At 41.8% G+C, this 288,358-nt stretch overlaps 2 protein-coding genes and 1 long non-coding RNA gene across 4 annotated transcripts in view; 2 read left to right on the top strand and 1 right to left on the bottom strand.

The window, feature by feature from the left end:
- Positions 1-51,765, bottom strand: part of PRKCE (protein kinase C epsilon) — a 308,568-nt gene extending 256,803 nt beyond the window's left edge. For both annotated transcript variants that reach the window (XM_064158377.1, XM_064158379.1), the window contains exon 1: positions 50,702-51,765. In XM_064158377.1, the coding sequence (XP_064014447.1) occupies positions 50,702-51,049 (348 nt within the window). In that variant the 5' untranslated portion in view covers positions 51,050-51,765. The remainder of the gene's footprint in view (positions 1-50,701) is intronic.
- Positions 51,766-51,836: 71 nt separating this feature from the next.
- LOC135183291 (uncharacterized) lies at positions 51,837-54,700 on the top strand. The gene is made up of 2 exons (XR_010305488.1): positions 51,837-52,161; positions 52,361-54,700. It is a non-coding gene; the product is annotated as an uncharacterized LOC135183291 (long non-coding RNA).
- Positions 54,701-74,778: 20,078 nt separating this feature from the next.
- On the top strand, positions 74,779-217,112 carry SRBD1 (S1 RNA binding domain 1). The gene is made up of 22 exons (XM_064158381.1): positions 74,779-74,844; positions 76,105-76,214; positions 83,721-83,800; positions 84,912-85,077; positions 85,961-86,314; positions 87,728-87,894; positions 89,839-89,956; positions 90,077-90,215; positions 93,706-93,802; positions 97,966-98,101; positions 105,800-105,903; positions 108,871-108,978; positions 115,792-115,949; positions 117,111-117,201; positions 118,247-118,354; positions 151,435-151,526; positions 164,657-164,739; positions 190,726-190,832; positions 193,235-193,411; positions 197,023-197,175; positions 213,358-213,542; positions 216,127-217,112. Exons 3-22 carry the CDS (start codon positions 83,721-83,723, stop codon positions 216,414-216,416), a joined length of 2,913 nt encoding a protein of 970 aa, XP_064014451.1. The 5' UTR covers positions 74,779-74,844; positions 76,105-76,214; the 3' UTR covers positions 216,417-217,112.
- Positions 217,113-288,358: the final 71,246 nt, after the last annotated feature.

Raw genomic sequence — 288,358 nt, forward strand, 5'->3', positions numbered from 1 at the left:
AATATACCCAGCTTGCTTCTTTTCAGCTTGCAAAAGTACCAAGATATCATAGTGATGGGAAAACCAGAAAACATGCATACAGACAAGATTCTGGTCTCTTTAACTGAAATGCAAATTCCTTGTTTCACACAGGAAGTTTTAGTCAGAATGAATGCATAGATGCAAATCTTCCCAAAGGTGAGTTTTGTGAATGAACAGTTGATGTAAAGTAAAACCAAGCTTTGTCCTCACAAATGTAAAGTGGAAACAAAGAAACTACAGGAAACCAAGTTCTATGTAAAAATAAAATAAACTGGGGTCAAGTTATAATAATCTGTATAAATTAATATTGAAACACACAGAAGTGTTGCAGAATACAGACTGTACTCAGTGACACATGTCTTCCTCCAAAACTGCTGGAGGTCAATCCCATTTGTAACTTTCATAGAATCAACCAGGTTGGAAGAGACCTCCAAGATCATCCAGTCCAACCTAGCACCCAGCCCTGTCCAATCAACCAGACCATGGCACTAAGTGCCTCATCCAGGCTTTTCTTGAACACCTCCAGTGACGGTGACTCCACCACCTCCCTGGGCAGCCTGTTCCAATGGCAAATCAAACGTTATGAGACCTGCAGAGCAATCATCACACAAATCCTCAAATACCTGCCTTTAAAGTGACACAGTTACAATGTAAGCAGAAACAGCACCTGGCAGACAAATCAAGTGTAGTTACTTTGGAGAAGGTTCAAAGATCAATTCAGCATTGCTTCATTTGTAGGATTTTTTTTAAAGCTTGGGTTCCAGACAGTTATGTGGAAATTTCAACTTTCAGTTGCCTATTCTTTTTTTTTTTCCCTTTTTTAGGTTTCCACCCTTCAAACCCCTGCCAGAAAGATCAAAGTTTAAAAGTACAAACAAAAAAAAAAGTCTTGAAAATATGAAGACAGGTAAAAACTCTCATCATTAATTAAAACATACAATCTTTAAGGCTCCTCTTGTGTGTTTTTGCAGTCCTGACCTCAAATTTGAGAGCAGAGACTACAAGTAATTACTAACACTACTAGTAATATTAGCAGTAATTACAACAACTTAAAACAGCCCAAGCAAAACTGAGGGCCTTCATAACACAACATTCTACCAACAATCATATGGCCTTCAATAGGTTCAAAAGCCAAACATCACTCTTTATATATATCACAAACAGGCAGCCAGATTAAGCAAACTTAAGTGAACAGGCCACAAAGTTTAAGAACTGGCACTGTAAATTAGTGAAAGATCAGAGCTGCAGGAGCTTCTGGTACTGTTACCATTCAAACCCATTGTCACTGCCACCCTCTGACAAAAAGTCTCTCCCGTGATGTTTTTTGCATACTAGCTCAGGATCTCTGTAAAGAGTCTCATCACAAAATATGCAAGCCACCTCAAGTTTTGTAGGTAGCAAATGATTAGGAACTTAAATATACAGCAAGCCAGGTCCCAAGTTAGCAACACAGCTGTCAGCACATAAGCCACTAAGTTTTTATCTCTGTTCCTGGGTCAAGAAGCGTCTGCTAACAAGTCTAGTCCCTTTAAGAAGGATTTAAAATGTTTTATCACATGAATTGAACATTTTTTCCTGTGGATTTCAGAGCAATAGCCCTTTTGATTCATACACATCTTGAAAACATGTCAGACATTTCTTTGAAAATCTCTTGCCAAAAAGCTGAGAAATGGATTCATTTCAGGCATTCTGGGTTGTTATTGACAACAGAAGGTTTTTTCAGCCTGCTATAAGAGTTTTCAGGATCTCAGCTTTATCTCTCCAGCTCCACACTTCTTGTTCCCTAGCAGCTTGTGTAACTTACCAGAGATACATCCCTCAGCATAGGCTGTCAGTTCTGCACCCTTCTGCAATGATGTTTGTAAGTCACCAACAAGATGACCTAATCAGCATCTGTTCTTGCTATGCCCATGTGCTGCCATGACAGTTATTCTGTTTTGTTATGATTTTTTTTCACAGGCAAACTAATGTTAAGAAGTTCTAATATAACATGCAAAAATGTAGGTGATTTTTTTTCAGAAGCAACATCCTAACACTGTTTCTGATCCTTTCTTTTTATCTATTTTTTTGTTAGGAGAAGCTCTGCTGTACATACAGCATGCTACTACATGTGGTTATGCATCCTGTTACAGACACACTCACATTTCTAGCTCAGCTCTATACGGGGTCAAAACTAATGGTGTAGCAAAATTTACTTGGAAATGTGATTGAACTTCATGGGATTTATTCTAATTTCCATAAAGCTTAAGATATTCCTTAACTTTATTTCCAGGATGAACTGTGCATACTGAAGATAGAAAGCAAAAAACAATGTTTCCAAGAAGCCTTGAAGATGCTGACATGCAAAAAGTAGGAGGAACAAACACAGAAAAACGCTCTTAGAAAACATGAGATGATAGCATGTCAAGAGATCCATGAAAGACAAAAGTTACACAGTAACTACAAGGATTCATTGGAGGCAAGTATACTGCAAATGTATAGAGTGTACATCAAGGAATGGGCAGGGAAAGGCACTGCATTGCACATCATTACAGGCACAGCGAACCTTTCAAAAGTACAGCATGATCTCCCCTGCATCACCGTGGCCCACGAGCTGGTATTGAAGAGGAGAGAGAGGAAGATAACAACCCACCAACCACCTGTCCCCTGTGAAGCATGTAGTGCCAATATTTGTAAGGGAGAGCCTTCATCTTATTTTTTTTTCCACTGTGAGTGTGAACAGGCTGCCCAGGGAGGTTGTGGAGTCTCCCTCTCTGGAGATATTCAAGAATCATCTGGATGCATTCCAGTGTGATCTGCTCTAGGTGATCCTGCTCTGGCAGGGGGGCTGGACCAGATGATCTTTCGAGGTCCCTTCCAGCCCCTGACATTCTGTGATTCAATGATTCTAATTTAAAACCCCCAAACATACAGACATATTGTATCCTTACAGTCATCCAACCTTTCAAAGACTACTTCTGTCTTTGCTCAGATCTTACTTAGGACCTTTTCAGGTCTGGTAGCAGGGACTCTGGTAAGTCAGAAACATATTTTTCCCTTTACCCCAGAGGAGGTACATCCAACATTACATCATTAGAACACATACCCAAATTTTCTCTTTTGATTGTACCCTGCAAACAAAGTCCCTCTTTGCCTACTCCTACAATTGTTAAGCATGCTCATGAGACAGAAGAACAGAAAAAATACAGTTGAGTATACAGAACATCTTTATCTCATTAAGCATTGACTGCAAGAGCATACCCCATAACCTCAACACTGTAATCATACATTCCTGTAACCAGCACAGTACAGCGATCAGCTCAAATCCTTGCAAGGCAATTGTATTTTGATATACTTGCATTGAATGTCATGTTCCAAATTGAAACTGGCAAGCATCTTAGCCTCACACAACAATGCCATATGGAGTTACATCTGATGCTGCTTGAGCAGAACTCCCTTTCTATCCAGAATACATCAAATGGTGCTGCGGATATGCTGTGGTATTTAAATAGTAATAACATGGATCTGGGAGCTAAGCTAAAAATTTGTGCACTAAGGGAAAAAAAAAGATTTTGCTGGCATTTGGCAGCAGAATCTACAGATACATAAAAAATACATTTTACTTGATTACTTACATGTAAACTTTCTTAGTGGAATGATTATAGGACTAACAGCACATCAAAAATACTCACACTGAGAGAAAAACTCAGCTAGCAACAAAGATCTTGTTGCCACCAGATAAAGAAGGAGCTGTGCATCCAGCTAGAACAGGGTGCAAGGCTGGGCTGGCTGTTGGAAATGGCAACTCCACTTCAGCTGATGCTTTAAAACTCTGCAGATCTGAGTTTTGTAATTCTGTGAATGGAAAACATGAACCTGATTCACACGAAGTACAGCTGAGATGCCTGTGTTCCCTCACTGATACATCACTGCTCTGCCAACCAGTGTCGCGCACAGGGAAGGAAGAGTAGTTCAAATCTCCACTTTTACTGCTCTTGCAGAACCTGTAGTTTATACAGTTGCATTGTGCTGTCACTCTCAGCACAATTCAACCACTTGCTGTGAAGAAAATTAAAGGATCACCAGTTACAACCTGTTGAAAGATTTTTTCTCTTTCAAACATCAGACATGTCCAGTTCATGCCTAGACCAAACAGAAGCACTCACTACAGCCTAGATCATGATTTGAGAGGTATCAGGCCACTGGAGTGCTTCCTGTCACCAACTGACCAAGCTGCTCACCATCTCTTTGAAAGTCTGCTGTCTGGTGGAGCTTACTGTTCAAGGCTCCAGTGTTGGACAACAGAACAAAAAAGCACATACTCCCTTAATAACAGTATCATTACTTTTATGAAGGTGCAGAACTCTCCAGAAAGCCAGACAACAAAGGTTTTGTCCCAGGATCATTTAAACAACATCTTGGATTGTTCCACAGCAGTCATGTGGCATAATAAATACTTAAAAACCACTACAATGACTAAGTATTTGATCGGTCAACTCCCAGAGGTTTTTCTTAGTTTGGATCCACTAATGACTCCACTGGGAATACACACTGAGTGAAGACAACGGAATTCCTTCAGTAGTTTTCATTTCCTGGAGCACATTGCTAACTAGTATTTGCAATTTGTTTTCCAAAGGTTCTCAAAGGTCAGAATACTTCTAAAATGTCCTCTTCTACCAATATAGAAACAGGCCTTCCTCAGCCTCTGAACGAGGTGACCCACTTGCCTCATCCACTACCTCCTCTGCAGTAACACTGGCCTTCCAGAAAAGCACAACCAAACTAATTCTGCCACAAATATTCAGAGAGCCCAAATTCTGGCATTTACAAGACAACTGTGTTATGCTTTCCAAAGCAAAAAAAAAAACCCAAAGCAAACCAAAACAAAAAACAACCAACTTCCTCAAGTTACTTCATAATTGCTATTAATGCTACAGCTTCACATAGTAGAACCATTCAGAGTATCCAGAAAACACAAATACTTTATTTGGCATAGCACAGCTTGTCCATGCCTGCGTTGTTCCAGATTCACTCAATGAAGCACAGAAACTGGATGCTCTGAGGCACACTCCCAGGGATGAACCAATCAAACTCACTACAGCCTAGAAGGCAGCAAAGTTACTAGCAAACTACACTAACCTACTACATTTCATTAACTCCATCCATGCCATCAAAGCCACTGAGTACCTGGGTAGCTTCTGAGCAGCAACTCAGCAACATTAGTTGACCTAGTAGAGACGTGCCTTAGCCATGCTGATCCCTAGTGCAGGGATCAATGAAGAGATGCCTCAAGACAAGTCCACGAGAAGATGTTCTCTCACAGGCCCTTTGCCACATACTCCTGTCACAACAGTTGGTTTCTCACAGAAACACCCTGCTGACTGTCATCAGGCTTATGTTTTTCAGGGCAGTTAAGTCCTTCCACTGTGCCTGGTGAGTACCTGCAGTGGAGGCAACCTCAGCCCAGAGGCTACTGTTTCATGCTGGTCAGCACACCACTGATGGTGTGAAATTTCGATCCTTAAACTTTACTTGGTGAATAAAAAACTGTAGGAGACTGCAGTTCTCTGGATTTGTGCTGTTTGGTGACAACTTCTCATTTTTAAGCAGCTTTTATCACACTCATCCAGACAACAAAAAACAGTGCAACATTAAAATACATCCTTCCAAGGCTATGGTCATTTTTCTGACTTTGACTTTCTGTATATGAGGATGGTTCATTATGAACTACAGGTATTTTCAAGGTTTAAAAAGACCATAACTTCTGTGAGAACGTTCAGCAAGAAAGGATTCCAGGAGTTTTCAACTTCCCATGAAGCACAATAGTGGAATAAAGAAACCCTAATTTCCATTGGAACACGAGCCAGGTTTTAAAACAAAAACATGCCTAGTACAAGAAGATGTCAGCGTATAAAGTTGGTCAGGTGATCATTTTCACATACTTAGGAACTAATTGCACCATAAAATACATATTAAATATAACTTGTCTATGTATGAAGTCCTTTTGACATCTGAGTGGTTACCACTGAACCACACCTCCTACAAATTTTAACCTAAATTCACATATGTGTCATAATCCTATGAAAGTTAAAGAAACTCATCAGTCTCACAGAAGTTCTGCCTTAATTTATCAAGCCTCTGCTGCTGAACTGCTTTAGATTAGACTTGACATCTCCAATTTTGCTGATGCAAAGATCAGGTAGATAAAATCAAACCCAACAAAATTACATTAAAGTGTTTGCGTGCAGCTACTGTTACAGGAAAAGACAGGATTTGTGCTTACCAGTTATAAATAAACAGACATTTCCTAACCTTCAACTTGAGCTAGGTCAATATTGCTCTAGTACAAACTGAAAAAAAAAAAAAAAAAAAAAGAATAAAAGACCTAATGGTAAAATTCTAAGTTATAATTTAGCATATTAGAAGCAATTAATGGCAAGTCTTGACCTTTGTGTGCCACGTCAAACCCAGCAAGCAGAGAAAGCTTTTCAAAAGCATCTAATGGTTTTGGATGGCTCATATATTTGGAGTCTAAAAGAAGGAACTGAAATAGGTTTCACTTTCAGAAAATGAATCTCCTGAAAGATGTCACAGTTAGCCAGTCAAAATTTGGTTCTACCAGTCAAAAATTCCTGCAGCTCAGCAATGGAGCCACTCTCAACCTCATAAAGTATGTGTCTTAGGTAGAAATGTCCAGAAAACTGTTCAAATCCAGATAAGATGTTTTTCTTCTTTTTCTCCTCATCATTGTCTTTGAGGACTCAAAAGTGCCTAGTAAGATTCCTATGAGAGTTTTTTCAAGGCAGATGAACTAACTTTATCTGCATTGGGAATCACAGCCTAGAACAAACACCAATAACTGTTACTTTTCAGTGCAGCTCTTGTTTATCTCTCAAATTAAACTATAAACATTCTTAAATCCAGAATTTAAGTCACACAGATTTCAGATTGGGTTGGAGGGCAGAAGGGCTCTGCAGTGGGACCCTGACCACCTGGACAGATGGGCAGAGTCCAAGGGGATGGTATCCAATAGCTCCAAGTGCCAGGTGCTGCACTTTGGCCACAACAACCCCATGCAGAGATACAGGCTGGGGTTGGAGTGGCTGAGAGCAGCCAGAGAGGGATCTGGGGGTGCTGATTGATACCCGCCTGAACATGAGCCAGCAGTGTGCCCAGGTGGCCAAGACAGCCAGTGGCATCCTGGCCTGCATCAAGAATGGTGTGGCCAGAAGGAGCAGGGAGGTCATTCTGCCCCTGTACTCTGTACTGGTTAGACCACACCTTGAGTATTGTGTTCAGTTCTGGGCCCCCCAGTTTAGGAGGGACATTGAGATGCTTGAGCATGTCCAGAGAAGGGCGACGAGGCTGGGGAGAGGCCTTGAGCACAGCCCTACGAGGAGAGGCTGAGGGAGCTGGGATTGGTTAGCCTGGAGAAGAGGAGGCTCAGGGGTGACCTTATTGCTGTCTACAACTACCTGAGGGGTGGTTGCAGCCAGGAGGAGGTTGCTCTCTTTTCTCAAGTGGCCAGCACCAGAACAAGAGGACACAGCCTCAAGCTACGCCAGGGGAGATTTAGGCTGGAGGTGAGGAGAAAGTTCTTCCCTGAGAGAGTCATTGGACACTGGAATGGGCTGCCTGGGGAGGTGGTGGAGTCACTCTCCCTGGAGCTGTTCAAGGCAAGGTTGGATGTGGCACTTGGTGCCATGGTCTAGCCTTGAGCTCTGTGGTAAAAGGTTGGACTTGATGATCTGTGAGGTCTCTTCCAACCTTGATGATACTGTGATACTGTGTGATACAGATATCACACTTTTCATCCATTGGTCATCTTCATTTTTCTTACAAGCAATATACTATTGACAGCAAAATGTATAAACAAGGGGGAAGTGTTAAATTATAGTTTATCAAGAACCAGTTCTAGTTTTGCAGATACCATTTATAAACATACAAAGGTTTTAGTTCTAGATATATCATTAGTAAAAAACTTTTCTTGGAATTTAGAAGTGCTGATTTAATTTCCTCCCTCATATTTCTTAACTGCAGCTGCTATACTACCAGCAGATCTATCCAGATTGATAAACCAATTAAAATTTCAAGAATGCTTAAGTGACTTAAGTATTTGAGTCCTATTAAAAAAAGAACACAACAAAAGAACAAAGATGACTACAATGAAGGAGACATATGCATCCCTAGATGATGAACTCCTCTTGCAGATCTTAATCATAACCATTCTAGTAAGTTTTTGCTGTCCTCTCAGCTTCTTGCTGTTTCCATAAATGCAATGTAATTCCACGATCTTCATTTAATTTCCTTTCATTAGCAGGCTGCCTGTACTACTGCTTGACAGAGAGGCTCAAACCAAGCTGAAGGGTGTTATTAGGGTGTGTTTATGTTTATACAGAGCTCGGAAAGAGACAAAGGAAGCCATATCCTCTCTGTGTTAAACACTGAGGCACACAGAAACAAGGACCAAAAAAAACATAAAATCAAATAAGTAAGGTGCATTTGAGAGTATGGACTTCAGTTACTTCCTAAAACTATAAAAGCTATCTCTGGAAGTTGCAGAAATAAAACTCGGGTTTCTGGTTTCCCAACCCACTGCCATAAATATTTTTGATTGTGATTTTCAGGTACTATTTTCACTTCAGTTTGTGTAAATATCTTTTGTCTTGGCAAAAGCCCTGAGCATTATAATGCTGCCTCTGAAGAGCAGAGAGGTATAGGTGAAAGGATGTCTGCCAGGAAGAGAAACTCTCTGCATCTGCATATCCTCAAAGAGAGAAGACACTTTAACCCTTACTGAATATACTTGCCTAAGGAAAAACAGAAGAGAAACTTTATAATAGTTTGTTGGCTTTTTTAAAATCACAGCATCAGACATACTTCATTTATGCCTCTCCTATCAAGCTGCATCTGAGTTTACATAAACTAAAAGAGAAACACCAAAATTGCATCTAATTAGGATTGTTTTAGTATCAGTGCACATATCCACAACTAAAGAAGATGGCCAAAACCAGGGTCTTGTTCCCCAATGAAAAATAAAACCCTTCGAATAAAAGATTCTCCACAAACAAGAGGTAGATGCCAGTTTCTTATTAAGAAGATAACTACTAACAAGCAGGTAAGATTAAGCTATGCAGAATCTGTTCTACTTTTAGAGTCTGCAGCCCTAGGCTGAGGTACTGTGAATTATGCTAACATGCCTAACAGTTGCTTACTAGGCATGCCTCCTATCATCTAGACAGGCTAAGAGTCTAAAGAACATCTGTACAGAACAAATGAGAGTCAAGACCTCAGTGGATGATCCTGCTAACATCAACTTGTTGTTGAAATTATCTGGACTAGACATGCTGTAAGAAAAATAACAATTTGGGAGATGTTTCTTCCCAAAAGAAATAATTTCAAAAGTCAGCTTAGAAATGCTAAATAAACAAACAAATGGCATTCTGTTCACTTTTGGCAGGATGTAAAAGATAAATAATCTGATCATGTGGAAAAAAAGCTGACTTCCAGTATAAATATATATTCTAACTTCTTTTGTCTTATAAAAAGAGAAAACGAATAGGATTTAGGTCATATCCTTCACACTGCAGAAAACATGAGGAGACAGGCCTCACATCTGACTTCCAGGACAGCCTCCCTTCACATGATTGTGATTGGGCCACAGTTACTTCAGCATCTCCATGCTTTTCCCTGTGCCACAGTTTAAGACTGATGATGCCACCGTTTGCTCTTCTACAGAGACTTTTTAATTTCACAACTCAGATCAGTGCTAATCACTGGGTAACTAATCAGATTTCTCAGGGCACCTCCTTCACACCTTATGTTAGGATACAGAGAGGAATACAGCTCCTGAAAAAAAAAACTTCAGAAAACACTGAGGCTTATAAGAACTCTGTTATGAGAGAGGGAACTCATTATAGGACTGAGAAGAAACCTTGGAAGAATCAAGAGACTGCCTTAGAACTTGACAAGCAAAAACCCCACCTTGTTGTCTGTACCTGTCATTGCTAGCATAAAGGAATACAAGAAAAACACAGGACAAAAAGGACAAGCAGAGAAAAGAACCTTTCACCTTAACCATCACATTACCCAAGAGAACAGAATTCTAGTGAGTTGAATGAAGTTCATTAGATTCCATGTGAATTACCATCTGTACTTGAGGGAGAAAAACATTTAAAAAGTAAAATTGTTCCTTTCTTCCACAGTGACTGCAAAATGTAATTTATTCACTTGAAAGAGTAAACACCACAGATGCTTTTATTCATCTGTTGCTCTGGGGAACTCCTCCAAAAATGCAAGCGAGTTCCTCTGAGCAACTTCATACCCTTATCCAACGTTGCAAATGTCACAGCAGATCTAAGACTTAGATTTCCAATAGTGTAAAGCTGATTCTTCACTTAGATGCATTTACAACAAATCCTTTACCCTCAGAAGTCCAGGACAGACAACATTTTTCAACATTTGGAACTGGGAATCACATCCACGACATCTATATTGAATGCTTACAATAATATCCAACTGTTCAGATAGCATGGTGCCTACTTTGAAGTCAGCTGAATCTGGTCTCCAGGGCAGAGATGCCAAGAAATTAAACATAATTTTCATGGCAACGCTGTGGGGATCATGCACAGAGCAGAAAGGCTCATTCTCCTCATTTACATGGAGGCACTGCCATTAAAGAAGTTCAACTGTGCTTCTTTGGAAGACAGAAAAAAAATCAAAAATGAGTGAAAGGTGACAGAGATTAACCTCATGCAGTTTCTGGTTGCCAATTAGACTTGGCTGCTGCAGCTATAATGAAAAGACTATACAGTACAGAATATCAGTCACTATTCCCTTCACTCTGCAAGTGGGCATAAGGGAGAAGCAAGATATAAAGGCAGAGAGGCAAGGCTCACTAGCTCTTGCAGAAAATGATAAGCTGGCAGAGCTCTGAACTTAGAGCAAAGCACTGAACCCCAAGGAATGGGCATTCAAGAGAAGTGCATTTCATAGGAGCTCTGCCACCTGGTATTGCATGCTGTAACCTGTGAACAATCACGGTACATGGGAGAAACACAATTCCTTTCCAGGACCCATTTTCTACTTAAGAACATGGGAAATTCTCAGCACAGTGAAACAGAAAAAAGACCACAGCCTCCACATTATGTTATCCAAACCAAGTTAAAGGTAGCAGCAACCTGGAATCCCAGACACAAGGAATACTAAATGTAAATGCATGTGGTGGTTCACAGTACAGACTGGGTAAAAGGAAGTTCTGATTGGAAATAATGACCATGGCATAGCAAGGTCTGAATTCTGTAACACACTGTGGGGGGAGGGGGAAATAAAATCTGTTAAATACTAAGGACATGCTTCCTGAAGGAAGTTTAACAGTGAGCATAAGTGAACATGAGCCAGCAGTGTGCCCAGGTGGCCAAGAGAGCCAGTGGCATCTTGGCCTGCATCAAGAATGGTGTGGCCAGAAGGAGCAGGGAGGTCATTCTGCCCCCGTACTCTGTACTGGTTAGACCACACCTTGAGTACTGTGTTCAGTTCTGGGCCCCCCAGTTTAGGAGGGACATTGAGATGCTTGAGCGTGTCCAGAGAAGGGCGACGAGGCTGGGGAGAGGCCTTGAGCACAGCCCTACGAGGAGAGGCTGAGGGAGCTGGGATTGGTTAGCCTGGAGAAGAGGAGGCTCAGGGGTGACCTTATTGCTGTCTACAACTACCTGAGGGGTGGTTGCAGCCAGGAGGAGGTTGCTCTCTTCTCTCAGGTGGCCAGCACCAGAACGAGAGGACACAGCCTCAGGCTGCGCCAGGGGAAATTTAGGCTGGAGGTGAGGAGAAAGTTCTTCACTGAGAGAGTCATTGGACACTGGAATGGGCTGCCCGGGGAGGTGGTGGAGTCGCCGTCCCTGGGGCTGTTCAAGGCAGGATTGGACGTGGCACTTGGTGCCATGGTCTGGCCTTGAGCTCTGTGGTGAAGGGTTGGACTTGATGATCTGTGAGGTCTCTTCCAACCCTGATGATACTGTGATACTGTGAAATGTGTCTGTTCTGCATGGAATTCATAGCTCTAGCTAGAAACACACAACAACAGCATCTGTGTGGCATACCATGAAACCACTCCTTTTAAATGGCACTCTGCAGAAGAAACACTTTTTTGGCTACAATCTCATGCAGTTTTGAGCCAAACTTCATACCCAGTCATACCTACATGCACACAAAAGACTGACTAAACCACCAACTGAATTTCATGCCGTGTGTGTCACATTAAAAGAAAACAAAAGCAAACCAATAAAAACCCCAAAAACAAACTACAAACTCACTTGTGAATAAATGTTCAAGACAAAGTAGATATATTTTTCATTTTTCAATGGAGGCCATGAGAGTATCTGTGAATCCATACCTCAAAATAACACCTATCATCAACTATTACACCAATTAATTATTTGAGCATTTAAATTACTGTTAGTGCTAATGATGCACCGTAGTTCTGTCATGTTTGGATGACCACATACTTTTATGTGTTGAAGATCACCACTAGAAGGTCTGGCAGAAGAGTCCTTCTCTTCACCAATGCAAGTCTGGTGCCCCCTCTCCATGGTCTCCAGGCTCTTGGCCTAGAGACACAGTGGTAAGAAGACAACAGTTTTCTTCCTATTGCACACCACATTCCTACTATACCAAACTACGCCTCACCATTCTCTCCATCACCAGAACTTACACCTGCATGTCTCATTTCAGCACTGCCTACTCAAGCGTGCCCTCAAGAGTTACCCTGACAGACACCACCACATCTGGGACCATCATCTCAGAAGACAGGTTGCTGTCTGGCTAGTTAATTATTCCTGGGAGAAGTAGTGAGTCATTCTGTTAATTGTCTACACCACAATACACTAACTTGACTAACACTCATCTGTGGGAGCTGCAGGTGTGGGGCAACTTGGAAAACCATGTCAGTTTTCCAAAAACTACATGAAAATGGAAAAGAAAGGACTTTGGGCTACCTTCTAGTGAAGGGCACAATTTCAGCAGTTCACTCTGTATTTGAGGGGAATTCAAGTTCTGCACAACATTTGTCAGGACTTTGCTGGTAAATTTGCCATTTAACTAGGACTTGTGTACTCCCATGTTTATCCAAGTGATATCAATTTGCCTCTCCTATAAAACATTTCAGATTACAATGATGAAGATCTAAAATTAGCAAATATTTTCATGTTAGTCCCAGCATTGCTTGAGAGGAAGTTCTGTTCAGTGTCTTTAATATCTTCCATGATGTTTAATATAACTTTATATGATTAATTATAGACAAAGAACTTCTTACTATATTCTAATACTTAAAGCTATTTCATCTAATTAATGAAGACTTGAAGAAGAAATTCATTTTACAGATGCTTGACATTCAAAAGCTACACTTCAGGACAGTCATTTACCTTACTTAATTTGCAAATGCTTTAAGAAGTAGAAGTCAAAGGCAACTCCTTCAGGACCCTTAAGCTTTCCAATAGAAGAATTCTGTACAAAGTTTCAGGCAGCTTAATCTTCAAAGTTACAGATTCATAGCACCAGAATCTATCTATTAAAACAAATTGCATTCATATTGGTTTGAGTGAAGAAGTATTTTCCAAAAATGTCTAATACTGTAAGTTTTATTTTGTATTTAAATAACTTGTGCTAAACTAATGCTTTGTTCTAAATATAAGAATGTTGATATTTATTTTTTTTCCCAAGTTATGTGTCTGCAAAGAGATACATATACAATAAAAGTTTGGGTGTTGTGTTCTGAGAGTCACTGGATACTGGAATGAGCTGCCCGGGGAGGTGGTGGAGTCGCCATCCCTGGAGCTGTTCAAGGCAGGATTGGACGTGGCACTTGGTGCCATTGTCTAGCCTTGAGCTCTGTGGTAAAGGGTTGGACTTGATGATCTATGAGGTCTCTTTCAACCTTGGTGATACTGTGATAAATACTCTATCTTGAAGTTGTCTTTAATCTGTGCTTTCTTTAACTAGCAAAGCCCTTGCGCTTTTCAGCCCAACAGCCTTGAATATTTTCCCTCCAGATAGTGGAGTTCTACACAGAGAGAGATGTGTGAGATGAGAAATATCTAGGAAAAGAGCCCATTGTCTAGCTAAATGGTATCAGATATGCCAAGAAGCTGAAACCCTTTTTTCAATGTGTTAAGATATACAGCACCCATCTCAAATTCTTTAAAGCATGCAGAAACACTATTCTAGAAGGAGATGCCTATCATCAAATTGTTTAAAAAACATGCTATTCAGCTTGGCTTCTGATATTGAAGTGCTCTCAGAAATACGATTTTTGAGTAGTATGGTAGTCTCAGAATTCTCATGAAAACCCTTTGAAGGATGGCATGTGTAATAATCACTCATCTGTCACTGAAAACATTGTAAGCTGCAACAGCAACTACTTCTATATGGCAAATAAGCATCCTACAAATATAATCTTAGAAAAGCCATCTTCTTTTAATGTCTTATATTAAAATCTAAGCTGTTAGTGAAATAATCTCCATTAGCAAGATTTGCCATGGAAGAGTTATTGTATTACCATTAATTCCATAACATTACCTTTCTTACATTCCAGACTATGTTAGCTTTTGAATTTTGCCAACAGGTGTTGATCTGTTGAAGGGTAGGGGAGCCCTGCAGAGGGACCTAGACAGGCTGGATGGGAGGGCAGAGGCCAAAGGGATGAGACTGAACAACACCAAGTGCAGGGTTCTGCACTCTGGCCACAACAACCCCAAGCAGCACTACAGGCTAGGGACAGAGTGGCTGAGAGAAGCCAGGAAAAAAGGGACCTGGGGGTACTGGTAGATAGTAGCCTGAAGATGAGCCAGCAGTGTGCCCAGGTGCCCAAGAGAGCCAATGGCATCCTGGCCGGCATCAGGAACAGTGTGGCCTGTAGGACAAGGGAGGTTATTCTGCCCCTGTACTCAACACTGGTCAGGCCACACCTTGAGTGCTGTGTCCAGTTCTGGGCCTCTCAATTCAAGAGAGATGTTGAGGTGCTGGAAGGTGTCCAGAGAAGGGCGACAAAGCTGGTGAGAGCTTAGCTACACTTAGACAAACTGGTATGTGAAATTACAGTGAGAGCGCTAAGGCAGCCCAGACAAATCTGAACTTGGACACAGAGTAGAAAAGTTGACAGAATCATCCCTAAAAGAGCAATACAAAGGGCTCCTATACTAACAGCTTTCATCTGCTGCATAGCTGCTGTGTTTGCTTCCCAAAGACCCCAGTTCAGACTGATAACAGGAAACCAGGGACACCTCATCGACTGCATAACCTTCCAAATCTTTTTGTTTCTGTTCTGCATAGTAAAAGCACATAGACAGCAGAAACAACTTCTAATAGTGCACACAGCATTTTCATTTCCAGCTTCAGGGTTAGGATTGTTTCATGATTATACTTCATGTAGGTTCTTCTACGAAATCCTGCAATTCCTAACGACTCAGTGGAAATCACTGAATTCACTGCCTACTGCAGATGTTATTTTTCAGAAGACTAAGAAGTCTGATATTCATCATAACTAAAGTTCTCATTTGTTTGTCTTGGCAGGACTCAGATGATGTTCTTTGACATAAATGGGAAATAGCTGAAGAATTCTGCTTAAAGAACCTCACGTAAGTTTCAAGGCAGGAAATTAAGAGTATTTTTCAAATTATTTTACATACTGATGTGAGATATTAGGTTTTACCTTCCAGCACATAAAAACCCCAACAACAAACAAACAAACCCCCCCTGTATCTCACCAATAACTCAGCATGTCTAGTAACAACACATCATTGTGCAATCCTGCAATATGAAAAGCAGTAAAAATGAAGGGTGAAATTCTGTCTCCACTAATCAAAACAGCTCCTTGAAACTTTGCCACTCATCTCATTGAAAACAGAATTCCACTTAAAGTTGTTCTTTAAAGGAAAGTAAAATTCAAATCAGTGGGATGTGTCAAAGATGTTTATAAGAAGTTTCTGCCAAAACAGCTTGGGACACAACAAGTGTATTTTTCAATTCCTACCTCACCAGGAATTTAAACTTTTGGTTACAGCTTTGCCATCCTAACATTTTAACATAATTCTGCCTCACATGTTCTACAGACTACCTCTTGCAGCGTACACACTTTCACAAGCTGTTCCTCACAGACTAGCTTTACAAAAGAACTTGAAGAAAATATTTTAGGGTAGTTTGTGAACATAGATTTGGCTAAACAGGCAGGAAGAGGTGAATACAAACCAAAAGAAACAGAAACAGCTAACAAGTCGTACATTTGGTCTAAGCATGGAATCAACCAGGGCAGGAGACAAGCATGAACAGTAGACCAGAAACACATGAAGTAACACATGACTTATGCAGTGTCCATAACAAATAAGTAACTTCCCTTTAAAGGAATACAATGACATCTGGTTGCTGTGTTCTTACCAGTTGCCTTCCATGGACAATATTATCAAATGACTCAGTTGAATTCACAATCTGTGAGGAAGTTTAAGCATATTACTCATTAATATCAGTAAAATTATTGCATCGATTATCTTCTGAGTATTACGATCCCGCATTAATGCTTGTCACTGTCATTACTCATTGCTGCTTAATGACAAAACCCATAGCATCTGTGGACACAAGAGCTACCACTCAGAATTTCATATGAAACCAGCCAGGCATTTTGCAACAGAATTCAGGTTCTCAAGGTAAACAGGCAGTGTTTCCCTATCCTGTCAGCAAGAGCATTAGAGATTCTCTTAATAACTAAAAGATTAAAAGTGAAGAAGAAATTAACCCAAGGTCCAGTGCAAACATCACTATCTTAAAAGATGGCAACTGGCTTTCATAAAAGAAAAAAGAAGTGTACCAAGAAAGTGATTCACAATTATAAAAGGTACTACACTGACAATCTCAAAACTATTCAAAATTTCTTTATGCATTCAACACACTACTAAAGAGGTCACTGTCTTCTAAAAGTATCTACTCTTAACATGCAAGTATAGGACTTCAACAATATGAAAGACTCTTCAATGTAGAAATAGTTACTTCTATGTTATATTCAAAGCTAGGTAAAGAGTTGCATTCAGAAGCTTAAATCAAAAGACAACACAACCCCATGCAGAGATACAGGCTGGGGTCGGAGTGGCTGGAGAGCAGCTAGACAGAGAGGGATCTGGGGGTGCTGACTGATACCCACCTGAACATGAGCCAACAGTGTGCCCAGGTGGCCAAGAGAGCCAGTGGCATCCTGGCCTGTATCAGCAATGGTGTGGTCAGCAGGAGCAGGGAGGTCATTCTGCCCCTGTACTCTGTACTGGTTAGACCACACCTTGAGTCCTGTGTTCAGTTCTGGGCCCCCCAGTTTAGGAGGGACATTGAGATGCTTGAGCATGTCCAGAGAAGGGTGACGAGGCTGGTGAGAGGCCTTGAGCACAGCCCTACGAGGAGAGGCTGAGGGAGCTGGGATTGGTTAGCCTGGAGAAGAGGAGGCTCAGGGGTGACCTTATTGCTGTCTACAACTACCTGAGGGGTGGATGTGGCCAGGAGGAGGTTGCTCTCTTCTCTCAGGTGGCCAGCACCAGAATGAGAGGACACAGCCTCAAGCGACGCCAGGGGAAATTTAGGCTGGAGGTGAGGAGAAAGTTCTTCCCTGAGAGAGTCATTGGACACTGGAATGGGCTGCCCGGGGAGGTGGTGGAGTCGCCGTCCCTGGAGCTGTTCAAGGCAGGATTGGACGTGGCACTTGGTGCCATGGTCTGGCCTTGAGCTCTGTGGTAAAGGGTTGGACTTGATGATCTGTGAGGTCTCTTCCAACCCTGATGATACTGTGATACTGTGCTGTTGGTAATTCCTTATGAGTTTCCCCAGTTTGGTTGTACTGTATCTAACCACTAAAGCATTGAACAGCCATACATATGCACTAAAGAAGTGAATCCTCTTTCTTGTACGTTTTACAACCAATCAGTAAACACTGTGTGTGACTTAGAAATGAATCCTTCCAAAAGCATGCCTAGAGTTTCCATCAAAGACTAGACAGGAGATAATATGTAAGATTATGCTCGGTCATTGTGACCATGTATTTGCAATGACTACATTCAAATACAACTAAAGAATCTGTAAAAACATTAATCCAAAGTTGCATTGTGTGAGATTCTAAGTTTTGAAGACTTACGGGCCACAAAATATCATCAATGGTCTTTCTACCATCTTATTAGGTACAGTAACAAACAGGCAGCATGCAACAGCACAAATGCTTGTAACAGATTTGCCTTCAGCGCCTCACAAGAAATTTGCCAATGAAAGTAATAACTGGGTGCTGTGTGGCTCTGACCTCTACCTCTTATGTAGAAAACTGACTTTGGTGCAAAAAACTACATCTGTCTCAAAACTCCTCTGAGCCTGCTGTCCTAGTCATGTGCTATCCATCACAGCACAGTCATTTAGACAAGAAATGGGATTTGTAACTGTTTGTATTTCATAAAGACAACGGATCTTTGGTCCCCAGAGAGTAACATGACATAAACAAATCACAGTAAAAATTGCAATACTAGACAACTTGGAATTCATGTAGTGCCTCCTCGCCTTAAGGCTCTAGGGACAGGTAAACCACAAATAGGAGGCACCTAGATATTACAGTTTATAAGGCTAAAACTACTACATCAGTGACTTCCACAACCTGAACAGCATCTTTGATACTTTGATGGCACTTTGTTCTGAAGAGAAACAATGCATCTTCCTTTTTCTTTATAGTTACTCCACACCCCTTCATGGTGTCATTTTCCATCTCATCTCCATACGCCAGTGTCACAGAAGATGACACCTTGAGTATTGTGTCCAGTTCTGGGCCCCTCAATTCAAGAAGGATGTTGAGGTGCTGGAACATGTCCAGAGAAGGGCAACAAAGCTGGTGAGGGGCCTGGAGCACAAATCCTATGAGGAGAGGTTGAGGGAGCTGGGCCTGTTTAGCCTGGAGAAGAGGAGGCTCAGGGGTGATCTTATTACTGTCTACAACTACCTGAAGGGACATTGTAGCCAGGTGGGGGGTGGCCTCTTCTCCCAGGTAACCAGCAATAGAACAAGGGGACACAGTCTCAAGTTGTGCCAGGGTAGGTATAGGCTGGATGTTAGGAAGAAGTTCTTCACAGAGAGAGTGATTTCCCATTGGAATGGGCTGCCCAGGGAGGTGGTGGAGGCACCGTCCCTGGGGGTCTTCAAGAAAAGGCTGGATGAGGCACTTAGTGCCATGGTCTGGTTGACTGGATAGGGCTGGGTGATAGGTTGGACTGGATGATCTTGGAGGTCTCTTCCAACCTGGTTGATTCTATGATTCTATGATTCTATGAACTATCTTACATCACAGAGAAAGCTGAGAATGTCTGAACATCATCTGATGTGATGCAATAGCTCAGGTGCTTTTCTTTGCTAATATATACTCAGAACAGGTAAGGGTGACGAAGGACATGAGAGATCTAGGCACTACTCAACTATTACAATTTCACTTAACAGGGAGTAGAGAGACAGATTCAATTGTCTAACAGGAAAAAAAGTAGATAACACATCACTCACTATTCAAGGTAGCAATTTTCTTCCCCCTCCCCCTTACAGTCTATCCAAAATTAGAGCCTCAGGAACTACATTAGAAAATAGAAATAATAGGAGATTTACATCTCTACTTAGAACAATGCTATCGCCTCAAAAAGCTCTTGCAGAGCTGCGTGACTAATGCTAACTAAACTAACTAGTAACAATGTAACTCATGTAATTAGCATTCTGAAATGTGATTTGTGAAATCAAAAGCTGCTGAGAAAAAGTGTATCAAATCAGGTATAGCACTCCTTATTAAGAATGCTAGCATTAACAATGAAATAATATCAAACATATTAAAGATCAGAGTGCAAAGGAGAAGGGAGGCTTAGCTTCTGTCAGTGTGCAGGTGATACTGTCACTTGTTTAGAAAACACCCTACAGTTTACCATGAATAAACAAAAGCAATCCAGCCTCCCTTTACAAATTTATGTAGCCATGTGGTCTTATATATATTTTTTCCTTTGCCTTCAAGCTTTGTTTAACAAATTAAGTACTTTTTTGAACACATTTTTCCAAGCACTTGAAAACTAGTCTTGATGAATCCCAATACTGCAAATCAGCCTGGCTGCTTTCTAACTGTTTAGATCCTGTGGCCAGCAGGAGTAGAGAGGTGACTATCCCCTTGTACTTGGCTTTGGTGAGGCCACACCTCGAGTATTGTGTTCAGTTTTGGGTACCACCATACAAGAGAGATGTGGAGGTGCTTGAGCCAGTCCAGAGGAGGTTAACAAAGCTGGGGAAGGGCCTGGAGAATAAATCTTATGCAGAGCAACTGAGGGAGCTGGGGATGGTTAGTTTGAGGAAGAGGAGGCTGAGGGGAGACTTCATTGCTGTCTACAACTACCTGAAGGGACATTGTGGAGAGGCTGCTGCTGGTCTCTTCTCACAGGTAACTGGAGACAGAACAAGGGGGAACGGCCTCAAGCTGAGACTGAGTAGGCTTAGATTAGACATTAGGAAAACGTTTTTCACAGAGACAGTGGTTAGACAGTGGAACGAGCTGCTTGGGGAAGTGGTGGAGTCACCCACCCTGGATGTTTAATGGTCATTTTGAGGTGATGCTTATGGTTTAGAGATGGATCTTATAGAGCAGGGTTGTAGGTTGGACTTGGTGATCCTGAGGGTCTTTTCCAACCTGGATGTTTCTGTGATTCTGTGATTACCTTTTTAACCATCCACTCAGCACTCTCCAGAATCTATAGAGGGGTCAAGGTTGCAATTGATATAGCTTCCTGGTCATATAAAGAGGTTTAGTCCTTACTACCATCATAACTAATGGGAGACTGCACCCTTAGTTTTACAGCAAGTGCTAAAATAAAAATCACAATATAAGGGAAGGAAGCAGTGAATGAACATTGGCTGACAATATGCCACAGCACAAGACTTCCTCTGTGTCTAGTTCAAGTTTTCAAGGACACCACAGACCAGGGAATTTCTAATTCTTACACTTTCCTGGTGAAAAATCCATCATTGGCAAAGTACTAGGACATGCCAAGGACATGACACCAAGATGCGTGGCAATTGGCTTGCTAGAGGGCAGGGATGTCATCCAGAGGGACCTGGACAGGCTGGAGAGGTGTGCCCAGGCCAACCTCATGACATTCAACAAGGCCAAGTGCAAAGCACTGCACCTGGGTTGGCACAATCCCAAGCACAAATACAGGCTGGGTAGTGAATGGCTGGAAAGCAACACTAAGGGAAAGGACTTGGGGGTCTGGAGGTCAGCATGAGCCTGCAGTGTGAGTGCAGCCCAGACAGCAACTGTGTGCTGGGCTGCAGCAAGAGAAGTGTTACCAGCAGGGCAAGAGAGGGGATTCTGCCCCTTTACTCTGCTCTCCTGAGGCCTCACCTGGAGTCCTGTGTGCAGTTCTGGAGCTTCCAACACAAGAAGGACATGGAACTGTTAGAGCTAGTCCAGAGGAGGCCACGAAGATGCTCAGAGGGTGCAGCAGCTCTGTAAGAGGACAGGCTACGAGAGTTGGGGCTCTTCAGCCTGGAGAAGAGAAGGCTTTGAGGAGACCTTGGAGTGGCCTTCCAATATCAGAAGGGGGCCTACAAGAGGGCTGGGGAGGGACTATTTACAAGGTCTTGTAATGACAGGACTAGAGGTAATGGGTTTAAACTGGCAGAGGGGAGATTTAAACTAGATGTTAGGAAGAAATTCTTTACGGTGAGGGTAGTGAAACACTGGCACAGGTTGCCCAGGGGAGTTGTGGATTCTCCCTCCTTGGAGGTGTTCATGGCCAGGTTGGATGAGGCCTTGAGCAACCTGTTCTAGTGGGAGTTGTCCCTGCCTATGGTGGGGAGTTGGAACTAGATGATCTTCGAGGTCCATTCCAACCTATACCATTCTATGATTCTGTGATACTAACTACTGAAGCCAGAAAATGGCTTCCCTCTTCCATTCTGTGTATTAAAATCAAGGCAAATAACTTTAGAGGTCTGAAATGGAATGCAGGCAAAAGAAACAATTGCATAGTTAGGCTACTCAAATGCGACCTAGAAATCCACAGTCAGCAAAGAAGCATGGCCTTGAAAGTGTTCTTCTGCATGCCACTGAACCACTCCCATCTCAAGCTGCTGGCTAGGAGTGGTAATTCCACCCAGGACCCTACAAACACTTCTCCTGTGTAAATTACATGAAAACAGCTACATTCTACTGAAAACCAAACAAATGAACAAACAAAACCCAAGCAAACAACCAAACAAAACAAAAACAAAAAAAACCCACAAACAACCAAACCACAAACCCACACCAAACAACAACAAAGAAGCCAACTTCAACAGATCAATATTTCCAAAATAAAAATGTGATTAACAAAAGAATCCTGGCCAGCTGGAATAAACAGGATAGGCTACAGGTCTTCAGTTGCTCAGCTAGCTTGCTCCTGAGCTTGGAAATTCAGACCTGAGTTGGGGTGTTTTTCTGGCACACTCACACATCTGAAATAACAGATCAAGCTACCTTGATACTTGCAATCTTTACATGAGTCTCCAGGTAACCCTGACTGCCAAGGAATTTATAGTTTCATTCCAAGGACAATGGAAACTACACTAATGATTTATCAAGCTATCATGAAGACAAAATTCACCTTTGGCACATACACCCCAACATCCACAAGCATTTGACCAGCTATACATGATGAGGATGTATGACATTTCATGTGATTCAAAGTGTGTTGGTAAAAACTGGGAAGAATTTCTGCATCTTTCCAGACTACTGACAACAGAACTATTCCATGTGCTAGTGTCAAACCACAACCACTGAAGCACCTAAGCCAGAAAAGCTTTGTGTGTCTAGTCTCCTTTAAAAGAAATGTAACAGAATTATAGAACCATATGAGTAAATATTCAACTGGGTTAGATAATTTCTGTATACTTTAATTAAACTATCACACAGTGTACATAATTTCATAATTTATAGCCAACTGGACCCACACAGAATAGAGATTAAGTAGGTATCTTGATAGGTTGGACTGGATGATCTTTAAGGTCTCTTCCAACCTGGTTGATTCTGTGATTCTATGATATCACATTGCTCAGGCTCACTGAACAGTAGTTACATTGATAATACCATGCAGCAAAGTGGTGGAAGGGTTTCTAGGCATAATTTTAAGATGGCTACATTAAAAAGGCACAAAGCCAGGGAAGAACTAGAATGGTTATCATTCCGGAACAGTGTTAGTGCTATCCTACTAATATTTCTCAGCACAAAGAAGCATGAATAAATATATACACACATGTATTAAGACAAGGAAAAAATGCATCAATCAATTTCTATTTGGGTCTTGCAAATCAAAGACTCTCCTCCTTCCAGCTTTGAAATGCTAAAACAGTTCTCGGCAGAAAGCAAGCGGTGGAAAGAAGCAGAGAATTAGCTTTCATATGAATCAAGTCAAAGCCCCACGATGCCTACATTTCTACAGAGTGTGCTATTGGGCTTTGAAATCTGCCACACAGACAACAGCTAATTTAACACATTTACAGATAAAACATTTTAACTTTTAGAAAGTGTGATGTTCAGTACCATTCTCTTAGGTGCCTAAGAATTTTTGACAATCTGAAGCTAATCTTTATAAGCTATACCTGCTAATGTGTTGCTCAGATTTGATTTGTAGTTTCTAATGAAAACTATGTTCTTATTTGTCAGAGAACCAGCAGATAAAACTTTGTGTTTTGTTTTTCAAATGTCTCAGCTGTTTCAAAAAGTGAGATTTAAAATAATCCAAGTGCTCATTGTGAAGAGTTGCTGTAGGAGTGCAATGAACAAAAGTGATAATGACACTTAAAACTCATGCGTCTTCACCAAAAGCAAATGTGATAAGATAAATGGCAAGAGGTTAATCACAAGTAGGTGATCTCAAATGGACTATCAGTCAAGGAGAAAGGAGGATAGGCTGCATAGGACACATTCTACAACCAGTATGAAGTTTGAGTATAATGCTAAAACATTCATTACCATAAAAAGTTCCAGGCAACTCTGCAGCCTGTATGTCCAAAACAGGCCTTCTTTCCTATCTTCTCCCATCACTCTGTGCCCCACAAGTCATGAAGGGCTCAAGGCTTTTCATGATTCAGGTTCACTATCATGCCCCACTGATGGAAAATTTCACTGCATCTTCCTAGTGACCATTACAGATGCCGGCTGCTTCCTTTCTGCATTTGTGAGGGCAGAGAGTGTATTCCTGGCTGCAGCCACCCCTGTGTTTCCTCTCACTGGTTTCCTATGGGACAGACTCAGCAGCCACAGTAAGACTTACCACAGTAAGGTTTCCACTCAGAGTTCCTGTAAACCCTTATAAAGGCAGAAATCCTGATGCAGTCAGAGGAAGAGTCTGGCAGCACTCTGGTTGCACCTTCAAAACCTAAGCTTTGTTTTGAGTTACTGTAACTACTAACCCCATTTTCATACAGGATTAATATGAGTTCTTATTTTCCACTGAGTGATAACTAATTTCTATATAAAGACATTAAACATAAGATAAATGGTCACCTGTCTTTATGTAATACATAACGTCACAGCACAGCTGATGGTTTAGTAAGAAATCTATGCGTTTTTATGCCATGATAGAGTATCAGCTGGTGAATTCACCATGACACAAAAACAACACAAGCAGCACTCAGCTTATTTGTTTTGCATCTGCATTCAGGCTTTCCATGCTAAAAGATCAAAGATGAAAGCTAAAGGGCACAACTAACTCAGCTGTGCTTTATTCCTTCTAAACCTCTGGCTATGGATAAGCAACACTGAGAAGCGTTTTAGATTCCCCTGCTACCTCTGCATACTCAATTTGCTAACCTAGAGGCATGAAATTGGCATAGGTTTTAGGGGATTTGTTATTACAGTTATCCCACAATAAAATTATTTAAATTAGAGAAAAAAAGGAGATAGTATGGGGAAAGATATGTGTAAACAAGTCTCACTGCAGTAAAGAGTAAATACTATTTGGCTGGCATGTTATGCTTGAAGAAAATCCTCAGTATATCTCTGAAACCTCTAACAGGTTGAAAGCCCACCAGCCTTTCCCACACCACTTTCCTTTCCTTCTCACACACACAAAAAGACCAAAAAAGCCCATAGGAAAAACATCATCCTCATGAAGGGATAAAAAGAAAACAAATTACTTAACTGAATATCCAAAAAAGCAAATGAAACACAGAAGTAATTCACTACTTGTAGCTCAGGTATCTATCAATCACCACAGATCTCCTATACATAAAAAAAACTGAAGGATCACATATGCCTGCTCTGAGTAAAACTCTAGCTGCCAGAGCAGTACCACCTGCTTCTGCCTTCCAGACAACTCCCCCAAGCCCCTGGAAAAGGCCAGAAGGTAGTCCTCTTTCTGAGAAAAGAAGCAGCTTTCCCCTGTTCACATTTCCCTAGAAGCTCCTCCTTTCTTCCAATAGCTCCATTCTGGTGATAAAGTGACAGTTAATCTTCCCAATAGCCAAACTCAGCATGCCTGTCCACGTCTGCCTGCAACAGCCACATTTCAACTGTCATGGAACCCTAAACTGACAGTTTACACAGATTCACAGATTGCACTGGGTTGGAAGTGACCCTCAAAGGCCATCTTGTCCAAACTCCCTGCAATTAGCAGGAACACCTTCAATTAGATCAATCTTCTGATACTGAGTGCTTCCAGTTGGACATCCCTGGCCCATTTCAGTATTTTACCACTTTCACTGTAAAGAACTTCTTGATGATGTCCAACTCAAACCTACCCTGCTCCAGTCTAAACCCATTGCCCTTTGTCCTATTGCTACAAGCCCCTCTAAACAGTCCTTCCTCAGCCTTCCTGTAGATCCCCTTCAGATATTCAAATGTAGCTTATGGTGTCCCTGAAACCTTCACTTCTCCAGGCTGAACAGCCTCCATTCCTTCAATCTGTCTGAAGTGGCAGTCCTTCAACCTGAGCAGAGTGGCAGAATCACCTCTCTTGACCTGCTGGCCACAGAGACCTATGCCAGATAATGATTCTGGTTTCAAAGTTTCAACTTTAGAGTAGTTTAAGGAGGTCTTATGGGAGACATGTAAAAACAATCTCTGAGCTAGGGGGAATCAACAGCAGTCAGCATCTCAGAGAGCCAAGCCCGTGTTCTTAATATGGTACTTTGTACTTTGCTACTAGAGACACATAAATATTTTATTTTTGGATTACAAGAGTTGCAAACAAGGTATGCCAACTAATGTCAAACAGAATAGCTTTACAGATTCCAGGAAAGTTATGTGCAATGCTTAGACAACACATACCCAACAACAGGCTTATTTGTAGTTACAGTAATAAGAGAGGAGACATATACTCAAAATAAATGACCCTACTGGAAAATTCGAGGCACATTACTATAATTAAGCTAGAACATTTTCTGCAAAGTCATATTATGTGGACTTTTTAAAGTGGAGCTTATATATGTTCATAGATTTTGGTATTGAGACATTACAATCTTGATTTTCCCAGTATTTTAAAGTACTATTCAGCTCTGTTCCTCAGCTGATTAATTTTTTAATTACTTTTAAAACCAGTTTTGGTAAAACCAGCTGTCAGAAGTTCATTAACTATAATGACATAATATTTAACCCAAATATGAGCAACTCCTTTTAGCAACTGACTACTGATGCAATGCTTACATCTGTGTCACAGAGGACATAGTATTGTCTCTCCAGATACATGACTGTAAAAGCCCTCTGACTTCTACTTCATCCCCAGTCTGTGAATTAATGCAAAAACTGGCCTATGATCAAAGATCTTTATTGACTGATCTGCACATGTACCACATGGAAGTGCCAGCATCTACAATGATGCCTGTGCCATGCTTTCTTCTCTTAATGTATCTGGATGTTCCACAAGATCTTTAGTTTAATTTCTTCACTTCATCAGGGCTTATCACTTAGATTCACTTGGATCCACTGTATTTACTTGTTTAAAGAATTCCTTTTCCTTAAGGAAAAAAACTACATAAACAGCAGCTGCAATATTTTTATAGGGAATTTGAGTTACAAAAACATTATTTATTCATTTTCGTGCTCAAACAATGGAATATCACCCAGTGACTGCTCTGTCACTGGCAAGCTTTTAAAACTAAATGATGGAAATAAACTGCCTCAGGTTGAATAAAATAACCCAGCAAACAAAACAAAAGCAAAAGCAAAAGCAGAGCAATCTCAGCAATGTATCCTCTCTTCAGTATTATCAAGCTCTAGCCAACACCCACTTCCACACAGAACCAGAAGGAAAAAGGAGGCCTTGCCGTATGTCTCGGATGTCTGGGCTGTTAAACAGCAGGAATTGGCAAATTCTAGAAGCGCAGACTCATAAAAAAGATGCTTGCCAGATACTTCTCTCTCCCACTCCAAAGAGACTTCAATTCAATGCCTTCCAGAGCCTATATTTCTGGCGAAAAAAAAAACCACTGTATTTTTTCTGGCATTTAACTGCAGTCGTACTCAGTATCTGCAGAAAATTATTAGTGCTAATTCACTCCACCACAGACAGCATTGGATGTTACCTGCTACGGTCATAAGAACATTTCTGCCTGGTTTTCAGACCTGCCAGTTACTAGGTGTTGTTTCACTGAAGACGCAGAGAGAGAGAGAGCAAAACTAAACACAGAAGAAAAAAAAATTAAAATTAAAGCAAACACATATAACAAGATGGACTCAGAGCCAGTTTTTTTTCAGCATAGAACTTCAAATACTTGCCCCTCAAAACTCAAACCGAATTGAACAAAAACACCCGAAACCACAGCAGTTTCTATTGTGATGCTTAGGATTACACAGTTAAGCAGAATTTAACAACATGGTCAGCTAACAGCTAACAAACGCTACCTACAAAACCCCTTGTAACTTAAAATTACATTTATTTACACACAAAACATCTCAGCAAAAATTCATGGTCTGTATTTTGCAAGCCCTTGATATTTCTGTAAGACAATGTTATTAAAATCTCTAAAAATTGTCTTTTGAGTGTTGAGTATTTTTCACAGTCTCTCATTTTTCACACAGCTGTGTGAGGATGAATTGTGGCAGTGAAGTTCAAGCTAAGGATGAGATCTGAAGTAGAGGAATTCCTGTTCACTGAAGGTCATGCGTCAGAAATACCCTTTTCTGTATATCGAGCTTTAAAAGGACAACACCTCACTTCCTGGCCTGAGCTGAATCTGCTGTGAGCTTTCAAAATAACACTGATGTGTTTTCAGTGGTTCAAATCTAATGGCTAAATCTGCAGTTTAAAACCCAACAACAATAAAAACAAGGCTATCATCCTGTAACTGGCTGCACTCAGCCTGTCTACCTGTGGTTTACTTAGAGAAAATTTCAATAACAGAGGGATTGCTTTATTCACAGGAGAAAAAGAGTATTTTCCAATATGATCTGTTCCCAATTATCTTCACATAAGCTCTCTAGTGAGGGAACATAAAGCACTTTATATTTTTAATACTTAGTTTATTTGCAATCCATTCAGCAATGGCAAAATGAGCAGAAAATAGAACAAACTGAGAGAGAAAAGGGAGCAATGAGTGAATCTTCTCCACCCCTTGCCAAAAACACTGCAATACATGGAAAAAACAATGTCTCACTTTTAATCCAAGAAGTGGTTAATCAAAGTAGTCAGTATTCAAACACATCAGCTAGGACAGTCTTCTATCAGTACTGTACTTATAGCCACTACCTCTGTACCCTCAGAAAGCAGGAACTGCCATGCTTCTGCAGAGTGAAGAAATCTTCTGGTAACCCCCCCAAAACACACTGAGTAAAGGTGCAAGAAACCTCCTAGTGGGCAATTACTGAATAACCAGATCAGAAAGGACACATCAGTTGCCTCAGTCCCCCTCAGTCTACATTTGGTTCATACTCAGATATATGATCAGGTAAGGATGAGGTATCAATTGGGATTGTAGGTATCAGAAGAGCAATTTAGTTACTGTGTTAACTACACAATTTTGTAGTTAACATACTAAAGCCTTGCTGTCAAAGATACATAGAAGCAGAGAGTTCCACGTGTGAAAGCATGAAATAACACATTTCCCTCTAGTAATAGCAAGTTATTTCAGACACTACTTCTTTTTTTAAATGTTGCAATTATGATCCTAATTTCTCTTCTCACTTCTCCCATCTCACAAAATATTAGCTTGCAGGACACTACCAACTTTGAGTCACACTCTCCAGTAGAAAACAAGGTGGTGAGATAAGAGGGAGAAGGGAGTTTTATCCTCTTCACTTAAAAGAAGTACTCAGTTCCCAGTCAGATCTTCAGGCAAGCACACAGATTTCAAAACTCCCCCAAACAGCAGTTCACTTTCTCTTCTATGATACCCTCCAGGAGATTTTCTTCCATGGAAGACCTTCCCACAAGGCCTCTGACTGTCCTGTCTCACAGGCCAGAGTGACCCAATCTAAACTAACCAAGGTATCACTATTGTCCAGTCATCCTCATAAGCTAAAAAAGGAGTAAGAGTTGCAGTGTGTACCTCTTTACCCATTCCTTATTCCACAGATGATACAGAAAGGAGGGGATAAATAGAGCTCTCTTTGTTCCTTGATGCTCAGGGAAACAACAGGAACATTTAGCCCTAACATTCAAATACAGCACAAGGCATTTTTAGAGCTCTATAGGTTTCTGGACACACTTTCTGTAACTGACAATCTGCAAGCCAGAAATATCAAACAGTTACTTATTGACAGTATTAGTAAACAAACTGGGAACAATTCTTCCCCAACTCTTGAGCGCTGCAGGCCTGGCTGCAGGAAAAGTAGTCTCACACCTTCTGCTTCAAAACTAAGCACTATTGTTGAATATTAATTCAACTACTTTTGACCTTGTCTGTACAGCGAAGAGTAAGATTTTGGTCTGTTTTTTCCCAAAGTAGGCACTGATTCAAAGGACAGTCTGGGAACATCTCAGAAGCTGTTCCGCTTATCGGCATTTCTCAGGGAAGTCCTGCACGCTAAATTCTTCAGATGAAGACGGCATAATGTGAAGTCAATACCCCAAGAGAGGTTAGAAATTAAACTACCAGCATAGCTTCTCTTTCTACCTCCTTGCTTTTCACTGTTAAGGTTGTCCTTTAGAATCATAAAATCATTTCACTTGGAAGACCTTTAAAATCACTGAGTTCAACCATTATCTAACTCTATAAAGTCTGATGGTAAGCCACGTCCCCTAGCGCCACATCAATGCATTGTTTCAACATCTGCAGGGACAGCAATTCAGTCACCTCCCTGCAGAGCCTGTTTCAGTGTCCTATTCCACCCTTCAAGTGAGGATTGTCTTCTAATACTCAATCTAAACCTCCCCTGGTGCAACCGGAGTTCATTTACTCTCATTCTATTACTTGTTACTGGGGAGACTGACACCCACCTCACTACAGGCTCCTTTCAGAAGCACTGATTTCAAAATGATGACTTACAACAAATGCTGATAGCAAGGCATATGCCATATTTCTCAGGCTTGCTTGCTCTATTTTTTGTGTGATTTCCATCACTGCATGATGGGAAACTTCCCAAGCTTGACAGGAGTAACTTAATTTCTTGCTCGCCAAATTTGGTTTAGCTTCCCTGTGGTCTCCCAGAAGGTGTCACCATGCACCAAGAGGAAAATAGCTGCCCTAGAAAACAATACTCTGCCTCAAATGATTATAGCTCATGGTCTGTACTTGAGATATTCCATGGGTGTCGCTAGTCCATAGGCATGGAGGCACTCCTCTCTTGCTATGGAGCACAAGGAAGGCTCTGAAGCTTTGTGATTAATTGAGCACGGTCAGCTTGCCTCTCCTCAGGAGGAATGAGGAAACAGAGGTAGAAGAACCTGTTTGATGAAACTCTGAGCACCGAAGCCTGAAGCAGGAGCTTTGGTAGCATTAAGCACTGTTTCTTTTAAAATTCTGTCTAATTTTTCCTCCTCTTTGTATCCAATTTGTTTATAATCCATATATTGGAAAGGTCAGTGAACACATAAATTCCATTTAAGCCACAGAAGACAGCCCATGGGAAAGGTATAATTTATTCAAAACTCCAAGCCTTCTATACAATATCAGAACAGATTTAACACCAGGGAAAAAAAAAAGGTAAAAAATCATGCCTCACTTCTGTCATGCCATTAAAATCTACAGTATCATATCAGAGTTCTAGTTCTACACACAATAACCAGATCCAAAATTTTAGCCACCTGCTCATTCCAACAGCAGTTAATTACAAGAGGACTGAATCAGTTTGTCTGTTGTATGTACATTTCTCAGATCATATTTAGAGCATACAGATTTGCTTGTGTAACTTCTAGAAACTACTGTAAAGAAACAGGTAAGTTTGCCCTTCAGCATGACTAGCAGTGAAGCTTCATTATAGCCACCTTCAGTTCAAATAATGTCAAGAATTATTGAAGTTAGAATGTCATTAGCAATTTTACATCATAGTGACAGTATTTATTTGTGAAAGAGACTACACTTTAACTTGACTGTCCTTTGCAAGCTATAAACCTCCATGCAGACCATGGTGTATTGAGATGCCTATAGACTGAACGCAGCTGCTGAAATCAAAGCTAGGTGTCAAAGATTCATTTATAAATGAAGCACTACACCAAAACATCCTTCTCTACTCCAAGCTCTTGATTGTATATTCAATACATTCATCAAAGCAATATCCACTTAAGAATCTCCTCATGAAAACTACTAAACAAATTTGGCATTATTTAACTCTACCATGTACAAATGCTCCTAAACATCATGGCAAACCAAAGGTTTTTTCCTTTTGCCAGAAAGCATTTGCTATTTTGCTTTAACCCCTTCATGTCTCAGTTTCATATCACAGTTCTTACAAGAGACAAATGATGAAAATGGGAAAGTGATACAGTTCCTGCAGATCAGTTTCTCCTTTTGCTGAAGTGCTGTGCGTGGCTGTGTAGGTTCAGAGCACTGATGATCATAGAATCAACCAGGTTGGAAGAGACCTCCAAGATCATCCAGTCCAACCTATCACCCAGCCCTAGCCAGTCAACTAGACCATGTCACTGAGTGCCTCATCCAGTCTTTTCTTGAAGACCCCCAGGGATGGTGCCTCCACCACCTCCCTGGGCAGCCCATTCCAATGGGAAATCACTCTCTCTGTGAAAAACTTCTTCCTAACATCCAGCCTATACCTACCCTGGCACAACTTGAGACCATGTCCCCTTGTTCTATTGCTGGTTACCTGGGAGAAGAGGCCAACTCCCACCTGGCTACAATGTCCCTTCAGGTAGTTGTAGACAGTAATAAGATCACCCCTGAGCCTCCTCTTCTCCAGGCTAAACAGGCCCAGTTCCCTCAACCTCTCCTCATAGGATTTGTGTTCCAGGCCCCTCACCAGCTTTGTTGCCCTTCTCTGGACATGTTCCAGTACCTCAACATCTTTCTTGAATTGAGGGGCCCAGAACTGGACACAGTACTCAAGGTGTGGCCTGACCAGTGCTGAGTACAGGGGAAGAATAACCTCCCTTGTCCTACTGGCCACACTGTTCCTGATGCAGGCCAGGATGCCATTGGCTCTCTTGGCCACCTGGGCACACTGCTGCCTCATCTTCAGCTTACTATCTATCAGTACCCCCAGGTCCCTTTCCTCCTGGCTGCTCTCCAGCCACTCAGTCCCCAGCCTATAGCGCTGCTTGGGGTTATTGTGGCTGAAGTGCAGAACCCTGCACTTGGCCTTGTTAAATCTCATCCCATTGGCCTCTGCCCACCCATCCAGCCTGTCCAGGTCCCTCTGCAGGGCTCTCCTACCTTCCAACAGATCAACACCTGCTCCTAGCTTGGTGTCATCTGCAAACTTACTGATGCTGGACTCAATGCCCTCGTCCAGATCATCAATAAAGATATTGAACAGGACTGGGCCCAGCACTGATCCTTGGGGAACACCACTTGTGACTGGCTGCCAACTGGATGTGGCACCATTCACCACCACTCTCTGAGCTCTGCCATCCAGCCAGTTCTTGATCCAGCACAGAGTGAATCTGTCCAAACCATGAGCTGCCAGCTTGGCTAGGAGCTTCTTGTGGCAGACAGTGTCAAAGGCTTTGCTGAAGTCCAAGTAGACTACATCCACAGCCTTCCCCACATTCACCAGGCGGGTAACCTGATCATAAAAGGAGATCAGGTTGGTGAGGCAGGACCTGCATGATGTATGCACTGGAAGCAATAGCGGCAGTTCAAAAAAGCTGACAGCGGTAACCTGGTTTTATTTCAGAGAGCAGATCTAATCTTAGGGCTTGATCCTGTCAGGAACTGAGAACCACAAACTTACTGGAAATCAAGCAAGCTCAGCGTTTCACTGGAGACACTCAGCACCTCACAGGTTCAAATTCATGCTTTTGAAAAGTCACTTCCTATTTGTCCTTTGTTTACCCCGGCTTATCCTGAACAGGGAGGCTTTCCGACAGAGAGATAACTTTGGAAATGATTAGCCTTAAGTTCTTTGATGATTTCAAAAGGCAGGAAAGAATCTCTCCCTTTTCTGAGGGCCACCCAGCTGAGCAAAGAGCATTACTTTTTTCAGCCATGCTAGTAAGAGACAGTAATAGCTGACTTGAGTTGCACTGGCCTTAAAATACCTGACTGAACTTGCTTTTGTTCTCTCTCAGTAACATACTTTACTTCTGCATCTCCATTCACACAGCTATCATTCAGGCAACTCTAAAAGGGAGGCTGATTGACATCTTCCCTTCCAGTCAACATAAATCTTTCTTATGAAACATATTCACAGCTTTAAGGCATTTTATCCATTAGGTCACCTATCTCACATTTGGATAGAGCCACTGGGAAACAGTGTAAGAAAGTAGGTCTTCAAATTATACTTTCTAATGATTAAATATGTTAACTGTAACTAAAGCTGCTATCAGTCCCTCTTCAGGGAAAAGAGACTACAGGAGGTGGAAAGTTGCATCTTCTTTCCCAGATTCTTAACATGAAAGAAAATCCAGAATTAATTGGACATACATGCCCAAATAAATGAAGACAAAGTATTTCAAACATTCTCACCCTCATGTAATCTAGTTGTTCTAAGTGAAAACATTTTTGTTTTTACTTAGGCTAGCACATGCATGCTCTTCTGGGGCTATACACTGTTTCCGAATCAAAACCCTTCACACAAGTCTTGACAAATGCAGCTTGTCACCACGATTTTAAAACTTTGCCAGGAACAGAAGTGAGGTACTTCTCAGATGAGGAGATGCAAACTACAACAAATGAAACAGTACTACTGAGAGAGCAGGTGCAAGAGAGAAGTGGTACTGGAAAATTAGTATGCCTATTAGCCTATTAGTATAGCAGGGTTGCAGGAAAGTAGCACTAAGTCTATGACTCTGAAGGTGTAAGCCCTGGGATTTGGGAGCTGAGCTTCATGGCAGACAGCATTTCCAGGCACAAAAGAGTTACTCATCCAGGGGCTTCTATTACAGCTCTTACTGGGACCTGAGTTGTGAGCAGAGGTACTTTCAGAACTGCTGGGTATCCCTCCCATGCACTCTTTTTCATGGTTGAAATATGTCAGCCTTGAGATTAACATCTAGCATTCATATTTTAAGAAGTGAGGACACAAATGTTAACACTGAAGCAATGATGACTGATACGGTCTCACATTGTACAGTGGACCTGCCAAAAACATTAATAAACAAATCTGTATTCACCTAGTATTCATTCAATTCCAGTATTCATTCAAAACACTCTGTCTTAATAATGCTCGTACTTTACCAGTGTCGCTGTTTCAGGAAAGTAAACTTGTGACACCAGGAGAATTTGAAGAGAATTGCTTGTATATAGGCACCAGGTCTTCTCCTATTTGCCTAATGCAAAAGTATCATAGCTACTCTGCAATCAAAGGTGTCACACAGTTATAAACCTACAGTAGGAAATCAACCTGATAACATACTCTCTTTAAGCTACTATTCTAACTGAATTTCCATGAGCTGCATACCCTTGAAATCAAGCAAATCCATAAAACTGTAGTCTGCTTCTCTCTTGCTGTAGATCAATGACCAATGTATTGCAAGTCAACATTAAATTTTATATGGCCATAAAGAAATACCTAAGTTGTGTTTTTGAAGTAAATTCTTTCATGAACAGATGAAACTCTAAGTAACTGAAGCCATAAGTTCATTACCTTTGCACCCAATGCCTTCCACTTCATGTAATACCACAAAACTCACATTCTTGTCACTGCTTTTAGTATGATAAACCTTAACAATCCACATTTAATTTTGTATGTAGTGTCTGCACAATGCCTTTCAGCTGAAAGAACTTTAGGTAAAAAGCTCTACTACACTTACAAATACATCTGTTAAATTCATGCTGATCAGGAAGCTCAAGAATACACACAAGATCAAAACAGAACTCCACTTCCTCACTGTGAAAGGACAGCAATGGGCATGTTGTGTCCTTTTCCCACATTATTTGAGCTCTAAATACAATAAATAATCACTTTGCAAAGCAACTCTGAGTAGCTAAAATGACACCTGTTTTAAACTTCCCCAGAATCTCTCTTCATTAAATTCACAAAGCTTCAGTTGTTATAATCTGCATCAAACCTATCCCACCCAGTATCAATCCAGAAGTGTGATGTGCTAACCCCAAGCCACGTTAGCATATCCTGTGTAGTGACTGTGGCTTTTTCAAAACCAGGGACAGCCTTGTGTAAACCACAGGCTAGTAGTCTGCCAGGCAGGCAACACCAATATAATCTTACTGTATCTGTTCTATAAACATGCTCAGGTGTTGAGCTATCAGGCTTTGCTGCACTCCACAGCTGTTCCACAGCACACACCAGCTGCACTTACTCCCTCTTCACAAAATTCCAGCTGTAGAATTCTAAGCCCCTCTACTGCTAGTAACAAAGGCGAGGCCCTACAACTGGAAACCTAAATGTTCTGATTCTTCAAGTGAATGATCCAAATGGAAATTCCCTTTCCTCTGAATTTAGTGCACGAATGATCAAGCAAGAAACATTTCAACTTTACATTTTGTCTGCTGTTGTCTTCTGGCATATTAACTACAGTTACGGCATTACAGACAATGTACAAAATTATGAGCTAGGATGACAGCTTTCAAAAGTGCTCAACACAGTTTGTTTTACCTTTCAAAGTGATTTGTACGTCCAACTCTTCAGCACCTTTGGCTGCCTATGTACATCCATACACAGGTAGACACAGTGCTGAGGCACTCCCAAGTACATGCACACAGGACACGTCTAAATGCTAATTTTTTCACTGTTTTCTGGTTTAGGGCCAGTTTAGGGAGTAGGATTAATGGTTGGACTTTATGATCTCTGTCTTAGTTTAGGGCCAGGAGCTGCCCAAGAGCAGAGGACAGAAATTATATTTATTGCTTCTGGGGAGTAAAAGCAGAAATGCTGCACACTGACTGGGAGCTTAAAGGCAGATTCTACTTACACGTACATAGGTACAGAAGGCATTCAGGTAGAATGAATACATTCACATTCACAAACTAGGCCAAGCTTGGCAGATCTAAACCAAACCACACACTGTAACCAGAAAGCTGATGCTGCCCCCGACCAGTCACCCAGGGGTGCAGCCCAACTTCAAACTACTGAGTCTACTTTTGAAGCTCCAGGTCCGTAACCTTCATAACCCTGTAGTGAAAGATGCAGCATCAAAAACGCAGGAAGATGGAGGCTGTTGACTACAGTCATTCAGTTGACTACAACTGAATGAAAACTTCCCCACAATAAAGTGGTTGCAGAATTGAAACAGAGAAAAAAAAAAAGATAAATCTGACCAAATTATAAAGCAAACAGCCTGAAAAAGCTATATTCCAAGAAGGAAGCAGACATACCTCCTTCTTTTAGAAAAAGGAGAGTAAAAAGAGTGAATGACAGACGAGGAAGAAGCAGCAAGACAAAAAGAAAGATAACTAAATGTGATGGTTTGGGTGTTCACCGCCCCCCCACACTTTATAAATTACCCAGACGAGTCTCAGCCAGCTCTGGGAATATAAATGAAGCTATTTATTTACAGCAGCACAATATACAAGCAGATAATTACAGTATATACAGTTATAGACAGAAATAGACAAGGGAAAAGGGAATACAGAAAACACAACAGCTCCCCTCCCAGAAACCTGAGTCCCCAGAAGGGGCTCTCAACCACCCTTGCAGCTTCCCCCTGCCCCTCTCAACCTTACCCCAGTCCTAAAGAAGAATAGAGGTTCAGCCAAGAGGTTAAGAAGCAAAGGTGAGTGGAAGGTGAGGTTAGGGAGATGCAGTTCAGTCAGAAGCCCAAGGCAGAGTAAGTGAAAACTGCGAGAGTGTTATCTAATGTTTTCGTTTCTTCTTCAGCAAGACTCTGAGGGAAGTGGACATGACCATTGTTTTCCTTTCACAGCCTGTGATCTAGTTCTTCTCACCAAAACATGCTAGCTAGCTTCAAACTAGCATACTAAAAGTACCAGGCAGAATGCTTGCTTCCTCCCCTCTGTGAAAACCTCCACTGAAAAAACTCTTGATTACAACCATAGTGTTGTGCCATACTTCTGGGTGACATGGAGGAATAGTTTCTCTATCCATTACACTTCCTCTCAGGAATGCTGTGGCGATGACTATGCTCAAGATTCTCCCTACTCAGGTATTTTGCTAATGGATTTCATTACCATCAGAAAGATAAAAATCTGCATATCACTATGTGTAAATCTAAAGCAGACAAAGGTCTCTTATAGATATTGATATAAAAGGTCAGATTATTCATTTTATAACACTTCATACCTGAATTGTAACTCATTGCCCACCCCATCACTCTCATTACTGACATACTCATCTATTTGAAGGAATAATGTGAATAGATATAAAGGCAAAAATTACAGAGGTTGAGAGGAGATAATCACAAGCAGATGCAGGACAACTACGTAGAAACTTGTCTGACCAGTTTACAACATGCAAGACTATGATGAAGTTATTACACGCTATCTCATGGCTCAGTAAAACTTCAGACCATAAAGTAGCCAGGATCAAGAGCACTTTCTGAGCTATGAAAATTAACTCACACTTCACCTGCTAACACAAACACCAAGCAACACCAGTGACAACCATTTGTACGTTATGGCCAGTTCTGACATTTTGAAGCTTTTATTTAAGTAAAGCCTGCTGTAAAGATGATCTTCCTTATTTGTGTAATGTGGTCTGTTACAAAGGGCCTTCACTTTGTTGACTGTCTTATTTAGGTGTTCCTTGGTCTGGCAAGCAACTTAAGCTTCAGCCTCTTTCTCTGCTGACTCACATGAATAAAAACACTCTCCCTTAACTACTGCCTCCCCAGGGGTCATCAAAAGCATTTTTAGAAGTTGCACTAACACACCATTTAGTTCTTTTGCATAGTTCTGAAAAGTATAGACCTGTATTTTGTTACACATATTCTATGGCTTTTGTATGTAACTTCTGTCTTGATATACAGGTCCAAAAACCCTAAAGATCTTACGTTGTAGTTTATGACCTTACTATCCAATGAAAGAAAATAATTTCTCATTTTACAGCATAAGCTCCTACAGGAAGAAACTATCAATTTTCTGTTTCTGCACAATCTATCACATTGTGAATGTGATCAAAGAGAAGGTATTAATTCCTACATTCAAAACCATCACTCTGCCAGAATATATGCATCCACACTCTCGAGGTTTTGGTTTCAGCACTTCACCCCTGTCTTGCTGGGGATATCACTGGCATCAAGTACATTTCCATAGGCACATAAAATGTCTCTGAGACTTCATGTTATTTGCATTGTAAAGCTGCTTAGCCATGCATACAGCTTATATACAGGGGTTTTGCAGTCTGTCACACTGCTGTGGCAAAGCAGACTTTACTTGCTATTCTGCAAGTAGGGTGCAGGGCTGATTCACAGTTGCTGGAAAAGCTGCAAACTTTCTGACAGTTCTACAAAACATTTGGCCTGTAATTTGGCTTACTGATCACTGGCACAATTACACTCATGTCCCAAAGAGAAGAAGCCCTTATAGTTTGGTGGGAGATTGCTGCAGGGAGAAAAGACTTCACCAGAGCTGCCCCCACTTCTCATTCTGTCTACCATCCATTTCAGTCAGATGCTTTTGTTTTACCTCAGTCTTCCAGGAACATCTTAAACACAAAATCACTTCATGACTGATTTAAGGAAATGTAAACTTTAGATTACACAAAAGATTCTGAAAACACAAAAGATTCTGAAAGCATTATGGTATTAATAACACTGATACAACAGAACAGTGTCTGGCTGGAGACTGCACACATTTTTTACCCAAATATAAGAGTTGGAACTTATTAGAGCCTGTTAGTTTGATGTCCAAAGCATATTTAAACAAGGCTTAAAATCAGTTCCATTTTATTTGTTCGAACAGCCAATGACTTCCTATGATTAATGAAGTATCAATTAAAAAAAAAAAGTCAAGATTTTGTGTTTGGGGTTTTTTGTTTGTTTTCATTTGGTTGTTTTGTTTTGTTTTTTTACTTTAAGAATGCTCTGAACAATGCCACTTGCAAGAAATCATGCACGTACCAAAGAAGAGAGAATACTTGTTGGTTAGAACAGTCAGTTCAGAGCAATGTGTTCACAAGCAGCTCACAATGCACTCACAAACTCATTCATAAACAGTTTAGGAGCTGAGCTTACTACAGATACAACACTGAAATAATCACTGATAAAGCACAGCTGGGAAGCACTTCCAAAAGATTGCTGATTCAGGAGCCTACATTCTTCATGTTTCTTCCACATATCTGAAAAACTTACAATTGGCCTCAATTCTAAGAAATACATGAAGTGCAACATTAAACATCCCAGGAATTCAGCTGATGGCAGTGTAACTGCCCATCTCCCTGACTCACCGAGCAGCACAGAGAAATCACTACGTATGCAACTAAATGACACACATACTTTCAACAGTTTCAGTAATAGGGAACACCACTCAAAGAAATTCCCATTCAAATCAATAAAGGAACACTAGCTTTGAACAACTTATGCCCTGACTGCCCTTCAGTCACTAGTGTCCGGCACTCACTGCAGAGCTAAACTTTTGGGTTTGATTAAGGTGTATTGTCTTTTGCTTACTCACACATCTACTTACCAAAAAAGAAACAACACAGAAGAGTTTCTGCTTTTTGTACTGCACTAGGCTTTGAGAGGTCAGCTCTACCTGATCTGTTTTTCACACTATACTACAATTATACAGTGAACACCTTTTAAAAAAAGGTCAGGACTCCAAGGTCTTACTAAACTATATTAGTCCCACTCATACAATATCCCCCACTCAAGATATCTTGCAACCAACAGGCAAAGTGAGCACTAAGAATGAGCAAGGACAGAGGACCTAAAGAGATGATGGAAACTTGTCTAGGTCATGGTGCTTGAGCTGTTAGTACACCATGGAACTGTTAAAAATCAGTTCAGCTGAACTGGTACTTTAAAACTTTTTATATGGTCTTATAAATAAAATGCATTTGCAAGGCTATCTCCTAAATATGACTGCTAAATTGGTATTCCTTCTTAAGTAATGGACTTTACTACATACATATATAAGGAAAGAATTACACAAAGGTCATCAGAAAGGGCAATGAGGTTTTGCTCTTCAAGTGTCACTGTCACTTGCTTCCAATACAATGGGTAATACATCTACAAAACCACTAAGAGTAATAAAACTCTTCTTTCATCTTTCCTCTTGTCAGACCTGAGAACTTGACAGCACAAAGAGTATAGGTGTGGACTAAAACTTAGCGAAGCTTATCACATCTCAGTGACATTAGTACATAAAATTAACTCTATGTATCATATCTGTATTTGACTATTGTAGTGGTAGTGCTCTAACCTAGAGACTGATAAAGAAAAAAGCTCAAATGTAGTACCACAGCTAATATCAGCTTTCACAGACTTATACAGAAAAATCCTGTAGTTCCATAAAATCAGGTGATCCCAAACATTCTTAAAGCTATGTGGGATAACCTAGACATTTGGGAATCATTAACTAGATCATAAGAGCTGACCCTCTAAACCTGTCAGCTCCTTGAAGACAAACACCAGATCATGCAAAGCATCAGGATCTCTAAATATCTCCAGCAAAATTTCCACTATTGCCTCTCCCCTTGAGACTTTGATTTAGGGACACAAAGCAAAGCTGAATCAATAGGTTTCTGCTAAGCTGCACATCTACCAGCCTGTACTGCTAAGCAGTTGTCTTCCTTTTGGTTTTCCCCATGTGCCTTTTATGCCTTGTGCTTGAACCGTATTTTTTTGACAGAAACCACAATTTCACTTCATCCAACATAAAAATATCAAGCCTTTTCTGTGATTAGGAGTCCCTGAAAATCCCAACAGCCAGTACCCTCTAAAATTGTAGAGCAGTGTTTCTAGATTCTCCCAAGCAACAGTTTTCAGGGACAGATTGTGTTCCTTCAATAACCCACTGACTGAAAACCAGAGCATTTTGCTGAAGTTCAAAGCTCCTTCCTCCAACCACTTCTGTAGTGTTAACTGGTAACTCAGTACATTATTTCTGATTGAAGACAATTGCTCCAACAGCTACCAGTCTGACAAATTAGTTCCCTGTTGACCAGGTGGGAACATGCTCTGGATGAGAGTAGCTGAGCTTTCAAAGATCTTCAAATACTGAAGACGCTTCTGAGTCTTACTGACATTAGGAGCTCTCTGGTCCACCAGAGTGAGAAGAAAAGAGGAGCTGGGGTGGTGGGAATAACAGCAATATGCATATATGGAAAGTAATTAAGAAAGAAGAGGGAAAAAATAGTTAAAACAGACAGCCAAGACATGAGGACAAAGTGACAGCTGTGAATTAAAGAGAAAAGATGCAGGCCATGAAGTTAAATGTTCAAGAGGTGCCACAGCACTACAGGCTTACAAGAAAGGAAAAGGCCAGGAAATCCAGAGGATATGAGAACGGAAGACCCAACCAGAACCACATAACAAAGAGAACAAAGTGGACACAGCATGAGTGACCTCTAGGCATTCCTTTTCCAACACATCCTCAGTTATCATTTTCAAATGGATCAATCTCACCTTGAAATAAAGGGAAACTGATAGATGCCACAAAGACCTATGCCACGAGTAAACATGGTCAGAGCGAGAAAACTACTTGCAGTAATTCTCTGTTGAGGACATTTCATTCATGTAGCCTGCTAACATTGCAGACATCAAAATCTAATGCAATTCTGTAAAGGTCACTTTATCATTTCTGGACCATCTTGAAGCCCAAACAGATAAAGAAAGATGGAGAACTGGTAGCATGAAGACAAAACATATGATACAGAGTGATTTGAAAGAAAACAAGAATGAGAAAACACTACTGCCTTGCTGGCTTTTTACGTGTGGAAGAAAGCAAAGCAAATCCAACCATTTCCTCGTCACCTAGGCAGAGTATGCATCAGTCTTCTCCACCACCATCACATCTACTTCATTACTACCACATCACTAAAGATATTTATTAATGCTGACAAAGCCATACATTTTTAATAACACTAAAAAGGCCAGTGTGCTGAAGAATTAAGAGTTCTAAAAGGCGAAGAAACTCTTATCCCTCATGATAAGAGACTTAGTATTTGTACTGTGAAGTACTGAAAGTTGGAAATACTAAGTATTGTTTGCCTACTTTTCATTTAAGATACATAGTTACAGTGGGGGCTCTCTGTTCAAACAACGCAGACACAGTAACATCTAGTCATTATTCACACTTTTTTCTTTCCCACATGTGATGAAATTGCCCAGCAGGACACCAGAAACAACCAAAATGATTCTATTGTCTGGAACAATTAAATCAGCTCAAGTCAGAAGATAAAAGGAAGAAATGGCTGCCTGCAAACCTCTGATGGAATCAAACTCTTCCTTCTTTAATTCTAAAAGAAACAGTCTTTCTTTACTTCTATTCTTCAACAACTCAGGCCCTACAGAGAGTTCAGTGGAGGAAAGCCAGAACTGCATAGCATTTCCTAACATTGCTCCCAATAAAATGAATGTTAAAGCTCCTGTTATACTTAATGGTAATGTGCCAATATTTAGCTGCAGCATTCAGAAATGTGAAATCTTGGCTTCTGTAACTTCTGTTAAATCACAGCAACAATAACTTAAGATTTTTTAACCCTTAGAGGAATGTAAGAGGACACTCAAGTTTACTAGCAATTCAAGTGACTAACTGTAAACAAATATCAGAGCAGACAATAATTCTGCAGATATCCTTACATTGTGTTCATCTGCATTTTGAGTTACTAAAATATAGTGCAAAGTACACAACTGCCATGGAAGTTACCCAATCTCTAGAATTGCTCCTTAGCTTTACGGCTCCAGTTTCATGTTAATATTGCTGAATATGCTTTATAAATCTTCTAGTGACTGTCTGCCAAACAGGAAAGCAACTGTTTACAAATGCAAAGTTAAAACTTTTTGTCAGCGTTCTGTATGTGATGACTGCTTTGCCCCCAAACACCAAAAGCCCCTTTAACTGCTACAATTTGCATGACTCAAAACAGCATGTAAAATAGCCCCGTTCTTCAGACCTTTCTCTGCCTAGCTTGACAAAAGGGTTTGCTTGATGGTATCTCCTCCCAGATCAACAGTTTCCCAAGTTGTCTTTGGACTCTTGATCATATTCCATAACTGGATACTTCCAGCTCTACCATTCCATGTGGTTGGAGGGAAAGTCCCTCTCAGTCTTCTCTGACTATGGATTTCCCATTACTTGCATACCCTATTGTTTCCAAAACCTCTCTTACCATGAGCTGTAGCTGTCCTCCTCTTATAGTCTAGTAACTGGGGTAAGGGAAAGGAGATTAAGACAGTACCAGGTAAAGCAAAACTGAATTCAGCCAGCCAATTCCAAGCAGAAAAAGTCTTGCCTCTAACTTTTCACAAATTGCATTGGCAGCCTCCACTCAAATTCAAAACCAAAATAAAATTTCATTTAAATGAAAGTTCAGGTAAGGAGTGAAAAATAATCACACTTAGATGTCAAGTCTTACAATTACATCTTAAATTTAATCCTCATTTCAGCAGTATTTTTAAAAAATCTAGAGAGGGAGGGCAGAGCTTTAGTTTTGAGGGACAAGGAACACAGAAATCACGTTTCCAAGTGTGAGATCTGCAGAAGAATAACAAATCAGTAAAATAAAGGTAAAGGATGTTGCTACATGTTCTTTATTTTTAGTTTCCCCTTGGAACACAGGCCCCAGTTGAGGAAAGAATTTAAAACACATGCCTGCATGAAACTCATGAACCCAGCAAACCCACTGAGTCATTTACTCACAACAATAAAGTTCTGCAGTGCCCATGGAAGCACCTGAGCTGGAATAAGGATACGCACTGTCTAAAACCTGGCACAATGACACACAGGAATTGTTTTCACTTGGATGTTTCTTAAAGTCCAGCTTTAGATTAATACCTATGAATTGGAATATGTTAATGGCAACTTTGTTCTAACAAATGCTATCTACCTCCCTTGCCCTGCTGGCCACACTTCTCCTGATGCAGCCCAGGCTCTGGTTGGCTTTCTGGGCTGCAAGTGTACACTGCTGGCTCATGTTGAGCTTCTTGCCCACCAGCACCCGCAGGTCCCCTCTCCTCAGGACTGCTCTCCAGCCAGTCACTTTTACTATGTGGAACTTTGCATCACTGTCAGTATTGGTGTTAGCAACAACAGGATGGAATTCTGATCAGTCATTGGATCATATCCTGATCTACAGGTACAATAATTCAATGCTAAGTGAAACGTATGCTCTACTACACATTTTTAATGACTTGAGCAGTATTTTTCATGTCTGAAGTGAGACTTCAAAAGCTACACACTGAGCAAAAACAGGTAAAAAAAAAAAAAACTCAATCAAAACAAACCAACCAAGCAAACAAAAAAAAAAAAAAAACAGGTCAGTGAGCAACATATGGCCTTCAACTAGTCAATTTGCCTATGCCAGCTCATCCCTATCTCCTACATGCATAGCCTTCTGCTGCTGCCAAAAGGGCAGCTGGAGTACGTGGGGCACCAGCAACTATTTGTTACCCTCCTTCAGGTTTCTCTCCGTGCCTCATCTTTTCTGCACTTTTCCCTTTCTCTCTCCTTGCAGCAGCAACTGCAGAGGCAGCTTTTTCCCCCTCTTTTGTATCTCAGGAGGCTGGGAAGCACTGCAGGTAAGCATGAGCTGCTAGGAGAGAACATTTCTAACAGGGAGTAGGAGTGGATTTATGCAGCTGTAGAAAGAGATTGATATAAGATAGTGGGTGAGCTGCGTGGTGACTGTACCACATACCCAGCAGAGAGGGAAGAGAAGACAGAGGGGGGTGACAGGCTGGGGGAGAAGGCAAGGAAGACCCCTACTTGTATAAACTGCACTCCAAAATCTTCCATCTCCTCTTGACAACCACCCACCCTCACAATTACACTGAGTCTCTATGAAATCCTGCTGATCCCCTACAGCTCTCTCACTCTCACCCCCTAAGCTTTGCAGAACTTGCTCAGTGACAAGCCTTGTCATGCAGAAAGCTATCAAACAGGACAGCACTTTGCTTCTCATTTCAACAAATACTCTTCTGATATCAATACTTTTCAGCAGTCCACAAAAACAGCTTAAGCAAGATGTAAAGCTTTCACAAGCAAAATCCTAGGCCTTTCAACACCATTAGCAAAGGTAAGTTCAGCCAATAGATGAAAATAAAACTGAAAATAGGCTACAGTCACACTCTGTTAGCTCAATGCCAACCTTCAGCAGTGTGTGGCAGAGTTTAACACATAGGATGACCTGTCCTACAAGGATGACAACTCTACTCTCTCTATGTCAGCTACAATACCTTGCTGATTGAAAGAATTTCAGCAACAGAATTGGAATTAAAACAACACAAACCAACAAAAATCAAAATACAACCTAAAAACTAACCAACCACAACAAAACCCAGAAAAACTCTAATAAGCACCTAAATTACTTTAGCTAATTCAGATTAAAGGCACTGGAAGAACACAGTTCTACTTCTCATATTCATGGACAGGAATAAGGACTCAGAAAAGTTTAAATCCCTCCCCTGCTATTGCCTCTTGGGTGACATTCAGGGTTCTGTTAATCCGGCTGCCTACCTACACGGACTGCAACTTAAAGATCTAGACCTTCACCAGGAAAATTCTTCAATAGTACACCATAAGCATGACACAAAAATACATAATAATGGTTCAAGAAGTATGTAAAAGAGTGCATTTCCTCCTCATGCTGTTTTCCATAGCTCATCATCAACTTTCTATAGAGATACTCTATTAATTCATAATAAATTTCCTTTATGCAATCACAGCACAGTTGCATGACTAACTTTGCATTGAAAAAATGAAAACACAAAAGGATGCTTTTCAAAAAGTATAATGTTTTTAATTTAGATCTTAAGAAGGAGCACTGACGAGGAAAATAAAAGAGAATGGAAGGTATTTGTGACTAGCAAAGAAAAGCTCACTAAAATCTATGCAGTGAGGTTTTTCCTGATAGTGTTAGGGATATTTTTGAAGATAGCAGAAAACTAAACTTGCTTCATTAACCTCAATACATCTGTAAACACTTTTAGTGGAGATAGAGATGTTTCTTGCTAAAGATTGTGATGTCCTGAGTTACTTAGCAAGTGCTGCTACTCAGCCTGCCACAGGATTTCCTGGGACGACTCAGTAGGTTTTCTCATTTACAGCCAAGCTAACAGCTAAGACCCTTAGATGGAGTCTTTGGCATAGGTCCAATCACACTGACTTCATCTATTGTCAGCTCTGGAAAGTGGATGTGAACTCAGAACCATACTACCAATCATTCAAACACACAAATATTGATCATGCCGATTCACGCAAGTGCCAAATATGAATGGAATTTTCCTTCTTGAGTAGCTGCATTACCAACTCCAGTGCAACATCCACATATGTCACACATCACAAAGCTAGGTAGGGCATAATTTATTATTATCTGAACGACATAACTCAAAGAAAAAGATATGCCCACAGCTTTCATGTTACTAGTTTGTTTTTCAGTCAGAACTTTCAGGTTATTTACTGTTCTCTGTTTTTTATTTTTCAAAGCATAAATTCACCAACATCCTCTGGGATGCTCTGTGCCATTTTGTGTAGCACGTTACACACTTACAGGAAAGCCCAAAATGTTATAAAACCAAAGCTCTTTATAACTGTGGTGTAGTCACAACTGAAAAAAAAAAATGAACAATTGACCCTCTCACTGTCCTATGTCTGTATTGATGCACCACTGGAACACCAACCATTTTTTAACTGACACTGCAGAAAGCCAAATAAGTATTTCATATTGATCTTAAAAAAAATAACAATAGAAGAAAGTATATATTCTGCTTAAAAGCTCTCATCTGGTAAAACCTGAACCACTTTTCTGGGCCACAACTTTGATTTTTGTTGGGTTTTTTTTTTAGATATATATTCAGGGAGTATACACATCATAAGTTTAATCTGTAGACAAAAGGAACCAGCATTTTACATATTTATCTGACTTGTCCTAATACAATAGATGCTATCATTATTTCAAGCTTTGCACTTGTTTATCATCAGTGTTTCCACTGTAACCATGGCATCAGTATATTGCACAGGCTTAACAGTGAGAAAAATATGCAGCATTTTCCTAAAAAAACCATCTCTTACTAAAATGAAAGGATTAGTACAATGGCAAAAAGCAATCAAAGTAAGAGAGCTGGTTAAAGGGGGAAACAATTTCTTTTCAGGGGAAAAACCCATAACATTGTTTGCAAGTCTTTTGCATTTTGGACTTCTGACAAGAACCTAGAAATACTTGACAGGGAGGTAACATAATCTTGAGCCTAGCGCAGACATTGTAAAATAAATACTGAAATTTCCTTTAAAAAATACATGTAGTATTACATGGGATCAAAAGCAGTAAAGCTGTTAATATATTGACAAGAGCTGTTCTCAACACATGAGCATTTTTTTAAACCTATTCAAATAGTGACAGTTCAGTCCTGCAAGAGCTGTTAAATCGTTCTGAAGGTAAAGAAGGGCAGCACTGCAATTACACCAAACACATGCAACATGTATGTGGCACCCAGTTCACACTTTCAGGACTGTTTACATGGAATGGCATAAAAAAGACTTTATGGTTTCTAAGAGTGTTTCTTCGTTTGCATTTATTTGGTATTTCAGGCAGTAAGGATGAATGGGTTCCTGTGATTGCTGCTTTTAATTTGCTTGTTTGAAAGCTGGGGGGAAATGGTAGGAAAATATCTGCCTTAAATGTCAAGAGTGAAATGAAAGAATTTGTCCTCTTAATAAAAAGAAGAAACTGACTATATCCTACTAGCAGATCTCAGTCTTGGTTTAGGCCACGTGCATTCTCCTTGTACTGTGAAATCCATTCACTTCATAGATGACGTCTCTTTTTCAGGTTTTTATAGAGACCCCAGACACTGGTGAAGATATCAATATTTACTTTTTTGCCATGGATTTCATAGAGATGTCATAGCCACAGGCCTTCTAACTCTGTGAAATAAGACTAAAAACCAGCGTGATTTTCTAAGGGCCAGTTCTCTGAAGGTCCCTATTTACTAACAATCTAATAAACACACTCTGTATTGCAATTACAGTGACACTAGAAGATGATGGAAAAGGTAAAGCACAGTCCTATAAATACCTGCCTTCCCACCAATTCCAACTGTCAGAGCAAGGGTGGTATACACTGTGTACCGTATACACTGTGTATCATACACACTGCACAAACACAACCCAAACTATGCAAATTTACAGCACAAAACAGGTAAGGGATGTTTCAGAAGATGCACTGTATTGAGGTCATCAGTTATGACCCACTACCATGTCTTCAATTCGCTCACATAACAGACAAGAAGTATAGTCATCTCCCACCCAGCAGATGCTGGACAGCAGTGAATCCCGGTGCAATAAACCACAGCATTTATCTAATTCAACTGTGTAGTTCCTTCCAGACCATGTTTAAAATGGGCCTCAGTCTGCTAAATCCCACTATTTATCAAAGGAACAAACTCAGGCATTTAAGTGCACCTTTAAAATCAGAGCTAGGATGTACCTCAGCGCACCAGCCCCACCAAAAGTCAAACTTGGCACTGGCAACATGCAAAGTCCTTCCAGATTTGGCAACAAATTCACAGCAGGTAGCATACACAAAAAGAACCTGGGAAATTACTATTCTTCCACTAAAATCTGTGATGACATCCTCACCCAAACAGTCTCAAAGATTAAATCCCTCTTCATGTCAAGACAGCCACAACTTGATTATCATTCAGTCCAGGTAAAAGACATCTGCAGTACTGCTGCATTTGTCTTTTTCTGATTTGGCTATTTTTCCTCTGCCTATCATCCAGTTTTACTACCCAAGCTCACGAATGTGTAGCTTTTATAGAGCATCAGAATAATTTAGATCCTAGTTATCATGATGTAACATATAAGGCAGAAGTGAAAAACATTTTCAAGTTGTAAACATAAAAGTTTTAACAGTAAAGTTACTCAGCAACTGATCAGCATAGATTTGGTCTAATTCTTTCGTATCTTTCCATCATTCTGACATCTCTTTATACCACTGCATCAAGTAATGAAATCTCAAAGAATACGTGAAACTCACAGCTATTAACTCTCACTATCTTTATTTTGGTCCTGGGTTCTCTGTCTGTTTCCCAAGGAAATATTGCTCTGACTAGTATCCTTGACCATAGTAAATACACCAAAAAAGATAAGCATACACATTTCAGATGGCTGGCCATGCAAGGCATATTTAAAAGGAGAAATCAGCTACTATGGTTTCATTATCGATCTTTTTAAAAGATATACCATTTAACTATTCAACTGCAGAAATGTGGAATGTGCATATTGACATTTCCTGCATTTCTATTATTTTTGTTTGATTTTTCCATGTTAAATCACAGTACCTGAGGATGCTGGGTTAAGGATTATCCTTCTTTTTTTTGTACTCCCATTGAGGATTGTTAGTACCTGGGTCTTCAAGATGCTGTAGGAGCTGTTGGACACATTGTGCACACAGACAACAGAATTTGCATCATTTGGGCCAAAATCTACCAGTCTGTCCCCAGTTTCAGACATTTCAGAAAGCACTGTATCAAGTCTATATATAAAGGTGTAAATCATCTGAGGGAAGGAAGGAGGAGCATCAGCACTGATGCAGTGAGCTTTCAAGTGACACGAAGATCCTGAAATGTCTTTTATCAGAGGTCAGGCCTGGATGTTTAAGGTTCATCATTGCAAGGCTAACCAAGCGCATTCACACTGAAATGATGAACTTGGTCTAAATGCTGGAGCTTGGTTTTGTGGTAATGTTCTCTACCAATGCATTTGGTTGAGGGTTTGCAGACACAGTATGATAACTAGACTTATATTTACATAATGCAATTTCAGAAACTGAAGTGGCAATTATATCTCTTCGATTCAGCCTATTTTTCTTTCCTCCCTTGCCTGTAGACCACATGCATTAGATATACAGTAACCATGACTATCTCGGTGTAAGAAAGCATAGAAATAACAAAAAGGCTTCTGAGCCATTACATGCCCTTCACAAGCTAGCTCTGCAAGACAGATGTTGCACGCAGAGCCATGCCACCAAAAATTATACATATTAGTATGCACCTACAGCATAAACACTTACCCAGTCCTCAAAGTGGCGGCTCCCGTTCTGCAGCAAGTCCTCAAACTGTATAGTGCAGTTAGCCACAAAATCGTCGTACCCGATGGGGGCATCATGGAAAACAGCCATCTCTATCTTCCTGCCATTACAAACGTCAGTGACAAATTCATCATTCCAAGCAGGACTATTGGTCTTTTGCTTGGTTGAGGTCTGCCCGATCCTGGAGTCGTCCACATTGAGGGCTATGTAAGGGTCCAGCAAAAATGTCTGTGGCCTGGGACCCACTGCATGCCTCAAAGACCACGCTGTGGGTTTCAGATTAACCGCCTCGCAGATCTTGATTTTCAGCAAGCCATTGAAAACCACCATGGCTGGATGGCTGCACTTTTCCCGGGATCAAACACTCGCACAACACACTCGCACCGAAAGGGAGGGAGAGCTCGCCAATAAATAGGAAGGCAGGTCTGAGAGTGGGGGAGCAAGATACAGTGCGGGTCTCTTCGCCTTGCGGCTGTTACCTTTGATTATTTAGCCTTTGCTCTTGCGACACCCAGTGAATACATTTATTTTCTTGCCCGTGTTTCTAACGGAAAACAAGCGAGGGGGGCTGCCGGGTAGAGGGTGGTGTCTGCGGCCGCAGAACCCCCCGAATGCAATCAAAACCCGAGCATAACCAATCCGTGGGGTAAGCACGAGCCTCCTCTCTTCCCCTAGACCATAATCCCGGATCAATCTTTGCAGAGCAGGCAGAGCCGCGAACCCAGGCACCCGCACACGCCAGATCTGCCCGTGCGCCGCACAACAATACACACACACACACAAATCAGAAACACCGGCCGACACACCGGCCCTGCCTACTGCACAGCCTCCGCTCAGCAAACATCCACCCGGGAACCTTCCATCCGCGCTGGAGCCCGGAGCCGCCCGTCCAGCGCCGCCTCCTTTTCCTCCGCCACCGCCAAGGCCAAGGACCCAGCGGAGCGACCCCCGCGCATGGGGGGGGACGGCAGCGGAGCGGGCCGCGCGGGTCTCGGCGGGCTCCGGCTGGGCGGCCGCCGCCCTGGCGATGGGCAGAGCCGCCGCCGCCTCCCGCCTCCCGCCGGCCGCCCCCCGCCCGCCTCCCTCTCCGCCGAGTGCTGCCCCAGCCCGCCTGCCGGTGCCGCTCCGCCGCTCGCTCCAGCGCAGGAAATGCGCAAAAGACGTCAGTGTGTGTGTGTGCGTGCGTGTGCGAGTGTGTGCGCTGCGAGGGTGCGGAGGCAGCCCCTTCTGTGCGTGCGTGTGTGAGTGTGAGTCTGTGAGTAGAAAGTTTTGCCTGTTGGGGGAGCAGTGCGGCCGCAGCCAGCCGGGAAACCGCGTCTCGGGTCGCGACTCCCGCGGGCCGCTCTCACCACTCCTACACACCCGCCGCCGGGCGGCTTTCCGCGGGAGCCTCTGCCTTCCCCCTCCTCGACCTCCTCCTGCCTCTTCCTCACAGGATAGTGGTGAGCCAATCGTGGAAAAACACCCCCGGCCTCTTTCCTACTCCTCCGTAAACAGCCCACCCGGTTTTATTAACGTGCTTGATCACGGAGGTCCTGTCTCCAGCCGCCGCGCGGTGCTGCCATGACCGACCGGCACGGCTACTTCCACCATGCCAGGCGATGCTGGCGCTGCGGGGCTGGCGGAGACTGTTTCCCACAGGGTTTCCTGTCCCTTACTCTCTGTGACGGCACGGACCCCAGGATCTTTCTGCGCACCCCGGTCCGCACTGGCAAGCAACGAGTCCGCAGCTGTCCCCGCCGTCTCGGGACCACTGCCTGACGGCGCCGCCGTCCGCCACCCATCCACCACCCCCCCTAGCTGCCCCCGCCCTGCCGCCGCCGCGGCTGCAGAGACAACGCTACGTCAGCTGGGGCCGGGTCGGAGGAAGAGTTTCCCCGCTGTGTGCGAGCCCCGGGAAGTGCAGTCCGCCGACACGGGAAGCGGCCTCCCGGGGCCCGCCCCGCCCGTGTCTGCCCTATCCCCGGCCGGCGGACGCTGCCCAGGGTGACAGTCCGGCCGGGCCCGATGGTGCCGGGGCAAAAAATGGCTCTTGAACGCCAATCTCTCCGTGGCGGTGTGTCTCTGCCAGTCCCTTTGTTTGCGGGGTGTCATCTGGCCCTGCACAGCCGGCCTGTGTGTGCCCCACTGCAGCCCCTCGCAGCTCAGTATCGCTTCACTGTCTCTGGCTTTGAGCTGGCATCGACTGGGAGACACCATGGGGAGTCGGCACAGCCCTATGTGGGTACTGAAATGGGGGGAAAAAATCTGCTGAAAGGCTGAAAGAGTGTACTGACTATGTTAGTGAACATTATTGACACGTCAAGTAATAGTTGAATTTCACCACCGTGGTACCAAATACTGTACTGAATAACTGGGGAAGTATGTGCAGCCCGGATTCTCCACAGAACGAATGTACTCAAGATCTAAATGGTTTCCTTTGGTGAAAATTATTGCTGCCTTATTTATTTTTAGCTACTGTTTTTGCCAATCTTTTGTGAGAAAGACCCTAGAAAAGGGATGGAATTTGCCCTTTAGTGGGATCGGAACTCACTGTGATTTCACTAGAGAAACCAAGAGGCAGCACTGGCACCCAGGAGGGTGGCTGAGGTGCTTCAAAAACACAGTCAGCATAAAAGGAAGAAACTCAATTGCTTGGGCCCATTGAGTAGGACATAAAAGATCACATCCAGTCTTTAATCTGGACCTGATACTCCTGACTGGAAAGCAAAGAACAGATAATTATGGGTTTCTACATGTAATGGCTCGGGAGGCAGGTGTTATATTTGAAGATGATGAAATAGCTCCAGTATCTTTGCTTCCAGATAGAAGATACAGTACTAATGAAGCCTAAGTCTGATGAGAGCATTCACATTAACGAAAGAAAGATTTTTTGGCATCTGTTGCCACTTAATCTACTAGTCAAAGTAGAAGTACGGTAAAATCTCCATGTTCTTCGTCATCTTGACAATCTCCATGCAGAATTGGTTGATACAAAGCTGTGGTATATAGCAAATTATAAGAAATGTCTTCCTTTGCAATTGTGGGTTGGGAACTTCCTCTCCGCCAATTAAAATTCACCAGAGCAGCTCAGATGGCTTGGAAGTAAGATAAAGCTATATTTACAGCAAAGCTAAATTTGCAAGCATATACACAAAACATGTTTGCATGTATTTACAATTATGTACAATTTAGAAATAATACAGAAATCCAAACTTCCCCTTCCCCAGGACAAAGAAAAAGTCCAGAAGGGGCCAACACCTCTCTCTCTCTTCCAGATAGAAACCAACCAGCAAAGCTCATGTGTTATCTGGTCAGTCAAGGTTAGTGGAAGAGATTAGAGTGGAGCAAAGTGAACAGATCCAGTACCCCAAAGCAAAGAAGAAAGAATTGTTTATAATTTGGCTTTCTATACCCTTTAGCAAACCAATGAGTGATATAGACTTTGTCACTATTATTCTTGCACAACCAATGATCTAATTTCTCTTATTAGAATATTCCAATAAGCCTTAAACCACTACAGCAATTCAGCATTTCCTGGGCTCACAGCAGCTGTGACACATCTTTTGCCGTATTTCTCTGAAGAACCCTACTCAAAGGCTCCACCATGAATTGATGAACCACCTTTTCCTTTCCTCCCACCCCCATTCACAACCTACCATCTGTAGTATTATACGTTAAGCTACAAGGTCTTACATTTACTGTGTCAGAAATAACACTGTAATTAAATCTTTCCTCTGGATGTTTGCTGTTTCTCAGTAAAGGCAACATAAATAGTATGCTACATTTCCTTAGCTATAGGGAAACATAAAAGGCAATCTGATAAACACTGTTTAATTTTTCTGTTTAAGAGACCTGCAACTATGTGTGTTTCAAATGCTCAAGGTAAGATTTAAGTAAACAGTCTCCATGGTGAGTTTGATGACCTAGCATCTCTGTGAGATCACACATGCATATTACAGAATTCTGAATAAATACAATAGTAACACAACATACAAAAAAGTATAAATAAACCTTGTATTTGACTGATTACCTATTTAATTACAGTATGCACAGCTAGGCCTTGATATCGCCAGACAACCAGCAACAGAACAAGGGGACAGTCTCAAGTTGTGCCGAGGGAAGTCTAGGCTGGATGTTAGGAGGAAGTTCTTCCCAGAGAGGGTGATCTGACATTGGAATGGGCTGCCCAGGGAGGTGGTGGAGTCACCATCCCTGGGGGTGTTCAAGAAAAGACTGGATGAGGCACTTAGTGCCATGGTCCAGCTGACTGGATAGGGCTGGGTGATAGGTTGGACTGGATGATCTAGGAGGTCTCTTCCAACCTGGTTGATTTTATGATTCTATGATCTTATGATCTTACTTAAGACACCTGTACTTTTCAATGCAGTGAAGCAAGCTAAGGCTTGGTTTCACAAATCATTTTCTTCTAGGAAGACTACCTGCACAAAAAAGGATTTACAAGCTTACTTAGTATAACATGGCTCCAGCCTGACACATACCTTGAACTGTTTTAATTCAATTCTATATTTCTTTTTTTAATTATACTTTTGGAAAGCATGTTTACATCAAGCATGGACTTCTAATACTTAGTAGTTATTAACTGACTAAAAGACAATATTACTAAAAGACAATACTCTTTAAAGTCCAGTAATTCAGGTACTTTGAGCAACATTACAATGCTTCCTGCAAATTTCTTCTGAAAAATTGGCTCAGTGTCCTCATAAACTCTTAAGTCATGGACAGCAAAGAACATTCCGACTGTTTTCCACTTGAAAGGTTTTTTAATAGCTGTTTGCTTGTTGTTTTTTTTTTTTTTCTATCCTCTTTTTGTGCATTCAGAAGAGTTCATTTCTTTAAGAGTTGAAGAGCAAATGCCATTACTTCTGTTTTTCACGTGAGGGTCAGGAGAGGAAGATACTGTACATGCAATATTTCTCCTGCAGAAAAAGCACTCTACTGTGCTCTGTTACAAAGACTACGACAGAGTAGCAAACCATGCCCTGTTTTTTATAATCTTCCCAGCTGTGCGGGGTTTTTCAGAAGGACACAAAGGGCCTGCTTCTGCTCCCCAGAAGTAACTTTTGCTGGTGGAAGTCTATCTGCTCAGCGCTGTGAAACCAAACCACACATAATTTTGTATTGGGACTGCTCCCAGCCCATGCTACTCACTCGAAGGCGTGCCTGGAAGTTACTGTTTCAGTTTCTTATTAGCATTGCCTCAGTCCAAACAATTGACAAACCACTGTGCGGTTAGGGTGTTCTGTAAAGCCGTCAATAAAAGACCCCCAGGAGATGATAAAAGCGCAGCCTATTTGCATCAGATTCAGTTTGCAGTTTTACTTTAGGAAAAAGACTACATCAGAGCGGGAAGAACACCAACACGCGGGCAGCTGCAGCAAACCACCCCACAAAACAAGGGTTTGCTCCCGCTAATTCAACGCGGGCTGCGCTTCCCGTTTCACACGAAGTGACAGTGGCAGGGAGGGACTAGCGAGCTGAAAGCAGCCTGGTACCCCGAGCCAGCGGCTGACCTTTCCCTGGCCTGTGAATTCTCAATACCTCTGTGGAGAAACAGCACTCTCTGGTGGAGGGAGCGTGTAAAGTCCTTTCGGAACCCGCCATGCACTTTATTCGACTACTGCAGCCACAATTGCAGCTGCTTTTGAGGTCTTCTTCCCCAGGGAAGTTTAGTGGATTTTCAAGAGGCTTGGTTTGGTTTGGTGTGGGTTTGGGTTTTGTTTTGGTTTTGGTTTGTTTGTTAGGTTTTTTAAGAGTTCCAATGTCAGGGGAAGTATCTGGCTGAGTCTTTGGAAAACTAATGCTAAAGTAATTTTCTTGTGTTTTTCCTGAAGAACTGCTTAAACCTTGGAGAAATGTCAGCAGATTTCCAAGATTTTGCAACTCCAGCAATATGAAGGAACGAGAGGAGATTTTGCATTGTTTTGCTTTTAAAAGGAACATCTCAAACTAAACAGATGCATGCAGGAAACACTTTTATGTCAAAAATCAAATAACAGCTAGAATCCAAATTATAAATATTGTGACATTTGAGGAACTGTGGTTCTGAATGCACATGGAGAATGGACATATTTCAAGCATCACATATGTGAAGATGTTCACTAGTCTAAGTACACTGAATTCCTTTGAACTTCATGGCTATGCTTATAAAAGTGCAGTAGCTGAGTGTTAGCAAGATCAGCTCTTTTCTGGCAAGAAATGAAAGAGTGCTGACAAATGCTGGCTATCTTTGAAAGTCAAATTACTATTTCTCTAATTTTGGATACATGGTTATGAAAAAAAAGTCCTCAAGAGCATGTACCTGAGGAAGTTACTTAAGGCACTCATAATATTCTCTGTGAAATTAAGGGGGGCTCTCCTCCCCCTCTACACTGCCCTGGTGAGACCTCATCTTGAGGACTGTGTTCAGTTTTGGCCTTCCCAGTTTAAGAGGGACAGGGATCTGCTGGAGAGGGTCCAGTGGAGGGCTAAAAGGATGATGAGGGGACTGGAGCACTGCCTGATGAGGAGAGGTTGAGGGACCTGGGGCTTTTTATTCTGGAGAAGAGAGGACTGAGAGGGGATTTAATAAATGTTTATAAATATCTGAGGGATGGGGGGGCAGGCTCTGCTCACTTGCTCCCTGGGATAGGACAAGGAGCAATGGATATAACTTGCAGCACAGGAGGTTCCACCTCAACACAAGGGGGAACTTCTTTACTGTAAGGGTCACAGAGCACTGGCACAGGTTGCCCAGGGAGGTTGTAGAGTCTCCTTCTCTGGAGCCTTTCAAGGCCTGTCTGGATGTGTTCCTCTGGCCTGAGGTAGATTGTATGGTCTTGGTGTGGCAGGGGAGTTGGACTTGATGATCTCTTTGGGTCCCTTCCACCCCCTGACATCCTGTGAGCCTGTGAAATGTCTCAGCAAAAGAGATCTTGTCAGTGTGTGATTAATTAGCTCGCTCTCTAGTTTAATTATACTTTTTTTGGTACTCTTTCCAACCTCTTTAAAAAGAACATACTAAATGCTACCTCCACTTATTAGCTTTCATTAGGAATAAATGTCTCAGAGTACATTTGCATTGCAACTCATGTGGGGTTGCAGGACTTGCATCTTTAAGGTACTTGATCCTGGCAGACATAATGACACTATGACTACCAGGCAGCCTGATTTCAGATATGCACCAGGTTTGCTAGCCAAGACTGAATCATAGAATCAACCAGGTTGGAAAAGACCTCCAAGATCATCCAGTCCAACCTATCACCCAGCCCTAGCCAGTCAACTAGACCATGGCACTAAGTGCCTCATCCAGTCTGAAACCCATGTTATCATACCTTCCTAACAGTTCTTGTCTTAGCTAGGTAAATTTCAGACAGCTGAAGTGCATCTGCATGTCCTACAAAAGCACATCACCAGTTGCAGAATATATGCTTACTCACATCTAGGCTAGAAAATTCTGCTTCAGTTAGGCAGGGCTGTAGGCCAGTATGATCCCAAACAGCTGGGCCAGGGACTGATGCCATTGTGGGTTTAAAAAAAAATATTTTCCTGCTTGAAGATGGTGATTTTATTATATGTCAGCACTATGGGTGTCCCTGGCAAAAATATTGGGAATGTACCCCAAATATAGAAATGGGCTTCCACTTAGTCTACTGTATGTATCCTCTTAGCCTTCGCATATGAAGCCTTCTTTGCTGGCAGGATTTATTGTGGGTTTGCCATTTGCAGGATTGGTGCTATTCTAGATGTGGAATTGCTGGGAAAAAATTGTGAAGGGTAAAATCCAGAACTGTTCTCTTCTTGGTTTATCAGCCTTCATCCTCAGAATTCAAAACAGGTTTCTCTGGCAATGAAACTTAGATATTACTGGCATTGTTCAGAACTATAACAGGAGTTGATATTCAGACTCAATTATTAGGTAGTCCTTGCTGGCAATAATTTTGGGATAGAGTGACAAGGAGAGAATTCTGGAAGGTATTAGGCTGCAAGAGAGAATGCTCTATGCTAGACCAGCCTCTCCATGCACATGGGGTGAACCTTGAAAGAAGTGTTTCTCTAAAGGTATGTCTTACTTTCTGTATCAGGACAAGAAGACAGGAACAATTTCAGTCTTGTCTTTCAAGCTATTGCCTTCTTGAGCAACATACAGAAAGAAAAATAACCAGTATATATGCTGCTCAGATTAATGATTTTGTATCATATCAGGAAAAACAACAAACCCAAAGCCCAATAACCAAACCCAAACTAACCATGCAGAGTAAACAGGGCGGGGAGGAGGGGGGAAAGGCTCTTTTCATTCTTTTCTTCTGTACCAGCTATGCAATTTCAGTGAAGGAGCAAATACAGTTTAGTGCTGAATGAAATTCCTTTCTTCATAGGAAGGCTGGTCCACAGGTTTTCAAAGCCCCCTGAGGCTGGACAATCAATGCATTTTAGGATCAGTTACCTTTCATCTGTAATCCCATTGCTTTTTGCTCTTTATTTCTCACCATAGAATATCACAATACTGTTGCTACTGGAAACTGTTCCACATTTGGAGTGGACTTTCCCATATGAAACTCTCTGGGTGGATCTCAATGTGTTTGCCTCCCTGAAGGGAACTGGCTTTCTGCTTCCTCATGCACTACTGGAGTGCAAGCCATACAACATATGGCAGGATGTTGCATATTCTCCTCAGAAGAGCAGCATAGAAAGACTCCTACTCTGCTGAACTGCTTAGTGTGAGTACACCAGAAGAAATTTTGAAAATAAGAGAAGCTCTGAGTCAGAGCAACTCAACTCAATATTTGTATGCAGGGTAGCAGGGTATAAGCATTTTACTGAAGGATTCATTCTACTGTCTTACCCAGAACCCTATATAGGGTTTGGAGCATCTGTCACTATTATGTGTGACACTCTAAAGCAAGCTCATTTCCCAGCTGATAAGTTGCAATGGAGTAGTAAGTGTGCCCAAGGTGTAAATTTTCAGATGATTTTACATTATGCATTGGTTCAGTGGTATCAATTACATGTAAAAACTACAAGTATTATCACCACTTTTACAGAGCAAACAAGTGAGAAAGAGAATGATTAAAGGGCTGCATTTTAGAAGTGTCTCTGAATTTTGAGTGCTGTAATTGTAAAATAGCTAACTAGAGGTATTATAGGTATCTCAAGTGGACAAGTTTGAGAATTTCATCCTAATCACCTGCTTAAAATCACATATGAAGTCATTAACGGATTCATTAGTAAAACCTGTATCTCATTATTCCCACAGCCTCCTCCAGCCTTTTTACACTCTAGTACTCAAGAACTAAACTTTTTTAAACTGAGAAACTAAGACAGAATAAAGAAGTGATGTAATGATGTACAGTGTTTGCAGTACTGACACTCAAGATACGTAGGACATGCTGAGCTGGGTTTTCTACCTCAGCTTCATCAACCAGTGACAATGACAGACCAAGCCTAAGAAGGCCTATATACATGCATGAAGCAATCTGAAATGTCAGGATTTAGAACACTTTGTAGACATTTCTGCACATGTCTTTGGAGAACTGAAATGTAGTATCATGCTACACAAGTATATAGTATTTAGTATACTATACTATAGTATATAGTCTTTAAAGCTTGCTTTGAAGCTTACTAAAGCCAAGCTTCATTTCCTAGTATAGGGGACAGTTTCAGCTTTTTTAAGATACAGAATGACATAATCAGAGTTGGAAGGGACCACAAGGATCATCTAGTTCCAACCCCCTGCCATGGGCAGGGACACCTCACACTACATCAGGCTGTCTAGAATCTCACCCAGCCTGGCCTTAAACACCTCCAGGGATGGAGCCTCGACCACCTCCCCGGGCAACCTGTTCCAGAGTCTCACCACCCTCATGGTGAAGAACTTCTTCCTAACGTCCAGTCTGAATCTACCCATTCCTAGCTTTATTCCATTCCCCCTAGTCCTATAACTACCTCACATCCTAAAATGTCCTTCCCCATCTTTCTTGGAGGCCCCCTGTAGATACTGAAAGGCCACAATAAGGTCACCTCGGAGCCTTCTCCTCTCCAGACTGAACAGCCCCAACTCTCTCAGTCTCTGCTCATAGCAGAACAGCTCCATCCCTCTGATCATCCTTGTGGCCCTTCTCTGGACACCTTTCAGCACATCCATATCCCTCTTGTAATAGTGGCTCCAGAACTGGACACAGTACTCCAGGTGGATTCTCACCAGTGTGGAGTAGAGGGGGAGGATCACTTCCCTCACCCTGCTGGCCATGCTTCTCGTGATGCAGCCCAGGCTCTGGTTGGCTCTCTGGGCTGCAAGAGCACACTGCTGGCTCATGTTGAGCTTCTCATCCACCAGCACCCCCAAGTCCCTCTCCTCAGGGCTGCGCTCAAGCCAGTCACACTGCCCAGCCTATACTGTTGCTTGGGATTGCTCGACCCAGATGCAGACAATTCAGCCATGATTTTTGTTATAGCATACTTGTCATAAGAAAAGGAAGACAATGCTGAAAGCTGTGACATGTGGGTTGACAGAGATGTCTTTTTCCATGTGCTGATGCCTAGTGGGCTTCTGCTTGCAAATATATGATAGAAAACAGTTGACCACTAAACTACCATGAATCAGGACTTTAGAGTTCACAAAAAGCTTTATGTTTTTCTCTTGTCTTTTCTGTACTTGGTTGTAGAAACTCTAAATAATGAAAATTATTTCTTCCTGCAGTGTAATCCCAGTTTCTTCTAACACAGCACATTAGAGGCAGAAAGCAAAAGATGTGATCATTTAAAGCCAAACATTTGCAGCAAGACAGGGCATGATCCACTCCCACTGCATACAGATGGCAGCAAACTTCTGAGCCTGATCAAAACACTAGGCTTCTGAGTTAGTGCTACTTCATTGATAATAATACCTCTATAACTTCATAGCTATCTACACATCCATCCTCAGAGCACCTTCTTGACTTCCATGCTTTCATTTTAGGATATGATGGCTTTCTACAAAGGAAAAGGAAAAACTATTTGATTTAACTAGAAAGCAGGTTTTTTTTCCTATGAAAACCAAAGAAAACAGTAACATTGCTTATTATGTTTTAGTATCATCTAAATACATTCAAAGATAAGTCTAACTTGTTTTAGTGGGTAACTACTAAAAGACATACTTTTGCTCTCTACCATTATTTTTTCTACGTGTGGAATTAGTTTAGACTTGCTCCAAAATACAGAAAACTGTGATCTAGACTAAGGAGTCATAAGGTAGAGAGGAAGGAAAGGAGGGATAGCAATCAGGTTAAACACTGTAATATGGTTTTGTAATTAGCAATTTATTACGACCAAAACAGTGATTTTGAAGTAAAATCAAAGTAGAATTTAATCTACCTTTCTAATATATTTTTCCAAGTCTCTGCTGATAATATTAATAACTTTACAAAACACTTATTTTGGGCTGAAACTGAATAATTTTTTTTAAAATAAAATTTGAGTAATATCATTCCAAAAATTTCTAATGTACGTCTGGATTAATAACCTTTTTCAGATGTTTCAGTAGTAGCATATTTTATGTTTGAACATTTCAATAGTGTCAGAGGGCAGAAACATCACACCTGGCTTTCTTGTGGTTGCCTTTTTTAATTTTGCTATGATCTAAGAAATAACCAAACCTGGAAAACTTTGTGTAATTGTTTCAAAGTCATGAGTTTTAAACGAGGCATTTTCCTAGGAAAAAACACCCATATTTTGTCTAGGTTTCTTTTTCTTCTCATTCTAAAAGGACAGAAACAAACTATTTCAAATGCACTGAGATATCTAAATCTTCAAGTTCTGGTGTCCAGGAATGTTAACAAGATCATGAGGCAAAGCTCCCACTGTATTTAGCACCTTTTAAAGCTACATCACTGTATCTTTAACAGGTATGATGGATCCATACCTAATTTTAATGACCTCTATTTTGTAATTTTGGAAAGAGTTCATGTGTCTTCTGATTCAGAAATGTATCTGACAATTAGATCCATATGAATATTTGTTAGGAAAACAGACAAGAAGAAATGAGAAGCAGTTGAAGTACATCAAATCTGGTATTGTTTGAATAAAACCCCACCATGTCCTACTTCATCCGTTGGGTCATTAATGTAGCAGTTTGAGTCTTTCACTGAAACTTATTACCCCTTTGGGAATACAAATCTGCTGGTGAGAGCATTCAGAGAGGTATTTGAAATTGTCAAGCTGTGACATGTTACCACTCACCTTTCTCCATAGGGACAGTGCATCAATATGTGGAACATAAAATGTGGATAACTTTCTTCTTTGTCTTGATTTTTAGTGTATTGCATGAAACGAACAATAATGTATTTATTGCAAGCTGTCTGAAATAGCCTTTGCAAGAGGTTTTTTTTTTGGTTGGTTGGGTTTTGGTTTTCTTTTTTTCCCCTAGCTTAGCATGTGAGTGCTCATTCACCTCAGAAGACAATCTGTAGTTTTATCATAGCTGTTCTGAAGCCATGAAGCTATGTACTGAAGCATATGTTCAGGTTAAAAAGGCATCTATAATTCAGGAAAGTGCTGCTGAGTTAAAAAAGGACATGTGTATATGGTTTTCTGAACTGGTTCTTCACTTGGCAGAAGTGAGTTCAGAGTGCTTCAGCCTAAAGTAGAGACTAAGCAGCAGTGACTTTAGTGCACTGGAAGGGGGCACTTACTGCAATGAAAAGGCACAAATGCTCCATCCTCAAGAGGACTGATAAAGGATTGATATACACTGCATGATTAAAGTTAAACACCCTCCTGGCAGTTGCCCTGGAGTGTTTTCTAGACTTGTCCTTCAAACAGCTGTTCAAGAGACCTGCCCATATCCTTCTGATTTACAGGACAGCTTCCCAAAGCTCTCTTAGGAGGACAAAACAAAATGCATTTAATTCTATGGAAGGCCCTATCAGATTCCACAGGAAATTTACTCAGTACCTCCTTCAATGTGACCTGCATCTCTGCGTTTCTCTTCTGACCTCTCAGTTCATCGGGGTAGTTTTGTTTGGTTTTCTGCTTCTGTTGGTTTGGGCTTTTTTGCCTTTGTTTTTCCTACAAAGACTCTGTATGAAGAAATGCTTCTCTGACTGGACAGAAGAGATCTATCGAGGTACACAAATGGAGAGTCATGAGAATACTCTGGTATCATGTGTTTATGCTATACTACTGTGACACTAAATTACTGCCCATCAACAGTATTTATTATTGCAGTTACAGAAGCAACACTACTGAAGTATTGGTTGTTGCTTAATGTAATTTTATCTGACAAGTTGAGAACATGAATATCTGCATTTTTGTGGGTGAAGATGTTGAACTGCTGCAAATGTATTCAAACACAAAGAGACAAAACAAACAAATTAATGTGATTTTGTTTCCCACTGTGAATCTTTCTTCTTCTCTGCTTTCTTGTCACACTACTGTCAGGTCTAATAACATAGGTGTATCATCTTCTACTGTGAATTATCTTCAGAGTTTGTCTTGCTGTTTTTTTGGCAGCAAAAACTTCAGTCACAGCCTGTCCAAGATACAATAGAGCATCATCCTTCTTTTTGAGTTTTGACAGATGTATTCCTGCACTTGTCCTGTTCATTCAGAAAGTTGTAAGGACTTGTTTTTGCCTAAAACAACATGCTGCTTGCTCTCACTTATTCCTGTTTTCATAAACTCATGTTGTTGATTTTCACTTTTGAGTTCCTATGCTGCCCATCCCCATTCTGTCAATGATGTCTCTTTCCTAATGGGATGTAAAGACCTTGCTCTGATCACTGACTCTTTGAAGCAAAACTAATTTCTTACATTTTAATTCAAGCACCGAAGTGTTTTTCCTATGCAGCCCGTATGCCTAGGAGTTCCCTGGAGACATCTGTCCACCTACCCTTTGGGCTTCAGACGCAAAACTCTCCTTTACTATAGAAGCTACCAATAAGCACAGTACTGGTCTGCTTTTCTTCTGTCTGCATAGGAGCCTGCTCCATCACAGCAGCTCCCAGACCTTATGACTAAGTTCACAGAAACAACAATACAGTCTGAATCAGCAAAAGGTATTTTGTAGGAAGAGATTTCTATTCCTTCCAAAAGGTCCACATGGAAACCCAGATTTGTCTAAATAATGACAGGTTAGGAAAGAAATAATAGAGGACTATCAAAGCATTATGCAGGTACCTTTAATGCTGCTCACTTGTGAACTTTTCAAATCCCTACAAACAAAACATATAAAGAATCACGGAATTGTAGTGGTTTGAGGGTCCAGGTGCCTTTGAGAAGACTGAAGAGACAAAGTCCTCCAAAAAAAGAGCTAGGGAGTCGCAAGGGACAGACCTGGTCACCTCAGGGTGCTGTAACATTGTTATTCCATTCTGCTTCTGGTATCACAGCTTACAAAGCAGGGTAAGCTGTTACTGCTGCTGCTCTCTTCTCCCTGTTTCTTCTCCCTTCGTTTCCCTCTTCAGAGGAGCTCGTGGCCCTGCTTGTCTCATGGTCTGTGTGTGGGAGACAGCTTCTTGCTGACAGGGAATTCTGAGGTGCATCATGAGGCCTGCTGAGGTCTTGTAGGCCTGAGGTGAGGAGGGCAGTTATGGTCTGGTCTCAGGCCTGCTGAGCTTGGATGGGTAGAGGATTCTAGAAGGTTTAGATCTGCCAAGCTTGGCCTAGTTCGTGAATGTATTCATTCTACCTGAATGCCTTCTGTACCTATGTACTTGTCAGTAGAATCTGCCTTTAAACTCCCAGTCAGTGTGCAGCATTTCTGCTTTTACTCCCCAGAAGCAGTAAATGTAATTTCTGTCCTCTGCTCTTTGGCAGCTCCTGGCCCTAAACTAAGACAGGGATCATAAAGTCCAACCATTAATCCTACTCCAAAGTTCGCTCTTAAACCATATCACCGAGCACCACATCTAAGCAATCTTTAAACACATCCACAGTTGGTGACTCAGTCACCTCCCTGGGCAGCCCATTTCAATGTCTGATCATTCTTCCTGTGAAAACATTTTCCTAATGTCCAGTCTAAACCTACTCTCTTGCAGCTCGAGGCCAGTCCATCTTGTTCTATGGCTAACTACCTGTGAGAAGAGACCATCAGCAGCCTCTCTACAGCGTCTTTTCAGGCAGCCACAGAGAGCAATGAGGTCTCCCCTCAGCCTCCTCTTTTTCAAACTAAACAGTAGCAGCTTCTACAGTCGCTCCTCAAAAGAGTTATCCTCCAGGCCCTTCACCAGCTTCACTGCCCTCCTCTGCACTCACCCCAGCACCTTGACATCTCTCTTGTATTGCGGTAACCAAACCTGGACACAATACTCAAGGTGTGTCCTCACCAGTGCCGAGTGCAAGGGAACAATCACCTCCCTGCTCCTGCTGGACACAATACTTCTAAAACAAGCCAGGATGCCATTGGCCTTCCTGGTCACCTGGGCACACTGCTGGCTCATATTTAGCTGCTTGTCAATTAGAATCCCCAGGTCCCTTCTGCCAGACAGCTTTCCATCTACCCTTCCCCAAGCCTGTAGCATTGCCTGGGGTTGTTGTGACCCAAGTATAGGACCTGTCACTTGGCCTTGTTGAAGTTCATCCCATTAATGTTGGCCCATGGATCCAACCTATCCAAGTCTCTCTGTAGAGCCTCCCTACCCTTGTGCAGATCAACACTGCCACCTAACTTGGTGTCATCTGTGAACTACTGATGATACACTTTAGTAAAGGGTTGGACTTGATGATCTGTGAGGTCTCTTCCAACCCTGATGATACTGTGATACTGTTATATCCTTAAAAGAATAAGCAGGTTTTCTAGCTTCACCAGCAGTAGTAAACAAAAAGCACAGTTTATGGGCACTGAATAGTAGAGATCACTGTAAACCTACTTTCACAGGTACTTAACCAGTAGGTCTTCCTGTAGCAGCACAGCATTCAAACTATTTAATAGCACATTGATCACACATTTAACAGGATACATAATTTCTGATCTGACCTTCCAGCAATTTATCTCACTTTTACTTCCTATAACTGCCATTTTAAAGAGACTTTTTAAAAGAGAGTGTGAGTGTCAAAACAACACTAGCTAAATAATACATCCAAATTCCCAGAGTCACCTAAAGCCTTTATTATGCGTTTATAAATCTTGGTGATAAAATCAAAATAGCAAATAATTGCACTGCAGTATGTTTAGTGAAGTGACTGAAATTTTCTTCACGAGTGAAAGGTGAAGGGCACAGCTAAAATGAGAACTAAGCAGCTAATGGAAGAACACTTCATTTAGGAATGTGAGGAAGTGTAATATGCCACACATACCCTAAATTAAGTCTTGTGGCATTGCAGAGCTACAACTGCAAAATCATCCTGTGTATATGGGTGGGAGTAGAAAAGTAGCTGTGATGGAAGCTCAAAGTTTCTCTTTAATCAGGTAATGGGCTTACTGATATTTTATTTACAGAAGCAATTACTTAGGGCTTTATACAGTTAGTCAATGGAATAGTTTTTACAGAAATAGCAGCCAAGATCTATATGTCAACATTCTCCATTCCCTGGATTTTTGGGAATTTCTTCTCAGAATAACCTGCAATGCTGCAGGATAACCGAGATAAACACAAACAACCACACTGCCATTTTCTACGCCTGTCGCTACTATTAAAGTCAACTTTGCTACATCATCCTTTCTTGAATCTAACAACATTGCTTTCAATTTAGCAGAAATGAGGCATTACCTATGTTTATATTACTCCCCAAATGTTCGTCTGGTTACAAAACAGAATCACAGCATCGTGTTACACCCAAAATATTCACACGGTTACAAAGTACTGTGCACGTTTTGACCCGAACAGATACTGTAACTGAATCTATTAGACTGACAAAAGCAGATTAAAAGAATGAGCTCTGGATTGTGAACAGAGACATTTTCGAAGTACTTTTAACATAATTACGGGCTGCCCTGATTGTAAAAATGCCGACACAGGTTACAACCACAATCTGAAAGTAAGCTCTAACTTCACCTGGGTAAAGCCATCATCTAGCAGGTTCTTCCAGTCTTGCAGGATCTGGAGCATGCTTACTTACAGAAACCAGAACTGACCTCTACAGAAGTAGAATTGTCCTCTAGTAACCCCTAAGCCATTGCTTGCTTCTGATTCTCAAGAGATCTTTTCTTTTGTAACAGATGCAGACCGTAAGCCAGGAACAATAGTCTACCCTTCAATCGAAACCCTGTGGTGTGCCTTACTTTGCTTCCAAGCCTCAGTTCTTTTTCCATTCCCTCATGCATATAAACGGGACATATTAGCACATAATGGAGCTTCAGAAGTAATTCTGCAAAAGAGTTGCTGGATCAGTTGGGAGAAAAGCCACACTATCTTCCCTTCAGCAGCTGTACAGCTAAGAGAGCATGTACAGAATACCAACGGACTTTGAAGACGCAGGACATGGTTCTCTTTGCACAAGGAATGCAATTTGTCTGTGCTTTCATCCTTCCCGACAGGGAAACAACACAAAGCTCTGAGGGTAAATACCAGTGCTTTCTGGAGCAGTTCAGTAGCTCTTCAAACACACTCTGACTGCAGTAAGTATTACATCCCTTATGCATATAGGAACTCTACACCACACGAACCAAGAACCCTGTGTTGTGAACACACAAAGAAGAGCTGCTGGTAAACCTGTACAATTACACAGCAATGGCAAGCAGATTAAATAAGTGGACTAAGAAAGTTGATTACAGTATCTTCTTCAAAGGGGAACTTAGAATTTGAGCACGAAGGACCCTTATTTTGAGAAGACATCACAACAAATACTGTTCAGACTGAGGGACATTCAAAGTCTGCAATGGTGGAGGTTATTTCAGTATGGGCAGATAGGCAGAACAGGCAGAAACTAAAGCTAAGGTCTGTCTGACCAACGTGTTAAGCTTACAGTAGCAGCAAAAGTGACAGTGATACAGAGCTCCCACTTAGAGGTGCTCATTTCCACACAAAATAAAAAATGCTTTGTGCAGCTGCGAAGTGGAAAATATGAATGCAGTGCAAACTAATTCCTGACAGATCTCTGCTTCTGCTGATTGACATCCCAATGACTCCCAAGCCAAAGATCACCTCACCCATATTACTGCGGGGCATGCTACAGTGTTTAGGAGCTAGAAGCATAGATGAAGATGCTGTCACACTGTATTTTTGTATAAACACAGGCAGTGAGATGGTCTCTCTCACAGAACTTTCACTATAAATATAAGGCAGGAAGAAACAGAAGAGAACAAAAATAGATGGGGATTACAAAAGCACTTTGAGATTCTGTTGGCAAGATGGACAGTAAATTCAACACTGGCCACGTTCTTCTAGGCCCTGTAGACAAAGAAACCAAGGAAGTTTTGAAGCAGGAGGAGTTTAGGGTTTTTTCGGGGGGTTGTTTGCATTTTTTGGTGGTTTTGTTTCCTGTTAGGTTTTGTTGTTGTTTTTTTCCAGATGCTCTTATGCCTGCATTGTTTGAAAAAAGACCTTTGCAATTTAATTGGGAAATGACTATTTTTTCTTCTACAAGGCCACACAGACAGGTGCAGACAGATAAATGCAAGCCCTACTTATGCTCTGAGCTGCCCAGACATAAGATAACTTCTCGCTGGAATATGTAGAGTCGTATCAGTGTGGCACCATACCCAATTTAACATACCTCCGCATATCAGCAGTGCTCATCAGCTTAATTTCATGCAGTTATCTCACTTGTGGACTGGAGACTTCTAGTGTCTGACAAATTAAGGGCACTGACAGCATTTTCCAACCTTTCTGGCCTCCTCTATGTACATATACCTTCATGTCACTACATATTATCACCTTCCATTGAGAAATGAATTGTTAAAATCACTGACTCTCTTCTTCCATTTACACATGTAAGAAACTTGCTATCAGACTGCCAACGTGATAGCAAACCACATTAACATCGTGTGGTTCATCTCACACCATCACCCAAGCAATAGTAATGGCTACAGTAGAAGCTATCTCACAAGATACCAAAGCACCGAGGAGTATGGATTACACTCTTTACAAAGCCTGAGTGCACATCATGCAACCCTTAGCACATTCCTGCAGTGCAAGCAAGAACCCAGTTGCACTCTCATACCATAAGTAATCCAGCATCTGCCACCAGCAGCAAATTTTGGGGAACACTGCAAAGAAGTGGATTTCCTCCAATTCTCAAGGAGAGACGAAGGCTCAGCAGATTGCCCTACTGACTCACCTCCTTCATGACATTTCAGGTGGCATCAATTTTCCAGTGTCTGAAGGAAGAGAAAGAATTGAAGCTATGATAACTTTCTTCCCACTGACCACTCTTAAGACATACAAAACATCATTTTACACTAAAATGACAATATTACTCATTAGTTTGTTTGTTTGCCTGTTTGTTTGTATGTCTGGGCTTGTTTTTTTGTTGTTCTTGGTTTGTTTGGGGTTTTGTTTGGTTGGGACTCTGGTTGGTTGGGGTTTTGTTGGTTAGGTTTCAGTTTTGTTTTGGTTTTTGGTTTTGTTTTTTTCCATAAGTACTGTGGAGAGAGGATTCAATCCCTACTGGTCATGTAGGGTATGAGACAACTGCACTCAATAGAGTTTTTACATTCCTATCAGAGTTAGGCCATAGGAGAATGCTGCCAAGAATGCTCATCAGATTTCCGTTCTGCCTCCTTGTGGTTATTTTGCTATGCTAGTCTCACCACTTTTTCTGTGATTCTTCCATTCATAGAATCAACCAGGTGGGAAGAGACCTCCAAGATCATCCAGCCCAACCTAGCACCCAACCCTAGCCAGTCAGCTAGACCATGGCACTAAGTGCCTCATCCAGGCTTTTCTTGAACACCTCCAGGGACATGATGACTCCACCACCTCCCTGGGCAGCCCATTCCAATGCCAATCACTCTCTCTGCCAACAACTTCCTCCTAACATCCAGCCTAGACTTCCCCTGGCACAACTTGAGACTGTGTCCCCTTGTTCTGTTGCTGGTTGCCTGGCAGAAGAGACCAACCCCCACCTGGCTACAACCTCCCTTCAGGTAGTCATAGACAGCAATGAGGTCCCCCCTGAGGGGGGGTTGTTTAGCCCCCTCCAGGCTAAACAACCCCCAGCTCCCTCAGCCTCTCCTCATAGGCTTTGTGTGCCAGGCCCCTCACCAGCTTTCTTACCCTTCTGTGGACACCTTCCAGCATCTCAACATCTCTCTTGTATTGAGGGGCCCAGAACTGGACACAGGACTCAAGGTGTGACCTGACCAGTGCTGAGCACAGGGGCAGAATAACCTCCCTTGTCCTACTGGCCACACTGTTCCTGATCCAGGCCAGGATGCCATTGGCTCTCTTGGCTACCTGGGCACACTGCTGCCTCATCTTCAGCCTACTATCTAGCAGTACCCCCAGGTCCCTTTCTTCCTGGCTGCTCCATTCATCACTGTTTGCACAGAGGCCAGTATAAAGATTACACAAGGAGCTCTAAGGATTTTTTTCCTTGGCTTTGCATCCTAAATAATACTCTTTAAACACAGATTTAGAAAAAAAAAAAAAAATTGGGCATATGCATTTGTATGATAACATTTATACAATATATAGATGAGAGGTTATATTGTAGTTACATCTAAGCATCTTTTGCAAGCAAGTGCATGCTTATTCTGTTCAGCCTGCAGACTGATAGAAAGCTGTAACAGCACAAAGCTGCAGCTCATGCACTGTTCATTAGCAGGGCCCATTATTTCAGGCTACGTGCTGCACAAGTTCTGGCTACGTGGCTTTTGGTCAGAGCAGAGCAGAGGTGGACCTTTTGCTTGCAAAAAGCACATACACACAATTTCTGCTGAAGATTTTTTAAGCCTGATCTTGAGAAAGCATTCTATTCAGGGCAATACTGGAATAGGCTGATACGTAAGTCCTTTGGAAACCGGAAGAGTAATCTGTGTTTAAACTTAGTCCTACGCTTTAATCTGCTTTTTCACTAGTTTGCTATCCTGAATAGAGATAAACATAAGCTTGTACTTTCCTGAGTGGAGCTCTAAGAACATTAGCATGCAGGAGTTCAGACACTGATTTATTCATGTTAGGTCTAGCCTTTATCAAAAAAACAGTAGCACAAAGACCGAGCATTATATGAAGCACTGCATTAGAAATTAAATCCTACAGCATTAGAAATTAAAACCTACATATGTAGGAGAGGAAAGAACCCTTGTACAGTTAGACTAATCTTCCTGAAAATGATCCAATTTAGAGAGTTTTAAATTTGATATTTTTAAATTTGATTTTTACAACTGGTTGGATGTTTTGAACACAGCTTTGAAATAAATGTGTAAATGCCTTTTTAAAGGTTTAGAGACATTTCAGCCTTAATCTTTTGCAGCAGCAGTCACTATAAACAAATGTGAGAAAACCTGCCAGCATAGAATACATATGCCAGAGCAGGCAGCAAAAGTACTGATTATAGATAAGGAACAGTGTCGCTTCAGGCAAGCATGAGAAAAAAAAACCCAAACAACCAAAACAAAACCTATTTTTATCTAGGCAATTTCTTTATAATCTTTTGTACAGGTTTAGCCTATCCTTTTAAGAACAGTGACCTAATTTCAAACTATTAAGACAAATGAAGTTGACTCTATGATATGTACTTTCAATTCAGAGCATCAAAGGAGTCTGGTGACACAGACAATTTTTTTATATTCTGCACAAAGTTTCACTACAAGTATTATGAAATATAACCAGACTATATATTTAAATATAATTTTAAAGCTATTTATAGTCAGAATCTTTTGTCCTTAGCCACATAGTGCACCAAGTTCCTTATTTAAAGATTGTTTTCATGTTACCTTAAAAAAGTGTCTGATCTGAAATATAAAAAAATCAGAATATTACCTATTAAAAATTATGAAGGAAAAACTCCTTAAGGTTGTAACATGACTTAATTTCTATGACATTACCTGGTTAAATTACAGTAACTTGGTCTTAGCAATGGTTATTTCCTTAGTGTTACATTAAACTACCTTTTGCTTAGCTCTTACTAGGACAAAATTGCAAGTGAATCAGCTCTGAGCCTGCACTTACACACTTGATTACCTTTAAATATGTGAACAGTCCTACTGAGGTTTGTGAGTCAGGTCCTCAACTTGTATAAATCGCATGCCCTATTTGAATCAACAGAGCTGTGACAGTTTCTATCAGCTGAAGATTTGGCACCAGAGATACAACCCCATGCACAAAGACAAGTATGTGCATTAATTCTCTTTCTAGGCCCCTGAAAGCTATAGAGGTCAGGTAAACTCCATGGAAAGAGAATCAGCATTGAACATTATTGTGTTTAAAGTCATTCCAGACCATTAAACACACATTTATTATGAAGTCAAGACGAAAAAAATATGAATTATTTATTATACCTTAGTTACATTTAAGATGTTGCTGTTCCAAGGCTAGAGGACAGCTGGCTGGTAGTTATGACCACAAGTTACAAATATTTATGATACAAAGCAGAAGACCTTTTAGGGTAATGGAAGCTCAGAAGGCAGCTTTAATGTAGCAGCCTACTTTCTCTGCTCTTCTTGTGACGGCTCCAAAAACCAGCACCCATTAAACTCTGTGCATGAGTCGGACTTGGGAGAATCCTTGCTTGAACATTAACTTAGATGAAAAAAAAAATCAATAGATGGAGAGATTTCAGGGATGCATCACTCAATATGAAACTTTAAGAGGGAGACTGACATTTGGGCACTTTTTCCAGCACTGGAGTGAAAATGTCTACAAGGAAAAATAATGTAAATTATAGTCTGCATGGGCAAAGGATCATAAACAGCCTATGTATATAAGCATCTACATGCTGCTGTCTACTCAGTGGGCTGGCAGAAAGGGCATGTATTTGTTTCTATGTCTTCTACGGTCACTTTTGCTGCAGTATCTCAGCTTCATACAACAATGATTTCTGATTCCCTATAACCAACCTTGTGAAAAATAACTAACCCGACTTCACAGGCAGATTACTTTGGGTAGCAAAACAGTGGAAATATTTCTGACAGCCTTCAAACTGCCACCAGCCAAGAACTGAACCTAGATATTTTACATCTCCACTCTTTAGCTTAAGTGAAAGGCAGCTGATCTCTTTGCGCTGCGGGAGATTCAGGGACACTTGACCCCATGGCCTTCACACCTTCGCCCAATCTTGACAGGGCCAGGGCTGGTAGCCAACACGAGAGGAAGAGTCGAGTCATAACCACCACCAAACACCATCAGCCCGTTGCACCCGAGGTACCTTGAAGCCATGTTAGGCCCTGGCAGGATGCTGGAAATGGTCCTTCCTGCAACCGACACGCACCTAAGCAGCAGGAGTGCTGAGGCACAGGCAGAGACACACTGCCGCGGGAGGGCCGGTTCCAGGGCTCTGCCATCCTCAGAGGCAAGAATTTTTTCCTTAGGCTCAGGTGGGATCTCCCGTTTTTCAATTTGAGTCCACTGCCCCCTGTCCTATCACTGCACACTACTGAGAAGAACCTGGCTCCATCCTTGTCTTTTCGGTGTTTAGAAACACTAATGAGATCCGCTCCTCTCGCCTATTCTGCAGGCTGAACAAACCCAGCTTTCTAAGCCTGTCCTCAAAAAGCAGATGTTCCAATCCCCTAATCATCTTAGTGGGTCTCCACTGGACTGTTCCCAGTAGTTCCTTGTCCTTCTTGAACTAGGGAGCCCAGACCTGAAGGCAGTATTCCAGATGAGGCCTCACCAGTTTCCACCCTGCCCGCCGCAGGCACCAGCACACGAGCAGGCTTCCCGCCACCAGCCCCGGACCCCTACTCCGCTCCGCTCTCCCGACACAGGGAGGGCAGCGGGCGCGGGGCGGTGCAAGCACCGCAACCGCCACTCCGGCGCCACCTGGCGGAGGTGGCGCGTCCAAGCCGTCTGGTGTCAGCCTTCGGTGCAGCGGTGTAGGGCCGCGGGCATTGCCGCCCCGAGAACTGCCCGACAGCTCCAGCATCAACCGCAAACCCTCCGCGGCTGGCGAGAAATACCGTACGCTGGGGGCGGGGCACTTTCTGACCCCACCCCGCTCTGGTACCCGCTTCCTGCGGCGCAACGTAGCAGCCGCTTCCTCCTCCTCCCTCCTGCGGCGCGTCGGGCGGGCGGCTCTGCTATGGCTGCCCTGGCGGCCCTTTCAAACGCGGCAGCTGGCAGCAGGGGGTAACGTCTGGGGACGCCTCCCGCCAGCCCTAGGCTGAGCGAGCGGGCGAGGCAGGGCGGGCATCGGCTTGCGGGGCTGCGTTGGCCCCGGTGCCCTCCGTGCTAGGCGAGGCCGGCAAGCGAGGGGTTTCCTGTCGTCTCAGTTGTTCGGGTGGAAACCAGCCATTTGCTTCCTGGGTCTCCGTTTGTCCTCCCTTCCTCTCCCCCAGCTCATGGGGAAGGCGTTCCTCGGGGCCCTGTTGGGCGAAAACCGGAGCGGGGGGGGGGGCGCGGCCGAGCGGGACCCTCGATGCGGGCAGCTGGGGCTGCAGCGGGAGGGTGTTTTAGCCCCCGGCCTCGGCTGGGATGTCCCCTGTGCCCCCGCCCTGGCTTGGGGCCCATCTGGCCTTATTCCCATGCTTATTCTCATGATTCCGTCAGGGAATCGATGACCTTCCCAAGTGCGAGGAATGAGATTTAGTTCCATTAGCCCTTCGTCTTGAGTGCTGTTAACAGAGCTGAGGAAGTAGGATGTCGTTTGGAGGACAATGGGTCCTCGAAGTTTGTGAAGTGTATTTTAAGCCTGATCGCGTTCCTGGGCCGCAAAGCAGTGATTTGGATGGTAGTGAGTCACCTAGCAACAGTCTGTTTAATCTTGACTCTCTTTATGGTCTCATGACTCCAAAACGAGTGTTAATGGTGTGATAAAATCTGCTGTGGCTGTCGTGCAGCCTGTCTTCCATATGCTTCAAAAGAGTGAAGACATCCCATCCAGTTAAACTGGATGGGAGTGTTACTGTATGGCTAGTTTGGTGGATTGGAGAAGAGGAGTAGCCACGTGTAATGTAGCAGTCTTTCTGAATCTGAAGCAATATCCTGTTTTCAGATGATGTCTGTTTTCACAGATGATTAAAGCGGTTAAAAAATGATGGAAAGCGTTCATCTTGTTTCTTGTGTGCATCTCTGCTGCTTCATTGACAGGCTGTTGCACAATGCAGGTTGTTCCTTTTCCCTATAAGTGGCACTGCTAGCAAGTTGTAGGATCAGGCTTGGAGGAGAGTGCTTTCTAACGGCACAACCTCGATTTGCCTTTCTGGAGGCATTTCTGTGAGTTGTAGCAGTAGGTTGTACTTCTAGTAGTCTTACATCTTTTCCTTTGTGGTTAGCTTTGGGGACTGTTTTTCTGCATGTGTGTACGCTGTATGGCTCTCTTTCTTTCTGTCTGTAATTTTTCAGTTAGCACTAGAGTCTCCTGATCTATGTCTATGACTTATTTCTTAGGCAGTCCTGACTGGCTTTGTGCACGAAAAGTTCTTGGAAGTCTGCTGCTCCAGCTTCTCTTAGTAAAAGTATCTGGGATTCTGCAAGGTTTTAGCATCAAGAAGATTACAGTAAGTTGGATTTATATTTTGAAGTACAGCTTAGTTGTGACAGGTGATAAAAGCCTTCTGGAGTAATAGAACAATTTCTATACAAATCACTACCACTGTGCCTGCGTAGCATTTTTTCCCTTTGCTGCTGATAGCACACTGTTCACACTTTGATTTCTTCTTAGGATGTTATTCTAACATGAAATGGAGGTGTCTTCAAATGACAAGCAAAATCAAACCATTGAGAGCCTACCTGTAATAATCAAAGTGGACCATTCTGACACTACTAATAGCAGTCTGAACTTCACTTGTCATGGGATTCATAGTGCATTTCATGTCCTGCTCCAGATTCTTGATGTTACAATAAACTGTCATTTGTTTAGTACTATGTAATTTTAGAAGAAGTTAAAATGCAAAATTCTATTATCTCTGCTCTTCTACTCATGCTACTGTGTTCAGTTCTGGGCCCCCCAGTTTAGGAAGGACATTGAGATGCTTGAGCGTGTCCAGAGAAGGGCGATGAGGCTGGTGAGAGGCCTCGAGCACAGCCCTATGAGGAGAGGCTGAGGGAGCTGGGATTGGTTAGCCTGGAGAAGAGGAGGCTCAGGGGTGACCTTATTGCTGTCTACAACTACCTGAGGAGTGGTTGTGGCCAGAAGGAGGTTGCTCTCTTCTCTCAGGTGGCCAGCACCAGAACAAGAGGACACAGCCTCAAGCTGTGCTGGGGGAAATTTAGGCTTGAGATGAGGAGAAAGTTCTTCACTGAGAGAGTCATTGGATACTGGAGGGAGGTGGTGGAGTCGCCGTCCCTGGAGCTGTTCAAGGCAGTATTGGATGTGGCACTTGGTGCCATGGTCTAGCCTTGAGCTCTGTGGTAAAGGGTTGGACTTGATGATCTATGAGGTCTCTTCCAACCTTGGTGATACTGTGATACTGTGAAAAGCAGAGGCTCTAGAGCAAGGATGGAGGAGTTTCCTGTATAGGATTCCTTTCTGGAGAGAACACATTCCTTTAGGTAAACTGTAAGAGAGCTTTAGAAATTTCCATGTGCTTTTCTGCTGGAGAGGCTTTTTCTGTAGTTACTGATAAAAGTCAATTTCAAAATATATGTGTGGTGGTGTTGTGTGTGTGTTGTTTTTTTTTGCTTTTGTATCTCTGCTTGAAGATACAGTGATAACGTGCAGTAGACTTTGTTGATATTCATATCTGTTTTGCTCTACTGATGAGGGATCTATGTGACTTAATGTAGTAATGTCATGAGTTTTAGATTTGCCCAAATGACACTCTGATCATACTGTGAAAGTATAATCTTTTCTATAACTTTTCATCTGTTAAATATAGTTTGTTTTCAAAGTGCCCTGTAGAAGATGTCATGGTCAGTTAGGATTCTTGGAGCAATTTCTGGCTCTGGAAATAGTTGCTCCAATGGTGGAGTTACAAAACAACCTTGTGCTAGGTGTGAGGTTCTTTGTTAGGCTTTTGGGAGAATGGTCAGGGGAAAGGACTGTAAAAGTAATTAAATTTAAATCACTGTAATTAAACTTTTCTTTCTGCAAACAGTCACTTGTGCCTTCTAGATTCACATATTAAAAAAATTACTTTTAATCAGTTATATCTTTCTATGATTAGGAGGGGTGAACAGTGTATGTCTGTAAATGGGACTTGGAATGCTCTTTAACATTATAAGGCCTTTAAAGCCCCTATCTACTTATATTTTGCATGCAGCCTAGAACTCATTTTTGGGGAGAGAGACCAGAGGACTGATTGCTCCCTCGCTGTATGCTTTGTGCATACTGATATTAAGATTCTTTACAGTGAAATATAATAAGAAATACTCTGTCATTCTTGTTTATTCCTGGTGTGGCCCAACATGAAGCTACACTAGCTTTATTTTAGTGAGTAGCTGACAGGCAGGGAGAAGTGTGCTATTCACAGCCATCACGATAGCTCTTACGTGTTGAGCTCTGTGTTAGAAGCAGAGAATAGAAGTGGTGGGAACAACAGATCTGACAACAAAAATGATGCCAAACTATTTGGAGGTATATTTACAACATATATGTAGACCTGGGAGATAAATTTACAGCAGCAGAGACTGAAATAACTTCAGCTCTTCCTCACTGGACAGTATAAGAACTCCACAAAGTCGTCTTTCCTTTTTGTGTCTCTCAGAAGTGCTTCTACTTAAAACATTTTGGGTTTTGTGGAGAAGCAAGGCTTTTGTGATTACAGAGTGTGTGAAGCAAAGAGAATTTGGGTGTTTCCATCAATGACATTTCATCCTACCTGCTGTCATTTGGGAGAGGGATGACCAGGAGAGTTCTGATTGCCTTGAACAAGGGATTAATTGTGGTTGAGTATTATGCATGTTTGAGTGTTAAGCTTTCGGCTTATTGCAAAGAAGCAAAAGATCATATGGGGATAGATCTGAAAGGAAATGGGAGTTGGTCACAGTCAAAGTTTCCTGAGCCTAGATCACATTGCTTGGCCATGGAAGCAAAATGTAGTTAGTAAGATGATTATTAAGATCTGTTGTTCACAGAGAACAACATGTTTAAAAAGTTAAGCGGTTTATGACAACATACATGAAGTAAGAAAAAAAGTGTTAGTAAATGTTAGAACAGAGCTTGTAGGGATTCAGTATGCCAGCTGGCAAACCAGTGAAATCCTGCACAGGATGGCTGGGTAATTTGTGCACTGCTTTGTAATTGACTCTTCTACTGCTATGAGACTTCTCTGGGTTTAGGAAGGGGACACTGATCTAGGGAAGAGATAGGTTCACTCCTCAGGGTAAAAAACAACACTCACTTTCAGTATGACTACCTGAAGGCAACAGAGAAGGAAGAGGTAAAGGCAGTTTTCTACCAAAGCCAGCCTGTCTGGAAAATATTATAGGAGACAAGTGGTCAGCTGCTTGCTGTCTTGATCACAGCATGCTATGGGAAGGTGAAAAGAGCTCTTCCAAGCTCCATCAACGCTTGAGGCAGGAGACATAGAGAGACCATATCCCAGTAGAAGCAGCACACAGAGCAGTCAGTGGCTTGTTTGTTTCCTTGTCATGTAGTCAGTGCAGTCAAACTTGTAGATGCTCCACATGGAGTATAACCATTTGCCTGTTTCTTCAGTTTTCCTACCTCACTTCAGGCACTGTTACTAAACCATTAAAAAACCTGAAACTGCAATAGTTATTCATCATCATCAGTGGCATTTGGACTTGTTGCTTTTTCATCCTCTTCCTTCCTCCCCTTCACTGAATCACTGAAGGACTGTTTTTCTTAGTCATTAACTGTAGGTGTTAGCACACCCTAGCACAGGCAGCTCTGGGGGAAAATTTAGCAGACAGCTGTCTGGCAGTTTGGAGTTAACTCAGGAGTACTTTTGTGGATTTTAATAAAAAAATAATTTCTTAAAAATATGTGTAGCAACCTAAGATTCTTTTTCTGGACTTGATCGTGCAGGTCCTTTTTGGCCTGGATCAGAGGTCTTGATAGTTGAACTCCATGATCTCAGAGGTCTTTTCCAACTCAAACAGTTCTATGATTCGAAGTATGAAGTACAGTTAGTTCACTGTATACATCGTTAGAACAGGAGGTAGTTATAACTTGGCCTGACCTCACAGTGAGATACAACTTCTATTTTTGTAGAATTTTCCTTTCTAATACCCATGTTTGATATTCATCTCAACATGCTTTTTGGTATTAGCCTTTTACTTTGAGCTGTAGAACTATTTTGCTTTCTGACCCAAGGCTTGTCTGTTCATGGAGACTTATTCTGAAGTAGGTTTTGTGCTTTGAATTCAGATCTTACCTTAGTTCAAATTAAGCACAGGTGAAAAAGCTTCAGAAACAAAGTTATCACTCTTTTCAAGAAAATTCATTAGATAGTGATGTAACTAAAGTTAGAGTTTATGTATTTGATACCATCTCCAACGTGCTGTGTGCTTGTAAAAAATGACAAAATATTGATGGGTCAAACAGAAGACAAGTTCCATGCTGCTCTTCTTTGATCTTTTCCATCAAGTGTTTGATACCTCTGCAGCTTTCTGAAGGACAAAAAAACACTTAAAAGATGATCTAATGATTTTTTTGAAGTGGAAAATCCAAGAAATGAAAAGAATAAAAAATTGGAACTGTTCAATAATTTTTAGCCTTATTATGTATAATTTTCTATTCTATATCCTGCTTTGCCATGTCAGTTTTATATTTGCTATCTTGTAATTCTGCTTCATTCATTGCACTGTATGATGACAGGTAGGCTCAGACTAAGGATATAGAAGCAAATACTAATCTGTTTGTTGAGAATATGAAAAATGCCTGGTCTCATAAACCAAGGAGCTCCTCTATTCTTATTGTGATACAAAGACTTGGTGAAGGGCTTAGAGAATAAATCTTACGAGGAGTGGCTGAGGGAGCTGGGGATGGTTAGTGTGAAAAAGAGGAGGTTGAAGGGAGATCTCATTGCTGTCTACAACTACCTGAGGGAACATTGTGGACAGACTGGTGCTAGTCTCTTCTCGCATGTAGTTTGAAACAGAACAAGGGGAATGGCCTCAAGTTGAGATTGGGTGGCTTGAGATTAGATATTACAAATAAGTTTTTCACTGAGAGAGTGGTGAGGGACTGGAATAAGCTGCCCAGGGAGGTGGTTGAGTTCACCCACCCTGGATGTGTGTAAGGATGGTTTGGATGTGGTGCTTGGGGATATGGTTTAAGGAGAGTCTTGTGGAGTAGGGTTCTAGGTTGGACTTGGTGATGCTGAGGGTCTTTTTCCAACCTGCATGTTTGTGTAATTTTGTGACTTAAATCATTCAGCAGTGTTGGATGGAGGAAGTACAATTAGCTTTATAGAGTAAGTTTTACCATAATCTTATGTAATGTAACAATAGAAATGCTGAGATACTTAAGAGACCTTGCTCTTGGCTGCTTGAGGTGAAAGGGAAATATTAGCAGAAGAATGACCTTCCAGAAGTGGCTTTCCCTATACCTGTACGTTTGAGTAAGCCTGCAGACTGTCATGGTGATATGCTGAATGTTCAAAACTGGCAGAGCAGTTTAGGTAGCAGAGCTATGTAGCTCAAGTGAGAGAATATGTATGTCTTTTTTCCTTGCTATGATTCAATGGGTACCTATGAAGAAGCTGGTTAGAGTGATCACTAGCTTCCAGAATTGTTTGAAAACTGAAAGATACCCACCTAGTTGGATTAGCTGAAGAAGCATCACTGACAGTGTTGCAAGACTGAGAGCTCTGGGACTTAGCCAGGTGAAGAATGTCCCAGTGCCTGCAAAAAATGAATCAGAGGTGTTACCTAATTCTGGAAATCATTATAGAATCAGTCAAGGTTGGAAGGGACCACAAGGACCACCTAGTCCCAACCCCCCTCTGCCATGAGAAGCGACACCTCACACTAGATCAGGCTGTCTAGAGCCTCATCCAGCCTGGCCTTAAACACCTCCCTGGGCAACCTGTTCCGGAGTCTCACCACTCTCATGGTGAATAACTTCTTCCTGACATCCAGTTTGAATCTATGCATTTCTAGCTTTGTTTCATTCCCCCCAGTCCTATCACTACCTGACTTCCTAAAAAGTCTTCCCAGCTTTCTTGTAGGCCCCCTTAAGATGCTGAAAGGTCACAGTAAGGTCATCTCGGAGCCTTCTCCTCTCCAAACTGAACAGCCCAAACTCCCTCAGTCTCTCCTTGTAAGAGAGGTGCTCCAGCCAGTTATCCTTGTGGCCCTTCTCTGGACATGTTCCAGCACATCCATATCCCTCTTGTCATAGGGGCTCCAGAACTGGGCGCAGTACTCCTGAAAACATGAAAAATGCTTTTTTAATAATGGAAACATTGTTCTCATGCCTGTGAGGTAATGTGATTAATTAATTGATTAAGCACTATGATAAGGACTATTCAGGTATGAAGAGCAAAGGAAAATGGGGAAGCAAAGTGGCTGGTTGAAGCTGCAGGTGTCTCAGAACTGGCAGTGAAAAATCACCAGGGAAGAAGTAAGATGAGTTGGTTTTTTTGTGTTCTGTTGATTGAGATTTCTGTGTTCCTGTGGTAGATATTTGTTATAACTACTCAAATAATGGGATTTCAGTAAGTGGAGCAGCACGGAAATGCTGTCCTGTTTGTTACTGACCATGATGGTGTCTATGAAAAGGTCTTTTGCAAGCTTTGTGATGCAAGCACATCAGAAGTTAGTGCTGCTTGATGTGGGCCTCAATAGTCCTGCTGTGGTGCTGAAAATCATAGAATCATAGAATGTCAGGGGCTGGAAGGGACCTTGAAAGATCATCTGGTCCAGCCCCCTGCCAGAGCAGGATCACCTAGAGCAGATCACACAGGAACACACCCAGACAGCTCTTGCAATCCAAAAAGCAGCCAACAGGAGATTCTGTGCTGGGTTTCTAAAAGAAGCTGTGTCAAACAAACATCTCACAAAGCCAGACCCTCCCAGCACTGACCTGGAACTGCCAACCACAGAAAAAGCTTCAGTCAGATCTTTAACCTTCAAGAACAGCAGAAAACAGAACCCAGGACTGTGTAAGAAGCCAGGGCTGGGTGCTGATGGCTACACACCAAAGGAGCTTAGACACTGAGATGTTTTGCAGCCTTCTTCTCCACTCTTAGGGGGGGACACACAAACGCTTGTGTCTTGCTGCTTTAAAAGGAAAACATACTGAAAGCCATTTATATCGATGGTTATGCTTCTAATGCTTGAACAGAGCTCAAAATGAAGTTGGATGTAAGAGCATCCTCTGGTTACATGGCAGTCTGCAAAATACTTATGCATTGTTTATTTTAATTTTCTAGCAGGTAAAATTTTGCCTGTGTCTAAAACTCACTAACTAAACCTGTCGGATATGGTTGTTGAAATTCATGGGTCCAACCATTGACAAAATTTCTGTAACTGATTAACTGAAATGCAGCTACTGTAGGTATGAATCTCAGGTTGGGAGAAAGTCTATGCCTTTCCTTTTTACCTTTGGTAATTGTTTTATGCACTTGGTTTGCTAATGAGCAACTCTTTGAAAACTTATTTATTGTACACACAAGTAACAGTCTTTAAACATGAAACTCTAGATCAAAATGGACAACTTTCTTGTAGTCCTATTCACATAAAAACTGTAAGAGAGCTCACTTTGCTAAATCTTTATCTTTCTTTGCTTCTTTGGTTGATGGAGGAAAGATAGCATAGTAGGTGAGTGACACACAATAATATGTCTGAGAATCAGCATTCTCTTTGCTAGGATATCTTTACATGCAAGCCAAATAGTTACCTTTTTTTTTTTTCAAGAGAAAAATAGTTTGAGAGGCTGTAATGCAGCTTTATCTGTTCAGTTGAAAAGATTATTGAACATGCACTGCTGTGGTCTAAGTTCTTGGGTACTAAAAAATGCAAACTTTCTCTAGAGGAAACCTTTGTGATTGGTGAATACATTATGAGGGCATGCTTTGCAGTGACTTTACAGGCTGACCAAGAATACAGCTTCAACCAAATGTCCTATTTCTTTTTCTCACTTCTGTCATCAGATGTCATCTCTACCAAGGAGGGTGAAATCTGAAGCCAAAGCCCTTACATCAGAAGACTATGAACTGTCTTCACTTAATTCGTAAGATTGCTTTTGTTTTTCCTTAGAAACTTTTAAAGTTTGTGCTAAGCATGAGCTTGATTGAAAAATTTAGATGCACAGAACTTCTAATCAATTATAAAATGTGAATTACCACTTTGTGTATATATATAACCTCAGCAGGTTTGCGATGACACCAAGCTGTGTGGCACAGTCGACTTGCTAGAGGGCAGGGATCCATCCAGTGGGACCTGGATAGGCCAACCTTAGGAAATTCAACAAGGCCAAGTGCAAGGTCCTGCACCTGGGTTGGCACAATCCCAAGCACAACTCCAGGCTGGGTGGCAAATGGCTGAGAGCAGCCCTGAGGAAAAGGACCTGGGGGTCTGGGTTGATGAAAAGCTCAACATGAGCCTGCAGTGTGAGTGCAGTCCAGACAGCAGCCCTGTGCTGGGCTGCAGCAAGAGCAGCATGGCCAGCAGGGCAAGGGGGAGATTCTGCCCCTTTGCTTTCATCAGACCTCACCTGGAGCACTGTGTGCAGTTCTGGAACTCCCAATGTAAGAAGGACACGGAACTGTTGGAGCAAGTCCAGAGGAGGCCACGAAGCTGCTCGGAGGGCTGCAGCAACTCTGCTATGAGGACAGGCTACCAGAGCTGGGGCTCTTCAGCCTGGAGAAGAGAGGGTTTCAGGGAGACCTTGTAGTGGCCTTCCACTATCTGAAGGTTGTGGATGCTTCCTCCCTGGAGATGTTCAAGGCCAGGTTAGATGAGGCCTTAAGCAACCTGTTTTAGTGGGAGGTGTCCCTGCCTATGGCGGAGGATTGGAACTAGATGATCGTTGAGGTCCCTTCCATCCTAAACCATTCTATGATCTTCACAGTGAAGATGAGGTAAAACTGAATTGCCAGGTGTCCAAACACAATCAGATGTGTGCACATCCCAGTGACCTGCATCAGGAAAGCTTAATGAATTGTTGCAGTCATTAGTTCTGCAACAGCATGAAAAACCTTCATTTGTTGAATCTGCCTGCCTTTCTGATCATTTTTCTGTTTCCTTGCTTCCATGTCAGAAAACACTCAGACCATCTTGCTTATGTTCATGGTTGTTTTTTTTTTAGGTTCCTCTCATAAACAATATTTTTTGTTTTTCAGGAGCTCTGAATCAGATCAGGAAGAGGAGGAGTGGGAGCCAGAAAGCAAAATGGCCAAGAGACCTCGGTTGCCAAAGAAAAATGAGGCAAAACCTAAAAAAGTTGCTGCTTCACGGTCAGCTGCGGCCAGAAAGAAGGTAAAGAAGGTAGCAGTAAAAGAGGAAATGGTGAGTATCTGTAAGCAGGAGACATTTAAATGCTGTGGTTAGCAAATTCATGAGCAGAAGTTTTCCATCTATGATGTGCTCGGTTGCCCGAGTCTGATCAGCTTGACAGTTCCGCTGTTACTATGAATATTTGGTTTGTTTGATAAATGCTGCTTTCTCAGGTGTTTAAGTGTCACAGATCCAGGGACCCTCCTTTAAAATTTTGGCCTGCAGTAATGGGGTGTGGGTTTCAACAAGGAAGATGAATAAGTATCTCTGTTCTTTCTGTAATGAAAACTAAATACTGTAGTATATCTGGTCTCTGTGTTTCACCTTTATCTCTCACCTTTTCACCAGCTGGTGAACATGGCTGTTCAACCCAGTATTATTATGATGAACATAAGGTGAACTTGTATCAGAAGTTGCTTCACTTCTGTCCAAGATTCAGGTCATGAGAGGAGCCAGTCCTTCTGGCTTCTGAAGATAACCTCTGCAGAAATCCAGGAAAAAAAAGATGTGGCCTGTCCAAGGTTATCTTATCAGACCAAATCTCAGTTCCAGTTGGGGTGCAGCGCCTAACACCTCATTAGAGGAGTGCTTTCCTGCCTTGCTGTTCCTTTCTTGAGTGGAGGCAAGGACTGTGGGTCAGTGTCTTCTGAAGGAGAGCCCAATTTGTGTCTTCAGGATAATTCTATTTGCTCAGTTTTGCTAGATATGCTTGTAACTTTTCTTCCACACAACATGTATTTCAGGTTACTTCATTTCTGGATTGACATTTCCCTGGAGGTAGAGATACAATTTGGGAAAATCATGTCTAGTATCAAATCTTCATAGGTTTTAATTGAAATGTTGAATTGATTTGTAACAGGCAATTCTTAATATGGTTTCAATGTCTTTTTGACAGGATGCATCCTTGCCTGTTGCTCCTGCGAAAGATACTAGAACGCAGCTCCTAAAACCTAAGGAGGAAGATGCAGACACTAAAACAAAAACCTTAAATCAAAAGCTGAAAGTGCCTATAAAAATGGAAGTAAATTCATTCCAAGGGCAGAGTTCAGAGAGGGATGAAAAACCTTCAACAAGTGTTCCTGTGGTGGGAAATCATGTCAAACATGAGAAATCTGAGAAGGATTTTGCATTTGATGAACCACCTTTTAAGAAGGTTAAGTTGACTACATGTCCTGAAGGAAAGCCAGCTAAAAATCTAGGAGGCAGTAAAGTAAAAGAAGAATTTGAAATGAACTGGGATATTGTACAGGTATGAGATCTTTTTCTTTTCTGAGGTATTGATGAAACAATTTCCTATGTAATTAGCACTTAGAACATTAATATACTATTTCATTCTGCTTGATATCAGCTGGAGTGTCAGAGAGTCATTGTGCTGTTAAGAAGTCATTTAACCTCAGTTTAAATTGTCATAATACATGTATAACTGTTGGTTGGTAACTGTTAACACTTCAAACTGACATTATTCTAATACCTGTGACTTTGACAGTCCTTAGTACAGAACTTGTCCCTTTGCACATTTCCTTTGTGTCAGCACGTGGGTTTTTTGTAGGTACAGTCAACTAAATCTCCTGCAGGAAGGGTTGCTGAGAAATTTGGGGTGTCTGTGCAGTGTTTCAGAATTTAAGACATAGCTCATGTGGGTCATGTTGTTGTAGAGACTCACTTGAGACTGTAATCAATATACAGTATTGTCAAGAAGGAGATTGAAGTAACATCAAGGAAGATATCATCGTTGTTTGTGTAGGATGTTACTTTGAAGCTATTTGAGTGAAGACAGTTTTAGGATAGCTCCTGGAGCCTGTATGCTTATGGAAAATTTTACTAGGAACAGAATGGGAATAATTTGGGTACACTCTATTCATCATCTTTAGCACTACCTGCTTAAGAAAGGTGAAAATTTTTATTCCCTAGTCTTCTAAAATATTCCTAGAAATACAGATGCAGAATTTGGTCTTTGTGTATCGCTGCTCTAAAATCAATGAACATGATTGTGTAGGAGTTGATATATTTTTAGGCTTCTGAATAAAGCTTTCAAAATGCTTTTATGTCAGCCTCTATGGTACTTAGGTAGTTTGTCCTTGATTCCATATTGGATACTGTATCTTTAGAAAGCCCAAATGGTACAAACTTGTGTTTAATTTACAAGGCTGGGTTCATCTTGGCACCTTTAATAATATCATGCTAGTATCAAATTATTTCTAAAGTGTTAGTTGCATCAGGTCAGGATTTGTGGTGTTTGTTTCCAGATGTTCAGAGCTGCAATGTGCAGTTTGTTGTCTTGCTGATTATTATTGTTCTTTTGCCTTTTAAAAAATGGTGGGTTTGGGTGATTTTTTTGGATTTGTTGTGGGTTGGTTCATTTGGTTTTGGTTTGGGTTTGGTGGTTGGTTTTTTTTGTTGTTGTTGTTGTTTCAAGGAGGAGTGCCTCTTGGGATTTTTTCTGTTGCTCAGGTTTCTGGAATCATGGGTTGCTGCATGTCTTCTTGAAGTACAGGGGGTGGTGCCTGGATCTATGGGAAGCCTGGCATCCTGATTTAGGAAGGACGGTAGTCCCTGCTGGCAAGCATAATATTCTGGGGTGGTTCTTAACTTTGAGTGAGAGACTGTTTAAAGTTATTGCCTCTCTTACATATTTTTTTGGGTTTGTTTTTTTTTCTGACAGGCCTTGTCAGAAATAACAAATGTTGAGCCATGGGTGTGTGCAAACTTAATTCACCTCTTTCAAGAAGAAAACACAATTCCTTTTATTGTTCGGTATAGAAAAGAGCTCATCAATAATCTGGAGGCTGATGCCTTGAGAGAAGTGCAACAAACGTTAGAAGAGCTACGGTAAGGAAGCTAAATACCAGAAGGTGACTAACAACCAGCTGTTGCTTCTCTGTCCCTTGTCTTGACACTTTTGACCCACTAAAATTGTAAAGGAACTGATCAAAAGCAAAATTGAAAACTGAGGCAATTAATGCTTGATACCTGGCTGGGTTGTTTTGGGCTTTTTTGTACTATAAATAACAAGAAATCTGGCATTATTAATTGCCAAAATTAAGATGTTAATTAATCTGCAGTTTGCTAAAACTACAGAGGAAAGAATTCCTACTAACTCATAGAATCATAGAGTGTCAGGGGCTAGAAGGGAACTCAAAAGCTCATTCAGTCCAACCCCCCTGGCAGAGCAGGTTCACCTAGACCAGATCGCACAGGAACGTGTCCAGGCAGGTTTTGAATATCTCCAGAGAGGGAGACTCCACAACTCCCCTGGGCAGCCTCTTCCAGTGCTCTGTCACCCTCACAAGGAAAAATCCTCCTCCTGTTTAAATGAAACTTCCTATGCCTCTGCTTCCACCCATTGTCCCTTGTCCTGTCATCAGGTATCACCCAGCAGAGCCTGGCTCCAGCCTCCTGGCACTCACCCTGAACATATTTATAACCATTGGTGAGGTCACCTCTCAGTCTCCTCTTCTCCAAGCAGCAGAGCCCCAGCTCCCTCAGGCTCTTCTCTTAAGAGAGATGTTCTGTCATCTTTTATGCTCAAGCAATTCTATGTCCCTCTTGGACTGAGGGGCCCAGAACTGGACACAGTACTTCAGATGTGGCCTCACCAGGGCAGAGTAGAGGGGCAGGAGAACCTCTCTTGACCTACTAACCACAGCCCTTCTATTACACCCCAGAATGGCATTGCCCCTCCTGGCCACAAGAGCACACTGCTGCCTCATGATCAACCTCCCATCAACTAGGACTTCCAAATTTTTTTCCCCTTCACTGCCTTTCAACAGGTCATTCTTCAACCTATACTGATCCCTGGGGTTGTTTTTTCCCAGGTGCAAGACTCTACCCTTGTCCTTGTTGAATTTCATTCAGTTTCTCCCTGCCCAGTGTTCCAGCCTGTCCACATCTGACTGAGTGGCAGCACAGCCTTCTGGTGTGGCAGCTACTCCACCCAGTTTGAGGTCAAAAAGAGTAGTTTGTAGGTTCTGGAGATACACAGCCTGATTAGGTGTAAGCTGCGCCCTCAGTAGGAAATATTAGCTAAGAAACCCTCGGCAGAGAGAAGCAAAGCCTGTAGTGAGGAGCACTACTTGAGGCTGCAGTGTGTCATGAGGGCAGGGTAAACTATCCCAGACCACTGTCACAAAGGAATAATCAACATAGGCTGCTGCAGTGGCATGTGAGACTTCTTTCATTTCTGCTTGCTTTTGGGTGGTAATATGTTCCTGAGATGGCACAGGAACAGATTTGCCAGCTGTTCCATCAACACAATGTGTTCCTCCTTGTATTCTCCACTATCCCCTAGCAAGAGATTGTTTCCAAAGAGGGAAGGTGACCTGAAAGAGTTCTTATCTGAACAAATCATTTAAACCGTAACAAAATACCTTGCTACTTGCGCTTACACACAAGTATTTTACTGGAGGTTTAAGAGTTTCAAGTCTGGTACCTTGTACTTGATGCAGCAGTACTGTCTTGATATGAATTACAGCTATAAGTGCTTGTCACCATGTATTTATTTAGGGGGCTTTTTGTTTGGCTTCCAGGTAGGTAATCTTGCAGAAAAGTGTGTAGCAGTACTGACCAGCAGGACTATGACTTTTCTGAAACAGAAGATATGTTGATACAGTTTTGAACTAGAGTAATACTCAATCTTTTGGATTATTGGAGTTGTTTTGTTGACCATTAATGTAAGATACAACCTTCAGGGGTTTCAGAGAGCTTCAGCAGTGTAATAACCAATAGCATTTTTAATCTGCTGTGAAATGTGCCTGTTAATCTCTTGCATTTTAGTACTGTTGCGAAAAAGGCACATGCAATGATACAGAAGTTGAAGAAGGAAGGGAAATTGTCTGGATGCCTTTCAACAGCATTATTAAATTGCAGAACTTTGGAAGAGTTAGACCATGTGGTGAGTGCACTGGCATTTTTTTCAGCTCATCCTTAGCCTAAGTGTAACCTTGCAAAGTGTACAGCATGACTTGAACTCTTTCCTTGTGTTTTAGTAACTGTATTTTTTATTTGTTTCAAGTCTGCACCTTATAAAACTGGGAGTAAAGGCACCAAAGCCCAGAGGGCCAAGCAGCTGGGATTAGAATCTGCTGCTCTCTCCCTCCTGCACAATCCTATGGAACTCAATCTTTTTTCTTACATTAGACCCAATACCAAAGGTAAGTGCTCTGCTTCTATAAGCCATAATGTCCTAAATGTCTGAAAATACTTTGAAGGGGTAATTACCAAAGTAATTATGGGTCCTATGTTGCTGGAATTTATGCAACTACTTTAAATTCAACAGTTCTCTTAGCAATGTGTAGTAAGAGTTCATAATTAATGCCATGACACTTCACCCTTTCCCCTTTTTTTTGGTCTTGTAAATAGTAATAATTCTGTTACCCCAGAAACAGTGGAGATGTTGTAGTTGATATCATTATTTACTGGGGAGAGAGGAAACTGCACTGCACCCCTGAGACCTCTCCACGGTTCTTTGATTACTGAAGATTCAGTGCTGATTGTACAAGGGGCTTACGCTTGTAGTCTGTACTGAAGTAAATACCACCCATCAAAGCATATCTTAGTAAGAACTGTCCTTGGTAACTGGGAGTGAGTGGGAGTGTTTTCTTTTACTGAAAGCCAGCAGGGATGAAGAAGATGTAATCTCTGAAATTTGAACCGTAGCTATGTGTTTGTCATAGAGAGACTGCAGAAGTGTTTCGTTGTGAGTGCAGTTACAGGTGAATCTGTAGGGGGCAGTCTCTGACAATAAAATACACAGATTGCTGCGACCTTCTGCATGGTGTTAAAAGTGACATACTTTCCTTCTTCCCTGCCCCAGCCCCTACTTTCTGAATTTAACCTAAAGGCACTGATCCTTCTTAGTGAAGCTGATTTACTCTTCCCACTTCAGCTATTCTTTTATTTAAACATTTTTACAAGGTAGCCCTAACTTTGAATTGAAAATCAGTTACCAGATATTCTAATCAACTACAGCATTTTAGCCTGTCATTACTTCTTGCAGCAGTATATTGCAACTCTTCTGGCAGAGTAAAAACAGCCAAAGGAAATATTCACAGTGAAAGTTCACATAAATAATTTAGGGTGCATTCATAAGGAAGTGCAGTCTGTTGCAGGATAAACACTTCACTTTTTGAAAATCAGCACACTTGGTTTCTATTTTCTGCTAAAAATAATGTTGTTTAGGTTTATATAATGGTTTGCATTTGAAAGGTGCATCAGAAATTATATATATATCTATGAACTGGGTCACTTTTATCAAATTGGGAGCCAGCTGGCAACCTATATACAGCTTGAGATCAGAGTGAAGTTTTTTTTTTTAAGCCAAGAGCCATTTATTGTGCAGAAAAGTTTTCATCAAATCTTAATAATCACTTCTCTTTAGTTTGCAGTGTCTTTAAACTTATACTAAAAATAAACTGAAACAAAAACAGCAGTTCATGCTTCAAAGCCTGATACTTGAAAGTTAAGGAAGCAAGTTCATCAGAAAACTTTGTTCTTCCTTCTACTTGTGTGCGTGGTCCAACATTTCTCTAATTACCCAAGCATCTGTTGGTTTTGCAGTGGATGCAATAAAATGCTGGTGTGAGTGCTACTTTTTAAATGGGAGCTTTTTTGTTTCTTTCTTTAGTCCTGGCAGGTTTTGGTCTATTCTATCTCATTCACATTCTCTACTAGGCTTAGAATGATGTCGTGTATGCTTGTGGTGCTTGAGTGTCTCAGTTCATATTCAGTATAATGAATTGACCTGTTCCAGTGGGAAGGTGTCCCTGCCTGTGGCAGAGGGTTGGAACTAGATGATCTTTGAGGTCTCTTCCAACCTAAACCATGCTATGATATTCAACCAACCTGGCTGGTTCTATGATTGTATGTATTATAATTCCCCTTAACTTCATATTCCCCTGTTACATTACTTTTGCCATAAGAAATGCTAATTCATAGATGTAAGGATCCAAATTTCACAACTTCTCATCAGTTCAGGCACTTAACATACTTTCTATTTTCACTTTTTTTTTTTTCTTTCTGGCAGGTAAATTCAGCTTCTCCTTTTAAAAGAAGGCCAATGTTGTGTTGTTTGGGGGTTTTTGTAGTGAGTAACTCTACAGCCAAATCAGAAGCAGAGATCTGAATTCAATAAAAATATTACTTATTAGAGATGTACTTTTTTTTTCACCTGGTGTTATGTACAGGGTTAACCTTCCAGTGGGAGTGACCTTGAACCTGACCCTAGGTGGTCTTGACCCCTCCCCAGGGGTGGGTCTGAACACTGCCAGGTGATGGTTAGCCCACTCCCCCTTCCTGTCTAAAGATCTATAAAAGCAGGGGGGCTTCCTGTTCTCCCTTTCTCTCTGTGCTCCCTGCCTCTCTGCTTACCAGCATCACCATCCTGCTTCTGGTTCTCTTTGTTTTACCACGTGGCCATCACCCACAAGGCAGACAAACCCCTTACCATCAAAATCTGGTTGTATTTACACATTTTGTATTTGTTTTCCCTTCCCTAAACCTTTGTAACTTCCCCACCTCAGATACCTTTTTTATTTATTGTTAAACTTTTCTTCTTTTTAACTTCCAAATCGAGTGAGATCATTTATTTGGGTGTGCTGACCTTTTCCTCTCTATATATCTAATTCCTTTCTTTTGGGAAAGAAGGGGGAAAAGGGAAGGGCACTCTAAAAAAATTGTTATTGGTTCTATCAAATATATTTGAGTCTCTGGGGATTTAAATTAGAACCAAGACATGTTAGTAATGCTCTTTCCAAATAGTGGTGATCCAACAGACAGCACAATGAAGAATAATTTCTATTGAAAGAGAGAGTTGATGCTGCATCTGCTGGCTCTAGGATTCTTGAACTTTTTTGCTGTAAAGCATTTGTTACTTATGTAATGTAACAATACAAATGTTGAGAAACATGTTGAGATATAATGTTGGGCATTGTGTTCTTGAACTTCAGAAAGGCTATCACAGATAATCAGAGATAAGAAAAAGAAAATTAGAGGAAACAGTTGATAGCAGCTCTTGTAACATCAGATTGGACATTGGGAAGGAGTTTTTCACAGAGAAAGTGGTCAGGCACTGTAATGAGCTGCCTAGGGAGGTGGTTGAGTCACCAAGCTTGGATGTGTTCAAGAGTTGTTTGGATGTGGTGTTGAGGGATGTGGTTTAAGTTGAATCTTGTAGAGTGGGGTTGTAGGTTGGACTTGATGATGCTGAGGGTCTTTTCCAGCCTGGATGTTTCTGTGATTCTGTAATTACAACCTCAAAAATTAATTATACTTGAACATCTGATTTTACTGTTATAAATAATACATTTGCATCATAAATGACAAGATCTGATAGCATCAAAGTGAAAAAAAATCCCCAAACTCTGATTTTTAATGTTATTTAGATTTACTGTGCATTGGTTACTTTAAACTCATTAAATCTATGATGGTTTGAGGTGCTTTGAAAGAAAATTTAGTTAATGAAAAAAATGTAATTATTTGGATTCTTCACTAAAATCTCTGCAAATCAGTCAGCTATCTTGAATCAATTTAATTTCAACTTCTATGTTTATCCTTAGTGCTTGTGCAGTTGTGTGAAAGAATTATTAAGAAATGAATATAAAAAATTAAGTGTGGGTTGTTTTGGGTTTTTTTTTGTCTTCAAAGGACTATTAACTATCCAGGAAGTAGAAGCTGGAGTACAGCACATTTTAGCTGACATCTTTGCTAAAGATAAGGATACGCTGGATTTCATCAGGAAATTGTAAGTTTTGACTCTGTCTAAACTTTGCTGGTTACATGGTAGGATTCAGTTTCCCAGCTTGCAGGTACATAAATAACTTTTTTAATGGTGTGAAAATAGTGTTAACTGTGAGATTGATTCCTTCCCTTCCTTCCCTTGTGCTGGAAGCACATTCATTAGCCTTTCCGCCTATCTGTCAGTGGAGGAGAGATCTGTGAGCATACCATGGTCGTGTGGCTCCCAAAGGCTGAAGAGTTCTCCATGGGTCTGCTTCATATTTCTGTATATATTGTAAATATCTGCTTGTATGTTGTGCTAAGCTGTAAATATAAAGCTGCTAAGCTGTAAATATAAAGCTTCATTCAATTTTCCAGAGTTGCTGAGTTTATCTGGGTGATTTCCAAAGTGTATGTGTGTGTGGGGGGGGGGGCAGGTAACACCCAAACCATCACAAAAGGAAAGGTATTTTAAGAGAAGACCAAAGATTTGCACTTCCTCAGCAGAGCACCCTGCAAGTTAGGCATATCTGAAGGGGATTTGTTCAAATACCTAACCCACCCCTTGAAAGGGGTGATTTTTTTTTGAGCAAAATGAGTGCAACTGTTGCATATACTCTATCATTTATAACACAAGAAAAGACTGGATGAGGCACTTAGTGCCATGGTCTAGTTGACTGGCTAGGGCTGGGTGCTAGGTTGGACTGGATGCTCTTGAAGGTCTCTTCCAACCTGGTTGATTCTATGATTCTATATTGTTGCAGAGGGGAAATTAATTGATGCGAGATGATATTCTATAAAAATATGTAATTTATTAATTTTAATATTCTGAACTCTCACCACCCCCAACCACTGAATTTTAATATTAATATTTGTTCATTAACACAGTTATGGAAGACATTCTAGGAATAACACCAAACAGAACTATTATTATCTAGCAGACATTCCAACAATAAACAGAGAGAGAATCCCCACGGTCAATATGCTGCCTGGGGTCAATACACTGCTTGCCCAGTAGCTGGGCCCAAGCTCTTTCTGCTTATGGCAGAAGGCAGTAGAGAATTACAGAGGCATTGAGCATTTACTCACGGATTGTTATTATTACCCTTGTGGGGGCCAGCCACAGTCCTGACAGTGCCCAAATGCTTTCAGGGGACTCTGTCTTGTTGGACACTGCGTTTGAGATCTCATGGCTTCAGGGGGAAATGCAGACAATCTCTGACCTTGTTCTCCAGGCCTCTTCTGGACAATCTGTGTGCATGACCGGGAATTCTAGGCAGGACCTTCAGGTGCAGAAGGCAGATGTAGTGCAGTCTCAGCACCACGTCACACTGGCCACACAGACTGAGCTCCGTAGAGAAAGGCAGGCAATACAGGCAAATAACAGCAAGCAGTGAAGCAAAAGCAGTAAGCAAAAGCAGGTTGTTCACCTGAGTATCTCCTTTCATCAATGTGGGCCAAGGTTAATTGCCCTTTGGACGCAAGAATAGCCAGCCAGGATGGCAGTTAGCCAAAACATACCATATTAGGTGGGGTCCACAGGCCTTCTTCCCCAGATATGGGAAGGGCACAGGCCTTGCACCCGGTGGGCCATAAGCTAGGCGCCTGGGCTTACACAACTGCATTACAAACCTGGGCCCTGGGCAGGCCAGACGTTATGGCGCCAGGTCTGTTGTGCCCCTTTTGTGTTTGTTTGTGTCCGTTTAATGTGTTCACCTCTGGTGTGGGCAGAAACACATGTCCAGGTAAGACAAAGCATGTATAAGCCTATTTGGGCCTATGGACCCTCCACGACACATGTAGATCCAATCTGCCTTGCACTTCCTTCAAGCTAAAACTTTTAGGAGGTGTTGTGGAGGCAGGAATTAATGTGTGGCCGAGTTGGGAATTTATACAAAAATAGTTATTTTATTTTCCCAAAAACCCACCCCCAAAACTATATATACAAAGATTAATTTAGTTTAATTAGCAGATTCAGTCGCGTGAGAATTACCTACAGGGATACCATCAATAATCTGGCTATTTTGGAAGTCAGAAGTTGGAAAAGGCTTTAGCTATTAATTAATAGCAGTTTTCTTACAAATAAAGTTAAGCTGAGCCAAATTAACTCACAGTCAGGCTGACTTGCTCACGGTCTGTCTCTCTTTCTCGCTCCCTTTTCAGCGGCTGTTAAGAATCGTTAAGTTCTTACAAAGGTGTCAGTGGGGAAGCAATCCTTTTGAAGATCTCTCTGCAGCCAAGGCAAGGGGAGAGTGGGGGAGCTCAGGCAGACACTAGTGTCTAAGCAGGGACAAAATCCAAAGCGGGAACCCCCGAAGGCGGGAAGACCCCAATATTTATAACCTTCGCTAGACAAAGGGCAGAGTTAGACACCTTAGGCGCGAAAGCGCACGGCCAATGCCAGCCTGATTCCAGCGCGGGAACTCACGGGGCAGTCCTCGTGTGGGCAGGACCCCTTTGCTCACCCTTCACAGCTGCAGGGCGGGCGAGGGGGGGAGGAAACCAGGCGGCTTTCCCTCTTCCCCCCGAAGTCCGGGCAGGAGAGGAATTTAGCGGTACAGGACTCCAGGACAGGAGGTGCATCTGCTTAACCTGTTTCTCCAATATTTACTGCATGACATGTCAGTATATTTAGCATGCAATGATGTCTGATTTTTGTGTGGCTATTCAATAAGGCAAATATGACTGCTTTTAAAGCAGAACTTACTGATCCTGTGGCTGTGATAGCTACATTTTAAATTTCCTTATGTTGCTTGAGTGCGGAGTTGTCATGTCTGGAAGTTTAGTGTGACAAAGTAGTAGATAGTTGGGTTTTTGGTTTTGTTTTGTTGATGAGGTTTTGTTTGTTTGTTTGTTTTTTCCTGCACTGTGTACCATCTGGTTTAGAAAATGGGGTTATCAAGGAATGGGTGTCACTGTGGAACATGCACTATTGATTTGAATCAGTTCAGTTCTATTTAGTTGACCCTTGTTTGCTATTTGTTGTGAGTAATGGCAAACTTCAGTAAAAGGCTAGAGAACAACAATATGATAACTTCAGTGAAAGGTTTGTTTTGTAATGGATGTGCTGTCCCTACCAGACTATACTTTTGTTCTTTTCACAACTGGAACCTCCTCAGTTGGTGAGATGGTTTGGGTGTTCCCCACCCACCCCTCCCACTTTGGAAATCACCCAGACTAGACTCAGCCCCTCTGGAAATAGAATGAAGCTTATATTTACAGCTAGCACAGTATACAAGCAGATATTTACAGTATATACAGTTATAGACAGAAATAGACAAGGTAGAAGGGAATACAGAAACACAACAGCCCTCCCAGAAACCTGAGTCCCCAGGAGGGGCTCCCAACCACCCCTTTACCTTCCCCCTACCCCTCTCAACCTTACCCCAGTCCCAATGAAGAATGGAAGTTCAGCCAGGGGGTTAGGAAGCAAAGTGGATTAGGAAAGGAAAAAACAGAGGGTGAAGTTAGAGAGAGAGATGCAGCTTGGAGCTCCCCAGCAGTAGGAGTTGTACTTCATGTTTTGATTCTTATACATGTCAGCAAGCCTATGAGTGAGGTAGACATCAGCCTTGTTTTCCTTTCACAGCCTATAATCTAGTTCTTCTCACCAAAACTTTCTAGCTAGACTCAAACTAGCACAGTTGGATATGAAGTCCTCTACAGATGTATCCTGTTGCTCTAAAGTGTGTTGTCTGTATAATAATCATTAGGAGCATACAGGAAACTACCTGTTTGGGTTATCTGTTGCTCCTAAAAATAATGAAGACTTTCATGGCTGTTAAGCACTCAAAGAATTCTGAGGCTGGGTAGGCTCCAGAGAGATGTTGCATTTGTGAAAAATACATGGTAATTACCTGTTTTTAGGAGCTTCCTGAAATTTGTTGTGTGAAGCTGAACCAGTAACTGGCCAGACTGAAGTGCAGGTGATAGCTTTTGAGTATCTATTCCCTTCAGATAGGCTATTTTCAGCGTTTTTTGAGCTCTGCTTAAATTTCTTTTCTTAGTGTATTCCAGTCAGTATATGTTATATCTGTCTCAGCATTAATGTATGTAATACAATTCTACAGGTAATGAGAGTTGACTTGTAATTAGGTAGACTCCAAACTTTGTTTTTAATGCAAGCATTAATGGTTGTTAAACGTTTCATGCTAAAATACTTTATTAACATTTCTTTCTTACATTCAGATGCCAGCAGAGGTACATTTGTATCCAGTCAGCCTTGGCAAAAGTGTCATCCAAAAGTGGAAATGAGAAAGATATTGATAAATTTCAACTGTACCATGAGTTCTCTTGTAATATAAAGAACATACAGCACCATCAGGTACATGTACAAATTTGTTTGTTAGTTTTTTATCTTAGAATTTTAATTATGGCAAATGTGGTTTTGCTTTTGAAGTTTGTTGCTTAAAACTGATTTTAAAGATGCTTGAGTTTGCTTTTCAGTTATCAAAGGGAGTAGAGACTTCAAAATTCTTGAAATGCATGGCTGAGCTATTAACATCTTTTTGAAGAAACTGAACAAAGACCTGCTTATTGAGTATGCCTGTTGTCTGATGCTCCTTAAATATTTACAATGATTTATGTATCAGAGATTCTAATACTGGTGTGATTTATTTTCAGTATGTGTCATACCCTCCTTGCTTTACCTCAGTGACAAGTGCAGAGCAAGTGTTGCGATGAAAGGCAAGCAGTAGTATGTAGGAGTGACACTGGATTGGTAGTGGCAGAGTAGTGGAATCTGCTTGGTTGGAGTGTAAGTATTTGAGGCAAACTTTGATAAACTTATCAATTGGTTATGTTTGCTGCAGCACCAAATCAGAGTGCTCTGAGCTATCTGACACTAAACATGTTAGGTGAAACTGGTGAGAACTATCAGGGAAACATCCAGAAAATTACATTGATATTAATCGATGAAAGTAGCTCATGGGAAACTCCCATGCACTACCCCAAAACCAGATTTGTTTTGGCAGTCATTAATATTCCCTTATGTGAAGGATCTCAGGTTATTCTAAGCCCCAAGGCTAGGTTTAACATGACTAGAAGAAGAAATGAAGTGGGAAGCAAGCTTGCTACCTGATGACAAGCTGAAGACTTGATTGCTAGGCTGCCTCTCCCCTGCTACTGATGGTCAAAGATAGAAGTGTGATGCACTCAATGCAACTGTCAGCACCTTTGTACTGTACTGATTCATGACTAATTACCAAGTGAATTGTCTCTTGTTTTAGTCACAAGTACTTAGCTTTTAAAAAAAAAAAAAAACCTACATAAAATCCCCAACCAACCAAAAAAAAACCCCCAACCACCACCACCACCAAAACATGGAACAACTAACCCTAACAAAATAACCCTCCAAAATCAGAAAAGACCAATCAACTGAAAAAAACCCCAACAAATAACCAACCAAGCAACCCAAAAAAACCCAAGGAACAAACCAAAGCTAAAACAACCAAACCCCAAACCAGAACACAAAACACCCCAAACCCAAACAAATAAACACCCACCAAAACAAACCAACAAACTCAAAAATGACCCTCTTAGTTGCTTCCAGACAAAAATGTCCTTTTTTCTTTATCCTTTTTCTTTTCTTTTTCTTCTACAGCAGAATGCTTTTTCTTTTATGCTTACGATATGGTCTCATTTTCTCTCAGCATTCTATCTTAAAAGAGGGATGGTTTGAAATTAATAAAGGATACTTTTCCATGCCTTGATTGTATTGCAAAAAATATTTCACAATATGCATGGCCTAATTTTAACCCCTCTCCCTCTACCTTCAACATAGGTGGTGTTAATCGAAAGACAAAATAAGTATGAGTGATTATAATAGAGAAACCTTCTCTAGATGATTGAAGTAGTACTTGGAGTTATTGTCTTTGTAATAAATATGGATGTTTACTGTATTTATATCAGTGATTATTTGCTAAAAACTTGCTCCTAGATGGCTGGGAAAAGCCACCAGAGTAGTCAAAGTCTGCTGTCATGGTGTATCATGAAGAGTTGTGAATGGAAGGTGTCCAGAGAAGGGCCACAAGGATTATCAGAGCATTGGAGCACCTCTCCTATGAGGAGAGACTGAGGGAGTTGGGGCTATTCAATTTGGAGAGGAGAAGGCTCTGAAGTGACCTTATTGTGGCCTTTCAGTGTCTACAGGGGGCCTACAAGAAAGCTGGGGAGGGACATTTTAGGCTGTCAGATAGTGATAGGACTGAGGGGAATGGAAGAAAGCTAGGAATGGGTAGATTCAGGCTGGATGTTAGGAAGAAGTTCTTCAGCATGAGGGTGATGAGACCTTTGAACAGGTTGCCCAGGGAGATGGTCGAGGCTCCATCCCTGAAGGTGTTTAAAGCCAGGCTGGATGAGGCTCTAGACAGCTTGATGTAGTGTGAGGTATCCCTGCCCATGGCAGGGTGTTTGGAACTAGATGTCTCTTGTGGTCCCTTCCAACCCTGACCAATTCTATGATTCATCAGGGGATTGTGATGTACTGTATGGGTTTTTTGTTAGGATACTGTTGTCAGACTTTGGTTGCCAGAGACTGTTTAGTTTTTCCTGCACTAAGTATTGAATTTTGAAATATGCTGCATGTATTGGGCATACAGCTGTTTCCTGGGATGATGGTATGATTTACTTGTCTGAGCCATCCTTTTTATGTAAGAAGGAAAAAAAAAACCAAAGAAAACTGTTGCTTTGTTAGAGCCAGGGCTGGGAAGCAGTTTTCACAAACCTGGTGAGCGCTCTGGCTATGTGGCTGCACTGTTTCTTATCCAGGATGTGTTTGTAGGTTGTCTGTTTGAAGTTAAGATTAACTTGATCTGTTTTGATTTATTTCATATTGCGTTTGTCACTAAACTTTGAGTCCCTTTCTTTGCCCATTTTGGCTCTCTGATGAAGTGACAACCCCTGTTCTTACAGCTTCTAGTCCTGTAATCACAGGATGTTTTTGCACTCTTATGTGTCATCTTTCATCTGTATTATACCCCTGTTGATTCTTCTAACATACCAAATATTTCTGTTTAATGAATTCTAAAAGTCTGGGGTTTTGTGCTTCACTTAGGTGTCATGGTCCAAGTTATAGCAGGGCTCTTTTCTATTGGTTGAGGGGAAAAATGCATTTTCTGATAACCTCCAACAGCTGTGGTTTGCAAAAGGTCCCTATTTTGTGAAAATACTGTGATTTCTGTGTTGATTATTTGCTAGTTTTCCATTGCCTTTCATTGTCTCTCTTTTTGTGTTTTGATGATGAAATAAGGAAAGAATAAAGGTTTTATCTGTCACTTCTTCCTTAAATTCTAGTATTATACTTTCAATAGTCTTTCTCATAACCAATTTCTTTTTTACCTGGCCTTACTTGTCCTGCTACTACAAACTACCTCTTTTTAGTTTAAATTATTTTCTTGGGTTACAACCATCTTTTTTTATATCTAAAAGTCTTTAGTTTCTCCTTTACCTAAGTCTTTGAAGACTCCATTTAAAGATGGTTTAAAGATGTGTTCTTGAACATGCTTTGGGAGAGGTGTAGATGTTTTCAGGTGAAGGAATTTTCTGGTTTGATTCAGGATTTTTAGAGGGTACTTTAAAAGGGTACTTTAAAAGGGTACTTTAAAAGGGTACTTTAAAAGGGTACTTTAAAAGGGTACTTTAAAAGGGTACTTTAAAAGGGTACTTAAAAAAATACTTTAAAAAATACTTTAAAGAAAATACTTTAAAGAAAATACTTTAAGAAAACATAGGGAAGCTTGAAACTGGGAGGGATTAAAAAACTCTGCAAATGTCTTAAGACTGCAAATGGAATAGCTCTATTTGCAAAATGCACTATTTGAAAGACCTTCTCTACAAATGTTCTCATCACTTTTAGCTAGAGGCAAAAGCAGTTCCTTTAAATCACCTCTTTGTAGAGTTGCATATAAAAACTTCCATGCAATACTGCATTGAAACTGGTTGTTGCCTGAGTATATAAGTGCTGGTCACCTTAGAACCATGGAATCAATCAGAGTTGGAAGAGACCACAAGGATCATCTAGTTCCAACCCTCCTCCTATGGGCAGGGACACCTCACACTAGATCAGGCTGTCTAGAGCCTCGTCCAGCCTGGCCTTTAAACACCTCCAGTGATGGGTCTTCCACCACCTCCCTGGGCAACCCATTCCAGATTCTCACCACCCTCATGGTGAAGAACTTCTTCCTAATGTCCACTCTGAATCAACCCATTTCTGGCTTGCTTCCATTCCACCAGTCCTATCACTACCTGACATCCTAAAAAGTCCCTCCCCAGCTTTCTTGTGGGTCCCCTTTAAGATACTGGAAGGTCACAATGAGGTCACCTTGGAGCCTTCTCCTCTCCAAGCTGAACAGCCCCAACATCCTCAGCCTCTCCTCATAGGAGAGGTGCTCCAGCCCTCTGATCATCCTTGTGGCCCTTCTCTGGACACCTTCCAGCACATCCATATTCCTCTTGTAACAGTGGCTCCAGAACTGGACACAGTACTCCAGGTGCGGTCTCACCAGTGCGGATTAGAGGGGGAGGATCACTTCCCTCGATCTGCTGGCCACGCTCCTCTTGATCTTACAAACCTGTGTGCTCCTCCAGTTTGCATGCAAGTGAAGGGATTGAGCTGTAGACTAGCATGTTACCTCTAAGAGAACAAGATGTGTCTTTATGACCAAAGCATCTCTACCCATGTGACTGTGCGTGTATTGCAATCATGTAAACCGGCGTGCGGTAAAATGCAGCTGGGTTCTCCGGTGCTGCAGCCGTCATTGCACGTGCTGTAGATCTGGAATAGGTGCTGTGCCATTGCCATTTTGAGCATTAAGATGTGCCACAGAACAATCATGACTGGCATGGAGTCAAATTGTTTGACTGAAAAAGTTAAAATACTGAATCTGAAGTGAGGAGAAAATCTCGGTTGTTTAAAATGCCTGACTTCAGTTTTTGACATGGTTGGATACCTGTGGGTGTTGCCAGCTGGAACATTTTGCTGTCAGGAGGTTCAGCCACAGTTCTTTCATTTGGCAGCAAGGAGAAGCTGACTAAATTATATTAGGGTATCATTGGGTAGCTATATCAACACTAAGGAAAAAAACCTTTCAAGAGTTTATTTGAATTTTTGACTAAACATTTCAGTGTTTGTGTACGCTTTAGGGTTACTTTCCTCTATTTGGAGATGATTGAGTTGGTGGGAGGAAATGAATTCATGAATACAGTGTAATGTTTGTGGCAAGTGCTCTATTTTCAATCCCATACTTAAAAAGGAATTGGAAATTCAAGTCCTTGACAAAATATACAAAACTTATCTGATGAATCATAGAATCAACCAGGTTGGAAGAGACCTCCAAGATCAGCCAGTCCAACCTAGCATCCAGCCCTAGCCAGTGAACTAGACCATGGCACTAAATGCCTCATCCAGTCTTCTCTTGAATGCCTCTAGGGACAGCAACTCCACCACCTCCCTGGGCAGCCCATTCCAATGCCAATCACTCTCTCTGCCAACAACTTCCTCCTAACATCCAGCCTAGACTTCCCCCAGCACAACTTGAGGCTGTGTCCCCTTGTTCTGTTGCTGGTTGCCCAGGAGAAGAGACGAACCCCCACTTGGCTACAGCCTCCCTTCAGGTAGCTGTAGACAGCAATGAGGTCACCCCTGAGCCTCCTCTTCTCCAGGCTAAACAACCCCAGCTCCCTCAGCCTCTCCTCATAGGGTTTGTTTTCCAGGCCCCTCACCAGCTTTGTCACCCTTCTCTGGACACCTTCCAGCACCTCAACATCTCTCTTGAATTGAGGAGCCAGAACTGGACACAGCACTCAAGGTGTGGCCTGACCAGTGCTGAGTACAGAGGCAGAATAACCTCCCTTGTCCTGCTGGCCACACTGTTCCTGATGCCATTGGCTCTCTTGGCCACCTGGGCACACTGCTGCCTCATCTTCAGCCTACTATCCACCAGTACCCCCAGCTCCCTTTCTTCCTGGCTGCTCTCAGCCACTCTGTCCCCAGCCTGTAGTGCTGCTTGGGGTTGTTGTGGCCAAAGTGCAAAACTCTGCACTTGGCCTTGTTCAGTCTCATCCCATTGGCCTCTGCCCTCCCATCCAGCCTGTCAGGGTCCCTCTGCAGGGCCCTCCTACCTTCCAGCAGATCAACACCTGCTCCTAGCTTGGTGTCATGAGTTTAAGTAGATGTGTGACATGGAAGAGAGCTATGCAAAATGAAGGAAGTTCTCTTTTTCTGATTTAATGGAACATGTGACTGCATCAAATTACTGTGCTTGCGTTCTCTGAAAAACATATATTTTGATTAACCCTTTCCATGTTCCAGTCTTACACAAGCCCAGTCTCTTTCCAGAATGGAAAGATTCTAGAATAGCCAGATTTTTACCTGTTACTTAAACCAATGTGAATCCCATTGTATTAGAGGGAGAATTTGACTAATCGCTTACTGAATTGAGCATTTCTTGGGTGATAATTCTTCCTTGAATGCATGTCACTTAAACAATCTGCCCATTCTGTTCTGAAAATAAAAGTGTAAATAATATTAGCAACTGCCACACAGCTGATGTAAGTTCAGGTAACTGGCATATTCTGCAGATGGAGTGCCAGCAAACAAAACACCATGCAAATACTGACCCTTCTAATGATGACATTAGAATTCTATCAGATGCATTCTCTGGTGTGAGCATCATTTTGATTTGATTTTAGCCTGACATTTAACTTTCTCTCTTTTTCAAAAATCTGATCAGGCTAAACGTGAAAGCATTTGATTTGTTAAAATGTCTTCCTAATCTCAGCATGAAAACATTTGCTTTGGCAGTCAAGGTACCAGATGCTATAATATTTCACATGCAATCTTTATTATTAGCTTTGTTGTTCAATGATATGTCAGGCCTGGTATGTCACAGGAGCAGTAAGGCTGAGGAATATAAATTGGTACTATGTCCTGGAGTCATTTTAAACCGTTGTATTTAACATATGTGACATGTCTGAGTTAGCTAGTGATTGAATTAAAGTTCATGATTGACACAGAATGCTCTGTTGTGACAGTGCTCAGGGCCTGCTACATACAGCAACATGTGTAGTCATACAGCAATGTCAACTTCTTGCAGCTTTTCTTCTTTTATTTTTGCACTTGAAAATATTTTGGGAGAGAAAATGAAATTTAAAAACATGTGAAGCTGCTCTTCAATATTATTCCCTTTCCAGAGTCCCTTGGCCTATGACTTTTCTTCATGTATATAGGTGAACATTCAACATCTTAATAGCTAGGTTAGACTACCAGATACCAGCATCCTCCGGAATCCACCACTTGTGTTGTGATCTTAAAATGAAGTGTAAAGCTGCAGCCTGCTGTTTCAAACCCAACTGCATGCCTGTAGCTTGTGTGCAGCCAGATTTTGCTGTGTATCATGAATACGCAGTTGTGTGCACAACTGTCTGCCAGAAATATGTCTGTATGTTTCAAAGCTGGGATGTTAACATGAAGGTAGGGAGTATGTCTACAATGCTTTCTGCTATCTGTGAACACACAAGAATAATTCTAAATTCATCCTCTTTAAAATTATGCTGATTACCTTTGTGTCATTAGTTCTGAATCCTAATCAAGATTAGATTTGGATTGATTTCAGGAAGAAAAACGGAGCCCGAAGCACAAGATTAACTTTTTCCCTTTGTGTTCTCTAGTTCTGATTGGAGTCGCTTTCCAGTTAATCTCTGGAGTTTTAATTTGGACTGTTATATTATTCCACCAACTAAAGGAATGCTGACTTCTATAATAAGTGTGTTTAATATAAACTGGATCTTAAGATTGCAGACTCCAAGAAGAAAAATGTAGAGTTTGTTATGCCGCAGCATGATTGCATCTGTGTTTAAATTGTGGATGGTATCTGTTTGTGCCAGTACTTTGTGAACTGATTTACTGTACCACCATGGTCATTTGCTACAGAATGTCAAGCGAGTGCGTACACAGATGTTGATAAGTTTATCTTTCTAGATATTTTGTGTGTCATCTGTCTCTGCCACTTATATTTGCTCTCAGATTCTGGCCATTAACCGAGGGGAAAATCTGAAGATCCTGACAGTGAAGGTCAACATTCCTGACGGGGTGAAGAATGAATTCTGTTGGTGGTGTGTCAATGAAAGGTCTGCATGGATACATATTCTTAAAGAAATATCTTTTTTTCTATAGACAGCTGCAGATGGAAATGTACCTCAAATGTCTCATTGCATTAAAAGAACAGTTTAAAGCAGTACTTATTAGATTAGCTGAAATTAACGAGTGAATAGTTCTTGTTCTTTTTTTCCAACTACAGTGGCATTATGCTGAAAAGATCATGCCTTGGGCAGTATCTGGGGAGTTCTGGCACATTCCTGAAGCAACTGAATTTTTAAGTTAATGTGAAGGCTGATAAATGTTTATGTATTTTCAGTTGCAATATGCATCATGTCCAGTAGCCTTTACTGAAAGGAACTTGTAGAATCTGACAGAATCGATTTCTAACTTCTGGAAGGGATTTCCTATATCTGGTTACAACTATTAAATAGGGCTACTTCAGATTTAGATTTTTCACAATTGTAAGGAATTTCACATTTAAAAAGATGTATGTGATTTATTCAGAAACCTAAATGTGGCTTGTCATGTAGCCTGACTCTTGCATTTTGATCTCTGATTATTAGAAAACTGGGCTCTTAAATTTTGGATGGTTCTTTAATTTCTTACTGATTTGGTCTTGCAAGTTGTTTTTTTCCTAAGCCTGTGGTGAGATGTTTCATAGAATCATAGAATCAACCAGGTTGGAAGAGATCTCAAAGCTCATCCAGTCCAACATAGCACCCAGCCCTAGCCAGTCATCTAGACCATGGCACTAAATGCCTCATCCAGGCTTTTCTTGAACACCTCCAGGGATGGTGACTCCACCACCTCCCTGGGAAGACCATTCCAATGCCAATCACTCTCTCACCTTGAGTGCTGTGTCCAGTTCTGGGCCCCTTAATTCAAGAGAGATGTTGAGGCACTGGAACATGTCCAGAGAAGGGCAACAAAGCTGGTGAGGGACCTGGAGCACAGCCCTGTGAGGAGAGGCTGAGGGAGCTGGAGGTGTTCAGCCTGGAGAAGAGGAGGCTCAGGGGGGACCTCATTGCTGATTACAACTACCTGAAGGGAGGCTGTAGCCAGGTGGGGTTGGTCTCTTCTGCCAGGCAACCAGCAACAGAACAAGGGCACACAGTCTCAAGTTGTGCCAGGGGAAGTCTAGTCTGGATGTTAGGAGGAAGTTGTTGGCAGAGAGAGTGATTGGCATTGGAATGGGCTGCCCAGGGAGGTGGTGGAGTCACCGTGCCTGGAGGTGTTGAAGCAAAGCCTGGATGAGGCACTTAGTGCCATGGTCTGGTTGATTGTCTAGGGCTGGATGCTAGGTTGGACTGGCTGATCTTGGAGGTCTCTTCCAACCTGGTTGATTCTAGGATTCTATGAAAAGGTTGTGGTTAAAAATGTTCCTTTTAACTGTAGAAATGTAATGGTTCTGTTTGCAAGTTGGAAGGCTCTGAAAGAGATAAATTTTTGTTTGGCTAGATACTATTAATCCTAAATCAGATTAGTTTAAGTGACTCTACTTTTTTGTTCTATTGTTTTTTTTGGGTTGGTGTTGTTTGTTTTTTTTACACTGAAGTATCAAATTTCCTAAACATGTGAAGTTTCATTCTGGCTCTTAATGGATTACTTCTCCTTCCTTCAAGATGTATCTTTGGTAGGCTGAACATATTTGCCAGTCTTGCATTTACTGTGTCTGTGACAGAATTTGGAAGCACTGTGAGCCACAGATAATGGAACAGCTTGTCACTGCTATACAAATGAACGTGGGATGTAAATTGAGATATTTGAAGTTGACTACACTTCTGTGAGTCATCCTTAGATAACAAGACTATTGACCTTGAGAATGAAACTACTTATTAGTACTTATTGTTCATGAGGCTATATTAGCTTATGAGTTTTTACTATTTAAGGATAACTTGTCCACCAACTTCTGAAGGAATGATTTTAGTAGATCTTGCTGCATTAACACCTTGGACAGATTCTGATCTTTGTTAGATTGACAGCTGTTGCCAAACTGACAAATGGTAATACATATTCTGCCCTGCAAGCTAGGAAATGACTGTCCAAGGGTAGGAGTTGCATTGTTTTTGCTGCATTGATTTACTGGTGAGATCAGAAAGTTAAGAATTTTTGTCAGAGGCAAAGATTTTAAGATGCTGAGAAGTTAAGAATGTCTTTATGCCTGGCCCTCTGGATTGTATTTTACATAAGACAATGGCATCTCTGTGATTTGACAGCAAACCTAGCTCCAGTAAGGCTAGAGCTGCAGTGGTCCTAAAGACTTAGTTGTGAAGTTGAAGAAGGAAAAAGGTTCAATAACCAACAGCTGGAGAGGAGCTGCTTGGCTGACTTTGAGTGTAAAGACAGCATTGAATTGATCCTTTGGTAGGGGCAAGATTTTGTTGCACAGTGAGACTGCAGCCTTGAAAATGAGGTGCTGGAACGTGTCCAGAGAAGGGCAACAAAGCTGGTGAGGGGCCTGGAACACAAAGCCTATGAGGAGAGGCTGAGGGAGCTGGGGGTGTTTAGCCTGGAGAAGAGGAGGCTCAGGGGGGACCACATTGGTGTCTAGAACTACCTGAAGGGAGGTTGTAGCCAGGTGAGGGTTGGTCTCTTCTCCCAGGCAACCAGCAACAGAACAAGGGGACACAGCCTCAAGTTGTGCCAGGGGAAGTCTAGTCTGGATGTTAGGAGGAAGTTGTTGCCAGAGTGAATGATTGGCATTGGAATGGGCTGCCCAGGGAGGTGGTGGAGTCAGCGTCCCTGGAGGTGTTCAAGAAAAGCCTGGATGAGGCACTTGGTGCCATGGTCTAGTTGACTGGCTAGGGCTGGGTGCTAGGTTGGCCTGGCTGATCTTGGAGGTCTCTTCCAACCTGGTTGATTCTATGATTTGACTAATTATTGCAGCAGTCCTGCAGTGTGTAGGACATTCCACTCAACATAGCAGTCTTTTCTCCTTTAAAATTCCCATATTATTTTTTTGCCTACATTTGTACAATTATTTTTTTCTATTTCAGATGGAGACCAAAACAATTTTTAAAGCCAGAATTAATGAGGATACTTCGGAATTCAGTAGAGGATGCCTATAAACGCCTTATATATCCTCTCCTCTGTAGAGAATTCAGGTAAGCCCAGAAAGAATATGTGTTTTTATACTAACAGTTTCTTAACAATTCTCTCCTCAACTTTTTATTACAATATATTTTATCTATTTAGAAGTATCAGCATTTTTTTAATCCTTTGTGCTTAGTGAAGAAATTAACTCTGTGTGGTCTTGGTTCTGTAGATTTAATTTGAGACCTCTATGCAGTTTAGGTTACAGTAGAGAAATGTCTCTTTCTGTGGGGATTTTACATGGTTTTCTATTTGTTGCTTGTACATTAATCTGAGAAGGTAGAGTTTAGACCTGTATTACTGTAGTAGTTTTATCTTTATACTTGTGTATTATCACAAACCAATATGAAACTGATTTTTCCCAGCATCTCTTCATGTCACACCTATAGGCATTGTTCTGACTCCTCTCTTACCTGTCTGAATTAAACCATCAAAGCAACTGTTCTTGTTGGAAGTGTCTCTCATCTTTGCTATCTGCACTTCGTGGTAAATGACTTGATCATAGTGTTAGTCTGATGGCATCTTGTGAGTACGGTGGCGACTCTGGTAACGCTGTTGCAGTGATGTCATCAATGACACTTTTAAGACCTGTCATATACTAAAGTTAAAGGAAATTTAAAGTTTAGTGTCAAAGTAACATCAAATTGGCTGTTTTCATGGGATAGTATAGGAGTCTACCACATTAACTGAAATATTAAAAGGCTGCATTCTAAAAGTGTTATTTTCTGTGGCTACCAGTATGGGTCCCACAGGGGTCAGTACTGGGGCCTGTTCTGTTCAATATATTCATCTGCAACCTGGATGAGGGCACAGAGTGCACTGTCAGCAAGTTTGGTGATGACACCAAACTGGGTGGAATGGCTGCTACACTCCATTCAGCCAGACTTGGACAAGCTGGAGGGTTTGGCAGGGAGAAACTGAATGAAATTCAACAAGGGGAAGTGTAGAGTCTTGCACCGGGAAAAGAACAACCCTGGGTATCAGTATAGGTTGGGGAGTGACCCTGCTGGAAGGCAGTGAAGGGGAAAAGGATTTGGGGGTCCTAGTTGATGGGAGGTTGACCATGAGCCAGCAATGTTGTTCTTGTGGCCAGGAGGGCCAATGCCATTCTAGGGTGTATTAGAAGGGCTGTGGTTAGTAGGTCAAGAGAGGTTCTCCTGCCTTTCTACTCTGCCATGGTGGGGCTGCATGTGGAGTTCTGTGTCCAGTTCTGGGCCCCTCAGTTCAAGAGGGACATAGAACTGCTTGAGAGAGTCCAGTGCAGAGCCACAAAGATGATGAAGGGAATGGAACATCTCTCTTAGAAAGAGAGCCTGAGGAAGCTGAGGCTGTGCTGCTTGGAGAAGAGGAGATTGAGAGATGACCTCATCAATGGTTATAATTATGTGCAGGGTGAGTGCCAGGAGGCTGGAGCCAGGCTCTGCTGGTGATGCCCAATGACAGGACAAGGGGCAACAGTGGAAGCTGAGGCACAGCAAGTTTCATTTAAACAGGAGGAGGATTTTTTTTCCCCTGTGAGTGTGACAGAGCACTGGAACAGGTTGTCCAGAGGGGCTGTGGAGTCTCCCTCTCTGGAGATATTCAGAACCCACCTGGACACATTCCTGTATGATCTGGTCTAGGTGATCCTGCTCTGACAGGGGGGTTGGACTGGATGAGCTTTCGAGATTCCTTCTAGCCTAGTGCTTTACTTTTATTAATGGATAACTGTGATGGTTTGGGTGTTCCCTGCCCCCCCTCACTTTGGAAATCACCCAGACTAGACTCAGCCAGCTCTGGAAATTGAATGAAGCTTATATTTACAGCTGGCACAATATACAAGCAGATAGTTACAGTATATACAGTTATAGACAGAAATAGACAAGGGAAAAGGGAATACAGAAACACAACAGCCCTCCCAGAAACCTGAGTCCCCAGGAGGGGCTCCCAACCCCCCTTCAGCTTCTCCCTAGCCCTCTCAACCTTACCCCAGTCCCAAGGAAGAATGGAGGTTCGGCCAGGCTTTTAGGAAGCAAAGTGGATTAATCAGAGAGACAGCAGAGAGGAAAAAAAATGCAGCTCTGAGCTCCCAGGCAGAAGAAGTGCCTTATCTATGTTTGGATTCTTGTTCTTATACCTCTCAGCAAGCCTATGAGTGTAGACATCACCCTTGTTTCTCTTTCACAGCCTGTGATCTCGTTCTTCTCACCAAAACATTCTAGCTAGCTTCAAACTAGCACACTTTGTGACTCTTGCCACAGGGCTGCTGTGGCAGCAGGTTGGTGAAGGTTTTCCATTCTCTCAAGAAACTCCTCAGCTTCCTTCCCTGCTATTTCCTAGATGTAGTTCACAAGTCATAAATGCAAAGAACACATAGGTGGATGTCTGCTTACATTTTGCCCTGTGATAATTTTGTATGATTGATGGTCTCTGGTTTGGAAAAGCTGAAACATCTCCTGCAGAGAGGAATGCAGAACACTTGCCAGTAGTGTTCCTGGTCCATGACCACTTAACCCTTATCCTCCTTTAACTCTCTCTCCGCCCACACCAAAAGCTGATTTTTAGGACTCTTGCAAAGGGCTGCTAAAGTATTCAGTACCTCCTTTTAGCATTAATATTTCCAAACCACCCCCTGCTGCTCTATTTTTTATTTTCTTTTTATTATCATTGAATGCTGGAACAGAAAGTTTCCAGAAGTATATTGGAATTTCTGATGTTTCTAGTAATCAGAAGAGTGAAACTTGCCAGCCAGCCAGTTCCTTTATTTGTTTAATTTCCTTTCTTTCACTCTCTAAGATACCATAATTTCTTGTCTCTGGTATAATAATGTCCAGTGTTGCTTTTGGCTCTTTGAAATACATTTTATTTTGTTGCAGTACTGCATGGAATGATTCCATGAGGATTTGATGCAAGTGATGTGGCATGGACATACCTTTTTAATGGATAATCCTTTCATAATTTTCCATGCTTTTGTGAAGTGAGTGCTTTGTCTCCTCTCTCTTCAGGGACACAAACATTTCTCTGTATATCTTGTTTCACACCTGAAGCTAGTTTGCAGATATTTTTCCACGGAAGGGATTGCCTCTCAGACCGTGTATGGAAGTGGGGAGTTTAAAATATCAATTTAAAAACTGACTCTTATAACATTGAATATAGAAGCTTAGTAGGTCATGATTTAGGTTATTTGCTTTTATTCCAATCTACCTGTTAGCGATGTACAGTCCAAGTGCTTCATAGAGGTGAAAGCAGGGGCTTGAAATCCTGGCTTTGTTGATGCTTTTTCTTGAAGTTCAACAACTGAAGGGTTTTGTTTGGTTGGGTTTTGTTACAGAATAACTCTTGTCTTTAGAGACTAGAGCTGGTATCCTTGTCTGCTTTCTCTCTGTACCTGTATTAATGAGAATTGTCACAAATTGGAATACCAGGCACCTTGCCATTTTGATGAAGCCAGTAGTGTGCTGAAAAAGAGAAAGATAGTCACTTGTTTGAGGCAGCCTGATACTTGTTCAAGGATAAAATGGCTGTCCCAAATTTGAAATTAAGGGACAGTAATTGGGACAGTAGATTATGTCGTTGATAAAAGTGTGGAGTGAGTGACACAGAGAGAGGTCTCTATTTGAAATTAGAAAATGCAAGATATTATGTGATAGAAAGGACATATGTTATGTTCCCCCTAAGCACCTGGTGCTTTCAGTAACATTTCCTGTTACTATAAAAGTTTAATGTCCATTTTAAATGTGATTTCCATAAGGTGCACGTAACTAACAACATGTGCTTATGGGCACTTGTAATTCCTGCACAGATCTCCCTTCACAAGTGGCCTGATGGAAGTTTACAGTGTGGAAGGACTTGACCTTGTGGGTGATAGGGACCTCATATCTCTCTGACAGAAAGCTGGACCTTGAGTGGATCCATATAGTTCTATCTAGTTCCAACCCTCCTGCTATAGGAAGGGGGGCTGGAACTAGATGATCCTTGTGGTCCCTTCCTACTCTGACTGATTCTATAGAGCTGTGAGGCTTAGGTGTTTGCTTTGTTTTCTTTGGTCTATCACAAGTGTCAACAAATTGTTCTATCCTGGGCTCCTCCTGAAAGATGCTTCTCTTGTGGTTCGGACTGATTTTGTTTTACAAGTGGGAGAAGGGTGCTGTAAGACTGAAGGAAGAAATGAAATGTCATCTGAAAAATGATGGAGATGAGTTTGTAAAGTGATGCTTGCAAGAGAAAGGAATTATATTTTTATATAAAATAGGATGAGCTCTGATCTATCCTGACATGCAGGAAAGGTGCTTTGGCATTGTGGAAGGTAGTTCTATGTAAATATTAAGTGCTTAGAAGATAAAGATTAAAGTCAAAGCAACCATTGACTTAGTTGGCCCATATTTGAAATACCACTGGCCATTTTGGTTGAGGGGTGAGGAGGAAGTAGTAAAGTGATTCATTACAGCTGCAAAAGGCCTAGTGAAGGAGAAGTAGGTATGAAATTACGTCAGTCTGATCAATCCTTCACACAGACATTTCAGCTTGGAAAAAAGAGAAATTAGAAGTGAATGGTGTGTAAAGAGTGAAGGTGGGGTTTCTAGGGATAAATTTTTGTTCTGTTCTAAGACATAGAGCTTAAAAATAGAAATAATTTTATATAATCAGCTTCTGACAAAAATTTGGCAGCTGGTTACATAGTTTTTGATGAACCTGCAGAACTCAATGCCAGTTGACTGTGGTTGCAAGAAATATGCATGAGTTCAATATGAGACTGGATAGTTGAATAAGAGATCTGTTATGGCTTACTGGAGACAAATCATGTCAAGCTCAGGAAATACTGTGAGCTGGAAATAGTTGGAGACTACCATAAGATAAGATTATGGAACAGGTATTCCAGTGCTGTTGTATAAGATCTTCAGGCAGCTGCTTATAGCCACATTTAGAGACAAGGTACTGCAATAGAAGGACCACTTAGCTGAACTAGTGAAGCCATTCCCATGTTCTTGTTTTCAGTGGTGACAACATACAGAGTATCTGCTCTTTGATGCAGAGGGCACATCAGAATTACTAAGGAGTCTTGGAATGTAGGCATACTGCTCACCACCTCACTTCAATCATGTCTGTGGCATACTTGATATAAAAAAAAGCACAAGGATATAAGGAAACATTTTGCTGTTTAATGCTTCCTGAGAAAAAGTTTAATCAATAATGTACAAAGAGAATCTAGACCTATCTGTGTTTTACAAATGAGAGAATTACCAGCTCTTTCTGGACTGCTGCAGGATGAGACAGGACTGGGGTAGTTGTTAGTAGTTATTGACAATGTGATGTATCTGAAAATGATAGAGTACCTGGTGGAGAGGGGGCAAAACTTAGGTGATGATGACTATTTGTGTCCTCATTACTTTTTCAATGTGGCTTTTTTTTTATACAAGATGCTGTAGCATGATAAAAATACTTGTCCTTATCAACCACTGCCATACTGGCTGTATCTGACAAATAAGGCCCCATACATCTTGTATACCTGCACTGTTTGAGATTGCTTAGTTTCTCATAACACTCTGCAGTAGATGTTTTTGCTTGTGAAGTAGTCATCAAAATGCACTAATTCACTTCTTTCTCTTGAAAAGTACTCACCTCAGAGGTCATCTTATCCAACTCCTCTGTGGTCAGCAGGAACACGTCCAATAGATTAGGCTGCCCAGAGCCACATAAAGTCTACTCTTGAATATCTCTAGGAGCAGGGCCTCAACCACAGCCCTGGGCAGCCTGTTCCAGTATTTTACCACTCTCATTGTAGAGAACTTTCTCCTTAACGTCCTGAAGCTACTCTGCTCCACTTTAAAACCACTGCCTCTTCTCCTGTCACTACAAGCCCTTCTAAATAGTCTTTCCCCAGCCTTCCTGTAGGTCCCTTTCAGATACTGTAATGTAGTTATAAGCTCTCCTTGGAGCCTTCTCTTCTCCAGGCTTAACAGCCCCAGTTCTTTCAGTCTGTTGTAGGAAAGGTGTTCCAGCCCTCTGATATCTTTGTGGCCCTCTGATGGGGGCCCAATCCATCAAATCTATGTCTCTTTTGTGTTGGAGGTCCCATAGCTGGACACAGTACTCCAAGTGAGGGCACCAGAGCAGAGTAACATGGCTGAATCACCTCTCTCAACCTGCTGGCAACACTTCTTCTGATGCAGCCCAGTATGTAAAAAAACACAAACAACCCAAAAGCAAAAAGCAAGAGGTTTTGTTCCTATCAGCATTCTAGCTTGGTTCTGGGAAAGCATAATACCCTCCTAGAAAGAGTCCATTTTTACACACTTGTGTGATGACTGTTAAGTAATAGAATTTGTAAATGAAATTAAATGTCCCATGAGCCTTGATGGGTTAGCAGTGAATTGGATAGGCCCTTCTATATTGTCTCTAGTACATCTCAGCCTAAATGATGATCCTTTTCTCACCGAGTAGTGATTTTTCTCTGTAACTGGAAAGTTACAGTGAATTCCATCAGTGCCTTCTTCAAATCCACTGTTGTTTGCATTGATGGGAATGTGCTCTTAGCTCAGATTGATGAGCTGATGCTTGAATGATGGTTAAGTGCATGTTCTCATAGGAGCTGGATTTACTTTTAGTAGCAGGATGAGATTATCATGTAGCTGATCCTTTTTTGCTGAGTGTCAAAAACTTCATTGAAAGTGAAATATTTAATTAAAAATAATGCAGACAATTGGGAAAAGCTTTATGACTTTGGGATAGTTCAAAAGTGCATTTTGAAGCTGATGAAGGGGAAAATGTTTGGTTGATTTATTTTTATTTATTGAGGGTTTTTATTTGTTTGTTTGTTTGTTTGTTTTTTCTTTTATCCTTTTAAGATCCAAGTTGACATCTGATGCAGAGAAGGAGTCTGTGATGATGTTTGGGAGAAACCTCCGTCAGTTGCTTCTGACCAGTCCTGTGAGGGGCCGTACTTTGATGGGAGTAGATCCTGGCTACAAACATGGTTGCAAGCTAGCCATTATTTCACCAACCAGTAAGTTTCAATTCTAGATATGTTTGAGAGGAGTGAAAAAATATATGTTCATTTAGAGGAAAAGATAGTTTCAAAGTCTATTTCTGTATCAAATGGATTTTTTCCTTAGGCTATTAGTGTTTTCCAGGTATCCTGTCACACAAATTCCTATCTTCAGGCTTAAGGTTAAGTTTCTGGCACCTGGATTCCAGTGTCTCCTCTGGTGTTAAATAAAATAGAATTTAAAACCCTTCTGCCTTCTTCAATACAGGTTCAAATAATTGTGCCTCTCAGTAGTCAACAAAGAGAACACCTGGCATCTTTATTGTTGAACACAGAAATTTGGTTTAAATACTTTCTATAACCTCACTTTTTTTCATGGGTAATTATATCTTGGACATCTGGATGCTTGATCAGCCCTTTTTGTTTAGGAGTTCATGTGTTAATGTGACAAGTCAGAAACATTGTATTTACACAACTTTTTAGTTTAGTTTTTTGACAGTTGTAGAACAGAGCCTTTGCAGTTCATCTATCTGATCTGGGCATGCATTGCTCTTTAGGCCTGTGGTAAAATGGTTTATTTTCCTTTTATTTTGTTGCTACTTTTTGTCTGAGAATACATCTGCTCGGGGTGTAAGGAAAGATGTGTTCTTGACACATTAAAATGGCAATAAGAGTAAGATAAATGGTTACTAGCGTGAATTGCCCCGTATTATGTCAGTGCTGAGTAATACAGTTATTTCCAAATATGACAGCTGAGATGGTGGCTCGAGCTAGCATTGGAGTTCTCCTGGACTGCAGGTCCTGAGACTGAATTCCAATTTTTCATCTCCTGTTACTGGATCTGTAAAATGTACAAGACCAGAGCATTAATCTTTTGCAGTGAATTGGTGGTTTTGGTAACATCATACACTTTTATTTGCCTGATATGACTAGGTCCTTGTTACTTGTTATGTGCATATGTCTCCAAGGAGCTAGAAAATATATCAGCTCGTTTTGCTTTGGCAGCCAAAGTATTTTTGTCCTCTGCTCATTCTACATATCTTCTAACTGAATGCAGAAATAAAAAGGAGAAAGATAGCTGCTTCAGAAGCTTTCTTTGTGAATCACCAAACTGACTTCACAGGATATGGTTTTGGGGTTTGTGTGTTTGTTAAATGACTTTAACTTGCATTGTTTCAGGTCAGATACTCCATACCGATGTTGTTTACTTGCATTCTGGTCAAGGATTTCGTGAAGCTGAGAAGATAAAGAAGCTTCTGCTACAGCACAAGTATGCTAAAGAAACTTCCATTTATTATTCTTTCTTACCAAATGTAGTGAAAATCTTTATGATAAAAATGCTTGCTTTAGGGTGAAGTAAGTTCTGTAATGATTTATCTGAAATTACTCTTTCTATGTAGTCTAGAGCTTATTTTTCTTTCAGTCTGCTCATGTTAGATATATATGAAATCAAGCCATGGCTATCACTAAAGCTACATGCTTAGGGGAATGTATCCTCATAAAGTTCTGTCAATCCATTTATTTTCAGGAATAGAAAGTAATATTAAGCCAAGGAATAAGTTTAGCCTCACTTTTCTTACCTGACTTTCCCCACCCCCAACCCACTAATCAATCTTTCCCTGTTCCAAAAGCCACATGTAGTCTTTGGAAGAGTTTTATTAAGTGAAAGAAATACTGCTCAGGTAGATCTCTCCAGATCCTATATCTTGAAAACAGGGGCAGCATGATTAAAGGGTTATTATATCCAACTGTTTTGGGATCCCCTGTGGACAGACATCTGGTTCCCTGAGTCAACTGTTGAACTTCCACAGCATACTATCCAGTTTGTCTTTAAGCAGATTGGCTTTAAACAAGGTGATTTGAAAGCTGACTGGCTTTGGTGGGGGCAGTCAAAGGCAATGACCTTGCAAGCTGTTGCAAACTGATGTTTCCATTAAGGAATTAAGGTTGTGATTGCTTGGGCTTCTGTCCTTTTTCATGACTCCTAACAGATGAGGGAAATATAAACTGAAAGGATTCGAGGACTGTAAATAATATTACATTTCTTTTATGACTATGAAGTATTGTTTTTTAGGGGATTATGCAGATATTACTATTTCTCACTTCAGTTAAGTGAGAATTTTGACCTGTCTCTTGAACTATCACATTTAAAAACCTGTTAATCACAATGTGGTATTACTAGAAACATGTTGTTACTAAACCTGGGCCTTGTGTTGTATGAAGTGAGATGGATTAGTCATTTTGGTGTATTGAATGCTTATATGTGTCTAAAAGAATAACTAAAAAAATTGCTCATCTGTTTACCCCATGCAAAGCTGTAGCACTGTTGTGATTGGCAATGGCACAGCCTGCAGAGAAACAGAAGCTTACTTTGCTGACTTAATTATGAAGAAGTATTTTGCGCCGCTGGATGTTGTTTACTGGTAAGATCGCTTTTGCTTGCTGCAGTATTCATCTCTTCTGCATATTTTAACTTAACAATGTACTTTTTTTCAAGTGTTTCTTTGTGGGTTTTGAGTCAAACTAGACCCATCATTCTAGCCAAAAGAAAATGGCTGTAGCTCTTCGAAGCTTGAAAGCAGTTCTGAGTCAGAGCCACTGAAGCATTTCATTTTCTCATTCCAAGATTCGCTCTGTTGCTATTATCGTTGTGACAAAGTGTGCAAGAATAGCAGCTCAAACAGCCATGGCCCCGTGTTTCTCAGTGTGTGTTTATTTCTTAATTAACAAGGTTTAAATGCAAATGATAAAGCTTGTGTCATCTCACTATAGCATGGAATGCTTGGTAATCCTATGGATATTAAATGGGCTGGAAATAACACCTAGTGAAAAGTGCTGAAGGTATTTCTCCTTAAACGTCTAATTTTATCCATTAGTTTGCTGAATTCAGACTAAACTTTTTGGTGTTGTTTGGATGGAAATTGTACTATGTTGCTTTCTTTTTTTCCATATAGAACTTTTAAAATCTATTTACTTGTTTGTATGTTTGTTTGGTTTTTTAAAAGTTACCTTTTTTTTTTCCCTGTTCAAACTACAACGCAGATTTCCTGGAGCCTTTTTCCACTATATTAGGAAGTTATCTTACAGAAATGTTCAACAAATTTATTATTCCTTCTGTGCTGGTTTGAGACTAATTGGAATATTTTACTGAGAGAAATTAAATCCTTAGCTGTGAGAAGAAAGAAAACATGTACCCTATATCACCAAATCTTTTGCTGAGAAATGCAACGAGTCAAAATATAGATAAGACACTTGCTTCTCACACACTGCTCAACTCTCTAATCCACCTAACCCCTTTTCCCTCTAACCTCTTTGTCGTCTGTTTGACATCACACCTCAGATCTCCAGATTTATCACGTGAGATATACGTGAGTTGATCTGGTTATTTCTGGAGGGAGAGTGTGCTAGTTTGAAGCTAGCTTGAATGTTTTGGTGAGAACAACAAAATTACAGGCTGTGAAAGGGAGAACAGTGGTGATGTCTACTTCACTCATAGGCTTGCTGAGAGGTATAAGAGCAAGAGTATAAACATAGATAAGGCGTTCGGGCACTGTCTGGGGTCTGGGCTGCATTTCTCTCTAACCTCACCCTCCGTCTCTGATCAATCCACTCTGCTTCCTAACCCCCTGGCTGAACTTCCATTCTTCCTTGGGGCACAAAACAACGTCTAGGGTAAGGTAGGGGAGTGGGAGAAGGTGGAAGGGTGGTTGAGAGCCCCTCCTGGGGACTCAGGTTTCTGGGAGGGCTGTTGTGTTTCTGTATTATCTTTTACTTCTTATATTTCTGTATATAACTGTATATACTGTAAATATCTGCTTGTATATTGAGCTAATCTTTATTCCTGATTATAGAATTTTCAAATAAGTTACCAGTGTTGATGGATATTAGATTTTTGTTTTGGTTAGTAGAGCTGTCAAGTTATTGGAACTGATAAAAGCTGTTGCTAAATGGGAATATAATATAAATGCTTGAAGGCAGAAGTCAGGTTAACAGGGTTGGTTGTTTCTTGTAGTAGTGACATAATTTCTTAACCCTTCATTTTTTTCTGAAACTCGTGATGCTTGCAAGAAAAGCACACACATGCAGTTGTTTAACCTTCAAAATAAATTCCTGGTAATCAAAAGCTTTTTTGCTTCCATTATAAGCCTATTTGAGTCTATGGGCCCTCCACGACACGGCTGACTCCTGCAAGATAGATACTCTGTTTGCTTTCTGGCTTCAGAAAACTTTCTCTTTAATCTTCTTGGTGTTTGTTAGTAACAGAAAATTGTAAGTCCCAACATCCTTACTTCTGATACTCCGTAAAAATATCTGCAATTCTTGTCAGTGTGAGTTAAAAAAATGTGCTACTTGCTAAATGAGGAGCACCTAGTAGAGTAGCAACAGGTGGCATAGTAGACATACATTGTGAGAACTGCTATACCTCTTGAGGGGGAAGGAACTATGAAAGGTGGCTTGGAAGAATGTGCTCTGCTGATGCTCTTGTTTTTAAATGAAAAATGTCTCCCAGTTGCACTCCCACGTCACAAAACCTCCCCTGTTTCCATGTGCACAGTCTTCCCTCGATAATGTTATTTTCTTGTGGTGAGGAAGACATGGGAACTTCGTGTATACATAGGCTGAGTACAGGTCAGTAATCAGTTCTGTCAAAACTTATGGTTTGCTTTTGGATCAAATGTTCTTTATAAACTGTTTTCCAGTTAAAATCTCTTAAGAAGCCATTTAAACAACACTGGAACAGATATTTTTTAAGGATCTGTTTCTGCATTCTGCAGTCATAACAAAAAAAAAAATGGATCTACAAATTAATTCAATGTTTGAACTGTGGGGAGGAAAAAAAGAAGGAAGAAGTTCTTCACCATGAGGGTGGTGAGACCCTGTAACAGGTTGCCAGAGAGGTGTTGGAAGCCCCATCCCTGGAGGTGTTTAAGGCCAGGCTTGGTGAGGCTCTAGACAGCCTGCTGTAGTGTGAGGTGTCCCTGCCCTTGGCAGGGGGATTGGAACTGAATGATCCTTGTGGTCCCTTCCAACCCTGACACGGATTCCACGATTCTAAATTCCCTAGCGAGACAAAACGAAAAAATGAGATGAAAATAAACATCCTCAAGTACTTAAACTGTACATAATGAGTCAGATGCATCTGACAGGACAGCAGTTCTCAAGCAGTGATGCACTGAGCTACACAAAGGTGGAAATCATTGCTGAGCAAAACAGCTCAGTTCATTGCTTTGTGCAAGTTTCAGAGAATCGTGAGTTGTATTTGCACTTAGTCTTTTTCCTTAAAGGAGTCCAAATGTAAAGTGACTTGGCAGGTGAGTCTGGATTGTTTTACAGTGCTTTAAAACCGAAATCTCAATCATCTTCAAACAAGTGACTGATCAAGAAGTACTACAGACTTCAACTTCCTTGGCAAATGAAGTTCGTGATATGATACTACTTGAATTTTTTGTTAGAAGTGGAGAATAGGATCAGAAATTATTATACAAAACCAAAGATCTGGTCATACTTTTATGTCCAGCTCATCATATGGAATTTGGATCATCTGTTTCCAGGGAAATGAGACAAATAGAGTGCAGTTCTAGAACAAAGGCATGCACATTTGATGCAAGTGCAAATAATCAGACAGGTTAAGGAAGGACTTTTAAGGAAGGTTAGTGATAATAACCAGCTGAACACTGAAGTGATTGTATGTGTGTGAAACAAATGCTCAAATGGTCTTTGTAGCACTAAAATCCCATATAATAACTTCAGAATTGTGAATAAAGCTATTACTTGGCTTCAGTATCTGAGTCTAGCAAGCACTAAACTATGGACTTAAATGAGAATCATAGAATCAGTCAGAGTTGGAAGGGACCACAAAGATCATCTAGTTCCAACCCTCCTGCCATGGGCAGGGACACCTCACACTAGATCAGACTGTCTAGAGCCTCATCCAGCCTGGCCTTAAACCCCTCCAGGGATGGGGCTTCCACCACATCCCTGGGCAACTCTTTCCAGAGTCTCACTGCTCTCCTGGTGAAGAACTTATTCCTAACATCCACTCTGAATCTACCCATTTCTGTCTTTGTTCCATTCCCTCTAATTCTGTCTCTACCTGACATCCTAAAAAGTCCCTCCTCAGCTTTCTTGTAGGCCTCCTTAAGATACTGAAAGGCCACAACAAGGTCAGCCTCGGAGTCTTCTCCTCTCCAGACTGAGCAGCCCCAACTCCCTCAGTCTCTCCTCATAATAGAGGTGCTCCATCCCTCTGATCATCCTCGTGGCCCTTCTCTGGACATGTTCCAGCACATCCTTATCCCTCTTATAATAGAGACTCCAGAAATGGATTTAACTTTTTTTTATTTTTTAATGATACAACAAGAATCCAATGAGCTGATTCTCACATTAAAATGTTTCAACTCGTTTCAATATCTAAAGCAATTTTTTTTGCATTTCACTTTTTCTTCAGAAAAACCCAATACAGTGTTTTGCTTTGCCTTTTTCCAGTGCTAATAAATATATGAAAAGGAACAAAATAACAAATCATCAGCAATGGCACATGCAAACTAGTTTAGTTTACTGACGTTTTCCAAAGAGAAAACAAGTCAGTGAAGACAGTAGTAGGGAATAAGGCATATAGTTTGATTTTTTTCATGTGGCTTTAAAACCCTTCTCTACTCTATTTGACAGCTTTTTGATTTAAAGCAAATATTTTTCACTTTTTTTTAACCAGCATACTTTCAAATACTACCTACATCCAACCTAAACAACTGCGGGACTTTTCTCTTTGTTTTCACTTTTTCTTCTTAAATGTAGTTTCCCTTTTAGAGCTATGTTTATTGACTTAGATTAGGACTGGACTAGAGCCCAGAGACAGTCATATCTAGTCTTGGAGTTTTTTTGGTTACAAATCAGTTTTTGTTACAAGGCTCAATAAATATTCTTGATTATTTATGTTACTTCTATTGTGAGTTCTTGCCAAAGACACATTGTATTATAACCAAAACAGATGTTCTGCTTTAGACAAGTGTATTTGTTTTAACAGGACCAGAAATGTAAATGAAACAACAGTGTGTTCAGCACTGACATGGCAGATGACGAACTTTTGGGATTTTTCTGGCCTATTTTGGATTAAGTGAAAATCTTTAAAAAAAATATTCCAGGAATCTCATTCTGTAGTTCTCTCACTGCAGCTGTTTTTCTTTGATTGCTGTCAGTTACATGCGTGTTGGAAATGAAAGCTGTTTGAATGAACTATGCTAGAGCATGAACAGCTCAGTCTTACGTGGGAAACGGTCACAACATGGTGCCATGGTCTAGCCTTGAGCTCTGTGGTAAAGGGTTGGACTTGATGATCTATGAGGTCTCTTCCAACCTTGGTGATACTGTGATACTGTAACTTTTCTTTCAGCCCCAGCGGTTCCATTGTCACAATACAAACATTCCACTGACTGCTGCGCTTGTTGCCTTAGTTCACACTCAGGATAAAGCATCTCCGCTCGTATTTAAAAGGAAGTTTAGGTATCACGAATAGTTAATAGTTTTCAACAAGCAACAAAGTATGAAGCCAGGCAAGTGTGCATCTTTCTTGTTTTTCAGGTGGTTTGGTATTTGTGATGGTTTGGGTGTTCCCTGCCCAAACCAACTTTGGAAATCACCCAGACTAAACTCAGCCAGCTCTGGAAATTGAATGAAGCTTATATTTACAGCTAGCACAATATACAAGCAGATATTTACAGTATATACAGTTATAGACAGAAATAGACAAGGGAAAAGGGAATACAGAAACACAACAGCCCTCCCACAAACCTGAGTCCCCAGGAGGGGCTCTCAACCACCCCTTCACCTTCCCCCTACCCCTCTCAACCTTACCCCAGTCCCAAGGAGGAATGGAGGTTTGGCCAGGGGGTTAGGAAGCAAAGTGGATTAGGAAAGAAAAATGGAGGGTGAGGTTAGAGAGATGCAGCTTGGATCTCCCCAGCAGCAGAAGTAAGACTCCTTTATCTATGTTTGGATTTTTTTTCTCAGTAAGCCTATGAGTGAAGTAGACAAAATCATTGTTTTCCTTTCACAGTCTGTAATCTAGTTCTTCTCACCAAAACTTTCTAGCTAGGCTCAAACTAGGACAGTATTTAATTTCTGTTATAGTTAGTTTTAAATGTCCTGCAAAGACTTTTTCGCTTTCAGCGAGATTTTGTCTTGCTCTTGAGGCTTTATGAGCAGTATAATTAATAATTTACTGCTGAAACATGTCTATAATGTACAAACAGAGGAAGTCTGTAGTGTTCTGTAAAGTTTTTGTTGGATTTTCTTTAATGTTTAAATTCTCTGCTTTATAATACTTAGAAATGTTCTGCTAAGGTCGAATAAGACTATTTAGCACTTTTTTGAAGTTGGACTTTGGTGACAAGAAATTGATTTGGAAGTGTTTGCTCAACAGGATTTTATGGGTGTCGGCACATGTTTTAAATATCCTTTTCAATTCAAATGTGTGGTTTATGTTGTTGAATATCTACATTATACTCGCTTCGGCTTTAACCAATGCCACTTTCAAGTTCCATGCCTCTACGTTTCTAATGTTACACTAGTTTCATTTCCATTACTTTTCTGCTTCATAGCATTCACAGTTTGAAAGGGACCTAACACTTGGGTTCACATTATGATAATTAGGTTTAAAAGCAGTGTGGGGGGATTAAGATGTCTGAAGTCTAGTTGCCGAATAAAGTTCAGAACTACTTGTAAAACTTGTTTGAGTGGTTAACAGAAGTGGTTTTATTTGTTCAGAGCTCATGTAGCATTAATCCGTATTTCATCAGGTACCCACAGTGCTGTAACTCTAGATATGACCTTGGGACTTAATTTACCCCATCTCAGTTTTCCTTATTAATGTGCCATGAAAGAGGTACATGAAAGATAGCCAACATCAAAGCACCTTTTCAAATGAAGTGGTTGATATGAATCCTCTGGTATTTAACACTGTCTGTCAAATGTTTCAGCTGGTTTGCATCGTTTTACAAGCTATTGCTTGCTGCATTAACCTAGTTGTTTCAAGACTGTTGAGAGTACAAAGGGGAGTGGGGATATGGGAAACTTTATTCCTATTTCTTTTTTGATTATATTTTCTTGATGCTGTTACTTTTGTGTGCCAAGCCATAAAGCTCTATTGGTGACACATTTATGTATGCACACCTACACACCTTAGGTCATTAGATGTCTGATCCAGAAGGCAGAGAGTAGTTTGGAATGTTTTGGCAAAAGGAATACATATTCAGAGGAAACAATGCAAGTGTCTGAAATGTTCACTGAAGAACCTTTGTTCTGCTTTCATCTCTTTCAAGCTCTGTTGTAGTCATGAGAAGTCCTAAACAATGAAGAAATAATATGACAAACAATCAGGTTAAAAATATGTGTCAAGAGGACATAGTCAGTGGAGATATTTTATGTTACATAGTGATTTCCAGCTAAATCACCTTCTGTCCCTTATTTAGAAGTTATTTTTCACTGTGATTATTTACCACAGCCGAGTAAGAACTCATGGCTATGCACACTTCATATGAAAAATCTTCTTGTCTGTATGCACAGAATGTCTCACTTTGCATAGAAACTTCTTTCTCCTTCTACTCAAGTTATTGATAACTTCAGATAGTAATTAGTCTACTGTTTGCCACAACATGGACTGTAATCAGTTTCTGTATGTAAAATAGCATGCATTTTTTATTCCTGGTATCTATGTTGCACTGAACCATGCTATAGTCAAAAGGGGAAATTCAGAAGTTGTCTTAGATTTTAAAGCAACCCAAGAAAAAAGAAGATTTGCTCCAGGCTTGGTTGGGTTTTTTTTTGCTTATTTTAAAATTTTCCTGTGGGCACCAGTCTCTGGCAGTGTTTTGCTGAGAGAAGGAAGTGAAACTGGCAAGCAATGATGGTACAGGTGAAATACATAACTTCTGGCTTTCATAGCATGAGTTTAACACTTCTAAAAGCAAGCTTTTATAAATGATACACTTGACATAATGGGTCCATCTTTGGATTTAATTTCAGAGAAATGACAGTTTTTAGAATGAGAACAAGGATTAACTGGGAGTATGCAAATACAATTAAACAGATTATGAATTCCATTGAGTTCTGAAAAAGAGTAAGATATATGTAATAAGTCTAGACTTTTAACAATGTGAAGACAGGGCTCAGAAAGTAAATGTAACTAGCAAAAGAAATCTAAATCTTGAGGAGAAACTCTACTTTCCACAACACTACAAGATATGTGGCTGAAGAGCAGCCAGGCAGAAAGGGACCTGGGGGGGGGGGTACTGGTAGATAGTAGCTGAACATGAGGCAGCAGTGTGCCCAGGTGGCCAAGAGTGCCAGTGGCATCCTGGCCTGTATCAGGAGCAGTGTGGCCAGCAGGACAAGGGAGGTTATTCTGCTCCTGTACTCAGCACTGATCAGGCCACACCTTGAGTACTGTGTCCAGTTCTGGGCTCCTCAATTCAAGAGAGATGTTGAGGTGCTGGAACATGTCCAGAGAAGGGCAACAAAGCTGGTGAGGGGCCTGGAACACAAATCCTGTGAGGAGAGGCTGAGGGAGCTGGGGGTGTTAAGCCTGGAGAAGAGGAGGCTCAGGGCAGACAGCATTGCTGTCTGCAGCTCCCTGAAGGGAGGTTGTAGCCAGGTGGAGGTTGGTCTCTTCTCCCAGGCAACCAGCAAGAGAACAAGGGGACACAGTCTCAAGTTGTGCCAGGGGAGGTCTAGGCTGGATGTTAGGAGGAAGTTGTTGGCAGAGAGAGTGATTGGCATTGGAATGGGCTGCTCAGGGAGATGGTGGAGTGGCTCTCCCTGGAGGTGTTCAGGCAAAGCCTGGATGAGGCATTTAATGTCATGGTCTGGTTGATTGGCTAGGGCTGGGTGCTAGGTTGGGTTGGCTGATCTTGGAGGTCTCTTCCAACCTGGTTAATTCTATGAATGTATAAATCTCTTCAGACCCTAAAAGTATACTGGGCAGACAAGAAAAAAACACTTCTGTGCAATTAAGGAAGACTTTAGGATGAGAAGCTGTTATGTATGTGGCAATACGTTCAAGGGCAACTTTGCATGTTCTTCAGTTAGATATGTAGTGATCTCAAATACTTTTACAAATTAGGTACTGAATGTAAGAAATCAATCACATTATTTCTCTTTTAACAGAGGAGCAACTTGTTTTATTTAGGATTGCAAAATGGTTTCTCTATTTTCAATGATTTTTTTTTTCTTTCCCATTAAGCAGTAATTTGTAAGGCTGTTTTCTTGTAGATCTTTATTTTCAAATAACTAAAACATCTTTCTTTTAAGATAATTAGCTAAAAGACATCTGGTATTGCAATACAACAGAAGTCAGGCGAAGAGAGAGAACCATCTGAAAATATTTACAAACCTGAAGAATGTATTGGAAAAGTTTAAGATATGCACTGAAGTTAAGAAGTTAAGAGTATGCACTGAAGTGATGCTACCATTTCTGCACAGAGTGTGCTTAATGGGTTCCCTGGGGGCAGTTTTGTTCCTAAATCTCACTTGAAATGGAATCACGGATTTTTGGAGTGTGTTCCACTCAGTAATGGTAGCCTTTAACATTGTGCTCTGGTCAGTGTCTCCTATGAAATCTGCTTTATTAAGAACTTTTCTATGTAGACAATGAATATTACTCTGGCCTAAAGTCTCTTGTTCAAGGCCACTTCCAAAGCTCAGAAATAAAGAAGGATTTAATTAGCATGTTTGCTTGCAGATCTCTGCAATATATGTGCCATATTATATTCTTGGCTGGAGAGGGTGAGGAGTCTTTTGTTAAGAGGTGTCTGATGGGTGGCCAAGTTCTAGGGGTTAAAGAATGCAAGAATCCTCAGGTACTGGGTTAGCAGTGAAGGAAGCAGTACAGAAATGATGAGTGTACAGTCAGGGAATAAAAGAGAGGGCACTTCCAAGGTACTTCCTCTAGGCAGAGACTCTGAAGTACAATACAGCTTGTGCAACTTAGAGCTCATCTGAGCTGTGCATTCTGTCTTTTCAATGCAGCAGATTATATCAAGAGAACAATTCCCTCTCTTCTCTGCTTCCTCCCTTAATTGTTTGTGAGTGTGAATGGATGGTGTACTGTCCAAGCTTAAAACTGAGGTTTGGACTTAAGCTGAAAAATGTGACCTTATGATGTATTACTGCTTTTAAGAGTTGAATATTGGACACAAACTCTCAAACAGCTGCATCTCTTGAGTCCTTTCCAAATACTAAATTTTGGCTTGGGTTTTTTTTTCCTTTGTTTTGGTGTAGCTGGAGTGAGCTTGTTAGGAATGTACTATTAATTATGCAATATATGAAATATTAGGAAGCACAAATATTTTTATTAATACCCCGAAATTATTTTCTGAACTTATTCACAGGGTCTTTATTCTTGGTTGTGCAAATAGACTACAGAATATGTACAGTGCATAAGGCAGTATCAAACAGTTTAGCAAAGCTAGCAAATACCAACAATTAAGCTTTTGGAAAGAGATTCTTGCCATGCAATATGCTGCTTGCCCCTTTGGGGGACTCGAGAGGATCCTTTCTGCTGAAGCAGAAAGGCACCGTTACAGCTACAGAGTAAAAACAACCAAAGCAAAGATCTTTAACTACAAAGAGGCTTTTTAGTATATTTACTCACAGAATAGTAGCTCCACATGTTCAGGACTGCGTTATAGTCCCACACAGTACCCAGAACACTTACAGGGCTTGCTGTTGGTAGTATAGAATCATAGAATCAACCAGGTTGGAAGAGACCTCCAAGATCATCCAGGCCAACCTAGCACTCAGCCCTAGCCAGTCAACTAGACCATGGCACTAAATGCCTCATCCAGGCTTTTCCTGAACACCTCCAGGGATGGTGACTCCACCACCTCCCTGGGCAGCCCATTCCAATGCCAATCACTCTCTCTGGCAACAACTTCCTCCTAACATCCAGCCTATACCTCCCCTGGCACAACTTGAAACTGTGTCCTCTTGTTCTATTGCTGGTGGCCTGGCAGAAGAGGCCACCTCCCACCTGGCTGCAACCTCCCTTCAGGTAGTTGTAGACAGTAATAAGATCACCCCTGAGCCTCCTCTTCTCCAGGCTAAACACCCCCAGCTCCCTCAGTCTCTCCTCATAGGCTTTGTGTTCCAGGCCCCTCACCAGCTTTGTTGCCCTTCTCTGGACATGTTCCAGCACCTCAACATCTCTCTTGAATTGAGGAGCCCAGAACTGGACACAGTACTCAAGGTGTGGCCTGACCAGTGCTGAGTACAGGGGCAGAATAACCTCCCTTGGGCTACTGGCCACACTGTTCCTGATGCAGGCCAGGATGCCATTGGCTCTCCTGGCCGCCTGGGCACACTGCTGCCTCATGTTCAGCTACTATCTACCAGTACCCCCACCCAGGTCCCTTTCTGCCTGGCTGCTTTCCAGCCACTCAGTCCCCAGCCTGTAGCGCATTGGAAGCTTTTGGAGTTTCTCCAGGACTCTGATAGGGTGCTGGAGCTTCAGATCTTTTCTTGGTCCCTTCTTGTGTGGATGGTGTCCTTTTCAGGGCTCTGGGCTTGACACGGACGTTTGCAGGTGTGCAGGCAAGCACAGTGTCTTCCTACGTGGCAATAACCTGTTCTCTCTCAACATGTGAGGGCTCTGAAAAGTGAGCTCTCCAGCTAGGAGCAGCTTACTGCTATCAGTTGATGCTGAGGCTGACTGTAGGTTTTGGGCAGCTTTCAACAATGACTCTTGCCTACAGCATGAAGGCACTTAATGCCTCTCCCTGATAGACTGAGGCTTGGCAAAGTTTCCAGGTAGGTAAGCTTGAAGCATCAATGCTTGTTGTTACACAGCAAAGCTGGTTTGAAGCCACAAGGCTTCCTCATCCCCTAGGCAAAGCAAGGTGAAGCACGGCAAAAGCAAAGGCAAAATAAGACAAGGCAAAGTTGTTTACAACTTGGCTCATATTTATCAGTTGCCTGAGTCTGATGGCTCCATTTGGCTACAAAGTTTCACCAATCAGAATGGCACTTTGCCAGAACTAACCATATTAGGTGAAGCCAGAGGCTCAATTGGCCCATATATGGGAAAGCACAGGATGTGAACAGGAGGGAAACAAGTCTGGGCAAGCCAGTTCCTCAGACTCAGGGTCTCCAGGTTTTTGTCCTCTTTCCTGCATTGCTCCCCACTCTGGAAGGGGAGTGGGAGTGGGGAGATCATGCCTGGGTCATGCCTGGACAAGCCAGGACACAGGTCTATTTTTGGCCTTCCACGATAGAGCTGAACTATGCTTGTTCCATGAAACTCCAGAGTGTAGTTTTAAATGTTGTCTATTCATCAGAAGACTTAGAATGTTAGGTTTTGACCAGTTACTGTAGTGCACAACATGAAGAAAATGAGTCATGTTCCTTATGAAGCTAGGATTGTGACCTTTTAATGATGTGTTCCTTAAATGTTCCAAACGTGGGTTTGATACTGATCTCAAACCAGAAAAGCTTAGGCTTTCAGGTAGTCTGCTGCAGTGCTGTTTTAGGAGCTTCTAAGATTAGCCTGTGTGGTTCGCTGTTTCTGTAGTTTCAGGTGTGGGGATTTTTTTCTTTTGAAGTAATGGCCTATGTGGTCTTCTCCACTTCTCTCTCATAGTGGAAATGGCATGTGATCAGATTTGGGTGTTACTTGCTCAAATAGCAACTGAGAGAGGTTAGATAGTGACTGAGCTGAATGGCAGTAGTTCTTTCATGTATTTTCATTTCGTAAACGGTTGAAAATCTGCTGTTGACAGTGTAGAATTTGCTCCAGAGACTGTAAGCCTACTTTCTTCTGTGTCCTTTGAGTGTCTTGGAAGAAGCCTGTGAACCACAGGCTGAAAACCACTGGCTTTGAACCTGGAAAAAAAGGTGCAAAGACCCAGAAACATCACATTTTAAAAAAGGTTTAATTTTGGCTGGGAAATTGGCACCCTCATTTGTAGTGCGGAAACTTGCAGTGAGGTTCTTGCTACCTACATCTGTGCGTTTTACGCTGTCCTTACTCATTGCCTGGGATTAAATAGCATGCCTCCAAGCTAGTATGGTATTACCATGGCAACAAAATCTTTGATGCTTAGGAGGGAATGTCAACTAAATCCATTAAAATGTTACCTTATGATTTGTGCGAGTATTGCCTTTCTGAAATAAATGATGCTTACCACGTTTGGGATATTACTCTGTGATCCTCTTCATACTTCAGTGATAGCAAAAGCTTATTTGTGCATTTTAAGTGAATTTGTTGTGAAATAGCTGTGGTCATTAGTAAGTTACCACTAGTAAAGCTTGTGAAAGTGAACTTGGGCTCCTTACTATGTTAAAAAAACTCCAGTACAGATTGCTTGTGGAACCCTGTCAGAAAATAAGTGGAACCATCCTATTACAGTATGAATATATCCTCTGATTTGTGAGCTAGTGAAACAGTCTGATCTGGTTGTGTGTTTGGGTACTGTTTTGTCTTCAAGCAGACGTTGTGTAGGAACCTAATGGAGAAGTAAGCATTTTTCCATTTGTTGCCAGTAATATGCTTTTACTTAAGTTGAGGTTCTGCCAAGCTTCATACCTATTCATTTGTGAAACTGCATTTGCTAGTCTGCATTCCAGCTCTTACCAGCTTTATTGTTAGGCACATATATTTATATTTGCTCTGCTGTTACATTTGCTTATAGCTGACATTAAGGTTAGGTGGCAAGATTACATTAGGCTGTCTGATCATCTGCACTGTGTTCCTTAATTTCAGTTGCTTTTAGGTAGGAGAGATTTGGCATGGGATTCTTCATCGTAGATCTGTTAAGAGAGTGTCTGTGTGGGTTATATGCATTTCTAGATAATAATTAGAAATATTTAATAAAGGAGTGAGCATATGTGCAAATGCTCTTGTTACTGGGGGGAAAATACATTTATTCCTTGATGTCTCACTACTGTTAAGATCTGGTAAAAATAACAGTTTGTGGGCAGATACAAAGTTTGGAGAAGTCTCCTGCTGAAAGTACTTCCAGGGTTGTTTCAAGTAGTAGACCTCAGGAAATTGCTACTTGTACAGCTGCTAATAAATTCCTCTAGTGCCAGGAGAGCAACTTTTACAAACCTTGATTTAAAAAAAATAATAAAAATTATTTGAAAATTAAATGTTAATGGCTTCTAGGTGTCTGTAAGCCTGGCAGTCTTCTAGGACTGAAAAGCAAATGCAGCGTGTCTGTCAGTAAAGCAAGGGCTCTTTCCTTATGCAATGACATAAAATTGTTGTCTCTGTTCCTGATTTCAGGCTGTCAGCAGAAGTGAGCACTGTCCACGTTCCACCTTCACTTGGAGTAATTTTGTATGATACTGGAAGTGGAGGCTATGCTTGCTTGGACTCAATTTAACATTACATTTTTTTCTTATCAACCAAGTGTAAGGCAGCCTTAAAAGCTTCATGAATGACATTGAAAGAAATCACAACAACAGCATACTTTTGATGTTTTCAGGGCATGAGGGGCAGAGAATATAGACGTGCTGTGTGTCTCAAAGGGTCTTTGAGTAAGTTATTTCAGCTTGAAAAGGGATTAGATTTAGGTGACTGCAGTGTCAGATGGTTATAACTGAAGGTGCCTATTGAGGGTAATTTCTTTCTATAACTGGATCCCAGCAGTTTTGTCAACAATGATTAAGTGGAGAGAAGGAGGAATGATCCATTTGTTGTGGTGGGTGATATGGCAGCAAGAAAGACTGTGTCTGAAAGGAGGCATCAAAAAGCACAAGCTAAGTGATGCACCTCCTTTAGTACCAGGCCATCCCAGCAGTGGCAACAGGCAAGTGGAAGGAAAAGGGCAGAGAGAGGACAGCAGTACTGATTTCCCTGATCATTTTCAGTTATGGGAGAATTGTATTGCTTTGGTGACTTAATGTATGATTGTAAATGTAATCATGTCCATCTCACACTTCTGTAGCTTAGTTCTTTTCCTTTCCTTTGAAGGCACAGCAGTCCTGAAAGGAAATTGGGTTTGCTCACATGAAAATAACATTATTACTGGAATCCTAATTGCAACACCAAGCAATCCCACAGTTTCTAATTGTACCAGGTTTTTATATACAGCAGCAAATACTATTCAGACAGCCCAGTTTTCTGTGAGGCTTGCTAAATAAAAAAGCTGGAGGTGGGGAAGGGGGAAGGATGTCCATCTATATACAGTTATTGCCAGCATTAAATTGACTTTTCACATAAAGCATCTCTCTCAAACTTAATTCATGTTTATACTTTGCTAAACATCCCTGGCAGCTAAGGCAACATGCCTACTGCCTGTTCAGTTCTTTTATTGGGTTGGATTAGAACTAACGTTTGTATAAAATACATTTTGACATTTGAATTTGACATAAAATGTATCAGGGAAACAGTTTAGACATGCATACTCCAGGAGTGATTCTCTTGTCGGCGTTATGATGCAGTACTGTAAATATACTTTGGAAGTGGGCTTTCAGTAAAATCAGTGATGCATGTATTACTTGTTCCTGGTCTATTTTTCCTTGTAGTGTAAAATCACAACTCAAAGTTACTTTGTAATTTTTTTCCTTTTTCTTTTGGTGAAAGTGAATTTCTAGAAGTTACTTTGTCATTTTAAAGTAAATCAAACTGGATATTCCTGTGTTGCTTCTCAGTGATTATCTGGCTGCTGAAGGAAATGTTAACTCTGATCTTCTGCCATAAGAGTAGATAGAAAGAGACATTGTCAATTTCAGTGTCTTAAAAAGAAATCATTTTGAAATCATGATCTACTATCCTTTTAATATATCTTATTTCTTCAGCAAACATCAGCAACAACAGCAAAAGACCAACTCTTAAAGGAATCATAGAATCATAGAATCAATCAGGTTGGAAGAGACCTCCAAGACCATCCTGTCCAACCTAGCACCCAGCCCTATCCAGTCAACTAGACCATGGCACTAAGTGCCTCCAAACAAAAAAGACCAATTCTTAAAGGAATGCTTAAAGCTGTTTCTTTCCTCTGTTCCTCTGGTTTCCCCCTGCTCCTATAGGCCCCAGCTGTCTCTGCCAGCATCCTGCTGTCTTATACCTGCCTGTCCACAGCCTCTTGGTGGTTCCTTGGTTGTTGCTTTCTCCTTAGGAAAACTGCCTAATGACCTCCTGGTGTTTCTGGAGAAGAGCACTCACTTGAAAGGCTGTGCTGCTGAGCATCAGCAGTGGAGCAAGTTAAGGGAAATAATGCATTTACAGTAGCTTGTAGGTTACTGAACTTCTGACATTAGCAGGAGTAATGTTTTCTGATTGAATCGTAGAATCACAAAATCAACCAGGTTGGAAGAGACCTCCAAGCTCATCCAGGCCAACCTAGCACCCAGCCCTAGCCAATCAACCAGACCATGGCACTAAGTGCCTCATCCAGGCTTTTCTTGAACACCTCCAGGGACGGTGACTCCACCACCTCCTTGGGCAGCCCATTCCAATGCCAATCACTCTCTCTGGGAAGAACTTCCTCCTAACATCCAGCCTAGACCTCCCCTGGCACAACTTGAGACTGTGTCCCCTTGTTCTATTGCTGGTTGCCTGGGAGAAAAGACCAACCCCCACCTGGCTACAGCCTCCATTCAAGAAGTTGTAGACAACAATGAGATTGAACCAGGGTTTTGAGTAAAGGAGTTGTTCTTGTGCTATATGCGTAGATAAAACTCATGTCATCTAATTCAGAGCAGCTTCTCTCTATTTTTTGTGGCTCACAAGGAATTTCTTCCAGGATTTTATCAGTGAAGATGTAGATTAAATATTGATCATAATGACTTGTGTGACTGTATTTTACTATGCAACAAAGAAGGTGCAAAGTTGATTATTTTTTCTTGATTTTTAAATACCAGTGTTATGAGGCCAACCTTATTTGTGGTTAGTAAGAAGTTGCAATAAGCTAGAATTTATACAGTGAAGTTTGGAGGAGATGCTCTCTATATCTAACTGTCTCTAGGTCACATGAACTACCAGTTTTGACACTTAGTACAAGTTGAAACTTCTGAGGATTAGAACTGGTCTCATGTCAAAATTTTGATGTAATATGGATGGGTTTAAGTTCATGGTTATACTCCTTCTTTATAAAGCACTTGTAAGTTAGCTTCCATTGCATTTAATGACAGAATGTAAGCTTAGGGTTTCTGTTTCACTGCACCAGAGTTAAACTGCACGAACCACATAGCGCTTTGTGATCATGGCGATGCTGTGAGCCTTTATGAACTTCAAAGGAAGTTAAGATTTGGCATTTGTGAAATGTCTTTGCTCTGGATCTCAGGATTTGATTAAATCCAAATCCAGGATGGAATATGCAGTTTGTGGTATTAGTGATTGAAAACAATTGATACTTTGTAAAAAAAAAAAAGGTTTCAACAGTTGAGCAGAATTCTGATTATGTTTTAACAGTTTCATCAGTGAGGGTGTATGTGTGGGAAGTAGCAATTGGACCCTTAATATAACATCTGTAATTTCATTCTGAATGAGCTGAACATTTATATTTAGATGTGGAAGCCTATCCTTTCTCCGGGGTGTGGGGGGGGAATCTTTGTGCCTAGTTCTTTTGATGAAGGAGGAGCTTGTTACCCTCTCTCTGCAGTGGATGTAAGAAATGCCTTATAACAGCTTGACCAGTAAAAGGCCCAGAATGGTACAGCACAGCCCTTGGTGTGTTGTCACATTTGACACTGGTGTGCGAATGTGAGCTTCATGCTGCACTGGCTCAGGGCTGCATTGACACTGATGGCAGCAGTACTACTGGCCTGTCTACCAGGGGCAGGCTGAGGATGAGGCTTGGCTCTGCCACCTTCCACAGTAACCAGCAGAGCTGAGAAGGCGCCTGGGGGCAGAAGATGTTCTGCTGTATTAAAGGGTGCTGCATATCCCACCCTAGCATATGTTCTTCATAGCTCCCTGCAGGAGCTGTCTTCATCAGCCACAGTGCCTCTGGGCTTGTGGCTGCTGTGCTGCCATGGAGTCTCTATCAGATACACTCTTGTTCTTATCTGGACAATTACTGTTTTAGAGGCATATTGTTGATTCTGTAGCACTGATCTCCAAATTGTAGCTGCTTGGGTGTAGATTTTCTCATTTGTTTGTTTTGCTGGTTTGTTTTTCTGTTTGTTTTTTTTTTTTAAGTAACAGCTGTTCACAGAATCACAGAATGTTAGAGGTTGGAAGGGACCTCCAGAGATCGAGTCCAAACCCTCTGCCAAAAGCAGGATCACTTAGAGTAGTCCAAGCAAGAATGCATCCAGGCAGGTTTTGAAAGTCTGCAGAGAAGGAGATGCCACAACCTCTCTGGGCTGCCTGTTCCAGTGCTCCATCACCCTCACTGTAAAGAAGTTTCTCCTCATGTTGAGGTGAAACTTTCTATGTTCAAGTTTGCATCCATTACTCCTTGTCTTATTACTGTGCACCACCAAACAGAGATTGGCCCCATCCACCTGATATTTATAGACATTAATCAGATTCCTTCTCAGTCTTCTCAAGACTGAACAGCCCCACGTCTCTCAGTCTCTTCACAGTGGAGATGCTTAAGTCCCTCAATCATCCTCGTGGCTCTCTGTTGGACTCTTTTGAACAGATCTCTGTCTCTCTTGAACTGGGGATCCCAAAACTGGACACAGTATTCCAGGTGTGTTCTCACCAGGGCAGAGTAGAGGGGGAGAAGAACCTCCGTAGACCTTCTGGACACACTTTTCCTGATGCACCTCAGGATGCCATTAGCCTTCTTGGCCACAGGGGCACATTGCTGGCCCATGCAGAACTTGCTGCCCACCAGGGCTTCAAGGCTTTCTCTATGAAGCTGCTCTCCAGAATGCCAGCCCCCTGACCTGTACTGTTGCCTGTTGTTATTCTTCCTCAGGTGCAGGACCCTACACTTGTCCTTATTGAACTTCAGGGGGTTTGCCTTCACCCAGCTCTCAGCCCGTCTAGATCTTGTTGGATGGCAGCACAGCCTGATAGCCAGTTCTGTATAGCCAGTGAACTTGCTGAGGGTATACTCAACTCCTCATCCAGGTCATTAATAAAGATACTGACCAAAACTGGGCCCAGTACTGATCCTTGGGGAACACCACTTGGCTGCAGTCCTCCAAGTTGACTCTGTGCCACTGATCGCAGCCTTCTGAACTCTGTTGCTGAGCCAGTTTCCAATCCACCTCACAGTCCAGTCGTCTATGCCACATTTCCTGAGCTTTTCTAAAAGGATGTTATGGAAGACAGCATCAAAAGCCTTGCTGAAGTCAAGGTGTATGACATCCAGAGCTCTCTTTTCATCTGCCCACTTGGCCATGGTTTTGTAGAAGGCTGTTGGATTAGTCAAGCAAGATCTTCCTTTGGTAAATCGATCTTGGCTACTCCTGATAGCTTTCTTTTCTTCCATGTGGTTAGAGATGACCTCCAGAATGAGCTGCTTCAACATTCCAGGGATGGAGGTGAGGCTGACTGGTCTGTAGTTGCCTGGGTCTTCCTTCTTGCCTTTTGTTGCTTCTGTTCATTATCAAAAGCAAGAATCATCTTAACAGTTTACATCAGACACTTGAAATGAAGCGAGCCTTCTCTGTTCCTGCAGGAGTCAACAGGCCATGCATTTCTGTTCATTTATTTTTTGTACTGATTTGGGTTTCCTTTTTTGCTTAAAGGATTCGAGGGAGCTCAAATTGTTTAGTAAGTTTTCGGTGTAGCCCTGTTACAAAACAAAGAGTGTTGACTTCTTTCATCTCCCTTTTTTTCCTCAAATGCTGTTCTGGGGCAGCTAAACACTTTCCTGAAACACTCCTTGTACTAAATTGTTTAATTGCCATTCCAAAACATTCTGAAACTTAGTCACACCAAAACCACAGCTCTCAGGTACAGAAGATCCAAGTGTTCCTGCTAATGTGTAGTAGGTTTTGTCATTTCCACTTACAGAAATATTTGAAACCTGACTGGACGCAGCCCTAAGCAATTCACTTTCATTGACCCTGCTTTGACCAAGGGTGTTTGGCCAGCCAGTCTCCACAGGTGCATTTCAATTGCCACGACTCCCTAGAACTCAACAGTTCCCAAAAGCTGAAAGAGTTGTTCCAAGATGCTCAATCTTCATTCATATCTTGTCTTGCATGATGCAGACATAATCTCATGGTGCATCCAGAGGAGCAGATGTGGAGTAGCTTCGCACTGCCCACAGGACAGTGTAAATGCAGTTTCTGCTGAGTTTTGCCAGCGTAGGTTTGGATTATCTGCTCTTCGTGTAATGCTTTCCGGAAGACTTTTAAGTTCCAGTATCCATTTCTTTCACACAGACAAGAATGGACAGTGAAGTTTTTGAGTAATTTGATCTCATTTTGAAATAACAGAGAATCACCCAGGTTGGAAGAGATCTCCAACATCATCCAGCCCAACCTAGCACCCAGCCCTAGCCACTCAACCAGACCATGGCACTAAGTGCCTCATCCAGTCTTCTCTTGAACACCTCTAGGGACAGCGACTCCACCACCTCCTTGGGCAGCCCATTCCAATGCCAATCACTCTCTCTGCCAACATCTTCCTCCTAACATCCAGCTTAGACTTCCCCTGGCACAACTTGAGACTGTGTCCCCTTGTTCTGTTGCTGGTTGCCTGGGAGAAGAGACCAACCCCACCTGGCTACAGCCTCCGTTAAGGTAGTTGTAGACAGCAATGAAGTCCCCCCTGAGCCTTCTCTTCTCCAGGCTGCACACCCCCAGCTCCCTCAGCCTCTCCTCACAGGGCTATGCTCCAGGCCCCTCACCAGCTTCGTCACCCTTCTCTGGACACGTTCCAGCACCTCAACATCTCTCTTGAATTGAGGAGCCCAGAACTGGACACAGTAGCCAAAGTGTGACCTGACCATTGCCAAGTAACGGGGGAAGAATAACCTCCCTTGTCCTACTGGCCACACTGTTCCCGATCCAGGCCAGGATGCCATTGGCTCTCTTGGCCACCTGGGCACACTGCTGGCTCATCTTCAGCCTACTATCCACCTGTACCCCCAGGTCCCTTTATTCCTGACTGCTCTCCAGCCACTCTGTCCCCAGCCTGTAGTGCTGCTTGGGGTTGTTGTGGCCAAAGTGCAGAACCCTGCACTTGGCCTTGTTAAATCTCATCCCATTGGCCTCTGCCCACCCATCCAGCCTGTGTGATGAGGAGAGGAAAAATAGGTTTGAATGGGGAAGGAGAAAATCAGTAGTTCATTCCAGGGCTTAGGTCCTGAGTGGAAGTTGGGTTATCAATGGATGTTTATTTGTTTGTTCGTTTGTTTAATTAATGTTGGTTTTGGTTTCATTTTCCCTTCTTCTAAGAAAATTTTGAATATGAACTTCCTGCTGCAAACTTGACACCTTAAAGAGAAAACAATATAGGCTCATCTAAAAAGAATGAGTTAATAATTTCACTTCTGATAGTAACTTTGCTTAAAATTGTATAACTGTAACCTACAACTCCGCAAATACTTGTAAGAGATTCTCCCATTATACAATGGGCAGGTTAAAAAGAGAATGAACTTGCTTAAAAAGATGCACGTTCCAAGATTACTTTTTCCTGCAAAATAGTTGTAGTTCAGCTTGAATAATTAGCTGTATAAATGTGTTAATGAACCTTTACACTAAGGTATTTTCTTGCTGCAAGTGCAGGTGGTAGAGTAAGTACAGTATAACATAACTATGACTGGGGAATCACTTTGATAAATCATAGTGTAAAAAAAGTAGGACATAAAATAATTTAGCTGCATCTTTATGATTTAGGTGCAATAATATCTTAAAAAACTAGAGAACCATCTTATTGTATGTTTTCACTTTTGGATGACTAAAAAAAATGTTTTGTTTATGGCTAGGTGTTTGAGGTTTTTTCCCAAGTCTAAAAAAGTAATTGGATAGAAATGCAGCACAAAAAATTTCAATCCAGAAAGATACCTTAATTTTTTTTCCCATGTGTTTGTAACTGCATATAAAGTGTGGTTTAAATCAAGTGGTCTTTCAGCATATGTTTATGCCAGCTCTAGTGATATTATTCGTGGAAACTCTCCAGTATGGATCTGTCACAACCTGAGGGAACAAATTATTCCCTCTTAAGAGAAGGGTGAAAATAAATATAGCACTACCTAACTAAACTCTTATTTCACTAAATCCAGACGTTTATTTTTGTCACTTTCCTCCATTTGGTTGCAGTCTTTTTAAAGGAATTTGGGTTCTTTTTGTAAAAACATGGAATCCCATGAATCTTTCAAGTTTATGGGAATGTGGTGGTTTTGGTTGGGTTTTTTTTTCAGTTCAAAATGAGGCAGGATCCACTGTTTCAAATAGTCGAACGATAAACAGTAAGACACCTAATGTTTAACTGACTTTCATCTGAAGATATATTTAAATCAGATAATCATTGTTTGCTGTAGATGCTCAATGGCTGCATATATCAGTAAAATAATATTTTAAACTATGACAATGAGGAGCACCACAGAAACATGAAAGAACTCCATGGAATTTAGTAACAAAACACTTGATCTGCTTGTGTTGCTGTCCAGGCATTTGTGTGTGTATTCTTACCTTTAAATCTGTGTTTCAGAAAAGAAACTGACCTATTAGAATAGGTTTGGTTGTGGTAAAGCAGACTTCATGGGATTTGTTTTAATTTTTTTTAAGTTTTGCATGAAAAATGTTACCTTATTCTAAAGAATGAGTAATCTACTCTTTCTTAGGGTTTTGACCTGTCTGCTATAGTCCTTTTGGTACCATAGTGCTACAGTTCGTTCACAGGAGGTTAGCAGAGTTTGGTGGAAGTGCTAAAGTGGTACCTCAGCTTTACAGGCTTTTTTCCAATGAAGGAAAACAGTTCTCTTGGTGGACCAAATGGAAGGCTTCTTGATCACCATCAGTTTTGAATAGCCACAAACTAGAGTATAAGAAAGTGACAGAGCAAGCCTTTTTTTTTCTTATACTGAAAAAATGAAACAGCAGCAAGGAAGGAGTTAAAAAATTGTGTGATTAAGTTTGCAGACTTGATTTTTTCCGAGATAATGCCATTTAATTTTGGTCAAGTCTGCATGAGATTTGCTTTAATACTTGTCTAACTGTTGTTGGGCTGGAGAGTAAACACAGGAGTTTCTCTATGTGACAGAAAACCCAGATACTTTAGAGTTTGGTAAACTGTGCCAAGAAGTGTCTATAGGTTAAAAAAATGTAATATGATGTCTTCAGATACAGCCTAGATGTTAGCTTGCGAAGGAGAGATTGAGCACTAAGATCAGAGATGCTGTAGGAAGTGAGGGGAGAATGGAATAAAGCTTGACTTGAGCTGTAACTGCAGGTCAGAATTTTCCATGAATAAGGGCTGCAGAGGCTACATGGCAGCTCTGGCTGGGCTGCCTCCCAACTGCCCAGAGTGAGCATTAAAGAAAATGACAGTTGCTGGAGGTGCCCTTCTCTAAGAGGCATTTTGCTACATATGTTGTGGTCTCGTCTGGTTATGCTCCACTCTGGGAGCAAAGCCTCCATTACAGCTAATGTGACTCAAAGCTCCAGCCTTTGGTTTGGCTTAACTAACTGCTTTTTAGCACTAACAGTTGCTGCATCTATGTTGCTCATTCTACCAGATAAAAATTATTCCTAAGAGCAATTATAGCAACCAAATAGTGTGTTCTGGTAGCCTTGCTGGACAATTTCAAACTGACCATTTTTGTCTGCTGCTTCTTTATGCAGTTTTTAAATCCAAATGCTCTGACAAACTGGTAAGATGTCTGTACTCGCTGAAGAGTGGGGTGGAGTCTTCTTAATGCATTGTCTGTGTCTTAAAAGTCCTGTGGCCCACAGGAAAGGGGTGGTAGGGGTTGGACAATTGTGTGCAACAGGGAAATGTTTTAATTTGAAAATGAGACAGACTGTAGGCAGGCTTTGGTTTCCTGAAGTACAGACTGTTGGTGGCAGTGCCCAATATAGATGGTACTTGAAAAACAATTTGGTATTTCTTTATAGGAAGGAATTAAGAAAAAAAAAAGTTTTCTTTATTCCCAAAACCTTAGTTCTTGGTACTTTATAGTGCTCCTACTTGAATCACTGTGTGGGAACAAGAATGACTGAGTTCCAAGGTTTTTACCCTTTGCTTCTGCTGCCTCTTTAAACAGCTCTGATGGGTCTTACTTTTCTTAAGATCTTGCATGGCTGGAGATGAGCTGGATAGCTTTTCCTTGTGTGCTGCCACTGCAGGGGTTTCTACTTGGCTGAACTAAGACTGAGCTGCTGGCTGGACAATGCTGGTGGTCTTCTGCTTTGGAACTTGCAGCTTTGTTTGCTTTGCCCAGTTTCGTAGTGTTCTGTCGGGCTTGCTGGCTTCAACAAAGCTCTTGAGAGCTGGAGAGCTGGGAGTGGCAGGAGGAAAATAAGGCTACTAACCGATCTCTTTAGTGTGAATGGTTTTGCTGGTCTTTGAACTCATTGCTGTCTACAACTACCTGAACAGAGGCTGTAGCCAGGTGGGGGTTGGTCTCTTCTCGCAAGCAACCAGCAACAGAACGAGGGGACACCGTCTCAAGTTGTGCCAGGGGAGGCAAAGGCTGGATGTTAGGAGGAAGTTGTTGGCAGAGAGAGTGATTGGCATTGGAATGGGCTGCCCAGGGAGGTGGTGGAGTCACCATCCCTGGAGTTGTTCAAGAAAAGGCTGGATGAGGCACTTAGTGCCACGGTCTAGTTGATTGGATGGGGCTGGGTGCTAGGTTGGACTGGGTGATCTTGGAAGTCTCCTCCAACCTGACTGACGCTATGATTCTGTGTTTTTAATGTATTCATCTAGGCAATTTCAGTTTGAGAGTCTATAAAAAATATGAATTGTGAGTGTTTAATAGTGCCTGGTGGTTCTCTTCTTTTTTTAAAGTGTGACTGCCAAAAACAGTGGCTAAAAGAGGCTAGATAAAATCTTGTCAGTGTTTCACTGTATTTTTTAATGTTGTATATACAGTTTGTTCCTACGTCAATCCTGCAGCCTTATTTACTTCCACACCCCCCCCTCCCCTTTCTTCTAATTATCTAGAGATAGGTAACTTAAACATATTGGAATACCTCTGATTAAAGTAATGCTAAGCAGAATTAATGACAATGCTATCATATTGTCATCACATGAAATGTGCTTTGTTTTCTTACACTTGCTCTGTTAGATTACAGCAATACTGTATTCTATAATATCTATCTTGCCAAGATTTCTCTTCATGGCATTGCTGCAACAGTAATTAGAGCAGTACCTAAATTTTGCTTAAGTTCCTGCAGTGCTACAGTTTTAAAGTAAAAAGAAATTACTTAACTGCTTTTTAGATGGGTAGTTAACTTGGGAGTATATTTCGGACCCGGAGTTCAGATTTTAAAGCTCTCTGCAGGAGCAGAAAGAAACTTCAGCTCCAGCTGCTTTATGAGCAATGACAGGACCTGTTTTCTGAAACTGTCAATGAAAGCAGTGGGGGCAATCACAGGTGACTGTCACCTTGGGTCTTGAGACATGCCACCCTAGGTCTTTCTCTTTTCACTGTGGACTGGGACATGTATTTCTTCTGGGGATGAATCCACAGCACCAGTTTTGTTCTGATAACAGCATCTGGCACTGGATTGATTTAACAGGCTATGAGGTTTGCTCTTTTCAGATATGCACTTGTACAGCAGCTTCTGTGCGGCTCTGACATGGCCACACGCTGCTGTTGTTTTTTCTGCCTCCTAGCACCACGTGTGAAGCTAAAGCTCTTTGACACCTGCCATTTGGACCCTTTTCTTACTGAAAAATGTCATCATTTTCAGACAAGATGAAGACAGATAACTGATCGTTCTTCCCTTTGCAGGGATGTGCTGAGGGCATGCTTCATACACAGATGAATAAAGGGTTTCAGGCTGCAGCTATGCAGTTGGTTTTATTAGTTTAGTTTGGTTTTGCTGTTCATAGAGTTATGCAGAAGAAATTAAAGCAGTGATAAATCTTGCAATAATTCTCAGATGTATTCCATTCTGCTGCAATTATCAATTCTGTTACTGCTTTAATAGCAGGGAATTTCACACCACTTCTCTTGGGGAAGGAAGTGATGGCAGCTGAGGAATTGAAATCAGAAAATGTTTAGCTTCTTCTAATTCTGTAACCCATTAAATGTTTTATGAAGGATATAATTTGTGCATTTTTTCCAAACTTGCAAGTTGGTAGAACTGGACTGCATTTTCCAGAGTAGCAACTTTTTAAAAGAAGCAGCAGCATCTTAATCCTATGCCACAATTGCTTCTCTCATAATCATAGAATCAGTCAGGGTTGGAAGGGACCACAGGATCATCTAGTTCCACCCCCGTGCCATGGGCAGGGACACCTCACACTAGATCAGGCTGTCTAGAGCCTCATCCAGCCTGGCCTTAAACACCTCCACATATGGGGCTTTCACCGCCTCCCTGGGCAACCCATTCCAGATTCTCACCACTCTCCTGGTGAAGAACTTCTTCCTAACATCCAGTCTGAATCTACCCATTTCTAGCTTTCTTCCATTCCCCCTAATCCTATCACTACCTGATATTCTTGAAACGTATTTTGTGCTAGCAAACAAGCAGTTGGGTTGCATGGGTCGTTATTGTCCTTATGTTTGAAATATCCTTTTATTATGTTTGATGGTGTCCTATTGTTCCTGGGCTGAAGTGCATGTGGCTGAAGAAACTACAGCACCTCGTTTAGCCTGTGCTGGACTGTAGTCTCCATTTGGCTGTATTCATCACCTCCTTGGCAGAAGGAGCTGGCTGTGCACAGCACGTAGGGGATGGGAGTGCTCACATAGCCAAATGTGAGATCTTGGGAATGGCAGGTAACTGCCTATGACAGCAGGAAACCTTCAGCTTGCTACTGGTAATGATGAGGGGTTGCAGGTGCTGTCAAAGTTGCTTTATGGCATGGGCAGTATCCTGCTTGACAGGATGAGGAAGGACTGAGACAAATCGAAATATGAACGAAGGGATTATGGCTGTTTCATGTGAAGTCTTTTTTATGTCCCCTTGCTGTTCTGCAGTTGTTGCTAAAAATAGGTCTGTAGGGAGACATATATGAACAGATGAAGACATCCTGTTTCTCTAGTACTTCTGTAGCTCTCAGCTACTTGTAGTCCCAGAGTACAGGTTACTCCTGGGAAGATTCAGATGAAGAATTTTTTATATTGGAAGCGCTTTGGAATAGTTGCCAAGAGCAGTAGTGGATTCTCTGACATTGGACAGGCTTAGAACTCAGCTTGACATGGTGTTGGGCCACCTCCTTTTAGGCAGAAAGACTGGACCAGCTGATCCTTGGGGTCCCTTCCAACCTGGCATTCTGCAATTCTGTGAACTATTTCTGGGTTCAGGCTCTTTTGGAGCTCCTTGAAACTTTGTTGTTTTCATCTGAGGGCAAATGGATTTCTCATTCATTAAATAGTCCAGTCTTCTTTTGAACCTGTGCTTAAGTATTCACTGCCTCTCATCAGTTGGTTTTTAATCACTGTACCTATCACTGTAAAGCTTGTAGCATTCCAGTCAAGCTTCTAAATCTAACATTCTCTTCCAGCAAAAGTTCTGTCAGTTTATTTTGTTTTGTTTTTCTGTCCTGCATAATTCTTAAGCCAATTATTTTAACAGATAACACTGGGTAATCCTTTGACTCTTCTGCACTTTTGCCTTTTGTGGGAGCCACAAGCTTATGAAGAATGTATGTGTCAGTTAATATGTAGAAAACTGGGTTAGAGGAGTTAGCCGCAACTGCTAAATTCTGATTGGTAAGGGTTTTATGACCAGGTAGGAAGATCTGGACCCATTTTGAGATTGAAATACCCTTTGCTTTAAGAGTGACCATGGTTTCCTTCCAAGTACAGTCTCTTCTTTGTACTGGTGTTGTGGTAGACCTTATAGGCCCCAAATAGGCTTATACCTGTCCTGCCTTGCCCAGGCATGTTCTCCTGCTCCACCAGAGAGGCAAGCGTGGGAAATGGGACACAAAACCTGGAGCCAGAGAGTCTGGCCTGCCCAGGCTCCTGCGGTGTAAGGCACACACACTTAGCTTGTGCCTGCCTAGTGCAAGGCCTCTGCTTTGCCCAAGTTAGGGAAAAGTGAGCCTGTGGCTTAGCCTAATATGGTCTGGTTTGGCTAACTGCCATCTTGATTGGCTGTTCTGTGTCCAAAGGGCAATTAATCTCAGCCCACATTGATAAAAGGAGATAGGCAGGTGAACAACCTGCTTTTGCTTCCCTGCTTTGCTCCCCTGCTCTGTGCCTGCTCTCTCTGCTGTGCCCAGCCCTGCTGCTCTTGCACACTGCCTTATTGCTGCCTGCTAAACTCCACTGCCGCCAGTTACCAGGAGCAGACCCTGGATGCCTGCAGGCGATCAGCCTGTGTGGCCAGCGTGACATGGTGCTGAGACTGCACCACATCTGCCTCTGCACCTGAAGGTCCTGCCTAGAATCCCTGGACACATACACAGATCATCCAGAGGAAGCCAGGAGTCAAGGCCAGAGATTGTCTGCGACCTGTCCCCAGAAGCCAGGAAGATTCAAGCCTCAATGTCCAACAAGACAGAGTCCCCTGAAAGCATTTGGGCACTGTCTGGACTGTGGCTAGCCCCCGTGAGGGTAATTATAATAATCTGTGAGTAAATGCTCAATGCCTCTTTGTAATTCTCTACTGCCTGCTGCCATAGAGCAGAGAGAGCTTGAGCCCAGCTACTGGGCAAGCGGCGTATTGACCGCAAGCGGTGTTTGACTGCAGGAACCTTCTCTTCCAGTTCAATTAATGTTGCTATATTTTGCTGGTTATATTAGATGTAGATATTATCCATAGAATTTTTCCATATCCATGTAAGAACCAAAATATTATTAACATTAGTGGTCAGGGGTGGCAGAGCTCTGAGTAGCAACAGTAATTAACAAAATTAGTTTTGGAAAATATCATCTCGCATCAATTAATTTCCCCTCCCCAAGAACTGATACTGTTTGTTAAAATGCTATTTTAAAGGCTCCAAGTTGTAAATGAAGGTTTTGGAGATTATAGGAACAGTAAATTACATAAAATTAGGCAAGGGTTCTTTTTCTTTCTAGATTATTAATCCAGTGTTGCATATGAGCGGGGGGAAATTTACTTTGGTATAGAAAAATAATTGGAAATGTTAGTAAAGGTTCATGAAAACATGAGAAAGCTGCATCCATCTTTAATCCTAGAAGTCTTTAGCCTGACTTTTTCGTTATACAGACATTAGATTTTTTTTGTACACAGTTCTGAGAAGCTTTTCAATGAGAACACGGTGAGGAACCTTAGTGAGGTTTTTGAAATGTGCCATTACATGCACAGGAAATTGTGAGCAGAAATAGCCGAACAGCCGTTAGTGACTCTAGTTTGTTACATGTAATCTTCATCATTGTGCATTTTTGTAGGTATGTACTAGTTTTGAAAACTTTATTAAATAAATATTCTTAGATTATTTTCCTTTACCTCTTACAAGAAAGCCTTTTTTTTCCTCTAAATTTTCTCTTTTTGTGGGAAATGCATAACGTCTATTTGAGGCCCCTTCCAACCTAAGCCATTGTGTGATTCAAGATGAGTGGAAAAAGTTCTCTGCGTGGTCCCTAGCATAAAGCTGAGGTTCCACCAGGTGGTGCTAGTGGAATAGAAATAATGTTAGCTTAACGGTACTTAAAATGTGACTTAACAAATGTGACCGGGAATGATGACAAAAATGTAATGCAGCAAGCCTGTTTCTGCAATAGGAATGAGTAGACTGAAATCTTGTCTGGTGGTTTTATTCATTTGGGCACTTTTAATTTTCAAAAGTTAGATACTAGATGCTGTGGGGAAAAAAAAAATCAATAGGATGGCATAGTCCCAGGTTCTTTACCTGCCTTTTGTAAGTCAGAAAGCAGTTTTTGAAACATGTCATATCATATCATTGCCATCTGCTTATATACCTACTACATTTTTACCTTATATAGCAAAATAACTTTAATAATGTTTTAACTATTAAGAGTTTGGTCAGTGGAAGAATCTTTCCTCTGAAGGAATGCACAGAAATACAGAGTCTCACTGTGTGAGGAAGTAAGTCTAGTTTTTTGTTTTAATGCATTATGTGGATTGAATTTATTTCTACTTCAACTTTTTAAGTTCTTAAACTATACAGAATTTTAGATACAGTTTTTACCAGCTCTCACAAGGGCTTCCTGTTCACTCTCTTGATAATTGGATCCCTTAAATAAGGAGATGGGGGAATGTTTGTCAACAGTGTGTACCACAGTAGTTTGGAATAAATTTTTGTTGCCTGCTGGTTTGAGCAGGTTTTGGTTTTGTTTTAATGTGCCTTGACATAACTATGTATATCCTTTGAAAGCACGAAGTAGAGCATTTTACAACATTAAGTTGTACCATATAGCATTTCCCTTTTAGAAAGGAATTGCTAGAATTTAGAAAACAAGCAAACAAAATGACTTTGAGCCAAAATGACTGTCTGGTGTAGCAAAAACAAAAGCAAAATCTGAGACAACTGCAAACAAAAATCCCCAAACCCATTATATGCATAATCTTAGTGTTGTGATCAAGCTGGTAACCGCCTCACTGTACCCAAAACAACTAAATAAAACCACATGACAGCCACTAATAGGTCTGTAAATGTTTGGCTGACTATGTTTGAATGAACCAGAGGATTATTTCTTTGGAGTTTGAGGCTCTGTATGTTTACTGGGGATACAGATTTGTTTGGCGTCTGGATTTGGGCACAGTGGTAAGGGGGTCATGAAGGGAGAGTGTCCCCCACCCTGGTACACCAAATGCTTTCATAAGTGCATATGTACACAAAGCCACCTCAGAATGGCTGTTGAATATTCAGTCTACTGCTTCTGAAAGTGCTTTCAAAATCTTGTTTTTTTGGTTGAGATACTTTTTTTTAGTGTGGCTTCCTCCTCTCCTCCTTCCTGCAGTGTATAAATGTTCTTGTGCTTGAGGAAAGGAAATGTATTCTTTTAAAACGTTTCTTTCTCTCGTCCTGAGTTTAATTTTGTTTGCTCATTTTAGCAAGGTGGTTTTCTTACTACCTAAAACAAGATCTGGTGCAGTTCACTTGCTGCCACAGAATGACAGTGTTACTGCAGTCCTCTCACTTTTGAAAGTTGTAAGTGTAGTATTAATGAGACTCAGTAAAATACAGAATGTTTTTAAATTGCCATTCAGGTGACTTAATTTTTTTTCACTGCACAAAGCACTGCAAGCTCCTTATTACTTACAGTAGTAACTGCTTATACAGCATCCTAAAAATGTGTGCAAGACACTAATATTTTTTTTTTAATCTAAATTTGATATTAACATATTTAGAAATTGCAGAGAGTTTAATTTTTGGATCTTTTGAAATACAAAGATTGGAGAGCGATGGATGAAAAGCTGTTAGAAGTATGTGCTAACATATATGGGTTTTGGAAGCAGTATCCAAAAAGAGAGCACTTGCCAGATGCTGCCTTTATAAGGCTTGAACACGTTAAGAAATATGTTCTGCTCCTTTGTTATTTAAACTACCTGTTGGCCAGAAAAATCAGTTTGATGAAGCTTCTGTCAGTGTCTTTGTTTTTCAGCAGCTAGGATTTTATAGTAAGACTTTCTGAAGTGTTATAGGACTGTTTTAGGACATGTCATTTGTACTGAAAGAATGTTTCTGAACAACAGGACTGGTTTAGGAAATGCCATTTGTACTGAAAGAATACTTCTGAACAAAAGGACTGGTTTAGGAAATGTCATTTGTACTGAAAGAATGCTTCTGAACAACAGGACTGGTTTAGGAAGTGTCATTTGTACTGAAGGAATACTTCTGAGCAACAGGACTGGTTTAGGAAGTGTCATTTGTACTGAAGGAATACTTCTGAGCAACAGGACTGGTTTAGGAAGTGTCATTTGTACTGAAGGAATACTTCTGAGCAACAGGACTGGTTTAGGAAGTGTCATTTGTACTGAAGGAATACTTCTGAGCAACAGGACTGGTTTAGGAAATGTCATTTGTACTGAAAGAATACTTCTGAACAAGAGGACTGGTTTAGGAAGTGTCATTTGTACTGAAAGAAATACCCACAGTACAGAATACTTTTAGAAGTTCATGAAGTTTCTCCCCACCTTATTCCGCTAGTCTGAGCAAATCTTTTTCTGTGTTAAACTGATTGCGTGAGTGGGTCTGGAGTTATGCTAGTATAAAAGAGAACAGGATTTTATTCTCTGTATTTATTGAAAGATGCAGTCTGTTTGTAAACTTTTAAGTTTCAAGTAACTATAAAATCTGCGTGTGTGCTTGCGTGCACAACGCTCTATTCTAGTTTGGGGGAGAATCTGTAAAAACAGCAGTAAGAAATTCTTACAGTTTGTGTCTGCATTTTACACTATTTGGTGTTACCATGCTTGGAACATTCAGTCAGATTGTTTTGTCTCTGAGCTATTTTCCAGCCTCCAGGAGATGCTTCTAGGTATCAGTTTCTTTACTGAAAAATGAACCTACTAAATGTTCTTAGAGCAGTCTAAATTTAAAGCAGTATGAAGGAAAGTTATGATTTTTATTGAAAGGTCTGGTTCTTAAAGGTTGTGGTTTCCCTCCTTATGGCAAAGACAGGGTTAGTCTAAGGCTGGAATAGTAAAAGTAAAAATAGCTCTGAAATTGATCACATTCTTTTCCATTGCAGTAGGTGTAGGATGCCTTAATTATCAACCTGAAATTCAAGTTCCATTGAAGTTCCTTGAAGAGAAGTACTGTTGATTCGCTTGTGTAAAAATTTCACAGCTGAAAAGAAACTTAGGCTGTGAATACTTGATTGCTGTTTTCTCTTCAGTGGAACTAGAGCACTTGAGGGGTTTTTAATTAGATGTTTGAATTGGTGAGTTTATCATCACTACTGAATGAGTTTGAGGTGTGCAGTGGATACGTGAACTGTAGTTTAAGCTACTGAAAACGTGCAGGCTGTGTTTTTCTTTGGGGACGGCAGCGAGAGCAGGGAAAAGACGGTGGTAAAGGCAGCTGCAGCTCAGTTTCTATCAAGTCGGGATTTTTTTTCTGTGTATTTTAGGCAGCTGGCTTTAGGCAATGTGTACATGTGCTCATAACTTGGTTAGGTGTAGCAGTTTGATGTTAGACTTCAGAATGTAAGTACTTTTAATGACACTGTTGGGTAGGGTTTTGTTTTGTTAATGGAAGCTAGATTGCGGAGGTACTTTGGGTAACACTTGTTCCTTGCCTTTGTTTTCTCTGTTGTAACATTATTACAGGGGTTCAAATCACATACAGTGTATAATGATAATCGGGCAAGGACTGAAAAGGGATGAATGTTGCAGGTCAGGAAGGGGTGTTTTGATTTAAATAGGATGGTTTTTTCCCCTTTGCCTGCACTGCCTTACTTTCAGAAGTATTGATCCAAAAGATTTCTAAAATGCAAGCCTTTAAAAAAGGTCCAAGTGCTCAGTCAAGTCACTTGCTAAGTCTTTCACTTGTGTTGTTCAGTAGTTTGGTGGTTTGCTTATTTGCCATTTTATTTTTCAGCATTGTCAGTGAAGCAGGAGCATCTATTTACAGTGTCAGCCCAGAAGCATCCAAGGAAATGCCAGACCTAGACCCTAACCTACGAAGTGCAGGTATGAAGTGTGTTTTATCACCACAGAGCTTGATTCTCAGATCTTGGACTGTATTGTTTATAATGTTAAGTATAATAATAGCCAAAAGCATAAAAAGTGAAGGGTTTTGGTGTTTTCTTTATAATCTTTTATGCTTTTATCGTTTCACATTTGAAAGATGTGCAAATCATTAACATCATCTTCCACTAAGGCCTGTAATGTAAAGGGTCTTGAGGATGTATTCCTTTAATAGTCTGGTTTAAGAATTTATGGGGATTAATATAATCAACAAATTGTATAAACTTTCACAGTTGGACATGTCCATGCACACAAGAGTTAGACCCTTTCTTGTCCCTTGTATGTACAAAATTGTCTCTTAATAATAATTGAGTGCTTCGAGGGATAGAAAATGATGTAGGAATAGAAAAGACAATTTGAAAATGTGCATTCACTGTGAAGTCTTTGTCTATCCAAACCTTCAGTCCTCAAGAGGTACTCTTTAGTTTTGTTTTTTAAAACTTGATCTACTTGAGAATAAATGTCACTGGGGTATGATACAGCCCAATTCTTAGAAATGTAAAACTGTTGCCACTCTTAAAATTTTCAGTGTTTGCTTAAAGAGTAGTCTTTAAAGATCAAATTCTTGCCAGCCTCATTGGTATCCAGATTTTGCTCATGGATCTGCTTTATTGGAAGACAGCTGCAAGGACAGGTCTGAGGTTATTTATTACTCATTTGTGTATTTTTTAGTGTACCTCAGCATCTTTTTTTTGTGTGTTTGTGTTTCCTGCAATTTGCTATTGTACTCAAAGCTGCTGTGTTTGAAAATGCAATAATACTCCTATAGAAACATTTCCCACTTAATTCTAGCAGGTCATTGATACCCTTAGGAGGGTAGTAGAAAACAGTTCTGAAGTTACATGGTAGTTTGGGGTGAAGCTTTCTTGAGTTTTTTCTGCTTTTCTTTTTTCCATGAGGGCTGGAAAACTGATTTGTGTTAACTCAATGTGACTAATTGTACAGGAATAATCTTTAAATTTCTGTATCAGTCCTTTCCTCCACAGGACAGGTCTTTAGCTTGTTTTGCTTTACTCTTTTCTCCTTACTTATGAACAGGCTCCACTGGGATTTATTTCTTCCTTGGGCCGCATCAGTTTTTAATGTGTCGCGGTGTGGCCATAATGAATATTAGGCTTGTGACAGTTCTGTATAGGTGGCACTAAGTTTCCCTTGGGCAAAAGTTTCTGGTGGTTTGTTTTTTGTCGTTGATGATGTATTCAATGCAGGTTTAGAATTGATGTGAATGAAAAGACAAACAGTGAAAAAGAGAGCTCTAATTATTACCAGTGTGCTTTTCCAGGTGTACATGAATTCACTTTTGTCTGAAATTAATTTTTTTAACATTTTAGAGCTTATTCTTTAGTCTTGTCCATCAAATGTAATAAATGAAACTCAAATTTGTAATACATGGCCGATTTCAGTATTAATTATCGAGACTTTCTAGTTTCTCCGCTATTACTAGGAATTGCTTCAGGCATAACTTAAATGCTGTTGCTTGTGGTTTGAAAAGCATCAAGAGTTTTAACATGGTACAGCAGTATCACAGAGTGGATAGAAATTGGAAGAGGGTGAGAGAGAAAGTGAAAAAATAATCGTTTAGTTCCACGGATGTCAGCTGCTACAGAACTGACAGCTAGAAGTATATTTATTGCAATAGTCTTTCTAGAAGTTTTAGACTTTCTTTTGACTTCTTTTGGTGTCAATTTGTAATTGGCTGCACTAAAGCTGTGGACTTTTTTTTATAGCTGAACATAAAAAAATGACATAACGTTAGAGGGAAACATTAACTGATGTTTGAGGCGTTTGGCAAACTTCTTCGCTAGCTTTTACTTTCATGCTTTCGATTTTCCTCTAGTTTGCAGCAAACAGAAAAGTGACATGGTGTCAAAACTGACTGGCTTTTTCTTTTTAATTGTTGTGTTACATCATGTCAGGTTCAGTGCTTACATGATAGCATTTAGTACATTAAAGGAAGCTGACAGCTGCATGATGAAGTGTGACATTTATAGTTAAAATAAAAGGTACGGCTGATGTGAGCTATCAGTGATAGTAATGCAGTTTGCCACTTTAACATTTTTCTCAACATAAACTTTGTAGAAGGGTTTAGGGTGCTTTAAATTAGACAGGTAGGCCTATTTTTGTCCATCAGATATATATTAAATAATGCAGATTACAGGAGAACTTGCTCTCGCATTTTGTGATGTGATCTCTGTCACATTTGTGCTGTTTAGCAGCTGTTTGTAGCCAATTTTCACTTCATACAGACAAGACATCAATCCTGATTAAAAATTCTGCCTTATTAATTTCTCTGTGGCTGAGTGTTGTATATAAAGGGAAACTCAGCAACTTTTAGCCTGTCATAGATGTGTTAAAGATATTAATTCAGCCAAGAATTCAACTAGTTGTTGTTTTTCTCCTGTTTGAGCAGTCTTTTGAAGACTGTGGATGACATGAGTTTATAATAAATGATTGAGAAAATTCACAGCTTGAGAATAGTCCTTCAGAGATGGCTACCTTCTTTCAGACACTAGGCAGTATTGGCTTCTAATATAAATTCTTTACTCTGAACTAGATTCTGTAAAACCTTTATAGCACCAAATCTGAGTATTTTGTGAAAGTGCTACTCTAATTTCTGTAAAATCTTGTGAAGTGGAGCTTAGCTAAGTAAGGAACTTGATGAAACCTAATTACTTGTGTTTGAGTAGTGTGAGAAGGTGTGTATGTACCTTTCTGGCAGTCATTGTAGGATTAATGAGTAGAACAGCTATTTCTCAGCCTCACAGAATTGGGAGATAAGAGGCTTATATTGCCAGAGCAATAAACAGTTTTCCTACTTGATAGGCTGAGGAAGTTCAGATGCTGCAGATTAGGAGGCTTTTGCAGCTTGACAGAGAAGGGAATATGAGGCTTTCCTTGAATTCTTCTTCCCAAAAGCTGAGGATTTGGAGGAGGAATTTTTGTAGGGAGGACAGACACCTTCAAAAGATTGCTTAGCAAACTGGGAATGTTGGTCACCTTTGTGAAGCTTATTTATACCCCCTTAAGGCTTTGTGACTGCCTTTTCTAGAGTTAGTGGAACAGTAATGTGAGGAAGATAGGAGGACATGTGGGTGGCTGCAGTTCTGTTTCTACCAGAAGACACCCTCTTAGAGAAGAAGTAAAACTTATAATGTGATGGAATTTTTGTGAGACTGTCAAATTCATTTTTACTTGTCTGTCTTGGTCGTTTTTTTGGTGGATTGTTAGGGGGGATTTTTCCTCCCCCCCTCCCCCCCCCCACTCCCACAGTTTCCTGAGCTACCATCAGTGTAGCACTTCATACTTAATCTTTGACTACCTTTTACTCATGGCAACTGTAGGTAACTTGTCCGTAAAATCTTAAGTTACTCTGGGTCTCAGTGGCTGAGATTTGCTTCTGCCTTTTTTTAATGGATGATGGCCTGAATGCAAGTTTCCCTTTGAAACAAGCCCAGTGAACTGCTAGTTTGTGCTACAGGTTTGCCAGTAATTCTCCTTGCTATTAGTTGTCTTTCACTGTCAAAGCAGTTGAGAAGACTGTCCTGGTGTGGTATTCTATATATTAGGAAAAGAAAAACAAACCCTAGACTCAATGGTGGCAAGCATACCTTCCTCAAAGAGCTGAACTTTGTGATAACCAGTATCAACCTGTGTTCAGTTCATGTCACTAGGTGTGTGAACTCTGAAATTAAATGGTTTTCCAAAGGTTGATATCTTTATTTTACCTTCCTCCTGTCCTATGTAGTTTCATCCATGAGTTTTTGTTATGCAGTACCAGCATTCCTAATGAAAATAAACTTTCTGTGATGATAAGTAAAAAGATTTGGGGCAGGTGTTAATGTGTCAACACTGCAACGTGTTCTGGTTTTTCTCTTCTTCACCACTTCTCCATACCTGCAGTTCTCTGGTGTTGGAAGTGCTTGTTGGCCTGAAAAGTTTGGCTAGGCAAAATGTGAAGACTGTGGATGGACAGGTGAAGTACGTAGAAAATGCAAGCATAGAATCATAGAATGTCAGGGGCTGGAAGTGACCTCAAAAGATCATCTGGTCCAGCTCCCCTGCCAAGGCAGGATCACCTAGAGCAGATCACACTGGAACACTTCCAGATGGTTCTTGACTATCTCTAGAGAGGCAGACTCCACAACCTCCCTGGGCAGCTGATTGCAGTGCTCTGTAGCCCTCACAGTGAAAAAAAATTCTTCCTCGGGTTCACATGGCACCTCCTATGCCTCAAAGGATTGACACAAACAAATACACAACTTATGTATTTCCTGGATGCCTGGAAGCTTTTTAAGGTATGGTCAGATAGTGGTGGCCCTGTTGACCTTATGGAAAGGAGGATACAGGCTTCATCAATTGTTTGGCATACATATACATGAGAATTTCTTTCCTGTTGCCTCTCCACCTCTTAAATAGGATACCATGATGACATGAATGTTGCCCAATAACTTTAGGAATCAGATGGAACTTAGAAAAATTCTGGTGAAAGTGTGGACTAATGGTGACAAATGACTATGAAGCAGTGGTCATGCTGGGATTTTACCCTGGCTCTAGTACATGCTCAGTTATGTTAAATGAGAAATGCCCTTGTATCTTTGAAGTGATTAATTGAATTTCATCTTGATATTAACTGCTCTAACAATAGACAATCTCTCGTTTCTTTCACTGTTTGAAGTGGGGGGGGTGTGTGTAAAAAAAGCCTAATGCTACTTTATAGCATTTAGGCAAACCTAAATATGTAGAATGCTTTAAACACAGGATGAGGGGTTGAAAAGGCCATTATGTCTGTTAAGATACCATGTTTGTGTAATCATGTGTTGGAGGATAAATTTCTGATTTCTTTCCATACCTTAATGCAATCATGCATTTGGTTTTTAATTATCAGTTCTGTGTCCAGGTGATGAAATGAGCACTGTGCTTGGGTTGTCTAATGCAGCATCTCTAAGAAATGCTCATTTTCCTCTCAGACCTGAAGGACCTGAGACCACATAGAGGTAACACCCACTTAGGAAAGCAACAAATGCAGATAAAATACTCTCTAAAGTTACTTTTTTCCCCCAAAGATTTGGAATAATAACAGGGCAAGCATGTGTCTCGTGCTACATGCACGGGTATGAACCAGTACAGAAACTATATTGCTTCCAAAGGATTGTTTCTTAGGATAAGGAAGAATCTAAGAGAGCAAAATGTCACCACACAACACAGCTTGCCTTAGCATTGTCAAATCCCATCTGTTTGTCTCCTCTCCACAGGGCAGAATGCATTGGATTATTGTACGCTCGAAGTTCAGCGCACCACTTGCACTTTTCCTTGCAAAAGAAAGCCTCATAGGCTTGGGGGTCTTGTTAGGACTTTGAGACTGTCATGCTACAAGGTTTTATTCCCTGAGGTGCTGTTAAAGATAGAGACATACAGTTCAGAGCTGTCATACTGGCCAGCAAGTAGAAGGTAAAGATTGGGAAAAATGTAATTTCTTTTGACTTTCTCTTAAGGAAAGTAAAACAATTTGATGATGAGATGTGTGGGACATAGTGCCTTGATGTCTACTTGGACTAATTTTTTTCATCTTCTTAAAAGAGCACTACTTCCCCTTGGCTACTTAGGAGAGAAGGTCATTTTTCAGAAACTTTATTGGACAGAAGTCTTATGGTTAAACCACTCACACTGCTTTTTAAGTGGAAGCTTCCTTCTGCAGCAAATTATAGAGGATTGGTACAAGTTCCCTGAGTTTTCAGAAAGAGAAGGAAAGAAAGTACTGTTTTTTTTTTTATGCATGAAAGCATATTGCCAGCCTGTTTAGTTGGGTTGGGTGCAATTACAGCAGTATGGGATGAAACTGTATTCTGTATTTCATCTGCTGCATTCTGTAACATTTAAGAATGAGTGTAGCTGTATTACGTTGGAAAGGAAAAGACACAGTGGTTGCAAACAAAACGGATGTTGAACAGCAGTAGCAAGCAAGGACATCCTTCCCTCCCTAAAGGGCCAGATTCTGACTAACAGAAGCATTACAGCTGCAACAGAAGCTATAGGGAATTAGTTGATAACTTTTAAAAAGCAGTCCCTGAATGCAGATAGTCTGGAAGTGATTGGGACTCCTATGATTGCACCTGGCCATGTGTACCTGCATCATGATTTTGAGAGAGAAAAATGGAACTTAATTACCCCAAAGCAGTGGGACAATGCTGAACAGATTGTTACACAGGTCATAGAGCTGGTTTTAGTCTTAACTTTCTTTCTGTTCTAGACAAGAATCTAACATTTTCCAGTCTCTGCAAAATTCATGGCATATGTGAGAGATGCTATATTATCATTAACACTCTGCTAAACTGCACTCTATTTCCTCCAAAGCTGTAGAGTGTAGCAGTAGGCTGGAGTAGAGGATTTTGGTCTTCTGTAATCTGCAAGATTAAGACCCATTCAGATTCTTCAAGTTTTCTGCCTTGTACAGGATAAAAACAGATTATTTTGAGCATTGGCTGGTTTGGAACAGTGTTTTCACTGTGCTAAGAGAATTGTCTGTCTGTACACACTTTTTAACTGAGCATAATTCTCTGTGCATATGTCAGTTTGCAAATGATCACAGAATCACAGAAACATCCAGGTTGGAAAAGCCCCTCAGGGTCACCAAGTCCAACCTAGAACCCTACTCTACAAGATTCACCTTAAACCATTACCCTAAGCACTACATCCAAACAACCTTTGAACACATCCAGGGTCAGTGATTCAACTACCTCCCTGGGCAGCTCACTCCAGCCCCTGACCACTCTCTCCATGAAAAACTTTTTCCTAATGTCCAATCTAAACCTCCCCAGACTCAGCTTGAGGCCATTCCCCCTTGTTCTATCTTCTGTTACCTGTGAGCAGAGCCCAGCAGCAGCCTCTCCACAATGTCCCTTCAGGTAGTTGTAAACAGAAATGAGGCCTCCCCTCAGCCTCCTCTTTTTCAGAAAATGATGTGTCATTTTTGTGTGCTGTGTGGAAAGAGAAGATGTTCACTTTACTTTCCTCTCCTTTACCTATTTCTTATGTCCCAGATGGATTTAAGTTCAGGAAATAGACTCTGCCTTTTATTTACAGGACCTCATTGCTCCCCCACTTCACACCTGCAGGGCAGGGGGGAAACAGGTTTCTCGCTCCTTTCCTCTCCCATTCAAACCACAGAGGGAGAGGAATTTTGGTGTATACAGGACTCGAGGACAACGTTGTCCATGGCAGGAGGTTTGGAACTAGATGATCTTCGTGGTCCCTTCCAACCCCAACTGATTCTGTGATGTCTACCTTTTAATCTGAACAGCTGGGGTAAGGCTTTTCTGAATTGATACCATCTTGTAAGACTTATTTCTGTGATAGAGAAATCACAGTGTTTGTCTCTCATCTCACACTGGCTGTCTTCTGATAAGCAATGGCTAACACTTAGAAGTTTTTGAAAATGTGTTTCCAAGAAAAAAGACCTTTTTTTTTTTTTTCCAAGAGAACCTTGTCAAGTTTTTCTCTTCAAATATATTTATTACTTCCTTTTTGTATTCAACCCATCTCCTTTAAAGATTTCTGTGGTAAATAAACAGAACATTGCCATTCATTATTTCATTAATCTCAGCAAATAACAGATTATCAGTTTTATGGAGTTAAAAGTAAACGAAAGTGTAACCTTTTTAAAACAAAAACCTGCCCACTTGCCACAGAAGAATTTTGGATGAAATGCAGCTGTTGAACAGTTGCTTAAAATAAATTGCATACTTTAAACCCACCAAGAAGATATATGAGGATTCAAAACTGTGTCACAAATCCTGACCTACTGAAAAAGAATGCTTAATGAAAAGACTACTGTACGTTTCACTGTATCCTCTGCAAGGAGGGTGAAATTCAGGTCAACAGGATAGAAAGCTTCTAGGACTCAAGAAACCTGAACAGCTGATCACCAAATAAACATTATTGCAGATACGTACAGAGAGCAATTGATCTTGAACACAATAATAGGCTTTATAAAAGGATTCAAATAGGTGGTGGAGTCACCATCCATGGAGGTGTTCAAGAAAAGCCTGGATGAGGCACTTAGTGCCATGGTCTGGTTGATTGGCTAGGGCTGGGTGCTAGGTTGTACTGGATGATCTTGGTGGTCTTTTCCAACTTGGTTGATTGTATGATTCTAAGTTGTAACATAGGATCACAGGATGTTAGGGGTTGGAAGGGACCCAAGGAGATCGAGTCCAACCCCCCTGCCACAGCAGGTCAATACTATCTAACACAGATCACAGAGGAACACATTCAGACAGGCCTTGAAAGACCCCAGAGGAGGAGACTCCATGACCTCTTTGGGGAGCCTGTGCCAGTGCTCTGGGACCCTTCCAGTAAAAAAGTCCCCCCTTGTGTTGAGACAGAACCTCTTGTGCTGCAACTTACACCCACTGCTCTTTGTCCTATCCCAGGGACCAAGTGAGCAGAGCCTGTCCCCCCTCTCCTGGCAGCCTTCAGATACTTACAAACATTAATTAAATCTCCTCTCAGTCTTCTCTTCTCCAGACTAAAAAGCCCCAGGTCCCTCAGTCTCCCTCATCAGTCATGCCCTCCTGTCCCCTCATCATCTTCCTAGCCCTCTACTGGACCTTCTCCAGCAGATCCCTGTCCCTCTTCAACTGGGGAGCCCAAAACTGAACACAGTACTGATGGTAACTATGCCTGCATTTGTAAGTCTCTAATTCCTTTTTTTCCAATTTCATTGACATTGAAGTTTTGACTCAGATTTGTAAGGTGCAGCTGTTGCTTTAACAACAGTTTTGCTGGTGGATGAGAAGCTCGGCATGAGTTAGATGTTCCAGTGGCATGTCTCAGCAAGAACTAAATACTGAAGAAATACTAAAGAAATAAAAAGAATGAAATGAGAACAGAATGTTCTCATTTATGACAAGGTTGAGGTTGAACTAATCGTAGCCTTAATAAGTTGTGGTTGTCACACATTTATTTGTAAAACATTTGTAAAGCTGTGCACAGTCCTTATGTCTGGAATCTTCACATTGTTTCAAAACATAAGCAAATGCTCCTATTTAAATGGAGCAGATGAACTGTCACTGTTTTTTGCTTATTTAAAGAGCAGCAGATGAACTGTCACTGTTTTTCACTTATTTAAAGAGCTGTATGTTTAACAGAAGGGATGCAGTCTTGGACTTTCAGCCAAAAATGTTTTCCTGCTTGCAGTGGCAAGCAGCATTAAAACACCACTGTATCTGAAGGAAATTGAATTTTTATTTATTATCCCCCCCCACCTTCTACCCATAATCATTCCTGGCAGCCTCTCTTGCTGAATTTGTCAGAGCTTTGTCTATTCATTTTCAGACTCTGTATCTGCAGCTATTAAGCTTTTGCTTTATGGTGTGGCTCTTACATGAAGCAACATAAAAGGAGAACACTTTCATAAGTGATTATCTGAACACAGAATTTGACAGGCTGACCCCGCAACAGGCACAGTACTTGGTATGATTTATGATGAATTTTCTTCTATAGCTGACATTAGTTCTAGCTGCTTTTGCATGTCAGATAATGTGCACATCTGATTTGGGCCGTAATGATTGCTTTAGACCTATTCCATTGCTGAAGGGAGGCATGTAACCCAGTTAATTAGCACTAATTCTGGGGGTTTTTTGTTGCTGGCAGATGACACGGTTCTTGTATAGATACCATCTGTGGAAGTAGTTGGAAGCCTGCTATACTGATTTTACCCTTCACTGTTCAGAGTGGGTACTTCTTCGTCATCAGTCTGAAAAGATTTAGCTTGAAACCTTACCAATATTCCAGACTGGAAACTCTCTCCTTTCTAATCCCTTTGAAAAATGGTATTACTTGCTGTAGAAAGTGTTAGTAGAAGGAATGTTGTGGGATGTCTGTGTTTGAGGGGGTTTCCAAAAAAGCTGGGGAGGGACTTTTTAGGATATCACAGAGTGACAGGACTGGGGGGAATGGAGCAAAGCTGGAGGTGGGGAGATTGAGAGTGGACATGAGGAGGAAGTTCTTCAGCATGAGAGTGGTGAGAGCCTGGAATGGGTTGCCCAGGGAGGTGGTTGAGGCCCCATCCCTGGAGGTGTTTAAGGGCAGGCTGGATGAAGCTCTGGCCAGCCTGATCTAGTGTGAGGTCTCTCTGCCCACGGCAGGGGGGTTGGAACTAGATGATCGTTGTGGTCCCTTCCAGCCCTGACTGATTTCTATTCTAACCTATTCATATAGTTGTCTGTTTCTAAAGATGAAATGAAAGGAGAGTAAGAGAGATTAGACCTCAGGTTAGCTAAAATTTAGCTTTTTTTAATCTGTTTTTCCCTTAGGTGGACCAAAAGAAGAGTCTCTGAAACATTTTGTAGCTATTATCATAGAATCATAGAATGGTTTAGATTGGAAGGGACCTCAAAGGTCATCCAGTTCCAACTCCCCACCATAGGCCGGGACACCTCCCACTAGAACAGGTCACTCAAGGTCTCATTCAACCTGGCCTTGAACACCTCCAGGGAGGGAGCATCCACAACCTCACTGGGCAACCTGTGCCAGTGTTTCACCATCCTCACTGTAAATAACTTCTTCCTAACATCTAGTTTGAATCTCCCCTCTGCCAGTTTAAATCCATTACTCCTCATCCTGTCATTACAAGATCTTGTAACTAGTCCCTCCCCAGCCTTCCTGTAGCCCCTTTCACATACTGGAAGGTCTCCTTGAAGCCTTCTCCAGGCTGAAGATCCCCAACTCTTATAGCCTGTCCTTATAGCAGAGCTTCTCCAGTCCCCTCTGATCATCTTTGTGGCCCTCCTCTGGACTCGCTCCAGCAGTTCAGTGTCCTTCTTTTAAGCAAGTTGAGTTCATAAAAGCTTGCTGAAATGAAAACAGAGCAATTACACATAGGCAGAACTGTTCAGAAGAAATACATAGTTTTAAGTGTCTCCTGGTTTGGATCAATTTCCTTTCATTGCTGTTTTGTTCCACTTTTGTTAGCTAATAGGCAATAGGTACTACACATTATTTCCAAGCAGTTAATATGATTTATTGTATAGGAAAACCATTCTGCAGTAAACTATACTTGTGTAAGTATCTACCAGAGAAACAGGCATATCATATGTCACCAGCACAGTTCTTTCTGAGCCTAGCAAACTGCCATTGTCAATGAATATTGTGTCAACTATTCTGGCTTCAAGTATCAATATTTAGTGAAGGTGTCTTCTGAAATGCTATGAAGTTTTTAACACCCTGAAGTGGTGGTAGTTGCTGTTTGAATTAGGGCTGCAATGATGATTAAGGAACTGAAAGGCCTTTCATACAAGGAGAGATTCTGAGAACCAAGAGTGTTCAGCTTGGAAAAGAGGAGGCTCAGTGGGATCTTATGTGATCCAGTTGTGTATGTTGCCTCTTTTCCTATTATAGGACACCACTGAAAATAAACTAACACCTTCCCTTCTTCTTGACACCCACTCTGCAGATACCTGTAACATTGACAAGTTCCCCTGACAGTCTACTTTTCTTCCAGGCTAAACAGCACAGGGTCTTTCAGCCTCTCCTCATAAGACAGATGTTCTAGTAGCTTAATCATCCTTATAGTCTCCTGTTGGACAGTCTCTTGTATATCCCTGGCACTCTTGAACTCAGGAGCCCAGAACTGGACACAAAACTCCAGATGTTGTCTTTCCCTTGACCTGCTAGCCATACTCTTAAGGCATCCCATTTGCCTTCTTGGATACAAGAGCACATTGCTATCCCAAGGATAACTTATAGTTCATCAGGACTCCCAGGTCCTTTTCCACAAAGCTGCTTTCCAGCAGGTCAACCTCTAATCTATACTAGTGCATGGAATTATTCCTCTCCAGGTGCAGGACTCTACACCTTATGATTTTTGAACATCATTAGTTGCCCTTTGCCCAGCTAAATGCCTGCAGAGCCTTCTGGTGTACCGGCGAATCCTCCCAGTTTGGTATGATCAGCAAACTTACTGAGGGTACACTCTGTCCCCTCATCTGGGCCATTGATGAAGATGTTGCATAAGACTTGGTGGACTCAGTACTAACCCTTGGGGAACACCACTAGTTACAGGTCTCCAACTGAGCTTTCCACTGTTTATCACAACCCTCTGAGTTCTCTTCAGCCAGTTGATGATACATCTCACTGTCCACTCTTCTAACCCTTCCTAAGCTTGCTTATTATTGTTGCCAGTTATTAAAGTCACATAGAATATGATGGTCTACACTCAAAGACAAGTTAGAAATACTTAAAAGGTAGCTATTTTTTTTGTCAACAAAAGCCTCCATTCCTCAAGGGCTGAGGATTTTCTTGACTTTGACTTTTGTGTCTTCTCAAAGAAACAACTGGCTACAGTGGGAGGGAGCAGAGTTGCAAATACTGAATAGAGTCTTGGTTCAATATTTGGATTTGCAAGACCAAAAGCTCTTGCTATATACTCTTAATGGCACCAGAAATGTTGGAAATAATAATAGTAATTTTTTTTAAAATCCACTTTTTAAATTCTTTTTTGTCCCTAAATGTGGTTAAATAATGACAGGTTGCAAAATGATATGTTTTGGTACACAGTTTGGATTAGTGAAGTCTAAGAACCATTTTTCAAGTGAACAATGAATTTTCTAGTTGAACAATGTGTGTAATATATACCTTAGGAGCTGCAACATTAAGGAAATTTGTGAACATTTACTCCATTCTTTTTAAAATGTTTGTTTCTGCATATCTGTGAGTTAAGGTTAAAGGACATTTGAGTTTTGTCTTAAATGTAATCCATTTGGTATGGATACAAAGTGAAATTCAGTGCCCTCAGGTCTATTTATTTACTCTGTGGCCTGATTTTTTTTTAATGCTGTTATTACAATTTCAAATCTTAGGTCTGGCTTGAATTATTCAATTTAGAAGTTTGTTTAATGTATCTTTCCTGTATAACAGTGAATAAGAATTCTGCTATATTATTTATGATTAGAAAAATAGAGGGGGGTCAATTATGTAGAAAGTACAAAAATAATTTAAAAAATCAGCAAAAGCAATCGTATTATTTGTGATTTTACAGGTAAAACCCACAGCTGTTTTCTAATTCTCTTTTTCAGTTTCCATAGCTAGACGTGTCCAAGACCCATTAGCTGAGCTTGTGAAAATTGAGCCCAAACACATAGGAGTTGGAATGTATCAGGTAAGATAATATGTATCACTTAAGTAACTTGTCATGCTATAGAGCAACCCCAAAATGCTGCTTTTTAATTGCCAGCTGGTTATGTCTCCTTTCAAAGACGTTTGCAGAGTTGATACAATGGTAATAAATACCTACAAGTCATAAACTACCTCTTTTTTTAATCACCGCTTTTAACTGTGGTGATTGAGACTGAAATGTCTCCAGTGAGATGTAGGATCTATTAAAAAGGATCAGATAGGTAACCTGATCTGTAAAGCTTTCTCCTTTTTTTTGTATTGTTACAGCAGTGGGGTTTAGCTCTTTGTGTAAAGTACAATGAGATATTGATCCTCCATTTAGAAGCCATTAATTTGTACTCTTAGGTGCATTCCTTCTTAGGAGTTTGTAATAAAAGCATTTGCTTAGAAAGTTTTCATTTACTGAAGCTGAATTGGAAAATGTTTGACAGTTCTTGTTTTTGTAGGTTATTTCTGAAAGCTGGCATTTACCCTTCAGAGTGTTTTTACAAAGCAAATGGTATTGGAAAGTGGTGTATGAGTTATTGTCATTTTATAGGGTACTGGCATCCGTTCAGGAACATATTTATTGATGTGCTTAAGTTTCACCAAATAGAGAGTTAAAAAGAAAAGAAACTGCAGAATGTGAGTAAATTTGAAATTCTGAAACAGAATTCAGAACAGAAACCACAGAACTGTCTGTATCTGTGCTTTCAGGCTAGTGTGTGAGAGATAATGGAATAGAATGTAATTAGCATCCTGGAATAGAATCATAGGATCATAGAATCAGTCAGGGTTGGAAGGGACCACAAGGATCATCTAGTGCTATCAGCAATGACAGTAGAGCAGGGGGCTGTAGTGGTCATGTAGTAAATCTGCTGCTCACAATATGAGCTTTCTTAAAGTCTATGGAGTATGTTCTCACTTCAGCTTTCTTAAAGTCTATGGAGTATGTTCTCACTTCCAACAGTACATGGAGAGGCTGCATCTTTCATAGTCACTGTTTCCATAGGACTTTGGATCCCTCCCATTTGGCCTCTTTGATACTTCATATGCATGTTTGTGAGACTACTGATATCTTTTTAGCTTTTTAATGCAAGTTTTCCAAGAAAATCTGGTTATGGGTACTTTGCATATGGAAATAGAAGTTTCCAAGTAGCAAAATATCTCTGTAAACTTAGTCTTGTCAGATTTGTGTTTACCTCTTTTAGATGACAAAAGAAATTGAGATTTATACTTGACTGCCTGCTTTTGTTTTCATTTCAAGTTATGATTCTGAGTTTGTGCACTATTAAGAGAATCAAGTCTGTCAAAGAAAAGTAAACGGGCCCAGATGTAACAGGTGTTTCCTTAGACAGAGAGAAGAACAACCTGACTAAATTCTGGTTGCCTAAAGGTCCTTGGCTCCCTTCATCTTTATCTCATTAGGAAAATTGTTCTTTCCTCCCAGACAGGAACCCAGCCAAAATTAATTTATCACCTTCAGACCATATTACTATGGTTTCTTCTGAAGATGATGCCCAGATCTTACCTGCCTTACCGTTTCCCCATGCCAGTTCAAAGCTAAATTGCTATCAGGGAAGAAGCAGTTAGTACACTTTAGTATGCTGTAAACTGGGTTTTGGCTGGTGAATTACCACTACTGTTGTAATGTTGTAGATAAGAGCTGAGAGCAAAGCTGCTTCACAAAGATTGTGGATAAATAATTGAATTCCTAGAGGAAAGGAAATTAATTTAAAGTTTAAAAATATGCCTAAAGAACAAGAAGAAAAAATCCTTCCTCTCAAATAGGAACTAAACTTTTCATGTGAGAATGAAGCAGCACTAGCATAGATACTTGGTCCACAAGTCCCTATCAAATAGCCTGAATTAAAGGGGGAATTAAATTAATACACTTCTAAAAAGTCAAAATACGAATATGTGTTGTAAGGCAGAGAAATAATGCTAAGGGACTGTTAAATTTGTTTGGTCTTTTGCCATTCATTTAATGGGCAAAATTCCTGGATGCTACAAAACTAGCAACTTCTAGACAGTTAGGTGGGTCTCAAATTCACCTGTGCATTGTATCTGGTCTTGACAAAGCAACAGCTTTAGCAGGGATGTCATCTGCTGGTCGGAGCCGTAGATTGCAGGTTTCAGCACCCGGTTGAACAGCCTGTCTGCAAAACACTTGAACATTCCTTCTGTATTGCTGCAGTGAATTGATATGTATAGTTAGGTATGGAATGAGTCTCCTGTGACAGAATTGCAGCTTCATGAGCTTGCTTGTGTTTTTATGTACTTCAGTTGAAATGGTTGCATAAAGACAACATTTGCTTAAATACTGTCAAAGGATACCAGTGCTCATGTCAGCGTGTCCCACAGTATATCCCACCTCTGCTGTGAGGACAGCCTTTGAGAGTTGAGGCTCTTCAGCGTGGAGAAGAGAAGACTTCAAGGAGACCTTGGAGTAGCCTTCCAGTATCTGAAGGGGGCCTACAGGAAGGCTGGGGAGGGACTAGTTACAAGGTCTTGTAATGACAGGATGAGGAGTAATGGGTTTAATCTGGAAGACAGAAGATTTAAATTGGATGTTAGGAAGAAGTTCTTTCCAGTGAGGGTGGTGAGACACTGGCACAGGTTGCCCAGGGAGGTTGTGGATGCTCCCTCCCTGGAGGTGTTCAAGGCCAGGTTGAACAAGACCTTGAGTGACCTGTTCTAGTAGGAGGTGTCCCTGCCTATGGTGGGGAGTTGGAACTGGATGACCTTTGAGGTCCCTTCCAACCTAAACCACTCTATGATTCTAATCAGACTACTTATTAATGAATGTGTATCACCTATTTTTAGCAATGTTCACCCACAGTTGTTTAATTACAAGTGTACCTGGAGTTGAAAACACTTTAACTATCAAATAGACTGGTGGACTGGGGTCACAAGAGGAACTGGTTATTCATATATTAAAGACATTCCAGGCTAGCATATATATTGGCATTTCTGTAAATTAAAAAGAATATAATAACTGGACATATTCTGGGCATTGAGTTTGATCTCAGAAACAATATTGTGGGACTTGAAAGGCAGGGATACCTGGCATAGCATTTCACAGTGCTCTTTGCTCTCTTCTTAACTAAGGGAACTTACATGTTTTCTGTGAACCAGTAGTCTCTTGTATGTAGACTGTTGTCACAATGTTTTTGCGTCAGAGTGCAGGTAATTCCTTGCTTTGAACTTTATGGGAAATGGAGAGGAGAAATTAAAGTTTTCTTGTGTACAGAGACTTCTTGAGAGGTGGAGTATGATGATGGCTTTACCTATAAAATAGTGAAGGCAGGCAAGAGAAAGGGTCTTGTCATAAGGGGTTGTTTAGCCTGGAGAAGAGGAGGCTCAGGGGTGATCTCATTGCTGTCTACAACTACCTGAAGGGACAGTGCAGCCAGGTGGGGGTTGGCCTCTTCTCCCAGGCAACCAGCAATAGAACAAGGGGACACAATCTCAAGTGGTGCTGGGGAAAGTCTAGGCTGGATGTTAGGAGGAAGTTCTTCACATAGAGAGTGATTGGCATTGGAATGGACTGCCCAGGGAGGTGGTGGAGTCACCGTCCCTGGAGGTGTTCAAGAAAAGCCTGGCTGAGGCACTTAGTGCCATGGTCTAGATGACTGGATAGGGCTGGGTGCTAGGTTGGACTGGATGATCTTGGAGGTCTCTTCCAACCTGGCTGATTCTATGATTCTATGATTCTAAGGGAAACGTTACTCCAAAGAAAGACAATGGATATACAGGCTGGTGAATATATTTGTGCTTGCTGCAGGATTTCTACCACTACCACTATATAGAACTCTTAATTGTAGTGTGGTAAAGTAAAAATCTAGTTTGCCCTACACCATTTTTAGGGTGAATGATGTGCTTTTCATTTTGAAAAGTAAAACTCAGTGAAGCAAGCTGTCTGTCATCCATGGGAACATAAATCTTTGCAGACTGCATTGTCAGGAGGAGGTAATCACCCTCTAATGTTTTCTGGATGCTTCCACACCCCCCGTGGGGTAGGTGTGCAAAACGTAAGATTCTTTTCCAAATAAGTTACACCTCTGGCAACTTTGTGTAATGTATCCTTCAACAGGGTTTGCTGGCCGCTGGGGGTGGTTTATATCCCGTAGCCTGGCAGAAGCCTCTTGGGTTGTCTACCTATTCTCTAACTGGCAAAGAGAAATCAACTGTCCTGTCAGCAAATAAACTTTCTGCTTGTCTGTTATGACCAGTTAAAAAGAAGGGATATAGAAAGAAGATAACAGTGATGTTATTAACGATTTTAGTTAGTGTACTGTGTCTGTTTTGTTGTCATCTCCAAGGAGACGTGCCAGCAGGCTGAGGTGCGATGCTGCCCCTTTAAGGCAATGCAGGAAAATGCGTGCATGTGTACTTACCAAGAGTGTAAGAGCACAGCCCTATTCCTGCATCTGCACATGTCACTCATGGGGCTGCCCATGGACAGCATCTCTTTTCACTGCTGTCACCAAAAATGCACTTGAAAACGTGTCAGAGATGTGCCTTTGTAAGCAACCTGAATTGCAGGTAAATTTTAGGCATTGCTGTTAAAAGTCCCTCTTACATTGCTGCTGTTTATCGTTAAAAGAGTTGTATAGAGCTGCAGGAGTAGGGAAACTTCAGAACTTTCAGTGTACCGAGGTGGGATGATCGAAGGGTGTTGACAGGAAAACAGCTGCTGAACAGATTTGTCCTCTCTTGTCAGTTTGTTTCTGATTGCTTAATTACCAGCTCTCTTGGCAGAAGTTTGTTAGGAGGCTTTTCTTACCATACAACAACAGACGATGCAAACTCACTCGTGTGATTTGTGCTCCAATCTTCTTATTTTAATATAACAAATTGTTGACATGATAATATTAACATTTTAATATAAAATAATAAAACCATAGTTAATGTTTATAACTAATTATACCAGTTGTAGCTAATTATAATATTTATAGATAATGCTATTTACATTTATATAATAAGAAGAATATGTAATTATTTATAAAACAATAATATAATAATATAAGTTTATAAAACAATGATATAAATATAATCTGAGTATAAATATAAATAGTAATGTGTAATATAGAATTATATACATGAGAAATAAGTGTAAATGCTGTTCATTTCCAGACTACCACAATACTAGCAGACAGGAGCTCCTGAGCAGAACTGCGCAGCTATAGGGAACCCTCTGTGCAAGCCTGTTTAATATTGCAGTTTGACTTTTTAGCTTGTGGTGGTGGTTTTTTGTTTTGTGCTTTGTTTTGGTTGGTTGGGTTTTGGGGTTTTTTTTGTTTCCCCTTCCCATAAATGTACTTGGGGAGAGCCAGACAGATTTAAACTCTTGATGTTCTGATGTGTGAGTCAAGTGGCAAGAGCAGTAAAATAGAAGTTTGTGAGGCTGGAATCCTGCCAGTAGGCTTGATACACCTTCTCTGTGCATCAGTTTGGAAACACCTGTTTTATTAAAAGCTGAGACAAAAAAGAGGATGATAAACCCTATTTTGATTGAATAGTTTCTGAAATGTGTGAGGTGCTGTTGTGCTTCCTGTTTACATTTCAAGTGTTTGTAGTGATGTGTAAAACTACACAATGTTAGTGTTCAAAAAACTGTTCTGCTCCAATCATCTTGACTTTAGTTAAACTCCCATAAATCAAATTCTTTACATTTTCAAAACCTTCTTAAAAATACTACAATTAAAACCAGACACAGAGCTGCAGATTGCTTTGGGCATAACTTACAGGCATGATGTGGCATTTGTGTTCACAGAACTTGTGTTGCAAGCTCAAACATTTCTCTTTCAAAGTTAATCTCTAAGACTCTGCCTTGTGAATTCTAGTCAGATTTTAATGTAAACATTGCAATGATAAAATTGATTAAACTATGCCCATAGTAAAAGCATGTCTTCGGTGTCCAGAAATTCAGGTGAAAGTGGCAGTGCAGATGTGAATTATTTGCTTTGTATGTGTGTGGGGGGTCAATTTAAACACCATTAATGTAAATATTATTTGTTAGTTGAGTTCTGTAGTCGCTGCTCGCTGTGCAGCAGTCATCTGTTGCATCTGGTGTTTTGGTTTCGTGAATTAACAGTATATTCGTTTGACTCGTAGGGAAGCACACTAATATTCCGGTCCTCTTGAGTGATTCCTTGTGAGTTCATAGCACAGCAGCTGTTGACCTGATATCTGAAAATCTGGAATTGGCAATGGATTTCTATTCGCCGTCCGTAGGAGACCTTAAGTGGCAATTAAGTTCTCGTGATACTATAAATTAACAAAGCGTTTATGTAGTTCTAGTGGTAGATATTATGTAAAATAAGAATCTTGGTGTATTTTGCACTGAAACACCTAAAATAATGATTCTTACTCGATTTGAACAAATAGCAAATTATCAAGTGCTGCAAGAACTTTCACAGGATCACCTGAGCTATGGATTTATTTTTCTTCGTAACTGTTCCACGTAAAAAAAAATGTGATGTGGTGTTAGGGTACATTTTTGTTTAAATATCAAATCTGTGATCAAGTTTTTCCCTCTCTTCCTTAAAGTAATATGAACTTAAAGTAGGATGAATTTAAGTTAGTGTTGCTGTTCCCCATGATAGTTCTGTGGCACTTACGTCACTCAATAGATATCACTGAAGATTGTAGTCTCTTTTCACTTCTAGGCAATATGACACGCGAGATTTCTCCGATGTTTGGTAATTTGCTACTTCCAAGATTTTTATCTTGCCAATAACACTTTTGCTAACAAACAAGTTTTGTCACTCAATAGATATCACTGAAAACTGTAGTCTCTTTTCACTAAGAGGCAACGTAACAAGGAGGATTTCTCTGATGATTGGTAACTTGCTGCTTCCTAACCTTGCCAATAACACTTTTACTAACAAACAAGTTTTGTCACTCAATAGATATCACTGAAAACTGTAGTCTCTTTTCACTAAGAGGCAACGTAACAAGGAGGATTTCTCTGATGTTTAGTAACTTGCTGCTTCCTAACCTTGCCAATAACACTTTTGCTAACAAACAAGTTTTGTCACTCAATAGATATCACTGAAAATTGTAGTCTCTTTTCACTAAGAGGCAATGTAACATGCAGGATTTCTCTGATGTTTTGTAATTTGCTGCTTCCTATTTTTATCTTGCCAAGAACACTTTTGCTAACAAACAAGGTTGGGGGAAAAAAAAAAGTCATTTTAGAAACTGAAATCATGTTCCACTAGATAGTGATTAATATCTGTGACCTTTATTTTTGTATCAAGAGCATAAATATACACTTTTTTTGCGTGTCAGTCATTGTCTAAGATTTCATCTTTGTCCTGCTTTCCATTACATACCATGAATTATATGAAATTAATTTAATCGCTACTCCAAACAGAAATTAAATGTGCCCTAATCCAAAGTTACGTTGTTTGCTTTTACAACTGTAAGTCATAAGTAATTAATTTTCCTTGGAAAATTAATTCACTTACCATTCCCAGTAGCATCATATGTTGACACAGGGTTATAGATAGTTTAATATTTTTGTTCAGCATATTAGCCTCAACTTTGGAAGACCTTAAAGCAAAACAAATTCAAATTTACTCGACTGTGTATAATTCAGGGTTATTTAAAGTGAATGTTGCCTTTATTGCTGTCAACCAGCTGATGATGATGATTCTAAAATTATATTCAATCTTCCAGTAAAGTCTGTGGACAGATGTGAGTTTCACATCAGACACTTGGGTAACATGGCCACGGGAATGCTGTAAGTAGTAGAAAAGTTTAGGTCCTCAGAGAACGTAACTATACGTTACAAAGATTTGGGCTGGAGTTAAGCTTCTTTCAACATGCCTTAGGTGGCCTGAGACAGTAGAAGGTGATTCCTGTTGCGCTCAGAAATTTGTGAGCTGGTTTAATGTGAAACATTATTTTGTTTCTTATATTGTCACGTAGAGAAGGGCAGCACAGACATCTGTGTGGGTGGCCCTGCTGCCCACAGCTGACTGTCCATCAGAGATGCCGTTGAGTAGTGTGGGCCAGAAGTCTTCCAGGATGAGAGGCAGCTTTTAAGTCTAATCTTTCCAGGTTTTGTTGGTTTGTTTGGTTGGTTGGTTTGTTTTGGTTTGTTTTATTGTTGTTATTTTTCCCCTGCAGCTCCATAAAACATGGTGTTTAGTACTTTGGTTTATTTTTATTTATTTAAGTCTCCCATCTGAAACTCCAGTGATGCAGTGTTGTGGTTCAAACAGGCCAGGCTTATTTTATAGATGTCCTTATGTGCATTGCTAGCTGTGTTTTGCCCAAATGCAGGGTGGGGGGTGTGGTATCAGTAGTGTTTAATTTAAGGTTTTGGAGGTGAAAAGCAGACATCGACATCTAATTCCAGTGTAAAGTTACTGCCAGATCAAGCATAAAAAATATTGCTGCATTGGCAGTCACAGGAAGAAAGTAAACTATGAGTCCTTTGACAATATACTATCATATAGCACACTTACATAAAACAGAGCAGTGGATGGAAGAAAATATTTCCTGGATGCTTTTTTTCACCACGGTATCTTTGTAGAGAGTGTAGTACTGGAATTGGATGCTGCTAATAATGGCAGTAACGGTAAAGCCACCGGCAAGTAGCAACAGTATGTATAAATAAATATTATCACACATCTCTTGCACAGTATTTTTTACATATGTGCATTTATTTGCAACAACTTTGCCATGGAAATTCTGTATCTGTTACTTTCAAATGCAGTTATTTTGAGTTTTCTGTTTGTGCATGTGGCACTGTGTGTATCCTTTTTTAGTGCAACGGGCCCTGGTAGGTGTTGCTAGCTGTTTCATTACTACAGCTAATCCTTTTCAAAAGGTGTCACTATAATATTCAAAAGTAAAAAATCTTCTGCAAAGAAATCGTTAGTCTGGTGAACATATTTCTCCTTGGCAGTCGCATATGATATTGAAGCTGCATCCTACCTACTGCGCCCAGCTGTTCCATGTCTTCCTTACCAGGGCTATAAGCTTTAAGGAAGCACGGTAAGCTGAGCCTGCAGAAGTTGTTCCTTTCTGCATCTGCACCTACTCTCTGATATGATGTACCTTCCATCTCAGGTAAATGAGAAACAAGCACCAGCTCTGTCCTGCTCTTAGCATTTTTGCAGGAGCTTGTGCTGATCAGACGTACAAGCGGCAGGCTCAGGATACCCTGCCCCAGGGCATCAGCATTCTCCTTTCAGTTACCCTTGTCTGGTAGTGTTACCTATCTAATGTATGTAAAAAAAATGGTGTGTATGAAAATTCTGCAAGCCAACCAAGAACTGTTTTTACAAGTTTCTTGGCAGTTGAAGTATGTGTTTCTTTTGGGAATATTCCAGTTCATTTTGTGATGACAGTGATTGTCTAAATTCACAAGAAAATGGAAGTTAAAACAATTATTGTCTTGTTTTTTTTTTTCTTTAAATCTGCAGAAACTGTTTCTTCATGCAAAATTTATGTTTTCAGCTTGACTATAGTTTGGGATTGAATAATTCAAAGTTGGCACTAAGTCTGAAAAAAAAAATGAACTACGAAGTACAATAGGAAAAAGCCCAAGAAGCAAGAACAAATGTGTACAGTGTCTTCTAATGTAAGTGCTTAGCTCTTTGGAGGCCACCAAGAAGTCTACAGTGATTGACGTGCATTCTGGCAAAGCTGCCCCCTCCCCCCTGCAGCAGTGTTGAAGTCAGTCAAAATCTATAGACAAAGCTGAGTGAATACCATTTTCCCCAATACAGGGGCTATTTTTTTCAGGAAGTCTAACTCAAACCAGATGTTTTGCTTAGGCCTAGAGTTTGTTGCTGCCAAGCATCTCATCAGAGGTCAGAGTTCTGGGCTCAGGGCCCTGCTAGAATTCTTTCACAAATTGCTATTCGGTGAGGTTTTAATCCTAATGGAAAGAATAATGTGCTTGTAAAATCTGCAGTTATTACAAACACAGTATACATATTGTGGACTTCAAATGACTACATATTTCATTCCCATAAACAGGGAATTCAGATGAATGCAGTGTGTAATAGTTTTAGACATTCAAACTTAAACCAAGTATATAGTTTATACTAGTGTTAACCATTTGCATTCTTAACACTCCTGTAAAATGAATAGTAATCTTGACTAACAACTGGCAGCTTGGAAAAAAACAAACACAACCCCCATCCCCAACAAACCAGAACCAAAGAAAACCAACCAACCAACTGAAACAACACACACAGAAACAAATGAAAAAAAACAACAAAGAGAGGCAACCAAAATTTCCAGCGTGGTTTGACTTAAAAGCTGTTTCCTGAAGTAAATAGGAAACCTTATGCTTTTGCTAATGTTCAGAAAACCACTCTGCTTGCAGAGACACCAGGTTTGGCACAGTTTGTTTCTTTCCTCCTTTCCCCTTTTTTTTCCCCACTCAGATTTTTAAATAGCTCAGTAGCAACATTTTATGGTCGAGTTCATCTTATGTCACATATTTCTTCATACAGCTGATTTTTCATCCCTAAACCTCACAGCAGACAGTGTATACTGCAGCTTATTTAAGAACTAGTGATGAAAAAAAATCTCCCTTTATTTTTGTCCTCTTCTTGGGAGAATTACTGATAGACTTCTACTGTCATTCTAATGCAGTGAAATTTGAGAGGAAGAAAAAAATCTTGGGTAACATTGATAGGGTGCTGCAGCATGCAGCTGGAAAAGTGCAGCTGATACAGTATGGAGACTGAGATTTTGGATATCAGAAATCAGTGTCTGCTACAGAAAACAGTGCCATAGTGTGAAACTGATGTAACTGATAGTACACTGAGGCTGTAGTGATGAATTGGGTTTTTCTTTGTTGTGCAGCATCTTAGTTTTCAGCAAACATTGCTGAAGAATCCCCTTCTTTTCAACTTCAATAACTTCAGAGTTTTCAGTTGCAGATATGTTGAATTACAGTTATCACAACTGCTGCTTCATCTCATTCTAATTCGTGAATTCTACACAACTCCTGAGTATGTTTTTGCTTTGGTGAGAAATGTAACTTAAGAAAAAGGTCGTGGCACTCAGAATAATCTTATCCTGTTTCTGTGACGATCATAGTCAGTGATAGCCATGCTGGGAAGGAGGTAAGTACGTGTAAGGCACTGCGTATATGCTAATACTCTAAACTTAGAGGCTTGCTGAGGTGTTCAGCTACTGTACAGCTTATTCCTTTTCTAATTCCTGTTTTTAATAAGCAAACTAATGAATGTTGATGCTACAGTACAAGCACTATGTTTTGGGGGGTGGGGTGCATAGGGGGAAGTCTTACATCCTTTTCAGCGCTGGTGTAACTGTTGAGTAAGCCTCCCTGCTGGCTAAACTTGTTTCATGGCACCGAATGCAGAGATTTGTGAAACACATCACTGCAACATCAGTTGTGCTATTGAATCAGAAATTGGTGAAGCTGCTATTGAGACCACAAACTCGTTTTCAGAGAAAGTATGCTTTTTCCAGAGAGTAGGAATATGGCTTTATTCCTGCTATATTCTTAAGAAAGAAGAATGTAGCTAATGTGATATGGCTAATTTTTATTTCCATTATAATGCATTATATTTTTCCTGTGGTTCATTGAGTAAATGTGACTTACATTTAGATGTACAGAACTGAATTAGAAAGCTTGAGTTCTTTCAGTGGGTGAGTTATAAATTTTAACCTTGTTCTGGTAGAATCTGCATTTTGATTGGCTACAAGTGTTTATTTTACTTAATAAATTCCTAAAACCCTATAAAGGCAGATTACTTTTATTGCAAGTTGCATGATCTTCGTGCAAACTGCTGCCTCAAGATGAGAAAGTGAATATTAAACACGGATTGAAATTAATATGTAGAACCTCATAATTCAGATGCAATAAGAAGTGGAGACAAACTGCAGTTTTAGAAAAGAAGCTTTTTCATATTAATGAATTTCCATTTGCCAATAATTCTGTCATTTGTCACTTGAATCATTCATCACCCCAGCAAATGGTTCTTTCAAGACTTTATTTGCAATTTTGTCTTGTGTTTTTGTCCTTGATGTTGTGAAAATGACCGTCTACTGTTACAGGAATGAAAAGAGATCTCATTCAAACATCTTTTGTGTTTCCACTTTCAGTGAAAAATGTTTTTCAAACCTGCAGCTGGTTATTTCTGCAGGAGTTCCCACTTATATTCAGGTTTGATTGACGTTTTGAAATGGCAGCTTTTCATGAAAAGCTGTTAACTTGTAGAATTTGGTTATGGTACTAAGACAGACTGACTTTGTTCTGCTGTTGGGGCCTGTCCAACCTAAACACAACCCTGCATCTGAATTTAATAGTGCTACTCAGCACAGGGAGCATGCGGAGTTGTGTTTTTCTTTTCTTTTTCCTTTTTTTTCCTCCTCCCCTGTGTTTCTTTTCTGTTTTTTTAACACTGGTGCTTCTGATGTGTTTTTAAACCTGGCCTGATAGGTACTCATCCTGAGATAGTCTGTCAGTAATTGGATTAATTGACCTTCTCCTTCTTTCTGAGTCTCCTGGGTTAGCAGATCATGCAAAATTGCGCTTTCATAGTTTGAGCAATGAAATGTTTTCATCGTGTAAGATGAAAAAATGTGTGGTAAACTATTTGTAATCACTGCACAAGCACTATACTGTCTTGTCTTAACATAAAACTGGCTATCTGTAGTCTTCATTACTATTTATTTTTGAAGTTTGGGTCATGAGGGCAAGCTTATGTTAACAGATTTTCTGAGCAATGACTACTGATTTAATTTCTAGCAGAACCCTGCAAAAGCGGTGCATAACACAGTTGTTCTGCCCTCATCTTTGTCAAGTTGGTCTTTATTATAGTGTCAGAATGTCAGAGCAGGAACGAGGGACATCAGGCAAAATCAGTTGCCTGCTCTGTTTCTTGACAGCCCTCTAAATAAAGATATAAAAGTACCCATGTATTAGCTGAGAAGGAAAAGGAGCACTTTCAACTTGGAAGCAGATCATTATTTACCTAAAGGAACTGAAAAAATTAGAGATTCAAAGCATCTCAATATTCATCACTGAGTGTGAGAAATGAACCTCTCTAGACTAAGTGAAAGTGAATATTTTCTCAGATACCCATCCTGAATGTCCCAAATTTTGAAATGGTATTTTGAGTACCAAATAGAAGATAAATTTGGTGATGATGAACAAATGTTTACTGTTCTGTCCTGCAATTTTGAATGAATGTTTCTGAGCTTCATGTGAACTTTCAAAGTACAAGGAAAAGAGTCCTAGTTGCCACCTAGACATTACTGTTAAAGACTAATACATGCCACTGCTATTCCTCAAAGCAAAGACAGGATGAATGGGTACAAGCTTTTTGGTAAACCCTTAAGGTCATTGTGAAATACTAGACCAATTGAATTAAATGGCAAGCTGCCCGCTGACTTGAAATGGAGACAAGATTTTGCCCTTTAACACTATCAAGCCCTGAGGGCAAGCAGATTTCATTCTTAAACGGACCAAATATGGCAGTGTTTCAAAGCAAAGCTGAGCTGTTGTGAAGTTTGACCCAAACTGTGCAAAATGCAGGGAGCAACAGGGGGACCTTGAAGTAGAAGTACAAGGGATACAGGTAAATGGCTGCTGTCCCTTCGGATGCAGTGGAAGGTGGTTTCCATTTTGAAATGCTGTCTTCCATGTCATTTTCATAGAATAGAATCACAGAATGTCAGGGACTGGAAAGGACATCAGAAGCTCATCTAGTCCTACCCCCCTGCCAGAGCAGGATCACCTAGACCAGATCACACAGGAATGCATCCAGGTGGGTTTTGAATATCTTCAGAGAGGGAGACCCTACAACCCCCTTGGGCAGCCTGTTCCAGTGCTCTGTCACCTTCACAGGGGAAAAAAAATTCTTCTCATGTTTAAATGAAACCTCTTATGTCCCAGCTTCCACCCATTGCCCCTTGTCCTGTCATCGGGCATCACTGAGAAGAGCCTGGCTCCAACCCTTGTTTTCTATAGGAAAACCTTCTTTTCATGTGTTACTGATTGTGAAACAACGTTCTGTTTAAAAATGGATAGGAGAGACTAGTCAGTGTGCTGCTGCTTCACCTTGTTCCCATGCAGAGTAATAGAGTGTTACAGTTTAAGAATAGGATCCTAAATTGGAAGTAAAAGTTTCACGAAAACTGGGGAGAACATCTCGGGTGGGGCTAAAGAAGAACATAACAGAGCACTGGCACAGGCTTCCCAGGGAGGCTGTGGAGTCTCCTTCTCTGGAGCCTTTCAAGGCCTGTCTGGATGTGCTCCTCTGTGATCTGCGTTAGATGGTATTGTCCTTCTCTGGCAGGGGGATTGGACTCGGTGATCTCCTTGCGTCCCTTCCAACCCCTCATAGCCTGTGATATTTCTCTCATTTCATTGATCTGTCATTTTCCTATGTGGTTGGGAGTTCAGTGTGTTCTCGCTTGCTTGCTTTCTCCATTGTCTCTCCCTACGGCCTTGCCTGCTTCTCTGCATTGAGAATTGTTTAGGCTGTGCTAAGGAACGGCAGTGGAATAGAGTTCATTTGTTAGCTGGTACACAGCCCACTGGACTTCTGTCCAGAGGGTCTGGCTTTGTGCAGGGGGATTAGCTGGGCTGTTGTCCACTTGTGTGTGTATATATATATATGTATTTGCATATATGTTTATTACCCTTTATATTTAGCCTACTTTTGTAAATAATAACTTCATTTTACTTCCAAATTCTGAGTAATGTGATAATTTTCCTTTGGGGAGGTAAATCCTAAACTCTTCAGTGGTGTAAACCCACAACAGACAGACTGAATTTTTTCTTAGGACTGACTCAGAAATAGGACTGAGCATTGGAAATCTCTACTTTATCGTTACATACTCAGTGGTAACTTTTTCTGGTATTCCTTCTTTAGCATTCTGTGGTAGATTGTCCAAAATGCTGTTCACGTGGTCTCCCTGTTTGTGAAAGAAGGATCTGTTAAACAGAGGTTTTATTACTAAGTTAACTACTGGAATGCTTGGATTGCAAAATAAAGCTAGAAAGAGAAATACTAATTTCAACCAGGAAAGCATACATTTAGGGTCTTCAAACTCTCTTTTATTATAAGAGCAGGTATAATGCTTAGTTGCAGTGTGTAAGTACTGTATATTATCCCAGAGCAAAATAAACATTGTTTGTCAAGTTGGACTTTGGCCATGTTTATGTAGGCAAAAGAATTAAGCATCTTTACAATATTCTTTTGAATTCACTGGTTTAAATTTTCATCTGTTTTACGGGGCTTGGACTGGGGGCTGTTGGTTTTGGTGTTGGAGGGTTTATTTTTGTTGTTTGGATGCTCTTTTCATTTCTTTTGTTAATTTGGCTTCCTCAACTTGCATAAAAAACACTACTGTGAGTCAAATTTTTTGTGCCTGTTTGCTTCCTTAGAATTAGCATCAGTAATACATTTAAACACTACAAAACCTCAAAGTAGGTAGGTTTATAATCTAGACTTTGTTTGTAGGTATGAAAAGTCTTCCTATCCGTTTGAGTCACTTTTCCCCTTACCGTTTATTCCTGCTGTGTAGTCATTCTTCATTTTGTTTTAACTTGGCGGTTGCATCCAACTATATACTAATGAACTGAAGGGGGAAGTTAAGGAAATGTTATTTCCATTATGTGATGATCTATGTGAGGGTTGGAAGGCACTGCAGAGAGATCTGGACAGGCTGGATTGATGGGACAAGGTCAGTGGGACAAGGTTTAACAAGACCAAGTGCCACATCCTGCAGTTTGGTCACAACAAGCCCATGTAACTCTGCAGGCTTTGAGCAAAGTAGCCCAGTAGAGGAGGAGCTGGAGGTGCTAGTGGATGGTCAACTGAACATGAGCCAGCAGTGTCCCCAGGTGGCCAAGATGGCCAATGGTATCCTGGCCTGTATGAAAAACAATCTGTCCAACAGGGCTAGGGAAGTAATTGTGTCCCTATACTGGGTCCTGGTGAGGCCACAGCTTGAGTATTATGTTCAGGTCTGGGCACTACAGTATAAGAAAGGATGCAAACAGGAGCAAAACAGCCTGGGCAAGCCAGGGTCCTTAGACTTAGTGGCTCCAGGTTCTTTGTCCTCTTTCCCACAGTTGCTTCTCCCCAAAACACAAGAGAGAGAGAGAGCAGAAAAACCTGTCTGGGCAAGCCAGGACATGTTCAGGCCTATTTTGGCCTATTTAGGCCTGCCATGACAATTTCTTCAACTCTTAGGAGCAGATCTAAGGAACAAAAAAGTGGTACCTAGCAATTAAGGTCCAGTGACTATCTTACTCATAGTTGCAGGGTGAGTAACTGGAAAACTACTGTGCATTTGTGTATACAGTAGCTATTTGGTATGCTTTTTTAGGTCACCTGATACCCAAAAAACCTCCCAAATCTAAACTTGTTTAAAAGATTGTGTTCAAATACTGATATCTTGTCCTAAAGAATTAGGATCAATTAGAATTAGAGTCAATTCAGCATTTTCATTGCTAATAACAGTGAGGTATGTGTCATATAAGCAGATTCTGTTCAAGAAAGGACTCGATGAGGCACTTACTGCCATAGTCTAGTTGACTGAATTGGGCTGGGTGTTAGGTTGGACTGGATGATCTTGGAGGTCTCTTCCAACCTGGTTGATTCTATGATTCTTTCATGATGAGCAAAGTCATATAGATATTACTTAAGTAGCACATTCTAATGATGTAATGGCCTGACTACATTTATGCTGTGAAGCGCTGAGAAATTCTCCTGCATCCAAATGACTAGCAAAAATGAAAGCAGAACTCAAATGAAGGCAGGAATCTGTTAAGCAGATCACCTATATTGTGCTAAGCATTTTAGTAGTAATGATTAGATATTGTCAATAGCGATTATGATTTTGAGAAGTGTTCATGTTCACTTGTGTAAATTGTCATTGAAAACATAAATTTTTAGTGCTGACAAGTTAGTACAGTTAGTTTGTTATTTAGTTGTCAAGTTTTCAACCTCCAATAGGTGAACATTTTGCTTGTCTTCTGCACGTAATAGGAAAAGTACTGAGTATACATTGTAATGCATATTTTGTTTAAAAGGCACAGACTTATCGCACCACAAAGGGATTTTTGTACCAAGTAATTATTCATGCTTTTGCTATAAATATAGCTTGCCAATATATGTAATGAATGGTGCTGAAATTGCTTTCAGTAATACACGATGGTGCTTCCATACTCTGCCTGTAAAATTCATAAGCGCTGGTACAGGACAAACTTCTGTTTTCTCACCTGTTTCCTGGCTTTCTGTCAGCTTTCAGTCTTCCATGGGTCATTCAACAAACACTGCTTGGGGTGACGCTTTTGAGTTGCCATATGTCAGTCAAAGTGAAGTACATGCTTTTTAGTAAGCAGAGAAAATAAGCTTGCTTTATTTGAGTTTGGCTGTGCCTTCTACAGGATAGTGACTGGCATTTCGTTTCACTTGTAGTTTATTTTGGCTTTCAGATATGCAAAGAGATTGGGGATGCAGGGGGGAGTGCCTGATGAAAACAAAGGAGGAGCCAAATAGAAGAGAGAAAGAGCTGAGCAACAGAGTTTTAAGATGTGCTTGAAGCATATTCAATTTTAACCGATTTGCTGCAAGACAAAAAAGGGGAGGAAGGGATTAAGGAAACTCAAGTTACCCAAAAGCTTTTTCCAATAGGAGTTTCAGAAGCCACTGTTGTGTTACATTAAAATTGAAAGAAAAGAAAGTTATCTTTATTGTATCCTGACCAATGATGTTGGTGTGGGATTAAAAAGATGTTTGGCATATAATTTTGTTTCTGGTGAGGGCATGCATGTGTCAATGCATTAAATGTATTCTCAGAACACTGCAGTGCGAGTTGCCTTGTGGAGCAGTTGTTACTTCTGTTTGTATACCAAGTATGAAAACTATTGAGTGTGAGAAGTTGCTTTTATTAGACATCTGAGATACGGTGAAATATGTATCAACTGTGCGAATATTTTCTTTCTAGGTAATATCCCTAAATGATGTTGCATGTTTGTTAGTGGTTTTTTATATTTTATAGTTTTGTCTTTTGAAGTTTTTAGTATTGCAAGTACCACATTTTTCACCAAAGATGAGTGAGAGGAACTCCAACTTGCCTTCAGTGGAGCTGGAAGAAGCTCCTCACATCTCCTGAGGGTTCCTCTTGCTCTGAGTTGAAACTTAGACCCTGTAGTGGTTTGAAACACACTTACATTCCCCACTCCCAGAAATCATGAATTGATGACATTTTATGATTGCAGGGTGTTACAATCCGGGACAGGAGACTCTCATTTGCTCTCTTGCTTTTCAGGTCTTGCGTATGCAGGTGGATCTCTGATTGTCAAAAAATGCTCCCCTGCTTCCTGCTCCTGCCTCCTCTCTCCCGCTCTTATCTCTTGGTAATAGGGAAAGAAGGAGGTGAGAGAAGGACAGTGAGGGAGTGAGTGGGTGTGATGGTTTGGGTGTTCCCTGCCCCCTCCCCCCCCCACTTTGGAAATCACCCAGACTAGACTCAGATGGCTCTGGAAATTTAATGAAGCTTATACTTACAGCTTAGCACAAGCAGATATTTACAGTCTATACAGTTACAGACAGAAATGTACAAAGTAAAAGGTAATGCAGAAACACAACAGCTCTCCCAGAAACCTGAGTCCCCAGAAGGGGCTCCCAACCACCCCTACACCTTCCCCCTACCCCTCTCAACCTTACTCCAGTCCCAAGGAAGAATGGAGGTTCGGCCAGGAATTGGGAAGCAAAGTGGCTTAGTCAAAGAGGCTAGAGAGAGATGCAGCTTGGAGCTCCCCAGCAGGAGAAACGGAGTTATCTGTTTTGATTCTTCTTGTATCTCTCAGTAAGCCTGTGAGTGAAGCAGACATCACTCTGTTTTCCTTCCACAGCCTACAATCTAGTTCTTCTCACCAGAACATTCTAGCTAGCTTCAGACTGGCACAATGGGGGAGGTTTTTTACTCTCACCTACAGCCATAACAATACCCTACATCTGCTGCAGGGAGGCTAATGGTCACTGACTTCAGACTAAACAGAATCCTCAGAATTCTGGACTCACCCTGGACTTAATGACTTCTGTCTTGTCCCTATAGAAATGTACTATTCCTTCTCCCTCTATCAATGTGATCTTTCCCCCCCCCCCTGCCTCTTATTCTTCAATACTTTTCAGGAAAATTTCTAACGAGATTTGTTGTCTTCCACTTACATGATTATGAAACTCTACTCCTGATGGCCCTTGCTTTATCTTTCTCTAGTGTTGGCACTGGAAGTGAAGTGTAGGCTTTCAACCTAGCAATTTTAGCAATAAACTTTGCTGCTTATTGGAAAAACAAACACCCTACTGAAATCACCAGGAGTTAGATGGTTGATTTTAATTGCAATTTACATTGCTGCCCCTTTGACATAGAATCATAGAATCAGTCAGGATTGGAAGGGACCACAAGGATCATCTAGTTCCAACCCCCTGTCACGGACAGGGACACCTCACCCTGATGTAGTCATCAGTCTGTCTAGAGCCTCATCCAGCCTGGCCTTAAACACCTCCAGGCATGGGGCTTCCTCCGCCTCCCTGGGCAGCCCATTCCAGGGTCTCACCACTCTCATGCTGAAGAACTTCTTCCTAACATCCAGTCTGAATCTACCCATTTCTAGCTTTGTTCCATTCCCCCTGGTCCAATCACTACCTGACATCCTAAAAAGTCCCTCCCCAGCTTTCTTGTAGGCCCCCTGAAGATACTGAAAGGCCACAATAAGGTCACCTCAGAGCCTTCTCCTCTCCAAACTAAACAGCCCCAACTCCCTAAGTCTCTCTTTGAAAGAGAGATGCTCCAGCTCTCTCATCATCCTTTGTCACCCTTCTCTGGACACCTTCCAGCACATCCATATCCCTCTTACAATAGAGGCTCCAGAACTGGATGCAGTACTCTGTGTGGGGTCTCACCAATGCAGAGTAGAGGGGGAGGATCACCTCCCTCGACTTGCTGGACACACTTCTCTTGATACAGCCCAGGCTCTGGTTGACTTTTCTGGGCTGCAAGAGCACTTTGACAGCTCATATTGAGCTTCTCATCCACCAGCACCCCTCTCCTCAGGGCTACTCTCCAGCCAGTCACTGCCCAGCCTATATTGGTTGGTGTTTGGGATTGCCTCGACCCAGCTGCAGGACCTTGCACTTGGTCTTGTTGAACCTCATGAGGTTGGCTTGGGCCCACTTCTCCAGCCACGTTGTTAGTCGTGTAACAATATGTATTGGAGAAAACTGATGCCTGTTCTGGAAAGAGGAAGAGGATGTTTGGTGTATGGAATTTTCTGCTGTTTGCTTATATGAAAGAAATTAGCTTCAGCAATCAGTCATATTATCAGTGGCTTTGAATTTGTACAGCAAACTTAGCACTCTTACTGCTCCTCTTCTGTTAGGATGCAAGCATAAGTAAATATAAGATGAATTCCAGCAACTTGCCAGTAACTTGAAGCACTTACATGATCAAGTGTACATTTTTGGTCTGTTTTGGTTTTGGTTTTTGGTTGTTTTGTGTTTTTTTTTTTCATTATCAGCTGAAAGATTTTGGTTTTGTTTCATCATTTTCTTTGAAAATGTAAATGCATTTCTCTCTCTTGGGATCTTTCAATAATAGCAATATGCTGTTAAAACAAACAGACTTGGGATTTTTGAAAACAAGGAGCAAGTCAGAGTTAAGTACATAGGATAACAATATATCCTATAATAATATAACATTTGGAGAAACAACAAACAGTCTTCAAAAGAAATTCTTCAAGTTAGGTCCTTTTATCAAACATCAGAGGAGTAAGCTTATTTTCTTAGATTCTAACTGAAAGGGATTTTCCAGAGATTAAAACCCCTCACCTGAACTTTCCAGTGGTTCCACCTGACATGTAAGGTGCACTTTAATGATTTTATCTCCACCCACCCCCCCCACTCTGCACATGCAAAGGTACTTATTGTTAGACTGGTTGCATTAAGAGTAGTCCTGCTGTACTTAAGGGCTTGCCCTGGATGCATTTTGCTGTCGTGGTTCCACAAGTGTTTGAAGTGCAGCTGTGTATAGGCCACAGCACAAGCAGAGAGGGTTGGGTTTTTTCCCCCTGGTTTTTCAATTTTAGAGCACATTTCTGTGGATCGAATCTCTACAAAACAGTATTGTTTTGGACTTCACTTTGGTTGTGTTAGCCCACCTAGTGACTCGTTCAGTCAATGTCACTCAAACTGCACAGCTATGCTGCTTGTTAAAGCAAAAAAAATATGTATCTTTTCAAGAGGTTTGTTGGCTAGTTTCACATGTCAAAATTAATGGATCCAGAAGTTAATGGTAGATACTAACAAAATAATGTTTTATGAGGTGTTAGAAGTGTTTCGGGGCTTAAGGACTGAAGAAGTGAAATTGGATTTACTTCATTGAAGGTTGACTTTTGGATTCAAAGGACAAGCAATGTATAATTTGATCAAAACCCAAAGTAGAGCTGTTGGATGTGCAGCCTAATCTTATTTAGGATGAACGCTGATCTTGTTACAACACTGGTAAGGCTGAGCCAAGGTCAGGAATTGCAGATTGCTGCTCAGACTTCAGAGCTCTTTCCCTCCCTTTTGTGACCAGCATCATTAGGTCATGTCTGCAGTAGGTTTGTAGGCTCTGCAGGGTATAAATAATTCTCATTCAGCTGTGTTGGAAGGTGCCTTACTTGTCTCATGGACATTGTAAAGTATTAACAGTGCACGGGTTGCTTGTGTTCATGTCTGCTAATGTTTGTAAATGTCAAAGAATAGGTAGTTAAGAGCTGCTGTGTGTAGCAGTAGAATTCTAAGCTGTTTGAAACTGACTTTCAGAGACACATGCAATCATACCACATTTTCTGAAATCAGAACATTTTAGGGAACCAGGAAAATGTTACCAAATGCATTATAATAGTGTACTGGTATTTGTGGGTAGGGTTTTTTCCAAGCTGACAAAGGTAGAGAACTTACAGTTATAACTCACATCCACATAAAAGACCTCAGTCAGGGTTGTTCTGGTCTAGCACTAGTATCCAGTGTGTTTGGCCAGGCAGTGTTAGTGTACTGGTCTGTCCTCTATGGTCATGTGAGTAGACCAAGTACAGCCTCCAGGCTTCATGTAAATGGTGGTTCTTTGGCTTGATAAATTTGTCATGCTGATGCCAAATGCATTTTTACAGTGTCTCTAGAATCACAGAATCACAAAATCAATCAGGTCAGAAGAGACCTCCAAGATCATCCAATCCAACCCATCACCCAGCCCTGAACATCACTGAGAAGAGCCTGGCTCCATCCTCCTGGCGCTCACCCCTTATTTATAAACACAAATGAGGTCACCCCTTAGTTTCCTCCTCTCCGAGCTAAAGCCCCAGCTCCCTCAGGCTCTTCTCTTAAGGAAGATGTTCACCTTCCTTAATCATTTTTGTGGCTCTGCACTGGACTCTGTCAAGCAGCTCCCTGTCCTCGAACTGAGGGGCCCAGAAGTGGACACAGTACTCCAGATGAGGCCTCACCAGGTCAGAGTAGAGGGAAAGGAGAACCTCATTGACCTACTAACCAACCCTTCTAATATACCCTAGAATGGCATTGGCCTTCCTGGCCACAAGAGCACACTGCTGGCTCATGGCCATCCTTCCATCCACCAGAACTCTCAAGCCCCTCTCCCCTTCGCTGCTCTCCAGCAACGGTCAGTCCCCAACCTATACTGATCCATGGGATTGTTCTTTCCCAGGTGCAAGACTCTGCATTTGCCCCTGCTGAACATCATTAAATTTCTCCTTGCCCAACCTCTCCATCCTAAGCATGTGCAGATTTTCTTTAACTTACTCAGATTTTATTCTGATGTGCTTAATGCAACAGTTAAAAGGGATTCCTGTTGTTACAAACCTGTTGTAGTGAAGGAGTAGCATGGCATGTGTGTGCCTGGTCTTCTTTCCACTAGCTGGATGCATAGCTTTTGATTTTAATATATCCTTTCCTGGTTTTGCAAAGAGTATAGCTATCGAGGTTCACTTTCAGCAGACTGGGACATAAAGTTTTTGCTGAATCAAATCTCTTCCAAAGAACAGCTTAGAAAGATTGAGCCTGATCTAGGGAATACTTTCTTTGATACACCCAATGCTGTTATGTCATTGTGGAGGCGATGATGAATGTCTCAGTTTTGAATCACACAAATGAATGTTATTCCTTCTGAAGGCATGACATCTAAGGGAATGAGACTGAAACCTAGGAAACAGCAATATTTCCTACAGACTCTACTTTATATTCTGAGTAGTTGCTTTAGACCAAGATTTTTGTAAGAGGTGGCCAAGAAGTGCTGCAGTTAATGAAATTTGTTAATGTAACATGTAAAACTATACAATAATCAACTTCCAAGTACCTTGGAGTACCTTTCCTGAAAGCAGAAAGACATTTCAAGTAGTGTGTTTTGGGTTTTTTTCTCCTTTTGATTCCCCCCATCATAATGAGATTTTTTAAAAGAGTTATTAATTGAGTAACTTTATCTTACTACATTTTAAATTCATGTTTTGTCATAGAAAATCTGGCCCAGCATTTAGCAGCTGTACTTGTCAAAGAGGAGGAAAGTCTGAGTGTGCTTTCTGAATAGTTCTATTCTGCTTCTTGTACTGTCATGTAAATGCATCCTTGTATGAGCTGGAAGCTCTACTGTATTACCCACCTGATGGCAGGAGGAGGAAGGACATCCTCACAAAGAGCAGTTGTATCTCCAGTAATTGAGAAAAACAGAAGCATGGATTTTATTTTAGGGTGTGGGGTTTTTTTTGTTTGCATATCTTTATTCTGTAAAGAAACCTTTGCGTTTTAGTAGTAGCACATCTCTAAGTAGAAACTGCCTTTGTTCTGCCAAGTGTACTCAGACTTTGTGGTTGTGAAGCCAGGATTATGTGCAAATGACAGCACTTGCTTTTCACACCTGAACTTTAGATCAGAGGAGCAATACTGGTGAATGTTGCACTTCCCATTTCTAAGTAACTTTACTGTGGTTTTCATCATGCAAATGCATCTCATTACCATACCTGGGATAAAGGGGCTTGCGTTCCTGTATGTAAAACAGTTGTCTGGGTAATTAACCACTAGCTGATGAACTACAATATTAGTACATTGGGGTTGGTGCTATCAGCATGTTACATTTAACTGTGGAATCTTTAAAATATCCAAATGGCTTGGAAGGTGAAACAAAGTAGTGGATAAAGTTTTTGATGTCTTGGCTTGAACCCTGCTTGATGTCCTAAATAAGTACATCAGGAAACCACAACAGATAAACCCTGATTTACATGAGTGACATGTAGGAGCTGAGCCAACAGGATGATTGAATTAGCTCCTGCGTTTAGAGGCTTCTCCCTCCAGGTCAGACTTCTAAGCACTGATGGGCTTCCATGGGAAGCTAGCTATTACAGACTGAAGTATGCCTACATTTTAGAGGCAAAGAAATCTCTGAGCTTCGGAACTTTCACCTTCTGACAAGACAAGTGTGACTGATTTTCTTTTGGAGGGGAAAAACGGGGAGCACTCTGAATAGTAGCGGAAAGAAAAGGGAAGCATTTCCCTTAGTGGTACTTAGGTGAGGGATCTGCCAATTGTCCCAGAAGTGTCTGTTCAAAATCTGAAACATCATATTGCTGTGAGGCTGCTATGTATCACAGAATCACGGGATGTCAGGGGCTGGAAGGGACCTCGAAAGCTCATCCAGTCCCAGAGCAGGATCACCTAGAGCAGATCACACAGGAGCATGTGCAGGCAGGTTTTGAATATCTCCAGAGAGGGAGACTCCACAACCTCCCTGAGTAGCCTGTTCCAATGTTCTGTCACTGTCACAGTGAAGAAATTGCTCCTGATGTTTACATGAAACTTCCTGTGCCTCACTGTGCCGTCTGTATTGGCCAGCCTCATACTATACCTGGCTTGTTCTTCTGGTAAATAACTGTACTGTAGCACGGTGCTCATAAATTTGGTGACTGTTTGTGTATGGAGGTGCAAAAGTACAGCATTTGTGATCATTTTTCTGCCTTATGCTTTGGAATTGTCTTAATTTGATAAGCTGATGTTATAGGTAAGTACACATCAGATTAAAGACAAGGCATAATGGACAAACAGAACCATTACTGTTGAGTAATCATTATGTGTAATATACTTCTGTTTTCACATAATGCAGGGAAAGAGTTATATAAATCAGAGAAAAAAAACCCCAAACCTGCAAATAACTCAGAAATGTGAGGAATGCTTATTTCAGGGACTTCTATTGTGGCAAAAGTGTTGCAAGACATAATGTAGACCTTTTAAAATATGTTCTAGAATTTATATCTTTAACTGGTGCCCTTAGTGTGCTAGTTTGAAGCTAGCTAGAATGTTTAGGTGAGAAGGATTAGATCACAGGCTGTGAAAGAGAAACAGGGTGGTGTCTACTTCACTCACAGGCTTACTGAGATGTATAAGAACAAGAATCCAAACATAGATAAGGCACTTCTTCTGGGGAGCTCAGAGCTGCATTTGTCTCTCTCTAGCCTCTCTGCCATCTCTCTGACTAAGCCACTTCGCTTCCTAACCCCCTGGCCAAACCTTCATTCTTCCTTGGGACTGGAGTAAGGTTGAGAGAGGTGGGAGAAGGTGGAAGGGTGGTTGGGAGCCCCTCCTGGGGGATCAGGTTTCTGGGAGGGCTGTTGTGTTTCTGTATTCCCTTTTCCCTTGTCTATGTCTGTCTATAACTGTATATACTGTAAATATCTGCTTGTATATTGAGCTAAGCTGTAAATATAAGCTTCATTCAAATTTCCGGAGCCATCTGAGTCTAGTCTGGGTGATTTCCACAGTGTGGGGGGGGGGGGGGCAGGGAATACCCAAACCATCACACTTAGATAAGGTACTGAGAAGTTCTAGCAACTATTTTTTAATGTTAATGTTGTTTGCAGTTCTTCTTTATGTACGCTTTGATATTTCAGTAACCTGATATCTCCATTTTTATTCCACAGCATGACGTATCACAGACTTTACTCAAAGCAACTCTGGACAGTGTGGTTGAAGAGTGTGTCAGCTTTGTAGGAGTTGATATTAACATCTGCTCAGAAATACTATTAAGGTGAGTCAAACGTTTTCCTATTCCAGTAATTACATGGCTGTGGATCACAGAGTCTCTGTTTAGTCTGCCATCTGACTCAAGCTCAGCTGGAGCAAATGGCTCGTGTGTTAAACTTCCAATTACATGAAAATGACACAGTAAGACAGTATTTCACTGAATCATTAAGTGAAGTTTTGAAGGGAATGTGTGATTCTCCAGGATAAAACTATCCTTGGGAGAAAAACAGATATTTAAAAATTTCAATCCAGTTTTAGAAAAACTTGAGATAAGCAAGTTGTACTTTTACACTCAGAAAGAGATTTTTCAGGTGCACTTTCTGTCTCTCAGAAGGTATTTGTGTAGATGCTGCTAAGTGCAACAGGTGAGGAAAGGAGAAAAATGCAAGTATTGAGGGGAAAATGCTGGGGGAAAAAAGCTGGTTTTACTGATGGGATATTTTAAGTAATTATGCCATGTTGACTTGGAAAATGTTCTGGATTTTATTTCTCTCATCTGAAAAGTAGATGTTCATTCTTTCTCCTGAGTGTGTAGAATTCAGCACTGTTTAGTTGAACAGCCTCTCGAGAGCAAAAATGTTTCTATTGTATTATGAGGTAGGAGGAGAAGGAGAAGAATGTCATAATCTTAGTTACAGGTATGAACGTCAGGAAAAATGTGCTCTTCCTAGCTCTGTCTTTAATTTTCTACCTTCTTAGAATCATTTTTCTGAAGAAAATTTTTCCCTATTTTGAAAAGCATTCTCTATTCTTTCTCCTTTTCCCCCTTTCTCTTCCATACTCTTTTCCTGTGTGACTGTTGCTTAGGCTGACTGCCGATTAACCTTCTGTCTTACCTTCTTTCAGATTTGATTTAGCTATCACTAAATGCCTATTGGTAAATGAGACTAACAAGCTTTTATTCCATGAGTGAAAGCCTGCCTGTGCGAGTACAGTGGGTAAACACTCTTAGCCTTCTGCAGGGTATGGCTGCAATACACAGTTCAGCAGAGGCCACCGGGCTGAGGTGCTGCTGTGTCCCCGCAAAATCAACTCTGGTTACACTATCCAGACATGGTGACAAAGATACCATCTGTACTGTGTTTGGTTTAATTAACATAGCTTATCATGCTGATATACATGTGCTGTATGAAGCTCTGGATCTAACTTGAGGCTCAGCAGTTCAATTCTGCTGTTCTGCGTAGATGCAGTCTCATACTCATGCAGAGTATCATACTTAAAAGACTTGAGCTCATCAATGGAAAAGTCTATGAACTGTGTCATGTTCCTGTTGCAGAGTAAATAAGCTAGATTTCATAATGTTTATGTCTAAGAATGTTTTGGAGAAAATTCCATTCCTGTGATTTGTATTTTCTCCCTGATTTAAGGTGTGTCTCTCCAATTTGATTCTGAGCTTTCACTAGCTTTGGATTATTTTTTTTACCTTCTGATTGAGGATGAGACTAATGGAAGTATTTAGTCTTTTTCCCTTCCCCCCCCCAATTTTGACTATTCTTGCCACGTTTGATGGTGGTGTTTTGTCTAGAAGTAGTCCATGCCATTCCATAAACAGGTCTCTGCTGCTGTTGACTTAGAACAACAACATCTGAAATATGTATAGAAAGCCAGATGGATAACTTTGCCTTCTCTAGTACCAGGAGTAACTGCCCCACCACAGCTCTTTTCCCTCTCTCTGTGGTTAACATACTCCATACACAAAAAGCTTTGCATACAGAAAACATGCAGCAAATCCACTCTTTCCTGAAGGAACTTGGCTAACTGCAGTGGCACTTCACAGGTAAATTCTTTGCCATATCTGGCTTGCTCTCGTAACAACTCATGCAGCCTATTCCTAGCTGTTCTTTCATCTCGAGAGCAGCTGAGAGAAAAGGAACAAGCTGTGTGAATCTGTTAAATTGTATGAGGAGGACAGGCTGCTTCCAACCACTCCCCTTCTGAATAGCAGATGTCCACCACTCATGTTGGGGCAAGGTGTTGCGGTACTGCTGGAAGAGAGGAGCTGAGAGGGAGCAGTTCTCGCAGGAACAATTTATCTGTCCCAAACCTTGCAGGCACCACGTTGTTTCCTGACGAGGGCAGCTGGGGGCAGGCCATAAGACATGACAGATTGAATTGGCGTTACAGAAATAGCCAACAGATCATAAATTACGTGTCCCTGGCTTGCTAGTCAGGTATCTGCAGAACTGTATTGCTGTACAAGGTTTTCTTGACTTGAATGGATTCCTTCCATAGAAGCAAGAGAAGGGATCGTTTTTCAGGTGGTGCCTTTAGTCTGTTGACAAATCTCTTAGTTGTTTTTAGGTTTTGTACACCAGATTTTCTGTGGTCACATGTATCCTTGTAATGAATTTGCACTGACATTGATGCTCAATGGTAATAGATGTATTCTGTAAACTTTCCTCTCAGACACATTGCAGGACTGAATGCTAACAGGGCTAAAAATATCATTGAATGGCGAGAGAAGAATGGACCATTTATAAACCGAGAACAGCTCAAGGAAGTTAAAGGTCTGGGTCCCAAATCCTTCCAACAGTGCGCTGGATTTATCAGAATCAATCAAGAATATATAAAGACCTTCTGCAGGTAATACAGATGTTAGCTCTCTTGACTAAATAGTCCAAAATGGTTTGAGAAGATTTCTCCCTTTTTCTGTTTTACAGGCTTAGAGAGGTGAGGAATTGTAGGCCTTTGGGTTCTGAAACACGTCTTAACAAATAAGCTTCTTGAAGTCAGTGATTGAAGATCATAGAATCAACCAGGTTGGAAGAGGCCTCCAAGATCATCCAGTCCAACCTAGCACCCAGCCCTAGCCAGTCAACTGGACCATGGCACCAAGTGCCTCAGCCAGTCCTTTCTTGAACACCTCCAGGGACGGTGACTCCACCACCTCCCTGGGCAGCCCATTCCAATGCCAATCACTCTCTCTGCCAACAACTTCCTCCTAACACCCAGCCTAGACTTCCCCCAGCACAACTTGAGACTGTGTCCCCTTGTTCTGTTGCTGGTTGCCTGGGAGAAGAGATCAACCCCACCTGGCTACGACCTCCCTCCAGGTAGTTGTAGACAGCAGTGAGAACGATGAGACTACCTTTAGTCTCAAATGTGAAGTCCTTTCCCAACTTCAGTTTATCAGTGGTGGGTCATCCTTTTCCCTGCCATCCCATTCCCTGTTTCTGAATGAAAACTTTACCTTTTGTAACCAAACATTCATCGTGATCCTCTTGACCTGAAATCCTTTCTCTCCACAACTGAAAGTGCCCTTTCTGGGGCAGTGTCTCTTATCCTTCTTTTCCCATTTCATTTTCCAGCAAAAAGGATTAGAAAGGGCATAGTGGTACCACCATCCCCACCCTTTTGCCACTGACTCTTCTCAAAAAATATTTTCCTGGGAAGCCCATGCTACTTTTCAGCCAACCCAATGCTTAGAAGCAATACTGTGTTCCCAGTTGCTGCTGGCCAAACAGCACATGTCTAACTTCCAGGCAGGAGGTAGGCACATTAGGACTGGCTTACTGCCCGGATGGAAGGTATACAGATTGGTTGCCCATCTGGCAGGGAGACACATGCTACAGGCCAAATGGTGCACACTGTAAGCACCAGAAGACCGAAAGAATTGCTTTTAAGGCTGTAGATGATTGATAGGTCTTATGCTGTACAGACCTTTTCTAGTGAATGCTGCAGTAAAATAAAAGAAGGAAAAAGGCTGATGCCTTTTTTTTTCTCCTGCCCCTTTTCCCCCCTCCCCCTCCTTTTTCAAAAAGTTCACTGGTGAAATGTTTAAGAACATTGTTTTGGGTAATTTTTTTTCCTTGCTGGAGCATGCTTGTGATGTTAGTCAGATTCCATAAAACTTGAGAACCCTGTATAACCTGAGAAATCTGCTATAACTTTGGAGTTTTGAGGCCAAAGTAAAGTTCTAACACCATCGCCTCCACCCCGTTTCTTGTGGGCCCAAGTGGCAAACCCAAACATCCTTTAAATTAACTCTGAGAAGGCTTCATTTGTGTCATCTTCCATCATGTTGATGTTTATAGAGCGCTGTGTGGATTAGTTTTTGTGCTTTGTACTTGAAAGTTAACAAAGAGTGGATGTTTTCTAAATTGCTGTGGAAAGAAGAAGTTCTGTCTGCATTTCTGCCTCTGCATATATCTACCTCCATAGGCAAAGGGCAAGCGCTAGTTCCAAGTGCTTCAGTGTGTCCACTTTTGTCCTGAAAAAGCAGGAAGTACTTGTGGTTTAGGAGACAAAAACAAACCAAAGAGAGGCAAGAAAGAAGCCTTTGCCAGTAGAACACATTTTTTTCCTTAAGGAAAGCTATAAATGATTGAAAAAATGTACCAGTCTTAAGTGTGCTGTACACACAAAGATGGATCTCACCTGCTTGGAAAAAAGGTTTTTTAGAAAGCCTAAATGCTGACTAGGAGTCAAAATGGTCTTGAAACCCTGAAATAGTGATAGATTTGACCTTTAGCTTTTTATTCCTGTTCTAAGCAAATCTTGATTTGAGTTCTTCTGATTTGAAATGGATCATTGTTTGGTTTGGCCAATGTTTGGGGAGAATTCCTAAGAAATTCAAGCACAGGAAGTCAATAAATGTGGTTTAATGAGCTCTGATGTTCAGCACTTGCATACTTACCTTGTTCTGTGTGTGTGCTTGCAGTGCCATTTACTTCCTGTTGAGGTGCTGGAACATGTCCAGAGAAGGGAGACAAAGCTGGTGAGGGGCCTGGAACACAAACCCTATGAGGAGAGGCTGAGGGAGCAGGGGGTGTGCAGCCTGGAGAAGAGGAGGCTCAGGGGGAACCTCATTGCTGTCTACAACTATCTGAAGGGAGGCTGTAGCTAGGTGGGGGTTGGCCTCTTCTCCCAGGCAACCAGCAACAGAACAAGGGGACACAGTCTCAAGTTGTGCTGGGGGAAGTCTAGGCTGGATGTTAGGAGGAAGTTGTTGGCAGAGAGAGTGATTGGCATTGGAATGGGCTGCCCAGGGAGGTGGTGGAGTCACTGTCCCTGGAGGTGTTCAAGAAAAGCCTGGCTGAGGCACTTAGTGCCATGGTCTGATTGACTGGCTAGGGCTGGGTGCTAGGTTGGATCTTGGAGGTCTCTTCCAACCTGGTTGATTCTATGATTCCTTAAAGATGGTACAAACTGGAGATTTTGTTAATGGATTATTCAAATGTAGAGTTATGCAGATTGTTAATCAACAGGTAAGTATGAAAACATTCTCAAAAGATCTTTATCAGGTAGGTTAATGCAGTTGTCCCCATTTTATAGACAGAAGATCCTATCCAAATGGCAAATTATACAATAGATTGCAGTGGGTTTTCTTTATAATCTTGTCACCATGAACACATGTCAAAATTGAGGTTAAGCTTTCTAATACCCATCTTGTCACACAAGCTTCCCCTGGAGGTTTAGAAAGCCTTGACATCTTTTGAGGAAGGAAGAAGATGATTAAATAATGCAACAAATTATAAGAGCTAGTTGTAGTTTCAGCCACGTGTAGGAGAGGGACAGGGATCTGCTGGAGAAAATCCAGTAGAGGGCTAAAAGGATGATTAGGATACTGGAGGCTGAGGGACCTGGGATAGTCTGGATAAAAGAAGACTGAGAGGGGATTTAATCAATGTTTGGAAATATCTGAGGGCTGGGGTCAGAAGTGGGGGGACAGGCTCTGCTTACTTGCTCCCTGGGATAGGACAAGGAGCAATGGATGTAAGATGCAGCACAGGAGGTTCCACCTCAACACAAGGGGGAACTTCTTTGCTGTAAGGGTCACAGAGCACTGGCACAGACTCCCCAGAGAGGTTGTGTAGTCTCCTTCTCTGGAGACTTTCAAGGCCTGTCTGGATGCATTCCTCTGTGAGCTGGGCTAGATTGTATAGTCCTGCTGTGGACTTGCTGATCTCTTTGGGTCCCTTCCAACCCCTAACATCCTGTGATCTTTTGTGATTTAGCACAGAATCCTTTCCCAGTGTTTGTTTCTATTGCCAATTAATTTATGCCTACACTGATATATTTTTATGCTACAATTGTACTGTTAAAATTCCCCCACGATGACCTCTTAGGGATTTTGTAGATAAAAAAACCCCAAAAGAACGTTATGTAGAAATCTGAATGCATTTCTCACATGTGGGCACTGCACTAGGAGTTTGTTCATTGAGAATGACATGTTTGTTTCTGATTTCTAGCAGTAGTAAGAAAGCTGAACTTGGAAGTCATGCACTTTTAACTAAAGCAAGTGCACAGGGTAAAAAGAAGAGCAAACCAACACCATGTGCCTCACGACAGCCCAATCCTTTGGACCAAACTTGCATTCATCCAGAGTCTTACAACATTGCAATGAGGTAAGATGTGGGAAAGCTTTTGGACTATTGACACTGTCAATTTTAACAATGGAAGTGCTGATTTTTCTGAAAACAGCTTGCTCAGCGTTTTCAGATGGGAACATGTATATTAGCTTGGTGCTTTCTCCCCTTTCTTTGAGAAAAATGGTCTTTACAAGAAAAGCATTTCAGTTGGTGTGTTTTGCTTCTTATGTGGATGCAAGTTTTTAGTTTTATTCCTTGGACTTCTATTTTCCACATTGTTCTTCAAGGAGGAAATCAGTGAATTCTCAAAGCTTCACCAGGCTTCTCTCCCATAAGTCTGTCTTCTTCACCTGCCACCTCGTTGAGGCATTTTTTCACTTTTATCAATTTCCTTCTGCTTGCCAGCTCTCTTAGGCTACACATCACTTTCAGTTTGGACTTGTAGTTCGCAAACTGTGGAGACAAATCACAGTATCACAGTATCATCAGGGTTGGAAGAGACCTCACAGATCATCAAGTCCAACCCTTTACCACAGAGCTCAAGGCTAGACCATGGCACCAAGTGCCACGTCCAATCCTGCCTTGAACTGCCCCAGGGATGGTGACTCCACCACCTCCCCGGGCAGCCCATTCCAGTGTCCAATGACTCTCTCAGTGAAGAACTTTCTCCTCACCTCCAGCCTAAATCTCCCCTGGCGCAGCCTGAGGCTGTGTCCTCTTGTTCTGGTGCTGGCCACCTGAGAGAAGAGAGCAACCTCCTCCTGGCCACAACCACCCCTCAGGTAGTTGTAGACAGCAATAAGGCCACCCCTGAGCCTCCTCTTCTCCAGGCTAAACAATCCCAGCTCCCTCAGCCTCTCCTCATAGGGCTTGTGCTCAAGGCCTCTCACCAGCCTCGTGGCCCTTCTCTGGACACAAATAATTTGTTTTAAAGTGTCTAAAGCCTCATATTTTTTTCTACCTTGCCCCTATATATTTCGAAAAAGACCATAACCAAAACAACATTTTATTTGTTCTTTAAAATTACCTAATTTTAATGCCATGCAAATGTTTAGTCAGCAGTAGCTTAATACCTCTGCATCATTAAAAACTGCTTTTACCGTTCTTATCATAGAATCATCCAGGTTGGAAGTGACCTCCAAGATCATCCAGTCCAACCTAGCACCCAGCCCTAGCCTCTCAACCAGACCATGACACTAAGTGCCTCATCCAGTCCTTTCTTGAACACTTCCAGGGACGGTAACTCCACCACCTCCCTGGGCAGCCCATTCCAATGCCAATCACTCTCTCTGGCAACTACTTCCTCCTAACATCCAGCCTAGACTTCCCCTGGCACAACTCGAGTCCCCCTGTTCTATTCTTGCTTATATTCAGCATGTGTCAATCAAACTTTGTGCTTAGTGAACTTTGGTCGTGAGAATTTGTGTGTTTGAGTGTGCACACAAATGCACAGACATATGTCAAGATATGTCTTTGTAAGCCTTTAAAATTAAAACCTGATATTGCAAGATCTAATTAAGATACAGATATACACACACATCTATGTAAATAGAGTTCCAAATTGCATGAACACTTCACTGGTTTTGCTCAGTGACCTTAGGCTAAAAGAAGAGAAAGGTTTTTGTATAGGTCAGAAAAAAGTCACTAGGATTCTGTGTGTGCAACCTACTGCAGCTGGTGAATGCTGGTATGAGTTGTGATCTTTTCTGTCGCAGCACTGGTTGAAATTGAACACTGCTTGTCCTCTTGAAAAAACATTAGCTTCTACCATAAACCAGCACATATTTATTTTTTTAAGTCATTTGTGGTGAAGGAATTTTTTTTTCTTAAAATATAGTGGACCTAATTCCAGCAGTAGCTAGATGCTTTAGGATTCTTATCTGTGTCGAGATTATTGTTCCAGGAGAACAGAGTTGCACATCCAAAACCATCTTTTAGCCTCAGATATGATGATTTTTTTCTGAATTCATAAAGATTAATTTTCTTATCTAAAAAAAGTCTTAATAGGACTTTGCATTTTTACAGCACTGAGGTCAGGCTGACAGGTCTGTGATTTCCTAAGTCCTCCTTCTGACCTTTCTTGTGGATGGGCACAACACTGGCAGCTTCCAGTCTTCAGGAACCACTCCAGTGAGCCAAGACTGCTGATAAATGATGGAGAGCAGCTTGGCCAGCTCATCTGCCAGCTCTTTCAGCATCCTAGGATGGATCTCATCTTGTCCCATGGAATTGAGAAGATCCAAGAGGCTCAACAGGTTTCTAAATGCATCCTCCTGCATTACAGGGGAGGCTGTTCTGCTCCCTGACCCCATCTATGAGCTCAGGAGGCAGCTGTCCTGAGGACAACCTGTCTTACTATTGAAAATTGAGGCAAAGAAGGTGTTAAGTACCTCTGCCTTTTCCTTATCTTTAGTTACTGTATTCTCCTCCTTGTCCAATGAAGAGTGGAGATTTTCCTTGCCCCTCTTTTTGACATTAATGTATTCGTAGAAACACTTCTTGTTATCATTCCCAGCAGTGTCCAGTCTCAGTTCTAACTGGGCTTTGGCCTCCCTAATTTTCGTCCTACATGACCTAGCAGCATCATTTTTCTCCTGAGTTCCCTCTCCCTCTTTCCAAAGGTGATACACCCTCTTTTTTCCTTTTTTTTCCCCCTGTGCTTTCAGCACATCAGCACAGCCTGTTCCTGCACCTTCAAGATTTCTTTCTTGAAGTAGGTCCAACCTTCCTGGACCCCTTTGTTTTTAAGGGCTGTTTGCCAAGATACTCAATTAGTCCCTTGAACAAGCCAAAGTCTGCCCTCCAGAAGTCCAGTGTGGATGTTCTATTGATACCCCTTCTTGTTCCACTGCATATTGAAAACTTTATCATTTCATGGTTGCTGCACCGCAGACAGCCTCCAACCACCCCATTTCCCGCCAGCTCCTCTCTATTTGTAAGCAGCAGCTCGAGCAGAGCCTCACCCTTGGTCAGCTGGCACGCCAACTCTGTCAAGGAGCTATCTGTCATACTCTCTAAGAACCTTCTAGACTGCCTCAATCTGATCATCATTAATCTCAAGTTCTATGGCATCAAGATCGTCCCTTTCTTGCAATCAAAAGAGTTTCTTCAAGCTCATTAAATATGAAGATGATAACTTTATGGTATAGATTGTATGAACACACACTGCTTTGGTATTGGAAGGCAGTGTGGGGAAGGGAGAAATCTATAAAACTTTTTCATTCCAAATAACTTGTTTGAAGGAAAGAAAATACAACTCTGCAGCAAATATACAAAAGCCAAGGAGCATAGTGTTAGAAATTGACACTGATGACACAAGGGCTAAATATAAGCAAGACATCCTCCCCTCAAGCAGCTGATAATTTAGCAATGGTTATATATTTTAAATGAGTTTTCAAAACTAACATATGTGCTGTTCAGCTTCTTGGGACTTACACAAACAGCTTTGCAAACAAATATGCTGCCTAAGTATGAACGAAGGAACACTTCTGCTCAGAATCTATACTGCGTGGGGGATTCAGTCCGAAGCTTATCAGGACTATTGACAAGTTTTGCTGACTTTGCTAGGCAGTGAACAGGCCTGGGCTTTGTAATTCCCTTTTGCTGAGCCTGTGTTCTTGAGAAAGCTTCTGAGAACCTGAAGATCAAATTGTCTTCAATAACATAATTATCTTAAACTAGGTTTAAAGACTAATTGTTAATCATGTAATTCATAGAATCAACTAGATTGGAAGAGACCTCCAAGATCATCCAGTCCAACCAGCCCTGTCCATGAACTAGACCATGGCACTAAGTGCCTCATCCAGTCTTTTTTTGAACACCTCCAGAGATGGTGACTCCACCACCTCCCTGGGCAGCCCATTCCAATGCCAATCACTCTCTCTGCCAGCAACTTCCTCCTAACATCCAGCCTATATTTCCCTCGGCACAACTTGAGACTGTGTCCCCTTGTTCTGTTGCTGGTTGCCTGGGAGAAGAGACCAACCCCCACCTGGCTATGATCTCCCTTCAGGTAGTTGTAGACAGCAATGAGGTCCCCCCTGAGCCTCCTTTTCTGCAGGCTAAACACCCCCAGCTCCCTCAGGCTCTCATAAGGTGTTCCAGGCCCCTCACCAGCTTCATTGCCCTTCACTGGACACGTTCCAGTACCTCAACATCTCTCTAGAATTGAGGAGCCTAGGAGAAGCCTAGAACTGAAGACAGTACTCAAGGTGTGGCCTTCACCTGCCTTTTTTCTTACCGCAGAAAGTAGTTTTGAAAACTTCATTAGATTAAAAATGTTAATGGAAATCACATTTCTTTATAAATAAAATAAGCTGATTTTTATCCACTGCTTTTATGACATATAAAATTATCAGTTTTTAAAACAATGTTTTTGAGGGATAGAAGTTCACCAGAATTTGAAACCACTAATTTTCTTGTTCTAAACTATTTTGTAGCTTGAAAGGCCAATCCATTAAAATAAAAAAAAAAGGGCAAGTTAAAAGAATTGCTCCCAAGTGGTGACTTTGGTTGCCAAGCTTTAGGCTGGAGCCAATTTTTATGGCTTAATTAGAAACCCCTGAAAAAATAGGGGGGTTATAATGGAAACGCTGATGTAATCTTTACTAAGTGGCACAAATGGTGATAGCATGATTGATTTAATGACATTTAAACATCTTAACTTAAAATCTCTGCAATTTCTGTAAAATAATTGGAAAACATCCTACTGGTGACTTAATGTACTCTGCAGATGACTAAAACATTTTTGTTCATGGTTTCCACATTGTCAAAGCTTGGCTGTCTCATCCGCAGCAGTCGAGCTTACAAACACTCCTAAATGTTATGAATCAGAGCTTCCTAAAGGTTAGATAAATAAAACTTCATGGGCAGCCTATTTTCTTGCAGAACAGAGCTATGGTTTAAGTTTCTGAAAAGTCTCCATGTGAAAGCTACTATATAGTGGAGAATCTTCTACATACAGTTGGTACAACATGTAGAGCACATCCACTTTCTTGGTACAGGTTGTGAAAGTGCTGTTAGGAAAACCAAGGAGGTTTAGGAAGTCCCAAGAACTGGGGAAACAGATTGTGCTTAGAAACCAGAAGTAGCTGGAAAGAAAGTGCACTGCTTTTTCTCTGTTGAATCAATCTGCTAGGTGCAGTTGTTTCTCTGTGACTGAATCTCAACATAAATTGTTTTTTATTTAAATCTCATTAGAAAGCCTTTTGCCAAAGGGTTGCCACTTGGAATGTGTATTTGCTGCTCACAGGTTGCAGTATCTGGCTGACGAGTTGTATTTCAGGCTGGCTTAAATATTTTGCTAGTATTTATAAAAGAACTCAAGATGTGATTTAGTATAATGCAGGTGAGGATCTTCTTTGGCTAATCATCCAGGTTTACAACCTTGCCTGGCAGAGGACAGTGCTGCAGTTGGTTATACCTTTAGAGAAGTTTTCATTGCACTTAGAGTGACTTACACTGAAGATTCATGTCTCAGCCTTTGCTGAGTATTGGTAATGCTGTTTGGTATCCTCAGAAGGACCTCAGCAAAGCATTCATTCACACTGTCATTCTTCACCAAAGTAACATTTGGATTTGATGCTTCTTTCAGCAAATAACTTGTTGGTAATATTTTATATTCCAGTGTAGATACATTGACCACTATTCAGATATTTCTGATGGTTCTGCTACTCTTTACGTGGGTGGATGTAGCAGCTGACCTGTAGTATCTCAGGTGCCACAGAAAAGCTACATGTGATAGCTTTGGAAGCGAGTCCTGACATCAGAAAATGCAGAAGGAACACTCTTGGTTAGGGAAAGGCATTTGGAACAGAAAAGGTCTTGCTCTTCTGCCTTTTATGCAACTGGATGTGTGTCCTTTAACTGTGTTTCCAGCTCTCTGCCAGACTGATTTGCTCCTGTCTAGGTTCCCTGTGTAACTGAGGCAATGCTTAAAAGGAGTAGAAATTGGAGTTCCAATAGTTACTTGGTATGGTGTTACTTGGTATGGTGAGAGATGTGAAGGTGCTGGAACAGGTCCAGAGGAAGGCAACGAAGCCAGGAAAGGGCCTAGAGAATAAATCTTATGAGGAGCAACTGAGGGAGCTGGGGATGGTTAGTTTGAAAAAGAGGAGTCTGAGGGGAGACCTCATTGCTGTCTACAACTACCTGAAGGGACATTGTGGAGAGGCTGCTGCTGGTCTCTTCTCACAGGTAGTTGGAGACAGACAAAGGGGAATGGCCTCAAGCTGAGACTGGGGAGGTTGAGATTGGATATTGGGAAAAAGATTTTCACAGAGAGAGTGATCAGGGACTGGAATGAGCTGCCCAGGGAGGTGGTGGAGTCACCCACCCTGGATGTGTTTAAGGGTTGTTTGGATGTTGTGCTTAGGGTAATAGTTTAAGGCAAATCTTGTAGAGTAGGGTTCTAGGTTGGACTTGGTGATCCTGAGGGGCTTTTACAACCTGGATGTTTCTGTGATTCTGTGTTTGAGTAATGAAAGTATATGGTTGTGTTCTGTTTAATAATGCAGTTGAGGTGAACAGCTTGCCAAGGGCAGCAGTTTACTGTGATAGGATGTCTTTCCTTAAATTCACTACAAAGTCAGAAGAAACATTGTTTGTCCACTTTAGTAGGACCATGCTTGCACATACTTGCACATGTGTGAGGGCATCCAGTCTACTTACTGTACAACATAATACTTTTTATTGGAGTCTTAAATTTCCCTTTTAAAAGCTCTTTTAAAAAAATTAAGCTCAGTAAGTTAATGAAACATTATGACTCTTTCCAGCAGGAAATGTCTAATTCTAATTAAAGAGAAGGTTTGCAGAATTAGAACCATTAAGCTGAATAAATGCTGATTTATATTCATAGAATCATAGAATCAGTCGGGGTTGGAAGGGACCACAAGGGTCATCTAGTTCCAGCCCTCCTGCCATGGGCAGGGACACCTCACACTAGATCAGGCTGTCTAGAACCTCACTCAGCCTGGCCTTAAACACCTCCAGGGATGGGGCTTCCACCATCTTCCTGGGCAACTCATTCCATGGTCTCACCAAATCATGCTGAAGAACTTCTTCTTCACTGAATCTACCCATTTCTATCTTTCTTCCATTCCCCCTAGACCTATCACTACCTGACATCCTAAAAAGTCCCTCCCCAGCTTTCTTGTAGACCACTTTCAGATACTGAAGGGCCACAGTAAGGTCATGTCAGAACCTTCTTCAGACTGAACAGCTTCAACTCTTTCCTCATAGCAGAGCAACTCCAGCCCTCTGATCATCCTCGTGGCCCTTCTCTGGACACCTTCCAGCACATCCATATCCCTCTTGTAATAGTGGCTCCAGAACTGGATGCAGTACTCCAGGTGGGGTCTCACCAGTGCGGAATAGAAGGGGAGGATCACTTCCCCTCACCCTGCTGGCCACAATTCTCTTGCTGCAGCCCAGGATCTGTTTGGCTTTTGAAGGCCAGTACATTCACAGGTCTGGATGTTAACTTAGTAGCTGCATTTTTAGAGGACATATTTTTGAAAGCTACTTGGTCAGTGAATAGAAAAGCAGAAAAGGCTTTCACTGGCCAATGCCATTCAGTGAAGGCATGTTAGGAATTTCTCTGTCATGTAAAATATAAAGTTAATGAGAATGACTAGAAGGACTTGGAAATAACAAATAATTATCCTCCCATTGGGCTTTAAATGCTACACCCATAAATCAGGTGGCATTTTTATGTTCACTGAAATATTTCAGACTTGTGTAACTTCCTTAAAAAAAAAAAAGAAGGAAATAAAATGAACTTTTTAATGGAATGGTCTCCTTTAACTGTAGTGCCAGTGCTTTACTTTTATTAATGGATAACTGTGATGGTTTGGGTGTTCCCTGCCCCCACACACTTTGGAAATCACCCAGGCTAGACTCAGCCAGCTCTGGGAATTGAATGAAGCTTATATTTACAGCTTAGCTTAGTATACAAGCAGATAATTACAGTATATACAGTTATCGACAGCAATAGACAAGGTAAAAGGTGATACAGAAACACAACAGCCCTCCCAGAAACCTGAGTCCCCAGGAGGGGCTCCCAGCTGCCCCTTCACCTTCCCCCTACCCCTCTCAACTTTACCTCAGTCCCAAGGAAGAATGGAAGCTCGGCCAGGGGGTTAGGAAGCAAAGTGGATTAGAAAAGATACAGAGGCTGAGGTTAGAGATGCAGCTCGGCCAGTTCCCCAGCAGAAGTGGTTATCTATGTTTTTATTTCTTGTTCCTATACATCTCAGTAAGCCTATGAGTGAAGTAGACATCACCATTGTTTTCTTTTCCCAGCCTGTAATCTAGTTCTTCTCACCAGGACATTCTAGCTAGGCACAAACTAGCACAACAATAACTAACCATATTCCAGTATTTTCTGTCAGATTACACTTCAGCTGTTTGTTCTGTATCAGTACTCACGAAAACAGCGGCTAACAACATGTGTAATAGTATGGTAGCAAAGTGGTCTATGCTGCAGCATAACTGTGTCTCCTTTTCTCATTTAGAAACTCGTTGTTTCTTACATTTATATGTTCAAAATCTCAGAAACAGAGCACTTTCTCATCTTTTGCATGCAGTCTATAATATTAAGAACTTATGCATTTGAGTAAGAACTTCCTTGTTCAATATCCTTATCTAGCTAAACCAATTTTAAATACATTCAAAGCTTTAACTTCCTGCGTCCAGCAACTAATTGCAGAGACTAATGTACAGATATTGTTTGATATATAATCTGCTCCAGTAGTCAAATTTGAGGCCCTGTGTCACTAGTGAGACAAGCACAGTCAACATCTGCAGAATGCAAATGATGCTTTTGCATTTCAAAACATCACTAAAACATAAACATCTGCCTACCTTGAGTTTGCTGCTGTCAGGAGTGTACGCTGTACCTAGCAGAGCTCAGGCTAATGCAAAGTTGTTTTGTTTGCAGTGTGATTAGGTTGCATTAACATTAATTCCTGTGTGCACTGTGACAAGATGTAATGGCATATCGTGTTGCTTTAATGTAATGAAGCCAGTGCTCCCAGCTCTTAAATTGTGTTGCTGGAAATGATTACATAAAACAGAAATGACTGTGACTAAAACCCTTGCAGAGCTTTAGAACTCCTGCATATTATATGAAGCTTTTTGGGGCACTTAAAGTAACTTCTTAAGAAGTTACTGAGCTCTTCTCTTGGTAGTGTTTTTTTATTCTTTTTTGACTGCTTTTTACATTCCAATGAAATTTGCATTGTCTTTTAAGCATTTCAAGGACTGAGCTATAATTTTGTGCAGATGTGTATGTTAAGTGAACATGATGTGCTTATTTGTTACATTTATGCTACTTTTCTTTCTTTCTTTATCTGGGTAAGATGGATGAAATTATGTATTAAATAAAAAAAATCACTGATTTAGCCATGACCATTCTCTACCAGGTCCTGTAAGACCACAGGATTGCTTTTAAAACTAACATGACCATTCTCTACCAGGTCCTGTAAGACCACAGGATTGCTTTTAAAACTAACATGACCATTCTCTACCAGGTCCTGTAAGACCACAGGATTGCTCTTAAAACTAACATGACCATTCTCTGTCAGGTCCTGCAAGACCACAGGATTGCTTTTAAAACTAACATGACCATTCTCTGTCAGGTCCTGCAAGACCACAAGATTGCTTTTAAAACTAAGATGGTTTTAGAGTTTTCCTTGTATCCTCTAAATCTCCAAACCATAAAACTCAGTGTCACTCAACTTCACTCTGTTCTGACTTTCCTAAGTCTCTGGCAGCTTTTTCTTTCTTTATGTGCCTTGAACAGGACGTTTGCCATTCATTCACTCACTCAAAACTGAAGGAAATAAGGGTAGTGTATCTCACAATGATGGCCTAACTTCAGAAAATGCATCTCATCTCTCCCATTACAATTTCTACTAAATTCTCTGTAGGTTTTATCTTTTAGTAGACTGTACAGGGTTAACCCTCCAGGGGGAGTGACCTGACCCTAGGTGGTCTTGACCCTTCCCCAGGGGTGGGTGTGAACACCACCAGATGATTCATGGTTAGCCCACTCCCCCTTCCTGTCTAAAGGTCTATAAAAAGCAGCACTCCCTCTGTGCTCCCTGCTTACCAGCATCACCATCCTGTGCCTGGTTCTTACCACATGGCCATCAACACAAGGCAGACAAACCCCTTACCACCAAAATCTGGTTGCATTTACACATTTTGTATTTGTTTTTTCTCTTTCCTAAACCTTTGTAACCTTGGATACCTTTTTAATTTATTGTTAAACTTTTCACTTCCAGATCAGAGTGAGATTATTGCTTTGGGTGTGCTTACTTTTTCCTCTCTCTACATCTAATTCCTTTCTTTTGGGGAAAGAAGAGGGAGGAAGGAAGGGCACTCTGTAGATTATTTGGTTCTATCAAATACATTTGAGTCTCTGGGGATTTAAATTAGAACCAAGACCTAGATAAACACAGCACTTGAACTACTGTACCACGTTAATCAGTTCACATATGTAGCTAGGAAGATATTACCTTTCGTTGTGCTTTGGTGTTCATGTTCTTACATTGTGCAGCTGGAGCTGCCATGTGCAAATTGGGGGAGATATTTCATACATTGTAGTGAAATAATTTAACACTATGAATATTAAAACCAAGAGCAAGCCCCCACCCCCAGTGGCCATATCCCAGTCTTTTTACCAATTCTATTGGCATTTTTCTGACCTTGAAGTGACTGTCAAAGGAAGTCATTGGTTTGCTTTTTTTTTTGTTAAGGAAGCACTTTGTTCTTAGCAACTACATTTGAAAATAGAAACTACCAATATCATGCACCACAATGCAGTCTGAGACTTGTACTTTATATTGTGGATGGTTTGTTTGTTTAAGTGCTCCCAGGGTATGTTCATTTGAGTGAAAATGATAGCATTAAAAATCCTGTTAAATATAGTTGTATATTTTAAAAGGACATCTGTAATCACTATGAAAATGTTTTATTTGGAAATATTTTAATACACATGTTGAGCCCTAACCTGACTTTAAAAGGTAAGACATACAAATTGTGCCGGGGTAGGTATAGGCTGGATGTTAGGAGGAAGTTCTTCACAGAGAGAGTGACTGGCATTGGAATGGGCTGCCCAGGGAGGTGGTGGAGGCACTGTCCCTGGAGGTGTTCAAGAAAAGACTGGATGAGGCACTTATTGCCATGGTCTAGTTGAGTGGCTAGGGCTGGGTGCTAGGTTGGACTGGATGATCTTGGAGGTCTCTTCCAACCTGGTTGATTCTGTGATTCTATGATCTTCTCTTATATTTTTATATATATATAAATATATAGTTTCTCTTTAATATTTATATATATATGTGCCTCTATGTATCTTTATATATATCTCTCTTTAATATTTATATATATATATAAATATATAGCTTCTCTTTAATATTTAGCCAATGGCATCCTGGCCTGCATCAGGAACGGTGTGGCCAGTAGGACAAGGGAGGTTATTCTTCCTCTGTACTCAACACTGGTCAAGCTACACCTTGAGTGCTGTGTCCAGTTCTGGGCTCCTCAATTCAAGAGAGATGTTGAGGTGCTGGAATATGTCCAGAGAAGGGCGACAAAGCTGGTGAGGGGCCTGGAACACAAACCCTATGAGGAGAGGCTGAGGAAGCTGGGGGTGTTTAGCCTGGAGAAGAGGAGGCTCAGGGGGAACCTCATTGCTGTCTACAACTACCTGAAGGGAGATCATAGCCAGGTGAGGGCTGGTCTCTTCTCCCAGGCAACCAGCACTAGAACAAGGGGACACAGTCTCAAGTTCTGCCAGGGGAAGTCTAGGCTGGATGTTAGGAGGAAGTTGTTGGCAGAGAGAGTGATTGGCATTGGAATGGGCTGCCCAGGGAGGTGGTGGAGTCACTGTCCCTGGAGGTGTTGAAGAAAAGCCTGGCTGAGGCACTTAGTGCCATGGTCTGGTTGAGTGGCTAGGGCTGGGTGTTAGGTTGGACTGGATGATCTTGGAGGTCTCTTCCAACCTGGTTGATTCTGTGATTCTATGATTGTTTCTTTTTTGTGTATGTACATGCTGGGCTTCATTACAGTGCACTGTTCTGCCTACAATATACTCTGTAATTCTTAAATACTCTTAACCAAAGAGTAGTTTAGAACATGAATAGTTCTGCTGAATTCAGTGGGACTTCTCAAATGTTTCATTTTGGCATATGTTTGTGGTATCTTTGGGTGCAGCCAATATTTTCTTCTGAGCAGTAACCATGCTAATAGGTTATTTAAACAACTGAACATGTAAGGCCCAAACCTGCCACTCTTGCCTAGAGGAAGAGTCATTTTTAGTATCAGCTAAGTACTTCTATTTGGATTTCTGGACAGTGGGGGGGGGGGGGGGGGGGAGGGGGCAGAGGAAGGATCAAGGAGCAGCATAATTTTCACAAGCAGTAGTTGAAGGCTGAGGCACCTGGGCTGTGTACTGTTTCAGACTGGTTTTTTTTTGCAGCAGCAGCATGCACCTGAGTGCTGTGCATTCTGATTGCATTATCCACACAGTTTTGTACATAACAGGAGAGGGTTTTACCCATGGGTGGCTATTTTTCATGTGATTGCACTTATTAGTAGCAAAACCCAACCTGTTGCCTTTCTGATCTCTGTGAGATCAGAAAGATGATAAAATGTTACTCGGAGGTTCTCGAGCTGACTTTCCATTTGAAGTGAAATAAAGCCAAGCATGTGAATGTCAGCAAACGTGTTTATAAGGGCAGGCAGTAAAGCATACATTATTTAGAAGGTTGAGTCATGAGGCTAGTTGAGTTTGTCGTTTTACATCTGGCACGTCAGTCAAAGCTGGGACAGCTGCTGCCTGTCACTAGTGCTTTGGTGATGCATTGTCCATCCATCAACGTTAGCAGCCAGCAGCCCTCAGGAGTGGTGAAGAGCACTTTGCCTGGACCTACGTGCGCTTTCAATATTATCATTGCCAACACGTTTGAGGCCAGCAGAAGATGGTTTCATAAAAGGGCTGACACTTTTCACATACAGTCTCTTACTTGATGAAATATTTGAGGAGGAGTAGTGTTTTGTAATTAGTATATAGAAGACAAAAAAAAATGTATTTAATGTTGTAAACTATTTTACATCTGTTCTGAGATTTGCTTTGTTTCCAAGCCACCTTAAACCACTTCAAAAAGTGATGTCAAAAGTTGAAGTGCAGTCAGTCAAAACAGGAATCAGTGAGAACAATATCTTCCACTGAATATTTATTAGTTGTTTTTTTTTTTCCTTTGTACACTGCCACAAGATAGATCTGTATGCATTAAGAAAATTAACATGAAGGTTCTGTCAGTCACGATTAAGCACAGATATATGTGCTCGGGCTAACAGGACCCTTACATTGCCATGCTTGCATCTGAATTCAGTGCAAAAGTGGAAGTCCTAACAGGCAATTTTAATGGACATCCTCCTGGTGAAATTAGTGGACACTTTGAAGTGCTCAAAGGTCAGTTTTGTACCTTACTGAATGCCAGACATTGCTTTAATTATATTACTTCGGTTTATGGGTTCTGAACATGTCCAGAGAAGAGCAACAAAGCTGGTGAGGGGCCTGGAGCACATATCCTATGAGGAGAGGTTGAGGGAGCTGGGCCTGTTTAGCCTAGAGAAGAGGAGGCTCAGGGGTGATCTTATTACTGTCTACAACTACCTGAAGGGGCATTGTAGCCAGGTGGGGGGTGGCCTCTTCTCCCAGGCAACCAGCAATAGAACAAGGGGACACAGTCTCAAGTTGTGCTGGGGGAGGTCTAGGCTGGATATTAGGAAGAAGTTCTTCCCAGAGAGAATGATTTCCCATTGGAATGGGCTGCCCAGGGAGGTGGTGGAGGCACTGTCCCTGGAGGTCTTCAAGAAAATACTGGATGAGGCACTTAGTGCCATGGTCTGGTTGATTGGTTAGGGCTGGGTGCTAGGTTGGACTGGATGATCTTGGAGGTCTCTTCCAACCTCGTTGATTCTATGATTCTATGAAGAAGAAATTTAATTTTGTATTTCAGTGGGTGTAACTTTTTGCCACTTAACCACCTGAAATAATGTCAGTTGGGTTCCTCAGGTTAAAAAGAAAAAAGGGAAACAACGAAGCAAAAAAGAACCCACCCCACTGTGCCTCTTGCCAAAAGAAATACTATCCTCAGGTTTTGATAAAAGCACAGCATGAGTTTTTGAGGGGGGAAAGGAGGATGAGTCCTAGGGGCTTTTGCTTTCTTATGGAACTGGAATGTCTCACACCACTCCCAAGTACAGGGCGTGAACCTGCTGGTCAGCACTTCTTTTGTGGCTTGCGGTTTACACCTGTCGTGAAGTAGGATAAGGACGGGAAGGAGAGATCTCTTAGGAATTTGGAAGGAACATTTATTCAGACTCTGGATGGCAGGTCAGGAATTCTACATGTCTTCTCCGGTGGAGAATATGTGAAAGCTATGTACCCCCTTCCAACAATAAGGGTCACGGTAAAGCAGGCTAGAAGAGACTCTTATTCATGATGATATGCAGAGCAAGGCAGCAGGACAAATAAATGAAGTGTCTGCTGGGAAAAGGAGAAATTGCTTTATTTAGTACAGTGTGGCTCAGCCTTTATGTGCTGCATCCTCATTTTCGTTGGTTTATATCCGTTAAAGGTTTGTTTTGCATTAGGTAAAATAAGGACATTTATTCAGTGATTAATTAATGCTGCCTGAGGCACCACCGCTGATCATAAAGAGTAGTGTCTGCATATCACCTTCTAATCGCCTGTTCTCTGTGCTTCTCAGCATATCCCCTGAAACTGAAATCCCCTGCCAATGTGTTGGGGGCTTTTTCTTCTCTTTCCTTGAAATATTTCTTTTCAGCCTTTTTCGATGTCAGTCCAAACTTGTCCCAGTCTGCAGTGTGTGGATGTATGTGACAATGTGGGAGGATAAGGGTGTTTGTGTTGTGTAACTGTTTTGACTTGATGATTTCTTAGATTCTGAAAAACTAATTGCACTGAATCATGAGCTATTTTATGTGAGGTTTCTTTTAAATCTGGTTAAGTATTCTTCATATTAATTTTAATGTTTTTAATGTTCGTTAAGTTGCCATTCCTTTTCATTCAAGTGAGAGTAACAATAAAGACGACAGCATTGTGGAACTCTCAGATGTTTCTAGGAGGCTTTTGGCCACAACAACCCCAAGCAGTGCTACAGGCTGGGGACTGAGTGGCTGGAAAGCAGCCAAGAGGAAAGGAACCTGGGGATACTGATAGATAGTAGGCTGAAGATGAGCCAGCCAAGAGAGCCCATGGCATCCTGGCCTGGATCAGGAACAGTGTGGACAGTAGGACAAGGGAGGTTATTCTTCCCCTGTACTCAGCACTGGTCAGGCCACACCTTGAGTGCTGTGTCCAGTTCTGGGCCCCTCAGTTCAAGAGAGATGTTGAGGTGCTGGAACGTGTCCAGAGAAGGGCAACAAAGCTGGTGAGGGGCCTGGAACACAAACCCTATGAGGAGAGGCTGAGGGAGCTGGGGGTGTTTAGCCTGGAGAAGAGGAGGCTCGGGGGGACCTCATTGCTGTCTACAGCTACCTGAAGGGAGGTTGTAGCCAGGTGGGAGTTGGTCTCTTCTCCCAGGCAACCAGCACTAGAACAAGGGGACACAGTCTCAAGTTCTGCCAGGGGAAGTCTAGGCTGGATGTTAGGAGGAAGTTGTTGGCAGAGAGAGTGATTTGCGTTGGAATGGGCTGCCCAGGGAGGTGGTGGAGTCACTGTCCCTGGAGGTGTTGAAGAAAAGCCTGGATGAGGCACTTAGTGCCATGGTCTAGTTGACTGGATAGGGCTGGGGGATGGGTTGGACTGGATGATCTTGGAGGTCTCTTCCAACTTGGTTGATTCTATGGGAAAATATTTCTCAGTCATAACCAGATTCAGTTTTAGCAGGAGGTGAAATAATTGGGTTAAGAAGTGAATTACATACAAAATTTTTGCTTCCAGTTTTCTAATCTATTCCAGGAGGAATGTGTACAGACAGACTCTCACTTTCCATGTACATCTCTGATTAGTGGTGAGTTGAGAGGATGTGCAGTGGGGAAAATGTTGTTTGTTCATATTCTATATTGTAAGTTTTGTTCACACACCAATGCAGAAGTGATTTAAACCCCTGAACATAGGAAGGATTCAGTTTCTGCCAAAGGATGTTATGGATCTTTTTCTATGTCTTTGTTTCAACTTCCCAGGTTTTTATCTTTGATTGGAGGAAATGCAAATGATATAGGAAAGTCAGATATGCAGCACAAAGTAAATGCAGCAATTCAAAAGGAAGGGCTGGAGGACACAGCCAAAAGACTAAACACAACAGTGCACACACTGCAGCTTATCATCGATGGTCTGACTCAACCTGAGGGCTTTGACATCCGAACAGGTAAGCCTTTGTTTTGAAAGTTGTTATCTCAATTTGTTTGTTTTACATATCAGTTTTAAAATAGCATGTTTTCAGCTTCTAAAGTTCATGAATGTGTACCTCCATTTCTTTAGTTAGGCATGTGATGGTTTGGGAGTTACCTGCTTCCCCACGCTTAAGAAAATCACCTAGGCTAGACTCAGCAGCTGGAAATTAAGGAATGAAGCTACATTTACAGCTTAGCACATGTCCCAGGTTGAGAACTATTGGGTTAAAAAATCTTCTGGGGACTAGAAGATTGCTATTCAATCTCATCATTCTGCTATCTCTTTATAAGCTCACAACAAGGTCAGTTCATTCTCCTTTCCTCCTCCTTCTGCCCTGGGTCTGGCAGGAGCCACTTTATCAGGAAGAACATGTAAGCAGTAGGCCTGTTTGGGGGCCTCCAGAGGCTTGTTTAGGCCTCCTGGATGGCAGAGGCATTGGTGGGGACAGGGGAGGATCAGAGCACTGGAAAGTGTAGATTTAGGGTTTTTTGGGTTGGGGGAAAATGAAAGGCAGTTTGCCAGGGATGTGGTAGTTGCTTTGTAATGTCTATCTCTGTGTCTCTGACTAAATATAATTCCATATTTTCTCTCCAATTTCATTTGAGAGGTTAATTTCTGTTGGTTATCTCTTTAAAATACATGACAGCACAACATACAAGCATAGATACACAAATATATACAGTTATATGCAAAGGAAAAGTAACACAGAAACACAATACCCCTCCCAGAAACAATCAGAGTCCCCAGGAGAGCTCCCGACCCCCTTCTCCCTCCTGCTTTCCCTTCCTTCAGAAATAACCAGATCAGCCCACGTATATCTCACATGATAAATATAGAGATCTGAGGTGAGATGTCAAAAAGAGATGACAAGGAGGTTAGAGAAAAAAGGGGTTAGGTGGATTAGCGAGAGAAAGGCAGAGTCAGCCAGGGACCAGACTGCCAGAAAGAAGGCACAGCCCAAAGTGAAGAGCTGAGCAGTGTGTGTGTGAAGTGCCCAACTTGTCTCTATTTTGACTAGCTGTGTTTCTCAGCAGAAGAATGGTGATATAGGGCACATGTTGTTTTTCTTCTTTCTTTTCACAGCTAAGGATTTAATTTCTCTCAGTGAAAATTAGCTGCAAACTAGCACAAGGCAAAATAATGGCTCTATCATAGTCAGATGTTTCTTTCCAGCTCAGTAGGTAAAGAGTGTGAATCCTGTCTTCAGTCATGGCATTTTCAGCTGTAGAAAGGGGAGTTGTATGGCTGTTAAAAAACAAAATACTTTCAATATGTTGATTCCCTGCTGATAAAATCTGTGTTGGCTCTCCATCATGGACTGGAATACTGAGACCAAGCTGAAACAGTAGTAATAAAGGTCTATGGAGCAGTAACAGCAGCATATGCAGTTCTGTTCTGTTGCAATGTTTCCTGGAGATAAGTGTAACTGGAGCGCATGACCTACCTTGGTTTAAAACTTTGCAGTACTGCTGAGCGTTATAAGGTGGAGAGGAAGAAAAGTGAAGTAAGCAATGAAGTAGACATCTGGGGATGCTGAAACTCACAGCTGAGTTTTCTTACAATAGGAAGTAAGTTAGGCAGGAAAGATTCAGGCTTGTATTAACTGAATGATCTTGGAGCTCTCTTCCAACCTGGTTGTTTCTATGATTCTATGATTTTTTGTCACAGAGAGAGCAGTTAGACATTGGAATATGCTGTCCAGGGAGGGGGTTGAGTCACTGACCCTGGATGTGCTTAAAAGTCATTTCAATGTGGTGCTTGGGGATATGGTTTACGATGAGCCTTGTAGAGTAGCGATAGCAGTTGGACTTGGTGATCCTGAGGGTTTTTTCCAACCAGAATGTTTCTGTGTGATTCTGTGTGATTGTTTAATGTCATGATGCAGATCTAGAGCAAACCTAAAAACAATGTGTTGACTTTTCTCTTTAATATGTGTTGAGAGTGAGTATTCACCTTCCTGTATAGACATTTGTATAGGAATTGAATTTTGCATGTAATTTATGTAGGTCAAGTAAGACTCCCTCAAGTCTTTCATCACTACCACCAAGAAAATTTAAGGAATCTTTCAGTCACAAGCTACTATGCTACACGCTTCTGAGATTCTCTTGCAGTAGTCTCACACTGTGGAGTTCAGTGCTTATTACACTGTTAATTGCAGTCTTTGAATGGGCTGCCCAGGGAGGTGGTGGAGTCACTCTCCCTGGAGGTGTTCAAGAAAAGTCTGGCTGAGGCACTTAGTGCCATGGTGTAGTTGACTGGCTAAGGCTGGGTGCTAGGTTGGACTGGATGAGCTTGGAGGTCTCTTCTAACCTGGTTGATTCTATGATTCTAGTTCTATGATTCTGAATCAGATGTTTATCACAGGTGGGTCTTTATTTAAAACACCATAATGAAGTAGTATTTGGGACCCTAAAACAAACCTCAATATGACTTTTTAGTTAGAAACAATCATCTGGAGATAGTGCTTAGGATGCAATGAAAGCTTTTTCCCCACTGTCTTATTTTTCTGTTTGTTTCTTATAACAGATTTCTTTGTTTGTTTTTGTTTCTTGTAACAGATTTTGATAAACCTGACTTCAAAAAAAGCATAGTCTGCTTTGAAGACTTAAGTGTTGGGACTGTTCTGACTGGCAAAGTTGAGAACGCTACACCATTTGGAGTTTTTGTCGATATCGGTGTGGGCAAAGCAGGTCTGATTCCCGTACGCAACATCACGGAAGCAAAGCTTTCTAAAGTGAAGAAGAGAAGAAGCCTGGGATTAGGTCCTGGAGAGAGAGTGGAAGTTAAAGTGCTTAATGTTGACGTTGCTCGATTAAGGATCACATTGGATCTTCTTCGTGTTTTATGAGAGGGTTTTTTTATGATGGAGGCATCGTTTTAAAGATGAAGTAAGCTCTCACATGTTCTGGAGATTCAGGCATTTAATGAGAGTCTTGAAAATAAGCAAGGTTGAACATTTCAAAATGTGTTCATTTTTCTTTTGTTTTAATTTTTATTTCTTTAAAAGAAAAAAAAAACCCAGAAGATTTCCCACCATTTGTTGAATCCTTTCTGTTAATTATTGGAACAGTTTTACTTCCGAGCAGCCTTGTTATATGGTCTACAGAACAAAGCAAGTTCCGTTGGGTTGTCAGATCTCTTACCTGTGTTGTCTGTGCAAGATCTGATCTTTAGTGAGTACTGCACAAGCAGACACTGCTGCTGCTCCCTTTCAAAAAACACCTGTTGAGTTTGCCTCTCAGGTAGAGAGTCTTAAAAGAGGGTACCTAATTGTAGAAAAAAAGTTCTCTTAAATGAGTAATGACTTCAAAGGTAGACTTAAGAAAAAAAGAAAGAAGAGCATCTGCTAATGATGGTTCAGAAGTAGCTGTCTTTATCTGAGCAATGTTGCTAGGAGGTCTGCTTACATGTCTTACTATTGCTTGTTCAGTTGTTAACACATTCTGATGTTCCTTGGGAGTTGAAGGAACTGTGCCCAAAGGTGTCAAAAGGCATTTCTGTTGTTCTGTAGTTGTGCTAAATAAAAATATTGGTGGGCATCTTTTCTCAGTGTGCTGGTTCTAGAAGTGATTTAACAGTCCTTGTTCTCTCCTTCAGTAACACTTCATCTAAAGAACACAGCTTGTGAGGAGGCATAAGCACTATGGCTGACCTGAATGTTTTGCTCTTTCCTGAGCTTTGATCACAGAATGCAACCCATGGCCTTATGTTGTTCCTGACTTCAAATGCTTCCAGTCTCACTGGGACTCCTTTAATTTGACATCAATACTTTTTTTTCCCTGTCTTTGGTACAAGATATTTTTTCTGTCAGTTCTAAGTGGAGAGCCTTTTTTCAACACTTGTCTTTATATTCTATGCTTGTGAAGATCATAGAATCATAGAATCAATCAGGTTGGAAGAGACCTCCAAGCTCATCCAGCCCAACCTAGCACCCAGCCCTAGCCAATCAACCAGACCATGGCACTAAATGCCTCATCCAAGAAGGCAAATGGGATCCTGGGCTGTATTGGGAGGAGTGTGTCCAGCAGATCAAGGGAGGTTCCCCCCCCGCCTTTACTCTGCCCTAGTGAGACATCATCTTGAATACTGTGTTCAGTTTTGGGCTCCCCAGTTGAAGAGGGATGGGGATCTGCTGGAGAGGGTCCAGTGGAGGGTTGTGAGGATGATTAGGGGAGAGGAGAGGCTGAGGGTCCTGAGGCTTTTTAGTCTGGAGAAAAGAAGACTTAGAGGGGATTTGATCAATGTTTCTAAGTATCTGAAGGCTGCCAGGAGTGGGGGGACAGGCTCTGCTCACTGCTCCCTGGGATAGGACAAGGAGCAATGGGTGTAAGTTGCAGCACAAGAGGTTCTGCCTCAACACAAGGGGGAACTTCTTGACTGTAAGGGTCCCAGAGCACTGGCACAGGCTCCCCAGGGAGGTCGTGGAGTCTCCTTCTCTGGAGCCTTTCAAGGCCTGTCTGGATGTGTTCCTCTGTGATCTGTGTTAGATAGGATTGTCCTGCTGTGGCAGGGGGGTTGAGCTCGATGATCTCCTTGGGTCCCTTCCATCCCCTAACATCCTATGGTCCTTTCATCCTATGAACTCAGCAATGTATTCTGTGTCATCACAGAGACCATTGGAAAATGTCATCTCAATCTCTTTCAATTTTTTTTAGCACACCAGAATGGGAAGCTCATGCCTATTAATGTCTTGAATATTTGCAGCTCTACAACTGCAATCTAACTATTTGTCAGCTAATTCAGTGTCTTACCTACTTCCCACAGAAATACTTATTCTTTGCCACAGTGTAGCTGTTATGGTAGCCTAGAGAGTCTAATAAGGAACAGTGTGGCCTTGAGGCTTTTGTCATACCTTTGCCTGGAGATTTTGAAATTCTTACTTCTTGATCAGTTTTTCTCTTGAACTCTTGTAGCTTTCTGATTTCTGACATCAAAGCATCAAGACTGTTTTCTGTAATTCTTCTCTCCTTTGATTTTATGAGTGAAGACAAAGTTCAGACACAGACTGGCTGAGTGTTTTTCCCTCATCTGAGAACTCTTCATGATAGAGTCCTGTCTGCACTAATACTGGCTGAGGATGCCTCCAAGATTTAAAACCAAAACAAACAACTGAAAATGCACACACACAACCCAACATGCTTCATCAGGATCGCTCTTAAATGCCTCTAAGTTCAGTTTCTCAGGGAAATAATTAAATATGAGTCTTAAAGTCTCACTACAAATTTTACTTTTGCCTTAAGCTGTAGATTCCAAGGCATCTACTCACCATTCCACCTCTCCACAGGAGAATCCAGCTGTGCTAGTTTGAAGCAAGCTAGAATGTTTTGGTGAGAAGAACTAGACTACAGGATGTGAAAGGAAAACAATGGTGATGTCTACTTCACTCATAGGCTTACTGAGAGATACAAGAAGAAGAATCAAAACATAGATAATGCATCACTTCTGCTGGGGAGCTCTGAGCTGCATCTCTCTCTCTAACCTCACCTTCCATTTTGGACTAATCCACTTTGCTTCCTAACCCCCTGGCTGAACCTCCATTCTTCCTTGGGACTGAGGTAAGGTTGAGAGGGGTGGGAGAAGGTGAAGGGGTGGTTGGGAGCCCCTCCTGGGGACTCAGGTTTCTGGGAGGGCTGTTGTGTTTCTGTATTCCCTTCTACCTTGTGTATTTCTGTCTGTAACTGTATATACTGTAAACATCTGCTTGTATATTGTGCTAGCTGTAAATATAAGCTTCATTCAATTTCCAGAGCCATCTGAGTCTAGTCTGGGTGATTTCCAAAGTGTGTGGGGGGGGAGGGTGGGGGTGGCAGGGAACACCCAAACCATCACACCATGCCATTGATCTTAGCTGACAATCTGCTTTTTCAGTCCCACCCTCACTGCAATGGTCTGGTATTTTGCAATCGACTCCCTCCAGTTTGCAGACCCATAAGAGCTTCTAGAGGTTTCCTGTGCTTTAGATGTTACACAAAGGAGAAGAATTCTACCAAACAAGATGGCACTTGTGTGCCTGGCTGTAGTACTGCACGAGTTTAAAAGAAGCCATTTGTTTTGGGTTTATTCCAGCCTCAGGCAGTTTTAGACAGCCTATATCAATTTTCCAGAAACTTGTCAACCTCAGGAATGATTTAGTATGCTGTTAAACATAATAAAATCAATAGGAAAACAAATAGAATTTCCATGAGGAGCAGACGGTTGGAGAAGCTTGTCCATATGGCATGTAGACACGCTGGAATTTGGGGGCTTTGTAAGGTACTTGCCTTGGAAAAATTGCATACCAAGCAAAGGTAATGCATAATTCAGAAGAACAAATAGCCTAACATCTTTGTTGGAGTGCATCTTGAGCTTGATGTGTGTATTTATTTAACAACAAATACACTTCAAAACTCTATGCCCGGAAGCTGCAAACCAAACATGAATCGTATTTGCCTAATTTCAGAGCCTCACCCAGTCTGAAGTGAGTGCTGAGTTCTTAGTTCACCCTGAACAGCACCTTTGCTTTTTTAGCCTTCCTGAGGGTAATTTATGTAGCTACTTGGCTTTGCTTAAAGGACATCCAACTTCAGGCCATAGCAGTTCTGTAAACGATGGGAGGGAAGCAGCTGATTACACCAATCCATGTTATTCTATATCACTCCTTTTGTTCAAGGTTTCCTAAAGGGCTGTGAGGGGGCTGCTGTGTCTCTGGAGAGACACATGAAAGCTAGGCAAATCAGTACTTCCACTGCTCCCCATTAGAGACTGTCTAGAAGTTTGAGAGCGTCTTGGTTTACTGGTCCCAACTGTTCTTCATCCTCCTCACAGGCATGTAGAATCTGTTAGTATTTATATGTGTTTCATCTTGAGAAATCCCTACTTGATAAAGCTTCCCAAATGTTATGCCTGTGCTTCTTAAAGCAAATCTCAGCCACTACTTTTTAGAGAACTTTGGTTGCCTGTTTTCTAGTTGAGTCTCTAAATGGATGTTGCAGCTGTATGCTGGCTACCTGTATCTCCTGCCCATAGGCTGTTGAAGAATGCTGCTTATTTGGAGCTGTTGGAGCTGATGGATCACTTCCATCTAATCTGTACTGGAACTTTGACTGATTTGGTATTTGTCCTGATGGATATGAATGAGTTGCTCAACTTGTTCTCATAAACATTGAGTCTCCTTCTCTGGAGATATTCAAAACTAACCTGGACGCATTCCTGCGTGGTCTGGTATAGGTGATCCTGCTCCGGCAGGGGGGCTTGAACTAGATGATCTTTTGAGGTACCTTCCAGCCCCTGACACTCTGTGATCCTGTGATAAAGGTTTTCTACAACTCACAGCAGTGTCTAGAAAGATGGAATTGAATAGCAAAGCATAACAAGTCCAAGTACTGCACTGCAGACTTTGCTTACAGCCTCCACAACTTGGAGATCAGCAGTCGAAGTTCTTTAGGAGAGACCAGTGCTGGAATATTGCCTCTGTGTGAGCTCGTACAGGGGGGCTTGCCAATGTTAATCATTTTCTAGCTTTTGTTGCTGTTCCTATAGCTGTTAGGTCTCTCTTCCATGGACATCATCTAGCTGCAAGAAGAATCTGAAGAGATTATTTGCTCTAGAAGTGAGAGAGGTCTGGTTCCCGTGCCCAGTCCACAGTGACTCTCATCCAATTGAAAATTTTAAAGCTAACTAAAAGTTCAGGGTGGAGCACTCAAATCTCATCTCACCTGCTCTATCCCTGACCAGCAGCTATCAAGCTTTTGAAATTGGCCTGTTTATTGTTGTTTCACTGGTTAGAACTTTTACCTTATTTGGGTTTTTCTAGAATTGAAGAAGTTTAAGGCATGCTCAACAGCAGTCTGATAAATCAATAGAAACTTTCATCTGTTTTTTCTCCTTCTCTTCACAGAGAGAGTGATTTGTTCTTTACAGAGAGAGTGATTGGCATTGGAATGGGCTGCCCAGGGAGGTGGTGGAGTCGCCATCCCTGGAGGTGTTCAAGAAAAGCCTGGATGAGGCACTTAGTGCCATGGTCTAGTTGACTGGACAGGGCTGGGTGCTAGGTTGGACTGGATGATCTTGGAGGTCTCTTCCAACCTGGTTGCTTCTATGATTCTATGAAAGGAGACATCCCTTGGGTGGGGATATAGTGAAATGTGCCCTGAGGTGATGGGTCCCTGTGTGGCAGGGGGTGTGAAAGTATTTGGGGAGATTCCTAGGACGGTTATCACCTCCCACAGCCTGGGACTTTACCCCAGACGAGGCATGCGACCCTGCCAAACTGACTCACCACATGGTTGGCTAGGGCTGGGTGATAAGTTGGAGGTCTCTCCCAACCTGGCTGATTCTGTGATTCCATGACTCTTTTTCTCTACCGGGAACAATAATGAAGGGACCACTTAATAAACTGAGGATCCATATGGTTTCACTTCTTTTGGTCTTTATAAGATAGGCTTGAGTTCAGGATTTTGCTCATGGATAGGTTGTTTGTCTTCAGTAAGTAATCAGAAGACCACTACCTCAGAAGCATTAATCAAAGTGTTCTTTTCTCCTTTTCTCACAGATTCATTTATCCTACTGTGCTTGTAAATCACTAGATGAAAAGCACTTTCAGTAGGCCATAGCTAAGCTGGAGTTTCATGTTCTCATCTCTCGTCATCAGTCGCATTTCTAGTAAAGACAATGCCTTTATTTGTGGCCAAAGTGATTTTTGTGTGTGTATGTGACTCACAATGAGGTATGTGGAAATAATGCCATGAGAGCTATTGTGCTTGGGGGTCATTTACAAAGACTGAATAGAAATGAAATCTTAGGAAAGTATTTTCACCTCAGAATTAAATGTGTGGAATAGCTTGGCAGAGAGCGGAAACCGCCGCATACCAGAGGCTGTATATTGGCACCATGACTGCTTTCTTGTGTGATGGGGAGAGGGAGGGGCAGGAAAGGGGAAATGAAAGGAAATGGAGATATTTGGGGAAGAACATCCTGGATATGTAAATGGTCTTGTGGGAATGAAGTTATGAGGATGAAATGCAAATGGTAGTAATGTAATGGTAATGTGGTACTAATGGCATCTGAGCCTGGTTATCTCTTACTCCTTGTACCTCACATGAAGGTTGAAGTACAAATTGCATATCTCACATCAGTGCATATTGCTATTAAAAGAGTGGTATAGAACCATTTGGATTCAAGTGGGAGAGACACAAAGTATGTGCTGTTTAATTGATTTACTTCCTGTTTCCTCGTCTTGCTGCTTCAAACTAGTTTATTATGAGTAGATCAATCCTTGCTCATCAGCACTTCTGGCTGAGACAGTACAGCTGTCATCTGTGGCATATGTTGGCCCTCAACACGGGGAGAGGAGAGTCAGCAATTGTACCCATCAGAACTTCTACTTATTATACCTAGTGGGAAGAGTCTTTGAAAACCTAGAGTTTGTAATAACATTTTTTTGATCACTTGAAATTAGTGTGTAGCTACTTTCAGTGACAGGGACAGATACAGAGCCAGCCAGCAGCTGAAAATAGCAGAAAATCCAGATATTTGTAAATTGGGGAGATGTTTTTTCCCTAAGAACACAGCATCAGTCTTTTAAGACCTGCACTGGTGATTTAACTTACTTTAATGTAAAAACATGCTTATTAGACTCCAAAGAAGTGAAATCCTTACTCACCTGAAAGACCATCTCTCCTAGTATGAAATTTAGGCTGGAGGTGAGGAGAAAGTTCTTCGCTGAGAGAGTCATTGGACACTGGAATGGGCTGCCCGGGGAGGTGGTGGAGTCGCCGTCCCTGGAGCTGTTCAAGGCAGGATTGGACGTGGCACTTGGTGCCATGGTCTAGCCTTGAGCTCTGTGGTAAAGGGTTGGACTTGATGATCTGTGAGGTCTCTTCCAACCCTGATGATACTGTGATACTGTGTGATACTGTGTGTGATGCAGTTATTCAGTTTTACACTGGAGTATGTTCTCAGGGTGTTGTCTTGTATGCACTGTCTAGTTTAGAATTGGTCTGAAGCAGCCCAAGTATGTTAATCTTTGACATATCTTGTGAGGCCTTCTGTTTTCTGGAACACACAACGAGTGGTAACCCTAAAAGCTGAAAGAAATATCTTCTGATGTTTGCTGCTGTTATATTCTCAGCTTATTTGGTGTGTGTTATATGAGTGATATGTAGGCACTACCCATGGAAGGGAGGGGCAGGTGGTAAAGCTTATAAAATGAACAAAAACATTCGAAATGGCATAAGAGGAAAATGTCTGCCTGTCTGTAAGGAATCCTTGACAGTCTCTATCACACTGTTTCCCACATTTCAGAGTACTGAGGTTCTCACTTGGATTAAGTTGCAGCAAGTAGTATGTTTCTGAGGGGGGTCAATGTCACTTTTCATGCCTTACATTGCTTGCTGGATCAGTGACAATCTGGCCTTTTTTTAGAGACCAACGGGACAATGATAGAAAACCCTTCCTATGAAAGTAGAGCTTCAGCCTGTCTCCAAAATCAAGATTGCCCACAATCAAAATACTCTGAAGCAGTTGTTCTCCTTTTACAATTGTGAGAGGAGTAGCATCTTCAAGGCTTGCCTTTGCTGAACGGGCTAGCACTGGTTTGGCATTATTTCTCGGTGCAGGTCTGCTTGTTGGATTGTTTTCTTTCGTTTGTTTTTTTATTTAATGCTCTGCAGTGAAATATTTACAATGTCATTATTTCAGCATATGTTTTATGTCTTTTAAGTGTAACTTCTCCCTGGGTTTGTTGTGAGAAATGCCAGAGCACTTTCCTTACAGTCAGGGTGACAGTTACGGTATTAACTGATTTGATGGTTATCACATCACGACCGTGTGGGAAGGCAAAGCTCTCTGCAGGCTGTCTCTATTCAAGTAGAACTTCTAGGTATTGTATCGTATGGGATAAGATAATAAAGGATTGGTGCTTATGCCCCTTGGAGGGTTTGTCCTTTACACTGAGATATGCGTTTTACAGGAGAAGCATTACGTGAGGACCTCGTCTGAAGCAGGACAATGGTGTAGTACATGTTCACAGCTTAACTGTTAAGAGACCAAGGATAAGTTTAAATGATGTTTTCTGGCCTATGAGTGCTTGACTTTTCAGCCTGAACAAAGGGCTTCCCAGAGGTGTTACAGTGCCCTTTCCTGGCTCTGTCTTTAAACGAGAGACTAAAACTGGTAAGATGGCAGTCCCAAGTCCAGTTTCCACTGGATTTAGTCATGTTCCACCACAGGCATCACACCACAGAAGCCTTTTTATAAGCTTCGGGGGCCCACATTTAAAGCCTGTTTGACATTGCTGTCAGGACAAGGGGCAGTGGGTGGAAGTTGAGGCACAGGAGGTGAACCTGAGGAAGAATTTTTTCACTGTGAGGGTGACAGAACACTGGAACCAGCTGCCCAGGGAGGTTGTGGAGTCTCCCTCTCAGGAGATATTCAAGAACTGTAGAGATGTGTGATCTGGTCTAGGTGATCCTGCTCTGGCAGGAGGCTGGACCACATGATCTTTCAAGGCCCCTTCCAGACCCTGACATTCTATGATTCTATGATCCAACAGAAACTAATTGTATTCCTTGTATTACCCTTTTTAGTCTGGAGAAGAGAAGACTTAGAGGGGATTTGATCAATGTTTCTAAGTATCTGAAGGCTGCCAGGAGTGGGGGGACAGGCTCTGCTCACTGCTCCCTGGGATAGGACAAGGAGCAATGGGTGTAAGTTGCAGCACAAGAGGTTCTGCCTCAATACAAGGGGGAACTTCTTGACTGTAAGGGTCCCAGAGCACTGGCACAGGCTCCCCAGGGAGGTCGTGTGGTCTCCTTCTCTGGAGCCTTTCAATGCCTGTCTGGATGTGTTCCTGTGTGATCTGTGTTAGATAGGATTGTCCTGCTGTGGCAGGGGGGTTGGACTCGATCTCTTTGGGTCCCTTCCAGCCTCTAACATCCTATGAGCCTATGAGCCTGCTGGTGCATAAAATGGACAAGGCTTTGGGTATTATTGCCATAAAACTACTTCCAGGAATTGCTTACTCAACGAGCTAATTAAACAAAGCTGTGCCATGGCAACATCTACTTCAGACTCTCTAGGTGGCTTCTCTAATCTTTTTCTTTTATTGTCCCAGTGACTTTAGCACGTGTAAAATCCTGATGTTGCATACTTTTCCTAATGGAGCCATGCGCATTTCAGAGGGGGAAAAAAAAACAGGAGAGAAAAAAAAAAACCAAGATGCACAAGTGTGATGGTGTCCCCCCCCTCCCCACTTTGGAAATCACCCAGACTAGACTCAGCTGGCTCTGGAAATTGAATGAAGCTTATATTTACAGCTTAGCTCAATGTACAAGCAGATAGTTACAGTATATACAGTTAGAGACGGAAATAGACAAGGGAAAAGGGAATACAGAAACACAACAGCCCTCCCAGAAACCTGAGTCCCCAGGAGGGGCTCCCAACTGCCCCTTCACCTTCCCCCTACCCCTCTCAACCTTACCCCAGTCCCAAGGAAGAATGGAGGTTTGGCCAGGGGGTTAGGAAGCAAAGTGGATTAGTCAAAGAGACGGCAGAGAAGGGTGAGGTTAGAGATGCAGCTCAGCCAGTTCCCCAGCAGAAGTACTGAGTGTTATCTACGTTTTGATTCTTATTTTTATACATCTCAGCAAGCCTATGAGTGAAGTAGACATCACCCTTGTTTTCTTTTCACAGCCTGTAGTCTAGTTCTTCCCACCAGAACATTCTAGCTAGCTTCAAACTAGCCCAACAAGCGTACTGCATTCTTCAGTTGTGTGCAGTGCTTCCCCTGTAGCCACAGGAAACACCTTTGTTGTTTTTTCATTTAGACTCAACTAAATGGCTCTCTACTAAAATAATTCTTGGAGGAGCTCACATCAAATGGAATAGGAAGATTTTAATAAGTAAAATGTTATCAGTGGAGCAGAGTTTGACTGTTCATCATGCCTGCTATATATTGCTTTGTCTAACAACTTGCCCCAGCAGGCTTACAATTGCGCTCTCTCTGAAGACCCTCCCAGCTGCAAGACCTGATTGACGGAATTTTTGGGCAGATGCACTTGCCAGACTCCAATAAAGACAGGGCCTTGGGAGAATCTAAGGCAATTATTGGCGGGCAGCAATCCACTAATCAGACAATTTCAAAATTAATCCCACAGTCCCTTACTGTATTAACTTTCCTCCTTGTTTGTATTTATACAGCAAATTCATGACTTCAGTGAATACTCTCCCTTCCAGCCCAATTATGTCTCTCTGAGGGTATTAAATTAAAAATGGAAGAAATATTGAAAATGACTTGCAATTAGTTTCTGTAAAAGGTGGCATGGCACTTGCAGGCTGGGGTTCTTAATATGATGCTTGATAATAAAAGTAAACAGGATTTTTTTTTCTCATCACACAAGTAAGGCAAGTATTCCTAATATGCCTTGTTATAAAGTGGCCTATATATAATGAGAGAGGGGGGAAAAAAAAAAGTGATTTGATTTTGGAGTTTAATTATATTTTCATAAAATTCTTCTGGAGTAACTGACAAGTCCACAGAGTCTCCAAATCACATCAGTAGATTTTGGTCTGTGCATTCTGATTTATCTTTCCCTTGTTTTATTTTGATCACTTTATAATACAAAATTGTATTGTGTTTGATTGTAACCTGCCTTCTAAATGAAGACTGATCTAAACAGAACTTTTCTCTCCTGTGGAAATGAAATACAGAACTATCTTCATGGTTTAAACAAGTCAATGCCAGGAGTCCTTGGCTCAGGTACAGTGTTTCTCACTCTTTCACTTCTGGGTTGACTTCCTACATTGGCTGAAGCATTGCTTCTGCAATGGATCTGAATATAGATTTAAATTCCTTATTGTTGAAAAAGGGACACCAAAAAGAGACTTTAGGCACCTTTGCACTGTAGATGGCTGTTGGCTTGGGTACTGAGAACACTGTGCACTTCTGCTGTTTCCTGAGTGGTATGTTTGGGGTTTGCTTTTTGTTTATTACTGATTGCTTTGCTGATCCACTTGGAAGCCAATTGATAACTCAGTGTACACGTGGGTTGGAGAGCAGGTGGTGTATTGCTAAGTGTAGAAAGTATTTCCAAGTTGAGAAAGATGTAGAGCAGAGAATTCAGATAGAGAAGCTTAGGCACAAACCCTTCCTGGGTAAATCTGGTGGGTTCAGCCAATTTCTCTGTATCTCAGATTTCCATCTTGTGTGCCACCTTGAATGAATGCTGTGGGTAAAAACAGAAAGTGATGTGAAAGTTTTACTGCATTTTATTCATAGTACAGAATTAGTGTGATTTTTCTAGTAAAAAAGGACAAGTAACTCCTTAAGTGACAGCAAAGCTGGCCAACTCTGATTTGTCTTGTAAAATGTAGTTATAAACACATCCACAGCCTCTTCTTTGATCAAAAAGAGAGAACAAACAGTGTCCATTTGGGACGTTCGTAATCACTCCCAAGTGCAGGCACAGAGGACATATGAAGCAAGAGTTACACCTTAAGTAAACTGTCTCAGATTACCTGAAAGATTTCAGATTATCTTTGCCAAATAGTGGCAGACAGGAGAGGTGCCTGAGGACTGGAGGAGAGCCAATGTCACTCCAGTCTTCAAAATGCCAATGGGATCCTGGGCTGTATTAGGAGGAGTGTGTCCAGCAGATCAAGGGAGGTTCTCCTTCCCCTCTACTCTGCCCTGCTGAGACTTCATCTTGAATATTGTGTTCAGTTTTGGGCTCCCCAGGTGAAGAGGGACCGGGATCTGCTGGAGAGGGTCCAGTGGAGGGTTGTGAGGATGATTAGGAGAGAGGAGAGGCTGAGGGTCCTGGGGCTTTTTAGTCTGGAGAAAAGAAGACTGAGAGGGGATTTGATCAATGTTTCTAAGTATCTGAAGGCTGCCAGGAGTGGGGGGACAGGCTCTGCTCACTGCTCCCTGGGATAGGACAAGGAGCAATGGGTGTAAGTTGCAGCACAAGAGGTTCTGCCTCAATACAAGGGGGAACTTCTTGACTGTAAGGGCCCCAGAGCACTGGCACAGGCTCCCCAGAGAGGTTGTGGAGCCTCCTTCTCTGGAGCCTTTCAATGCCTGTCTGGATGTGTTCCTCTGTGATCTGTGTTAGATAGGATTGTCCTGCTGTGGCAGGGGGGCTGGACTCGATGATCTCTTTGGGTCCCTTCCAACTCCTAACATCCTATGATCCTGTGATGATTTCTCTAACTCTCATTCCAGAGCTATGTAGTTGCTTGTTATTAAAAAAGGACTAAGGTAGCATACTCCATTGGTTGGATACATTCAGACAAGACAAGGCTCGAGAGACACAAAGATAAAAATTCCTATGCTTGCTTTATACTTCAGCATCCAGCAACATGCCTACAGTGATGCCAAGCTGCCATTCCTAGTGCAAGTAAAATCCAGGATGGAGCTACCGATTGGCCTTGGTTTGTACTGCTTTGATTTATTGCACAAGTTGTTGAGGTCCCTTTGTTCTTTGGATAAAATAAAGTAAGAAAACATCTAAGAACCAGCAATGACATAAGGCAGGGAGCCTTTCATCTTTGCTATGAAATAATTTAGCTGTCGATTACCTAGCAATTAACACCTCCATGTGTAACAAAAGATGCATTCTGTTAGTAGGAAGCTCTGTAAAGTAACAGCTCATGCAATGCAGCATATTTCAATCTAGCTCAGGAGAACAGAACAGGAAAAGTGTGAAGCTAGCAAACATGAAATGTTATCTAGATAAAGGGGGGCTACAGGAGGGCTGGGGAAGGCCTCTTTACAAGGTTTTATAATGACATATGAGAAGTAATGGATTTAAACTGCCAGAGTGGGAATTCAAACTGGATGTTAGGAAGAAGTTCTTTACAATAAGCGTGGTGAAACACACAGGTTTCCCAGGGAGGTTGTGGATGCTCCGTGGAGGTGTTCAAGGCCAGGTTGGATGAGGCTTTGAGTGACCTGTTCTAGTGGGAGGTGTCCCTGCCTATGGCAGGGGGTTGCAACTGGATGATCTTCGAGATCCCTTCCAACCTAAACCATTCTATGGTTCTATAATTCTGTCTCATTACACTAGTCCTTCTGGCCATCTATATAAACTTGGAGAAGCTGGCAGAAAGGGATATGGGGATTGTAATAGCCAGGCAGCTGAATGTGAACCAGCAGTGTGCCCAGGCAGCCAAGGCGGCAAATGGCATCCTGGCTTTGTCCAGCAGGAGTAGGGAGGTGATTGTCCCCTTGCACTCGGCTCTGGAGAGGATCCACCTCAAGTATTGTGTTCAGTTTTGGGCACCACAATATAAGAGAGATGTGGAGGTGCTGGAGCAGGTCCAGAGAAGGTCAAGGAAACTGAGGAAGGGCCTGGACAATAAATCTTATGAGGAGCAACTGAGGGAGCTGGGGAAGGTTAGTTTGAAAAAGAGGAGGCTGAGGGGGAAACTTCATTGATGTCTACAACTACCTGAAGGGTCATTGTGGAGAGACTGCTGCTATTCTCTTATTCTCTTCTCATAGGTAGCTGGAGATAGAACAAGGGGGTATGGCCTCCAACCGAGACTGGGGAGGTTTAGATTGGACATTAGGAAAAAATGTTTCAGAGAGAGAGTGGTCAGGGACTGGAATGAGCTGCCCAGGGTGGTGGTAGAGTCACCCATCCTGGATGTATTTGAGGATTGTTTGAATGTGGTGCTTAGGGTAATGGTTTAGGGTGAATCTTGTGGAGTAGGGTTCTAGGCTGGGCTTGGTGATCCTAAGGGGCTTTTCCAACCTGGACGTTTCTGTGATTCTGTGATTTCCTAAGTGCAGGTGGATTAGACCTCCACTGCCTTTCCATACGCCACCAGCTGGTCACAGCTTTCAGCTGTAAGTGACCAGACTTAAGTTAAAGCTGGTGCCAAAACGTAAAAGTTGGTGTGAGCAAAGTGCCTGAAGTTATTTGTTGCCCTTCAGTGATTGCTGGTTCTCAAAGCAATAGCAATTAGGCTTGCATGGCACAATAAACAAAAACAGACAGTGCCTTCATCTGGCTAATGTAAAGATTAAAGCTCTTGCACTCTCAGCTGCACGCTGAATGGCTTCTGGCTTTATGTGCTTTTTAATAAGAGAGCCGCGTAACACGAGCCTCCGGTTGAAAGGCTGCAGAGTCGCTGTGCTCCCAGCTGGGTTATTGCATTCAACACAGGCCACATGAACTCCTGTGCTGAAGGTGCACATCTAAGAGAACGGCTGCGAACTGAGCGTGGCTTGCATAAAAGAGCAAGTGGCACCTACTCTCTCTCGAAAGGCAGCTGCTTTTAGTTAAAATCACCAGGGGCTTGCCAGCCAGCCGTGGGGCCCCCATCTTCTTTTCTGTATCCCCCCACATTCACATGCTTAATATACTAGTAATTTTATTATGGAACTGTGGTCAGGACTCCGTGGCTAAGGTTGCAACCAGATTCCTTTATAAGCTCTGGTTTTTGTCTGCCCCACTAGAGCTTTCACCAGGAAAATTGACTTGAAAATTGACAACGTTCCCTCTGCACTTCATATCCATATATTTACATTCACAGGCATGTTTAATCATCATTCTCCCTGCTTTACTACCCTTTCAAATTCAATGTTAATTATCAGGCTCACTTAAAGTTAAGCCTTTCTTGGTGTCTTTTAATTATAATAAAGCCCTAGGCAGCTGGGTTACTGTGACCACTGCATGTTGCACGGGTCTTGGTTGTGGCCCTCAGTTGCCTTGGTATGGCATGCGTAGACTGGAAGTACTTTAACTTTTTGTTGAATTCATCTGAGCATGTTGAGGGTTGCAGTCTGCAACTCAAACCTCTTCCTACTACTGCAGAGAAAATAAGTGGTAATAGACATTCAAATAATTCATAGAGACAATTTCTCTAGTTGCAGCTATGCCTCTCATTTTGTACATGACCATGAGTGCCACTGCATCCTGCCATCTAAGCTAAACCAGTGGTCATAGGATCATAGGATGTTAGGGGCTGGAAGGGACTCAAAGAGATCATCGAGGCCAAGCCCCTGCCAGAGCAGGATGGTGTTTTCCAAGCATTGTTTCCATACCTTTGTGAAAACTGAAATCACTGATTTTGGTTAGATACTGAAAGTCTGTACGTGTGAGTGCAGGAAGTGTTACAGCAGAGCTGATCACTTACAGTAGGCAAACTTTGTTTGGAAACTGATGCTGAGTTTGAAGAGGTATGATGCAAGTAGCTCTTTGTTTTCTCTATTAATCTGCTCTTCTCATCACCTTTAAAATGCAAAGTCTGTCCTTGCTCGTAGGAGCAAAGTAGTGACAGAGGATTCACAAGCAGCCAGTTGACTTCGGTACCTTAGTCTGTGTTCCAAAGTGCATTTGGATTAAAGCAAGGTGACAAAGTCTCAATCTAAAATGCAGTAGCTGTTGTTGTTCCTTAGGAGGACATTTTTTGTATTCAGTCTGGTCCAGTGGAATGTAATTTCTGTACACTTATCTCTGACTATGTGTAGGAAAACAGTCAAGAGTCTTATGTACCCAAAAGTAACTTCACAGCATCAGACCTGTAAGTAATTGACATTTTCACACTGAGCATTCTCAGTGTACGATTCACTATTTAAAACGAACCAGGATCTTCTAAGTACTCTGGTTTCTAAAGCTTTATCTAGGTTCTATAAATATAATCTCTGCAGTCAGAGAGGTTTTAAATTAATGAAAGAGCCAAAATGATCCTCAAGAAATAACAAGTCCATTGGTATTTTCAAAAGAGATTTGATGAAGGTAAAGGAAAACAAAGAAAATCAGAGGAAAGTGTGTTGCTAGTAGAGGACTTGGGCTAAAAGCATGAAGGTGATAAAAAATCACAGACTCACAGAATGTCAGGGGCCAGAAGGGACCTTGAAAGCTCATCCAGTCCAATCCCCTGCCAGAGCAGGATCACCTAGACCAGATCACACAGGAACGTGTCCAGGCAGGTCTTGGATATCTCCAGAGAGGGAGACTCCACAACTCCCCATGGCAGCCTGTTCCAGTGTTCTGTCACCCTCACAGGGAAAAAAATGCTCCTTATGTTTAAATGACAATTCCTATGCCTCAGCTTCCACCCATTGCCCCTTGCCCTGTCACTGGGCATCACTGAGCAGAGCCTGGCTCCAGCCTCCTGGCATTTGCCCCTTACATGTTTATAACCATTGATGAGGTCCCCTCTCAATCTCCTACAAGCAGCACAGCCCCAGCTCCCTCAGTCTCTCCTTGTAACAGAGATGTTCCATTCCCTTCATCATCTTCGTGGCTCTGTGCTGGACATTCTCAAGCAGTTCTATGTCACTCTTGAACTGGGGGGCCCAGAACTGGACACAGTGTGGTGTGGCTTCGCCATATCTGGAGGGGAGAGACAAGCCTAAAAGGAGCATGGCCTGTGGAATGGGAAACATTTCAGACAGAGGCAGAATGGATAGATATGCACACTCTTGAGGTGGTCACCTGGCCTAGAAACTGGCCATTCCTACTCAAACAAGTCTAGCTAAACAGCAAAACTCTCTGGAATTTTTTTTTAATGTTTTTTTTCCCCCCAGACTTGGTATAGTTCACTCCTTTGGTCTAAAGTATTACAGCTTGCCTGTTGATTGAGCTTCTGGTACATTCCCTGTCAGTTGTGCTTTGTCTTATTGAATGTGGGAAGTCTTTAACATGTCCTTTGACAGCAAAACCATTTGCAAACCGAGGACAGGGGATATCTTTATTGTGCTCCTACCACAGAGAGCTGTCACTTGTCTCAAACTCTCTCTGCAGAATATAGATAGACAAATCTCTTTAAAGATCAGGGGGTTTGTGAGGCTGCACAGTGAAATTAGCCTTGTTGGTTTATTTGTGTGCTGCAGTTGTAAACTTGGGGGTGCATACATTAAAATTCAGGTAGCTTAGTATGACACTGTTTACTAACTTCATGCAATATAGACCAGCTTAAAAAAAAAATCACTCACATTATGTGTAAATGCTAATAAAATTAAATCCCTTAGCAGTCAAAGGAATTAGCCCACATATGAGTGAAATACCAAGGCAGGTCTTGTTATTTTTATGAAACTGTGAATAATAAAAGTATCCAATTGATAAAATTTTATTAAAGCTGACAGGCCTTAAGTGATCTAAGTGGTAAATATTGAAATGAAGTTTCAACAAGACTGCAGTACCAAGGGAGGCCTAAGGCAGTAATAAGGATTAAACAATGATTTAATGTTGTTCCTTGGGGGTAGAGATTGTTGTTTTAACAAAGAGCAAAAGCTCACTTCCTTCTAAATAATTAAACTGTGATCTGAGAAATTGATCTAAGGTAGTTGTAGTGGTTTGTTAAGTCCGAAAGAGATAAATGAAGGCAAAGTGTCCTGGGGCAAGGGGAAGTCAGGGGAGAGCAGTGAAGAGATAGTTTTGCAGGATAGATTCATGACAAGTGTCCTTTGGGAGGGGGGAAGCTGGCAGTGAGCATATTTTATCTTCTATTTGTAATGTAAACAGACTGGTGCTGCCTGAGGCTGGCTAATAGCTAATGAGCAGGGGGTTTCCGTGGGGTGCAGATTTTATTAGCACAGCTTATAAAAAAAACAGAGCTAAATTAAAAATGTGATGTCTTCTAGATAATCTGATCATCAGCCCTGCTACAGGGAGCACCTATCTCCACCTAAGCAAGGCGAGTGTGCCAGCGTATGCACGTCACACTCCCAGACAGCGCTTTCGCTGGGCTGAACGGCTTGCTCGTCTTCGTGGCAGGTTGCACATAACAGGGCTGAGAATTTTGGGCTGTCTTAGGGATGCAGGAATGAAGGAATTTTGAAATGTGTTTCAAATCTGTCATCTGTGTATGAGCAGTGGTAGACTTAGCTGGAGAAGTTCTCGTCGTACGTGCCTCTTGGGTGTTTGTTACAAATGAGATGACAGCTAGGATGGTGGTGGAGATGGGATATCACTGAAAAAGAGAGAGGGAGAAAACTGCCTAATTAGATAACTGCTTGAGGTTGGGGTTAACATGCTGCACAGTCACAGGATCACAGGAGGTCAGGGATTGGAAGGGACCCAAAGAGATCATCGAGTTCAATCCCCCTGCCACAGCAGGACCATACAATCTAGCTCAGCTCACAAATGAACACATCCAGACAGGCCTTGAAAGTCTCCAGAGACGGAGACTCCACAACCTCTCTGGGGAACCTGTGCCAATGCTCTGGGACCCTTACAAGAAAGAAGTTCCACCTTGTGTTGAGGTGGAACCTCTTGTGCTGAACCTTGCATCCATTGCTCCTTGTCCTATCCCAGGGAGCAAGTGAGCAGAACCTGTCCCTCCAACCCCCAGCCCTCAGATATTTATAAACACTGATTAAATCCCCTCTCAGTCTTCTCTCTTCCAGACTGAAAAGCCCCTGAATAGTTCCAGACTACTGATGCAGGGCTTCCAAAATTGTGGTGAATGCTTTCCAGCTAACCAACCCTCTCAGTCTGTATGCACATAACTGTGCTTCTAACACAGTTTAGAAACAGAATTAAACCAAATTAATGTCCAAGAAAACATCGCCATTCTATCTACTGCAAAAGACTGCCTATGTGCTAAATCTATGCCTTTAAGTGTCACTGTAAGTGATCAGGGGTACATGCTTGTTCAGAATAATGTTGGTTTGGGGCTACAGTACATCAAAGGAAGAATAAGTTGATGCATCAACAGTGAATGGGAATGACACATCAGCGTCCAACAAAACCTTGTGACTGCCACTGCCTCCACTTTTCTCAGCAGCAAGGCAAACTGAATCCAGAGCATGAATAGTGAAAAATCTTCTAGAACTTAAATTTTATGATACCTGTAGTTTGTTTCAACAAGAGAAAATGATAATCCAGCTGTATGTGGCTATCAGGTGCTTTGGGACTTAATTAGTGAGGTCCAGAGAAACAGGAAAAACAATCAAAGAAATACCTCTGTGTATCTCACTCCAGGCTGTAAGACTTGAGGCTGGTAGTGTTAAAGCTACACTTACACAACCAGCAGCATGTCTTTGACATACCTGCTCCTCTCTCTGCAATAAAATGAAGAAATGGAAATGAAACCACATAAGCAGACAACTGTGTATGAAATAATCCACTGGTGTGACTTTTTCCAAGCAGGCTGTTTTCTGTTGTTCTATCTTTTTGCAATCAAAAGAAAAACCCCAGGACCACTCAGCATACAATGGAACTTGTTGTTCCCTACTCCTCAAGCTGGCAGAGAGAAGATGTACAATGATCAATCATTGCTATTATTCACTGATGGTTTTCCATAAGCACTAGGCAGGTTACAATTTCTAGCTGACACCATTTCTCAGAGTGCACCCCTTGCACTGAAGGTTGCACTCCAGCTGCTAGAGCATTGTTCAGTTGAAGTTCATCATGTGTCTGCACTCATCTTCTGCCAGAAGGAATGAGAAGTACATAGAATAATAATAATAAAAGTCATTCTGCCCCTGTACTCTGCACTGGTTAGACCACACCTTGAGTACTGTGTTCAGTTCTGAGCCCCCCAGTTTAGGAGGGACATTGAGATGCTTGAGCGTGTCCAGAGAAGGGCGACGAGGCTGGGGAGAGGCCTTGAGCACAGCCCTACGAGGAGAGGCTGAGGGAGCTGGGATTGGTTAGCCTGGAGAAGAGGAGGCTCAGGGGTGACCTTATTGCTGTCTACAACTACCTGAGGGGTGGTTGTGGCCAGGAGGAGGTTGCTCTCTTCTCTCAGGTGGCCAGCACCAGAACAAGAGGACACAGCCTCAAGCTGCACCAGGGGAAATTTAGGCTGGAGGTGAGGAGAAAGTTCTTCACTGAAGAGAGTCATTGGACACTGGAATGGGCTGCCCGGGGAGGTGGTGGAGTCGCCGTCCCTGGAGCTGTTCAAGGTAGGATTGAACGTGGCACTTGGTGCCATGGTCTAGCCTTGAGCTGTGTGGTAAAGGGTTGGACTTGATGATCTGTGAGGTCTCTTCCAACCCTAATGATACTGTGATACTGTGAATATTATGTTTTGGTATGCTCATTTGTTAGATTAGATTTGGTGTTGCATTTGTACATCTTGTTTTTATTTCTGTTGGAGAGCAAGAGACAGAAGAAATGTCTTGCGCTTGGGGCCAGAAAATGGTTGAATTAACTCTCAGGAAATAGGTTTATCCTTCCCATGGGAATTCTTTCCACGGGTTCAATCCACCCCTAAGAAGCCTTCTGTGTCTCAGAGAGGCAAACTCCACTTCAGAGTAAATGATACACACCCGAGGTTTTAGGAACACCTCTCAGGAGATGAACAGGGAATTCTGAACTTGGTTAGAGTTCTGTGGAAAGCCATGGTGGGGAGCTGCAACAGGGCTACATGCTAGTTTGAAGCTAGCTAGCATGTTTTGGTGGAGAAGAGCTAGATCACAGGCTGTGAAAGGAAAGCAAGGGTGATGTCTATTTCACTCACAGGCTTGCTGAGAAGTATAAGAGCAAGAATCCAAACATATATAAGGGAGTCATTCTTCTTCTGCCTGGGAGGAGAAGATGGTGTATCTAAATGCAGATTACCAGGAGAGAGTAAGAGGGTCATACTAGAAGCATGATTTGTTTATTATTACATTCATCCTTCTGGAATACCTGAGTATTTCTAAGACATAGAAATATCCAAAATAAACTATTTCAAAATAATTTCCTCTGCCCCTAAGATGTACTTCTGCCACCAGCTGTTAATCCATGATCTTATCCTAGGTGTTGGGACTTGCCAATGGTAATAAATGGTAATATTATTGAATATTAACTGCAATGCTATATGTAATCTTGATGTCTCTGGCCATGTCAATTTGTTTTCTTAGTGCAATTGGTCAAAATGATTAAGTGAAGCATTTTACAATAGAAAATTCCTATTTTTATTCTCCACAGAGACAATTCCTCCATCTGTTTCAGTAGACCAGAACTGTAACTGTGGATAAATTTGTATGCATACCCAAGGTAAGACCCAAGATTTCTACTCTATGGAGCCAAATATATTGAATTTGATATTCTGTGAGGAGGCAATCCAAACTCTTGAATATCACAACATGACATTTCATGTTGTTTATTCAGGGAGAATAATGATCTGTTTTAGACAACCAGATGGCAATGCCATTCTGGGGTGTATTAGAAGGGTTGAGAGAGGTTGTCCTGTCCCTCTACTCTGCCCTGGTGAGGCTACATCTGGAGTACAGTGTCCAGTTCTGGGCCCTCAAGTTCAAGAGGGACATTGAACTATTTGAGAGTGTCCAGTGCAGAGCCACAAAGATGACGAAGGGAGAGCCTGAGGGAGCTGGGACTGGGCTGTTTTTTGAAGAGGAGACTGAGAGGTGGCCTCATCAATGGTTATAAATGTTTATGAATATGAAAAGGTGAGTGGCCAGAGGATGGAGCCAGACTGAGTCTGTGAGGTGGTATACATCATTTTGCTAATAGGAAGATTGGTAGTGGCCAATCATCTGCTTACCAGCGTGTGGCTTGGCAGCTCCATTCCTGCCTTTGCCTCATGCTTTCTGAAGCATGGAAGCCACTTGTCTTTCTAGACTTCCATTTACCATATTTACAACAGTAGTAAAAGCAGCTCCTTTTGTACTGTTTTTCTAATCTGACTACTTTTAGATGCTCACCTCCCCAGTGTAGCACGTGTCTTGTTCTCTTGAGATGAAATTAGAGGCTGAAAAAATCACTGTGAAGAGCTGAAGACACATTTTTGCCATGGTCAGATTTCTTACCGTGGTCAGATTTCTTACAGCAGCTATTTCGTGGCAAACATTGTTACCATTTTCCTTCAAATATAGCAAAATCTTCAACGTGATGAAATGGCAAAAACTGTCACAGTTCCTCATGCTGCAGGGTATAAATAATCATCAAACAGGTGAAAAATACATTAAAGAAGAATAAAACTTCAAACAGGTTTTAAGTAGCTCACTTTTATGTTTTAATAGCTCTTTAGGAGCCCGTAAATAGAAAGTCAATTGGATTGCAGACTTGTTTCCATAGTTATATTACACACAGGGAGTATTCAATTTAAACAAATCTTTTATTTAGTTCCTAACAGGTAATTAAAATGTGCCCCTACATTTTCTTGTCTGCTACAGTAGGAACTAGTATCAAAGATTTCTACATTTTACAAGTATTCACAAATAGATTGAAACTTAATGTTATCTTTTGGGCTGCAAAACCCAGTGCTAACTGGAAGGTCTTTACTTAATGGAAAGTTTGAATCCTTTTTTGGCAGTCTAGGCTTAACATTCCTTTTTTTCTTTTTTTTTTTTCCTACAAAGATTTGCTTCAAAGATTGGGTCCCACTTACACAGTTTTCAAAGTAATAAACTGTGGGGAAAGCCATGGAAAAAGAACAACTTGAAACAGATCACACGCAGAAAAAAAAACCCAAGGAAAATAAATCATAGAATCATAGAATCAACCAGGTTGGAAGAAACCTCCAAGATCAGCCAGTCCAACCTAGCACCCAGCCCTAGCCACTCAACCAGACCATGGCACTAAGTGCCTCATCCAGGCTTTTCTTGAACACCTCCAGGGATGGTGCCTCCACCACCTCCCTGGGCAGCCCATTCCAATGCCAATCACTCTCTCTGCCAACAACTTCCTCCTAACATCCAGCCTAGACTTCCCCTGGCACAATTTGAGGCTGTGTCCTCTTGTTCTATTGCTGGTTGTCTGGGAGAAGAGACCAACCCCACCTGGCTACAGCCTCCCTTCAGGTAGTTGTAGACATTCCTGAAAATATTGAAGGGAAGATGTTCTTGAGGGTTAAAGTACTATGAAATTACTAGAATTTCTTCACAGGGAATGAAATTGGGTTTGTGTCAAGCATCTGATAATTTTCTAAGTACCATTCCACACAAGACCATTCAATGCTGTGGACTCAGTATTGTGTTTTTAGCACATTTAGGCTATAGTGTCTGTGAATGTCAAAGGAAGCTAGAGAGTAATTTCCCTTTGTTGCTGACATGCTACCTGGATGAGTCTGTCTCTATCAGACACTTTCAATCTTTGTGTTTTTTATAGGTTTGTATGTGATGGCACCATAACACAGGATTTCACAGCTTCCTCTTACCAGCCCTTTTCTTTTCTGGTATAGCATTATAGTCCTCTGCCCTTAAAATGTTTTAGTACCCACTACAGGGCATGGTGACCAGTAAACCTACTGGAATTAGAACTAACCACATCAAGATGCTTAAGGCAGAAAATGGATCATTTTACAGGGAGCTGACTCCGTGCTATTCCTTGTGTATATCTCAGATACATGGAGGAAGATTGCTTTGGGAAGGGCTTTATCAATTACAATGATTGTGGTGGTTTGGGTGTTCCCCGCCCCCTCCCACTTTGGAAATCACCCAGGCTAGACTCAACCAGCTCTGGAAATTTGAATGAAGCTTATATTTACAGCTAGCACAATGTACACACAGATATTTACAGTATATACAGTTACAGACAGAGATATACAAGGTAAAAGGGAATACAGAAACACAACAGCCCTCCCAGAAACCTGAGTCCCCAGGAGGGGCTCCCAACTGCCCTTCCACCTTCTCCCACCTCTCTACCTTACCCCAGATGTTGCCTTGTGCAGCAAGGAAGAATGGAGGTTTGTCCAGAGGAGTTAGGAAGTAAGTGGATTAATCAGAGAGACAGAGGGTGAGGTTAGAGAGAAATGCAGCTCAGAGCTCAGTCAAAGAATGACTCCCTTGTTCCAGTTTGGATTCTTGTTCTTATACACCTCAGCAAGCCTATGAGTGAAGTAGACATCACCCTTGTTTCTCTGTCACAGCCTGTAATCTAGTTCTCACCAAAAACATTCTAGCTCGCTTCAAACTAGCACACTGAGTAAGAACAGGTTTATGATAATTAAGATTGGCCACAGTTTTGCACTTGGTAACTTTCCTATATGATGGTTTTCGGACACCTGCCTTGTCATTTTGGCTACTATTGCCTGACTACTGATAACCAAGTGCCTTTTTCTGTGTGCAGTGTGAAGCACTGGTGGTTCTCCTTATGCTTATCTAAAATTATTGTTATTTTCCTTTGATTGGACATGCTGAATGTAATATATAATTTTCTGAGTGTGTTTGGTAGGTCTTCCTGCTAGCAACATTTGTGTAAGACCATGCCATATTCCATGGTTCTTGACCAGCTCGATACTCCTGGGAATGGTTGATAGGCACAGAGCAAAAAGGCTTGAGGGTACCAGGGTCACAAGAGATGCTCCTGAATAGAACAGAGTCAGGAGCAATGGAGCTTCCCAACCCAATACAGGAAGGTTGTATTAAGAGGCTATTGCTTTCCAGATGGCCATGCCTGAATGGAGGCAACAGTATTCAAAGTGAAGAACAGAGCTTCTCCAAGATTACCAGCTTGGGCTGATGGCCAGTGCAGGCCTTTTGAGTAACATGACTAGTTATGGCTGTTACTTTACACACAAATGCATCTCTACCCTGTGCAGAGGCTTAACATTAGGCAACAGGCTTACATTTATGCCTATTCAAATATCACAGCTGCAGTACTGACCTGTACAATTTCTAGTATAACTCCCTTACTTTCACCTCTTTTATAGTGGAATTTGAAGAACAGTTGCAGTCTTTACTGTCCTTTAAAAATGAGCTTGGAAAAGTTATTATAGAATTGGTTAATCTCAACTAAATCATAAAATTTGCAGTATTGCTGATGGGCTCAGTTAGGTCACAGAATCACAGGATCACAGGATCACAGGATGTCAGGGGTTGGAAGGGATCCAAAGAGCTCAGTGAGTCCAATCCCCCTGCCACAGCAGGACCATACAATCTAGCTCAGCTCACAGAGGAACACATCCAGACAGGCCTTGAAAGTCTCCAGAGAAGGAGACTCCACAACCTCTCTGGGGAGCCTGTGCCAGTGCTCTGGGACCCTTACAGTAAAGAAGTTCCCCCTTGTGTTGAGCTGGAACCTCCTGTGCTGCATCCTGTATACATCCATTGCTCCTTGTCCTATCACGGGGAACAATGGTCAATAAAGCTCTAGAAAAAATCTGAAGCTGCAGGAATTTACAGGGATATGTAAGTTCTTGGCACAGTCAGGAGTAACTTTCTATGAATGGTCATTTTGTCAAATAGGAAAAATAGAGAGTTGTGTAGCACAAGATGCTTGCTATGGTGGCAAAAGCTCTCATTTCTCTATTACTCTTGGCTCTATGTATTGTCAGAGCTAATCATGCTGAGCAGTTCATCTGTTCATTACCTTATTGTATTTACAACATGCATAAATGCAACTCTTCTCATATTAAGCCTGATAGCTATTTTAAACCTGTCTATTATCTATTGCATTTACATTTCTAACCCCCTTATTGCATTTGCAGATACTGAAACAAATTTATGTGTTTTATAAACCTAACAGAATGCCTTATGGACTGATTGATGGAAAATGTTATTCAATTGCCAGACAGTGATTGATTTTCCAACACAGCTGCTCCAGCTGTGCTGCAGATGCTGTTTTTTCTCAGAAATCATAGATGGTGTTGTAAGCTATTGAATATAGTCCTTAATTGTTAAGATCCCTGCTATATTGGTCATTTCAGAAGTTAATGACCATCTTCAGCTATGTTTTGTGGGTTTCTTTACCTAGAAAGCTCGCAATTAGCAGTGTCACTTGGAGGTTGCTTTGGTGGATTTTGCAAAAAGCTGGTTTGAAATGTGACATAAGTAAATACTTGTCACAGAAAATTACAGTTCATTACAAAATACTGTAGCAAATAATGTGTGCTGATGACAGCAAGCCTTTCTCCTGGAATGCATTTCAGCTTCCAGTGTTTTATTTCAAACCTTGCTCAGCTGTGTGTGAGCAATAAATAATAGAGGAAAGTATAACTCAACAGAAAATTTGCAGACCTTCTTTTGATCTGTGGAATCAGACATTGGTAGCTTGGTGTTCTTTTAGGTGACCTTCATAATTTAGTCGCAGGCTGTGATTTGGTGCTGCTATCCATTTTCACAGAGACATAAAATATTAAAGTCCAGCAATATCAATAATTCATACTTTTATGGCATCGAGCATATCAAAGAGAGGATCATTTGGATTTGCTAAAATTAAAAGTGCAACTCTGCTTCAGTTGCAAATGCAAGTTTATGGCTTTTAATGCTCATTGTGAGAGAGGACATTAACACGAGTTTCGTGTTTCATCGCAGGAGGAGGTGCAGTTGGTAGGTGCCCTGTCATTTATAAACGAGCCTCCTATTCACAGCAGAGTAATGTGCCCACTTGCTGAAATAGACAAACTTGTTGGCACACTGTGCCCTTCCTTTCTCAAAAAAAAAAACAAAAAACATTTCTCACAGCTTTCTCCCTGTTATGAAGTCTTATTGTTTTTAAAGAGCTGGTTGCTACTGGTGTTGGCTGTGGCTGGTTGAAGAACAGTGAGCTGGAAACAGGGCATAGAGTGGCTTCTAAACCTGATTTGCCATTGTCCTGTGGGAAAATCACTTTGGGTGTCCTGCTGTCTCCTGCATTTAATTAGAAGCTCCCTAAGGAGGAGAAATGTTTTTTTTCTTTTCCAATGTCTAAGTCCCATGGACTTTCAGGGGGCTTGTGCTAGCTTGAAGCAAACTAGAATGTTTTGGTGAGAAGAACTAGATTACAGGCTATGGAAAGAAAACAAGGGTGATGGCTACTTCACTCACAGGCTTGCTGAGATGTATAGGAACAAGAAATGAAAACATTACATAACCACTCTCACTTCTGCTGCTGGCTGAGCTGCATCTTACTCTCTAACCTCACCCTCCATTTTGGACTAAGCCACTTTGATTCCTAACCCCCTGGCCGAACCTCCATTCTTCCTTGGGACTGGGGTAAGGTTGAGAGGGGTAGGGGGAAGGTGAAGGGGCAGTTGGGAGCCCCTCCTGGGGACTCAGGTTTCTGGGAGGGCTGTTGTGTTTCTGTATTCCCTTTTTCCCCTGTCTATTTCTGTCTATAACTGTATATACTGTAAATATCTGCTTGTATATTCTGCTAAGCTGTAAATATAAGCTTCATTCAATTTCCAGAGCTGGCTGAGTTTAGTCTGGGTGATTTTCAGAGTGTGTGTGTGTGGGGCGGGGTGGGGGGGGGGGGGGAGGAGGGCAGGAGACACCCAAACCACCACAGGGCTGAGGTACCTTGAGGTAATATGGGTAGGAAATGAAAATGCAATTCATTCCCATTCCAGCTTCTAGAACATGGTGTTTCCCACAATGTTTTCTCTTTCTAAGTTATCTTGATGTCTGCTTTGCTGAGTCTTGTCTTCCACTACATTAATTTCCACATGGTATAAAATGTTAGATGACTTAATGGTCTGGTAGACTTCCATGCACTGATTTTTGCAATAGTCATTTATACTTGCTTTGTGTGCTAAGGCAATATCCTCTTTCTTGTTTTTTTCCCAGAACTGATATTCTTCCAACACAGCAATAAAAGTTCTCTCCTCTTTTCTCTTGTGACACTTTTCAAAGCTGCCTACTAGAGACATTTTAGATTTATTCTTTCATTCTCTGAGGGTTTTTTTCCTAGTGCATTCTCCTTCAGGAGAAAGGGAGATACTACTATTCATTTGATAAATTGCTGAGTTTTTCAACCAAGACCCATCTAGAAAACGTAGGCTGCAATTGTAGGAGAAGGATTTCCAACTCGAATTCCCATTGAGGTTACTAGTTTTTATATCAGCAAAAATGAACTTCCCTCTGAATTAAACACCTCCCTCCTTCTCTGTAGTTGCAACATAGTGGCTCTGTCATTTTAGCATTTATGTTACAGGCAGGTAGGCTGCAAGCTGTACTCACTGCTCCATAGAATCATAGAATCAACCAGGTTGGAAGAGACCTCCAAGATCATCCAATCCAAGCACCCAGCCCTATCCAGTCAACTAAACCATGGCACTAAATGCCTCATCCAGGCTTTTCTTGAACACCTCCAGGGACAGTGACTCCACCACCTCCCAGAAACTAGAAGAGACTTCCAGTTGTGTTTGTGTGATGATATAAACACTGACACAAAGTCTGTGCATGCTCGTGTCAGGCATACAACAATCAAAATCACCTTTCAATTCTATTTTATTTAAGAAGTGTGGGTGAGCTGTAGAGATCAGCCTGTAAGAAGGCAGCTTCAGCAGTCATGGAGCAAATCAGCAATCCCATTCTTTTGCTCCTGAAGGAAATCTGGAGAGACATGCAGCACTTCTGTTGAGTATTGGTGATAAAACAGATCCTTTCAGTACATGAAGGGAACTGACAATAGCAGATGAGTATGTGTCAGGGATACCTTGACCTCTTCAGCTGAAGTGGTTACCTAAGGAAAAGCAAGTTGGTGTAAGAGAAGAACTTCATCTTCCTCACATCTTGACTCAGTTTTTCCCCTGCTGTAGCTTGTTCCTGGACACCTCTGCTATCTTGCTGTGAGTGAGAACTTTGGGAACTGACCCTTCAGTCATATTTATTTTCTTCCTGTTAGAAGAGCTACTCTTGCATTTTGTGGGAAGGTTGACAAGAGCTGTTTTCAGGCAATAGGAGAAGAGACAGCCACTGTGATCTGCAGAAATGTGTGAGAGTTCATCGTGTAACTGCGCTTAAACTCCTGTATCCAGTCTGAAATCTCCTTTGTGCCTATTTCTGATGAATTAAAGAGCCCTCAGCATCCATGAATCTACACTGCAACTACTCATGGGACATTACTGAGTTATCTCTTGAGCTCTACACCTAGTCTCAGTAGAGCTCCATCAGGCTTTGGGTCTCGGGTGCATATGGCATTCTTAGTACTTTTCTGAGCCATTTCTTATCTTCATCTTCTTTTCAAATTTGATGTGTTCAGACATCCTTGGAATGGTTTTTTCATTACCATTTCCTATTCTTTGCCATTTCTCTAAGTGATGAAGATGTCACAATGGTAAGCATATCCCAGCATATCTCTTGCTATGAACAGCAGGAAGGAAGTTCTTGCTATTCCTACTGAATGTTTTTCTGCTTCATAGACCAAAGCTTACTACCTTGCTTAGTTACAGACATTGCTAGTCAGTGCTTTTTGTTTCTCTTTTAATCCTCTTCCAACTCACTGCCCTCCATTTTCTTGATGACATATACAGTTCTTTATGCTGAGTTATATGCTTGCAATTAACATTACTAAAAATATGTGACTTTGCTCCTTTTCATAAGGCAATTCAGATCACATTGTGTGAAAATTATATTGTTACCCTCATTTACTACTACAGCAATTGTTGTGTTTAACTTTTTAAGTATCACAGTGATTCTAGAAATAAATATCACGTAGGTCATGAAAGAACTTTAACTATTTGTCTGCTCCTTTTGTTTGCAAAAAGGATTTTGTTTTCTTCTTTTAAATTAAATGGCACAAATTGAAAAAAGGACAGTATTTTCCATTCCTCACCAACCTCCCTCTCAGACTAAGCAGAAGACTCAAGCTACCTCCAGCTCCCACCCCTCCCCCTGTTCCTTTTGGGATTTGTAACATTGGAGATACGCAGTGACTGCTGAGGAAATTGCCCTAAGTGATATTGGAGTAATTCCCCTTCATTTTAGTAATAAAGGTTGCATATGTTTTATGAGAATAGCACCCCTGCAGTACAGAAAGCTACTGTGATCCATCACTTTAAATCAAGAAATCATTTGACACATTTATTTCCTGAGCAGGAAGTGTTCTGTCAGATCAGCTGGAAGCCCTGAAATATCTGCACGGTAAGATGAAAGTTGAAATAGCAGATGCTGTTATTTTACTGGGCCAGTTCCATTTTCATAGAGAGGCCACTCTACCAGTGGGATGAAGAGGTATCTCTTTCTTTCCTTTCAAAGTATGCATGTCTGAAGAAATCCATTAAAATAGGGGGTGCAGTTAGTTGCTTTTAGAGGAAAAATCCAATCCAAATAGAAATACGCTTCAAATGTACCACATATAATATAAAAGTTTAGCAGGGGGAAAAAAGGGTGAGAAAATATCCCATGTTGTTTTAATCAGAGGGCTGTAAAGCAGATTCTGCAAGTAGGATACAAACTGTTGTTGACTCATAAATGCATACATAGCAAAACCAACACTGGACAGTTTGAGAAGCACTGGTAAGCAGGGAGGTGGTGAGAATGGCCAATTGCTCTTCAGAGAATGGTTTAGTCTGGAAGGGACCTCAGAGATCGTCTAGTTCAAATCTCAAAGATCATCTAGTTCAAACCTCAAAGATCATCTAGTTCCAACCCTGCACTTTAGGCAGGGACACCTCCCACTAGATTTGTGCAAGAAGCTTTCTCTCTAGATGGGAGGTATAGAAGGGGCTTTCCACCAAATTACTGATCGTATGTGTGTTAAAACTGACTGAATATTCACAGACTGGGTCAGCTTTATCTTAAACATTACCAGTGTAAAGCCTGCACTGGAGATGTATAAGCCTTGCATGCCAGCTGCATTTTTATTGGCCCTCTGCAACTTCAAAGGCTTTCCTACTCTAAAGCCCAGGCAGGTACCACAGACTGCCCCCAACTCTGCCTTTGCTGTCTTATGTATTCTTGGTGTGGCTTTACCTGCTAGTCAGTGGATTTGTTTTCGTTGTGAAATCATATTAAAATTATGCTCTTATTGAGGTGCTAGAGGCTCCTTAAATGTGTATGTTGTTAATAACTATGCATTGATGTTTTCCCCTTCCGTTGATTCTGTTATTTCACCTGTTGGAGAGATCTGTTTAAGTAACAGACGCCTGAAGTATTTCGTCAGGGTGTTTGTTTCTGTTTCCAGCATAAAACTCCTGTGATGACAAGCAGACAAGAAAAAGAGATTTGCCCCAAATGTGCTAGGGCCCCACTTTTCCTCTCCCCCTTGAAAATTAGCTTTGCTGCTATTACTTCAGCACGTGCTTGCCTAAAAAGAATTCCCTCCCTGCTCAGGACCAGGGAATCCTGATCTTCCCAACCTCTTTTTGAACAGTCTATGACAAGATATTTAGTGTGATCAGGAAGGAAGAGTCTTAAGAGTATTTCTGAAGGCAGGTGATCTATCTGTCATCTTGAACATGTAACTGCTGAACCTCTTGAACAGTTGGGGAGGAACCCCTGAGATATGTGCTTGTCGTGGAGGGCACATAAGCCCAAAATAGGCTTATACATGCTTTGTCTTGCCTGAACATGTTTTTCTGCCCACACCAGAGGTAAACACATTAAATGACACAAAAGGGGCACAATAGACCTGGTGCCATAACGTCTGACCTGCCCAGGGCTCAGGTTGTGTAATGAGGTTGTGTAAGCCCAAGCATCTAGCTTATGGTCTACCGGGTACAAGGCCCATGCTCTCCCCATATTTGGGGGGCCAGGACTGTGGCCCTTGCATAGTATGGTATGCTTTGGTTAACTGCCAAGCTGATTGGTCATTCTGGTGGACAAGGGGCCATTAATCTTGCCCTACATCTGATAAATAGGAGGTGCACAGGTAAACAAAGTGCTTATGCCTGCCTGCCTGCTCACCCGCAGTGCTCACCCGCATTGCTCACTCTAATGCCTGCTTGCTTGCTTGCTTTGCTGCTATTTGCCTGTGCTGTCTACTTTTCTCTATGGAGACAGAGTCTCCCATGCAGCCATGCACCCTATTGCACACTGCCTTATTGCTGCCTGCTAAACTCCACTGCCGCCAGTTACCAGGAGCAGACCCTGGATGCCTGCAGGCGATCAGCCTGTGTGGCCAGCGTGACATGGTGCTGAGACTGCACCACATCTGCCTCTGCACCTGAAGGTCCTGCCTAGAATCCCTGGACACATACACAGATCATCCAGAGGAAGCCAGGAGAACAAGGGCAGAGATTGTCTGCATGTCTGCATCCTTTCCCCTGTAGCCAGGAGGATTCCAGCCTCATCGTCCGTGGGCAGAGTTCCCTGAAGATTGGACACTTGTATAGGCTGTGATGTAGCCCCGGAGGGTGATTGATAATTAATAAGAATTTGTGAGTAAATGCTCAATGCCTCTGTAATTCTCTACTGCCTTCTGCCATAAGCAGAGCGAGCTTGGGCCCAGCTACTGGGCAAACAGCATATTGACCCCAGGCAGCATATTGACGGCAGGGATCCTCTCTCTCTGTTTGTAATTTGAATGTTTGCTAGCTATTAACAAGTTACTGCTTGATGTTATTCCCAGAATATCTTCCATAACCATGTGAGAACACACATTAATATTAACATTCAGTGGTTGGGGGTGGCGAGAGTTCAGAATATTGAAGTTAACAAATTATATATTTTCATAAGATATCATCTCACACCAGTTAATCCTCCCCCCCCCTCCACGACAGTGCTGTACTCCTCGAAGCCAAACACAGCAAGGATGTCTTGAAATTCATTTGAAGAATTAATTTTCAGGGTTCTCTGTATGTATCAAAAGCAAAGTGCTGAAGCACAACTGTTTAAGTTTGCCCTGCTGTGGTGCCAGTGTCAGATCTTCAGCAGAATGACTCATATTTTTGTTCAGACAACTCCTTCACACTCCAATATTTTAGTTAATATAAAAATGTGTTATTCTGCTGGTATCTGTTGGAAAATAATTCATGATTAGGATTTGAAATGAACTCACTGCATTTTCAGGTTGCCATTTGGAAATATATGAGACTATTGTCTTTAGAATATTGTTTCTTGCACTACCAACACTTTATTATAAAACTAAATTCAATGAAGGTCTGCTTGGTCAATAGTGCCTCAAGAGCAGACTTCATAAATTCAATCACTTCTGAGCACTGTGGAGCCTTCTAGCTGGTTCATACAGTATCACACACACACAGTATCATCAGGGTTGGAAGAGACCTCACAGATCATCAAGTCCAACCCTTTACCACAGAGCTCAAGGCTAGTTACCTCTACACTCAGGCTGGTTACGGAACCAGGTGGAAAATTGCCCTGTATATCTCAATGAAATAATCACTCTGATTTCATGCATCAAGGCAAACGTTGTTGTATGCTGTTAACACCAAAAGTCTCTTTACAATACTAGGGATGTACACATATGGGCAAATGGTACCTGAAACATGATACTGGCATGTAATTCTGCCTCCTCAGACTGTAAGTTCTCTGTACTGAGGCCTGTCCCTTATTATATCAAAGCAGCAGCTAGTCAAATGGGGTCTTGATCTGGGATGAGGGCTTTAGATACTCTTGTAAAATGGTGCAGTAAAGACCAGGCTGTTGAAACTGAAAAACACATTAAGCATCCAACTGAATTTCCTCATTGTTCCCTAGACTTACAAATAAAACCTTGGCATGGCAATAGTGCATCTGATTCTCTGAAGCTTTTGTCTTAAAGTCTTGGGATTAAAGTGATGAAGGTTTACATGAGTACAAAGAATATCTTTACTGTCTGTTTTCAAATTAGCTGTCCCCTTCCTGATTAAGTGTCAGCACTGTAGCTGAACTGCAAGATGCTGAAACAATTTTCAGCCCTTGGATGATTCATGTTCATTTTCAGGCATAAGCCTGCAGACAGTATCTGTTCAAGATACATAAGTCAGCATGGCAGAGAAATTTCAGGGCAGCCTACCTGTCTGGGCATTAGCAGAGGAAAAGCCCTTTGAAGTCACAGGAGGCAAATAAAAATGCAGCTGGCATTCAAACTTCAAATGGCTACAGCACTGATCTTTTACACCACTGATTCTTAGGCAAGGCTGGAAGTTTTCAGCAAGTGCCTCAGAATACCAGCCCATGGTGAGGTTGTGTCCCCACCCTGGGGCTGGACCCCATCATCCTCGGTTCCTTGTTAATAAAAAACAAATAATGAGAAGCACTCCAGGTAACTCAGACTGCTGAGAAATAGGAAAGCTTGGGGCTGCTGTCACACCCAGGTACAAGGATGGCAAAATCCTGCCAGTTTGTGGTTTGCCCTCTGGCAGACAAGACACCAAATGAAGAGTCTGTTTGTGTCCAGGCTAGGCAGTAACTCAGGAAGTGCCAAGTGAAGTTCCTGCAAATGTTTCAGAAGTGGGGACATGCATCTCACAGGCTGAGCACAGGATCACAGAATTAACCTGGTTGGAAAGAATCTCTAGGATCACTGAGTCCAACCTATCACCTAACCCTTCTAATTAACTAAACCATGGCACTTAGTGCCTCATCCAGCCTCCTCTTAAACACCTCCAGGGATGGGGACTCCACCACCTCCCTGGGCAACCCATTTCAATGCCCTCCACTATTTCCATGAAAAATTTCTCCCTAATATCCAGTCTAAACCTGCCTTGGCACAGTGTGAAGCTGTATCCTCTTGTTCTGTCACTGTGTGCCTGGGAGAAGAGACCAACCCCACCTGGCTACAGGCTCCTTTCAGGTAGTTGTAGACAGCAATGAGGTCTCCTCCGAGCCTCCTCTTCTGCAGGCTGCACACCCCCAGCTCCCTCAGCCTCTCCGCACAGGGCTGTGCTCCACCCCCTCACCAGCCTTGGTGCCTGTCTCTGGACACATTCAAGCACCTCAACATCTTCCTTAAATTCAAGGGCCCAGAAAGGGTCACAGTACTAAAACTGTGGCCTAACCAGTGCTGAGTACAGGAGCAGAATGACCTCCCTGGTCCTGCTGGCCTCACTACTCCTGATACTGTTGGCCTTCTTGGCCACCTGGGCACACTGCTGGCTCATGTTGAGCTGTCAAACAGTACCCCCAGGTCCCTCTCTCCCTGGCTGCTCTCCAGCCACTCTGTTCCCAGCCTGTAGTACTGCATGGGGTTGTTGTGGCCAAAGTGCAGAACCCAGTTAAAACTCCTGGCACCGAACTGTGTCCATCTGTCCAGCCTGTCCAGGTCCCTCTGCAGAGCCCTCCTACCCTCCAACAGATCAACACATGCTCCAATCTTGATGTTGTCTGCAAACTTATTGATCTGCAGGCTGAGTACTTAGTTTTCTTTTGCATTTGTGGAGATGATGTGACATGAAAAGTTGGGATGGAGGCAAGCTCTGCTTCCCCTGACCCAAAGCAGGAACTGGGAGGTTGACCATGTGTTCTTGTGGCCAGGAGGGCCAGTGACATTCTGGGGTGTATTAGAAAGGCTGTGGCTAGTAGGTCGAGAGAGATTCTCCTGCTCTTCTACTCTGCCCTGGTGAGGCCACATCTGGAGTACTGTGTCCAGTTCTGCCCTCCCCTCCCTACCATTCAAGAGGGACATAGAACTGCTTGAGAGTGTCCAGCACAGAGCCACAAAGATGATGAAGAGAATGGAACATCTCTCTTATAAGGGGACCTTGAGGGAGCTGGGGCTGTGCTGCTTGGAGAAGAGGAGACTGAGAGGTGGCCTCATCAGTGTTTATAAATATGTAAAAGCAAGAGCCAGGAGGCTGGAGCCAGGCTCTGCTGGGTGATGCCTGATCCTGCTCTGGCAAGGAGGTTGGACTGGATGAGCTTTCGAGGTCCCTTCCAGCCCCTGACATTCTGTGATTCTGCGCAACTACTGATGTGTCTTATCTTTAATTTAAGCACTTGGTGAATGCAAGCTCTTTCCAGCAGGCTTCATACAGCTCTCAGCACAATGATGGGAGGATTTGCGAGTTTGCTGGCACAGCAGGAATACAAAGCTATGTGAATGAGGCTGGGACGGCTGAGTCTCAAATAAAAGGAAAAATAACCTCAGCTTGGTGAGTTATCTGCATTTATTAGTTCTTGAACAAGAAAAGATTTAAAGTAGACACATTAGATACCCTTAAGAACTTAGTTAATTTTGCCTTTCCATGTGATAGAGCCTAATCTTGGAAGGACATTAAATACTGGTGTCCTGGCTCTTAAAGATATTCCATGAAATCCTGAGTAGACTTCTTTTTGCTGTGGACAGGTTCAAGGGTGGAAGAGGAGGGAGCTGACAAGAGTGGGGACATGAAGCTGTTCTTTTGTTGTAACAGCATCATGGCATGGTAATGATTAGCAATCACTGCAATTGAATTTTATAGGGAAATTTGAATAATTACTCTAAAACAGAATCCATTTTTTGTCATTCACTGGTCCTGGAATAGATGTCATGGGTGTGAGCATTGAGTATTGCCTGTGCTTGGCCTCAGGTTAAGCTAATTTGGAGGAATGATGGATAAAATTTTATTGCTGGCTTTGTTTCTCTTTTTTTTTAGTGACAGCTGTTAGCAGCTGCTTGGTGGCTTGGAGGCCTAAGCACAACTAGGCTAGGGGGCAGAGTGCAGGTAGAGCAGCAGTCAAAGCTGCATGGGGCTTTGCCGTTTCTTCACTGAGCAGCCCCGTACATGTGTAGGTGAGCAGCATATTCAGTTTGTTTGCAGGTAATTTATGCTTTGTCCAACTACAGAGCACATAATGAAATACCCTCTTTAAAAATGTTTACAGATGTGCTCCTTTAGCTCTTTTTTTCCTTAAATCCCAGTTGCAAAGTTCCTATGTTTCCCACGTAGTGCAAAGTCTTGTCTTTGAGACAGAAACCACGTTTTAAATGTCGCTACTTCTGCACCTCACAAATGAGATCAGCTTCAGCTGAGTACAATAATTTCACTCTGGTTGGAATGGTAAAAATCTCACCTGATTAGATGCAAGTTTTGAGCAGAATGAAGAAGCAGTTATAAAAAACACAAGCAATGCTACTTACGAATTCTGTACTTTGCTAGCCCGATAAAAAACTCAGCCTTCTAAATAAATACATCAACCATTTATTGGATTAGGAGTGTAGAAAAGCAAACGTGTTCAGATCTTAAACACATCATAATTTTAAGCATCCACAAGTGTTTAAAAAGTGCTGGTAGGAATGGGCACATATATCCACTCACTAGTTAAATATTGTAACCTGTTTCTTTTCTAAACACATGCGCAAGGGAACAGAACACATTTAATATGTTAAACACATTGACATGTTTACAATGTGTTGGAAGAAAGTGTTTAACTTCTGGTGCTCTAAAACTAAACACTTTGGAATTAGAGGGTTTACTAATTCTGCATTTATTCAACGTGACTGTCATTTACTGACACTTATTGGATAAAGTTTGAACGGATTCAGAGATTTCAAACAATAAAGTTGAGAGGGGGAGCGCTTTGGCTCTTGAACTATAAAGGGGGAAGATGTGAGTTAATAGTTTACAGTGTTTTGTAGTTTGTGCATTTGTCCCAGTGAGCAAATAATGAAAAAAAAAAAAAAAGTACCCTGGGTTTATGAACTGTCCCATATCTGGTTCATGTCAGTGCTAGTCCTGATCATTAGCTCAAATTAGAGGTCAAATTAGAATTCATTTACAAGGTGCATTTAAAATAAACCTTTAAAAATAAAATGGAGGTTTAAGTAAAGCACAGTCTCACTGGCCTCCCAGATCACAAAATTCACCCTAGGGATCCTAGAACAGTAGTACTGGCACAGCAGCAGAGCAGGCTGGAGAGTAGCAATGCTAACCTATTCAGAGAGATTTAGAATCACAGAACAGAATCAGTCAGGGTTGGAAGGGTCCACAAGGATCATCTAGTTCCAATCCCCCCACCATGGGCAGGGACACCTCACTCTAGATCAGGCTGTCTACAGCCTCACCCAGCCTGCCCTTTAAACACCTCCAGGGATGGGGCTTCCACCACTCCTCTGGGCAACCTGTTCCTCCTCACCTCCACTCTCATGCTGAACAACTTCCTAACATCCAGTCCAAATCTACCCATTTCTATCTCTGTTCCATTCCCCCCAGTCCAATCACTACCTGACATCTTACAAAGTCCCTCCCCAGCTTTCTTGTAGGCTCCCTGTAGATACTGAAAGGCCACAATAATGTCACCTCAGAGCCTTCTCCTCTCCAGACTGAACAGCTCCAACCCCCTCAGTCTCTCCTCATAGGAGAGGTGCTCCAGCTCTCTGATCATCCTCGTGGCCCTTCTCTGGATACCTTCCAGCACATCCATATCCCTCTTGTAATAGTGGCTCCAGAACTGGATGCAGTACTCCAGGTGTTACTGTATCATGACTGCAGAGTGCAGAGGGAGGATGACTTCCCTTGCCCTGCTGGCAACACTTCTCTTAATGCAGCCCAGGCTCTGCTTGCAAACGGCTGCAAGAGCACACTGATAGCTCGTGTTGAGCTTTTTGCCCACCAGCACCCCCAAGTCCCTCTCCTCAGGGCTGCTCTCAAGCCAGTCACTGCCCAGCCTGCACGTAAGCCAGACTCTGAGATAATGTAGAATAGTGGAGAGAAGGTGGAAAGGTTGTTGGGAGCCCCTCCTGGGGACTCTGATTTGTGGGAGGGGTGTTGTGTTTCTGTGTTACTTTTAACTTCTGTATTTCTACATATAGCTGTATATATTTGTGATCTATTGTAAAGATCTGCTTGTATATTGTGCTAAGCTGTAAATATAAAGCTTCATTCCTTAACTGCCAGCCTGTCTGAGTCTAGTCTGGGTGATTTCATAAGAGTATGGGGCCAGCTATTTCCCAAACCATCATACAGGGCTGTTAAAGAGTTCCTGAGATGAACACCTGTGTTTCAAAGGCAACAGAAAACAACGGATATCAGAATGTGCATAGCATGGCAAGTGGTTGATGGCAAAGTGCTTATAACAGGAAGGGACATGTTCATAGGAGTACTGCCCTGGTGAGGCCACATCTGCAATGTTGTGTCCCGGTCTGCACCTCTTAGTTGAAGGATAGGAAATTGCTTGAAAGAATCCAGCACAGAGCCACAAAAATTATTAAGGGAGTGGAACATCTTCCTTATGAGGAGAGACTGAGGAAGCTGCAACTGTCCAGTCTAGAGAGGAGAGGCTGTGAGGTGACCTTATTGTGGCCTTTCAGTATCTTCAGTGGAGAGGAGGAGACTGAGAGGTGACCTCATCAATGTTTATAAATATGTGCAGGGTGAGTGCCAAGGCAGTGGAGCCAGGCTCTGCCTGGTGATGCCCAATGACAGGACCAGGGGCAGTGGGTGGAAGCTGAGGCATAGGAAGTTTTGTTTAAATGTGAGAAGATTTGTTTTCCCTGTGAGGGTGACAGAGCACTGGAACAGGCTGCCCAGGGGCGTTGTGGAGTCTCCCTCTCTGGAGATATTCAAAGCCCCCCTGAGTGCATTCCTGTGTGATCTGGTCTAGGTGATCCTGCTCTGGCTGGGGCGTTGGACTGGATGAACTTTCAAGGTCCCTTCCAACCACTGATGTTCTGTGATTACAGCAAAGAGGGATCTGAGAGTAAACGAACACTTAATTTACTGTTGGATACAAGTGGATGTGTTGGTCAAGATCATACTTCTGTAGTAATAGGCCATTCAGAAAGCTAGTTCTGTGTGTCTGACTTGTTTAAGAAATGAAATCTAGGAAGAACTTTGAAAACTGTAAACTGTAAAAAAGAGACAAAGGAACACATTAGTCATTGAAAAGGCATCCAAACTTTTGTTTCATGGAGAGGATGCTATCACTGCAGTGGCAAGGAATAAAAATCTCTAAGCCACCTTCTGGACTGTTCTGGGCACTGAGACTCTAAAATACCAGAGAAATGTGAAGACTTTATTTTCTTTATAAAAAAGAGAATGATGAGATCTAGATGATAATGTGACCCTCTTTAAGATAAGGGCAATATCTACAGCAAGCATACACCTGAACTAGCTGTGAATGCCCCCAGGGCAATGCTGGTGTGGAGACTCTACCTTTTAAATACTGTGATTAAAACCATAGAGTAGCTGTTTATGAATCACAGAAAGAAGTGACAACCAAAGTGCTCATTGATGGTATTTACTCATGCAACTTCCTATCACCTTTTCCCTTTATGGAGTTGTTTTTTTTTTTCATCTACAAAACTAAACTCTTCACAGTGAGTTACAAATCAGGGAGAGTTTTGGTGTTATAGAAGATTATGCTAGATAAGCCCCAGATAACATGCTACTGGACCCTATTAGAGACTGAATGGGAAAATCTAAGTTGTTGGTGGAATTTTGCTTAAAGGCAACAGCACTATTCTCAGCACCTGGAGGAGAGCAAGGGCAGCTGTAGTAGGATCAGGTGGCTGACCAGGCAGATTGTCTGATCTGGGACAAGTACACCAGTTTCACAAGGAAGGTGGCATATGTTACCTTTAAGTGTGTTGGAATTTGAATGTGAGATAGGGAAGGCTTCTCTCAGATTCCTGAGCTCACTTTGCTTTCTGAAGAGCTCAATGCCTATATCTTGAGGAAAGTCACCAAAACAGAAACCTTACACTCATCTATCATAACATGCTGCTGCTTCTTCTTGCAGCTTCTGGCTTTCAGCCACTTGTTCCAAAGTCTCTGTCTCTGAAAACTCTTTCCACAGAGGAAAGATCATTAGCAGTTGCTAATCTGCTGAGCCTTGGGCCTTTGAGTGTTCTGAGTTTAGGTCGATGCATTATTTGACTAGAGCATCCTCTGCTTACTGGCAATACCCAGCTGTCCCTTCTCTCTCTGGAGACACTTGTCTGATCAGGCTAACGTTGTCTTATTCAGGGTACCCACTGATGCTGAAACAGCATTGATCAAGCTTCATCTTTTCATGCTCCAAAAGGTTGCCTTGGATTTGCAAGATTCTATTAGAACTTGGGTGCTTGACAACTGGGAGTTGATTAGACAAGCAGTTGAAGACTCTGGTAGCACCACAAGGGTTTGTGGTGCTGTTTTTCCTTCATACACCATTCAGGTATTTTTGTTGGCACTGAAGTGACAACAGGTGCAAATCAATATACAGAAGCATATGGGAAATCCCTGGTTCAGTGGAAGGTTTTCTTGCAGAAAATGTGTCAGTGACACTGCTAATTAAGATGTTACTTTCGTCTCATGCACTCTTTGCCTGTACAGTGAGTTTGAGAGAAACCTTAGCATCTAAACATATGGGCATAAGTATGGGGAGCGATTATGTGTGTTGATACAGAGGATGTGTAAAGCCAGTGGGGATGGCAGACTTGCCAGCAGGATCTGTTTCTGAGGAAGCAACAGAGATGTGATTTTCGTCATGCTCAGCAAAATGGAAGTGCTGCTGGAACTGGAAACACTTTCATTACAGAATTAAGAGAGTTGTTAATTCCCCTTGGGTTTCATGATTTTTCTGAAGCTGTATGTGATCTCTCTATGGGGAAGGGTATGTTTTGTGATTGAACAGGGGAATGGAAAGGAATGTGACAAGTGGAAGTTAATTCCTCACAGGAATGTGCAGAGTCAGACGTAACATATTTCCCCTTGTAACCATAAGCTAGATCTGCAGCGGATTGTAACAAAGGACCCAGATCATGCACACAATGCAATGGCGTGGATCAGGTAGGAGCATGTCGTGGAAGGCCAAAATAGGCCTAAAACATGTCCTGCCTTGTCCAAACATGTTTTCTGCTCTCTCTCCTTCTGCTTTGGGGGAGGGAATCGTGGGAAAGGAAAACAAAGCCCCTGGTGCCTTCCAGGCTCCTGGGATTCTCCCCCTCTACTTTGCTCTGCTGAGACCCCACCTGGAGTACTGCATCCAGTTCTGGAGCTGCTATTACAAGAGGGATATGGATGTGCTGGAAGGTGTCCAGAGAAGGGCCATGAGGATGATCAGAGGGCTGAAGCACCTCCCCTATGAGAAGAGATTGAGGGAGTTGGGGCTGTTGCGTTTGGAGAAGGGAAGGCTCTGAGGTGACCTTATTGTGGCCTTTCAGTATCTACAGGGAGCCTACAAGAAAGCTGGGGAGGGACTTCTTAAGATGTCAGGTAGTGATAGGACTGGGGGGAATGGAAGAAAGCCAGAAATGGGTAGATTTGGTCTGGATGTTAGGAAGAAGTTGTTCAGCATGAGAATGGTGAGAGCCTGGAATGGGTTGCCCAGGGAGGTGGCGGAAGCCCCATCCCTGGAGGTGTTTAAGACCACGTCGAATGAGGCTGCAGACAGCCTGATCTAGTGTGAGATGTCCCTGCCCATGGCAGAGGGGTTGGAATTAGATGATCCCTGTGGTCCCTTTCAACTCTGACTGATTCTATGATTAAAATGGAAGGGAAAATGAAAAACATACAAAGAATTTTTTACAGAATTAAATACATGATGAAGTTTTTAATGGTGAGACTGAGAAATGCTTTTTTCAACCTGAGAGTAAGAAAATTCTTTGAAACCTTTAAGCTGATCCCTCGGCTCCCTTTCCCAGTCTTCAGTCATTCCCTTCAGATATCTATCCCATCTATTAACCATGTGTCCTGCAGTCCTGCATACCCCAAAAATTCCTCTCCCTCTGTGGTTTGAATGGGAGAGGAAAAGGCATGAAAAGACCTGTTCCCCGGGGGCATGAAGGGGGGGAGCAAAGGGCCCTTCCAGCACGAGGGGTGCCCATGCAGTGCCTGCGCTGGAATCGGGCTGGGCATTGGCTGTGGTCTTCGCGCCTAGGCAGTGGTAATTTATACTCTGGGAAGAGTATAAATATTGGGGTGCTTCCCACCTTGGGGTTCCTGCCTTAGAGTTCTCCCCCCACCTGGATAGATTCTGCAAGAAAGCATCCCCAGGTGCTCCCAAGGACAAGCTCCTGAGAGACAGGACTGTCTCTGCTTTGGATGGTTTCCACCATTGGCATCCTATCATGCAGGCTCAATAGTCCTTAACGATCCTTGGACAGCTTCTGAAAGAGAGTGAGGGGACAAGCATCTGGACTGCCCTCCTTTCAGCCAGCCTGACTCACCTGTGAGTAAACATTAATGGCTCAGCCTTATTGATAGTGGGGGACGCTATATTTAATAACTTAGCCTTTTCCAACTTCTGACTTCCAAAATAGTTAAGTCTACCTCTGGTATCCTTATAGATCTTCTCAACCTAACTGAATCTGCTAATTAAAACTAAATTAATTTCTGTATCTAATTTTGGGGGTGGGTTTTCAGGAAAATAAAATATCTCTATGTTTCTATAAGTTCCTGACTCGGCCATGTTAATTCCCTGCCTCATAAACCCCATGTGGCCCACCAATCAGGCACAGTGCTAATTAGAATATTTGTGGTACTGATTCAAATGTTCAAATGTTTAAACTGTTTCAACGTTTATAGATTTCTTTTTTATCTGACACATCTCATAATACTTGTGTAAAATGAAACCAGACTTCTTGTACAGGCTTTATTTATGTATGTTATTTAGGTCTGCTGTCATACTTGTTTCACGTCAGCATGATGTTAGTCTTTCTGATCTGGAACATTCCTAGTGCTGCAAAATTCAGACTGGTATTAAAAGGAGAAGTTTGCTCAAGACAACAGATCTATTTATTTTTTTCCTAGCTGATGGTTAGCTTTGTTATTTGCTATCATAGGACCATATCCCTCACCTACCTGCTAAATTCATACTTGGCTAACAACTTACCTGAGCAGATTTTGTTATCCTTGTGTCTATACCATTCTTCTTTTCAAGTATTAAAACATGCTGAGACTATTTTTTTTGTTTCTAAACACAAAAAGCCTTCTCTTTTCTTTCCCCTGGGAATCTATCCGCCCTGGATTTCTCCCAGACTTTGTTTTAGCTGATTTTTAATTGAATGACTTTGAATTATTATAACTTCCTATCTATTCTTCCTTAATATCATGCATTCTCTGTAAATTACCTTTGGCTTGCTATTGACTTGGCAGTAAGGTTTACTGTCTTCTTGTCTGAAATTTTGTTTTATCTCCAAAATCAGTCCTACCTGATTTTCATGACTGATTTCTTTGGGACATTTAGTAAGCTCTACATAAAGCAATCCAAACTCCATTAGACATTGATTTAAATGGGAGCAAAACTGGATTCAGCTGTGACTCTCCAGGTTTAGCCTCATGGTTGTTCTATTTCTGAACACAGAAGTGACACCTTGCCCTGCATCAGCCATTTATGTGAGATGAGACAAAGGAAAGGGCAAATCAGGATATGAAGTGGAGACATAGGAAACCTGAGCTCACTTCCTTGCCCTGCTTCAATCATCCTATGATATGTGGGCCAGTAATGTTGAACCTCTCTGCCTTTCTTCCTGCAGGATGGAAATAACACTGCTTCACTGCCTTCAGAGGGGAATTGTGAGAAGAAATCTTTAATGTCTGTGAAGTGCTTTGACAAAACTGATGGGCAATAGGTAAATAAAACATCCAAAGGAGCAATTTCTATGCTTTTCTCCAGTCCTCACTTAGTGACATTGAAAGTCAGTCTCTATGAACAAAATCAGAAGTATTTTGACTCAGGTGACCATGTGTAGAAAGAAGTGGGTGGGATTTTCAGTGCTTCCTTCATTCTGTGGCTTTTCCAGGGATGTCAGCTTGTCCTTTGACAGTGCCCTCTGGGATTGGCTTCCTGAAAGCTTCTGACCTGTGTTGTCTTTAGGACTGCAAGTTGTTTGCTTTTCTCACCAAATTTCTACTTTTTTTTTATGTTCTTTTTGTCACCAGGCTGCTGATCCTCTCCCACATGTTCCTTATGAAGGGGACAGAGCACGTCTGCTCATGCACTCGTTCCCATTTGCTGCCTTGTGCAACGGCTCTGCTGGGGCTGTACTGTGGTGTAGCCATTCTTAGTGCAAGTTACTGGCTGTCCTCACTTGTGGCTGTACCTAAGGGAAAACTATGTGCATCACCTGAGTTCATCGTTGCACATATATGGGTTGCACTTCTGTGCCAGAGATGATGTGTGTTACCAGTAGATTACTCTGACGGTAAAGAGTGTGGAGTTATGATGTACTGATCCTAGTTCAGCATAGCTCTTTCTGATGTGCTGAGGAGAAGGTTTAAATCAGGGTGATGCTGTAGATCCCTTTGCTGTGCGACTCTCTATATATAGCTGTGGCTGCTGGCTGTGTGTGGATGAAGCTGGGTTTGCTCTTGGATACCCTTTATTATGAAACCTCAGAGCACTAAAGGTTTAAATAGCCACGTTTGCTTTTGTCACTTCCTTAATCATTCTCCTACCCATTACTTGGGCACTTTTTGGCTTTAAACCACTTATGGTCCTCTCTGGACTGAAGTGCCTTTCCACTCCGTTTCTGTCACAGCAGGGCACTTCATAATCTCAAGTTACATATTTTTCTCTGCTACACCAGTGGCATGGGTGTAATTTGCACTCGTCCAACAATTTACAGCAATTCTTTTATTGGCATGGATCCAGCTCTCAGCTAATGAGCACATCAGATTCAAGCACAATTCCAAAGCATTCGCATGGAGATGAGGAAACCAATGATAGGTCATTATTTCAGTAGCCCACTATTGTCAGTACGTCATGTAACATAGAAAAAAAAAGTGATGTGCTTTAACTGAGAGTAAAAGACATAAATTTTGTACAAAATACACTCATAATTCCTTTTTAACTGCTCATTTTAAACACAAATTCCTTTTTAACTGCTCATCTCATTCTTACACAACTGTGAGTAACTTGACCTTCTTAATTGCCATATTTACAGTAGAAATCTGATACTGGACTGATTGCAAATGTATTTCCAATGGATTTTCCCCAGAGATGTTTCAATAAAGTCTGGTGAGAACCTTTTCATTGCTTTTTGCATTACTTGTAAAAATGTTCTTTTTGGAAGCAGTCAGTTTTAACAAGAGATCATCTGTTTTTGTTTCAGGGTTCTTTTTGCCTTTGATTTCTGTGCTGGAATTTGGGTTCTTTGGGAATTTCTTACAATGGTATAACGAGTTTGTTCCAAAAGATTTCTGTTATTGTCAAAAAGTGACCCTAAATATAAGCCTCCCATAGTTAATGGGGCTTTCAACTCAGGACAACTTTCAGATGACAACCAATCCTAATAATAAGTTATAAAAGTAATGTAATAAATAAGTAAAAAAAAAAATTAGTTAAACATTGGAGGGCGAATAGAGGATATTTGCAGTTCTGAAGTTCATTATGGCTCAAACCCACTAAACTCTGTGGCTGTGAATGCCAGCATTGCCTATCTGTATTAATAAGTGCCCCAGTGCAGCTGGCAGCTGTGACATGGGGAAAAGCCCCAGTTTAAGTTGGAGCCTGAGAGAAAGCTCTTTAAGTCATTGTGATGGTTTGGGTGTTCCCCCACACACACACACTTTGGAAATCACCCAGACTAGACTCAACTGGCTCTGGAAATTGAATGAAGCTTATATTTACAGCTTAGCACAATATACAAGCAGATAATTACAGTATATACAGTTAGAGACAGAAATATACAAGGTAAAAGGGAATACAGAAACACAACAGCCCTCCCAGAAACCTGAGTCCCCAGGAGGGGCTCCCAACCGCTCCTTCACCTTCCCCCTACCCTTCTCAACCTTACCCCAGTCCCAAGGAAGAATGGAGGTTCGGCCAGGGGGTTAGGAAGCAAAGTGGCTTAGTCAGAGAAAGGGAGGGTGAGGTTAGAGAGAGAGAGATGCAGCTTGGATCTCCCCAGCAGGAGAAGTGGTACATTATCTATGTTTTTATTCTTCTTCTTGTATCTCTCAGTAAGCCTATGAGTGATGCAGACACCACCTGCGTTTTCCTTTCACATCCTGTAATCTAGTTTTTCTCACCAAAACATTGTAGCCTGCTTCAAACTAGCACAGTCATTCTGGGAAGATTTTGCTTGGGAACGTTGACAATTTTGACACAACAGAGGGGAAAGGGGGGGCTATCAAAAGTGCAGTAACAATTTACAGTAGTAGGATGAGATCTGGACTTCGGGAAGAATGGAACAACCCAAATGAATCCAGACAGGGGAAACTTTGTGCGTGACCTACTTGAAAGCAAAAACAACAGAAATATTAAATGGGAATCTATAGGAAACCTTAGAAACCAAAGAGTAAGACAGCAGGCAACTGCGGGTCTTGGATGGGTGAAGTTTGATTTTTATCTCCTAGTTTTCCTCTTTATATCCTCTCTTTTTCCTCTCAGTCAGGTGTGGTTTGCTCTTCTTCAGGCAACATAGTGAGCCAGTGAAGATGTCTGGATACCACTCCAAGCAGAAATGACAAAGGGTTGGTCATGAAAAGGGGGTTGCAATGTAAACACTATAGTCCATTCTCCATTTCTTTCTTTATTTTTTTCTGGTGGGTTTTTTTTTTTTTTATCTCACTCCTTTCCTCTCCATCTCCTATTTTCCCCCAGCTTCCTCCTTTTCTTTCCATCTCCTTCATTCCCTATCTTGTTCTTTCCTTCATCTTCCTCTTTTTCTCTTCCTCTCCATCTCTGTCATCTCAGCACCACCTGCCCTTTCCCACCCCACAAGGCGTTTTCTACTTTTTACTCCAAACCCAGAGCACCTGGGGCCTGCTGGAGTCTCCTCCCACCCCAGGTGTGACCACTCTGCCCTCCCCACCCACTGCACTATTTAATGAGCCCCAGGAAAGGCAGAAGCCCTAAGCTTGCCCAACTGGGCAGAGGGATCCTCCTCCCGTCATCAGTGGTGAGTACCCCATGGTGCGCACTGGGTGTATGGGAGTGGGACAACAAAGGCCGGGGGGCCTGGTGGCCCCCCGGTTTGTTAGGATAGGAACTTGATAACTTGATGATTGCTCTGACATCACCTGTGGGTGAAGGAAGCGACAACACTAATTCTATGGAGGTGGATGGGAAGGATTTAAATGCATTTGGAGATGTGCTGGGAGACCCATGAGGATGGGAAGCTGAATTTGTCCTCATCAAACTGAGTGAAAAGTTTTCCACCAATGGAAGCTTTTTGGGAGCCTTTGTTACTAATTATGCAAAAATTAATAATCAATATTAATTTTCAAATCCAGGCAAAGTTGTTAATAACTTATGAAAATTATTTACTAACATTAAATCTCACCAGAAAACTTATTTACAATGTTTAAAATGCATGGTTTGGATGTGTAGACACACAGGGAGCAGGCAATCTAGAACACTTAAGAAACAAGTAGCAAATACAAACATAAAGTTGGGAGAGAGGTTTGTCGTTTCTATTATGCAGTTTGCCCACTAGGGGACTCAAGAGGCTCCTTTCTCCTCTGGGGCAGAAGGCACAATAGAATCTAGTTATAGCATTTCTTACAAAGAGGCTTTGAATATTTACTCATAAAATAGTATCAGACAGTACCCAAACACTTGAAAGGTCACTGTCTTGAAAGTATCACAGTATCATCAGGGTTGGAAGAGACCTCACAGATCATCAAATCCAACCCTTTACCACAGAGCTCAAGGCTAGACCATGGCACCAAGTGCCACGTCCAATCCTGCCTTGAACAGCCCCAGGGACGGCGACTCCACCACCTCCCCGGGCAGCCCATTCCAGTGCCCAATGACTCTCTCAGTGAAGAACTTTCTCCTCACCTCCAGCCTAAATCTCCCCTGGCGCAGCCTGAGGCTGTGTCCTCTCGTTCTGGTGCTGGCCACCTGAGAGAAGAGAGCAACCTCCCCCTGGCCACATCCACCCCTCAGGTAGTTGTAGACAGCAATAAGGTCCCCCCTGAGCCTCCTCTTCTCCAGGCTAACCAATCCCAGCTCCCTCAGCCTCTCCTCGTAGGGCTGTGCTCAAGGCCTCTCCCCAGCCTTGTCGCCCTTCTCTGGACATGCTCAAGCATCTCAATGTCTCTCCTAAACTGGGGGGCCCAGAACTGAACACAGCACTCAAGGTGTGGTCTAACCTGTGCAGAGTACAGGGGCAGAATGACCTCCCTGCTCCTGCTGACCACACCATTCCTGATGCAGGCCAGGATGCCACTGGCTCTCATGGCCACCTGGGCACACTGCTGGCTCATGTTCAGGCAGGTATCAATCAGCACCCCCAGATCCCTCTCTGTTTGGCTGCTCTCCAGCCACTCCAACCCCAGCTTGTATCTCTGCATGGGGTTGTTGTGGCCAAAGTGCAGGCAGTGGTTGCAGGCAAAGCAGAGCACAATGTGGCAGGGCAGAGCAGGCAAAAGCAAAGGTGAAATCAGCAGCAGGTGCATGGCAAAAGCCCATTTTATTGTTTGCCCAAATGTGATGTCCCCTTTGGCCACAGAGATTCACCTAGCAGGATGGCACTTTGCCAGTTAGTTCAAGTCAGGATCTTGCTTTCCCTTATTTGTGAAGAACAAGTCTGGGCAAGTCTTGGCCCCTCAATGTGGGTGTCCTCAAGCCTTTTGTCTTCTTCCTGTGCTCTGCTTCCCCCACCCCAGCAGAGGGAAGGGGACCGTGGGATCATGCCTGGGCAAGCCAGGACATGTGTCTTTCGTGACAGCCTTCTGGTCTGACACTGAAAAGAGTCGAAGCCAAGCAGAGAAGGCTCTTGGTGTCAGAAAGCAGTGAGGTACTTAGGTAATCTCTTAACTGTTACAGACTAAGCCTACACAGGGCCAACTTCTGCTCCCATATTTGCCAAGTGAAAAAGGCAAATTTACCAGTTTCCCTAATGGAATTCCCACAGGCTTACATGAGCAACATAGCTGTGTTGCTGAGCCCCGAGTTTGGCTTCGGTGCCAAAAGCAAAGAGCTGATACTGAAACTCCAAGACAGAAATTAATTCAACTGAGTTGCATACAGCTTCCAAAGAGGGTGTGAGAACTGCAAAAATAACTTGATATGTTTAGCTAGGATAGTAGAGCTCTGGAGTGGAACAGTTTCTTACAAAATGTTTTACTGACATATGTCTAAATCAAGCTATCTATATTAATTTAGGCTTTATTTTTTCTCCTAGAGAGTCCCACAACCCATTTTTGTTTAAAATCCTATTATATTTCTAATCTGCTGTCCTTCTTAATCTCAGTCCACATCATTCATGTCAAGTCCAACAAAGTCTTAAGTGAGATGCTGTTGTGAGGTTAAACACTGTGAGAACTTGAGGCAAATAAAAATCATTACATTTGGTAACATGAAACCACCAAAATGTTATTGTTAATAATGTAGTTATTAAAGTATTTGAAAGGTAAATATTTAAACAACTTTGGTTTCTCTGACACTAAATTTAATAAATATTCTTAATTTTTTAATATAAACCCAAATAGAATCAGACATTAATTACTTGAAATAAATATATCTTTTCCTTCAGTGGAAATCAATGAGGTACATTCTATGAAACATTCCTACACTACTTCACCTTTCAGAGTTGCTGGAGAAGAGAGTGGCTCTCTCAGCACAATTACACCTTCATCACAACTGTCTTGTGTCAAACAGCACTGCCTTGCAGTGAAAGCTTCTCCAAATTTATTAAGGTGGCCAGAAGGACTAGTGTAATGAGACACAATCATAGAACCATAGAATGGTTTAGCTGGGAAGGGACCTCAAAGATCATCCAGTTCCAACCCCCTGCCACAGGCAGGGACACTTCCCACTAGAACAGGTCACTCAAAGCCTCATCCAACCTGACCCTGAACACCTCCAGGGAGGGAGCAGCCACAACCTCCCTGGGCAACCTGTCAGTGTCTCACCACCCTCACAGTAAAGAACCCCTTCCTAACATCGAGTTTAAATCTCCTCTCTGCCAGTTTAAACTCATTACTCCTCATCCTGTCATTACAAGACCTTGTCAATAGTCCTTCCCCAGCCCTCCTGTAGGATCCCTTCAGATATTGGAAGGCTACTATAAGGTCTCCTCGAAGCCTTCTCTTCTCCAAGCTGAAGAGCCCCAACTCTCGTAGCCTGTCCTCATAGCAGAGCTGCTGCAGCCCTCTGAGCATCTTCATGCTCCAACAATTTGATGCCCTTCTTGTGTTGGGGGGGTCCAGAACTCTTGTTTTCTGTGCTCTCCTCATCTTTGCATGGTGCCTCTAACTCTACTAGAGCTCTATAAAGGATCTTTACATCCAATTGTAAAGCTTCATATTGGATTATTATGACAGGTGTCTTGCACTGATGCTATTGCCTTTTCCCACCAGTATTTGTAAGAAGTTCAGCAGGTAGGGAAATGGTCCAAGGCAGCACATCTTGTCCATGGACCTCTTCTCTCTGAGAATCTGTGGCAGTTTGGTAATAAGTTAGGATAAAAACACAGGTCCAAACCCCAGAACGGAGGGAGTGGAAAACTCCTTGGACTGTTGCCATTTGGGGAAGGAAGAATAGTGGCCACTGTTCATGCTTCAGGATAGATTGGATAGATACTGTGTGTTGCAAGGAAATGTGCTTATAAAGGATTTTCCATAGTTATAAGCTAAGCATAAAAAATTAATTTATTCTACCCTACAGCAGTATAAATTCAGCTGCTTGAAGAAATTCTAAACCAGTGACACTGGTCATGCAAGTTCTCTTGTTATGTTCTGTCTTTCTAAATGACTAAAAAATGTTAAAGGAGGAGAGATTGAGAGCAGCCCTGAGGAGAGGGACTTGGGGGTGCTGGTGGGCAAAAAGCTCAACATGAGCCAGCAGTGTGCTCTTGCAGCCCAGAAAGCCAACCAGAGCCTGGGCTGCATCGAGAGAAGTGTGGCCAGCAGGTCGAGGGAGGTGATCCTCCCTCTTTACTCCACACTGGTGAGACCCCACCTGGAGTACTGCATCCAGTTCTGGAGCTGCTATTACAAGAGGGATATGGATGTGCTGGAAGGTGTCCAGAGAAGGGCCATGAGGATGCTCAGAGGGCTGGAGCACCTCTCCTATGAGAAGAGACTAAAGGAATTGGGGCTACTCCATTTGGAGAGGAGAAGGCTCTGAGGTGACCTTATTGTGGCCTTTCAGTATCTACAGGGAGCCTACAACAAAGCTGGGGAGGAACATCTTAAGATATCAGGTAGTGATAGGACTAGGGGGAATGGAAGAAAGCCAGATTTGGACTGATTGTTAGGAAGAAGTTCTTCACCATGAGAGTGGCGAGACCCTGGAACGGGTTGCCCAGAGAGGTGGTGGAAGCCCCATCCCTGGGGGGGTTTAAGGCCAGGCTGGATGAGGCTCCAGCCAGCCTGATGCAGAGTGAGGTGTCCCTTCCCATGGCAGGGGGTTGGAACTAGATGATCCTTGTGGTCCCTTCCAACCCTGACTGATTCTATGAGTGTCAGGTTATTGAAGTAAAATCATTATCTTAGCAATTTTTCCTGTTGCTCTCAAGGCTACTTCCTGTCTCTGAGTTAATAAAGTGTTTAAAGTAAAAAAAAAAGCTTGTGACAGATGGCTCCTGTACACAGCTGTGTGTGCACATGGGTACGTGCACACACTTGTGTGCCTTTGAAACACAGAAGGAAATGTGGTTTCTGCCTTGCATGCATTGCTTGGGTAAGAAACACAAAACCAAGCCAGTGTCAGCGGGACATTATTTTCACATCTATATCATATCACCAGTGAATGTGACAAGCACAGAAGGTGACAGCTAAGGAATCTCAAAGGTATACATTTTCTGTGCTGCAATGAGAGAGAATATTAGGACCAGTAAAGTAATTTGTAAAAGTCTTTGGTCACATCTAGGGTAGCAAGTCAGATTTTGTGACTTCAGGTGAGAAGCAGATCATTCCCAGTTCCTTGGTGGGGCTTTTTGCTTAGACATAACGGTGAAGTGTGAGAACAGAGATGTGCATGTTGTGGCAGGCCTGAGAAGCCCAAAATAGGCTTGTACCTGTCCTGCCTTGCCCAGGCATGTTCTCCTGCTCCACCAGAGAGGCAAGCATGGGAAATGGACACAAAACCTGGAGCCATAGAGCCAGAGGGAGAATAGGTTGTTTTGGAACGGACACTTTTACCACTGCCATACAAACTATCAGTGTTTCCAGTGCAAGAAGTAGAAAAGCCCTACCTCAATAGCAGAGAGCTATAAAAGTACCAGCACTCTGGTCTGCCAGAGAGCTCAACAGCTCCACCATTACTGGGTTGGTACTTAAAAGGTGCTGCTGTAGAAGCCCATGCTTGTAGTGTGCCAAAAGGCCAAAAATCACACTTCCACTGCCATCTTGGCAAAGAAGAGAAATAAGATATTTAGGGGTTTTGAAATGTTACTTCTCTGAGACGGGATAAAGAGAAGGGGCAGTGTGGAAGAAGTATTATATTGGGCAGAAAATTACTGGAGTTTGCAGCAACAATAATGAAAAAGGGGTTCCTGTGCTTCAGTATGTATCATGCTTTTCCAGCCAATCATCAGTGTTTGCCTGCTACAACAGGCTGGCAGCCCAAGAGAGCAACTCCTCCAGATGACTGTTTGCATTCGCCTGTAACACATTTCCTATCCAACTGCTCCAAGATGCCTTCCAGTTTAAATACAACTCCAAAACAGCCATTTACAAGGAGTCTTGCTGAACAAATATGCTATGAGAACAAGCCTAAACCTGTAAAGTTCCTCTTCATCTTGTGAAAGCATTTCAGATTCCTCAAACCCAAAAAGAAATGGCCTAATCTGAGACTTCAGAGGTGGGGTTATTTAGTTTTCCAGCACGACTCTTGCTGCTAAGCCCTAGACACATAGAGAGGTGGCATGGAAATAGTGTCTTTTTGTGTTAAACCTGAGCAGCATAATGGACAAGCTAGTGAAGAGGATTAAATATTGATACAACGAGAGTTTGTCAAGCAGTGAGCTGTGAGCTGCACTTACAGGACTGTTAAAAGCCATCCATGAAGGTCCTGTAGAAGCAACCCCTTGGGTAAGGAGAGACAGCTCACTGAAGAAGCAATGACCTGTCAACAGGAATAGTTAATGGCAGGGCTTATGAAGGTGTAGCTTCCCACACAGATCAGGTGGTGACATTTCAGAGCCATTTCATCAGGGGAGGGGAGTGAGATGTACAAGGCAATGATCTTAGAGCATTGTGATAGCATTCCCTAAAGGGGAGAAGGAAAAATAAATTAGATCAGTGATCTCTCTGAGCAGAGCTGCCAGTTGTTAGCATCTCTGAGGGGAGCACACAAGCCAAGATGACACTGCTGAAGGAAAGAGAGGAATTCACTTGTCTAGATGTAAAAATCTATTATTTTTATTGTAGCAGTGCTGTGGGCCCCTGTTGCAGGAGGTCAGGGCTTGACAAATGCTGGTTAAACAGCCCTTTTTGGAAGATGAGCTGTTGCAAAACAGAGCATTTAGACAGGACTTGAAAATGTTGGTTTTCTTCAGGTAGTATACATGGAAGTGTCAGAGCCCTGTTGGCCTCAGCTAAAAAAAACAGTTGTAGCCTTGGCTGGCACTGGTGTCCCTTGTTACCCCACAGATGCAATGCCTTACAAAAGTCATTTACCACATGCTTTTTAATGGAGTGTATGCTACTAATCACTTAAAATCAAGTTGTTGTGGTGGTTTTTTTCCTTTCTCCTTTATAATGAGTCTGAGTTTTTCATTTGTATGTGGATGGAGTTTTGCCAGAAAGGCTTACATCAAGTGGTTTCATTCAGCTATGTGAAAACCTGTGTCCTTGTCTCTGCAGGTACAGAGGAATGAAAATCAGGCAGATGCAAAGAATGGAACTAATGACTCCACTTCTCTATGTGACTTTTTTTCCAGGGAAAAAGCTGGTGTATAATTCTTTGAAAATGTGATTCAAGATGACACATTTTTTTTCCTAGCCTGAATGTTTAAATTGGTTTGAAAATGTAAACACTGCTTTGTGTGATCACCATGCATTCCTGTATAAAATGTTATGTACAATAACCAATAATTATTTATTGGGAAATTGATGCTAGTAATTTTCATTAAGAATTCATGACTTTAACCTTTCCTGCTTAGAACATTGGAAAACAGTCTGCATCTAACTTGCAACCTTAGTATCCCCTTCACTTCAGCACACTGTAGACCAGAGTGACTGGACATTCATCTTGTGTCGAGGTTGGGTTCTTGCCCATTGAGTAATGCCACCCATGTTTCCTTGCAGCCACTCACTGCAATCATGACTCTGTCAGGAGAAGGTGATGCCCAGTTGAGCCTTTACATGGGAAGTTTGTCTTGGCACAGATACAGGTTTGTTCTTTATTGTCTTGCATCCTCTGCTGGCAAAAGCAAGTGTGGATGCTGCTGTCCACTGCTATTCATTTCAAAGTTAAGAGCCACAGGAAAAATGTCTTGGGTCATCCCATCTACCTCTGACAACAAGGGAATAATGTTAAGGACTGGTACCTCCCACAGAGTTTTAACATCAGGGTTTCAGTACTGCAGCTAGAAGTGGAAATGGTCTAAACTATGTAATAATGCAACCTGTAGCTTGAGTTCATTGATCAGGGGTGGCATAGTTTTGGAAGCCTTCATCAGATCTGGCTCTAAGGTGGGGGATTCAGTTGCCTTTCTGGACTGGGGTCATCTCCTCAGCAGCCACATCTGCCTTATCTGCCTTTTCCCTCAGCAAGTTAATGTTTTGTTCCAAGAAACAAAACAAGAAGCAACAAGGTATGGCAAGGCTTTTCTTCACTGCAACACACCCAGTGCTGTGCTGAGTTTTGTTCTGTCTAATACTTGAGCTGATTTGACCTTTCAACAGGATAGTGATTGTCTGGAACATGGAATTAGTTTAACATCTTACAGCAGAACTAATGTTAACACTTTTCCCACTAGAAACATGATGCCTTTACTTGGCTTTGCCACTGCCAACAGCTTTTTGAGCCCATGGGTGACAGCCTTCCTTCTCTGGGTGTCTCCCTTCCTCAAACAGGGGAATGAAAGAATTATTTCTTAGGAATGCTATGAAGCCAGCAAAGATTGGCAACCATGAGATGAGTACTTCAGTGAAATGTTTCTTTGGAAAGATATTTCTAAAGGAGATTGATGACAAGAGGGCTGAAAGAGAAAGGCTATTCATTAAAGAATATCTAGCATGCCCCTGAGAAGAACACCAATCTTTTGAAACTAACTGCTCTTTAGTTTTGATTAATGACTCCACACCAGAAATTTACCAGCAGCGTGTCCACTGTGGAAATGAACTCACTGGGAATCACTGATGCAAAGCTAAAGCTTCAGAGTAATGACCAACTAAGTCAGTTGGGTTTGCTTTTTGGATTTCCTATGTGTGCATGCAAGGGGTCAGTGCTGTTGTTTAGCTGGCAACTTCTGAAGCATGTGTGCTCAGAACAGCATAGCAGCATCAGACCAAATCCTTAAGCCACAAGCACAAATGTAATGCTTCCATTTGCAATCCCATGCCTCAGTGGGAAGCACATTCTGCTCTTGTGTGTTAGTTTGAAGCAGGGTAGAATGTTTTGGTGAGAAGAACCAGATCATAGGCTGTGAAAGGAAAACAATGGTGATGTCTGCTTCGCTCAGAGTCTTGCTGAAGAAGAAACAAAAACATTAGATAACACTCTCACCATTTTTGTCTCACTCTGCCTTGGGCTTCTGACTGAACTGCATCTCCCTGACCTCACCTCCCATTTGGACTAATCCACCTTTGCTTCATAACCTCTTGGCTGAACCTCTATTCTTCTTTAGGACTGGAGTAAGGTTGAGAGGGGCAGGGGGAAGGTGCAGGGGTGGTTGGGAGCCCCTCCTGGGGACTCAGGTTTCTGGGAGGGCTGTTGTGTTTCTGTATTACTTTTTACTTTGTATATTTCTGTGCATTACTGTATATACTGTAAATATCTGCTTGTATATTGTGCTGCTGTAAATAAATAGCTTCATTTATATTCCCAGAGCTGACTGAGACTAGTCTGGGTAACTTCTAAAGTGTGGGGGGCGGGGAACACCCAAACCATCACATCTTGGTAGGAGATGATGAGGAAAATGTTTGACATCAAGGGAAAGTAGATGAGAGTAAGAGGAAATTGAGATGCTGGAGCATGTCGAAAGACAGGCAACAGAGTTGAAGAATGATCTTGAGACTAAGTATTAAGAGGAGTGCCTGAGAGGGCTGGGGTTATTTAGTCTGGAGAAAAGGGGACTCAGGGGAGACCTTACTGCTCTCTACAGCTACCTGAAGGTAGGCTCTAAAGAGGTGGAGGTTGGTGTAGTCAGCAAAGTGACATGTGACAGGGCAAGAGGAAATGGCCTCAAAGTGCACCAGGGGAAGTTTAGGTTAGATATTAGGAAGATTTTTTTTTTTCACTGAAAGGGTTTTCAGTCATTTGAATAGCTTGCCCAAGGAGGTGATGGACTTGCCATCCCTGGAGGTAGATGTAGTGCTTAGTGATACGGTTTAGTGAAGTACTTGTTAGTGTTGTACTTGATCTTAAAGGCCTCTTGCAGTCTAGGAAGTTCTGTGGTTCTGTGAACAGTCTTTCTCTCACTTCACAACCAAACTAGCCAGTGGGTTATGAGCCCAGTTCAGTGCAGTTCATTTACTTCATTGTATTCCTCTCAAAGAGGCTACCTCTCGGCTAATTTCTTGATGAATTAATAGTCAGAAACCTTAGATCTGAATGCCAAAGATGAAAGAACAGCTTAGGAAATGTTATAAACTTATACATAGCTAAGCATGTCTAGAAATACTCTTCAGGTTTGAATGACATGATGAGAGGAGTACAGGCTCAGTGAGTGCTGGGTGCTGCACAGTTTTTCATAGCTACTTTAGGCAGAGAATCCATTATCAAAGTGCACCACTGCTTGCATCCATTTTACTATTTCCCCCATTGTGCTCTAATCTACTTGCACATGTTTGTGTACCTCACCACCTGCATGAGAGATGTGTCTTAAAAATCATGTAATGGCTGACCAGGCCTTGCTGTGATTAGAGCTGTTGTGAGCTGTTCTCCAGAGACTTGGGCTGTGGTGAAAAAAGCTGCTCAAGAGAGAGTGGGAATACCTCAGGAACCCAATTCCCTCTTCCCATGAGGTTAGAATGAAAAGGAGAGTCTGAAACCTACTAATACCTATATTTTTGTATTCATCTGTGCTATATGAGAGTTAAATCAGTTATGAACACTGAGACACACACACACAGAGAAAATTTGTGCTCATTACTTAAGCGTGGGAGGGAAGGAGTTAGGGATTAGATACATGGAAGTGTGCTAAGGGAGGTATTTCTCCACTGACTTCAGCCAAAATCTCTCAAGGCTCATAAATTTGACTAGCAGTGCTTTTTATTTCTGTTGTTGCTGAATGATGCAGATCACTAGCTAGCTTTTTTCCTTTTTTTTTTTTTTCCATTGCTTTTATTATTTGCAAACTCTCTCATCTGGGGCAAAAACAAATTGCCAAGATAAAGAAACCAAACCAGCCAAGCTTATTTCATTTCATATGTCTTAGCAAAATCCACATTATTCTTCATAGTTGTTTTTCCTCTTGAACTAGCAAGATTTCTCCTTTATTACATAAAAAAAGACTTGACAGTGTTCTTTTGGAGTATATTATTCCTACTAAGTCACTTTATAAGCTGCAGTAAGAATTCAAGGCCCAAGACAAAGCTGGTCCTTTCTGATCCTATACACCCCCATAGTCCTTCCTGGCTGAGTTTGCAGATAAATTGAAGCACCCAGTAACTGCAGACTGTGAACTGATGAAATCAGTAGCAGCTTCTTTTCTTTTCATGAGAGAAATCTCTGTTTTCCTCATGAGCCTTTTAAAAGACCTTTAAAATCAAGCTCAGAAGACTGAATTGCTGTCAATTAAACACAGAGTTCCAAGTGTAAGGTATACTGCAGCTTCCATGATTACTTGGAATAGAATCAACCAGGTTGGAAGAGACCTCCAAGCTCATCCAGTCCAATCTAGCACCCAGCCTTAGGCAATCAACCAGACCATGGCACTAAGTGCCTCATTCAGGCTTCTCTTGAACACCTCCAGGGACGGTAACTCCATCACCTCCCTGGGCATGTTTCACACAGTTTGTTACCCCTTTATTTCTCTGTTCTTTGGACTTTGGGTAGGTCTCTTCCTTTAACAGATAAATGATACAATCTCTCATTTGCACCAGTAACTGCTTTCTCTAGATCAAATTCTAACTGTTTTGTGAACGTCACATTAAAAACCAAGAAGCAACTAAACAGAAAAAAATAAAGTAACTTGTAGTTTCCTCAGCCTTTTAAATCCCAAATTCCTTGTGTGAGCTTCAGTTTTATTTACAGTTTACCTGTTGAATTATGAACTATCACTCACTGAAGAATTAATGTTCTCGTAGATGCAAAGCTTTAGTGTTCATGTTTTGAAACATTTTAGGCATTTTTTAAACGTCAGTGTCACCCTGCTGTTTAACCTTCATAGGCAGAGTACAGTGACAGCAACTGCTGCACAGTTTCATTGCTAGGAGGAGGGATGAGACTTATTAATAGAGAACAACTACCAAAAGCTCTTTGAATTTGAACTTGCCCAGCAGTCCCTGTTAGACACATGATTCAGCTATGAATTGCCATGTCAAGGCTAAATGTGAATCACCAGCTGGTGACTGAGCTGTTGTGCAGCATGGACTTCAATCACAGTTAGCTGCAATAACCACTTAAATGCCAAAAAATGCCTGCCTACCTGGCTTTGTATTGTTCCCACTTCCCTCAGTTGTGAGGCTGTGCCAGGGGCTTTCAGAATTTAGGAATAGCAGATGTGGCAGCGAAGCCCCTCAAGGGAGGAAGAGGAAGAAGTTTTGTTTGTATTTTATTCAAGGACCTTCTTGATTATGAACCACATCCATATGCATGCCACAGACTCAGCAGTGTCCCAGTGTTTAGAAAAGTCAGTAGAGTTGGTTGGTATGGAGGTACCTGTCAGGGAGTGGAAGGAGAGGAGTATGTGAACAAACTCACAAAAAATACTGCTCCTAGAGGTTTCCATAGCATGGGAGCTTGTGTAAAAGCAAAGAAAAGAAATGTCACCATAAAGAAACACAGCTTTATGAGCATCTTGCATGCAAATATATCTGTGCTGGAATAGACATAGATCGAGATCATTAACATCTATTTACTGAAGGTGATCCAAACTATCAGTCACCTGAATTACAGCAGTAAAACCTGTCTTTTAATGAAACAAAAGTGAGATGTGAAAATAAAAGGTAACCCACTCTAAAATGTTTATAGAAGATAAAGGTTTAACCACAAGTCCTTCATCAAATAGAAGACAGTAGGGAAAAAAAAGTCTAGAAAATGCCCTTTGGCTGCTCTTTGCTGTGTGGTGAAACCTCACAATGTCTCACCTCATATACTATATGTGCCCTAAAGGCAGCTGGAAATGTTTAGAAATATGTCTATTTTGGTACACGGCTGTCTCTCTATCTGTTATATCCAGCAGTGTTACAAGGAAGGGAGATATTTGCTTAAATGAAAAGCCCAGACCCAAGTGTGAGATGGTAAATGGCGCTCGAGGGTATACAGCAGTCTAAATGGTGCCCTCTGTTAAAAGAATCAGCCACCTGACTGCTCATTAGTTAGCAGTAAATAATGAGGAATAGCTTAAGGCAGGAGCTCAGAAGTGCAGATGTCCCAAAATGTTCACCCAGTTTTTGGTGTCATGAGATCTGTAGTGTCGTAAGGTAAAATACACTTAATCCCTCTTCTGAGTGAAGTAAAGCATTTTACAGTCTTTGTGGAGTCTAGTAATTTTGTGTAATCTTTTCTGTGAGGACACCAGAAAAGCAAAAGCAAGGTCCAGGTCCATGAGATCAGGTGGTGACTGCACACTTTCCCCCTTCCCTCACACATCACGCACCCAAAAGGCATTCAACGATAAGTGGTCACTGCTGGAAATTCCCCCGTCAGGATGCCACCCTCTCAACAGGTAATAGGTGATGCATTTTGAATTAGACTGATAACAAATCTGTGTCTCAGATGGCTCCAGTTGTTTTAATGGGAACGCCAGCACCTCAAACCAGAATTACCCTGAAAAGGGGGGGGATTCCAAGTGAGGAGGGTGGGCAGCAGCAAAGCTGTGGGAAGAGCTTGGTCACATGCCACAGTAATGGTCCCGTTGCAAAGAACTGCAGAAATATAATAAACAATAAAATCTATGGACTCTTTTAAAAGATGTTGTATCTTTTTTCTATTAAGCCATTTTTACACCTTAGTGACTCCCCTTCAGAGAGCTCTAGCTCTACAATAAGGCTGGTTTTCCTCGCTGATGTTTTAGTCTGCTTTGCATTTTGGGTGCCATCTAGAGTCAGAAGGTATTTGCAATAGAGTTCTTATCAGTATTTAAATCACAAGCCTCAGTCCCAATAATTCTAATGAAACTTGAGCTTTTAGGTGCCTGGATTTTCCCTGTTCTATGCATTCCTCCTTCTCCTCCTTTTTCTCTGTTTTTGCTAGAGTTCAGGTAGAGCTCCCCAGTTGTCTGAGGACACGAAGTTGACAGCCTTGGGGCTAAGATCAGAGAAAAGAAGTCAAGGTTTGCTCTCCGTGCCTAGCCTGGTACAACAAACCCTGCCCTGGTAAGTAGGAGACACCTCTTGTTTGGGTCTGCTCTGGCAACTATCCATCTCCTCGACCCTTCAGCAGTGCATCAGAGCTCAGCTTCAGGCTCCAGTAAGTCTCACTCCCTCTAGTATCAGATGTCATCTTAGTCACCCTTTTCCTACAGCTCACAGCAGCACCTGCCTTAATGTTTCTTTGATGTGTCCAGTTTAGTTTCTCACCAAACAGCCCCTGCAAAGGTGCTTGTACAGAAAGGTACTCCCGGCAGTCTCTGATGCCACGGCTGTTACATGCTTTTCAGTCATCAGTGGCTGTAATCACCGCCTGTGGGGGTACCGGTTGAGGTCCCTGCCCCATTCACAGCAGTTTCTTACCTCCTCCTCGCAGCAATCTGTCTCTACTTGTGGCCTATTTACTAATCCTTGTACATTTGTTGTCTGAACCAAGATGCCAACCTGAACCCCTATTTTGCCTGCCTTCTTACTTTTCAGCACTGTGTCCAATCCTGTTTGCTAAGAATGTGAAACATTTTTTTCTCTGGTCTGAAAAGTCAAACACACTCTGCTTGGTGTAGGATAAAGCTTAAAAAATGTGGGCCTAAAGAACAAGTCCAGGTTCCCTCTTCCTGGATGCCTCTCACTGACCTCAAGGTATGTGCCAAAGACGGAGAGGACATTTGCAAACAGATGGGGAGCTAAGCCTGTGGAAAGGAGGATGGATGCTACTGCTGAAGGTGCCCTGCTGGAAAAGTGTAAATCCAGTTGTATTTCCACAGCATGTGCTTGGTCTCTTCTCCTCTGTTGATGGGGGAATATCGGGTCCTGAATGTGCTCAAAAGATTTCATCTTCCCTGGGGGTCTGTCAAGGTCCACTGATGCCAAAAAATGTCAAGGTCCAGAGAACAGAGATTAACAATATCTCTGCCCAGAGGAGCAAGATCTCTTCTTATGGATTCCCGTGTTGTGAAATTAAGGTGCAAACGAGACCATAGATCACCACGAAACTGTTTATTAAAGGATAAAGCTGGACAAAACAGGGAGAGAGAGAGAGATAAAGAGAACGATGGGAAAGAAAAGACGAAGCAGGGAAGGAAAAGATCTGGGATCATATTACCCTCAGTTGCAGATGGGGGGCTGGGGGGAGTGGGAAGAGAGAGACAGGTGCGTGGCCCAGGGATGATCTTCTGTGGAGTTTGTCAGGGGTTCTTCTGGTGGTGCTGCAGCTCTGGTGGTCTGGTGGAGGTCCACCCTTGGTAGTCTGGTAGAAATGCACTCTTAGTAGTCTGCTGGGAGTGCTACCCTTTGGCAGGCATCCCTCCTGCCTTTTATGCAGTTTTCTGCTCGGTGTCCAGCTGCAGCTCCCCAGGGAACCTTCCTGTGTATCCTCAGGCATTCGCAGGGGTCCGGCACCACCGAGGGGAGGGCCTCCGCCCCTTCCCTGTCTGTACCTGTCCATACCCTGAGTATACATCAGCCTTTTCTCTTCGGGATAGCTGAGATAAGATGTATGCATCCTGGGCATTCCAGCCAGGCTGAGGTCCAGGAGTTTCCAGGCGTTGTCTGTCGATTCGCATCCCTGAGCTTTCGGCCAAGCACCGAGCCTGAGTCCCGGAAGTTATCAAAGGCAACCTGTAACTTTGTTGACCAGGGAGAAACGATGCAATCTTTGTCTTTGCTGATGAACAAGAGAGAGGATTTAGACTCTGACAGGGTCCAGACTGAAAGATAAAAGCCATCTCCCCTAAACAACCTCTGAACAGCAACAGCCCAGAAAAGGCTCTGGGGATTTTAATGTGAGGCAACTGATCTATCACTTTTTTATGACCATTAAGCTTTCATATTCTCTGTTTCTTTCTCTGCTATGCATTTACACATACAGATCTTTTTGAAAGAAGCTCAAGTAGAAAGAGAAGCAGGAAACCAAATCTCAATAAATTCCTCATAAAATCCACAAATTAAGGACAAGTACATCATGAAAGCACATTAGTCAGAAAGCCATAAATTCCAGCAAATTTATTGTCATATATAATGAAAACAAGACTATAATATATAAGAAGCTGAAATAAACACTGCAAATCAACCTCAGGATGAAAATGTTTAAGCTTAGCCCTTCATACCACATATACCTGAGGTATAAATAAAGCAGGCAGGAAGGCTTTAAAATAAAGATTGTTTTCTTTTTAAAAAGGAAGAGCAAAAGGTGTGTCCCCTAAAGAAGGAATTTGAAATGAAAATGTGTCCCTTTGTCTTACACTTAGAAGTGGACTGCGAACTACTGGATGGCTTGAAAGATTTTCACAGCATAGATGTATTCTTATGCATTGCTTAACAGTGATAAGCCTCCCCTGCTTGAGCTGGACTCATAGAGAGGCCTCTGATGCTAATCCTCAAAGAGTGTGTCCTAGTCGCTGAGTGCGGAGGTGGCAAATGCAGTGGGTGGCTCCAACACAAGGTCTGACTTGAGCAGCTGGCATAGAAGTGCCTTCACGTGGTTGAGAGAAGTGGTTAGAGGCCACCAGCAGGTTCTGCAGGAGCTTCACTGGCTGCAGTATTGCTGCAGTTACGATCCAGACCTGCCTGTGCTCTTTGAGTCCTGGTTTCCACTCACAGAAAGCTACAAACTGCCTAGGGCATCTTTGTTAAGGACAATCTGATTCACAATGATGGGACACCTCCAGGAGCTACTTTTGTGATGTTCACCAGGGCCTGCCAAGTGCTGATGGGCTGAGGGGTTTCAGCTCAATTGTCACATTACTCTGTACGCTCTTATTTTAACCTTCCAAGTTAGCAAATGGATCTGGTGCTCCAAATCCAGTGAGAGGCTTGCATTTAAACTGGCAGTGTGCAATTGTTCCTGTGCAGTCTGAATTGTCTTGGCAAAGATTCCATGGCTGCTAGAAGCCATGTTTTTGTATATTTAGTGTGTATCCAGTGCTATTTTCCTAAAGTGCCCTCTTATCTGCGTTATTAGTGTGCTACAGGCTTATAGTTTCCAGAGTCATATGTGTAGGATTTCTTATCTCAGATACTGAGCAATCCACACATAATCTGCCATGAGAAAAGCTGTTTAAAAGCCTTGCACTGGACCTTGTGTTTGAAACCGTTTGGCTCGAAACAAGGAATATGTGATGTCATATTCTACCACACTGACTCCACAGTGGAAGAGCATCTGCATTAGTGAGGTTGCTTCTGGCTTAGGCAGCAATTAATTATGCCAAACAAGAGAGGCAATATGTGCCTCTCCTCTCGGTGAGGAGAAAGTTCTTCACTGAGAGAGTCATTGGACACTGGAATGGGCTGCCCAGGGAGGTGGTGGAGTCGCCGTCCCTGGAGCTGTTCAAGGCAGGATTGGACGTGGTGCTTGGTGCCATGGTCTGGCCTTGAGAATTGTGGTAAAGGGTTGGACTTGATGATCTGTGAGGTCTCTTCCGACCTTGTTGATACTGTGATACTGTGTGATCATACTGAGAAACCAAGGAGAGTGGTTGGCACCAGGATAGGGTAACCCACAGGGTGAGGCTGAAAATGCCAGCCCCTGTCCCATGTGAAGGTCTCCCAGCCCATCTGCCTGAGTCTGTGCCAGGGGAAATGCTGATGGGGAAGCAGAAATCTGCTGCCATTTGGGGCTGCAGTGCAAATGAAATCACTTGGGTAGAGGCATGTTAGGAAGTTAGGCAGTTTCCATTCACGTGAAGCCCGAATTGCACCGTATTTCCTTCTGTCAGTAAATTACTGATAAAGCCTTTCAGGCGAAGATAGACTGAGAAGTGTCCTGAAGCTGCTGGAAACCTGATATTTCCTTCCTGGTGGGACTCAGTTCCACTGTCAATAGCGTGTGTCAGGGCAGAACGGAAGCAGCCGTGTTTACAGAATTAACAAATGGACTTCAAAGTAAACATTGGGCAATTTGTGAGACAGATTTCTCTCTTTTTTTTTTTTTTTCACAAGACTTGACCAGTCTCCTGAGATTACTTGTAGGTGAATGCTCTGTTATTCTTTCTGGACTGACTTATTCTAACATCATGTCATTTTTAATTGCTTTTCTTGAGAAAATACGTTTGCAGCTCCACCCTGTTAGCCTTGTTAGAGTGCTCTTGACGTTAACCTTTTCCCAAGGCTGCGTTCACCATTCTTAAACCACGTGTGTATTTTTACTGCCTTAAATCTGTTTTCACAGTTGGGAATGCAAAAATGTATTCTCTATATGCTATGTGCCCTGTATTATTAAGCTCTGGGCTTTCATAGAGGACGAAACTAAATGGCACAGGCTTGTTTGTATTGCAAGGATGTACCTGCTGTGTGTATTTCAAGCAGTCTTGGCTGACTTCCCTGGGACTGCAGACAGAAAGAAGTTCGGCATGTGTCTAAAGCCTCACATAAGTGGGATTTACAATCTCAAATCCTACAGCAAGGAGAAAGAGAAGATGTTATTGCAAGACACCCTTGGGGATCTGCAAAGCTGAAGATAGCCTATCTGCCAGCGTGATGCCTACCCCACATTGTTAGGCTCAAATCCTCCCTCCGAGCACCCCAAAACTGCTCACACCCAGATACGTTGGGGTGGGCATAGTCCCTGAGTGGGAACAAAGCCTTGGCTGGAGTGGGTCTCCTCTGCTTACCAGGTTCACCACTAATCATTTGGGATTAATTACATAAACAGTGTGATATTTTCAGCAATGCCAGCCATGGCTGCTGAACTGAAAGTGCATAACCTGTTTCAACAAGTAGCAAATACGAAGCTGGTGTAGAGGGCAGGAAAGTATCCAGAAGTGAAACGGGTGCTTTTTTTTTTTGCTTATATAGTGTTCATCACTTTTCCTCCTTTTAGTCTGCACCATTAAGTGTAAAAAGCAGATCTATCAGCATCTAATGTTTCTTCAAAACACCATGTAGTGTCTAGAAAACTGAACTGTCAGGCATGCTTGTCATGTACACATATTTGTCATTAAATGTGTCCAGGCATGAGTTTCGGCAGGATTTCTTCACAACTATCCTGAACTTTTCTTGACACTTTCAATGGCATGTAATACATCTGCAACTCAGGGCTTGATAAGCCCATAACTCCTTAATTATGAGCCTGGAAACTCCCTTCATAATTATTATCTTATAAGCAACATGATCTAATTCTCACACCCAGCAATTCACACTGCAGGTGCTTCGCTTTGTTTGGCTACCTTTGGCTAACTTTTTGCTAACTTTTCTGCTGACTTTTTTATCATGTCGAGAGAGTAGTGTGTGCTCTGCATTCTTGTGCCATTGTGTTCCTGGAGTGGTTTCGAAGTCAATTGCTAGCTGTCCTTATTGATATAATTGAATCATAGAATCAACCAGTTTGGAAGACACCTCCAACATCATCCAGTCCAATCTAGCACCCAGCCCTAGCCAGTCAACCATACCATGGCACTAAATGCCTCATCCAGGCTTTTCTTGAGCACCTCCAGGCACAGCGAATCCACCACCTCCCTGGGCAGCCCATTCCAATGCCAATCACTCTCTCTGGCAACAACTTCCTCCTATCATCCAGCCTATGCTTCCCCCAGCACAACTTGAGACTGTGTCCTCTTGTTCTGTTGCTGGTTGCCTGGGAGAAGAGACCAACCCCCACCTGGCTACAACCTCCCTTCAGGGAGTTTTAGACAGTAATGAGGTCACCCCTGAGCCTCCTCTTCTCCAGGCTGAACACCCCCAGCTCCCTCAGCCTCTCCTCATAGGGTTTGTGTTCCAGGCCCCTCACCAGCTTCGTTGCCCTTCTCTGGACACCTTCCAGCACCTCAACATCTCTCTTGAATTGAGGGGCCCAGAACTGGACACAGCACTCAAGATGTGGCCTGACCAGTGCTGAGTACAGAGGAAAAATAACCTCCCTTGTCCTACTGGCCACACTGTTCCTGATCCAGGCCAGGATGCAACTGGCTCTCTTGGCCACCTGGGCACACTGCTGGCTCATCTTTAGGCTACTATCTACCAGTACCCCCAGGACCCTTTCTTCTTGGCTGCTCTCCAGCCACTCTGTCCCCCGCCTGCAGCGCTGCTTGGGGTTGTTGTGGCCAAAGTGCAGAACCCTTGTCTTTTCTATTGTGTCTTTTCATCCAATTAAGGACAATGCTCCACTCTCACACCATGCATGCCATTTGGATCAGATTTATCTGGAGGTCCAATGTCCTGTTATGATTTCTCTTTGGTGATGTGATGCCAGTAAGCTCTCTTAAAGTGAATGGGACTTGTGTAAGTGCTGTAAGAAATAAAAGAACAGAACTTACACAGCTGATGTGTCTAATATATAAATCCCATTTTATTCTATGGGGAAAATGAACTGGGAGCTGGCTCAGTGTCTTGCCTGAGGTCACAGAGGATATTGATGATGGAGAGTGAACAGACCCCTCCAATCACAACTCTGTAGCCTCAGCGTGATCGCTTTGGAAACTTCATTTCCATCTTTTGGACTGATTTTTAAAGAGAATAATGAAACAGGGAATTCTGCTCTCTTTCTTATGACCTGAGGGAGGAAATCAGGAAAACGTTTGTCTGATGATTTAATTAATTTAATAAAAGAGGAATTACCTGCAAAGTCAGTTTTGTGACAATTCTAGAGAGACTATAAATCTTGTGTATGTTTTATTAAATATCAAGTTAGTAAGCAAGGATACAGAAGTCTACAGAAGTGATGAAGACAATTCTGTCTTTTCAAAGTATGAGTAAGTCCTCTTTACTTGTGACATGTGTGAATTTATACACGCACAATTCAATGCCAGCCTAAACGTATTTAACTAAGAATATTTTGCTTTCATAAACTCTAGATGAAAATTGCATACTTCCCTGACAGGTATATTAGTTCTTTTTCATATTCAGCATTTCTGTCTATAGTTGATCATCCTATTGGAAAAAAAAAAAGTCTCTACTCTTCATTAAGCTTAAAATTGCTAGCACAGACCTATCAGCCAACAGCATCCTTCTGTAGCCTTTCACAGCGTGTACAAATGGTGCAAGGTGTTAAGAGATGCAGACCACGAGGCCAAGAAGTTTAATGATGGATTTATTACTGAAAATTGTATGCACTTTTCTGAAAGTGCATACTGGTTGAACTTCAGGCTTCTCTTAAAGTTACTGTTTAAACGACAGAGTTCAACAGTGAAATAGTCCATGCAATTTCCAGAGAGGAACTCAAAGGACCCTTCCTGGATGACAAATTATGGAAAACTTCCAAATCAAGTTGTAAACATTCTCTCTGGGTAAATAACAGTTATCAGAACCATATAGCCATTCCCTAGGTTTGCACACTGAAGGAGACAGAGCTTCAAACGTCATCAAAATTCCAGACACAAACAAATTCAAACTTTTGGATTAGTTCATACTTGGATTTGAATTTAATAATTTGGACTGATTTCCACAGCCATGCTGATTTTGCAGTAGAAGCTTGGTAATGGCTGCGTTTTCCCAGGCTGATATCTTTTGATAAAGCTTTCTGTGGTTCCAGACTAGCACCACCTGGAATCTTGTTTTTAAAAAAGCAGAATATTTTCCTGCCTCTTCCCATGCAGCTGAGTAATTATGTTAAGTTTGATGTCTTTGTGTTAAATGGCATTGCTTCAAACTCTGTGCATGCCGAACAGCAGAAAGCTAGGAGAGTTTGAAAGGTTATCACTGTTTCTCTTCAAATTCCTGTGCACTGAAACCCTTCCGAGATGGCTGCCTACTGCAGATCGTTGTTTGACAGCTTCACTCAACTTCAGGACTTGTCAACTCAGGGGGCAATTTGACAGCTCTCAGGCAATAAAGTAAACAAGGGATTTGGTGCATAGGAGAAGGAATGCTTGAAATCATTCCTAATATTTCTCCTATTCATAACATGTCACCAAGCGGGTGAAGTTGTGAAGGCAGCAAGTCTCAGCTTCTTATGCGTCCCAGGTGCCGTTCACAGGATGAAGGAAAGCATGAAGAAACCCTGGCAACTGGCTTCCATCACGTATCATCCAGATTTTTTTCCACTGATGGCATTTCTGACAAGGCATTCTTTTTCAGGTGGATGGGTTTACAGACACTTATATAGTAATCTGAGTTAAAAGGCAAATCAGTATTGGTGGAAATAGAGCCTCATTTAGGGACTGTTGTTTATACACAAAGATGACCAGGTTATAAGTTTTCTGTGTCATGATGTAGTTAGGGTACATTCTTTTCACAGCAGCCTGGAAATCCACAGACACTTTATACAAATGCCTAAATGCAGAAGATATGATAGGGATAGAACCTGCCAAGGGTTGATCACTACATGGATCTTACATACCTGTTTGTGGACCTGCAATATATTTGCACATGAACTAACAGGTACACATTCTGAATCAGTCACTTTTACAAAGTCCTGGCTTTGTGGAAATCATCTGAGACATCTTACACAGCACTGGGTGGTTTTGAGGTTGCTGAGCCCTCACTCTGATCATCTGGCTATGTTAAATCATGCATCACCAATTGGATGCTCAAAATCATTAGGAGCTTCTATGAATGTAACCTGATTCTTCTGATATTTTATTGTGTATGTTTCTGTATTCCTATCAAGGAGTAATATGGTACAAAACTAACATAGAAAACCTGACCTGATTTTTAGACTGATGTGAGTGTTCCTTGAACATCTATTTTGAGAACTCCTGCTGCTAGCACACCTAGCACTGACCCATTTGTTAACTGCGTGATGCATTCATGACAATCAATTACCTGTTGTCATTATAAAAAATGACTAATGGTCTGCCAGCTTTTTAGGATGTTATTTAAAAGTAATTTTTCCTAAAAGTAGGACTATATTCCCTCTTGAGGTAATGCTTGCTTTTTTCCCCCTCCTTCCTATTTAAGTAACTTCAATAACTGTTGCCGATTGGTGTTATTGTAGGAGCTTTTCTAACTACGGTAGTTGCTGTGCAGTGAAATTGCAGTTACAGCTAAACTGTCTTTTTAATCCTTTTCTAATAAGGACATTTAACTAGACTCATGCAAACTCCATAGTACTGCTTTTAATGGATTAAATCTACTATAGACTAGCTGTAACATTTAGAGGTAATGTTAAAGATCTTAATTTACTGCAGTATTACAACTACATTAATTCACATTTTACACTGAGCCCTGCAGAAATGCACTTCAGCAGCCACTTGTGCTTGCTAAAAGACTGCAGACTCTGAACCAAGTGAAAAAAAGGAAACCTTCTTAGGTTGCTAGCTAATGATTGTTTTCCTTACTGCTGGAGTCAGTGAATTGAATTGTAATGGACTGGATTGATGCCACATATGGAAATCACAAAGAACAGGATGCAGAACATTTTTTTATAGATGAAAACTTTGGTCATTCTGGAAGTCATCTATACACCCCAAAATGCAAGACTGCAAGAAAACATTTAAAACTTTGATAGGTCTTTTCAGTATGGTGTTGTCCTGTACTTGGCAAGAGCAGCTGCATAGCTGCTGTAAATGTAGTTGATTTGACATCATGCATGGAGGTGCATGTAGCACCAGGTAGAAGCAATTTACACTGTGACGTGACAATACGGAGTACTTGGGGTCTCCAGCTTGCAATACACATGAATACTTGGTCAGAGGCTCACATTAATTTCACTGCTACCAAGGTCCAAGTAAAAATTGATTAGTGGAGTAAAGCTGCAGGCATGTGTTCTTTTGCAGAGTTCTTAAGGCTTATCCAGCCTTAACTGTATTCTTAGATTTATGTCTCTTGCTGATACTGTAGTGACAAACTCAGACACATCATAGCTGCTCAGACCAAGTGGCAGAAGGGTAAAGAAACTCTCCACAGTTAAACTATTCATACTGCTTGAATCTAGACAGAGTGATGGGAGTTAATCACTGAAACATGAACAGACATGACTAGCTTGTCACAGCTATCAAAGCACAGCTTTGTAAAACTCTTCAAAGTTTTATCATGACCAGCTGTCAAACTCTTAGAATTTCATGATTAATACATTAGAGAGTGATTTCCTCCCTTATACTGTTGCCTATAACATTTCTTAAACTGGAAGTGGTATTGATCATATTAATTTAGAGCGAGCTACAACCGTGCACATGCAGGTGTCTAAATGTGCACAGAAAGGAGGAAATAATTCTTGGGCTTGGCTCCATACACGAGAGGGGACTGCTCTACACATCCTGCCTTTCATTTTGCCCATTGGGCAGTAAAGAAGCAGGGCTGTGAGCACTATTAAATACCTGTGTTAAGTTAGATAAACATGAATTTGCACCTATGTTCTCTCTTGCCATGGTAAGGTCTGTAAATAATGCCACTAGAAATAGCTTCAATGTCACCTATTCCTAAGGAAAAAGAGAATGAAGAACTTTTCTGTGCACAACATGTCTGGGAGTGAAGGGGATAATTTAATTATTACTAAATCAGTCTTGTAGTGTTTTCACTTAAATGAAAAAGTGTGGGTCACTCTCTTTCCTGAAGAAAGCTCGGAGCCTGCTTGCACACTGTGACAAAGTCATATAGCACTTGAACCAAACTGGATGAAACAACATGGCCATTGAATTACTTAAAACTCTGTCCACCAAGAGACTGGGCAGGCTGAGAACCAGCTTGAAAAGCCTCTGGCTTTCTTGTCCAAATGCTTCATCTAAAAGGTGGTAGTAAGGTGGGAGTAAGGCTTTTCTCCCTAGTCCCAGGCAATGCAATAAGAGGAAATCACCTCAAATTGTGCCGGGTGAGGATATTAGGAAAAATCAATTTCTTTACTGAAAGAGTGGTTTGGCATTGGGACAGGATGCCCAAGGAGGTAGTGGAGTTACCATCCTTGGAGGTGTTAAAAAAACACGTAGGCATGGCACTTCAGGACATGGTTTAATGGCCATGGTGGCGTTAGATCAGCAGTCAAACTGGATGATCTTAGAAGTCTTTTCCAACTGA

Source organism: Pogoniulus pusillus, chromosome 18, assembly GCF_015220805.1.
Source record: "Pogoniulus pusillus isolate bPogPus1 chromosome 18, bPogPus1.pri, whole genome shotgun sequence".
NCBI lineage: Eukaryota > Metazoa > Chordata > Aves > Piciformes > Lybiidae > Pogoniulus > Pogoniulus pusillus.

Bases quoted from the DNA above. Each gene is read 5' to 3' on its own strand.
- SRBD1 (XM_064158381.1), top strand. From the start codon at position 83,721: ATGTCATCTCTACCAAGGAGGGTGAAATCTGAAGCCAAAGCCCTTACA. The intron at 105,904-108,870 runs GTCTGCATGGAT...TTTCTATTTCAG, and splicing joins TGGTGGTGTGTCAATGAAAG to ATGGAGACCAAAACAATTTT. The intron at 193,412-197,022 runs GTAATACAGATG...GATTTCTAGCAG, and splicing joins TATATAAAGACCTTCTGCAG to TAGTAAGAAAGCTGAACTTG.